The 288,358-nt window shown below is 35.9% G+C and overlaps 2 protein-coding genes across 4 annotated transcripts in view; both read left to right on the top strand.

Annotated features, from left to right (window-relative positions):
- Positions 1–80,870, top strand: part of LOC145664929 (uncharacterized) — a 257,404-nt gene extending 176,534 nt beyond the window's left edge. For all 3 annotated transcript variants that reach the window (XM_081732035.1, XM_081732037.1, XM_081732038.1), the window contains 2 exons: positions 71,844–71,938; positions 80,537–80,870. In XM_081732035.1, the coding sequence (XP_081588161.1) occupies positions 71,844–71,889 (46 nt within the window). In that variant the 3' untranslated portion in view covers positions 71,890–71,938; positions 80,537–80,870. The remainder of the gene's footprint in view (positions 1–71,843; positions 71,939–80,536) is intronic.
- Positions 80,871–121,572: 40,702 nt separating this feature from the next.
- On the top strand, positions 121,573–228,645 carry LOC145663802 (uncharacterized). The gene is made up of 4 exons (XM_081729891.1): positions 121,573–121,710; positions 131,979–132,038; positions 188,488–188,628; positions 227,965–228,645. Exons 2-4 carry the CDS (start codon positions 131,994–131,996, stop codon positions 228,181–228,183), a joined length of 405 nt encoding a protein of 134 aa, XP_081586017.1. The 5' UTR covers positions 121,573–121,710; positions 131,979–131,993; the 3' UTR covers positions 228,184–228,645.
- Positions 228,646–288,358: the final 59,713 nt, after the last annotated feature.

Raw genomic sequence — 288,358 nt, forward strand, 5'->3', positions numbered from 1 at the left:
GGAAAGGAAAGAGAAAAAGATATGGGAATAAATTAAATTTTAACACTTAAGGATAAACAGTGTCCGTCTTTCCTCCTGCCCGCTGTATCCGTCCTGGTTTTTCTCCCTTCATAGGATAAATCTCATTCAGCATCAAACGCGAACATTATTTATAGTGTTTAATTCCTTGAAAAAACTTAACTCCATCCAGGCCGAGACTCGAACCCCGGACCCTTAGAACGACAGTCAGACGCTGTAACCACTTACCTACACACGCTATGTCAACTCCGTGCGTTTATAAACCAGCCATTACCCGCGCTGTTATCAAACGTCTTAAACCAGCCAATGTCGGGAGTTACCCCAGTTACACTTGAAGTTTGAATTTTATTTACGGCCTTTAGCCATCTACGGCAACAGGCCCCATGTTTTCATTAAACGCATTTGTTCTGTAGATTAAAATCAAGAATAATTTAATCTATACTCTTTTTTACTGTTGTATATATATATATATATATATATATATATATATATATATATATATATATATATATATATATATATAGAGAGAGAGAGAGAGAGAGAGAGAGAGAGAGAGGTATATAAAAATCGGATTAATGGGGGTTAAAAGATGATTTCGTAACCTCGAAATGGGTCTTCAAGACGGTGATCGCACCACTACTGACATCTGGTAGCCGTGTTAGGCATTAGAAATAAAGCTTCGAAACGATTAGTTGCACGTTGTGCCATGGATAAGTCGGTAAGGAGTCTGCTTGTTGAGTAGGCAACTCGAGTTCGAGTCTCGAATACACCAGTTACTTTTTCCTTCAAAATACATTTCTATATTTTTATATATGTTATTAATAATTGCTTTCTTGCATTTTTTGTAAATTATCTTAAATTAGTGAAGGTTCAGTAAAATCAAGAAGGTTAAAATACATATATATGATTGTTTTATCCGTATGTACAGTCCAGAGATGGAGCGGGTCGGGGGGCCACGGGTCAACAGAACGTGACCCACTGCAACCCCCCACCCACCAGGACCCACTCTGTCTTAACAACGTATTACGACCCACAGACTCATTCTGCTCAGTGCATTGTAGACAGCTTCTGAACACTGGTGAATTTGTCTACTTTCAAGGCATCCTTTTTCTTTTCATTTGTTTCTATTGGCAAAAGAACTTCAGGCAATTTTAAATATTGATATTTGCAACTGTAATAATAGCAATAGAACTTATTTGAGACGCAGCCTGTGATTTGTTAGAGGAGCTAACTACTGGGAAAAATGTTTGAATCATGTGTAATATATGAATTATTATATAAAAAATTGAATGTAACTATGTCTACATGATCATCATATCCAAATTGCAAAGTCAAATGAAATGATTTTTGGTATATACTTAGGCCTCAATCTCAACTAGGAAGTTATCATACATGTATCGGTTTCATTATATTACATATTCTAAGAGGGTCCGAATTTTTGCGAAAATTTTAGTATCTCACAAGCCGTTCAAGTTGGAGAGCTGATATTCAGTATATTAATTCTTTATCTAATATAAATAAAATAAAGAGTTTGTTTGTGTGTTTGTGTGTATGTCTGTTTGTCTGTCTGTCTGTATGCGGCCTGGGAACCAGACGAGTGGACCGAGAGTTACCAAATTTTGGTCAGGGGTACATTGACCTAGGCGCCAGATCAAGACGAAGCCGTTTTCTTTTCAAATTTCGAACCAGAGGGGTCTCAGTGGGGCTTTTACGGAAACGGCTTGGGAACTAGACAAATAGACCGAGAGTTACCAAATTTTAGTCACAAATACCTTGATCCACGCTCCAGATCAGAGTTAAACGTTTTTCTCAAAATTCGAATCAGGGGGTCTCAGGGGAACGTTTATCGGGACATGTAAAAGTAGTACAAAATTTCCGATATTAGTGTCGAATTCATAGTTCTCGCGGTCGCTGAAATCAATAATGAAGCTCAACTTCCAAATTCACGCTATTCGGCTCCTTGCCAGGGGTCACCACGGGGGAGGGGGGGCGAAATATCGAAACATATAAAAGTAATCCAAAATGACCAATATTAGTGTCAAATACATAGTTTTCGCGGTGGCTGAAATCAATGGTGACACTTCCATTAGCAATGAATTGCAAATTTAATAACAAATGTATGCGGATCGGGACTCAGCGGCAATGGGGGGGGGGAGAAATACCGAGACATGTAAAAAATAGCCCAAAATGTCCGATATTAGTGACAATTCCATAGTTTTTGCGCTCGCTGAAATCAATGGTGACACTTCCATTAGCGATGATTTGCAAATTCAGCTACTATTGTATGCGGGCCGCGGGTCAGCGGGTAGGGGATACCGAGACATGTTAAAATAGCCCAAAATGACCGATATTAGTGTCAAACTCAAAATATTCGCGGTCACTAAGATCAATGGTGACAATTTTATTAGCGATGACTTGCAAATTTAGCTACCATTGTATGCGGACCGAGGATCACATGTGGGGGGGGGGTTACCAAGATGTAAAAATAATCCAAAATGACAGATATGACTATAAAATCCATAGTTTTCGCGGTCGCTGAGCTCAATGGTGAAACTCTGAGCGCATTCACCCAATTCGGCTAAGGGCCGGAAGTCACGGGGGGGCGACACCGAGACACGTAAAAGTAATCCAAAATGACCGATATTAGGGTGAAATCCATAGTTTTCACGGTCGCTGAAATCAATGGTGACATTTCCATTAGCGATTACTCAAAATCAGCTATCATTATATGCGGTCCGGAGTCACCGGGAGATACCGAAACATGTAAAAATAATCCAAAATGACCTATATTAGTGTCAAATCCTTAGTTTTCACGGTCGCTGAGATGAATGCTGATTCTTCCAGAGGCGTTGACTTCTAAATACAACACCCATCAGCTGGGGACCAGAGACGACCGTTATTTGATCGTTTCGTTGTTCAGTATGTTTACATAGATATTTTATCTGACCCTTGCGAAAAGTGGGTATTTCAGCTAGTTATTGATAAATGCAAGATATAAATTATTAATAATATACAGGGATAAAATTTTTAAAGCTGACGCCCGAAAGGCAAGAAGAAGTGAACCGAAGTGATTGAAATTGTGAACAGAGATTGCAGACGTAAAATGAGGGTACGGGTTTCGTATTTTCATAATGAAAAACGGTTGGGTGGTGCACGGACCCCTCCAAACCTTTGACCATGAAATATGAAAAGTGTTAGTAACACTAGGTCAAATGTGTAAAGGACATGAAGAATTGCAGGGAAACTTTACGTGTTGACAATACGCAAGAAATAAATGAATACTGGTTTTTATTTTCTGCGGAAAAACGGTTTTAGAGGGCAAAACTATCACCGAAAATTTTGAAAGTTTACGCCCGAAAGGCAAGAAGAAGTGAACCGAAGTGAATGAAATTATGCACAGATATTTTACACACAAAATAAGGGAATACGAATTTCGTATTTTCCTGGAAAAAAAGATGGTTGGGTGGGGCACGGAGTCCTCCAAACATTTAGTCACGAAAACATTGTAAGCGATAAAGGTGCCTCCCGAAATATTATAAAATACTATATATACTGTTTGTGCTTACTGTTGATCTTCCAAATTTCAAAAATCAGATGGATACACTTGTAAAACACGAAAGGTCTTATTTTACATATCCAATATCTACACACAATTTCTTTCGCTTCTGTCCACTCCTTCCGCCACCAGACGCCTCGGTCCACCCAATTTTTTTTCTTTGCAGGAAAATACGAAACACGTATTCCTTCATCTTACCTCTACAATATTTGAGCACAGTGTCATTCACTTCGGTCCACTTGCTTTTGCCTTTTGGGCGTCAATTTTCCAAATTTTGTGTGAGGGCCTTTTCCCCTTTACCGTTTTTCCACAGAAAATTAAAAAACGCATTAGTTTTTATTCGCATATTGTCACTACAAAAAAATTCGTTGCAATTCTTCATGTTCTGTAGGCACTTCTGGCATACTATTATTAGCACCCTTGATATTTCGTGATCAAAGATTTGGAGGGGTCTGTGGCCCACCTAACCGTTTTTCCAGGAAAATACGAAACCCGTATTCCCTCATTTTATGTCTACAATATATGTGCACAATTTCATTAACTTCGGTCCACTTGTTATTACCTTTCGGGCGTCAACTCTCAAAATTTTGGGTCTGGTTTATCGCCCCCTGAAACAACTTTACCACAGAAAATAAAAATACACGTATTAGTTTATTTTATGTGTAGTATCTACCTACCAAATTTTATCAAAATCGGAGTGTTACACTTGGGAAGTGTTACTTGTCAGTCATTGTAGAACTATTTTCCTTGCTTTTCCATCAATAAGAAATTGCCTGACAAGTAAAGGGTCCAAATGGATGACTCGAGTTGCGGGATGACAGTGCGACTGATAGAGGATATAGAAATATGTATATGTGCAAAGTTATAAGGGCTGAACGCCATAAGAAACGGAGGGGGGTCAAAATTGATGGGAGGAGGGCTATGCTATGTTATTGAAATACATCAAATAAACTATTGAATCATGAAAATAGTGAAAGATAGACAATGCAAACGGTGATAGTTTCTCATATTGACAGAAGAAAAATGGTCAGCGTAGATCGCGAACCTCTGGCGGCACCTTCAAATCCGCCATTTTGAAATCTGTGATAATTTTGGAAATGGAAAGTAGTGATATCATATATCAGTTAGGGCCAGCATGTTCTCAAAAGTCAATTATGAACGTTAGTGATCGGTATCTGTACTTAGTTGTTAGATTTAGGATAATCATCATAGTTATTTATGAAAATCTAGGAGACTGATACTCGTAAGTTGAAAGTTTGGACTATCACGAAAACACATGTAAGTTGAACATGTCTAAAGCCAAGAAAACTAACCTCGAAATTTGATATCCAAGTTGTATATTATTATATTTCACTGTCGAATATCAAAGTTCACTGTTAGTTTTCTTGGTTTGTAGATATGAGTTATTTTTTGTCCATAATACGACTAATAATGCTAAAAGACTCACAAATCAAATTTAGTTCGTACCTTTAGCATTTCTTACAATCAACGTTCAATTGTAGTTCTTGGCCTTTCAAAATTATGAGCCTCATAGACTCCTTCTTTCTTACAAATATTAGTATCAATAATATAACCTATTGAAAAATTATCTTAACGATAACCCACCGACAAACTGTAAGCAACCCCTGTAAAATTAAATGAAGTATTTCATTTTAACGAACCACGATTATGCTCTTTAGGCTAAGGGAGACAATGATTAAGGCAAGTGAATGTTGATGGAAGATATGATGGAATGAGAATGTGGAAGGAAATTAAAGTATCCCGAGAAAACCCACACACGATACGATGGTGTCCTTAACAAAGTTTCTTGGCTGAGGATCGAACCAGAGGCCCCACGTACCAGAAACAAGTGTTTACCACTGCTTCACCGTGTCCTCCCCCAATCCCTAAGAGACGCGGCCACCCAGTTAAGATTAATTGACATAAAAAAACGTACTTACTATTTTCACACAAAGGAAACTCCACGAATCCCACATTCTGACCGTTTGTACTTCTTGTATGTTGGTTTATCACAAACATTATTTAGCATATCGATACATCTGTCAGAATAATAGTGTTTCCTCCAAAGTAGGAGCAGGTGACTTAGTGATAGAGCGCTTACTTCTGGTGCGGGATGGACCTCGTTCGATCCCAGACTTAAAGTTTGTAGTGGATACCATCGTACCCGTGAGATTTCTCGGAATTGTCCTGTTTTCTCCTACATTCTCATTTCACGAATTATTTCCCAAAAATTAGCTTCCATCCATTACCTCTCTTTATTATTGGATCGGATTTCAGTTTAGCATCCCTTGGGTAGCAAAATTACATGAGATATGGAGCTACGGATTAACGTGAGATCCGAAATGCTTGCGCTTCCGCCGCGAATCGGAGCCTGGTCTCCTTTGCGAAAGTCTCAGACGCTACCCAATATCCATGCGTGATCTCTCTGTCTTCATTAGCCTAGAAGGCATAACATTTAAACTTTATGGACTTCATATAATTTCAGTTCTTCCTTGATAGCCAATTCTATACTGAGACAAAGTAGATCAATCAAATGTGTCCATCTTCCCTTTTTTATAATTTTAATGATGTTCTTGTAACTTTGACCGTGTTCTAAGATTCCTGTTAGTTGAATATCGTATTTAATTGTAGTTAACTTGCCTCGGTCAACGTTTCATAAAATATCCCCATAATTCTTCAATTTCTTTGAGGTGACCTTTGTGCTGCTCCTGTACCATATCGAGTTGTGCATTAATGGAAGCCATGTCTAAAAATAATATACATTTCCTTTCCCCCGACTTCGATCCGACATTTTGTTCTCGAGTTACCGCTGTTTTCGGCATTTTTGCGACTGGTTTTTGGCTGGTCATAGCGCCAAAAGGAAGTATTTGTGCACCCAGGTTGTCTTATCATGGTGTCAGGAATCAGCGCCCAAACGTTGTCAGTGTTGTTTTGAAACACGCTCTATATTTCTATCCTGTTTCTGATTAGCTTCTCTTTGCCAATCAATTTCCAGTATTCCCAAAACAAACCAAAAGTGAACTAAATTCACTAAATCGCCTACCGCCTATGCTTTCTTCTTGAATAGTTCTTATTATATATTTATATTGTAGTTGACAGAGATTGCCAATATTGATTGAAATATCTGGTTAAAATGCTAGTAGAGGAATTCCCTCTTCAGTACAGAAATTCCCTCCTTGCATCCTACCGCAATTTTAGGCGACATGGGATTAAGTAAGACGGGAATTCCTATCTCGCCTAAAATGATAGACATTTTTATCTTGGAGATATAAGTGGCTGATAAATCGTTAGGCTAAGTGGGATTAGGCTAGATGGGATGGGATCATCTGAAAATGTAGGAGGACGGTAGGTAGCGGCATGACGTCACGCCGTACCCCATGCCTATCTGTGTCCATTGTAAATGCTTAGGAAGTGGGGGTTCGCCATACCCAGTTTTTTGGAGGTGAGGATAGGGTCCCCGCGTTCCCACGCACTTTTACCCCTGCTGCTAAGTATTAATTGCTGTGAGGACTAACGAAAAATATTATGTGATAATAATAATAATAATAATAATAATAATAATAATAATATAATAATAAAGGATCTGAATGATAAATATATTTTTTTCAACTTTTTTTACAATTGCTGTCTGTTCCGTGAATCTTGTTATATTGTTTTTGTAAGGAATAAAGAGGCTTCAAACAACAATATGATTTGTATAAAAGAAAAAAAAGCCTTATCAGTTGTATTACAAACTCACAACTGACCTTGTCTGTTTTTTTAAACACAATGTTACTAGGCACATAAACCACCACGCCTGCGGCGTGCTTGCTTTTTTGCCTCAGGCAGCTTCAGTACTAAAATTAAGACCTTCATTCTGTCAATTTATATGTAGCTATCAGTCAACCACACAGGTTCTTTGCAACGCTGAATTTTACAAGAAAGGTTTTGTTCATCGAGTAGGAAGCGAAGCCCATCGTACGTTGTAATCTCTTCCCCTCTTTTGCACAGTGTGTGAAATTTAACTTGTATACTGTAGTAAGTTACAGAAAAGAGAATGCTATTTTTTTAATGACATTATCGAATAAGATTGACCACTATTACAATATATTCAAGATGAAAAATATTCATTTAACAGTCGTCGTACTTAGTAGTCTGCACTGAAATTCCCATAATGTGCTTTCTTTTTTTCTAATATGAGCTCCGAGCTTCTTCGTGGCTAAGTGGTTAGCGTACGCGCCTTTGGCGTGAGAGACCCGGGTTCGATTTCGATTTCGGTGAGAGGTCATGTAGTTCGGATTTCACGATTAATCAGTAGGTCCCGTCTCATATAGCCTCGCTGCTGAAAGGGACGACAAAATCAACTCAACTCATATTCAGCACCATAGAAGATATAACTCCGAGCCGAATTTTGTCCCTGGAAAACCTCCCAAAATCATCAACGGTACGAAATATGTCTGCAATGCAAGATGTCAATCATTTCCAACTCTATGCTCTGTGACCTAGTTTGCTTTTCATGTTTTCAGTAAACTAGACAGACAAAAGGAAGAATAGAGGCTTTCTTCCAGAAAATTGTGTTCGAGGGTGGGGGGTCACACAGGCCCGTATCCATGGGGAGTCTAGGGGGGAGGGCTCACCCTAAATTTTTACATGAGAATGATTTATGAGCATTAAAGTAGTCAGCCATTAAGATGTTTCTTTTTGTTTTAGGATGATACTAGATTCGACTCCTGGTGTAGGCTCAACTTTCAGCCCTGTGTCATTTGCATGTCTCGTTTCATACAGATTCGTTGAAAAACCTCTAAAAATGTGCTATGACGTATGTGATTTAAAGTTTTTCTTAGCAAAAAAGAGAAATTTCTTGCTTTAGACTCTGTCCTGTAATCCAGTTTTTCTGGAGGCGAGATAGTATGGTTGGGAACGGCCAATCAGATCCAAGTTCCGAACCCACATTAAAAACCTTCCTTTATAACCTTGGTGTTGTATAAGGACGAAAAACAAAAATATACTGATAGCTCCAGTAGAGATTTAAAAAATAGGTGGTTTTGAAATAGAGAAAGGACAATACCTGAGCTTTATTAGTATTACTAGCATATATTACCCGCTTTGCTAAGTTGAAATGAAAATTTAAAAGCACAACTCCGTATTTCATGTGTTTAGTACCCGTGAAATATGCTGTTTTCGTTTTTAATGGCATCGATTTAAACAGCATCGGAAAGATCATTGATCATCTCAGCGACCCCAAAAATCATGGATTCGACACCAATATTGGTCATTTTCGGTCATTTATACGTATATTTAATCCTCCCCCATGTTGCGGGGCAAGGCATCGAAAGTGTCACTGTTCATTTCAGCGACCCCCACAAATGTGGATTCAGCACTAATTATCGGTCATTTTCCATTATTTTTAAAAATCTCTTCCTCCCTCTCCCCCAAGTTGTGGGGTTGAATTTGAATTTAAACGGGATCGAAAGTACCACTGTTCATCTAAGCGACCCAGAAAACTATAAAATTGACACTGATAGTGGATATTATCGATCATTTTATATATCACTTTCTCCCCTTCCCGCAAGTGGCGGAACTGATTTTGCATTTAAACCGGATCGAAAATGTCACAGTTCATCAGAATGTTCCCGAAAACTATGGATTAGGCACTAATATTGGTCATTTTTTAATATTATTATATACAGCTCCCCCTCCCCCGTGCTGTGGCACACAGAATCAGAATTGTCACTGTTTATCTCAACTACTCCTAAAACTATTGACTCGACACTAATATTACTCAGTTTTGATCATTTTTAAATGTTTATACCCCTCTCCTCCATTGTACCCCCTTCCCAACTATTAGGACTGAAGTTGGATTGAAACAGCATCAGAAGTGTCACTGTTTGTCTCATCGGGCCCGAAAACTATGGATTCTACACTAATATCGGTCATTTTTGATCATTTTAAAATTTCTCTTCCTCTCGCCCTTCCCTACGTTGCTTTATCAAAGTGAACAGCCTAAAGTAATCCCTGCACCTACACTCATGTATGTTGAAAATTTGATTTAGATCGGTCGGGTGGTTCAAGAGTGAAGTCACAAAGGCAGTCATATTTATTTTTTACATATATCTCCCCCTCCCCCTCCCCTATATTGGCTCGTCAAAGTGAAACGATAAAAAAAACACCCAAGGCCCGACCCTCATATTTGTTGAAAATTAGATGGAGATTGGTTGGGTGGTTCAAAAGTTATTAGGTTTTATTAATTTCTATTTATATGTCAACCTCCCCAAACCCTAGGATGTACCGTTAAAGTAAAATTACAAAAATGTTTCCAGATCCAAACCTCATATATCTTGGAAATTTGATTGCGATGGATCGGATATTCAAGATATAGTTCAAAAGTTATTAAGTTAAAAAATAGTCACTTTCAGTCTTATATAAATTGATTTTTATATATCTCCCCTCCTTCTCCGCCCCCACGTTGCTCCGTTAAATTAAAATTACAAAAACGATCGCAGGCCTGAGCCTCATGTATGTTGAAAATTTGATCAAGATCGGTAGAGTGGTTCAAAAGCTATTAAGTTTTATTTATTTCTACACCCCCTCCCCCTAAGTTCTACCTTCAAAGTGAATAGCCTCTAACCAGCCAACCCTTAAAACTCATCCATGTTACAAATTTGATCAAAATCGGTGGGGCGGTTCGGGAGATTTAGAGTCACAAACATATTGTTTCTTAATTATATATATATATTAGTAGTGTCGAATCTAGATATTTTCAGATGGGGGCAACGTGTGCCATGCCCAGCAACATGGGGGAGGAGGAAATATACATATAAATGACCGAAAATCACCATTATTGGTGTCGAATCCATGATTTTTAGGGTCGCCGAGATGATCAATGATCTTTCCGATGCTGTTTAAATCGATGCCATTAAAAACGAAAACAGCATATTTCACGGGTACTAAACACACGAAATACGGAGTTGTGCTTTAAAATTTTCATTTCAACTTAGCAAAGCGGGTAACATATGTTAGTAATACTAATAAAGCTCAGGTATTGTCCTTTCTCTATTTCAAAACCACCTATTTTTTAAAATCTCCTTCCCATAATATCTATTACTGGAGCTATCAGTATATTTTTGTTTTTCGTCCTTATACAACACCAAGGTTATAAAGGAAGGTCTTTTTAATGTGGGTTCGGAACTTGGATCTGATTGGCCGTTCCCAACCATACTATCTCGCCTTCAGAAAAACTGGATTACAGGGCAGAGTCTAAAGCAAGAAATTTCTCTTTTTTGCTAAAAAAAAACTTTAAATCACATACGTCATAGCACATTTTTAGAGGTTTTTCAACGAATCTGTATGAAACGAGACATGCAAATGACACAGGACTGAAAGTTGAGCTTACACCAGGAGTCGAATCTAGTATCATCCTAAAACAAAAAGAAAAATCTTAATGGCTGACTACTTTAATGCTCATAAATCATTCTCATGTAAAAATTTAGGGTGAGCCCTCCCCCTAGACTCCCCATGGATACGGGCCTGTGTGACCCCCCACCCTCGAACATAATTTTCTGGAAGAAAGCCTCTATTCTTCCTTTTGTCTGTCTAGTTTACTGAAAACATGAAAAGCAAACTAGGTCACAGAGCATAGAGTTGGAAATGATTGACATCTTGCATTGCAGACATATTTCGTACCGTTGATGATTTTGGGAGGTTTTCCAGGGACAAAATTCGGCTCGGAGTTATATCTCCTATGGTGCTGAATATGAGTTGAGTTGATTTTGTCGTCCCTTTCAGCAGCGAGGCTATATGAGACGGGACCTACTGATTAATCGTGAAATCCGAACTACATGACCTCTCACCGAAATCGAAATCGAACCCGGGTCTCTCACGCCAAAGGCGCGTACGCTAACCACTTAGCCACGAAGAAGCTCGGAGCTCATATTAGAAAAAAAGAAAGCACATTATGGGAATTTCAGTGCAGACAACTAAGTACGACGACTGTTAAATGAATATTTTTCATCTTGAATATATTGTAATAGTGGTCAATCTTATTCGATAATGTCATTTAAAAAAATAGCATTCTCTTTTCTGTAACTTACTACAGTATACAAGTTAAATTTCACACACTGTGCAAAAGAGGGGAAGGGATTACAACGTACGATGGGCTTCGTTCGCTTCCTATCCGATGGACAAAACCTTTTTTGTAAAATTAAGCGTTGCAAAGAACCTGTGTGGTTGACTGATACCTACACATAAATTGACAGAATTGTAGTACTGTCTGCCTGAGGCAAAGTCTTAATTTTAGTACTGAAGCTGCCTGAGGCAAAAAAGCAAGCACGCCGCAGGCGTGGTGGCTTCTGTGCCTCGTAACATTGTGTTTAAAAAAAACAGACAAGGTCAGTTGTGAGTTTGTAATACAACTGATAAGGCTTTTTTTCTTTTATACAAATCATATTGTTGTTTGAAGCCTCTTTATTCCTTACAAAAACAATATAACAAGATTCACGGAACAGACAGCAATTGTAATAAAAGTTGAAAAAAATATATTTATCATTCTGATCCTTTATTATTATTATTATTATTATTATTATTATTATTATCACATAATATTTTTCGTTAGTCCTCACAGCAAATAATACTTAGCAGCAGGGGTAAAAGTGCGTGGGAACGCGGGGGACTCTATCCCCACCTCCAAAAAACTGGGTATGGCGAACCCCCACTTCCTAAGCATTTACAATGGACACAGATACGCATGGGGTACGGCGTGACGTCATGCCGCTACCTACCGTCCCCCTACATTTTCAGATGATTCCATCAAATCTAGCATAATCCCACTTAGAGCTCCTCTGTGGCTAAGCGGTTAGCGTACGCGCCTTTGGCGCGGGAGACCCGGGTTCGATTCCCGGCGGGAGCTCATGTGGTTCGGATTCCACGTTAATCAGTAGGTCCACGTTTCATATAGCCTCGCTGCTGAACGGGACGTAAAACTCAAAATCAATCAATCAATCAACCTAATCCCACTTAGCCTAACGATTTATCAGCCACTTATATCTCCAAGATAAGAATGTCTATCATTTTAGGCGAGATGGGAATTCCCATCTTACTTAATCCCATCTCGCCTAAAATTGCGGTAGGATGCAAGGAGGGAATTTCTGTACTGAAGAAGGAATTCCTCTACTAGCATTTTAACCAGATATTTCAATCAATATTGGCAATCTCTGTCAACTACAATATAAATATATAATAAGAACTATACAAGAAGAAACCATAGGCGGTAGGCGATTTAGTGAATTTAGTTCACTTTTGGTTTGTTTTGGGAATACTGGAAATTGATTGGTAAAGAGAAGCTAATTAGAAACAGAATAGAAATATAGAGCGTGTTTCAAAACAACACTGACAACGTTTGGGAGCTGATTCCCGGCACCATGATAAGACAACCTGGGGGCACAAATGCTTCCTTTTGGCGCTATGACCAGCCAAAAACCAGTCGCAAAAATGCCGAAAACAGCGGTAACTCGAGAACAAAATGTTGGATCGAAGTCGGGGAAAAGGAAATGTATATTATTTTTAGACATGGCTTCCATTAATGCACAACTCGATATGGTACAGGAGCAGCACAAAGGTCACCTCAAAGAAATTGAAGAATTATGGGGATATTTTATGAAACGTTGACCGAGGCAAGTTAACTACAATTAAATACGATATTCAACTAACAGGAATCTTAGAACACGGTCAAAGTTACAAGAACATCATTAAAATTATAAAAAAGGGAAGATGGACACGTTTGATTGATCTACTTTGTCTCAGTATAGAATTGGCTATCAAGGAAGAACTGAAATTATATGAAGCCCATAAAGTTTAAATGTTATGCCTTCTAGGCTAATGAAGACAGAGAGATCACGCAAGGATATTGGGTAGCGTCTGAGACTTTCGCAAAGGAGACCCGGCTGCGATTCGCGGCGGGAGCGCAAGCATTTCGGATCTCACGTTAATCCGTAGCTCCATATCTCATGTAATTTTGCTACCCAAGGGATGCTAAACTGAAATCCGATCCAATAATAAAGAGAGGTAATGGATGGAAGCTAATTTTTGGGAAATAATTCGTGAAATGAGAATGTAGGAGAAAACAGGACAATTCCGAGAAATCTCACGGGTACGATGGTATCCACTACAAACTTTAAGTCTGGGATCGAACGAGGTCCATCCCGCACCAGAAGTAAGCGCTCTATCACTAAGTCACCTGCTCCTACTTTGGAGGAAACACTATTATTCTGACAGATGTATCGATATGCTAAATAATGTTTGTGATAAACCAACATACAAGAAGTACAAACGGTCAGAATGTGGGATTTGTGGAGTTTCCTTTGTGAGAAAATGGTAAGTACGTTTTTTTATGTCAATTATTCTTAACTGGATGCCCGCGTCTCTTAGGGATTGGGGGAGGACACGGTGAAGCAGTGGTAAACACTTGTTTCTGGTACGTGGGGCCTCTGGTTCGATCCTCAGCCAAGAAACTTTGTTAAGGACACCATCGTATCGTGTGTGGGTTTTCTCGGGATACTTTAATTTCCTTCCACATTCTCATTCCATCATATCTTCCATCAACATTCACTTGCCTTAATCATTGTCTCCCTTAGCCTAAAGAGCATAATCGTGGTTCGTTAAAATGAAATACTTCATTTAATTTTACAGGGGTTGCTTACAGTTTGTCGGTGGGTTACCGTTAAGATAATTTTTCAATAGGTTATATTATTGATACTAATATTTGTAAGAAAGAAGGAGTCTATGAGGCTCATAATTTTGAAAGGCCAAGAACTACAATTGAACGTTGATTGTAAGAAATGCTAAAGGTACGAACTAAATTTGATTTGTGAGTCTTTTAGCATTATTAGTCGTATTATGGACAAAAAATAACTCATATCTACAAACCAAGAAAACTAACAGTGAAATTTGATATTCGACAGTGAAATATAATAATATATAACTTGGATATCAAATTTCGAGGTTAGTTTTCTTGGCTTTAGACATGTTCAACTTACATGTGTTTTCGTGATAGTCCAAACTTTCAACTTACGAGTATCAGTCTCCTAGATTTTCATAAATAACTATGATGATTATCCTAAATCTAACAACTAAGTACAGATACCGATCACTAAAGTTCATAATTGACTTTTGAGAACATGCTGGCCCTAACTGATATATGATATCACTACTTTCCATTTCCAAAATTATCACAGATTTCAAAATGGCGGATTTGAAGGTGCCGCCAGAGGTTCGCGATCTACGCTGACCATTTTTCTTCTGTCAATATGAGAAACTATCACCGTTTGCATTGTCTATCTTTCACTATTTTCATGATTCAATAGTTTATTTGATGTATTTCAATAACATAGCATAGCCCTCCTCCCATCAATTTTGACCCCCCTCCGTTTCTTATGGCGTTCAGCCCTTATAACTTTGCACATATACATATTTCTATATCCTCTATCAGTCGCACTGTCATCCCGCAACTCGAGTCATCCATTTGGACCCTTTACTTGTCAGGCAATTTCTTATTGATGGAAAAGCAAGGAAAATAGTTCTACAATGACTGACAAGTAACACTTCCCAAGTGTAACACTCCGATTTTGATAAAATTTGGTAGGTAGATACTACACATAAAATAAACTAATACGTGTATTTTTATTTTCTGTGGTAAAGTTGTTTCAGGGGGCGATAAACCAGACCCAAAATTTTGAGAGTTGACGCCCGAAAGGTAATAACAAGTGGACCGAAGTTAATGAAATTGTGCACATATATTGTAGACATAAAATGAGGGAATACGGGTTTCGTATTTTCCTGGAAAAACGGTTAGGTGGGCCACAGACCCCTCCAAATCTTTGATCACGAAATATCAAAGGTGCTAATAATAGTATGCCAGAAGTGCCTACAGAACATGAAGAATTGCAACGAAATTTTTTGTAGTGACAATATGCGAATAAAAACTAATGCGTTTTTTTTATTTTCTGTGGAAAAACGGTAAAGGGGAAAAGGCCCTCACACAAAATTTGGAAAATTGACGGCCAAAAGGCAAAACAAGTGGACCGAAGTGAATGACACTGTGCTCAAATATTGTAGAGGTAAGATGAAGGAATACGTGTTTCGTATTTTCCTGCAAAGAAAAAAAATTGGGTGGACCGAGGCGTCTGGTGGCGGAAGGAGTGGACAGAAGCGAAAGAAATTGTGTGTAGATATTGGATATGTAAAATAAGATCTTTCGTGTTTTACAAGTGTATCCATCTGATTTTTGAAATTTGGAAGATCAACAGTAAGCACAAACAGTATATATAGTATTTTATAATATTTCGGGAGGCACCTTTATCGCTTACAATGTTTTCGTGACTAAATGTTTGGTGGACTCCGTGCCCCACCCAACCATCTTTTTTTCCAGGAAAATACGAAATTCGTATTCCCTTATTTTGTGTGTAAAATATCTGTGCATAATTTCATTCACTTCGGTTCACTTCTTCTTGCCTTTCGGGCGTAAACTTTCAAAATTTTCGGTGATAGTTTTGCCCTCTAAAACAGTTATTCCGCAGAAAATAAAAACCAGTATTCATTTATTTCTTGCGTATTGTCAACACGTAAAGTTTCCCTGCAATTCTTCATGTCCTTTACACATTTGACCTAGTGTTACTAACACTTTTCATATTTCATGGTCAAAGGTTTGGAGGGGTCCGTGCACCACCCAACCGTTTTTCATTATGAAAATACGAAACCCGTACCCTCATTTTACGTCTGCAATCTCTGTTCACAATTTCAATCACTTCGGTTCACTTCTTCTTGCCTTTCGGGCGTCAGCTTTAAAAATTTTATCCCTGTATATTATTAATAATTTATATCTTGCATTTATTAATAACTAGCTGAAATACCCACTTTTCGCAAGGGTCAGATAAAATATCTATGTAAACATACTGAACAACGAAACGATCAAATATCGGTAATTTTCTACTTCTTTTACATATCACTGTAAACGCGCCCTGAGACCCCTGTTTGAAATTTAAAAAGAACGTCTCTGGTCCCCAGCTGATGGGAGTTGTATTTAGAAGTCAACGCCTCTGGAAGAATCAGCATTCATCTCAGCGACCGTGAAAACTATGGATTTCACACTAATATCGGTCATTTTGGATTACTTTTACGTGTCTCGGTGTCGCCCCCCCCCCGTGACTTCCGGCCCTTAGCCGAATTGTGTGAATGCGCTCGGAGTTTCACCATTGAGCTCAGCGGCCACGAAAGCTATGGATTTGACGTTACATGTCTCGGTAACCTCCCCCACATGTCACCCGGGCCCGCATACAATTTCACCTGAATTTGCAAGTCATCGCTAATGAAAGTGTCACCATTGATCTCAGCGACCGCGAAAACTATGGGTTTTATAGTCATATCTGTCATTTTGGATTATTTTTACATCTTGGTAACCCCCCCCCCACATGTGATCCTCGGTCCGCAAACAATGGTAGCTAAATTTGCAAGTCATCGCTAATAAAATTGTCACCATTGATCTTAGTGACCGCGAATATTTTGAATTTGACACTAATATCGGTCATTTTGGGCTATTTTAATATGTCTCGGTATCCCCTACCCGCTGACCCGCGGCCCGCATACAATAGTAGCTGAATTTGCAAATCATCGCTAATGGAAGTGTCACCATTGATTTCAGCGAGCGCAAAAACTATGGAATTGTCACTAATATCGGACATTTTGGGCTATTTTTTTTACATGTCTCGGTATTTCTCCCCCCCCCATTGCCGCTGAGTCCCGATCCGCATACATTTGTTATTAAATTTGCAATTCATTGCTAATGGAAGTGTCACCATTGATTTCAGCCACCGCGAAAACTATGTATTTGACACTAATATTGGTCATTTTGGATTACTTTTATATGTTTCGATATTTCGCCCCCCCTCCCCCGTGGTGACCCCTGGCAAGGAGCCGAATAGCGTGAATTTGGAAGTTGAGCTTCATTATTGATTTCAGCGACCGCGAGAACTATGAATTCGACACTAATATCGGAAATTTTCTACTACTTTTACATGTCCCGATAAACGTTCCCCTGAGATCCCCTGATTCGAATTTTGAGAAAAACGTTTAACTCTGATCTGGAGCGTGGATCAAGGTATTTGTGACTAAAATTTGGTAACTCTCGGTCTATTTGTCTAGTTCCCAAGCCGTTTCCGTAAAAGCCCCACTGAGACCCCTCTGGTTCGAAATTTGAAAAGAAAACGGCTTCGTCTTGATCTGGCGCCTAGGTCAAGGTACCCCTGACCAAAATTTGGTAACTCTCGGTCCACTCGTCTGGTTCCCAGGCCGCATACAGACAGACAGACAAACAGACATACACACAAACACACAAACAAACTCTTTATTTTATTTATATTAGATAAAGAATTAATATACTGAATATCAGCTCTCCAACTTGAACGGCTTGTGAGATACTAAAATTTTCGCAAAAATTCGGACCCTCTTAGAATATGTAATATAATGAAACCGATACATGTATGATAACTTCCTAGTTGAGATTGAGGCCTAAGTATATACCAAAAATCATTTCATTTGACTTTGCAATTTGGATATGATGATCATGTAGACATAGTTACATTCAATTTTTTATATAATAATTCATATATTACACATGATTCAAACATTTTTCCCAGTAGTTAGCTCCTCTAACAAATCACAGGCTGCGTCTCAAATAAGTTCTATTGCTATTATTACAGTTGCAAATATCAATATTTAAAATTGCCTGAAGTTCTTTTGCCAATAGAAACAAATGAAAAGAAAAAGGATGCCTTGAAAGTAGACAAATTCACCAGTGTTCAGAAGCTGTCTACAATGCACTGAGCAGAATGAGTCTGTGGGTCGTAATACGTTGTTAAGACAGAGTGGGTCCTGGTGGGTGGGGGGTTGCAGTGGGTCACGTTCTGTTGACCCGTGGCCCCCCGACCCGCTCCATCTCTGGACTGTACATACGGATAAAACAATCATATATATGTATTTTAACCTTCTTGATTTTACTGAACCTTCACTAATTTAAGATAATTTACAAAAAATGCAAGAAAGCAATTATTAATAACATATATAAAAATATAGAAATGTATTTTGAAGGAAAAAGTAACTGGTGTATTCGAGACTCGAACTCGAGTTGCCTACTCAACAAGCAGACTCCTTACCGACTTATCCATGGCACAACGTGCAACTAATCGTTTCGAAGCTTTATTTCTAATGCCTAACACGGCTACCAGATGTCAGTAGTGGTGCGATCACCGTATTGAAGACCCATTTCGAGGTTACGAAATCACTCTTTTAACCCCCATTAATCCGATTTTTATATACCTCTCTCTCTCTCTCTCTCTCTCTCTCTATATATATATATATATATATATATATATATATATATATATATATATATATATATATATATATATATATATATATATATATATATACAACAGTAAAAAAGAGTATAGATTAAATTATTCTTGATTTTAATCTACAGAACAAATGCGTTTAATGAAAACATGGGGCCTGTTGCCGTAGATGGCTAAAGGCCGTAAATAAAATTCAAACTTCAAGTGTAACTGGGGTAACTCCCGACATTGGCTGGTTTAAGACGTTTGATAACAGCGCGGGTAATGGCTGGTTTATAAACGCACGGAGTTGACATAGCGTGTGTAGGTAAGTGGTTACAGCGTCTGACTGTCGTTCTAAGGGTCCGGGGTTCGAGTCTCGGCCTGGATGGAGTTAAGTTTTTTCAAGGAATTAAACACTATAAATAATGTTCGCGTTTGATGCTGAATGAGATTTATCCTATGAAGGGAGAAAAACCAGGACGGATACAGCGGGCAGGAGGAAAGACGGACACTGTTTATCCTTAAGTGTTAAAATTTAATTTATTCCCATATCTTTTTCTCTTTCCTTTCCCTCTTTCCTTCTTTTCTCATTTTGTTTAGCTTTCCATACTTTTTCGGTCTCTGCATGATGCGTATTATTATTTTCGTTTCCTTTGCATTAATTCCTATCTCTTTGATCTTAAAGTGAATGGATTTTCTGCAGATTTATCTCGTGGTTGTTTCTCTAAGTGATGCTCTCAGATAGTAATACTTTTTCCTCCAAATGGAGGAATATCCTGGCATGTTATGTTTTCGGGCACGTATTTGCTGTCATGTTGGTTGTCCAACTATCAGACATCGAGTGAAACTATTCTGCTACTGGAAAAAGCTATCATTTCTTATGTATCCAACCTCCAGTTTCTACTGTCGCTGACTGTAGAAACAGCTGGCTAGGGCAACACGCGAAAATAATACAGGGTAGCGCGCGAATACTGAAAGGTTTGGAATCGGCAAAAATGCGCACAGGACCACCACCCATCTTATAATGCTCCTTACGATCTTCTGGCTGTCTTCTTCATGTTATCATACCAGTTCTTAATTTCTTTTACATCCCATTCAACGACATTTGGATTGTAGTTGAATTCTTCTACAATCTTTGACCACAAATTTTCTTTTCTTTTTTTCTTTTTTTTCTTTTTTAATAGTATTCCCATCTGTCCGTTTACATTCAATAATGTCTATATTTTTCCAATAATGAGATTACAACACATTTTTCGTGTTCGGATTGTTGTTGTTCGTGCATTCGTTATTTTTTCCATCACAATTACGATCACTGAAATTAGACTACCCATAACTCTATGCACACAATCTCGAAAGTCGAAGAGACCGGCACGCGGTATCCTTTCTTCATTTGTTACACGAAGATTAGAGACAAAAGACGACAACCAATCAGAGTCGATTTTACAAACTGACCGAAGTTTACTTAAACGAGGTGTACTGAATTTGAATGGTGCAACAAAAGTCCTGGAATCACGTTTAAACTTCGTTGCTGCACACGGCTTTAAGCCCTTCTCACATGGAACTGAACTGAGGCCTTAAACAGATTACAACTTGATGCAATTTCTTTAATCCTGAGATGATGTAGAGGTCTCAGACGATCCTTAAAACTAGGTAGGTTTCACCAGCAGACCCTCTCATGGTGTATTAAACAGACGAAAAACACTTGAAGAATGTGTTATGTACAGGGCAATCAACTGTCGTAGTCGTAAATATTATTGTTTTTCTATTTCACAATATGAGTTCATCCAAAGAGTATGAAATAGCCATAGCAGCGATATCTCCTCTGTTTTTGGCACAAAATCTCCCCCTTAAAAAGAGAGAGGGAGAAGAGGAGCAGCTGGGCCAGGAGGTGGATTCTTGGAACCAATAATGCATAGGAAAGCAGCGTATTTTCAATGGTGAATAATGAACAACTTGCAGAAAATCCTCGTTCCTATAAAAAAATTCTACAGAATGGAATATTCAGAATTCCATACGCTATTGAAATTTGTAACTCCGAATATTCGGCAGCAAGATACGAACATGAGGAAGTCTGTATCAGCTGAAAAAAAGGTTTGTAGATCCTTGCATCAACCAGATTGTAAAACTGAAAATCAACCGACTTGACCAAATATGTAAATTAAGGCAGTTATTAGGAGCGAAAAGCTAAAATAAAGGAGGAAGAGCAATTTTCAAGTATGAATACTGAGGGTACCGCTCAGCACACAACCCACAAAAAGTACTCCATAAAGTAAACTTATACCACGACGGGAGCCCCTCTCATGCACTACACCCGAACTTTTTATATTGTGCCAGCATTCTAGATGTTTCCTAAAACTTCACAAAGGTCACGCAATACTGATGACAACTCTCATTGTTTCTGTTTTTTGGTGCAATTTTACTTTTGGCGCACCATATTTTGGAAGATTTACAAGTAAAATTCAATACTTTGCATGAAAATACAAAGTAATACATCTTTTTTTTATGTTTACAAGTGTAGGATTACTAGTGTAAAAACATCGCAAGTACTTTACGACGGATAAAATAAGACTGAGTGCATATTAAAGATGACTGTATTAGAAACTATTTTCCACCGGTGGTGAATTTCTGCACAGTGTACAGAAGTTGTATTTTATTTACAATTGCAACGATACTAGTATGAAATAATGACAAATGCTATTGAAACTCGTATCATTGCCAAAACCTACTCGTTTTCCCTACCCTCGCTTATGCGTATACCCAACTTCGCTGACGCGCCTGTTTCAGACGCATGACGTCGCTAACGCTCGGGCCTCCGGCTTCGCCCTGCCATGACTTGGTTAGATAGCATTCGTGCTTTTTAGTGGCCACCTCGGATAGGTTGTTTTATGTTTTTTGCACTGTAGCTTTTATGCATACATCCGGACGCTGTATTTATACGCAAATTGTAAAAGAATAATTTTTCAAGAATTGCGTATGATGCCCTCCCTTGAATTTAACTATGCAATGTGAGATATTTTCTTGTCGCCTAGTGCAAATCACAGGAAACAATGAGAAGGAAATTAGTCAAGGAAATCTAATTTTTAAACACTTATTTCGAGTGGTGCGCCGAAAGTAAAACTGCACGCTTTTTTAAACATATTACAAATTGCACAATATACTTAAATCACATGTTTTTATTCTTTCAAAAGATGTAATTACATTTGTTCATACCTGTAGTGTTCGGGCGGACACTACTTACTGCACTGTATACCTTCTGAAGCAGTGCCGGATCTGTAAACCGCAAGACCACGCGGAGCGGGGGGGGCGGAACCTAAGGGGCCCAAGGGCTTTTAAAGGTATCCCTGCACCTTGTCTCTAAATATTAATTTTTAAAACACTTGAAAAGAATGATATTTTCACAATAGTTTAATTACTTGAACTAAGTTAATTGAGCTACCAGGACTGACATCGACGCACGAGATAAGCTTATTTTTAAACCCTTCGAAAGTAAGAGAGATCTCTTATTTGACATTGTGACTCTTTGAAAGAGTTGCAACACTGTTGAAGTGTTCTTAGGATTTTTACACGTAAGAAATCCAACTGCATCCGGACTTGCAACTCTAGTGTTACGTCATTTGGAGAAATTGGGATTGTCTGTGAAAAAAATGCAGAGGCCACGGATATGAACGATGCTTACTCAGGTGTTCAGAAGAAACTTCAAGAAATTGAGGAACAAGCTATATGTATTCACTGCGCAGTTGTGTAAAAGAAGTTGCCAGTTACTCCACAACGCTCGAGAATTCATATTATATATATATATATATATATATATATATATATATATATATATATATATATATATATATATATATATATTGGCCAAAGTATTAATAGGTAGGATTTTCTGTCATCGTTGACAGGAGAATCAGATGTCACTTTGAAAAAGTTCAATCCAATCAGATGGGCCTCAAGGTATCAGTCCATTGTAACTATCAGGTTCAAGTATGCAGGTGTAACAAAAACTCTCCGAAAACTTTCACTGACAAGTAAGACGGCTAATGAGGTATCAGAAACAGAGCGATTAGCGAAAATCATAGATTCCTTCGACTTTGTGTTTTTCACTGTGGTGCTGTCAAAAAATATTTTCACAACTGAACACCGTATTGCAACTTCTCCTAACTAAACAAATTAACCTTAAGAAAGCTTTTACGCACTCTTGAAGAAATCCGAAAGCAATTGAAGAAAATGAGAGAAGAATACCATCAAACAAAACAAGAGGCCACAGCTATTGCTCAGAAGTGGAAAGTCAAACCTGTGTTCGTAGAAAAGAACACAACAACAACAACAAAAAAAAAAAAAAAAAAAAAAAAAAAAAACTGATGAACTGGTAAATGATAATCGGTTTTCGAACACAGAGGCTAGCTTTATGGATAATGTTTACAATAGACATTGCGTACAATGAAATGGAGAACCGTTTTACATCGTTACAGACAATTCTTGATATATTCCCGAAAGTACTTGTGAACCTTTCAGAGGAGGAAAATTTAGGTAAGGGTGAAAGCTACAAAAGAACAACCAGCAACACATTGGCCCATCGCTACCATTGGAATTAATTTCCTTTCGCACTGAACTTAAAAAACATATTTCAAAGATTAACACTGTTCTCTAATTGCCGGTGAAGTTTTGGGTACTCCTGCTTTATTCCTGACTTTATCCGTGAGTATGGATTCTACTGAATGATCATTCTGAATTTTAAAGAGGATCAAGTGCTATTTAAGATGTTCAATGACACAGAAGATGAATGAGCGACTTGCGAATGTTGACAATCAACCATGAGGGGGCTTCGATGATTGAAAAGGCAGATCTAATACAAGAGTTTGCCAAGATGAAGTCGAGGAGGAAGGATTTCCTGTAAAACGTAAATATTTGAATCTCTATTCCATAGCAAATAAAATACTAGGAGTATTTCATTAATATGTACTATTAAAAAAAATAATGAATATAGAGGGGGCCCAAAATTTCTAGATCCGGTACTGTTCTGAAGGCATTTTTTTTTTTTTTAAATAACATTCTTGCACTTTTTAAAGTAATATAAATCGTGCTCCACGTTATACAGAAAATCACATTTTTTGTATGACTCTATTAATACCATTAATGCTTCTCTAGTCCAGGCATCATTGTTTTGAAATCACAGCTGAAAATAGAGATGAATGTCGTCGGGAGCTACTCTTTTCTGATTGATAGTTGTATGCAAGTCCAGGAGAAAATAGAAACTGCTTCTATTTTTTAGAAGTCAGGATCCAAATAAGGATAGGAGAAAATTTCAACCTGGACTAAGGACACGTTACTTCTCACACGACCGTTAAGTAACATCGTGAGTTTTGGATCGTTAATCGCAACATTACTTCAGTCCCGTCTGAGACAGGTTTTACAGTCATCTCCTATCATTATTATGCTTACTTGAAAATACATTGAAATTCTAGTAATATTCAGTCTATCCTATGCAATTTATATTTCATTTTTATTACAAATTGAAAAGCTTGTTTCTATTCAAATCTGCTTGCTTTTTGTAGTGATGGGAGGGGTGTAACGTATTGGCTGCAACGCCAGTAAACATCCTGATCACGTGGTGTCTCCCTTAGCAGATAGATATTTCCAAAGAAAGTGTTTTTCTTTTTGTGTTATTATGTATGGCATGTTGTAAATATTATCCACATAGGTTGTTTGTGTTACATATAAGTTGTATGTGTATAATAATACATTTTAATTTAATGAATTATTGTGATATATGTTGAAACATTCATTCACAGACTTTGTGCTAGTGTAGAATATACAAGGTAGCATAGTTGAAGTTTTGGCCGTCAGAGGTCAATGACAGAGTGCAGGTGGAAGGAGCAAGGTTTCTGCTAATGCTTATTTTCAGAGTTAGAATCAGAATTAACCTCTAAATTAAAACACTTCTAATTAAGCAATTATAACAAATTAGATATGTATAGAAAACGTGAAGTTTTGTGTGCAAGTTTGTCAATCTGAGTTACTGTCACAAGGAAAATTAACATCAGTAATTATCAAAGTAACTTGCAAAGTGTTGTTTTCAGGCGTAGTGTCGCCAAGGTTGGTGACTCCTTACGTCTCCTCAAACCCGGTATGAGAACGGTGTGGTAGCTCAGCGTGAGCCTATCCTTTTCTTCATTTCGAGTGTTGTTAAATACCGTATACTACAGGGGTGCAGAAAAGGGAATTCGACTTTTAGTTCTTTAAGAATGAACATCATCTCCGCGTTCAAAAGGAATTCTACTTTTCTTGTGGGACATTGAACATAAACTTGTTGTTGAAAGGGATTCGACTTTATTTCAAGTCTGTTTAAGAATTCATATACCCGGTGTTACTATGTAGTTGGTAATCTGAGATAGAAGAAGAAAATACAGTAGTAGCTTACAGTTTTTTTTAAAAAAAGGGTTATAATATTTCGTAGTTAAAATGTGTTCTATGTCAACGGATATGTGACACGTACTTATGTGTGAAACTGCTGATAAAACAGTTTGCCGGTGAGAGAACTTAACACTGAACTTAATAATAAGTGTAGCTCTATGAAAGTCACAAGTAAACAGAAAGATATATCAAAAGTAGAACGTATATGCTGTTACAGATAAAAGTGAATAATTGCTACAAGATATCTACATGAGTGATCTATATATATATATATATATATATATATATATATATATATATATATATATATATATATATATATATATATATATATATATATATATATATATATATATATAAAACAATGCTACAGTGATATTTTTTTAAATCTCTAGTCGAGTTTTAGCTCAGAATTAATCTGAAGCTATACTTCGAGTAATTAGTCGTACGTTGTGTTTATGCTGTTCCATTAATCTATAAGCTCTATGCTAGCCACAAAGGAAATAAACTTAGTTAATAAGTATCCTAAATCAGCAAGGACATGTCCTATTTATTTTAAATATAATAGTTAATTTCGTCAAGCTGCATATCTCAGCAGTCATAATCAAAATAGTTACCCATGTGTGTAAGTAATCTACTTATAATGGAGAGGCTATCAGTTTGGCTTGCTATTGGAAAGAAGCAGTTCCGACGGTGGGTTTGAACGTGATAGCCTTGTATGGGAAGACCAAGGCCTAAGCAGGAAGAACACGATATTACTCAAGATGAATTGATGCACAAACTTAGAAAATAATTTAAAATCTAATTCCGGAAATAATAAATAAAATCCTTATTTTTTTTAAAAAAATATTTAGTGTTATCAGTGCCTGTGCTGTGTGTATATATATTTTATTAGTGAATTATTAAAATTTTATCAAATGGAGTTGGATTACTCATCTGTCCACCCTCAGGGGATACCAAGGTAGGTGATAAATAAATATCAATATGTTGCTTACTTTTCAGGCTGCAGAAGCTGCGGAGATATTAGTAGTAAGTAACTTTGCCATTATCAGTTCTGATAGTCTGTATGTGGCATGTTAGGTATTCAATCTTAACAAGTAAAACCACAGGAAAAGACCTTGACATCAAAATAAAATTTCTATTTATTTTGTTCAGCTGATAAGATTTTTTAAAATTAAACTCCATCAGAGTTCTTTTAGTTTGAATGCTGAACTATTCGTTCTTAATGTGTATTTTGGCAATTAGAAAGATTTAAAATTTGCTCTACCGACTTTATATCTTGTATATTAATTAGTAGTTGTTTGCATTAGGTTCATTTACATACTTACATAGCATATTTTGTGTGTTTGTATGGTCTGCATATCCTAGAACTTATACTTTCCCTTTACATCCTCCTAGACAGCGAAAGCAGGAAAAACCAGACTACGTAATTACTTAGTTATATGATACGAGATTTAAGTTCAGAAGCGCAAACCTCTTGTAGTAATAGTAATAATCGAGTTCAATGAAATGAGCAAGTAAATCCAGTAACAGTAAACATACAGAAGGATTTATGTAAACTACCGCGATTTGATATAAAGTCAGGAAATGGCATACTTGCATTCTTGGAAATAAAAGTGACTCTTCAGTCATCAATGCCCAGGTCAAAGTATCCCAGCCGAAACATCAAAATTGAACAGAATACAATTTGGCAGGTTTTTACTTTGGTCATTTCATTCAATGAATTGATACATAGGGAACTGGTTCCACGAAACAGTTCGTTCAATATCATCAGGAACCAGTTTCTCACGAATTGAATCGTTAGAAATCATGGTGGTTCAGACTGTAATGTTTCTACAATTATTTTAAACATTCCCAGATTCAAATGCTGACAGATTTAGAACCACGCTAACTTCCCATCGTAACATATTTCTAAATTTATCAAAACTTGAAATATGCAGTCTATAAAGTAGGAACAGAAGCACCACATTTTCAGATTACTACAAAGGGAACCAAACAAACTATATGCACAGGGGTCGGGGCAAGAAACCTAACCTCCCATTACAATATTAAAAAAAAATTCAAAACTAGTGTATTCTGAAAATTGCACAAAACTATATACTTGAAAGTAAAAAAAGTTCCCGACCCAAACCTACTAAATATCTTACAATTAAGGAAAAAATTAAAAATAAATACCAGAGATTTTAAATTGGTGAATATAGTTCTACAGCATCCTTCATGAATAAATAAATAAATATATATATATTTTCCCCAATGCTACAACCACAACAAACCAGTGTTGGGCAAATTTCAATTGAATTAATAATTAACAATTAATCTGTAAATTTAATTGTTAATTGCAATTAACAATTGAAATAAGTAATGGTTAATTGTTAATTGTACTTGGCCATTAAAAAAAGGAAAATCAATTGCAATTGATCAATTGATTGAAAGTAATTGCAGTGGAAAGTAATTGCAATTGAATTCTGTAATTCAATTGCAATTGAAATTAATTGGCAATTGATTCAATTGCAATTGATTTTCACAGCAATTACTTTCAATTGATTGATCAATTGCAATTGATTTTCACTGATTAATTTTCAACACTGTAGTTCAGAGAGGGCGTGGGGCAATGAAAACTTTAGCCACGACCAATTGACTCACCACCCGTCGTGACCCACAACCCACCGTGACCCACTCTGACCCACCACCCACCATAAACCACTCTTACCCACCGTGACCCACAGATCCACCAAAACCCATTGTCATCAACTCTGACCCATGATTCACGCCCTCTTCTCTAGTGACTAAAGAGTTTAAGCTTGTAATAAAACAAGCCCATAAAATTATCACTCATCGGAGTTTGAATTTCTACGATCAATCGCTCAAGCACCGCACTAATACAATAACGGCGGACCTGACCTCTCTAATATAAATAAAATAGAGTTTGTTCGTGTGTCTGTCTGTCTATCTTAGTGCGGCCTGTGGACGAGACGAGTGGACCGAAACTTTTCAAAATTTGGTCACGGGTAGCTTGGTCTAGGCCCCAGACCTAGACGAACAGCTTTTTTTTTTTTAATTTCTTACTAGGGAGTCTCCCGGGGACGTTTACCGGGACCGGCCTGGGGACCAGAAAAGTCGACCGAGAGTTATCAAATTTTGGTCAAAGATACCTTGGTCCAGGTCCCACATCAAGGCAAAGCGTTTTCAACAAAATTCGAACCAGGGGGGCGTTTCCCGGGACATGTAAAAGTAGAACGATATCAGTGTCGATTTCATAGTTTTCGCGGTCGCTGAGATCAATGGTGAAACTCCGATCGCATTAACTTCCAAATTCACCGTATTCGGCTGCGGTCCGTGGGCCAACGGGGGAGGGGGATACCGAAACGTAAAAGTAATCCAAAATGACCGATATTAGTGTCAAATCCATAGTTTTCGCGGTTGCTGATATCAATGGCGACACTACCAATAGCGATGACTTTCAAATTCATCCACCGTTGTATGCGGGCCTTGGGTCACCAGAGGGGGGAATTCCGAGACATGTAAAAATAATCGAAAATGACCGATATTAATGTCAAATCCATAGTTTTCGGGATAGCTGAGCTCAATGGTGAAACTCAAGACCGCGGTTAATTTCATATTTAGCCCCCATCAGCTAAGAAAGGGGGCATTATAAAGGCGATCACGAGACATGTAAAGATAATCCACAATGACCGATGTCAAATCCGTAGTTTTCGCGGTGGCTGAGATCAATGGTGATACTTTCATTAGCGATGATTTTCAAATTTAGCCACCATTGTATGCGGGCCGGGAGTCACCTGGGGTGGGGAATTGCGAGACATGTAAAAATAATGGAAAGTGACCGATATTAGTGTCAAATCCATAGTTTTCGCTGTCGCTGAGATGAATGGTGATACTTCCACAGGTGTTGACTTCCAAATACAGCCCCCATCGGCTGTGGGCCAGAGGCATTGTTTTTTTCAAAATTGGAACCAGAGGATTATAGGGACTTTTACCGGCATATGTAAAAAGTAGTAGAAAATGGCAGATGTTAGTGTCACATTCATAGTTTTCGTGGTATTGGTTGGGGGTTGGTGGGGCCCAGAGGAGATTTTTTCACAATACGAATCAAGGGGGTCTGAGGGGTGGTTCACCGGGACATGTAAAAGTAGTAGAATTTGTGTCGAATCCATATTTATTGGGGTTGCTCAGACGTATAATGACACTCCCGATAGTGTATACGTTCAAATTCAGCCCCCATCGGCCTTCCCAATGAAAACACATGTACGTTGTTGGATATATATTCACACAAAATATATCCAATTTTAGAAATGTTTCTTAATTGTTCTCCCGTTGTTCAGTTCGTTTACATTGATATTTTATCTGATCGATGCGAAGAACGGGCATAACAGCTAGTACGAAATGGTAAAGTGTTTGTTATGGAACAAATTACAATGAATTCAATTATATAGATAATAATTATAATTAATAATTATTTCCTTGTTGAATTATAGATACTTTTCAGTGGAAAACTGAATAAAATTTAAAAGTCCCAAATCAACGTAAAGTAGACCAACGTAAAGGAAAAATGTATAAAATTTTCCATATAATTAAGCTTACAAACTTAAATGGAAATTTAGCTTAATTACATGGAAATTTTTTGTGTCGTTTTGTGCGCCTATTTCCTCGTCTTCTGCGTCACCGGAAATGGGTCAATGTTATCCTACAAATATGGCGGAACAAGTTAATGCTGTTCCGTCAGGAACGATTTCGAGGTCGTTTTCTTCACATCATCTTCTGCGTGTTTTCTACCGTTTTGTAAGCCTATTTCCACGTTTTGTGAATCAATGGTAGTGGGTCAAAATGGGCATTCAATGTGGGAAGAAAAATGATCCACTCTCCCACCAGTATCGATTTTCAAGGTCGCTTTTTTGCATTGTTTAGTGCATGTTTTTACCGTTTCTGCGCATATTTTTACGTTTTGTAGGCCAACGAAAGTGGGTCAAAGACGACCTTCAAATATGGCAGAAAAAGACATATCCATTCCTCTTTCAAGGTCCATTTTGACCCTCTCCCACTGATGCACAAAGCGACACAAATCACGCACAAAAAATGTGAAGGAACAGTGAGCCCTTTAACTCCCTCTTTAAAGCCCCGTTTAACTCACCTCGGGTGATGCACAAGACGAGAAATAGGTGCAGAAAACTTTAAAAAAAAGCCATTAAACGATGCGAAAGTAACGATCTAGAAATTCGATAGTGTCGGAACAGTGGGTCATTTTCGTCACACCTAGGAGGCTCATCTTGACACACTTCTGGTGACGAACAAAACTTGGAAATAGGGGCACAAAACGTAACAAAATAGGCACTAGCCAATGCGAAAGGAAGGAAATCGAAATTCGGTAGTGGCGGAGGAGTGAGTCATTTTCGTCACACTTTGGAGGTCCATTTTGACACACTTCTGGTGACACACAAAACGTTCAAAACAGGCACTAAACGATGCGAAAAAACCGACCTCGAAATTAGATAGTGGCGCAACAGTGAGCCATTTAACTCCCACTTTAAAGGCCTGTGTAACTCACTTCCGGTGACGCACAATACGAAGAAGTAGGTACAGAAAACTTTTTAAAAAAATTAGGCACTAAACGATGCGAAAGAAACGACCTAGAAATTCGATAGTGTAGGAACAATGGGTCATTTTGGTCACACTTTGGAGGCCCATTTTGACACACTTCTGGTGACGCGCAAAACGTGGAAATAAGGGCACGAAAGGGCACGAAACATTCACTAGTCGATGCGAAAGGAAGGACCAGGAAATTTGGTAGTGGCGGAGAAGTGGGTCATTTTCGTCCTACATTCGAGGCCCATTTTGACCGTCTTCCAGTGACGCACAAAACGTCGAAATACGCGCACAAAAGGGTACGCGATGTGAAATTAACGACCGCGAAATTCGATAGTGGCGGAACAGTGGGTAATTTTCGTCCCATCTTGGAAGCCCATTTTGACCCACTTCTGGTGACGCACAAAACGTGAAAATGGAGGCACGAAACAGCACGAAAATTCAGTAGTCGATGCAAAAGGAAGGGCCTCGAAATTCGGTAGTGGCGGAGCAGTGGGTCATTTTCGTCCCACCTTCGAGGCCCATGTTGACCGTCTTCCAGTGACGCACAAAACGTCGAAATATGCGCACAAATGGGTACGCGGTGTGAAATTAACGACCTCGAAATTCGATAGTAGCAGAACTCTTGGTCATTTTCGTCCCATCTTGGAAGCCCATTTTGACCCACTTCTGGTGACGCACAAAACGTGGAAATAAGGGTACGAAACGGCACGAAACATTCACTAGTCGATGCGAAAGGAAGAACCACAAAATTCGGTAGTGGCGGAGCAGTGGGTCAATTTCGTCCCACCTTTGAGGCCCATTTTGACCGTCTTCCAGTGACGCACAAAACGTCGAATTGACGCACAAAAAGGTACGCGATGTAAAATTAACGACCTCGAGATTCAATAGTAGCGGAACTCTTGGTCATTTTCGTCCCACCTTGGGGACTCATTTTAACCCACTTCCCATGACGCACAAAACGGAAGTAGACGCACAAAACGGCACAAAACGATGTGAAGGAAACAATCTCGAAATTCATTGGTGGCGGAAGAGCAATAATATGTTCCACCGTATTTCTAGGCCCATTTTGACCCACTTCCGGTGATGCACAAAATGTGGGAATAGGCGCACAAAGCGACACAAAACACGCACAAAAGATGCAAAACAAAGTACCTCGAAATTCGTTGGTGGTGGAACAAGTTAATGACGCCGTGAGCACCAATATAAGTATATACTGTAGTTCTTACCAGGGGGCGGGGTGGGTCAGTGGTAGAGCGTTCACCTCCGGAGCTTGAGGTCCCTGGTTCGATCCCAGCTCGCGCAGTTTGGACTTTGTGGTGGACAAACACCGTGCTCGTGGATTTTCTCGGTGTTCTCCCGTTTCCTCCCACTTTATTCATTTCCCATCATTACCGTCTCCTTTAGCCTAACCGGCATAATCGTGGGACGTAAAACTAAAGATTTCATATCATTTTTTGTAGTTCTTACCATCGAGGCTGAGAATTACACGGTCCAATTTTTTTAGCCAAAGTAGAAGCCCAACCGGAATAGTGATGTCAACCGGCCCGGCTCGGTTCAACTGAGCGTACAGCTTGAGCTGGCTTGGTTGGGATTACCCATCAACTGGGCTCAATTGAGCCAATGGCTTGAACCGGCTCGGTAAAGACGAGTTATCGACTCGGCTCGATTGGAGCCAATGGCTCGAACCAGCTCCGTTGAAACGAGTCCATAGGCTGGGTTCGAGTTAGCTTAAACCGGCTCGGTTGCAATTAACAATTACAATTAACAATTACAAGTTTCAATTGCAATTAACAATTGAATGTTTCAATTGCACCCTTTGCAATTGACAATTAACAATTAAAAGTTTCAATTGCCTGGTGACCAATTAACAATTAACGAAAATTTAATTGCAAATTTTATGATTGAATTCAATTGCAATTGAAATTAATTGACAATTACAAATTGAAATCAATTGCAATTGATTTTCAGAGCAATTACTTTCAATTGATTGATCAATTGCAATTGATTTCAATTGATTTTGCCCAACACTGCAACAAACACGATTATAGGACATATTGTCCACTGGCAGCCGATCAACTCGTACAGTTCACAATAACTACAGCCCGGATTTATATGCCAAATGCATATTTATAGTAACACGCAGAACGTATGGATTTTTTTCTTTCCGACGGACTTGTAAGGATTCGTTTGAGACACATGATAGCGCATATAAGTGCACATTTGGAGTGAATTTCGATGTGCATGCATATTTCGTGAACTTTACAGGATACTGCATATTTTTGAATTTTACTGCTGCATACTAGCATATTTCATTTCCGGAGAGAGCTCATGCGGTTCGAATTCCACGTTAATCAGTAGATCCCGTCTCATGTAGCCCCGTTGCTGAAAGGAACGTTAAATTCTAACTCAACAACAACTACCATATTTCAGAGTATGTCACAACAAAGTAGGTTACGTTTAAAGTGAACTGAATCACTTTGTAAACGCACATGTAAAACTTTTTTTTTTACGTTAACTTTCTCATAATCCTTGGTAAATTCACTATCGATTGCTGGCAACAGTGTAGGGAACACCCCGTTCGTGGCAGCTGCTTCGATGGGTTTATCCCGTTCGATTCTATGAATATCTACCTAGTACAGTAATTGTGTGTGTGCATGTGTGTTTGTGTGTATGCTTGTGAAGGCAGTCCTGTTTCGCAAATAAATACTTATAAGAATTTGGAAGCGGTGTCTTCACAGATTGTGGTTCAGTTTAATTTTGTGAAGTGCGAAAAAGAAATGTTCCGGCAGAGAAGAAATTTCAAGGTACTCAACCTGTCAAAACAACAGGTGCGTGAAGTTGGCCCGCCGCTGGTCGCCAAAACTAACCAACTTTCGTCTATCGGTGGAGCTACGTTAGTGCTGTTTTCTGCCGCCAAAATTTTTGTTAGTGCTGCTAAACTTAACAAATTAGAGTCACGCAAAATGGGTCAGGCCAACTTCACGTAGCCCGCCACTTCTCGGCGAACTTCACCAAATTTTGACCATCGTTAGTGCTAGGTTAATGCTGTTTTGTGTCGTAAATATTGTCGTTACTGCTGCTAAACTTAAGTACAGAAAATTAAACTTTTAAAAGAGCTGTAGTATGGAATGGCATAAAGTGGGGAGTTCATAAGTTTTGTTCTGAATAGGACTACTATTGAAGAGCCTGTAGAAATACCTATGATAGCTATGATACTACTGTCACCATAGATTTATGAGGGTCCAAGAGTTAAAATTTGTGATTTTGATGCTTTTTTGGGGGGCGTAATATCTCAGGAGGACAAAGTGCTATAAGTTACTGCTTAGGCCACAAAGTAATTCTGTATATGAATAAACTATTTTTAAAAAAATCATTAATAATATATGGAGAAAAACTGAGGACATGGTAAAACCGCGAAGAAAGTACGTGCGTCATGATGGTCGTAGCCTGGAAAAAATAAATGTTCGGATATGTTTCATGCTAGATCTCAAAAACTACGCATGATTCAGCAATTAGGCCCGTTTTCGTTTGCGTTCAGTTGTGCAAAAGCTTGCGACTGGCGTTTGTTCCGTCTTTCTAGCTCCATGATCATTACCACGTCTATATATAGAGAGGGTTAGCTCCCTCTTGCACCCACGACATCTATCATCTAACTGAACCGCGGTATTAAAACACTCAATGTAGCAGCAAAGTGTCATTGAAATCCAATCCCAGTTATGGAAGTTAATGTGTTCACAAGACTGTGTTATAGGACCTATAGGATAGATAGACATAAATCAACTTTGTTAACACATTCAAACTTTGCTCTCCATACGTAAAAGAACATTTAGATACGTAAACGAATATTTCTATATGTAAAAGAATGCTGGAAATTAAGACAGAACATAATTATCGCTTGAGTACGAAAATAAAAGTCGAAGTAGGACAAAAACAGCTTTTGTAGTGGGTATGAATGTCATAATTATCTTGAGAGCCGCTATACATTGCTAGAAGCATCTTCCGAAGAGTGCTTGTGTTACATCAGTGGTAAGCCGTTGGATTTCAAATCGTAAGGTTGTGAATTCGAATTCCATCTGGGTCAATGCTTTTTTTTAATGAAATTCTACTTTCCGCAATGCATGAAAAATTATGTACTTTCAAGGCTTGCATTACCATTCCTCTTTTATTTGTTTCTGTTTACTTACCTAAGATGACTATTTCTAACAAAGTGAAAAAAGAACTTCAGGTATTTTTGGACATTGATATTTGTAATTGCAATAATAGCAATAGGACCTATACTACTACCTGGCTTTCAGGACACACAGCCTGAGTTTTTAGAGGAGCTAACTACTGGAAACAATACGTTCTTCAATCAATACATTTTTATATAAAAATAGATGTAACTATGTGTGCCTGATCATCACGGCCAAATTGCAAAGTCAAATGAAATGACTTTAGGTATATAGTTAGGCCTCAATCCAAACTGAGATGTTATATCACAAAGGGGGTAATGGAGATCCGAATTTTTGCAAAAAAAAAAAAAAAAAAAAGAGTTTCTTACAAGCCGTTAAACGTACGGAGCTGAAATTCAGTGTACTAACTCTCTATTGAAAATGAACACGTCTCATAGCATTTTTTGAAATTCTTCTTTATGAGCGAGGGGCCAGCACTTTTTCTATATGCAAAATTGGTAGTGGGTTGGTTTGGAAAAAAAATTCAAAATGATCGATATTAGATGAGAAACCAATTCACAAACAAATCGAGAAACAGTAACCATGCGCTTTCTACTATAATAATTGCCGAAGCTTATGTTTATTATATGGAGCGCCTAGGGCACATGACAATCAAGCAGTAAAGTTGTGAAAAAATAGACATAAAATTTGTAATGTACGCTTAATTACACGGAAAGTTTAAGTTTGGACTGTACGTTGGTCTACTTACCTTGACTTGGAAAATTGGAGTGTCCTGAGAAAACCCACGAGCACGATGTCGTCCAATTCAAATTACTTGCCCTGGGAACGAACCAAGTACCACACTCTCAGATCAAAGTTGGAATGGGTCGGTGGGTCGTTTTCTGAGTAGATCAGTATGTCGAGGGTGAACAGCACGTGACCCACTGCGACCCATCATGACGCACTGCGATCCAACATGATCCAATGCGACCCACCGACCCTCTTATCTACTGACCCACTCTACTTACTACATTGTGTACAGTATCTTCTGATCAGTATATATTTATTTCACCCTCGACCTTAGCCATAGTAACTAATTACATGTTTCTGATTGGTTGCAGGTTGCGATTGTCCAAATCTTCTAATGTATATATTGTGTATTATAGTAATAGAAGTAAATTGTCACTTTGTTGGAATTAAAGAAGAAAATAGAAGAAGCAGCTGAGGTTAAATTAATATCATGGCAGTCAAGCTGGAACAAAACGTGCCCTGCGGGTCTTCTGATCCGTTGTTACTACTACTACTATTACTACCTATACTATTAATTAGTGTAACAAACTGCAAGCTTAACGTAAGTAAATCATTTTTTGAGTATTATTTATCAAAATTTAATGGAAATCGTGTTATGGAAACTTAATAAAAATATAAGATAAGAATGAAAAAATTTATCTGAGGTGGGTTTGAACCCACGCGAAAAGCAATTACAATTATTATCCAGTTGTGCTAGCAGTCTCGGCCACGAAGACCGGCAGCAGTAGGTAGTTCATATCTGCTATATTTATGGTATGTGGTGAGAAACAGGTAACTTCAACTATTTAGAACCGCGTATTCAGCTCCATTTCTCGTCATTAAAAAATATGCTTCTGAACACTGGTGAATTTGTCTACGTTTTACTTTCAAGGCCTCCACTACCCTTCCTTTTTTGTTTGTTTGTTTACTTACCTAAAATGAGTATCTCGAACAAAGTGAAAAAAGAACTTCAAGCATTTTTGGACATTGATATTTGTAATTGCAATATTAGCAATAGGACTTATACTGCTACTTGGTTTTCAAGACACACAGCCTTTGGGGTTTCTAGAGGAGCTAACTACTGGAAACAAAACATTTTTGAATCAACACATTTTTATATAAAAAATGGATGTAATTTTGTGTGTCTGATCATTACGGCCAAATTGCAAACTCAAATGAAATTTCTTTTGGTATATAGTTAGGCCTTAATCCAAACTGACATATTATCATATCACTTTCATTATAATATCTGAAAGGGTAGTGGGGATCCAAATTTTTGCACAAAAAAACTAGTATCTCACAAGCCGTTCAACTTACGGAGCTGAAATTCAGTGTATCAACGCTCTATTTAAAACGAACACGTCTCATAGCACTTTTTAAAATTATTATTTATGAGCGGGGGGCCGGCCCTTTATATATATATATATATATATATATATATTAACAACCTCCAACCGTCGTGCCTAAATTGCATGGGGATAAATCAATGTGTGACGGTTGAAGATCGCTACTACTCACCATCTGTAACGAGTAGGTACGAAGTGGGAACAGAAGAAAACCACATCAAGTTAACTTTCATTTAAATATTTGTATTCTATGAAATATCATGTGTTAATGTTGTTAATGTAGACTGTGTATAACGCGTCAGATCACATATCTTAAGCATCTAAGAAGTCAATCACGAATAATTCGAACATAGCTGAGGTACACATACCTTCTAGTAGATGACGCCTGGACTGATGTTGAAGTTCTAGATGATGAATAGCTCGTGCTGCCAATAGTCTATGTTTGCTGACTATTGTTCAACCATAATCCAAGTTAATGGTTGTACTGGATAATGTTAGATCTTCCTAGATCTACTCCTGGAATGGACTAGGCTCACAGTTGAATGACTACTGTGATAAGAGTACAGGTGGTTCTCTCTGTTGATACGCAACTTCTGATGATCCACTTCTGATCCAAATCCTTTCGGACCATAGGTTTTTATACTCAGTTTCCAGACATTCTGGAATTCATGTTGTTGACTTTTTGTATATCTCAGCTATTGGTAAAACATTGGTTTCACCCGAATTACATCGTGATCAAATTCTCAGACCAACAAATTTCTGCAAACTTGACGGTTATGCCACAGTCAAAGTGTGTCACTGTTAGAGCATTACATCTTGATGACATTTCAATTCTTCAATCAAAACATTACAAATCACAATAACATACAAAATGACGACTTAGCGTATAGCCGTAACAAAACATGACATTCAACGTATTTACAAATTATTGACGTAAACACATAAACACAAACACGTGTTTACACTATATGACAACATTTCATTACTATACTTTGATACATTTAATAATTAAGATGCTCTATTCCCAAAAAAATATATTCCTAAACCGTATATATCCACATGCCCCCCTTCAAAATGAGGGAACTGCGTTCTCGAATAAATTTCTTTCTAGAAATTGACAAAATCCTTGGTACAAAATAATTGACTATATTTATCCAACACCCTGTATATATAGATATGCATATTAATTTAACTATTTATCATATTTTAAAAAAAATCTGTTAAACATCGTTTATTTGTTTACATTCATTCTTGTTTTTAAAAAAATATCTTGTCGAGAGTTTTTATAAAAGTATCGGCTCCTGCCATCTACTGGATTATACACATAACTACATATAACTGTCTAGCACTTCCTGTGCTCTGAAACACATATACATATACTTTTTGTTCTCTCGTTCTCGAAAACTTTCCGTTGCTTTTAGTAGCAAAGTCCAAAACAGTGTTTGTTACCTCTGCACTTGTTTCACTAGTATCAGTGTCTACACCACTGATGTTTTAATGAACATAACACACTTTATTATACACTCTTTATCTCGTCATGATACACTAATATATTCAGAAACAACGTCTCTTCTAGTTGCATGATTTTTACAACACAATTAAAATTCGAAAAATATTAATCACTTCACTATTAGTACCTTTCCTATTCGTAGAGTTAGCAACTCTGCGTAACTTCCTTCCATAGATTGATTGCTCAGCAAAGTTTTTGGCAATGACAATGAGAAAGTTCCACGTATCTTCCTATTTGTCGCGTCGCTTCGATACTTACAGTTGACCATGAAAACGTGTCCGCACTTTTCGTTAACAATTGGAAAATTGTTCACAAAATTAAAATATCACACGGTCTTACATAAAGTTTTTCACTTCTCGAGTTCGTGGATAAATGTTTATCCGTTTTTTCCGTCTCGAAATTGGATAATTCCGTGATTTCTAGTGCATCACTCTGAGTTTTGGTGTTGTGGAACGTCTTTTGTGTACCAACTATATCTGAGTTATTTTGTGCTAATTCCCTGTGCTTTGGATAGTGATCTGAATTATTTTCTGTGTTACTAGTGTGTTTTCTAGTGATTTTTATTAACTAGTGCATATATTGGAATTGATTCGTAGTGCTCTATGTGATTAACATCGTCATATACCTTATTTTTATTTTCTACATTTCCTATCTGTTCTTTCTTCCTACTAAATTTACGTAATTTAATAACTATATATACTATAACTATAAACGTCGCTAGTACTAACACTGTTAAAGTTGTTAATGCAATAATAACTACCATAAACTTCTTCTCCATATTGCCTGTAAATAAAAATAACTAGTTGTGAAATCCCGTTTTTATTTATCTTAAAAACTAATATTACTAAATCTTTGTCTATGGTTCTCTTTCGTAAAAATATTACGTACTTTTACCATAGGCCTGGTATAAATGTTCTAAATCTGTTCATTATTCCCTATAAAATGCATAATTGATGCATATTCTAAATAATGACTAGTGTTCTAATAGTTATGTAACCTATTCGGATACTAAAATGCTATCCTCGTTACATTTTAATTCGTTTAACGCCGTATTTCTCATTTTTTTAAAGTCGTAAAATCCTACATTTTCATGCATATTTATGAACTTAAATACACTTTACTACGAGTTTTACTGTTATATGTAGGTACTACTATCTTTATTGATGTTTATTCCATCATTCTTTAACATTACAACGTTCTATTTACTTAGAAATCATTCATATTGCATCGTAATTGTCGAGACTAAGAGTAACTCCTAATGAGTAGGCGTGGCTTGTTGCTATGAATCAGCCATCTTGCTTAGAAGCTCCGCCCCTAACAACGGATTCCTCTCTCGAGAGAGAGAAGCGATTCCATCATACGCAAGTAGTAACTTTCAGTGAACTGAAATGCTACAAGCTGTTGTTTCTATACACATGAATATCGAAGTAACTACTGAACTGAATACTTTAACTTATTATTATAATAATAATCGATGTGCCAATTCATTATTCTATAACAATAATGAATCAATAATTTTACTCATTTAAAAAAACTTGAATTTAGAAAATGAACCTTGACTAAAAATAACTTGTTTACATACAACTTAATGACAATTATAGACATGATGCATTATGACTGTATTCTATTTTAACTATTTCTCGTCTATTTATCTATTATTTTTCTTACTTTTCTATTAAAACTATTTACTTTTTTTAACGACTTTTTCATACTTTTTCATACTTTTTACGACTTTTATTCTTGATTCGTAAGCTTACTTAACTAGTTTATATCACTAGCATCTATAATATCTACTATTTGTCTATTTGTCTAGCTTTTACTAATAGACACTTCTTTCTACTTTTTCTCTTTTTGCTGTTTTCCATAGCTTTGAGCTACTGATTTCACTCATATTATGCTGTTATAAAACCTAGCTATTATCTATTTACATGCTCGTATCTATTTTTATCTATGATGATCTATTTACTATGCTTATTTTCTACTGTTTTTCTTTCTCTACCAAAACAAAGAGTTTTGCCGTATTAGTACTGCGTAATCATTCTTATTCAACAACTTATTCGTTTCACCATATCGAATAGACCAATCCTAGTTTTGTCTAGGATCACATAACCTAGGCTTTTCGACTCGCAACTACCTCATGGTGTAGGTAAGTATTTCTACATGTTACCAATTGTTTCATATGCTAATCCAATATTCCTTTTCAGGTTTTTATTGCAACTTAGATTTTTTTTTAAAAAAAATTCCGTTCTTCTTCATATCCAAAAAATGTAAAAACTTTTTTTACAACCCAAGGCACATACAACATCGACTTACATACTATGCTTACTGTATTAATACTTATTGATGATTATTATTATTATGATTATTATTATTATGATTATTATTCTTGATTTTCAACTTTATACTGCCGAATTGATTTATAAAGCTTACAATACAATACTAATAACAATAACGTCGTCGAAATTAATGCTATTATTATTCCAATATTACATATACGATATAATCTGTTTTTAGATGTAGTTCTGGGATTGATGTATCGACTTTTAATTTTAATTTTTCGGTTAAACTATTTAACTCCTGCGTATGCAATGAAAAATTTACTTGTCTCTCCGTCCAATTTCCAATCAATTTAATATGTTTATTTTGAACTTGAATTATCCGCTTAGTTGGAATCACCAGCTCTCCTATTACTATGTTGTCAAATGTATCATACTTTATGAAACTTGATTTAGATTTAGTTTGATCAAGTTTTGTGGAAGTAACTTCTTGATGTACACCCACTTTTGTCATATACGCTTCTTTTCAACAGAAGAATACATTACACCTGCCTGTGTATATCTGAATATCACATTCCCCAAAAATTTCTTAGAATTCTGCTGGCATCCTTCCAAAGAATTATTTAAAATAATATTATTCAGACACTTTGCCTCATTATCCATAGTTATGCTTTCACAGAAATACAGAAAACTTTTAAATTCGCATTTATTTTTGTCTAATGAATGATATTTACCTTGCGCCAAGTAAACTGCTTCCGGTAATTCATAAAATATCCTGGTATTATTTATTAAGTAGCCCATAGATATTATGTCATACATGATTGAAATACTAGTATCATATATTATCGGAGTTTTTAATATTAAATCAATATTATTTTCTTCGTAATGATATTTTACTAAATATACGCCAGACATTTGGTAAAACATCCCAATGTCTGACCTATAAATAGTATTCTTCAACACATCATGAAGACTTATTAACCTTTTAACATCAGCATTAGATAATATATGATATGTTAATTGATTATTTAATATGCTATTTACTATTTTATTTACTCTCTCCTGTACAAGATGAGCAAACAAATTTGCCATTATCTTGCGTTGGAATTGATGTAAATAACAGTATAGCTCTTGAATTTTATTTTTAAAATCTTGCAATGCATGTTGTACTTTTACTACAATTCCATGGACTACAGAAATTTCATTATTAAACGATTCTTTTAGATTTTTAATTTCACTTGTTAATAAATTTTCGTGTTTATTTATCAATGGAATGAGACAACTGTCGATTATGTATTAGGTTATATGTCGATAGACCAATAGACGATAATCCCAGTAACCACGAAAATATAAATCTTTTATTTCTATGATTATTATTACACCTAGTTTTTCCATTTTCATCGACAAAATGACACGGTAGTAAATTTACTATGTTTTGTCTAAATTCTTTTTCTTTTACAGCATAGTCGTTAAGAATTTCGTATGCATCAGTACACTTATTATGTACCGGCACAGATTCTTGAAAGTTCAAATGCATCTTTACAGTAGTAAACACCATATTCGTAGCATGTACAGCATGTGCATCCTGCGTCAAAGCTAATCCAATTTCCGTTAATATTATCTGTTGTTGTTCCTCCTCTGCTATGCCAATACCAATCAATAGTATTTGAAAAATGAAAATCTTGAACATCATGTTAACTGCAAATAATTGAAACTTAAAATTACTACCTGAACTTAATTTATTTATTTTAATTATTTTCTACATCTTTTATTTAGTTAATACTTATGTTTTTATTTATTTGATTTACGTTGTATGTGTACCTTGGATTATTTAACAATTCAAACTAATTTACTACATATCTCTAATCAAAAAAATTCTCTATTTTCCTAATCACTAAATTCTGTAAACAATACATATTTACCAGTTAAGGGATTTTTCAGATGGAAACCAAAATTTCCTTTGATTTCGGGACACGGACTTTTGTTGATAAACAGCGGTCCACCTCGCTGTTCCACTGATAAAAACATTTTGTTTACAGATCCCTAACAAACAAAAACAAACTTATATACTCAATCTTATTCGTGTTTTGTCGTCGCAAAAAAACTTTCAACTTTTTGTGATGTAGTCTTTGAGTCAAACAACCTTTTGGTTTTCTCACGCGTTGCTTTTTTTTAGACATCACTGTCTAAATCCGAATCATCATCTTGCCTATCAGAATCTTCATCATTCGCGCAAATAAACGGTTTTAAACGCCTAATATCAATTGTATCAATCTTCTCTTGCCCTTTCTTCGTCTCATATTTCTTTATATGAATTGCTATTCATTTTCTCCACTATAATTCCACGTGTATTGAATCTTTTCCCAAAACAAGCTGGAATGCCTGCTCTCGGCATCTCACGTATCCAAACTTTTTGACCAATGTCAAAGTTAGGTTGAGAAAACTTTTTCTCGATCTGCTTCTTTTGAGACAAACCGTTTTTGCAAATTTTGGTACGCTACCTTCCTTGCTTCTTTGACAGTTCTTATTCGCTCATCATTCTCTACATACTCACAAGGAATGTCCAGATCTTGTTCCAAGAACGTTCTGGGTTCACGCCCGGTAAGCAAATAATATGGCGAGTGTTTCGTTCCGTCATGAATTTGCGTATTCATGGTAAAAACTATGCAAGGTAAGATTTCGTCCTAATTTGTGAATTCACGGTCTATATAGTGCTTCATGACCTGCTGTATGGATCCTATAGCTCTCTCAGATGTTCCTATGTTATAGTGAGCATCCGTATTGGCGAAGTTTAACTTCATACCAAAACGCTCTGCCATTTCTTCCATTACTCGGCTTCGATGTGTACTATGCCGGTCCATGGTTAGAATCTCAGGAATGCCATGCTTCGTGATTAGCTCTTCAAAAATCACTTCTGCTATAATCTCGGAAGTTATAGCGGGAACTGCTTTAGCAATTACATAACGTGTTGCACTATCTACGAATACAATCACATATTTATTCCGATGGTTTTTAGATCTTTTAAATGGCCCAATCTCATCCATAGTTACATGCTGGAATGGCATATAACTCGGGTACGTCTGTGGATGCAATGGTGTCCTACCAGCTTTACGCTTCTGAATCTGACAACTGATACACTGGCTGACTTTCTCCTGGAAAAACTTTTTCATATTCGGGAAATAAATAGATTTTAATGCCCGATTATAGCATTTAGTATAGGAGTAGTGTCCTCCTCCATAAATCGAACAATGCAGGTTTTTAAATACTTGTTCCCTTAATGAAAAAGGAATGCACAATAGAAATTTCTTTCCATTTGCCATCTTTTGTGTTCTGAAAAGTTTCCCATCTTTTACTACATACCAGCGTGCTTGTCTTTCCGCTTTCTCGTCTGCTACCTCAGGATGTTCAATAGCATTCATAATTGGCCCGAAGAAAGAATCCTTTCTCTGCAATTCAGCTACGTCTACGTCTTCATCGAAAGTGATGTTTACTTCGAGATCTTCGGTTTTTACTGGTAACGCATCCAAATCAATGTCTTCATCGGTGGGTTGAATATCGGTGTTTCTTGACAATACATCGCTCGGGTTCTTCTCACCTGGACAATGCACCGGCGTATACTGGTATTGTGCCATTTCTAAACTGTATCTCAACAACTTAGGCGATAATTTTGGCGTTGTTTGTAAATATTTAATACATCTACAATCAGTGTACAACTCGAACTCTTTGTTATACAGATAGTAATTGAATGCTTTAAAGGCACTCACCACGGCCAAAATTTCTAACTCTACTATGTGTCTTCTAGCTTCATTCGGTCTCAACACCCTACTATAATATGCAATTGGGGTCTATTCTCCATTTACTTGCTTTTGCATGAGCACAGCTCCTATTGACTTCGTCGACGCATCGGTATACACTCTCGTCTCTAGATCTTCTCGGAATGGTGCTAATAAAGGTGCATTCATCAATGCATCTTTTAATTTTTTAAAGCTACTTTGATGTTCCTCGGTCCATACGAATTTGTGGTTTTTCCTCAACAACTGTTGAAAACTTGCTGACATCTCTGCGTAGTCTTTACAAAACTTTCGTACGTAGTTCGTCAACCCAAGGAATGACTTGAGTTCTTTTACGCTTGTGGGTGGCTTACAAGCTTTTATTGCCTGAATCACTTTTGGGCTTATTTCATATCCGGTCTCGCTTACAATGTGTCCTAATGCCATAACTTTTTCCTCCATAAAGTGACCCTTTTCTACCGACAATTTTAAGCCATACTTTCTTAGTCTTTGAAAAACTGAATGTAATACCGACACCATCTTTTCTTGATTGTTTACATAAAGGAATACGTCGTCCATGTAATATGACACCGCTTCCGGATGAACGTTAGCTAATGTCATAGCCATGATCTTCGTATATATGGCTGGCGATTGGATGTAACCCATGGGTAATTTTGAATATTGGTAAGCACCGACGCCAGGAATGTTAAACGCCGTGTACTTTCTTGATTCCTTAGAAATCGATACAGTGTGGTAAGCACTTTTGATGTCAAGTACGCTAAAGAATTTATGACCCCCCATACATGTTAGAATCTGATGTATGGGCGGCAACGCCACGGAATGGAATTTTACGTGTTTATTTAACATCCGACAATCGAGACATGCTCTGATCGCTCCATTAGGCTTTTTGACGAACAGCATGGGTGAATTGTAAGAGCTATTACTCTCCTCGATAATGTTCTGTTCGAGCAGGATGTTTATTTGCTCTTTCACCTTGTCTCATCGCAATTGGTATCGGATACTGTTGCCTTCTGAAAGGAACTTCCGTTTCCAATTCTATCTTATGTTCTACGCCTTTAACTCTACCTAACTCATTTTCTCTCCACGCAAAAACATCTGCATAATCATAACACAGCTTTTCCAATTTCTTTTTGATTTCTGGTTGAGTTTTCTCGCCAAATTTTAACCTTGTTTTGTCATAATTTTTCCGTGCATCTAACACCTCTTCAATTTCATCATCCGTTAATCCTTCCTGTCTCAATTCCGACTCACTAACACATTCTTCTGCATCTCCAACTTTCAAATTCCTTGTTAACGTTATTGTCTTGTTCGATGGATTAATTATGTCTAGACTCCGATTTTCTTTTGACAATATCGCTCTAGGTATAAATACATTGTACTGTGTTTCTAATAACTTATCAGGCTCTAATAGGTACTCGTTATTTGCCCAAGAGTTGACTAGGTTGACTTCAACAGTCGTTCTAGTTCTTGGTAACAACTTAACTCTATGTCCTAAGACCCATTTTGGTTTCAAACTTGTCTTTATACTAATCGCGATATTATCGGAAACTGTTCTTGTTTCCTGATCATTTCTACAATTTCTAGTCGGTCTCCCGAACCTTTGAACTAAGATTTTCCTATTCCGTAGTCTATTTGACAATTCTGTGTTCGCAAGAAATCGTTCCCGATTAACATTTGGTATGGAAAATCTTTTATTATTCTAAACTCTTGATGAAATGTTTGATTCGATATTTTAAATTTAATTACTGCTAATATATTGATTACGAGTATTTTGCGTAATACCTTTAATCTTCGTTTGTTGTGGAATAATTTGCGCACTTTGTGGCACTAATTTCTCATTAATAATCGAAATTTGTGACCCACTGTCAAGTAAAGCTGTAATTTGTCTATGTTCTATTTCCAATGGTAAATATACCATATTATTTTCCAAATTTACTGAGGCAATAACTTCTCGTGTTCTTCCGTTTCTGTTCCCTGTAAATGCGCCTCGCCCATTTACAGATGTATTCAGTTTAAATGACTAGGACCTGCGGTTTGGTAGTATGTTGTACCATTCACTGTGCTGGTACAACTTGCACAAATCTTTGCTGATTATGATTATCAGAATAATGGGATTGTTGACAACAAGAATTCTGACAACTGCCTTGCCAGTTTCCCTGTTGACCACGTCCACGATTATTTCTCCAGTATCCACCTCCATTACCACGTCTGTTGTGAAAACCGTTATTTCCTCTATTACTATTTTGACCTCTATTATTAATATTTGACCAATACTTGTTTTTATTTCCGCGATAATTATTCCGATTATTACCTCTATATTGTCGATTATTTCTATAACTCTGATTTTTCCCTTGTTTTCTACCTTGATTATCGTGTTTCTCTTCTTGCGTTCTTGCTGACAACGCGAGTTGCAATTTATCGATCTTTTTCTCTAATTCCGCGATCTGCGTTAGACTTTGCGGCTCTTGTTTAATTTTGTGTTATTCCTTACTTTCTCTTACAACCACGTGATCCAACTCGGACTCACTTCCTTCATCTTCGACTTGTTCACTGATCTTTTTGACTAGGTCTTTAATCGTAACTTTTCCAGTTTCTCTTTTCACGCGCTTCGCGATTTTACATTTGTTCTTTTCGATCTTTTGTAGATCGTCAACGAACTTATCTAAACTAGAGTAGGCTATCGTCCCTACTTTCTCCATATAGTATGGATGTAAACCACCAACTATTATTCCAATTTTCTTTATGTCCGTCATGTTTGAGTCTAACCGCTCGCAAAGAACGAGCATGTCATAGACATAGTTTAAGACAGCTTCGTCTTCTTGTTGCAAACGTTCCTTAATTCTGTCTTCGATATCAAGCGTCACATTCGATTTAGTAAATTCTTCAATGATTTCTGCCTGTAACTCCTTGTATTGTATTTCCGCTGTATTTTTCCGTTTCAGGAACAATTTTATCCATTGTCTCCCTACTCCTTTAAAAATGTTAGGTATCAACTCCTTTCTTTTGTTTTCGGCGATACCTGCCATCTGACAAGCATCGTCGAACTCAAAGAAAGAAACGATGTCACTATCGTTCTTCAAATCAAACTTTGGTAGCTTATTTATGTCCGCGTAAAAAGTAATATTAGAAGCCATTTTAACGTCCTTACTGTTACTATTTACTAAATTCTGATCTAAATTTATAATGGATGGAAAATCTTCCGACACATTATATTTGATAGTACCTCTTAACATGTTCTCTTTGTGGTTTGCAGTAAATAAAAAGTGTTGTTCTTGGAACACCTACGTCCTACTTAGTCTCAGAGCAGATTTCAATGGTTTTCTGTAGGAAAATATGGGGGTGGGTTCAAGTAGCCCGAATGCGAGTCTTACTTGGACCCATTTTTTACAATAATCGGCTGTGCTTTGTTTTCAATATATGTAACTAAAACTGTCCTCAATATATGCAATAAAGCCTGTAGTTCCACTTAATATGGGTTATGACAATAACTTTCGAGTTTTCGTGGATGAAAATAGGCCGAAAGAACGAATTTGTTGCAAAATTGGGTCCAAGTAGCCCGCATCTACGGTACTTATAAATCGGAAACGTATGAATAGGAAACGATTAAATAAAAAATGAAAAACGAAAACATCATAGGCAATGTGGAATGATGTTGTCGTGGTGTCCCCAGGGCCCTAATCATGGGGCCACGGGACCAATTTCAAAATTTCAAATGGGAATATAGGTTGAGTGATACCTTGTTCGATAGATCGTGGAAAGCCAAACAGCTTCGTACAACATTTGTTTTCATTTTAGGCAAGCCGGTTTCAAAATGGCCGCCAAAAATGGTTCCACATTCAGATAGAAAGTGCAGTGTTCAAATTAAGTATTACACGCCAATATCAAGCGAACTACGCATCAAATAAGAAAAGTGTTAAGAGTCAATGTACAATAGAGAAAGCCTGAAATTTGTGTTACAGAAGTTCCTCGCCCTGCTTTTGTATGGAGGGGTGTACATGGAATTTTCAAATCGCAACATAGGGCGAGTGATACCTCTTTGATAGATCGTAAAATACCAAACAGCTTACTACAAAAGTTGTTTTGATTTCAGGCAAGCCTGTCACAACAGCTTTACCACAACCTAATATCCTGTAAAGTAGTCGAATAACGTTTAGTAATTCTACGGGTATGTGCGATGTTAAAAATTGTAATTTCTACCACTGTAAAGCAAATAATTTCAACACGTACCATGTTACAAATGATGCTCGATATGTCCTCCATCCTGCTCCACACACCTTTATAAGCGGCGGCATAGGGATGTTCGTACATCATGTAGCATCTCTGGAGTGATAGATGCACACACCTTGGATACGAGCCTTCATATCATCAATAGTTGTTGGTACGTTGGACATTACCCGATCCTTAACATAACCCCAGAGGAAAAAATCAAGTGGGGTTAGGTCAGGAGATGGTGGAGGCCAGTGAATAGGACCTCGACGCCCAATCCATTTATTCGCCATACGGTGGTCCAATAAGGCTCTGACCTGGCGTGCGTTGTGTGCTGGAGCACCCATCATGTTGATACCACATTCTTATACGTTCAGCGAAAGGAATATTCTCTAACAACTCCAGGTATAGTACATCACTGCTAAATGCGGCATAGGTATCACCAGTAAGACGTCCATAAAAAAAAAGGCCCAATGGTATGGTTACCAAGGATGCCACACCATACATTAAGAGACCACCGATGCTGATGAGCAACTTGTCTCTGCCATAGTGGATTTTCCCTAACCCAATAATGCATATTATGTCAGTTCACGTGTCCTGTGTTTGTAAATGTAGCTTCATCGCTAAACAAGATGGTGGATATGAAGTTGCGCTGTCTGTTTTCCATACCTTCCAACCATAGACAAAATTGCAATCTGGCATGAAAATCATTGCCAGATAGTTCCTGATGTAAGATATGATACGGATGAAACATGTACTCGTGCAAAAATACGCACTACAGATCTTTGGCTAACTCCACTGGCCTGAGCGAGGTGTCTCGTGGTAACATGTGGGCCTACATGCACTGCTGCCAATATTCCTGTTGCACGTTCTTCATTGGTTGCAGAGCGGTAACGAACCATACCTCGTCCCCAGACAAGACGACCTGTTGCCGCAAACGTCTCTCCAATCGCAGAAATGCCATGTGAGATGTTTGTTGGCGTTGGGGATAGCGCATTGCATACATTCATGCCGCGTTACGATAGCTTCTTCTACATTCGCCCAACACCAGCAACATATCTACACAATGATCAAACACCGCCATTGCTCTATTCAAACGCTACCCAAACTAATAATATTAATGCGATAGTGTTCGTTTCCTTGTACGGAAAACTTATCACCAAAGTTGATAACCCGTTCTTTGTACGCTTTTGAACCGTTCAACACAAAACTACACAACTACAGGTGAACGCTCTACCACTGAGCCACCGCGGCTCTCTATAGAGACTTCTATCTTAGGAAATTTAGAAAGGGCCCCGGCTACTCTTAAGGGGGTCGAAATTAGGTGTTGAGTAACTTCATACAGCTGTATTCAATAGATATACCAAATAAATATGACGTTATGGCAGTTCTGCCCTTTGGTATTCATTCTTCTTAAAATAGGCCATTAAACTTCGTCTCCCCAAATAAAGTCCTGTTGTTATTGGTGCACTTTTTAGAAGAGCGTAGTCAGGCATTCGATAGAACAATTTATAGGGTCCTATGTGACCGTTGCCATACCCAAGGGGGCCCTATCGTATATATCTGTTCGCATAGAATTAGTTCTACTTCAGTGGTAGTATCTGAAAATTATTATTATTATTATTATTATTATTATTATTGACTCAAGGGGTCCAGGCAGGAATCTCCGCCCGGGCCGGTCCCCCCTGGCATTGAGAAGTGCATTTTGGTCGCACTTCTTCGATTCGTTGCGAAGAATCCCGAAGGGACCAACGCGAACTATCGCCAGTCATGTACATGCGGTTATTATTAGGCTATGTATTATTTTTTCCAGACGAATTGTTTCAAAAGTGAGCTCCGAGGGACAAGAGTAACCCCTGCCTCTACTTCATGAAGTGAAAAATCTTGAGATGAGTGCGTATAATTGGATGAATTTGGATGACGACTGTCGCCGATCATTAGAAAGTGAACATGGAACAACTATGAAATAGAATCAGTGTCCAAAAGTGCAAAAATGCACACATCAAAGAAGCACACTCGATGTCTAAAAATGGAGTGCACACTAGATAGTATACATCGACAAATTAACTTTTGATCCGCACTTCGTTCCAGCGTCTTATTGTGGTGGAACGTGGAACATTGATAACAAAAAAGGGAGAATTTCGTGTGCTAGAAAAATAGACTAATGTTTTTCTTATATGAATGTCTTTCCAGTTGTATTACGTAAAGTTAAATATATTGTACAATACGAAGCAAAAAACCTGCAACATGAAAGTTTAAGTTCATTGTGAAACTACGCCAACAACATAGGCAACCAACCTAACGTCTTTGTGGCACTAATCACGCCAGGATAACCTTCGGCTTCGCCCCCCTGCACACTTCGTTTGGAGCAAGAAATGCATAGACCACGTGACTACAAACCACAAATTTCTCACAAGATGGAGTAATAGATTGAGGTTCTTCTCACTTCTCTTCTCATTTTACATCCTCAGTTTTAAAGAGAGAGAAAGAGAAAAAGGTCAACGTGATAAAAACTAAATAAAGAGGAATATGCGAAATATAAAGGAAAAGAAAACGTGCGCATATATTGACAAATGACACATGCACTTCAAAGGAGACCATCTCAAATTTTGTTATGAACCATATATAATAACTGTGAGAATCAGCAAACCACAAAGACATAATTACACACAGTAAGTGTTATACAACACATATTTATTTAAACAAATAAAAATGCTTGCAGAAAGCTGAAAATGTCTTTAAAATCTCAACCTTAACTGAAACAAGAGATTACTTCTCTATTGTTTTTCTTCGTAGCATCCATCTACATGGAGAAATGAGAAAGAGATAACATCTTAAGAGATTCGCACGTATACAATATCGGAAACTGCTAAATGGATAAAAGTACAGTCTTTTGCTGGGATTCGAACCCAGAACCATAGTGTTAGAAATCCAACACTCTACCAATGTAGCTAGTCTGACAGTAATACCCTGTTCCTCCATCAATACCTATGAAAGATGGAATGGAGTCTGCAGAAAACTACGTCTAACATGTCCACGACAGACCGCCTATAACCTATGTCTAATTGGTACTTAAAACAGCTAGTTCTACACGTGCATAGAAAAGTAAAATCAAATGAGTAGTTAGTACACATCACTTTGTCTGTCTCACTCTATCTCTGACTATAGAAATAGAGGAAGAAGAAAAAAATATAGAGGTGAGAACACAGGAAGAACAAGCAAAAATATAAGTTGCAGGAAAATGAATATCAAGGAGAGAGAGAGAGACATAGAGACAGAGAGAAAAATAGAGGGAACGGAGCAAATGATTTAATATACATCGGAAAAGAAGATTCACAACTGTGCTATACATTTAATGTATTGAATACTCTGCAGGCCCGTATCCACGGGGGGGCTAGGGGGGCCGGCCCCCCTAAACTTTGGCTGGCCCCAATAAAGGTTTCACGATAGGCTTGCAAATAAACTATAATATGGTGATGAAGTATAATATGATTGGGTCGGGCTCCCCCTAACTTCGGCCCCCCCCCTAAATTTGTGGGCTGGCTACGGGCCTGATACTCTGTTTCTTCTAAATTGCTTGCTAGATGACAAATATTAATTTGTAAAAACGTAGCAAATGCCCGCGTTGTCTTGTTTTCTTACTATTTTAGTAATAGTGGAAAACGTGGTTTATGCAATATAATAAATTACTAATTTTCCTACAACAACCATGTAGATGTGTTGATGATTTTGAGTTTAACGTCCGTTCAGCAGCGAGATTATATGAGACGTTGACCTACTTATTAACGTGGAATCCGAACCATATGAGCTGCTGCCGGGAATCGAAGCAACCATGTACTGTTGGTAAGAAATTTCTAAGCAAAAGAAAAAACTGATCAGCAAAATACATAAAACGATAGTCCTGCAAACTATTACTTAAAGAGAATTTATTGTAAAATCAATATATCCATGTGGCGGTATATAGTGGTAAAGTGATTAGAAAACTTAATATTAAACTGTCGATCACATTGTTTTACTTATTTGAATTCAATGTCGTATAGATTCGGTTTTAGCTCTAGATTTCAGCGTTCTCACTTCGATTCTTAACTTGTTGGAAATATGCATTAATCGAAATTATAAAAACATACGAAATTTAACTAGCTAAAAGAAGAGAATAACATAAAAATCCGGATTAGTGTACGTCGTCGCCAACATGTGCTTTTATTTCAGGGAGCATAAAGTCGAGAAGATCAACATTTTTTTTACCATTAAATCGGCCTATAATTCGATGGATACCACCTAACCTGCAGTCTTGCATATCCATCCCCAACAGTGAATCGTCACATGACCCATTCGCGCTGAACGGGCCATATATTGTGGATCAAACCGTCTTCCAGATGGGCGATACACACGTGTTGGCCCAAAATTTCCAGTGGAAAATATTTTTTCATCTGTAAAGACAACAGTGTCCCAGTGACAAGTAATATTTAGCTCTGCAAACGCCAGTCTATCGACTTTGTGATCTTCTGTCAATCTCTCCTTAACAGCAGCCGGAAGGACCTTAAGCCTGCGGCCCGAATTCGCCGTCGGACTGTAGTTACATAACCTGGAAAGGCGGTAGACTGTTGCAGTTTTCGGGCACACATGAAAGGCTGTCGACAGCATTGATCAACTAATCGTTGGTCTTGTGTCGGTGAGGACACTCGTGGCCGACCACTTCCAGATTTTCGAGTTAGGCTTCCAGTTTCCTCATATTTTTTCCACCAAATGAACGCTGTTGCACGATGCACGCCTAATCGAGGTCCTGCTTCAGGAACACTCAATCCCGCATGTTCAATTAGAGCGATAACACTCTCGCGTACAGAATGATCATATTGCGCCATCCTTACACACCAAAGTAAAAGTGCTAGAACGTCTTTGAATATAGGATAATGCAACATATTGCTATACATGACGTCGTATTATGAAAGGCATGCGTAGAAGAAGTAGATGTGCCTGTAATCAACTGTTGTTGCACGCAAAAATACTCACTCACTGTTAGTAACAAAATATTTTCCATTTTTTTAAATCCAATACATTAGAATATAGTAGCAGTTACTATTTTTTAAGAACATAACTTCCATCGAGTGGTGGGCATAAACCAAAACTCGTAACTATGCAACAGTTAACTTCCATCAAAACCCACGAAGCACTTTACAGATTTAATCTGATTTATTTGTGCAATTTAGATACATATAAGATTACAACTTGTCCGGGAAATTTGTTTATACTCGTCTAAAACAGTTCTATTCTATTATTCGCCACTCGTATACATTATATGACAAACAACAAAACAGAAACAAGTAAAGTGCAAATACTATAGACAATATTTATCAAAACGTACTAGAGGATTAAGATATAGCCGAGCGGTTTAGTAGAGTAGTCTACTACCTCCGCCTTCTCGTGTTCAAACCCACCTGAGGTTTGTGTCTATTCTCTGTTTTTTTTTTCTTGTGCTTTCACAACGAACGTTTTTTCTATAATTCCTATAAGCTATGACTTGCAAACCCTAAAGAAAATACACATGTTTATTGTAATACTCTAATCCGGATTTTTATGTTATTCTCTTCTTTTAGCTAGTTAAATTTCGTATATTTTTATAATTTCGATTAATGCATATTTCCAACAAGTTAAGAATCGAAGTGAGAACGCTGAAATCTAGAGCTAAAACCGAATCTATACGACATTGAATTCAAATAAGTAAAACAATGTGATCGACAGTTTAATATTAAGTTTTCTAATCACTTTACCACTATATACCGCCACATGGATGTATTGATTTTACAATAAATTCTCTTTAAGTAATAGTTTGCAGGACTATCGTTTTATGTATTTTGCTGATCAGTTTTTTCTTTTGCTTAGAAATTTCTTACCAACAGTACATGGTTGCTTCGATTCCCGGCAGCAGCTCATATGGTTCGGATTCCACGTTAATAAGTAGGTCAACGTCTCATATAATCTCGCTGCTGAACGGACGTTAAACTCAAAATCATCAACACATCTACATGGTTGTTTTGGGAAAACTAGTAATTTATTATGTTGCATAAACCACGTTTTCCACTATTACTGAAATAGTAAGAAAACAAGACAACGCGGGCATTTGCTACGTTTTTACAAATTAATATTTGTCATCTAGCAAGCAATTTAGAAGAAACAGAGTATCAGGCCCGTAGCCAGCCCACAAATTTAGGGGGGGGCGGCCGAAGTTAGGGGGAGCCCGACCCAATCATATTATACTTCATCACCATATTATAGTTTATTTGCAAGCCTATCGTGAAACCTTTATTGGGGCCAGCCAAAGTTTAGGGGGGCCGGCCCCCCTAGCCCCCCCGTGGATACGGGCCTGCAGAGTATTCAATACATTAAATGTATAGCACAGTTGTGAATCTTCTTTTCCGATGTATATTAAATCATTTGCTCCGTTCCCTCTATTTTTCTCTCTGTCTCTATGTCTCTCTCTCTCTCCTTGATATTCATTTTCCTGCAACTTATATTTTTGCTTGTTCTTCCTGTGTTCTCACCTCTATATTTTTTTCTTCTTCCTCTATTTCTATAGTCAGAGATAGAGTGAGACAGACAAAGTGATGTGTACTAACTACTCATTTGATTTTACTTTTCTATGCACGTGTAGAACTAGCTGTTTTAAGTACCAATTAGACATAGGTTATAGGCGGTCTGTCGTGGACATGTTAGACGTAGTTTTCTGCAGACTCCATTCCATCTTTCATAGGTATTGATGGAGGAACAGGGTATTACTGTCAGACTAGCTACATTGGTAGAGTGTTGGATTTCTAACACTATGGTTCTGGGTTCGAATCCCAGCAAAAGACTGTACTTTTATCCATTTAGCAGTTTCCGATATTGTATACGTGCGAATCTCTTAAGATGTTATCTCTTTCTCATTTCTCCATGTAGATGGATGCTACGAAGAAAAACAATAGAGAAGTAATCTCTTGTTTCAGTTAAGGTTGAGATTTTAAAGACATTTTCAGCTTTCTGCAAGCATTTTTATTTGTTTAAATAAATATGTGTTGTATAACACTTACTGTGTGTAATTATGTCTTTGTGGTTTGCTGATTCTCACAGTTATTATATATGGTTCATAACAAAATTTGAGATGGTCTCCTTTGAAGTGCATGTGTCATTTGTCAATATATGCGCACGTTTTCTTTTCCTTTATATTTCACATATTCCTCTTTATTTAGTTTTTATCACGTTGACCTTTTTCTCTTTCTCTCTCTTTAAAACTGAGGATGTAAAATGAGAAGAGAAGTGAGAAGAACCTCAATCTATTACTCCATCTTGTGAGAAATTTGTGGTTTGTAGTCACGTGGTCTATGCATTTCTTGCTCCAAACGAAGTGTGCAGGGGGGCGAAGCCGAAGGTTATCCTGGCGTGATTAGTGCCACAAAGACGTTAGGTTGGTTGCCTATGTTGTTGGCGTAGTTTCACAATGAACTTAAACTTTCATGTTGCAGGTTTTTTGCTTCGTATTGTACAAATTGATAATATGGGACAATCATAAAATGACTTGTTTCGTTTATGTATGCTAACAGCTTCAGCTTTACCGTACCTCCAAATATTTGTCATTTCAGATTTCTCACGTGCAGATTAATAAGAGCGGAGCGTAAAGACAATAACTATATACATATTGTGTTATGTTTACAACAAAGTCGTAACATTGTGTTATGTTTACAATAAACCCGTAACAGCATAAAAAAAACACTAAACTATTGCTCTATTTCATTAGGCATGCTTGCGCGAGGCAATATTAATTAATCCACCGGGTGGAAAGTAGCGCTGGTGGTTAGGGTGCTGATTACACTTGCGAAGGAACAGGAATTTCATTGCAAATCAAAGGAGGCAAATTCAAAGAGCTTTAGGACACTAAAGGTACTGAGGGGAGACCAATTTACAATATTGTGGCGCAAAACTTCTTTCGGCGAGAGTTCATATTGTGTATAATTTCTTCCTATACGGTTCATTACACAACAATGACACTGCAGTTTTAGTTATACAGTATTGCTTCAGTAAGAATTTTATGAAAATTAAGAGATGGTTTGATGAAAAAATACAGTATGTGTCTTATATAATGGCTTTTATTGTTCAACTACACGGAAAGAATTGCTTGTTCAAAATCGTTTCATAGTGGTACAGTTATGAGATTGTATGAATTAAAAGGAATGTGTGACATCTTTGATAAATGGGTAGAAAGAAATTTTTCACACGTATTTCACTTTTAGTTAGCTGTCAAAATGCAAAATGTACGGTAATTGGCATATCATCAGGGATTTATTTGTAGCCAGGGAAGCCTGGGAATTTTCCCCCTTCTAAGTTTTGGTTTCCCAGTCTCTAAGTTTAATTTAGTCTTCCCAGCCTGGGAAGATATTTTCCACCTTTCTTAGGCTATACAATCTTTTTTAAAGTACAATGATACAACTTCATGTTTTAGTAATTTTTTTTTTTACTTTTTAAGTATGTTTTGTCGCAAACTATGCTGGTCTTGTTTATAGAATTGTTTCTAGAAGGAAAATCTTCCAGCTGATACCACTGCTTATCATTCTACATATGAGTAGCACAGTAATAATAATAATAATAATAACAATAAACATTTTCAGTTATCAGTGAGCAGTCACTGCAGTTGTGAATAGGTAGTTCCTTCGTTGACAAGCACGTTATAAGGAAATGGATATTAGACAATACTTTAACAAAAGAAAAGCTTCTGAGGATGAAAAGGCAAGTAATTCCGGTACACAAAGTAACGGGTTTCGTCTGAAGGTAGTGCGACGTCGGAAACCGCATTATAGACCGCATTAAAAAAGTGAAAAAAATGCGAACTTGGAGGTCGCCTATGAAACTAGTACCATAATTTCAAAGTAGGTAGGTTTAAAAATAACGCTGTCCCAACCCCACTTTAAAGTTGTTCTGCTATACGGAACACAATCTTGCATAAATATTCCCCCCTTCTACAAAATCCACAAATAAATCACTGCATATCATGGTCCTTCACTCAGACCAAGTGCAAGGAAATATGGTAGCTTTGAAAGGAATTTGTTTGTTTAGAATCAAAACTTGAAATTTATGCCTATCTAGCTACGATTTTAACATTTGATGCTGTAGCTGTAGCCATATTGTAATAAATAATCTAGGTATTCATTATTGTATGCTAAAGTCTAAAATTTTAATCCACATGCCATTAAAGTTTCTAATTTATGTGCAAATAGCTGCATTACCAATAGTCTAATTATCACAATTAAGCTACATAAACCATGTAATATTTTAAGCACAAATGTCTTTATAGCATTATTAAAAAAATATTTGGTTGCTTTTCCTATACTATTTTAAATTCCATTGCAAACTCAGAGGACATAAATACGTTTGGTATTTGTGTAACGTTTTCATATTCCATTTATAAAAATCACTAATTCCTATATTTATCAAGTAAATTATTATAAGATCAGCTTACAAAAATATTCACCTCAAAAATATTTAAAATATGCCTTTTAAAATTTTATTACATCACTTTGGTAATGTCGTTGTTCCTACTACGAGGAACAGCCACGCTAAGCACACAAGTGTACAAATGAAGTGTACATCCTTTCACTCTACACAATATGCACCTGCAGACATGTGAATTTAAGCCTTTTGATGAACACTACGTGACGTCAGTTCCGGAAATAAGCGTACTTCGAATTCGCACTTGTATCTTTTGGACACGGCTAAAATAAATAGATGCGGGAAATTTTTTAATAAAATTTCATCGCCAACACATTTTATTTCACCCACAACGCTTATCGTCGAATATAGAAGGTTAAAGAAGCACTCTGATCAGCCAAGTTAAAAAGACTCAGCGATTTATCCCTCTACATGCGAAGTTTCTTCCATCGCCTCAGTTGTGAAGTCGAAAAAACACGCGGCTAATAATCATAAAATTAGTGTTTCGCGCCTACACTCGGATACTTTTTCAGTGTTTTTAGGCTCACTTAAACGTAAAAAATTCACGCATATGGACCATTTAACATATTTTGCGAGAGTAATTTTCTGGTTCATTGGTGTTTTGTCGCGTCTCTGCCGCTCGTGGAACACTGGCCGTATAATTTTCAAAACGGAAGTGGGGTCACACGAGATCGTCGCTGCAGGGTATCCAATTTTTGGCGAAAGGTCACTAGTTGACCATCGTTGGTTCACCGACGCTTTCGGCATGGAGTAGTTTGAGTTTCTGTTTACATATGTGTTTTATTTTTCTACATCTCATAAAAACGAAATTTCCATTAAAAAATAACGTAATAATAGAGAATATGTATAAAAGTACGTTTGAGTGCGCGGCTCACACATCACGTCTTCTAGAGCCAACGGTTAGAGATTTTGATTTCACCAATATCAAGTAGACTGGATAAAATGTTGAACTCCACAATCTGCAATGCATATCAGATTCGTAAAAGAATATAATTATAAAGGAATACCCAAAAAGATATATTTAAACTATAGTTTCATATAACATTTAGCCTCGTTGCTCAAGCAGGGCGTTAAACATCCCCATATCTAAATGCTTCAACAACATCCACTAATACTACTTCTATCATTCATTTTCAACAATTTATTTTGACAATTTAGGTTTGAGTTTTCTTGACTATTGTTTCTACATAACACTTTCTATTATGACGGAAACGAGTTTTATAATATTAGAATCGTAAAAGTGTGCAATTTGGTGAAGACACTTCACACCAAGTTTTTCCGTCCTTAATTAGCAGTGATGTCTTAGAGCAGTGGGATAAGCGTTCGTTTTACAGCCCGGTGGTTCTGAGTTCGATTCCCGTTGAGTAATTAAAGGAAATTTTTATCATTTGTAATATTGATACTTCCAATGTAAGATAACAGAAGAACATCCAATTTCTCCCGATCTTAGTGTTGAGACGACTTTCTTCAATGGACTCGCAGTAGAAAAGTAAACACAACTACAACATGACGTCAACCATATTAATCTTGATTCGTACTGTCTGTGAACGTAAGGTGTTTAGCGAACAATTGATGAATACATAAGGCATATCGTTAGTATGGGTCAAACATACGACTGATCAAACACAAATGTTATTGTTTCCCAGCAATTGCTTATCAGTATCTGCTACTACTACTGCCAGAAATATTAATGTTTACAGCAATTTGCAGTTTCAGATACGTTCCATATCAACAAAAGAGTTGAAATTCAATCAAAAACTTCATAAAATATAAAATATATAGCCAAGTCTCGACTTTCAGAAAATAATAATAATAACAACAATTCAATTTAATTTAATAACATGTTTAAAGTACTAATAATACTCCAAGTATAGCACTTTACAATGCAATTGAATGTTTGTGCGAAATAAAATTTAAAGACTTAAAATTCAAAGTTATACCCTATAAGAGTACAATTGTTATTTCGTAGTTTAAAACTGAGTCAAAACAGTAAAATATAACAAAGTAAAACCACCAAAATAGCCCTAATCTTAATAATTAGATTGTCTTGTCTGAATTGTTATAACAGGATAATTCCGTGATTTTTAGTGCATCTCTCTGAGTTTTGGTGTTGTGAATCTCGTGTGTATCAACTGTGTTTAAGTTACCTTGTGCCAACTTCCTGTGCTTTTGATAGTGATCTGAATTATTTTCTGTGTTACTAGTGTGCTTTCTAGTGTGATTTTTATTTACTACTGCATATATTGGGAATGATACATAGTTCTCTATGTTATTAATATCGTCATATACCTTATTTTTATTTTCTACATTTCCTTTCTGTTCTTTCTTCCTACTAAATTTACGTAATTTAATAACTACATATACTATAACTATAAACGTCGCTAGTACTAATACTGTTAATGTTGTTAATGCAATAGTAAGTACCATGAATTTCTTCTCCATATTGCCTGTAAATATAAATAACTAGTTGTGAAATCCCGTTTTTATTTATCTTAAAAACTAATATTGCTAAATCTCGGTCTATGATTCTCTTCTGTAAAATATTACGTACATTTACCATAAGCCTAGTTTCAATGTTCAAAATTTGCTCATTATTCTCTATAAAATGCATAATCGATGCATATTCTAAATAATGACTAGTGTTCTAATCGTTATGTAACCTATTTAGATACTAAAATGCTATCCTCGTTACATTTTGATTCGTTTGACGTCGTATTTCTCATTTTTTTTCAAGTCGTAAAGTCCTACATTTTTATGCATATTTCTGTACTTAAATATACTTTACTGCTAGTTTTACTGTTATATGTAGGTACTACTATCTTTATTGATGTTTCTTCCATCATTCTTTAACATTAGAACGTTCTATGTACTTAGAAATCATTCATAATGCATCAAAAATCTTCGTAAATACGAGCAACTCTTCCTGAGTAGGAGTGGCTTGTTGCTAAGTAGCGGCCATCTTGCTTAGAAGCCCCGCCCCCTAACAACGGGTTCCTCTCGCACGCGAGAGAAGCGAACGCATCCAGCGCAAGTAGTATCTTTCAGCGAACTGAAATGCTACAAGCTGTTGCTTTTATCCACTTGAATATTGAATTAACTAATGAACTGAATACTTTAACTTATTATTATAATAATAATCAATATGCCAATTGATCATTCTATAATAATAATGAATCAATAATTTTACTCTTATTTTAAAAAAACTTGAATTTAGAAAATGAATTTTGACTAAAAATAACGTGTTTACACACACTTAATGATAATTATAGACATGATGCATTATGACTGTATTCTGTTCTGACTATTCTCGTCTATTATCTATTATTTTTCTTACTTTTCTATTCAATCTAGTTACTTGTTTTAACGACTTTTTCATACTTTTTACGACTTCTCTTCTTGATTCGTAAGCTTACTGAACTAGTTTATATCACTAGCATCTACAATATCTATTATTTATCTATTTGTCTAGCTTTACTAATAGACAATTCTTTCTACTTTTTTCTCTTTCTGCTTTTCTTTTCCATAGCTTTGAGCTACTGATTTCACTAATATTATGCTGTTATATAACCTAGCTATTATCTATTTACATGCTCTTATCTATTTTTATCTATTATGATCTATTTACTATGCTTATTATCTATTGCTTTCTTTTTCTACCAAAACAAAGAGTTTTGCCGTATTAGTACTGCGTAACCATTTTTATTCAACAACTTATACGTTTCACCAAATTAAATAGACCAATCCTAGTTTTGTCTAGGATGACATAACCCAGGCTTTTCAACTCGCAACTACCTCATGCTGTAGGTAAGTATTACCAATTGTTTTCATGTGCTAATCAAATATTCCTTTTCAGGTTTTTATTGCAACTTAGATTTTTTTAAAAAAATTCCGTTCTTCTTCATATTCAAAAATATAAAAACTTTTATTCATAACCCAAGGCACATACAATATTGATTTACATACTATGCTTACTTCATTAATACTTATTGATTATTATTATTATTATTATTATTATTATTATTATTATTATTATTATTCTTGATTTTGAACTTTATACTGCCGAATTGATCTATAAAGCTTACAATACAATACTAATAACAATAATGTCGTCGAAATTAATGCTATTATTCCAAATATTACATATATGATATAATCTGTTTTTAGATGTAGTTCTGGGATTGATGTATCGACTTTTAATTTTAACAATTTTTCGGTTAAATTATTTAACTCCTGCGTATGCAATGTGAAATTTACATGCCTCACATCCAATTTCCGATCAATTTAATATGTTTATTTTGAACCTGAATTATCCTCTTGGTTGGAATGACCAGCTCTCCTATTATTATGTTGTCAAATTTATCATACTTTATGAAATTTGATTTAGATTTAGTTTGATCAAGTTTTGTTGAAGTAACTTCTTGATGTACACCCACTTTTGTCATGTACGCTTCCTTTTCAACAGAAGAATACATCACACCTGCGTGTGTATATCTGAATATCACATTCCCCAAAAATTTCTCAGAATTCTGCTGGCATCCTTCTAAAGAATTATTTAAAATCATATGATTTAGACACTTTGCGTCATTATCCATAGTTATGCTTTCACAAAAATACAGAAAACATTTAAATTCGCATTTACTTTTATCTAATGAATGATATTTACCTTCCGCCAAATAAACTGCTTCCGGTAATTCATAAAATATTCTGGTATTATTTATTAACTAGCCCATAGATACTATGTCGTACATTATTGAAATACTAGTATCATATATTATCGGAGTTTTTACTATTAAATCAATATTATTTTCTTCGTAATGATATTTTACTAAATATATGCTAGACATTTTGGTAAAACATCCCAATGTCTGACCTATAAATAGTATTTTTCAATACATCATGAAGACTAATTAACCTTTTAACATCAGCATTAGATAATATATGATATGTTAATTGATTATTTAATATGCTATTTACTATTTTATTTACTCTCTCCTGTACAAGATGAGCAAACAAATTTGCCATTATCCTGCGTTGGGATTGATGTAAATAACAGTATAGCTCTTGAATTTTATTTTTAAAATCTTGCAATACATGTTGCACTTTTACTACAATAACATGGACTACTGAAATTTCATTATTAAACGATTCTTTTAGATTTTTAATTTCACTTCTTAATAAATTTTCGTGTTTATTTAATTTATCAATAGAATGAGACAACTGTTGATTATGTATTAAGTTATATGTCGATAAACCAATAGACGATAATACCAGTAACCACGAAAATATAAATCTTTTATTTCTATGATTATTATTACACCTAGTTTTTCCATTTTCACAGACAAAATGACACGGTAGCAAATTTACTATGTTCTGTCTAAATTCTTTCTCTTTTACAGCATAGTCGTTAAGAATTTCGTATGCATCAGTACATTTATCATGTACTGGCACCGATTCTTGAAAATTCAAATGCATTTTTACTGTAGTAAACACCATAATCGTAGCATGCACAGCATATGCATTCTGCGTCATAGCTACTCCAATTTCCGTTAATGTTATTTGTTGTTGTTCCTCCTCTGCCATGCCAATACCAATCAATAGTATTTGAAAAATGAAAATCTTGAACATGATGTTAACTGCAAACAATTAAAACTTAGAATTACTACCTGAATTTAATTTATTTAATTTAATTATTTTCTACTTCTTTTATTTAGTTAATACTTATGTTTTTATTTATTTAACTTACGGTGTATGTGTACCTTGGATTATTCAACAATTTAAACAAATTTACTACATATCTCTAATTTAAAAAAATTCTCTATTTTCCTAATCACTTCTAAATTCTGTAAACAATATATCTTTACCAGTTAAGGGATTTTTCAGATGGAAATGAAAATTTAATTTGATTTCGGGACACGGACTTTTGTTGGTACACAGCGGTCCATCTCGCTGTTTCACTGGTAAAAACATTTTATCTACAGATCCCTAACAAATAAAAACAAACTTATATACTTAAATTTATTCGTGTGGTTGCAAAAAAAACTTTCTGTGATGTAGTCATTGAGTCTTAAAACCTCTAGGTTTTTACACGCGTTTTTTTTCTTTTAGACATCGCTGTCTAAATCCGAATCATCATCTTGCCTATCAGAATCTTCATCATTCGCGCTAATAAGTGGTTTTAAACGTTTTATATCAATTGTATCAATCTTCTCTTGTCCTTTCTTCGTCTCATATTTCACTTTATATGAATTGTTATTCATTTTCTGCAGTATAATTCCATGTGTGTTGAATCTTTTCCCAAAACAAGCTGGAATGCCTGCTCTTGGCATCTCACGTATCTAAACTTTTTGACCAATGTCAAAGTTAGGTTGAGAAAACTTTTTCTCGATCTGCTTCTTTTGAGACTTAAACCGTTTTTGCAAATTCTGGTACGCTACCTTCCTTGCTTCTTTTACAGTTCTTATTCGCTCCTCATTTTCTACATACTCACAAGGAATGTCCAGATCTTGTTCCAAGAACGTTCTGGGTTCACGCCCTGTAAGCAAATAATATGGCGAGTGTTTCGTTCCGTCATGAATCTGCGTATTCATGGTAATAACTATGCAAGGTAAGATTTCGTCCCAATTTGTGAATTCACGGTCGATATAGTGCTTCGTGACCTGCTGTATAGATCCTATGGCTCTTTCAGATGTTCCGATATTATAGTGGGCATCCGTGTTAGCAAAGTTTAACCTCATACCAAAACGCTCTGCCATCTCTTCCATTACTCGGCTTCGATGTGTACTATGCCGGTCCATGGATAGAATCTCTGGAATACCATGCTTTGTAATCAGTTCCTCAAAAATTACTTCTGCTATAATCTCGGAAGTTATAGCAGGAACTGCTTTTGCAATCACATAACGTGTAGCAATATCTACGAATACAATTACATACTTATTCCGATGGTTTTTAGATCTTTTAAATGGCCCAATTTCATCCATAGTCACATGCTGGAATGGCATATAACTCGGGTACGTCTGTGGATGCAATGGTGTCCTACCAGCTTTACGCTTCTGAATCTGACAACTGATACACTGGCTGACTTTCTCCTGGAAAAACTTTTTCATATTCGGGAAATAAATAGATTTTAATGCCCGATTATAGCACTTCGTATAGGAGTAGTGTCCTCCTCCATAAATCGAACAATACAAGTTTTTAAATACTTGTTCTCTTAAAGAAAAAGGAATGCATAATAGAAATTTCTTTCCATTTGCCATTTTTTGTGTTCTGAAAAGTTTTCCGTCTTTTATTTCATACCATCGTGCCTGTTTCTCAGATTTCTCGTCTGCTACTTCTGGATGTTCAATAGCATTCATAATTGGTCCGAACAAAGAATCTTTCCTCTGCAATTCAGCTACGTCTACATCTTCATCGAAAGTGATGTTGACTTCGAGATCTTCTGTCTTTACTGGTAACGCATCCAAATCAATGTCTTCATCGGTAGATTGAATATCGGTGTTTCTTGACAATACATCGCTCGGGTTCTTCTCACCTGGACAATGCACCGGCGTATACTGGTATTGTGCCATTTCTAAACTGTACCTTAACAATTTCGGTGATAATTTTGGCGTTGTTTGTAAATATTTAATACATCTACAATCAGTGTACAACTCGAACTCTTTGTTATACAAATAGTAGTTGAATGCTTTAAAGGCACTCACCACGGCCAAAATTTCTAACTCTACTATGTGTCTTCTAGCTTCATTCGGTCTTAACACCCTACTATAATATGCAATTGGGGTCCATTCTCCATTTACTTGCTTTTGCATGAGTACAGCTCCAATCGACTTCGTCGACGCATCGGTATACACTCTCGTCTCTAGATTTTCTCTGAATGGTGCTAATAAAGGTGCCTTCATCAATGCATCTTTTAATTTTTCAAAGCTAACTTGATGTTCCTCGGTCCATACGAATTTGTGTTTTTTTCTCAACAAATGTTGAAAATTAGCTGACATTTCTGCGTAGTTTTTACAAAACTTTCGTACGTAGTTCGTCAACCCAAGGAATGACTTAAGTTCTTTGGCGCTTGTGGGTGGCTTACAAGCTTTTATTGCCTGAATCACTTTTGGGCTTATTTCATATCCGGCCTCGCTCACAATGTGACCTAATGCCATCACTTTCTCTTCCATAAAGTGACCCTTTTCTACCGACAACTTTAAGCCATACTTTCTTAATCTTTGAAAAACTGAATGTAATACCGACACCATCTTTTCCTGATTGTTTACGTAAAGGAATACGTCGTCCATGTAATATGACACCGCTTCCGGATGAACGTTAGCTAATGTCATAGCCATGATTTTTGTATATATGGCGGGCGATTGAATGTAACCCATGGGGAGCTTGGAATATTGGTAAGCACCGACGCCAGGAATGTTAAACGCCGTGTACTTTCTTGATTCCTTCGAAATTGATACAGTGTAATAAGCACTTTTAATGTCAAGCACGCTAAAGAATTTGTGACCCCCCATACATGTTAGAATCTGATGTATGGGCGGCAACGCCACAGAGTGAAATTTTACGTGTTTATTCAGCAGTCTACAATCGAGACAGGCTCTTATCGATCCATTAGGCTTTTTGAGGAATAGCATGGGTGAATTGTAAGAGCTATTACTCTCCTCGATAATGTTCTGTTCGAGCAGGATGTTTATCTGTTCTTTTACCTTGTCTCTCATGGCAATTGGTATCGGATACTGTTGCCTTCTGAAAGGAACTTCCGTTTCCAATTCTATCTTATGTTCTACGCCTTTAACTTTACCTAACTCATTTTCTCTCCACGCAAAAACATCTGCATAATCATAACACAGCTTTTCCAATTTCTTTTTGATTTCTGGTTGAGTTTTCTCGCCAAATTTTAACCTTGTTTTGTCATAATTTTTCCGTGCATCTAACACCTCTTCAATTTCATCATCCGTTAATCCTTCCTGTCTCAATTCCGACTCACTAACACATTCTTCTGCATCTCCAACTTTCAAATTCCTTGTTAACATTATTGTCTTGTTCGATGGATTAATTATGTCTAGACTCCGATTTTCTTTTGACAATATCGCTCTAGGTATAAATACATTGTACTGTGTTTCTAATAACTTATCAGGCTCTAATAGGTACTCGTTATTTGCCCAAGAGTTGACTAGGTTGACTTCAACAGTCGTCCTAGTTCTTGGTAACAACTTCACCCTATGTCCTAGGACCCATTTCGGTTTCAAACTTGTCTTTATACTAATTGCGATATTATCGGACACTGTTCTTGTTTCCTGATCATTTCTATAATTTCTAGTCGGTCTCCCGAACCTTTGAACTATGATTTTACTATTTCCGTAGTCTATCTGACAATTCTGTGTTTGCAAGAAATCGTTCCCGATTAACATTTGGTATGGAAAATCTTTTATTATCCTAAACTCTTGGTGAAAAGTTTGATTCGATATTTTAAACTTAATTACTGCTAATTTATTAATTACAAGTGTATTTTGAGTAATACCCTTAATCTTTGTTTCTCGTGGAATAATTCTCGCACTTGGTGGCACTAATTTCTCATTAATTATCGAAATTTGTGACCCACTGTCAAGTAAAGCTTTTATTTGTCTATTATCGATCTCTAATGGTAAATATACCATATTGTTATCCAAATTTACTGAGGCAATTATTTCTCTTTTTCTTACGTTTCTGTTCCCTGTAAATGCGCCTCGCCCATTTACAGATGTGTTCCGTTTAAATGACTAGGACCTACGGTTTGGTAGTATGTTGTACCATTCACTTGTGCTGGTACAACTTGCACAAATCTTTGCTGATTCTGATTATCAGAATAATAGGATTGTTGACAACAAGAATTCTGACAACTGCCTTGCCAGTTTCCCTGTTGACCACGTCCTCTATTATTTCTCCAATAACCACCTCGATTACCACGTTTGTTCTGAAAACCATTATTTCCTCTATTACTGTTTTGACCTCTGTTATTGTTATTATACCAATACTTGTTTTTATTTCCGCGAAAATTATTTCGATTATTACCTCTGTATTGCCGATAATTTTTATAATTTTGATTCTTTCCTTTTCTACCGTTATTCTCGTGTTTCTCTTCTTCTTGCGTTTTCGCCGATAATGCAATTTGCAATTTGTCAATCTTTTTCTCTAGTTCCGCGATCTGCGTTAGACTTTGCGGCTCTTGTTTAATTTTATGCTCTTCCTTATTCTTCCTTACAACTACGTGATCTAACTCGGACTCACTTTCGTCATCTTCTACCTGTTCTCTAATCTTTTTGACAAGGTCTTTAATCGTGACTTTTCCTGTTTCTCTTTTCACGCGCTTCGCGATTTTGCATTTATTCTTTTCGATCTTTTGTAGATCGTCAACGAACTTATCTAAACTAGAGTAGGCTATCGTCCCTACTTTCTCCATATAGTATGGATGTAATCCTCCAACTATTATACCAATTTTCTTTATGTCCGTCATGTTCGAATCTAACCGCTCACAAAGCACGAGCATGTCATATACATAGTTTATGACAGCCTCGTCTTCATGCTGCAACCGTTCTTTAATTCTATCTTCGAAATCGAGCGTCACATTCGATTTGGTAAACTCTTCCACGATTTCTGCCTGCAAATCCTTGTATTGTATTTCCGCCGTATTTTTTCCGTTTCAGGAACAATTTTATCCATTGCCTAGCTACTCCTTTAAAAATGTTAGGCAACAATTCCTTTCTCTTGTTTTCGGCGATACCTGCCATCTGACAAGCATCGTCGAACTCAAAGAAAGAAACGATGTCATTATCGTTCTTTAAATCAAACTTTGGTAGCTTATTTATATCCGCATAAAAAGTAATATTAGAAGCCATTTTAACGTCCTTATTGTTGCTATTTATTAAATTTTGATCTAAATTTATAATAGATGGAAAATCTTCCGACACGGATTTAGTTACCGGACTACTTGGGAAATTGAACACTGGTTCCTTACTTACAATAATTTTGGGACTTGCGACTTTGTCCTGACCACTAGCAATATTTCGTCGTTCAGGTGTCCTCACACCAAATAAATTATGTACTTCAATACTAATTCCCTTATTTGCTTTCTGTGCCCTCGTCAACACAGTATTTTCATTCATTTATCACTATATACTTAATACAACTTATCTTTAATTACGAAATGTGGGAGGGTGGTGCGGGTTAACCTAACTCCTTAATTTACTAGAGTCAAAGCCTAAGTCTTTCGAGATCCGAACCAAATCTCGTATTGAATTGGTGAACGTTAACACTACAAAGTCTTATCATACTAAATTACTTAATCTATAAATATTTTAAACCGAACTTGAACCATAACAATCCATTACCATAACAATGGTAGGTTACTACTTAAACTAAAATTATTCCGTTGCGGGATTCGAACCATATCTGTCTTCACCATAACAATGATGGGAACTACACTAGTACACACACCGGGTCTCGAACTGAAAGCATCTCCACCATAACAATGGTGGGAAATATAATCTTATGACAAACTAGTTCCGCCTGGAATCGAACCCTAAGCATACTCCACCATAACAACCTCCAACCGTCGTGCCTAAATTGCATGGGGATTGAACAATGTGTGACGGTTGAAGATCGCTACTACTCACCATCTGTAATGAGTAGGTACGAAGTGGTAACAGAAGAAAACCACATTAAATTAACTTTCAATTAGATGTTTGTATTTTCATAAATATCGTGTAGTACTGTTGTTAACGTAGACTGTGTATAATACGTCAGATCACATATCTTAAGCATCTAAGAAGTTAATCACGAATAACTCGAACATAGCTGAGAGACACATACCTTCGAGTAGATGATGCCTGGACTGAAGTTGAAGTTCTGGATGACAAATATCTCGTTCTGCCAATAGTCTGTAGTTGCTGACTATTGTTTAACCATAGTCCACGTTAATGGTTATACTGTATACTAGTAGATCTCCACAATCTAATCCTCGACTGGAATCACAGCTCAATGGATACTGTGATCAAAGTACAGGTGGTTCTCTCTGATAATCAACTTATGATGATCCACTTCTGCTCTCCTTCTGATCTCAATCCTTTAGGACCATGAGCTTTTATACTCGGATTCCAGAAATCCTGGAATTCACATCGTTGACTTTTTGTATATCTCAGCTATTGGTAAAACATTGGTTTCACCCGAATTACATCGTGATCAAAATTCTCAGACCAACAAATTTCTGCAAACTTGACGATTATGCCACAGTCAAAGTGTGTCAATGTTATAGTATTACAAATTGATGACATTTCATTCTTTATCCAAAACATTACAAATTACAAACCACAACAACATACAAACTGACGACTTAGCGTCTAGCCGCAAGAAACATAACATTTAACACATATACAAATCATTGACGTAAACACAAACACGTGTTTACATTATGTGACAACATTTCAATTCTTTATTCTGATATAACATTTAATAATTAAGATGATTCCTTTCCCAAAATAATATGTTCCAAAACAATATTAATCGTATGTATCTACAATATATATATATAGTTGATAAATTATTTATATATGCTATTAGAAAAATACTATTAGGCAAATTAGTATTAGATTTTACCTTTAGACAAGTTATTCGAATGTTATACTGTTCGTGACATTATTTTCGTACTTATTAAAGACCTGCTTTCACGAAAAACAAAATTTCATTTCTACTTTTAATTCTTAGTTGATATTGATGAAAACTGCTAAAACTCGAACTGTTGGTAGGTATGTTATTCACATAAATTGTAAAATATTTGTAGCGTATCATCTCGCGTTTAATTTGTGTTGCATTTTACTGTAATTAAATCTACATAAAAATATTTTATACTTAAATAGACGTCAGATGCATTACAAATGACTATTTAAAAGAAACGAAATTTAGAAAAAAACGAGAGGCAGTTTTTTTTCTAAAAAGAACGTACATTTCTGAAAAAATACGAACGTTTTTTATGTTATTTACAACACTACTCTGGAACAACAAGAGATAGGAAGGCGAAACAAGTGACACTCTATAGCTTAAACATCAGTGCATTAATGATAAACAGTTCAAAATGTTTGGAGTATTATTGGCCAAGTAGTGAGCTAGAAGGCATTACTTTCTGAATCACCCTCGTATATACACTGTTTGTATCTATATACTGTTCCAAGATTAGGATCTTGTAATAGTTTAAAATAATTATCTAAGAATTGGCCTGCATTTGATTGGTAAAACTAATAAATAAAATAAACATCTAAATTAAAAAACAACAGCAATGAAAAAAGTACCACGAAACAGTGTCTCCATCTACATCAAAGCTTCTCTTTTTACAGACTGTCGAAGAAGGAAGGAGGACAACGTAAGGGATCTCAGCAATGAGAAAACTGAAGTAGCTGAGGAGTAGAATCACATGCTGGATACAAGTAATGTGAGTAAATAATTTCCTTGTTTGTTGAAATCAATTTAATTCAACTACTTTTTATTATTACTTTAGGCGTTGCATAGAAACGTATTCTAAGATTATTGACTGCAGTCTGGCGCTATGGATCACATCATAGAAGCAACTGAACAGCTGACGGAAACTATTAAAGATTTATTGTTGAACTCTGTACAAGAATATTTGCACTGACTAGCTGTACCACATCTTTGAAACTATTGGGCCTAAGAACTTAAACTGAACCGTTCTCCTCGAACCTTAAACTGTGATTATGGATAAGATGTCTTGCGAAATATAAGGGGATAATGGGAGAAAGGAAGGTGATTATTTAGTATTATGTTACTGTTCCCCAGATCTCCTAAACTGGTGGTCACAGAACTTTGAAGCACTGCACGCAAATGTTCTTATCAATATAGCGGTTGACAATGAGTAGTTTTAAAAACTGAGACTCCCAATTGAAGTTTTGTACCAATCTTCTCCATGAACGGCTGACTGAAGAGGAGGCCGAGTTTTACGAGATGCGACTCCAATGGAGGAAAGAGAACTTGGACCTTTTCTCGCTGTTAAGAGATTCGAAAGAGTTTCGAGTACGTGTTAAAAAAAACTGTATGTTCATGTTTGAAAATAAAATCCTGAAGCGAAAATTTGTGCCTAAGACGAACGGGAATAGTGAAAAATTTATTAGGAGGAATTGCATAATTTATAGCGATTACCTAGCATTGTTAGGTCATTATGGCGGGGTCTAACGTTTTCAGCCGAAATAGTTTCTCTCTATATAATAACATTTCTTCCCGAAATATTATGATTTTTTTTATTATATGCAGTTCAAAATTTCTGTAGATGTTAATTTACTTTGATACTTCATGTGCACTTAAAAAAAAATCGAACTAGTTTTTGTATATTATTAATATTATTAAGACAGCGCTGAAGAGCACAAAATAAATACACATATATAGGTGTTCACTAATATACGGCTTCCCCTTCTTTGATCATAGAGATGGTACAGGTACAGCCAGCGACAAAAGTTCTTTCCGTTTGGTAAAATTTATTCTGGGAATAACGGTGGTATGGTTGGAACGCTGCAGAAAATTACATTGTCTTTAATTTACTGAAAACTATACGCAAATTTTCCTTCCATTCTGAAGTAATTTACGAAACTAATTTGATCAAACAGAAAGAACTCTTGATGCTGACTGTAGAAGCTCTTTTAAGACATATCCTATTATTCTTGATTAATCCTTTGAAAGTTCGTGGGTCAGGGATCAAGTTGCGGCACAAAATGCTCTACATCTAATAAACGTATGCATTTATGCCACACCAAAAGCTATGGAAGCTGATCACCCGGATATAAAGAAAATGGAGGACAGGATTTGGATGGGGAAGGAGAGACTGCTAAAATTATTTACAAAATGATTTTATATATAAAATAAGTCTTGTAAAACGAGGTGCACTTTCAATACGTAGGTCATTTTTTTTTATCACTTCGATCCTCTTCTACTGTTTATTTAGATCTACAACAACATAGCATATTTTGTTTATCTATCTACATATACATATACGAGGATAAGTCTAAAATTATCTGTAATTTTGACGTAACTCTTCTTCCATTTGTTCAAACTGACCTCTGTCCTCGTTTATTTTATTGTTATGCTATTTTGATCATCCTAATTCCTCCATTTGTCTTCCTTTTGTTACAGATAGATCATGGCCGCTCCATTAGAAGTTTGCACCAAAGAACAACAACGAGCAGTGACTCGGTTTTTGTATCAGAAGCGACAACCCATCAAAGACTTTAGACACAATATAGGAACAGTATGTTCCCGCAACGAAGTGTCTGCGAATGGGCTGAAAAATTCAAAAATGGTGTCACAAGTGATACGTGCGTGGAAGGAGCTGGATGAGCGACTTTATTAAATCCAACTCTGTTGTGTATGATTCCGTTTGCAGAACCATGACTAATTTCTAGACGATGTGCCACTTTATCGATGGTCACTCGTCTGTCTAACAGAACCATATCATGTTCACTGGTCATTATTCCTCTTTGGTGCAAATTTGTCATGGAGTGGCCATGATCTACCTGCAACAAAAGGAAGACAAATGGAAGAATTAGGATCAAATTTTCATAGCATGACCATAAGAGCATATGAATAAAATAAACGAGGACAGAGGTTAGTATTACAATGTAAGAAAAGTTATAGCTACATTGCGGATAATTTTTTACTTACCCTCGCATATACATACATTCAGAAAATTTTGTGACACTCTTTTTCATTGTAAATTTCGTTCGCGCTTTTGCTTTTGAACAGTCAAACATCGTGTAAGTATACAAAATCTTAACAACCTATTTCAATTCCAATTTTTATTTTCTAAGTATCACATTCAATCATTCAGACAACAATAGTTTCCTGCGCTTGCGCGGGTTTGGTAGTATAAATTAAATTTCTTTCACATATCACTCTCGTGCAGGACACGTTCTTAAGTTGCAATTGGTGACCAAGTCTCCAAATGCAGCCCCTCATATACCTTGGTTTTGCCATCCCCGGACAAAATTTTCTGAATGTGTTATAGGGTGACACTACTCAGAAGTTGGTCGCCTATTATAAAGGTCCTCCATTTTGGAGTTTCTTGTAAGCACAACTCCTCCTAAAGCACTCATGTTTCCATCCTATAACCGCAACGATACCCCTCCCCCACACCTCAGCTCAGGGTTTTCAATATTCTTCTATTGAGGTACCTACTACTTCCTGAAAATTTAGTGCACACGAAGTCACAAACACAGTCGCTTCTTTTAAAAACATATGTCCCTCCTCCCCTCCCCTACATTGTGCCGTCAAAGTAAAATGATGAAAACTTCCCAGGTCCGAACCTTATCTATATTGAAAGTCGAATCCGAACCTTATCTAGTCGAAGTAAAGTCACCACCTGGAGATTATTGTGTACAATAAATCCCTTGAATAACTGCATAAAAATATTGTATAGAGATTGGAATGATTGGAGAGAAACTGTAAACAGTTAGAGGTTTTTAATTAAACATGATTTTAACCAATAGCGTACACAGAGGCGGCTCGTGAGGGAAAAATACTGTTATCGTTTGAAACTTAGAGAATAAATGTTATAAATTATTAAATACAGTAATGTGTACATTAAGAAGGTTTTCATCTTTGAGTTGAGTTGAGTTAATTTTAAGTATAACGTCCCGTCTATATGAGACGTGGACCTGCTAATTAACGTCGAATCCGAACCACATGAGCTCCCGGGTCTCCCACGTCAAAGGCCCGTACGCTAACCGCTTAGCCACGAGGGAGCTCCTTTTTCAGCTTTGAGTTTCAAGGGAAAAGGAGAAATTTCTATCCGGCTAAATTTCCTCACGAGCAACCCCTACAGTAATTCGAAGGCAACAACTATAATCTGTTTCACGTAACCTGATATAGAAAAGAAGTCCCCCCCCTTGCATGCTCAAGTACACGTGAATGTTGGTGTTCCGTCTTCCACTATCAGCCCGGTACACGGAAGTATAGAGTGTATCTAAATATGTCTAAATAACAAATTATAACTTTCATAATAACACTACGTACTTTAAAACAATAACATTTGCCTGCATTAGTAAGATAAGTAACACGTGTTATTCTAATGGAAATTTTTATTGAATAGTTAGTTGTATTGTTTATTTTTCTTCTTTTAGCACTCGGGCTTGTTACATAATGTTGGAATGGCAAGGGATGGCAGGGTTGGTAATTGAATGTGTGTTTACTTATTGATATAAGAATTTCATAATATAAAATCGAAAACCAAGTACAATATGTATGGGTAAATTATTATCAGAGCGTTAAAATGATAACAATAGAACCTGAAATGCTATTTAAAAAAAAACTCGTTTCCTCTTTTATTAACAGATCAGGAGCGTCATTTCAGATTTTGCTGGGGGGGGCAAAACCTCTTGATATAAGTGAAATTTCGCGTTTTTCGCTCATTTACTACTACTCTATTGATAAAATCTATATAAACCTCCAACTCAGGGGGGGGGCAATAGCCCCTCCCTGCCCCTCCTAAATTACGCCCCTGTAACAGATGTTCTTACATGAAAAAGAACAAGAAGATAAAGAACTACGTATATATACACACACTGATAATAGTGTTCCAATAATAATTTTGTTTACTGAGCCTCTTGCAGAAGAGGGGAAAATGATATTTTATTATCTTAAAAATATTATCCGTCTCCATTAACAGGAATAATCATTTGCAATAATTAAGTTGCAACAGAGAGACGGTTATGGCGCGCAGAATATAAAATGAAATGAAATCTTTGAGTTTTACGTCCCACGCTTATGCCGGCTAGGCTAAAGGAGACGATGATGAGAAATGAAAGAAATGGCGGAATAAAGAAAGTGAGAGGAAACGGGAAATCTCCGAGAAAACCCACGCACACGGTGTTTGTCCAGAGGTGAACGCCCTACCACTGAGACTGGGGCCACGGTGGCTCAGTGGTAGAGCTTTCACCTGTGGTGTATGGGCTCGAACCAAGTGAACTTTGTGATGGACAAACACCGTGTGCGTGGGTTTTCTCGCGGTTCTCCTGTTTTCTCCCACTTTCTTCATAAACAGGAGAACCGCGAGGAAAACCCACGCACACGGTGCTTACCTGTCCATCACACAGTTCACTTGGTTCGAGCCCTACACCAAACGTTGAAAAACTCTAACCACTGAGCCACCGTGCCCCAGGCGTGCAGGATAGTCTAATGTTGTAACAAGAGTTTGTTATTATATAAGAAAGAAAGAGTAACGATAAATACGACTTCGTTCAATTATACAAACATAACGAATTCTTTGGCTTAAAGAGCTCAAAGGCTCATCGTAGCGGAAACAAACATTTCCATTAGATTTTAACCTGCGAAAGTCAATGTACCATGTTTGTTATAAACCATCCTTCAAACATCCTGCTTTACATTGTCCGGAAGCCTTTTCTTTCGCCCAGCTAATAGTCTTCTTCTCCTAGACTTTTTGAATAGTCTATAGGGCTTGGTGACTTTTTTGTATTTCCCATACAAACAATGTGTCATGTTTACCTTATACGTATTAACTTTACTATTTTTATAATACCCAGTGGCCTGTAATTGTTGTGAAATAAAAGCTTGTATAGTGTTTTAATTCACCTAAATACATGCCTATTTTGCTCCAAATATATTTTTACCAACATTTTATTTTCGAAACCCTGCAGTTCCCAAGGCATCAACTTCCACATTCATACAAAATTGGGCAGATTAAGCCATAAGCTCTTATTGAAGTTAATGTTTTCTATATTTGTGAAGACAATAAAATGTTTTACAGTAGGGTAAACTTTAGTACATAAATAATATGCAATATTTTTCTACAAGACAAAAATTAAAAACAGTAACTCCTTGTTACTCGGGGTTGATAGCTAAAAGGAATGGCAGTGCTTTCTCAACATCAGGTGCTAGCGAATTGACTTATGAATTTATAGAGTTTACACGATTCTGTTTATTAGAAAAGCTTCCCTCGCTGTGAAGGTCAACGCCTAGCTTTCCTCTTCTGCAGTGGTAAGTGGTGGGAGGTAGGGGAGTTTCCTATCAGGTTGCTTGGAACAGACTTTAGTTTGATTACTGTTTAAATTCAGATTCGTAGGATCTAGCCTACGTTCATCCAACTCCAATAATATTATGAACGGAATGTTTCATTTTTTTTTTTTTCGTAATATTCCAGGCGAATGCTTTGCCACTTCTGCACGTCGGTAAGGTGCTGTGGCGTACTTATGCGTGAGCACTGCTTTGTTAAATCTTCTACACAGTTATTAAAATCTACGATAAAACTACATATTTACAGATGATGAGGTTCGAACAGAGAAAACAGACGGAATCATATTAAGACCCTAACCACAACTCTAAGGCATGACGACCCAAATATTTTTGGGGATAAACGTCGGTTCATCTTACATTTTTTACTGTTTATTGAAATAAATAATATTCAGAAAATGAACTGAAAGTTTCAGCTAGTCAACCTGAATTGTCCCGGTAAGGCCTGAATTATGTAAAGGATAATTTCAGTCAAATTTCATAGCACAAACGCCCCCATAATAAAGGGACATAGGTCTCATGAATTTCATGTAGATTAATATAAAATACAATTATTTTAGTATCGGAAAAATAAGGGTTTACATTTATTCTATTTGTACATGCTATATTTTTTTAAAAATACATTACATAAAGTAAATAATTTCTTCGTAACCAAAAATCACTACAGCAGGTGCTTACTACTTATAGATTTTGGGCTTGAAAATATATAAAGGTAACCAAGAAAGTTCTGTCGTTTTTTCACCCACCATCTTCAAACATTGATATGTCACCTAAGACGTAGGCCTACCTGGCACATCAAAAATAGTCCCCATCAGCATCGACGACCTTCTGCTAACGTTCTGGAAGGCCATGGATTCCATCACGGTAGAAGAAGGTTATCGAGTGCATTTTGCACCTCTACTAGATATTTGAACTGGCGTCCTCTCAGGTGATTGTCCAAGGAATGGAATAGGACGGTGCAATGTCCGGGAAGTATAGCGAATGCAATAGTGTTTCCCATCCAAGGCGTAGAATGGTGTCCCGGGTCATCCTAGCTACGTGGGGCTTAGCGTTGTCCTATAACAGAAGGATCCCTTTGCGATTCAGAAGTGCTGGCTCCAGAGTTTCGAGTTTTTCTTGAACACGGCTCAACTGCTGACAGTACATCATTGCATTGATGCTCTGACCAGCTGATAGCAGTTTCCGATGCACGATGCCGCGAGCAGTCCACCAAACACAACGGAGGATCTTCTGCTGCAGTGGTGGTTTCGGCAGTTTTGTAACCGGTTCATGAGATGCTAATCAATGATGATGGCGCCGTGGAGCTTCGTACAGGACCCACTTCTCTTCACATGTCAACGCCGTGTCCAGAAATGGCTCCTCCTCAGACGAGATAGCAAAGAAATACAGGTGTCTGCTCGCCTTGCCTTCTGGCTCGGAGTCAAATCATGTGGGACCCATCGGCCCAACTTGCAGTGCTTCCCAAGTTGATGGAGGTGCTGCCGAATGGTTTCTCCACTCACACTGGATTGTAGTCCCAGTTCCTTACATATCTGGACACTGTTCGCCTCAATTGCTGCCTGAAAGTCTTCATTTTGTACATGTGTCGGTCTTCGGCACGTGGTGGGTCTCCGAGTGTTTCGTCACCGTCCTTAAACTTGTTGAACTACTGCTACACTGTCCATGTAGTCACGACACCCTCACCAAAGTCCTGGCATATCTTCCACCCCGCTGCAGCGGCATTTAACCCGAGTTCGAACTCGTACAGCATACATGCCCTTACGACGCTCTGTGGAGGTCCCATGTTCGCTCTGTTCTTACGCAATTTCACGGTATAACTGAACTGCCACAAACAGGTAGTATGTTGGATATACCCACATCAACAACTGACATTCGCCTTATCTCCATTCGCATTCAACTCACGGTGTGAGGGAAAGTTGAACACAAACATCCACAAAAAAAAAAGAAAGAAAAGAAGTTTCTTGGTTACCTTTATACACGCAACCAGTTAAATTAATGATTGTTGCTAAGAGAACTACTTCTGGTACGAGATAATTGCTACAGGAGCGATATTGCTACAGTTTCCTATGCGAAACAAGCCTCTCTGGGAGTAAAACTAGGATTAGCATAAGGAAAACAGATTTCTAATCGGATTGCACAGGTTGTGCTGAGGTAAACTTTATAAATGTGGCAAACACAAACTCTGTGGTAAAATCTTGAGGTAGGTATGCATTAAACGAAGCGAGTTATCACAGTTTTCACTACAAAACAAGCCGGTATCAAACGTTAAAGACGGCGGACAGGCTATAACTGCTTGCCATACGTAAACGCATTTTTAAAGGATTAAAACCCCAATTAGGAGTAGTAATAGTATAGGGCGTTCCATCTAGAACACCGAATTTGAAACGTTGATCAAACTTCAAGAAAATGATTGTTATATAATATTCGTAATGCCTCCATTTACGTATGAAGTATAATGTCAGGTATATACACACCCTTACTAAAAATTTTACGTATGCAAGCATTTGAATGTTCCACAAAATTGCAATAACCTCTCGCAGATGTTTGTCGCCGTTGGCTCCAATCATGCATATGATTTCTTCCTTTAGTTCCAGAAGAGTGAGTGGTTTGTTGGCGTACGTTTGTAATTTTACAAACTCTCATAGGAAGAAATCACAGAGTCTAAGATCGCATGATATTGCCGGCCACTCCTGACAGAGCCACTACAATGAGAAGACGGTGTTCTGTCGTAAACTGCTCCATGACCCAAAATGAAGACAAACGACCAAATCAGTTGAAGTTACATTAATCGATGTAACAATAGATAAACGGTGGGTTAACTGCGAAACAAAAAAGTGCACTCGATTTAACTTTGCCGTCGTATGGAACGCCCTTTATATAATATAAAGTTTTTAATGTTTCAGTAATATTTTATTTTTAATTTACAGATACACTACAGAAGTCATCTCACATTCATAAGCGAGGAATACTATAATGATTTTTTTTATCTTTTCTTTTTCAGAGAGAAGTTTTGTTTAGGAGTTTTCATAGAAGTTTTCCTATTTATACAATATTTCAGTATTTTAGAAATTTTAACTTTCACCATCGAAATTATAATGGTTCATCATACAATAAGGAAATTAACCAGAAGATATAATATTTTCCGAGAAGCAATATTTTGTGTAGCTGTAGTATTGTTGTTGTTTCTACAAAGAAGATTTACCAAAATTGTTGTGATTTGTATGTAGTCATGATCTAACTTCGATATATTTTTAAGCGATAAAAATATTGAAACTAAATTTGTATTCACGTAATACTTATTTCCAATTAATAAAAGAAGAGAGTAGTTCAGCTTACCTTCAGTGTTTTTTTTTTTTATAGATAATTTATTGCATCACTAAATAGTACCGTAAAACTGGGTTACTTTGGCACATTTTTTTTTAGCATATTCAGAAAATGACAGAAAAGAATAAATTATTATGATCTGAAACTGCGTAAGCAAAATGCAATTAATCTTCCATTTTCTAAATATTAGCAAGATTAAACAATATGAACTCTATATACTGAGACATCCCCATCATTTCTGTTCCAATGTTACTCCAGGGGTGAAAGTGAAGGGCAAGGCAGGAGGACGCCATTCCGCCACTTCTAAAAATATCTACGCCGTCCCTCCACTTCCCGTCTCGCGTCCCCATACTTTTCCAGATCCACTTTTACCCCTGTGTTACTCCATTAACTATGGTAACTTTTGGACATTTATGTTCTCAAGGTAGTCTTCTAAAGTGCATATTATTAACAACATTTTCAACAATCCTGTTTCAACATATTCTTAAAAGTCCTTTTCAGAATATTTGTTTGAAAAAAAAAAAGTGTCGAAAAATATACAAAAGAACAAAATAATTCCCACTGTACAAATACAAGATTCTTCGGCGGCCTCTTTGTGTGGGAATTTATTATTTGGAAATTCTCCCCAATTCCCCAGGTAATATGATCTCTAAGGGATATCATCCATCACATGGCCATAGATGCCGAAAGCCCAGAAAGCTAATTCCTAATCTAATAATTTCACTTTACATATCGATGATAAAGTATCCGTTACCCTAAGTAATTCAAGGCGTCTTGTTCCAACTATCTCCAACAATTGCATGGCACTGTCAAAAAAAAAAAAAAAAAAAAAAAATAGTTTAGTCTTTTGGGTAATTCGTGCCGGCTGCACTAACTTATATTTTCCGAACGTGAACTGGTCCTCGTTTAGATTTGACACGCCTTTGCTAGAGTGTCTGAAATTGCAGAGCAATGTCTTTATTGGAATCAATGTCTGTGTTCTCCACGGATCCGAGGGGACTGTCATCACACAGGTACTGTTAAGATTGATAAGAACATTCACTGTCACTGGTTTCAGTTTAAGTTCCTCACTCTCTCAGAAGAATGTCGCAGTACAGTACAAGTAAAGGGGCGTGTTTTACCCCTGTTGCTGGCCCCGTCATTTAGTAACTTGTGAGAATATTTAATTTCTCACAAGAATGAACGTTTAATTTCTTCCTTCGGGTAGTTCGTTGAGGTTGAGTCACTGCATTTTATTTCTTGGAAATATGTTCCAAGAAGTTTCTCTAATCCCGGCAGCCTCTCTAGCACTGGAGTGACTCCGCCACCACGTCACACCGGCAATGTTTCAATTTTGATCACGTGGTACTATTTTGTGGTACACACTTATGTTATCGACATATGTAATAATGAATGTGTCCAATATTCAATGCAAGTTCCTGTTTCTATAACAGCGGCTCCTCACTCTCCAAGCGCGATAAATGTTTGCCACCAATAAGTCATCCTTTACCTTACCTATCCTATCGGAAGTTTCAATTGGAGACTAGTACAGTTTCCACTTTGACGGCAATATGAAATTTCCAATCCGGCAGTGTCAGGATATTCCACATCATGCTCAATATGAAAAATATATATCTATATCTATATATCTATCTATCTATCTATCTATCTATATATATATATATATATATATATATATATATATATATATATATATATATATATATGTATCCAAAAGAAACCCCGTTTTACAGTACTTTTTAAAAATATATTATACTCTTAGATTTTTTTTTTTTTTTTTTGTAGTCGTAGTCAGTTAAATATCTCCAACATATTTCACTTCTGGACACTGGTATACCGTTTTGCATAGTGGTTATGTATATATCAAAGAATAAAAAACAACTGGGAAACATTTGATCACAGGTCATGAGGTGCTGTTGTGACGTCATTTAAATGACCGTCGTGTCGAGATACATGTAAATCTGTCTTCATGCTCACCGAATGGAAGTGATTTCCCTTAATTAATTTTTAAAATATTGTTTTCTATAATTTTCTCATATGCTTTGTAGCAAGCTTCAAGATACCACAACGTTAGTAGTATTGAACTCTCAGCAGCTTAATGTAGGTGTGTACGTGTTATTAAATTTGACACGATGGTGACAGAGACAAAATACAGTGATCAAATTCGGGAGGAAAATCTGCAAAATGTGTATATTTGAAAACTAATACTTGGTTCACTATAAGGTTGCGTATACCAGTGCTATTGCTTACCAAGTGATTCCATTCCAACACCATCGATCACGTTCGATGTGATGTCCACTGCATAGATCATCGGGCGACTTCCCAGTTTCCACTGCAGCAGAATCCGTTACAGTTCTTTCACGGGTATGTTGTTACAGTGCTACTTATAGATTTTTCAGAAGCCATTTACTTTGCACACCTAACGCCGTTTCAGAAGTTAGACCATGAAATTAGCATCTGGACTGCTAATGGGAATACGCATATTTGAAAGGAATAGTACAAGACCAGCAGTGTTTTGGTTGAGTGACATCAGCCTTTGTTCTGGTGCTGTTTCATTCGAAAGTAACAATATAATGCTGGTATTCCTTCTGTATAAACTGTATATGAACACATTCATGGTAATAAGCAGTTGCGACTCCGTTGTGACTGTTGAACTTTCCTCTGTAGCTAAAGCTAGCAACAACCATATCTTTCGAGACGCTTTCTTTGCATTCACTCACAAAGCTTCAACGGTCTTTTCCATGAACACCTTTAAACGTGATGGCCCGATCTTATCTATGGTCACTTAAATAGATCCATACTTTGTACATTGTCACAACAAATTTCCAGCGTGCACCAGGTAGGTGGCTCTTCTGTAGAATTTTACCTTTCTCTTTTGCTCCACGATATCATTCCTACGCTGAACCTGCCAACAGTTTACAGTCTCAATTGAAGGCAAATTTTACGATTTACTGTTAAAGGACCGCACGTAATAGTTTAGCTATAAGACGTAGTAGTAATGGTTTTTCATAGACTATCATATCCCGCATTTTCTTTAGCACACATCTTTTGAGCTTCATTCATGTCCTCTTTGGATGTAACTTTGTTGTCAATGTGAATTGTAGATGAGATTGTTTTACGTAACGTTCACTTAACACTAACAATGGTCCTTTCTATCACAAAGCCATTGTTCCAACGCTGTTCTATATTACGGGCAGTACTAAATTTTCCATGGAAAAGAACATGACGTAGCCTTCCCAAAGGCGATTTTCTCAGTGACATTTTTCCCCACTACACCTTATGTTCGCTATACAACAGCTGGCATATTGATAGACATGTGAACACAGGTTTCTTCCGATAGAAAAGGAGCAGTCTGTACAGGGATAGGCCACTGGAAGAATACATCAAATTCATGCAAAATAATTTACTCCCTCATAACCAGACTATGTCATTAATGTTATTTTTAGTACAGGGTTCGTTATGCACTAACCTCACTGTACGAAAGAATAAATAAATTCGCAGTAACATTCACTGTAATGCTGAGTTCGTACTAAACTTCGAGTATAAAGATGAGGAACACGAAGTATTGTGAGTAAGGTTACAGAGCTGATAGATGGCATTCGGTATGGGTTGCGTGATACTAGAAGTGACTGTCCACGCGTCATTCTGTGTCAGTTTTCACAAAATCTGTGGACAGACCCACAACGGGCCGAACATATGAATTAAGTCTGTGGGAAAAGGCAGAGAATAGATTATTTCCAAATGCAAAATTTCCCTTACTGGCATCCTATGGAAAAATCAGAACGCGAAATCAAATAAAGTACACTAAAACTTGCTATCATCTTGCGTATTGCTCATTTGCACATGAATCACTTCTTGTGAGCGGCATAGAAAATATATATAGCAAATAACGACAACAATAACTTAAAAACAACAGTCAATTAAAATTTCACAAAAAAGTTACAAGCACCTCAACTTATTTCTCACTGAATCACACCTCGAATCGAAGGATTCACCCAATTTATACAAATTGTGAGGCAAATTCTTTATAGATACAAAACTTAATTTACACTATTATAGAAATAGATCACTTTTCCCATTTACAAGTGGAATTTACAAACACAATGGAATACTTATTCACTTATTTTTAATGAGAAATTTATAACCCGAGTTTCATTTTACTAACTTGATACATTCATGACTATACAGTTTCAACTCCCATCTACAAAGCAAATTTCAAATAAATAACGATAAAAAACTGAAAAAATATTTAAAAAGTGATTTCAAACAATCCAGCCGTTTAGTCGCGATAAGGCGCCATACACCTTTAATTTGATTCATACGATACTGTGCTCCCTTGTTCCTGGCTCAAAGGCCATTGTCCAGTTATACCTAAAACCATTCCCTTCAAATGTTGGCATGAGTACGTTGGTCCACCCCTTCATTTTGGGAAGGAGGTGAATAAGACCACTTAAATATTGGAACTTGAAAAATTATTTTCTTTTTCGAGTTGTATAGACTCATGGTAAGTATCTCTAAAAGTTTACGCAGTCTATTTCGTTCCCTTGTGTGGGTAAAAAAATGCCAAAAATTCAAATCCCAGTATGTAAGATAGTGCTTTATTACACCATATGGTTCTATATACAGCCACGTCATTTCCTTCAAAGAACATGGATACCTGGCGTACATATCTTAAATTTCGGCAGGGTACCCATCCATTTCTTAAATTCAAGAATTTTCAAATAAATAAATAAAAATCTGCAAATGTTCTATAAGACTTGGATACACAGTAACATTATCGCCACCAATAAAAGTGGTAATGGACTGACTCTTCTCCGGAATGTGGCGGAGTTTCCCTATTGTGTCATTCTGAGTATCCTATATGTTGTTAAAAAGTTCCATTTTAAAATGGATTCCAATGTAGGAACAGGAACAAAATCACATGGGATTAGATCCGATTAGGAGGAGTGTTGAGTACGACGGGGATAGTTTTGGCCATGAAGTCGGACACCATTCCTGAAGAGTGACACGGAGTATGATGATGCAAAAGCTAGTGTCCAGATGTCAATCTGTCCGATTGTTTACGACGAATGAAATCATGTAACAGATGTTGACCTTCTTATTGATACTTCGGATGTAACTTTTGTCAGTCATCCAGTTGCTTATGAATAAGTTAGGATTGAGATGTGGAGATAAGAATATCGGTGCCACTTCCTAGAAAATTAACAGGTAAAACTTGTTATTACACAAAAGAAGAATTACACTTACATATGTTATTTATGCAGATAGCCAACCTGTAACATATATATTAACTGTGTTTTGTATGTGGATTAGTAGTGTAAAACTGCTACAAGTACTGTACAACGGTTAAAATAAGTGAGTGTATATGAAAGAGGGTTGTATTAGAAATTTCCCGTAAGTGGAGTATTTTTGCACAATGTAAAAAATTATATAAGTGCAGCGTTGCTTTGTGAAACCATTACAAGAGCTGTAAGAACACTTATCACTGTGCAATCATATCCTAACTTACTATGGGCGCCCGAAGACGGTGGCAGGATGGGGCCCGAGCCTCCTACCTGGCTCCGAAAATGTATTACATTTCTTAAGATTTTCTTAACACAAATAAACCCCATCTCTCAAGTCATCACCATATCAATGATCTCCGTAGAAACCATAGCAAATATTAACCGTGTGTTGAATAAGGCGGCCACTTCACCGAAGAAAAGAAAAAAATTCTAGAGAAAATGTCTTTAGATTAAGATGACATGGGTATGGCCGTTAGACTAGGAAAGAATGAAAGAAGGAAAAGAAGAAAGAAGAAGATAAAAGAAAAGAGAAGGAAGAAACAGTATCTAACTTATCCACATAAAAGAATAACCCTGAGAGAAAACATTTACGACCTAACTCTGTAATAAAATTACTTCACTGATATTTTTTTTTTTTTTACCAGTCGCCGTTTCAACGATTACTCTATCTTCTTCTGTGCTATACAGCACTGAATATATGTATATATCTAGATCATATTTAGATGAGTAATAATAATTAGATATTACTTCATACGTTCGATTGATACTGTTTTCAGTGCATGCCTAAGCTGGGTATTAATTCTGCTCTCATATATATATATATATATATATATATATATATATATATATATATATATATATATATATATATATATATATATATATATATATATATATATATACAGGGTTTGTATGATAAGTAATGAGACCAGGTCTGGAAACATTGTTTTATTGATCTGATCTGTACAGGGACTTAAAAGCTTTCGAAGTACTCTCCTCTTGCGTCGATGCACTTCTGCAATCGATGTTTCCACGCTGCAAACGCCCCCTGGAAGTCAGCAGCCGGCATGTCCTTTAGAAATGTGGTCACGGCTGCTTGGATGGCTGTGACGTCTGCAAAACGGGTTCCTTTCAAGCGTGGCTTCAGCTTCGGGAAGAGGAAGAAGTCGGCCGGGCTCACATCTGGGCTGTAGGGTGGTTGTGGAAGGACTTCCACCCCAATCCGGGTCAAAAAGGAGGTCACTAAGAAGGCGGTGTGGGCAGGGGCATTGTCGTGATGCAACTTCCACCGGCTAGCGATCGCCGGTCTTTTCCGCTTGACGCTCCTGTGCAGTCTCTCAAGGACTTGTTTGTAGAAGGCGGCGTTGACGGCTTGTCCTTGGGGTACAAACTCCTTGTGGACCACCCCCACATTGTCAAAAAAAACAATCAACATTGTTTTCACCTTTGACTTCGACATTCTGGCCTTCTTGGGGCGCGGGGACGCAGGAGTGTGCCACTCCGCGCTTTGACGTTTCGTTTCAGGGTCGTACTGGAACACCCACGACTCGTCACCTGTTATGACGTCATCTTCAAAGTTAGGGTCACTGTTCATGAGGTTCAACAGTTCCTGACAACAATCAACACGTCGTTGCTTTTGTTCGTCAGTCAACACTCGCGGCACCAGTTTCGCACAGATTTTTCTCATTCCCAATTGTTCCGTCACAATCTTGTGCACTGTTGTGTGGTTCATATCGAGTTCATCAGCAATCAATCTCAACGATAATCGACGGTCTGAGTTCAGGAGATCCCTCACTTTTGCCACAGTTTCGTCCGTAGTCACTGTTGTCGGGCGTCCAGCCCTCTCCAGATCCTCAACGCTTTCCCGGCCGTTCCGGAACGCACTGTGCCAACGAAACACCTGGGCTTTGGATAGGGCTTCCTCTTTGTAGGCCTCCGTGATGAGAGAAAGCGTCTGAGTAGCCGTTTTCCCCAGGCGAACGCAAAATTTGATCGCATAACGCTGTTCGATGGAACCCTCCATGTTTGTTGATTTTCCGCCGTGACAAGAATGTTCACAAGGGCTTTGTCCAAGGCTTGTCCGCGCTCCACTAAGGCTCGGAGCCAACTGACGCGCGGTGCGTTGCTTTGCTCGGACCCCCCCCTACATCCTCCATCACCGACAAACCCGCTCCAGCGACACGCGCGCCGCGGCGCGGCGAGTCTCATTACTTATCATACAGACCTTGTATATATATATATATATATATATATATATATATATAATCATTCACTATTGAAATATTCTTTATAACCAAAACGGAGTAAATCCACACCACCACATCAACCTAACATATATAAATACACAAATAAATTAAAATCTTACTAACTACCATTAGTTGCTAGGATGCATTCGTCTACAAAACATAGGAAATAAAGAAACATTTTTCCAGCTGGAATTTTTATTTACATTTAATAATTCGACATATTCAAATTTTAAAAAAAATATATTAAACTTCGAAATAAACACATTAAGATTTTTCAAAATGGAAATAACTCCGTCCACAACGGAAATAAACAGTAATATGGTTTCAGCAATATTTCACATAAGATTCGTAGTATCAAGTGATTTTATGTAAAGTGTACACAACTGTGATAAAAAGAGTAAGATTTTCTTTAGATATTTTCCCAGAATAATTACAGTTGTTAATTAAATTATTTAGCACACAGAACATTGTAAAATAGTTATTAAGTGTGCTTAGATCATTATTTGTTTGAGGATATAAAAGCAAAGTTTCCTTTGTCTGATTAACTGACATGTATAGCAACATGAAAATTTCTAGCTAAGCTTCTTGGGCCTGTTCCCTTGACAAACTAGAAAGTGTAAATACCTTTAACAAATCATGCTCAACTGAATATCCGAATCCCAGATTAAAGTTATGGATACTCAAGTTTTGATAAATTGTTGAACTTGGAAGTTTATATAATAAGCATGAGTATTATAATAAATGTACTAAAAATTTTGAAATCTGGTTTTATTTAAGTATTCGAATGCTAAACAAATAACATCGATTACTGTCAGTTGTTGCTTCAACATCTCTCTCCTCATGTACGAATTCTTTGTCACCTCAATAATCTCCTTATCTGTGTCTTCGATCTGGTGCTTTGTCCTACTGCAACGTAGCTGCAGATGCGTAGCAGTGTGACAACATAGTAACAATGTACAGTTTGATGTTGGATTGGCACATGACAAATCGCTGAAAAATTACAATTCGTTTGCGATTTGCGTATAAATACAGCTCCTGGATGTGTAGCACAAAAATTACAGTGCAAAAACACAACACAATCTGTCGTAGATGGCAACTAAAAGCACGAACAATAATAAATCGAGTCAGACCAGTACGTAGCTGGAGGGTGCGCGCGACATCGCGGGGATGTATCCGAAGGAAGCAGGCGCTTCAGCAACCGTGGGTATGCGCGTAAGCAAACGTAGTGAAAAGAAATGGATTTTGGGAATAATACGAATTTCCATATCACTTTTCATGGTTTCACACTAGTAACGCTCACTTGTAAACATAAAATACATGTTCTGTATACTGTGCATAAATATGCCACCGGTGGAAAATACCATCTCCTAGAGCCATCTTTCATATGTACTCACTTACTTTATCTATCGTAAAGCACTTATAATGATTTTACACCAGTAAACCTACTTTTGTAAATAAAAATTACAGCTGTATTGCTTTGTATTTAATTCTGCCTCCTGCGAAAAATTGCTCCTTATAAAAATGTCTTTTCTTGTAAAGTATTGAATTTTACCTGTAAATCTTCTAAAATGTGCTGCTCCAAAACTACATCTGCACCCTAACTTATGCTACTAGTTTAACTCTTGCTTGACCAACTAACACAAGTTTGTGCATGTTTCTCTCATGACTAACATGTAAGCGTTTTTATGTATTTTAGTTTAAAGATATTTTATCAATGTGTAACCAATTATTTGGGGTTGCCCCCAAAAAATAAAAATCTAGAGCATGCTTTCGTAACTTGTGGTACCCGTACCACTGCTGAGTGGTCGTGCGAAAATATTATCTTGCTTCAGACAAAAGAAAGAAGAAAAAAGTGGTGTGGCAGAAATGGAAACTCATCCTAGAAACTTTCTCGACATCCCCATTCAACTGGTAAAGCTATAAAATTTATAATGTTGTTTGCTACCTAGATTTCCGAGTGTGGATTTTCTTTTATCATTTATCTCAAAAATAGTACAGGAATAAATGTATGTTGAACACAATCCAATTACGTCAATTGAAACCTATGAATAGGAAGCTGAACAAGCTGTCTTCACACTGAAGAGAGAATGGAAATTTCGTAGGCTAATGTATCTTTTTTTTTTTCACATTCGCTGCCTACACTTTTATTTATTTTTTTTTTCAGAATTTAAGTGCCATAATCAGAATATATCTGTAAATGTAGTTGTGGTTACATAATAAGTCTATAGGTATGTAATTTTGTCTCTGGTAAAAAGAAAGTATGCTTTCCCGGAAATGACTACTAACACATTAATATTTCCTATATTAAATATGAAGATGTGTCAGTGAATAATGTTAAGAATTTAGAGTGCATTAAGCGTTAATTAGAATACGTATAGCGAGCTAAACAAATAAATAAATAAATAAAAAGTGGCGCCTATATCCTGAAAGAGATTCATCCTCTATTTTTCATTTTGTCATTATCCCTCATTTTCACCAAGTGTTACATTAATATTACAAATTACAAAACAATACTTGTAACACAATTCAGTAAGATAGGCGTCTGTTCCTTAATCTCAGATGATTTATATCTTGAGATGCAGACGTGAGTCCCAAAGAAGAACACGTTGACTCGAGCCACATAATTATAAGATTCCATTTTTACCTTGTTCTTCATGATACTATACCCTGTTTCAAAAAGAATATACGTATTTCGAATGCATATATTTATTAAACTTTAAGACATACGAATATGAAATTTTACACACATATTTACGAACCTCTCAAGTTCAAATTACAGATGTTGAGTATGTCACCATCAGCGACACGAACAATGTCACATCGATACTCTAATTCCTCCCATACTCGGGCAAGCATGTCCTGCGTCACTGATGTTATGGCAGTACGCCATAAACTTGACTTGAACGGAGTATTTGGATCTAACGATTTATATGCACACTCATGACAAAACTGCTCTTATTTAGTGAAACATATCCTACAATCCTAGTGATATCCTAGAATTCGACTCTTAAATAGACTCCAGGATATAATCACATTGACTACAATAATCATATTTGGTTTCATGGTGTTATTAATCACTCGAAGTATTATAACGTCAAGTTAGTACAAATGCTGAATAAATACAAAATAAATAATGAAAGTACTCACGATTCTTTATGCTAGTATTTTGAACTAAAAGTTGATCATTTTATTTGATTTTGGTATAAGCATGACTTACCTGAAAAGAAAGAAAAACATGAATTACTAAAGTAGAACAAAAAGAAACTTATTTTAATTCTAATTAACAGCATTAATAGATCCTACTCGTGAACTTAAGTAAATAATTTAATTTGCTAATAATGGAAAACTGTGTAGAGTAGTACAATTAAGAACATAGAGTAAAGATATAGTGTAACAGGTTTCAGCTGCTCTTCCCATTGAAACTAGGTTACGTGAGAGGAGAGTGTGGCGCAGCCACTCAAAGGAGTTGGGTACCACGATCTAAAACGCAAGGGCCATTCCACGCGAAAGTGAGCCTGAACCCAAATTTTCGAAAACTGTCAAAACCAAGGTATTTTTACGTATATATGAAGTAAATAGAACGAAATTTACTTTTTCACAAAGAAAACTTATTTATACTTAGAATTCACGTAAAATTTTAAGTCTGAGTTGTGAATTTGTAACATGTCAGCTGTGAGGAATTGTTTTATTCTTGTTATCGGCAACATTTTACGGTATATTGTGCATGTTTGGCTGAAGTAACTTCGAGCTATCCAAGATGCTTCTTTTTGCTACAAGCTGCAGTTGAAATAGTGTTTACAGGATAAAAATTGTTTATAATATCATTAAAGATATAAACGTCAACTTGAGTGTCCTGCCCGTGACAGAAAACTACCAAAAGTTATTGTACTGAATTACTAAATTTGTGAATGTGGTTCGTACTTAGTAGAAGTAACAATTTTCACGTGTACTTCACATTTACCAAATTTTGGACTAATGCTAACAATATATTTCAATTTATTTCAATTTGAAAACTTGTCCTGCCCGTGACAGTTGGAATGCCGCTGGTGGGATAGTTTGTGTACATTGGTTATTCATGATAGAAAATTATTTCATGTGTACTAAAATAAAGTTTTCTAAGCATGAACATTATTTACTTAAATAGAGGATTATGTATTACTGTCAGTATGATGTTTTAACTTAAAATAAGTGTCATATAAATATTATCATTAGCGTCACCTTTCTGTTCGTTTCAAGGGAGCAGTAGATGGGATTGGAGCACGTACAAAACGGCCAGTATGGAACTTTGTGAAACAAAAGAAAGTAATTGTAGAATGTGCTGCTGATTTCGTAGCAGCTTTAAACTCTTCCTTTCAAAATATATATGTTTTACTACTATCATCAGCAGAAATTAAAAAAAAAAAAGACGTTTTGAATAAAAGACGGGAAAATGCTCTTGTCAATTGAATGTCCCCAATGAAAACAATTTTTCCTGCAATTTGACAGCGAAAATTTGGTAGTTCGTCGAACTTTCAAATTAGAGCTTCATCCGTATAAAATCTTTAAATTTCTAACAGACTTTTATTCAGATTCTGAAAATGATGATTCCGAAAGCCATGAAGCTATCCTGAGTGACGACTTAGGTTTGCATGTTAACAAGGCTTGTGTTAGACCAGTTGTTAAAGATATAACACGAGAAACATTTTTGTTGATGGAATTTTTCTCTAGTGGACAGAAAAAGAAAACAGACATGCAACTATCGCACAAAGCACAGTGGAAGAGGACGAAGGAGTCAAGGAAATTCGTATGAAAACCGTAAGCGATTGCGGTAAAATTTTCAAGACTGTTGAAGATGTCTTACGTGCATTTCGATCAAATAATACCTTTGATACCAGCAGTGCTGTGCCCGGGGAGGGGGGAGAAGGGGCGAGCGTGATTACGGCCCCCGGCGTCAAAGTAAGGGGGCGCAATATATATATATATATATATATATATATATATATATATATATATATATAATGGAAGGAAAACTATTAAAAAGTGCTCAAAATCAAGGAAAAGCAGGGTATATTTTTAAAAATTTTCTTACGCGTCGCGCTAACCATGGTGACGCTTTGCGGCTGGTCTGTCGACCTCACTCATATTTACGGGGGCGCCTCCCACTTATACTCACGCCCCGGGCGCTGATTTTCCACGGCACGGGCACTGGATACCAGCACCTATTTTATATACTGTTAGACAGTGTTTTGTACGAATTTCCCTACAAGGTGAATGTAAATGGGCAAATAAAACCATTTCCTAAAGTGTAGGTGGTGAGAAATAAGTGTACGGCATATTATTATTTTTAAGTGATAAAAGCGAGCCTCAAGTAAAGTAAATATAATTATTTGTGTAAAATGCTATAACAGAACAGAAGAAATTAACTTATTTTCGATTTTATTTCATTTTTGAAATCATTCTTATTAAGATGTTGTGTGTTGATTCACACGGTGTCCTGCCCGTGACAACCATGTGTCCTGCCCGTGACACAGTAAAGTTTAGTTTATTCATTAAATAAATATTTGGCAAATTTCTATTTTGTGAAGTTTGTTAAAAAATTTTATTATTTATACATTTCCGTTTAAATAAAAACATTTTGCCCTAAGAATTCACAGAGTTTTGTAACATTCACTTGGTGTGTCGAAAGTCACTTCTCTTTTTTGTCCCCACCCGTGACAGACGTTTAGGAATTAATATTTTCTACTCTAAACAGAAAAAAATACTGAAAACATCAGCTACATATACTCCTAAGTCTGTACTGCTCATATATCATACAAATAGCAGGATTTATGTTGTACTTTTAGAAATATACAACTTTAAAGCATCAAAAATGTAGTGTAAATGTCCTGCCCGTGACGATGGAATGGCCCAAGAACGAATCAAATCATTCAGAACGTGTGAGTTTGATAGAAATGAAATGAAATGAAATTTTGAGTTTTACTTCCCACGGTTATGCCGGTTAGGCTAAAGGAGACGGTGATAATGAGTAATGAATGAAATGGTGGTATGAAGAAAGTGGGAGGAAACTGAAGAACCCCGAGAAAACCCACGCACACGGTGTTTGTCCACCACAAAGTTCACTGGGCGGGAGCAGGGTTTGAACCCGAGACCCCTAGCACCAGAGGTGAACGCTCTACCACGTCAGTTTGATAGAATTAGCCAATGGTACAATTAGCTACTGCCAGTAGAAGACGAAGAGTTAGTTACAACTCTAGCAGGCAGTATCGCTGATGTCCCTTTCGTTGCATTTTGGGACAGATTTGAATTTCAATAGACTGAAATAGTGATGTCATCATTTCATCCTCGTTACCATGATGATCGAATGCATGAATCGGAAGGGATACTGTTAAGTCTGCTGTTAACAAGAACAGACTGTTAATAACACAATTGTAGAATACTTTGATGACAAAGTAAAGTTAGTGAAAAAGGTACAGATTAAGAATATGGGGCTACTATTTAGAAAATTTACAAGTGAAATCCAGTAATTCAAGAAGGAACATCTAAGGAACCTTCTTCTACAGGGACCACATCTCTAGGTAAACTGACTTCTAAGCTAGAAATTGTATAAGAAATACCAGCGTCATTACCACGTAATGCATAATGAACAAAAGCTATAAGGTACAAACTGACGAGCTGTCGGCACAATGAAGATAACAGAAATATACGATTTGTCTACAAGGAATATGTTAATGTAAAGTGTGATTCTGATGGTACAAAATGAAGATTTTCCGGAATTATTTGAACTTAATATCCGTTAAACAAGCTAAGCATATTTTGACACTTAATGTAACCTCCAAATGTAATATAAATACACAAAATCTGCAATATCGGGGAAAACATTTCACTTTCAACGCTCGTCATATTTTATCATATTATTTATCTAACTTCTTGTTTTTCCTATTTTTTCATTGTTTCATTCATTGGAAATATTTTTTTACATATACAAGTGTTTCCTTTACTCTAACGTTTGTAATCAGGAAGTTAATACGTTACTGTTTTTGCTTTCTACTTGGGTTCTTAGGCCAAGTTGTTTAGAAAATAAAATTGCGATAACCATAGCAATGAGAAGCGAGGATGTCGAGTTGGCCTTGATAAGAAGGATGTGACGTCCCATTATTTCAGTCCAATCCGCTAGTGTCCCTGTCGCCCCTGTTCTCCATATCCACACGTCTGCGGTTATTCAACTGCCGCGTTTACGAGCGGTAAACATACAAATCAAACCATAATATATTGTGCTAATTTCCTCAAAGTAGTTCACAACTTAAATACAGTGGTCAAAGTGAGACGATATGCAGTGGTATGCCATACCGCCTCTGGTATTTTAGTAATGAGGACATACCGTCTCTGGTTTTTCAGTGATCAAGAAAATATTAAATAGCCGGTATGTTGAGTCAAAATCATAATAATACATACCGCCTCTGCTTTATCCCACTTCGAACACTGCTTAAATATTTTTATCTTCCTTTTATGATGCCTTTTGGGCTTCAGTAAAAGAAATTAACATTATTATTTAATTTTAATAACTGTATGTTAAAAATATTTTGGTTATTACAAACCAAATACAACTATTATTTAAAAGGTAGTTCACACGATACCAAGACAACATGATACGTAATCAAATGCAGTTGAGTTCGTTCCTCTAGTCGCTGCTTTATCTTATATTTTGGAGGAAATGTTATTCTAGCAACACTGTAATTTCTATGCATGGTAACACTGAAAATTCTTCAGGTTCATATTCTCTGTTGTAGAATAATATTATGTATGATTGTGGTAAGCTGCATTTCATTATCTCATTTCGCTTAAATGAAAAACAAGCAAAAGAAAAAAATGGCAAATTTGATATTATTTTTAAGTATGTCAGGCTCTTCATACTGATACGGTACTTAGAAGATAGAGAAGAAAGAGCTTTATAGTGTTCAAAACCGTATTTAGTGAGAATTGGGTAAGTGACACCCCACCAAAACCTTCTCAAATTTACACCAGATAAGAACTATCTTCTAAGCCAGTGTCAAATAGTATAGGCGTAGTCAAATAGTTTCAGTCATTTACAAATAGTATGGGCGTAACTCAACGATCTTATAAAATAGAGGATCTGTCCTTACAACAAAACCTTGAAGCCAAACGTCACAGTTTCGCCACCCCTACTCTGCCCACTCCGCCCAATAGGATCGCAATGTTTTGAGCCAACAATCATGAAGGAAACGAAAGTATCCAATCAAACAATGGCAGAAACGAGAGTAGTCAATCAGACGTGCCGATGCTCGGTTGTTTTTTGGCTTTATCGATTTAATAGGATGAAGATACATATGGGCAGATCCTCTAGTTATAACATCCTTGGCGTAACTGTTAAGAGTATGCATGTTAGTATTAGAAAAAATGAAAAGAAATCTTTAAGTTTTACGTCCCACGGTTACGCCGGTTAGGCTAAAGGAGACGGTGATGATGAGAGATGAGTGAAATGGTGGAATGAATAAAGTGGGAGGAAACGGGAGAACCCCGGGAAAATCCACGAGCACGGTGTTTGTCGACCACAAAGTTCACTTGGTGGGGGCTGGGATCGAACCCGGGACCCCAAGCACCAGAGATGAACGCTCTACCACTGAGCCACCGTGCCCCCCGTTAGTATTAGAAGTATGTATGTCAATATTAGGAAAAATTTAACCACACATACAAGCTGCTACTTAGCCATACATAAATAATATGTATCTATAATAGTAGAATAAAACTATTAACTGTAACAGATTGACAATGAACGACACGGATTTTAGTGCCATAAAATTACATTTTCTTCGAAAATTATGCATCGGAAGAATATCTTCATTTACGTCATTTTGTTCACTTCGATATATATTGATTGACACATCATTGGACAATATTATAGTAAAAAAACTAAAATTTAAGAGTTAATCATAGGTTAATCTCATTAACTATTTTTTGGACTATATATTCATATCTATTCTTGGGCTATCTCTATTATTTGGACAATATCTCATTAACCATCCTTTCGATTATGTCACATTAATTACTATTTGGGCTATTCCTCATTAAATATTCTTTGGGCTATATCTCATTAACTATTTTTTGGTCTATATTTTATTAACTATTATTTGGACTATATCAGAATTATTACTCTTTGGACTATTTCTCATTAATTATTTTTGGGCTATATATCATTAACTATTCTTCTGGCTATATCTCGTAACTATTATTTGGACTATATTTCATTAATTATTCTTCGGGCTATATCTCATTCACAATTCTTTGGTCTATATCTCTTAACTATTATTTGGATTCTATCTTATTAACCACTCTTTGCACTAGATTACATTAATGACTTTTTGGGCTATTCTCATTAACTATTCTTATATCCCATTAACTATTGTGTGGGCTATATCTCATTAATTGTTCTTTGGGCTATATCTAATTAACTATTATGTGGGCTCTATCTCATTAACTATTCTTTGGGCTACGTCTAATTTACCATGCTTTGGTCTATATTTTTTAACTATTATGTGCACTATATATTATTAACCATTCTTTGGGCTATATCACATTCACTATATTTTGTGCTATAATTCATTAACCCTTTTCAGATATATCGTAGTTTTTACTACGAAATGATAGTGTCTTCAAAATTGGATTAAAAGACACTAAGAAAGCTTTTTATTTCCGGTTTTTTTTATTATTGTTATTTTACAAGAGACGAGGCATTGAAGAAGCCTTGGAAGGGTCTATGCGCTTCCGGGTGTCGGAACATAGGGGGGTATGACGTCATCACTTTACAAATTTGCTCTTTTTTTAGTGAGGTCTAACTTCAACATCTTTTGGTGAGCTTGTCTTTAATCCTAGATTTCTGAAGTTTTACACAATCAGTAGACCATTTAGTTTTTATCTGAATTTTTCAGATCTCTTTGTCAACACAGAAGGGGGGTTCAGAGGGGCCAAAGGGTAAAAAAAGGGATGATCTTGGACCAAAAATCCCACTTTCGCGATTATTGCTGCGCTCTGGTACATGATAGAAACATGTGAGTTGTGCTTTCTGAAAGCCTACTCGATTCTGAACAAAACGACGTATGAATCATCATTCTACGATAATTAGTGACATGTCAGGGATTTTTTTACATAATATCCTTTTTGCTACTACTGTAATTTGGAGCGCTTTGGGCGCTTTTCTCACATGGGAAAATATTTTCCCGCCCTTAGTATTAAAGATAGGAAATTGGTATTTGTCACAAACAATTAGTACAACAAGTACTATTTTTGCAAGTGATTTCCAGATCTGTATGTTTGCCTAGGGCGGCGCTAGAGGGCCTCAAAATGGGGAAAAACGGAATTTTCACACACAAAAAATCTATTTTCCTCAACTTTTCCCTCTTTAGGGACGTCCGAGGGACATGTGAGTGGTACTGTCTGAAAGCATACTCTATTCTGAAGAGAACGGCGTATGAATCGTGATCCTACGATAATTAGTCACGTGTCAGGATTTTTTAAAATTTTGTAGGGCCCGTTTTAGGGAAATTTTGGGCGTTTTTTGATGCTCTCCCAACATGAGTAAAAAATTTTCCCGCCCTTACTACTGAAGACAGAAAATTCTAATTTGTCACAAGTAATTAGTACACTACGTAGTGTTTTTCAAGATTTTTTCAGGTTTTGTGCGCAGACCCGGGGGATGGGGGCTCAGGGGGCCCCAAACTTAGAATAAGGTATTTTTGTCAAAAAAATCCCGATTTCCCTTCACAAAATCCCTCAGGTACATGATAGGGACATGTGAGTGGTACTCTCTGAAAGCTTACTCTATTCTGAACAAAACGACGTATAAACCATAATCGTACGATGATTAGGGATGATGCTGTACCTTCTTGACTGAAAGTAAACAAAAAACATCTAAAAATCCCATATCTTAAAAGGGTTAACTTTACTTTGGGCTGTATCTCATTAGCTACACTTTCGGATATATCTCATTAAATCATTCTTGGGGCTATATCTTATTAATCATTCTTTGGGTTATATCCCATTAATTATTCTGTAGGCTATACCTAATTAACTATTCTGTGGGCTATATCTCATTAATTAATCTTTGAGCTATTTCTCATTAACTATTCTTTGTACGATATCTCATTAATTATTCTTTGTGCTATATCTAATTAATTATTCTTTGGGCTATATCTCTTAACTATTATTTGCGCTATATCTCACTACCTATTCTTTGGGCTATATCTCGTTAACTATTCTTTGGGCTATATCATTATTTATTGTTATTTATTTATTTATTATTGTTGCCTATTACAAGAGTTTATCCCAGTTACAACAGGCTTACAGAATTAATATTACATCTACAAATGAACAACAGAAGAAAAGAATAAAAATAGAAGAAACAAAATAAATAAAATTATCCACAAGAACACATCAGAACATATAATAGCAAAATGCTAAATGCATAGGGAGAAAGCAAGATGTGAATGAAATGCCAGAAAGAGAAGATCAACAAACTACCAAAACAAATAAGACCAAAGACAATAGAAAATACATTAGAAGTCAGATATAATGATTTTTATGAGTACAGGAACAGTGAGATACTTCTAAAGTAGTTTAATAAATCCATCTTTTAATGAAGAAGCATAACATAGTCCATAAACTAACTTATTAAAGCAATTTTTAATAGATACAATATTGTTACTAATTAAATTCAAAATAGTAACAATAAAAGGATTGTTCAAATATTAAAGACTTATAACAATTTTACCACGTCTAATTATCTATATTATTGATATTTCTATATCTACTTATTATATAAGCCAATTTCATTGTAACATGATAATAATGTAAGCGATCTTATGTAGGCAATACGTGGCATAACAAAATGAATTTCAATGTTATTTTATATTAAATTGTTGAATAATCTACACATACTTATCAAGGGTGTATTCAAATGTGCAATGGTCTTGGATCTTTTATAAATAAATGGTAATCTTGTCCTCAAACAGTTATGTATAATATTAAAATTTAATAAATGCAAACACTCAGGACTATCAACAATTTTATTTACTAACTTAAAAAGAAATATAAGTTGAAAATACTTTTGTCTAGCAGATAATGTTCCAACATCAAATGACCTTAGAAGAGTTGCATACGATATTTTATTTTCATAAGAGTTTATTCTATAAGTTTTGTAACATAAGTATCTCAGAAACTTATTCTGAATCCGTTCAATTTTTGCAATGTACTGCTTATAATACGATGTCCAAACTATACTTGTATAATTAAGTTTGCTTCGTACTAGAAAATTGAATAAAACCAAAGCAACAAATAGAAAAGGTACAAAAGAAAATGTTAAAATATATTAGTTATAAAACTGATAATATACCAACTCGTTATGTATCTTACAATAAACTTCTCAGGAGGTTTCAGCTTTTGTCACTGGAGGATAGAAGGTTTATTCAATGTGTATTGTACTTGAAAAAACTTATTGATAACCAAGAGGATAATATGTCTTTCTTAGGTAAATTACCATTCTATTGCCCACGTCAAAACCTGAGATTCAGACAAATGTTTTATATGCCTGACAACAAAACAAATTTAGCAAAAAACTCTCCGTTGTATAGGATATGTGATAGAGGCAATAAAATACATTCTATGGGTCTGGACATATTTCAATTAAAATGCTCAATATTTAAACAAAATTGCGTCCAAATGTTACTTAATAAAGTGTAAAGATTGTTATTATATCTAGTATTTATTGACTGTACGTGAACAAAACATGAGTAATGGTTAGTTGTTAGAATTACTTTACATGTAGCACATTCTGCACCATTATAAAATTAACAATTTGTGCTTTGTAATTGCCTTCGGGTGTTAAGTACAAATAAATTATTATTATTATTATTAACATAATAATGACATATGGATTATTAAAATCTCTAGTACTTCTTATCACAAAACCTAGAGATTTGAAAGCTTCATTGACAACCTTTTCTATATGTGTGTTAAAACTATATCTCATTAAATATTTTAGGGGTAAGTCTCATTAACTATTCTTTGGGCTATATTTCATTAAGCATTCTGTGTAATGTAGTCTTGGATATGTTATAATAAGAAGCTTGGAGAGGGTGTACTTCAGCATCAGTTTCATTCTAATAGGGTGCGTAGTTATCGTGTAACATCAAGTTTTGAGTTTGTGAAAAATTCTCGAAAACTACACATGAGACTTGGTACATATCTCTCATCTTTGAACATACAGGTATTTTCAAGTTAAACGTTGATGATAATGTAAATTTTTATAAAGACACACCCTTTCGAAATTTTCCCCTCCGTTCAGAATACATATTTACCAATTTGGTCTAAAGGGATTGGGAGACAATGCATTGAAAGAACTGACTTCCCTTATTAACAAGATCTATCTGAGTGCAGAACAGCCAAAGGAATTTCTGGATGTTACAATGATTGCATTACCCAAGAAAAAGGAAACAAAGTAGTACAGCGATCATTGAATTATTAGACTGATTTCCCACACTGGAAAGATAATTGCGCGCATACTGAACAGACGACTGGAAAATAAGATAGAAGAAACTATTGGGAGTTAAAAGAGAAAGCTAAAAATCGAGAAACATGGAAGAAACATTTCCAGGTCCAAACTGAAAATTAAGAAGAAGAAAACACAAAAAAAAAACTAATTAGTCCCAGGACCTGCCAATAGGCAGAATACTTAATAATAATAATAATAATAATAATAATAATAATAATAATAATAATAATAATAATAATAATATTCTATCTGTTCAATATCATGAATTTAGATCCTATACATAACATTGCAAAGACAATATTAATGAATTCTTATATCAATTAAGCGAATGAGTGTTTTACTTATCGTAGTTACACCCTTTCGGCTAATGGAGGCGGATGCTTAATAAATGTGAATGTTTATGAAATAATTGGTAGTATGAAAATGTGGAAGGAAACGGAAGAACCGAGTAACTCTACGTTGTCTATCACAGAACCACGCGGCTAGACTCGAATCAGGAACCCTCATACCCAGTGATGAAAATTTTCCGGAAAATTTTGAAACGGAAAATTTACCGGAAAATTTTCCAGAAAATTTTCCGGAAAATTTTCCGATTCAAAAAACATACTCCACTTATTCCTACATCGTTCTTTAGCCGTGATGTGAGGTGGAAAATTTTCTTCTCTATTTTTCCGGAAAATTTTCCGTTCTTAACAAATATCAGTGATCAAGTAACAATTCCTCAGTATTCATAAACTTGATTGAATTCATATATAGAAATGTTAAAAATTGAAAGATCGTTTAAAGAATCTGAAAATTTTCATGGCTCAGACAATTTTCAGTACTATATAGGAACAATGAAACAAGTTTTCATGAATCGAAAAATTGTCTATAATGTACAGACGAAAATTTTCCGGAAAATTTTGAAACGGAAAATTTTCCGACTCAAAAACATACTCCACTTATTCCTACATCGTTGTTTAGTCGTGATGTGAGGTGGAAAATTTTCTTCTATATTTCTCCGGAAAATTTTCCGTTCTTAACAAATAGTGATCAAGTAACAGTTCCTCAGTATTCATAAAATTGATTGAAATTATGTATAGAAATTTTAGAAAGTGAAAGATCGTTTAAAGAATCTGAAAATTTTCATGGCTCAGACAATTTTCAGTACCATGTAGGAACAAGTGAAACAATTTTTCATGAATCGAGATATTTTCTGTCTTGTATGGAAAAATTGAAGAACTTTTTCTGAGTCGGAAAATTTTCATCATTTTGAAGCAAAAAGTAAAACAACATTTTGTGAATCGGAAAGTTTTATTGCTCTGCAGAAACAAGTGAAAGGAATTTTTATGAATCGGAAAATTTTCATCATGATGTAGAAACAAGTGAAAAAACATCATAATCCAGACAATTTTGGATATTATGTATAGTGATGTTTAGTGGAAAATTTTCCACTAATTTAACCACACATTCAGCTATAAAATTCAATTCCTGCAGAGGAAAGTTAGACAGTAACAAATTATCATTTTCCAATTAGCTTTCGGAAACCAGAAAATTTTCTAATATTTCAAGTTGGGAAGTAAAAATATACAGTGTTTCTCTTTCTCTCTCTCTCCCTCTGTGTGTGTGTGTCTGTGTGTAAAGTGCAGGGAACATACATCGAGTGCAGGGAACATGCTTTTAGAACGTAGCGCTAATAGTGCTGCTTTTTATGTTTCTTCTATTATTTTATTGGAAGAACAACTACACAAATCAGCTTCCTTATTAGTTATATTTCACTTTCTCTTCTGATTGAATATATGAATAAGTAAATAAATGTTTATTTCCAGAAAATGGTCAGTATTTGCTTTCATGAGTTACTTAAATTTGAATTTTGGGTAGTCAAAAATTTACAGTATGAAATTTATATTATATCTACTTATTTATAAATGTTGCAGTATGTAAATCTATAAAAGTAGTAAAGCTATGAGAAAACCGTCTTATGCGTATTAAACTGTCGAAATCTAATATTGTAAGATCAAAGGTGGATTCTGAGGGAAGAACGCATTGAAGTTTTTGAAACATTCTTGAAATCGTTAGATTTTCACTTCATGAAACTTTTTAAGACAATATTTATTACCAATAAATTTTACGGCTAAACAACGATATAGGAATAAGTAGAGTATGTTTTTTTATGAATCGGAAATATGCATGACTTTTAATAGATTGAAATTTTAAATAATAGAATGGGATATTTGTACTCTACGAACTCAATGTGTGTTCTCTGCACTTTGCACACACACACACACACAAACAGAGAGAGAGAGAGAGAGAGAGAGAGAGAGAGGAGTTGAAGCGAGTTGATTTTGAGTTTAACGTCCCTTTCAGCAGCGAGACTATATAAGACGGGACCAACTGATTAACGTGGAATCCGAACTACATGAGCTTCCGCTGGGAATCTAAGCCAGGTCTTCCATGCCAAAGGTGCGTATGCTAAGCGCTTAGCAATGAAGGAGCTCGCAGATGAAGAGAGAGAGAGAGAAACATTGTGTAAAATTTTACTTTCCAACTTGAAATATTAGAAAATTTTCCGGTTCCCGAAAGCTAATTGGAAAATTATAATTTCTTGCTGACTAACTTTCCTCTACAGAAATTCAATTTTGTAGCTGAATAAGCAGTTAAATATAGTGGAAAATTTTCAACCTAACATCACTATACATAATATCCAAAATTGTCCGGATTATGAAAAGTTTTCATTTGTTTCTACCTCGTGATGAAAATTTTCCGATTCATAAAAATTCCTTTCTTTTGCTTCTACAGAGCAATAAAACTTTCCGATTCACAAAAAGTTGTTTTACTTTTTTCTTCAAAATGATGAAAATTTTCCGACTCAGAAAAAAGTTCAATTTTTCCATACAAGACAGAAAATATTTCGATTCATGAAAAATTGTTTAATTTGTTCCTAAATAGTACTGAAAATTGTCTGAGCCATGAAAATTTTCAGGTTCTTTAAACGATCTTTCACTTTTTAACATTTCTGTACATGAATTCAACCAATTTTATGATTGCTGAGGAATTGTTACTTGATTACTGATAGCTTTTTAGAACGGAAAATTTTCCGGAAAAATATGGCGGAAAATTTTCCGGAAAATTTTCTGAAATGGAAAATTTTCCGCGGAAAATTTTCCACCTCACATCACTACTCATACCAGGGGTATACGTTGTATGACAAGTACTGAGAAATGCTGTCGTATCATGTTGTCATATAAGTTGAAGTAAACATGTACAGCTTTTCAAGATACGCCACTGACTGAATCAAATGACTATTTGGCGCGATCCGAAACGCTGTGGATAAAGGATTGTGTGAAACCTGGATCGTAACTACCTGAGGACAGCAGGGGTTGAAGATCCACATCGCTGTAGATAAAAAAGCACCCCCATTTGACACGTACCGTAAACCACGCGGATAAAACCAGCCTAATGCATTTAAGATTCCATGTGAGGGTTAAAAAAAAACTACAATCGCACAAGCGGTCAAGTTGGTTAATGTAACGTTGATATCTCATTGGGATGAACGCATTAATTACTTAATCTCTATTGACATAGACATAAAATGTCTACCTGAATACAGAATAATCATATGATGAAATATTAAAGAAATTAGTAATGAAAATTATTTTTTAATATTTGATTGAGTGGAAAATTTACAAATTTCATCTAACTTAACAACAGCGTTTCTCTCAGACATGTTTTCTACGGAGGGGGGGGGGGGGAACTGCCAATCCCAAGCTGTGAGAGTTTTTTTTCCCGGAGGAGACCAAAATATTATGTCTATAATATAATAATAAATAGAACAGTACCGTGTGAATATAACAAGGCACCTCTGAATACTAAATGCGCTTCCCGGAACATTTCTTCTGAATAACAATCACTTAAAACCTATACGGAAAAACCAACGACAATTAAGATGAATGATTAAAGTATAATCAAATGTACATGGAATTTCGTCTAACGATCTTATATCCTTATCCAATTCCAACGATATAAACAACAGAACCAGAATTAGAGACGCAGAGTGGTGCCGCGGTGGCTCAGTGGTAGAGCGTTCACCTCTGGTGCTATGGGTCCTGGGTTCGATCCCAGCCCCCGCCATGTGAACTTTGTGGTGGACAAACACCGTGTGCGTGGGTTTTCTCGGGGTTCTCCCGTTTCCTCCCACTTTCTTCATTCCACTATTTCATTCATTATTCATCATCACCGTCTCCTTTAGCCTAACCGGCATAACCGTGGGACGTAAAACTCAAAGATTTCATTTCACAGACGCAGAGCCCCTAGATAGTTAAAACAATCAGTGCTCCCTGTTTGGTAATCTCGCAATATATAATATACACATAATGTACTTCGCTTATTTAGTTTGTATATAACCAGAGTTAGAAATGAAGTGGACAAATACGTTATCCAATCTAACACACGAGACGCGTTCGGAAAGTAACCTCCGATTGCTCACTGTGCGCGAAGCAGTGAGGGCACTGCTACAATCTTTACACAGACGTACGCGTTAGATCAGTCAGCATTCAGCCGTGGTAGACAAGGGCGCTGATCCTGGGAGGGCCAGGGGGCCCCCAATTGTATTTATGAATATACAATATTTGGCATAATTTGAGTGCAATTAGTCTTTAAATCTTCACATACATACCTTCTGCATCTGAATGCTGCCACTTCCCAAATTTACAGAGAAATCGGCGCCCTTGGTGGTAGACTGAAGGTTTTCTGATCACTAGTGTGCTGCAATAGAAGACCCCGTTGAGTGCGAGATGCGAGTTGTTATACGTTTTCTTACGACAAAACAATACTCGGCAGCAGTTTTTCATCAGGAACTTTATGCCGTATAAGGAGTGAAGGAGTCGTTCGTGAATAGGTTCGGTTAAACGTGGACGAACAAATATTCATGACGAAGCGAGGAGTGAGTCACTGATGAACACGTTCAGAAAATTGGTGGAAAAGTTCGTGAAAATCAACGTTTCACAATTTCGGAGATTTCCGATGAATTTTTACACATTTCCAGGACCGTGTTATATGAACTCAGCGCTTTGGTGATCATGAGGAGCTGAAAGATGCGGTCACAGGCTAGCTCAAGGCACAAGCGGAACATTTTTTATGCTGATGAAATTTCTAAGCTAGTGCAGAGATATGATAAGTGCTTGAATGTTTATGGGAACCATGTTGAAAAATAGAGCAAAGTAGTTTTCAGATATAAAAAATTCTTCTTATGTACTTTAGTGTTTCTTTCTTAATCAATCGGAGGTTACTTTCCGAACGGTCCTCGTATAAAAGTGAAAGTGACTATATGACTCAATAACTCTTGAATCACCACACCGATCTATATCAAAATTTCAACATAGATGAGGTTTGGGCCTGGGATTGATTTTACCATTTTATATTGACGGTGCAACTTAGGGCAGGGGGATATATTTAACATGATCGAAATGACCGATATTAGTATCAAATCCATAGTTTTCGGGCTCGTTGAGATGAACAGTGACACTTCCGATGCCGTTTAAATCCCAATTCAGCCTCCATTGTTTTTTTATGTCCAAAATGAAACGTACTCTCCACGTGCGAAGAACGGGCAATCTGCTACTCAGTTTTGGAAAATTATCAAAGCTTGTTTTTACTTGGTATTTAGTTTCACAAAAGCAATTTCTGATTATTAATAATCAGTGTTGGGTAAGTTACTTATAAAAATGTAACGCGTTACAAGTTACTTTACTTTCTCTTAAAATGTAACGCGTTACTTGCCCCAAAAAAGTAACTGTTACTTTATTTTGAAAGTAACGCGTTATTAACGCGTTACTTTTAGGTCGGAAACTTTGAATATGTGAAAAAATCTTATTACTTCAATTTTCCGTACTACTATTACTACCGCTATTTTATTATTATTATTATTATTATTATTATTATTATTATTATTGTAATTGCACGTTCTGAATTGCTTTATGTAAATGCAGGGAGAAGTTTTTACTTGACAGCTATATGAATATTTTCATATAATGTAACATTGACCAAAATGCCCTACTGCGTTACTCATAGGGATGGGCTACGGTGATAAGACGTACTGATTTTCACAGTACAGTACTGTTTTTCAAAGAGCTGTCCTGCGTGTTGCGAAGACGCCTAGAAAGTGGAGAAATATCCTCCTTTTAAATGTTCTGCGAAATGTCCAAAGTTAATTTATTTGCAATATCTTAATGTTTCATTCTTTATTCACATTTTGAATCAAAGGCATTCTTTTCCTGAATGATGAACCGCTGTGTTTTTTAACACTCCTCAAAAGACTAGGGATGGAGAATAATCAACAAACCATTTTTTTTTTTTTTTTTTTTTTACAATACATTCATTGCTTTTACTGAGAAGGGCTTGTTGAGATACCGGTAAGGTAGGAAAAAGTTTATTTTTCAACTTATGTTAGTGATGATCAAGTTAAGTACCTGTAGAAGTTTCCTCGTGCCGGTCTAAATTTTCTCTCATTTCTTAAAATAATACCACGCTTCGAAAATCATTTTTTTTTTTTTTTTTTTTTAGCCCAACACGAAGTTTCACTGTATGTTCATAAAAATAAACCATTTTGTCATTCATCAAAGCATTTGGAGTTGTGTTGAATTCCTGGAATACTTTAGTTCAGTGCTTCTTCTTTCTTAAAAATTTTGATTAACTTAAGGTTAACATGAAATGAAGTAAGGATATGCGTATTGCCGACGCAGTAAACTACCATATACTATTATACCTGTGTCCTATTTTTCGTTTGTTAGAATCTGGTCACTCTAGGATGGACGAGTTGTTTTGAAACTCAATTCGACTAGAAACAGACATCTTTGGGCTCGACTCGAGAAATTTCCACCAGCTCGACTCGAATTCGGGTCGAGTTTCAAGTGGAATCGAGCCAAATCTGGTGTGTAGTTTCGAGTACTCTCTTCAAGTATCTTGCATAGACAATATAGGTTATTAATGATATTATTATTGTTATTATTATTATTATTATTATTAATTATAACAACACTGTGTTTAAACATGAAAGGTAGGCGGTTTGCATTTGAGTACTAAACTAGTTGATTGCCAACCTCAGTAGTCGTGAAGCCTAGGAGTCAAGGACATTGTTCACGAGCTTCTGAATTTAGGTTGAGGGTCTAGGTTGAGTATTCGGCCTCGAGTCAAACATTGTTAAAAGTTATAGGCACTGGCCAAATATCTTCAAAACTGCTCGGCCCAGGTTTAGAATTGTCAACGACTTGAGCAGCTCGGCTCACAGCTCATTCACTATCGACCCGAACCGAGAAGTGAGCCGAGTCAACAGCTCACCCAACCGAGTCGGCTAGAGCCTTCGGCCCAGATGAGCCGAACCGAGCAAATGGCTCATCCCAACCAAGCCAGCTCGAGCCGATGGTTTACCCCAAGAGAGCTGGCTCGAGCTATCAGCTCAGTTGAGCCGAGCCGGTCTCGATATTGAGACAAGAAGAGATGCGAGCAGTGTCCCCTCTCATGAGCAACACTAAAAATATTCAATATTACTGCTTAGCTTACATTTCTCATGGCTTACGCTTTCCAGTGTAATCAGGCCATGATTTCAAAACGAGTTAAAATGAGTGAACCATTTATCAAACTCAACTTGACTCGAAACTAGACGCTAAAATCAGTGAGTCGTCTCGGAACTAGACTCGACAATATTACCTTCGACTCAACTCAAAACTCTACTTGAATCTGAGTCGAGTTTTAGCTCGACTCTTGCCCATCAATATGCGTTAGAAAAAATGATTGCTTATTATTCTTTTGCTAAACTAATTATTTAATAATAACAATGTTATGTAATATCGAAATTACAGAATATTGAGAAACATTACACTACAACTAATAAAATGAGAACACATTAACTGAACGTGAATGAAAACTTGCCAGTAATTCAAAAATCGATACATGCTTTTTAAAGCTAGTTGTTCCAAACTCTATAATCCATTGGATTCTAGGATTCGCAAACTGATCTGAAAGAACTCCAATATTGCAAACCATCAACAAACCATTTTCTAGTAATAAAGTAGGCCTGCTCATCAGAACAGAGTTTATTTAGATTAACCCCTTACTCTATATCGTTAATTATGGTACCCTAGTTGTTGACAAAATTTCCCACTGGGGCACTACTTTACTTTTAAATTCTGTCCATCATAATCTTCAGCTTTTAAGAAGAAGTATCTTCCAAATGTTCGAACGGTAAAATATTTTCGTTCTCCATCTTTATAAAAACAACACCAATCAAAGTAAAATAGACTATCGGTAAAATTGGACTCGTAGTTCACTCAATGAATGGATTGGAGCTGTCAAAATCTATGACAAAACTTTCTAGGTGCTTGCAATCAGTACACGTGATTTCCCTGAGGCTGTCCTCATCTTCCAAAAACAGCAAGTGGTACTATGATCTTATCTGATTCTTTGAGTGCCGGTGACTGACTGTCGGCCAGTGACATCGTTCATGCTCCATTACCCCATTCCGAGAAATTTACTTACAAGAAAGAAACGTTTGTTTTCGAAAAATAATATACATATATTGTAGTTACCATCCGAAATGTAACGCGAAAAAAGTAACGCAAACTAGGTACGTTACTTAAAAATTTGTAACGCGTTACCGTTACAGTTACTTTGGAAAAAAATGTAACGCGTTACTAGGAAGCGTTACCTAAAAAGTAACGCGTTACTTGCGTTACGTTACTTCCCAACACTGTTAATAATGTAAGTTTATTTAAAATTATTTCTATCATTATAAGCATTTTGTAATTGTGTGTTTTGTTATTAACAAATACGCATTGTATTAAACAGCGCAATATAAAATTATGCGTGCAGCTGTAGTTTTGGCGCACCACTAGAAATAATTGTTGAAAAATTGCGCTGGGCGACATGAAAATATCTCACTTGGCATAGATAAAATTCAAGGGGGCTACCAGGAATAATTGTTGAAAAATTACAATTCTTCTTCGATTTGCGTATAAATACGGCTTTCGGATGTACGGCATAACAACTAAAGTGCCAAAACACAAACCAACCTGTACTAGGTGGCCATTTAAAGAGCACAAATGCTATGTAACAGAGTCATATAGGGCGAAGCTGGTGGGCCCGTGCGATATCGCGTCCGAAGGGAGTAGGCGCGTCAGCGATGGTAGGTATACACGTGAGCGATGACTAAAAAAGAAGTGTATTTTGGCATATATGCGAGTTTCAATAGCACTTGTCATGGTTTTATACTAGTAACGTTCCACTTGTAAACATAAAATACAGCGTCTATACGCTGTGCAGAAATATACCGCCGGTGGAAAATAATATCTAATAGAAATTGAAATGAAATCTTTCAGTTTTATGTCCCACGACTATACTGGTTAGGCTAAAGGAGATGATGATGACGAGAAATGAGTGAAATAGTGGAATGCAGCTAGTGGGAGGAAACGGGAGTACCCCGAGAAAACTCACGAGCACGGTGTGTGTTTACCACAGAGTCCACACGGCGCTAGCTGGATCGAACCAAGGACCCCAAGCACCGGTGGTGAACGTTCTACCACTGAGCCACCGCGCCCCCAAACATTTAATAGAGTCATCTTTAACATGCACTCACTTATTTTATCCACCGTAAAGCACTTGTAATGATTTTACACTAGTAACCCTACACTTGTAAACCTGAAATACAGTTTTATTACTTTCTATATAATTTGGCCGCCTGCAGAAATATGTTCCTGAATATATCTTTTCATACGAAGTATTCAATTTCACCTGTAAATCTTTCAATATTGTGGTGCGCCAAAATTACAAGGCACCAAATTATGTAAAATTCTAAGTATCACCATGATGCTCAATCTTTAAAAATATTAACAAAAACTTAAAAAAAAAAAAAAAAAAATCCTATACACACAATAATTTCAGACCAAATATTGAAAGCCACAAGCTCCAATACAAGCACATTTTCATTGTATAAATACTTCAGTTTATTTCGTGATAGTCAATCATTGTAATGGTCTTTAAAATATATATTTTACAAAGTTATTACAAAGGATGTAATATTTAGCAAATCATAGTCTATCAGAATTAGGCAGAGAGAGAAAAATCACTAAATTCATCGAAACTCCAAAGCAAACATTTACAAAGTTACTTTAAAAAAAAAAAAAAAAAAATCAGATGTAATTTTGGCACACCATAGTTTTTGAAAGATTTCCAGGTGAAATTCAATACTTTGCTTGAAAAAAAAAAAAAAAACGTTTATAAGGAGCAAATTTCTGCAGGCGTCAAAATTAAACACAAAGTAATACAGCTGTATTTTAGGTTTACAAAAGTGTAGCGTTACTAGTGTAAAATCATTACAAGGACTTTTCGACGGATAAAATAAGTGAATGCATATAAAAGATGGCTCTATTAGATGCTATTTTTCACCGGTGGCATATTTCTTCACAATGTACAGAACCTGTATTTTATGTTTACAAGTGGAGATCTGCCCTTACAATTGTGAAGGTGTGACAAAGCTATTGAAACTAGTATCATTACCAAAACCCGCTTCTTGCCACTACTCTCGCTTCTACGCATACTTACTATCGCTAACGCGCTTACTCCCTTCCGACGCACACCCGCGTAGGCCCAAAAGCTTAGCCCTGTACTGACTCGGTTAGGTAGCACTCGTGCTTTTTAGTGGCCACCCGGTACATGTTAATTTGTAATTTTTGCACTGTAGTTTTTATTCTACAGATCCGGAAGCCATATTTACACGCGAATCGTAAAAAAATTCTAATATTTCAACAATTACTTCTGGTGGCCCCTTTAATTTTATCTATGCAAAGTGAGATATTACCTAAAAGGTTTCCACTGGGCGATATGAAAATAAGAAGCAGCAAATTACTGAAAGAATTATAATTTTTCAGCAATTCTTACTACTGTTGCGCCAAAAGTAAACCTGTAGGAAACACAAAAAACTAATCGTTCATACAAGGACTGCACTCAACTAATAAATTTCCTGATTTTAATCAACATCATCAATTACGTAAAATATAATCTCGTTAACGTATTCTCTTTTAACTTTAAAAATGTCAAAACTTAAAATAACATAAGAAACTTACACTGTACAAACACACGCTTATACACAGGTACGTAGCCAGGATTTCGTGAAGGATGGGGGTGGCCGTGACATGAAATACTGTGGTTATCACAACAGGGGCTCGATCATTCCCAACTATTTTACTGGAACATATATTGGTTCGTTCAGCCAGGATTTCGTGACGTTGGGGGGGGGGGGGGGCGTGACTTGAAATTCTGAATGTCCAGGAGCTCGATCAATCTAAACTACTTTACTATCAACATATATTGGTTTCTTAAGACAATAAAATGAGGATATGTTGTTAAGTATTTTAATAACAAACTATGAGAAATCTCGAGTAAAATAATTTTAAAAAAGCACGTATTAAAAAGATTTTACAATATTTACATTCTTCCTCTGTTCATTCAAATATAACAATTTTTCTTTCATTATGACCCCAACTATTTTAAAAAGCACACATTCACTATTGTAAAAAGTACGTACTGAATAATGTCTTGTAAAATATTTTACAATATCTGCGTTCCATTTTCTGTTGAACCAAATGTTAATAGAACTTTCTTTCCATATTATATATATATATATATATATATATATATATATATATATATATATATATATATATATATATATATATATATATATATATATATATATATTTGTTTTTATTGTTCCGTCAACTACTGTCTGTTCCACTGAGAGGTTAAGGCAGCAGTAGAAAATTGTTTTTGAAGTAACATGTTTCATACTGCAAGGATGCGGTGACGAAAATTTATGATAAAAAAAATGCCACGTTGTTACACAACGGTACTATATTTTCAGAAGCTTGAAATCTCCCTTGAAATCCCCCTGACTAATATCAGAAATTCTGAGAATTCCATAACTCTTCTAAAAATTCTGAGAATTCCGTATCTTTTCTAGAAATTTCAAATTTCCTGACTCTTCCAGAATATCTCGCCCACCTCGCCACCATGTATTTCAAGTAGTGCTCTCAACGGGTCGGGTCGGGTCGGGTTGAAGACCGACCCGACCCGACCCGTGACCCGACCTGATGACCCGACCCGACTCGACTGACCCGAACCGTGATCCGATCTGATTGACCTGACCCGATAACCCGACCCGAGCTGACCCGGTTGACCCGACCCGACAACCCGACCCGAGCTGACCCGATTGACCCGACCCGACAACCCGACCCGAGCTGACCCGATTGACCCGACCCGAATCCCGAACTGACCCAACTGACCCGACCCGAGTTGACCCGACTCGAATTGACCCGATCCGAGTCGGGTCACGGGTCGGGTCGGGTCAACCCGACCCGATTGAGAGCACTATGGTCACGACACTGGGTGAACGCCAAAATGCACTCACATTGGGAAACTAGTTTTAAAAGCATAATTTTAGAAAATAAAGCATAAAGCATAATTTAAAACATATAGCACAATTCTTGGAAAATTCTCTTTAACTGAAAGTTTAACATACTGTGTTAATATTTTTTAAAGCCAATATTTACAATGCAAAATCATTGTGAACATAACAATGCAACAATGAAAAGCTTATTTTCATTTCTGTAAACTTTTCGGTGTAATCCTTTGATGTGGAGAAAAGAAAGTAAAAGAAGAAATTTTTCCGCCAACAATGAATAGTATGCAAGAACTCCATACTATATTGTTACAGTGACGACGCCAGCTTAGGGGGGCAAAGGAGGGGCACATACGTTTTCGGGGGGCGGCTATTTGCCATACCAAAAATGACATATTTATTACGTTTGACTTATTTTACATTACATTGTGTATTTCGTTGCTGTTTTTATGTTAGATCTATATGATTATAAATTAAACTTATTTCAAATAAAATTTGTAACTAACAAATAAGTAACGTCTGCACATGAAATATTTTTCAATGAAACTTTTGAAGCCTAAACAAAAATTAAATTACTTTCGCCTATGCTACAAGTAACACATTCGTCTATATGCTACGTATCTCTCTCTCTCTCTCTCTATATATATATATATATATATATATATATATATGTAGAGAGAGAGAGCCAGAGAGAGAATTTACGAGGAGCTGCTGAAAATGTCGTAGTCCAATCCAGAAGGAGTGTAGGTACTAGGTAGAAAAATGAAACCGTAGTTTAGAAAAACATATCTCTGTGTGTACAAATATAAATTTTCATATTAATAATGAAATTCTTATTGTTTCTCAGGCCTCTGAAGTGATTATGTGTGCCTAAACAGATAATTTCACGAACATCCAGATCCTTACTGTTATAACATTTTTGTTCCAGCAAGGAAAGTCACCGAAGTAAATTAATTAGGAAATCAGTGAAACACCACGGGACTCTCCTCCGTTATATATAGTGGTGAAGAAGTAAGTGGCTTAGTATAAACGTAGCAATTTCTCAACAAATTATGCTTTGCATCCAGGATGATTAAAAACAATGACTCTTTCTGGAATCATGGATGCAATTTGTGACATTATTCTTGAAAATTGCAGCATTTCAGCCAGTGGTGGATATAGCCCGGGGCCGGAGGGCCTAGGCCACCACAGTTTTTGTGTGACAAAAATAATTTAAGCTATTTATATTCATTATAGTCTGAGGTCTGCAACCCGCTTTCTCAGTTTTTACCTTCTCAGCAAAACTTATGTCAGAAATTCTGGGCATTTCTTTGGAACTCGTCGGTAGCATAATTCAGAATGGCTTGGGTATGCGCAAGTTCTCGGCATAATGGGTTCCCAAAATATATGTCAGGAAAATAAAAGGGTAACGGCATTAAGAGAAGTATTCTTCCAATTTGACCGAAATGCTGATCAATTTCGCTGACGAATAGTAACCATAGATGAAATATGGTTGTACCACTATGATCCTGAATCGGAACAACAGTCAATGGAGTAGTAGCACTCATTTCTCCATCGCCCCAAGACGTTCAAGACACAGAAGTAGGTTGAGAATCTGTTTGGAACATTCTTCTGGTATAAGTATGGAGTGGTAGACTACCTCCTCAATGGTCAGATATTTGATCCAAAATCTCTACATTACTTACAAAACTGAAAGAAAAATTCAAAGTTCAACGCTGCGGAAAATGAAAAGAAAGGAATTCTGTTCCTTCAGGAGAATACACCTGTCCATCAAGCCCCTGCGAACATAACTGACATTGCATAATCTAGGATTTCAATGTCTAGATCATCATTCTTATTCCGCAGATTTAGCTCCGTCTAACTATTACGTGTACTTATTTCCCAAACTTAAACAACACTTGAAAGACGCCATTTTAGATCTGATAGGGGTAGTGCTACGAACAGTTGTGCGAGGAAATCTAGATTTTTTAAAGTTTTCTGCAAAAGCTGGAGCACTGTACAAGGTAGTATATTGACTCTCGGGGGAAGAGAAGAAGAAGCAAAACTTGACCAATCCACGTGCACTCCTTCTGGGTTGGGCTACGAATTTTTCAGCAGTTCCTAGTCAATATGGTAGACGTCACGTCAGTACTTTGAAACAAAATAAGTAAAGGAGCACTAGTATAAACCAATTACTAACTAAAGATCAGCACTCTGACAATACATTTTATTGGGAATCAATTTCATTCCATAATTTTATTATTATGATTTACAGGAAGGGAAAACACAACTCTTTTTATCTCCTTCAAAAAAATAAGCCCTGGTAGTTGCAAACTAAGCTGTTATAAGCACATCCTCTGAATATTGGAAGCCGAGAATAATGTTTCAGAAAAAAGAAGTTTTAAATAAAACAAAATATGAAACTGAAAACTTCAAACCTGGACAAATACAAACAAGTTACGTAACTGGTTTTACCTTTCTTTTGTTTCCAATCGAAGTTGATCCAATGAGAAGAAAACAAGTCGACCAAATCTACTATTGTTCGGTAGGCACAATTATTAAAAATCATAAGAAAGAAGTATAACTAAAATTTACCTCAAAAGGGGCTAAATTAGAAAACAGAAATATGCGTGCATACCCAGACGCTCAAAGAAAAAAGCTTGAGGATTAATCTGCCACATAGTAAATTCATGGAAAGTAGACTACAATTTGTCAATGAGATTGGTTATGATACTGATATATAATACTACATGAAGAATGTTTAAAGATTGTACGAGTCTGGGGGGCAGTCTAGGTGGCAGTCAGGGGGGCAAAAGTAGTTACTAGGGGGGCGCTCGCCCCCCTTGCCCCCCTCTGGCGTCATCACTGTATTGTTATGTTTACTTTTTGAACCTAAGCACTTTCTGTACTTTTTGGTGGCATCTTTTACTTTTCCTTTCCGTATATATGTACCTGTAAGGCGCACACAAATGATAGAAAAAATTTATTCGAGCAAAGCACATCTCTTTACAATGAATTAAGTAGAAAGTTCATTAAATATGAGAGAAACTAGTTGCAAAAAAAATCAATAAATAGATCAAGATATTTAGAATATTTGATGTATAATAAATATACATTATACATGATTAATGTAAAATAATCATTGAAATTAACATTAAAGCATAATTTAAAAAGGCATAATTAAACAAGAAATAAAGCATAATGTGGGTTGCTCTAACAATTAAGTTGTATGAAGACGAGAAGAAAACGAAAGCTGATTCCTTAACGAATTTCGTTGATCTTCTTTGTGTCTACAAAAATGCATTCCTAGAAACCTACAAGCTAGGTATCATCTCTGTGATTATATCAGTTTCTAGTGCTACATGTGAAAGGTCATTCACTTCTTTGAAAAGATTAAAGACTTGTATACGCAAGTCAATGACTCATGATAGGTTGAAAAACTTAGTGTTACTTTATATTGAGAAGAAAATTGCTAAATCGTTAGATCTTTAACAAGTTGTGGATATGTTTGCTGCTGCCCACACGAATAGAAAGATCCTCTTCAAGTAGAGGCATGAACCTATAAGTTATTTTCTTTACCTGTAAAAGTGTATTTGCTTCCACTTAAGTCAACCAGCTACACATATTTTAAGCGCCATGATTAAATAACTATTTACTTATATTAGAAATCAATTGCATTAATGAATCCTAGTTGTTTGAGGCAGTGGCGTAGGGAAGGGGGGCCCGGAGGGGCCGGGCCTTCCCCCAAAGGGGTCCGACAATGTACTTTGGTACTTTGATGTTTGTAATTTTTTTATATATTTTTTTGTTTGTAATTTTTCTATATGTACCTATAACAGCACTTGGGCCCCCCCAAACACACATCCTGGCTACGCTACTGGTTTGAGGTACTAAATTCTTATATTTTCACTGTTTTCCAAAGAGTAAAATCATGAACAATAAAGATGGAAACATTCACCTTGAATATACACACACACAACACACACACATATATATATATATATATATATATATATATATATATATATATATATATATATATATATTGGAGATGTCCCCCTCAAAATCCTCTTGGGCCCTTCATTGCCCCCTCTGAAAAAAACTCTAGCTACGCTACTGGACACCATGCACCAGAGATGAATTCTCTACCACTGAGCCACCGTGGCCCTGCTTGGGCTTGGTCGTCCATATCCAATCTCTCTTTTGGCGTTGCTTAAACAACTTCTAGTTTTGTTCTAAATCCAGACTCCATATTGGCGTAGATATTAATATTACAGTCGATTGGTAAAATCAATCTTCCACATTTAAAAATTAAAGTACACACAAGTACAAAAATAAGCATTTATCATAAAAATATTAGCTGCAAGTGTTCAAAATAGATTTATGGTTTCTATAAAATCAATTGAAAATTGCTATTTTTAATTAGGCAGCTAGTGACAAACAGCAGCTTTCGACTCCAGCCGAGTCTAAACTCAACCTAAACTCAGTTGACCAAAGTGAACTGACCCGACTGACCCGACCCGAGTGACCCGACCCGAGCTGACCCGATTGACCCGACCCGACAACCCGATCCGAATAACCCAACCCGACCCGAGCTGACCCGATTGACCCGACCCGACAACCCGGCCCGAATAACCCGACCCGACAACCCGACCCGATTAGCCTGACCCGACAACCCGACCCGAGGTGACCCGACTGACCCGACCCGAGTTGACCTGACCCGACCCGTTTGAGAGCACTAATTTCAAGTAATACAAATCTCCTTATAAGAAAGAGTAACCAAAAGCTTCCTGATTTTTAAAATTTTTTAACGTGATCCTTCTTTTTCTGATTTCATCTTTTCATCCTTTCTTAATTTTTTCATTTCTGTTCCGGCCCCGCCCCCCTTGGCTACGTGCCTGTTATACACACTTGTTAAATATTACTTCAATTCATGTTTCTGACTTATACACGTTCTGTTTTGCCATCTCAACGCAGTGATAAAAACCGCTAAAATATCTTGTAACACATTCTAGGTACGTACATTCTTTCAACATAAGCAATATAAATAATTTAAAATGCACCTTAAACTAATGCTACTAATCTAAATCTACTCCAATTGCTCTATAATATACAATACTATATTCCAATATTCCAAATACAATTTTAAAAAACAATATTGACCCAAATTAAGAATTATATATATATATATATATATATATATATTGGAGAGATTAAAGCCTCACCTACTTGGGTTATTAGAAAATACATGACACTAACTGCTTCAACTATCAGCATAGATCCTTTTAGAAATATTAAGTACCGCATTATCCACTTTAGTACTGTTTTTACAGTGTGCGGTAGAAATGGCAGGCGGAAAGACGATATCCTTCGCCCCCTTCCCCCCGGGATCGGCGCCCTTGCCACCTATCACAAGTTAGTGTGTATGTTCATTTTTTTGCACAGTCGTTTTTATAGTGTATGATCGCATGCGCATTTATACCTGCAAAAAATTGAAATGCAATGAAATCTTTAAGTTTAGCGTCCCACGATTATTCCCTTTAGGCTAAGGAAGACGATGGCTAAAGCAAGTACCGATAAACGATGATGGAACAATTAGTGGAATGATAAAGTGGGAAGAGGTGGGAGTGCTCGAGAAAACCCACTGAGACGTTGTTGTCCACCACAAACTTACAAGGCCGGGGATCGAAACAGGGAACCTACGCACCAGAAGTAAGCGATCTACTACTGAGCCACCGTCCCATTTATACCTGTAAGAGAAAGTCCTCGTGAAGGAAATCTGCCCCCATGAATGCAACTCACAACCTAGGGAACAATTTGTAAGGCACTACAAGTGAATTTTGTGAAGAAATTACTGCATATAAAGTAGCAGGTAATATAATAAAACGTAGGGCACATCAGTTTGAATACTTTTTATCAATCTGTACCCTATTATTTGGGGTACGCGAGAGTAATAACGTATTTTTCACGCTCGACCCTAGCCATACGTACTAAATACGTTTGTGATTGCAGTTTGCGACTGTCTAAACTTTCTGGTGCATTAATTGTGTATTATAGTAATAGAAGAAAATTGTCACTTTGTGTGTTGATAAAAATATACCGGTACTTATGTTTGGGTTATATTTCGTAAGAATATGAGGCATTTTTTTTTTATTTCTATCCTTAAAAATATGCATTTTGGTTATAAGGAAGTGAGTGAAGTTCCAAATTGGACCACTCGAGTATGACGTAATGTAAAATGGTATCATCATGGAGGTAAGATAGAACAAAACGAGTCCTGCGTGGCTTCTAACCCCCTTCGCTCGCTCAGTTATATTTCATATCGTAAATAAATTACTTTTTATGTATTATATATTACGTAGAAAAGTAAATGAGTATTATTTTTTAGCTTATTTTAATAATAAAAGTGTTACGAAAAAAATATTTAAAACAAATTTTAGCTCACACCAAAAGCAATTTCCATTACAAGCCCCTTGCACTAGCACACTTTTTTTTTTTACTAGTTTCTACTTAATTTTACTCGCTTTTTACTTGTTTTATTCGCTTTACCAGTAATTTAGAACGACAGGAACACGAACACAGAGACATCGAAGACAGTTAAAATTCCAAAGGCTCTTCAACTGGGAATCGAAGCCGGAACACCCGTACACCAAAGGTGCACGTGCTAGTAACTAGACTACGGGGAGGGTATGACATCTCGTGATTTTCTCCTGTCTACACTCTGCCACGAGCAAGGGCGCCGATCCTGGAGGGACGGAGGGGGCCCGGCCTTCCAAAGCTCATGTGGGCCCCCTATTGTATTTATGAATATACAATATTTGGCGTAATTTGAGTGCAATTTGTCTTAATATATATATATACCTTCTGCATCTGAATGGGCCCCCCAAATTTACAGAGAAATCGGCGCCCTTGGCCACGAGGACCGACAGCAAGAGGCGTTTGATTTTTATGTATGTATGCTACGTGGAGAGAAACGGATAACTCTAACCAATCAGAACCGCGCATTTAGCTCCTATGGCTACAGTCGAGCAAAATTAAAAAAGATACGGTAATAACAAGGTTCAACATCTTAGGGAATTACTTAACGCAAGAATTTTTTTTTTCTAATTTAACGGACTATTCTTAATGTATACCCAGGAGTGCACTATTTAATTTTTACATTCAGTTTACATAAATACTGTTTTTCTATCATCAATACCGTTTAGGCGAAAAGTGTAATACAAGAACTAGCCTTACTAAGCTAGAAAGATCGAACAGGAAGCGTTGCCATTGATACGAAAAACATTTTCATTGCATAAAGAGAAATATTTGCAATTATTGTGATCTTACATTTAAATCATTAAATAGTTACGAAGTTGGATAAAGGCAAAAGTAGTAAGTGAATCTTCTGCAGATCTTACATAATGTTTTTTCAAAATTAATTTAGACAAAGTTTGATAGTTGTTATTCCGTTGAAATAAATACAATTCCAAACTGTTATCTGAATAGTGAAACAGCGACTATTTAATTATATTTCTTAACGAAAATCGTCTAATTTAAAAACTAATAAAAAGAAACGAACTAATTCCAAAAAGCTAGTTAAGTAGGCTATGACGTTATTCCTACTTTCATTTTCATAGATATTCTAAAAATACAATCAAAATACCGTTTCAATATCCAAATAATCATTTCCATAGCATTCCATTTTAGGTAAACATGCTTATGTTCACTAGAAATTTCCCTCTTACAACGTTAAAAAGTATTTCATAGAGAAGTTGCATTACTGGATGTAGACTTAACAAACAAGGGTTTATTCTCTATTCGGGGGGCAGCAAAACTAGCTTTTAAAAAAAACGTATACAGCAGAAACGAGTTGTTGTTACGGAAGGGTAATTAATGTGTGAGTAATATCTGAAGTGAATAGAATAGAAATAATGTGTGTGTAATGGATGGAACACGAAATGTTGCCGAGAGGGGGGGGGCAAAACCAGGGAAAAAAAACACGCGGTTGCCCGTCTATACAAATCGTGAAGTTAAGTACAAAGTTAAACTTCAAGTGAAACACTTAACCTAACCTAACTGAAACTAACCAAAATTAGGCTATATTTAGCAAAGAAGTATAAATTTTTAGAATAAAAATTTGCCCCCCAAACGCAGAATTTATCCAATTAGGTTGTGCTAGGTGGCACCAAACAGCAGGAATTGAATCTAATCAAGTCAGAACGGGAGCATGGTAGCGTAGGGGCGCGTCGGCGATGGTGAATATAATTATAAACTACGATAGCCAAAAGAAACCACTTCATATATCATGAAACATGTATCTTGCATGTTACACAGCTCTGCGACACTTCTATGATCACTTTGTACATTGTCTTCATATAACACTTCATTTTATCATGGGTTGATTATGTAGTGTAACGTGGTAAAGACCACACTGCATTTTTGTATTTCTATCTTATTATACATGTCAGAGGTAAGATTTCGAGAGCTTATACGTTAGTTTTCCAAAATAACACTACAATTGTTCCGTCAATTTTTCAAATTTATGGTTACATATACTGGGAGAGCATCCCAATTTCAACTGATCTGCGTTACAAATAAGACAAAAAAAAAAAAGAAAAAGCGATGAGATGATAGTATCGATCTTCGGTGATTAATAAAAGGAAACCCACGTGCTAACCGTATCCCGTAACTGAGTAACTCATACTACAATCGCCACAGCAAAGAGACAACATAGACACATCGAATAACAACATTACGTCACTAACCAATCACAATGCGTGAATCATAACTTGTCAAACAAGATAGAATACGCTTTTTTAAAAGTTGATTGATAAGATAAGATAAGAGTTGATTTTTAGTTTAGCGTCCCTTTCAGCAGCGAGGCTATATGAGACGTGGACCTACTGATTAACGTGGAATCCGAACCACATGAGCTCCTGCCGGGAATCGAACCCGGGTCTCCCACGCCAAAGGCGCGTACGCTAACCGCTTAGCCACGAAGGAACTCTACTTTTTTTAAGTAGACTTCCTACACTTCGGAAAAAATCACCATTTTTACACTTCCAGGGTCATTTTGACCCACATATATTTAACAAGGAAACAGACTGGACGTATCTACTTTTTACGTTTTTTTTTTGTACTAGTGCTGTGAAGTGCACTAGTTTTGCGATTGATTAGTGTTTATACATGCCACTAATCAGTCGTAATGGTTAGGTTGGTTTTAGGTGGTTCGCACACAATCAATCAGGGGTTTAAAGTTTGACTTTCAGTCGTACAAAGTGGTTGGAATTGCACGTGAAGCTAGATGTCTTATAAATTATTACATGAAATTGTACAAAGTTAATCGAGTAAATATTGAATGAAATATAAAGCAAACAACGTTTAGTTTACCTTTCTTAGAAAAATAGCAATGTTTTTATATATTATACTAGTCAGAATTTTATTGCTTTGAATTTAAACATAATTTTTAATGACAATTGTGCTGGCTAATGCTCAACTAGAAATATGTACTAAATTTGTTCCTTCTTTCAATACTCTTGTACTATGTTCCTTTTAATTACTTCAAAATGTTCCTTGTACTTTCTTTGATACAACGTTACACATAGTCTTCGCATAAGGAAATGGTATGTGAAGAGCAAATATACTTCTGACAACGATAGCAACATGTTGAAGTTTTTCTGTCCTTAGAATATGGGCCAAACGGAACATATTTTTCTCTTTGGCTCTCCAACAGTCGTTCGTTGTTGTTTTTGACACATGTTGATTCCACACCTTATCAAAGCATCTGCTACAGTTCCTCTCAAATTCGGAATACAAGCTCGCCTTTCCATAAGAGGTTTCATCATTTCCTCTGCAAGTTCCTTCAGAAACATTCTGCGATAATCCGTGAGATTCGGTTCCAAATCTGGACATGTAGATGTGTACAAAGTGTCAGCATTTACAGTGGCTACTACATCCAACATGTTGAAGAATAATGCCAATGGCCAACGTTTTGTTTGTCTTTTGGCTGTGTACGTTCTAACTAGCTCGTCCAGTAAGTCACCACCACCTTCTGTATCATTATAAAATGTAATTATTTCAGATTTTCTCTTATTGCTTTTCTGGTCAATACTAGCGTCGTGATGGATTGAACAAAGAAGAAGAACACTGTTATTCTTGTTTGGAACAAAGCTCACAAATGTTACTTCAGGGAGAAACACAAATGTAGACAAATGTTTAGCAGGAGACTTGTCAGCAATCATGGTGGGAGGAACTTCCCTTCTGTGTTTACGTATCGTTCCAACTCGTGTAATATTTTTATCCAACAGTTGTTTAGCGAGAGGTAAGCCTGTAAAATAATCATCGGTGGTTATATTTCGGCCAGGATGTCCATTCAAAATAGCACTTAATTCCATGACAATACTGGCGGACAGATTAGTGTTTGTATCCCCCCAGGTGCCTTACCAGTATACACTATGCCCTTGTACGCATAACCAGATTTCGAGTCACAAATCCAATATACTTTTATCTTATATTTCTTTGGTTTTTGTGGCATATATTGAATAAAACCTCACCTACATTTGTAAGGTACTAACTGATCATCGACGGTAACAAATAACTTCGTCACCATAACTCTTGTACAGTTATATATTCCATACATAACTATTAGGTGCAAGGCGATCAATCTTACTTCTCACAGCCCTTGTACGTTTGTCTGCAAATCGAATCTTACAGAGAATGTTCAGGAAACGGTTTATACCCATAGTGGCTGTAAATCTGGGATTTGATCGAGAATCTAAAAATTGTTCTTTCACAGGTACATCCCAATTATTTTGAACACCAGCAAGTAATAGTACACCTAAGAAAACGGTCAGTTCGATGGTATCTACTTCTTTCCAGGCAATGCGCTTTCCTTGTGCAACCAATGTACCTTCCAAATTAGCACAAAGGCGAATTTCTTCCAGGAGGTTAGAGCTAAGGAAATAGTCAAGTGCACTTTTCGGTGTAGTCACAGTAACATAGTTATCAGGACCGGGATTGTTTCTTATAACATTATAGGCACGAGTCTTTGAACATTTAGGGGGACACTTGCTCCAAACAGTATCGTCCTTGGAAATATAATGTCTATCCGGTTCAGATGACATACGGTTTACAAAGCGAGTGGCAAGGGGAACGTCTTCTTCGCTATCACTTCCATTATGATATTCATCACTCGAGTCTGGCGTGACAGATTCCGAAGGAGACATTGTCATAGTTTCAAGTTCAGATTCGTCATCTTCACTTTCTTCTACAAGCAGCTCATCCAATATTTATTCTTCTGTCAAAGCACTCATTATGGATTTATGTATGAAATTCGACCAGTGAACCACAAGAAACTGTACACCTGAAACAAATATGGAAGTTCAGTGTAACAAACGATATTATTTTCTTCTTCTTCGTTTCTTTTTCTTTTATAAACATTTAATTACTCATTTTCACTTCGCTGCAACAATGATAAGCAATTTTCATTTATCAATGACTTTTTTGTTTCCCGTAGTAAGGAGAAAGATTTCAAAAAGCGTAAGGGTCAATCTGACCCACAAAGTGTAAAAAAGGGGTGTTTGTTAAATATCACGTAATAGAGAAACATTTGTACACAAAAATATTATTTCATACCAGCAATTATAAGCACAAATAATGATATGAGAACTCATAAAAGGACAACTGTAGAAAAGGTGTAGAAGGCAAGAAAAAATGAATTGAAATACTCGCAGGGTCAATTTGACCCTGGAAGTGTATCTAAGGGTTAAAAGTATATGTTAACCTGAGATAAAAAGATTCTTAGTGGAGTGAGAGAAACAATACAAATCAATGAATAAACACCAAAACTGACTTTTATATTGAAGTTATTTTAACACGAAGAAGTTAACGAAAGAGAAGTTACTAAAAAAAAAATTCTCTCGGAGTGTTTATTCCCTCAACAACAAAAACAAGTAGAGCCTTTCTATCTCAACTGTGCCCCTTCTGGCACTGCTGTCAATATGAGTTTTCGCATACCTCCCTCGAAAGAGGAGCAACAACATGCTGCGGCCAAGATCTTTCAATTGTTGGATGCGGAAGCGTTGCCACAATGAATTATTATTTCACGGACAGACCAAACGACCGAATGACACAAGGTTAATCGAGTAGTGAATGACATATTGCCAACCCAGCTGAAGTCATTGACTTGTTTTCCGTAAGCAAAGGGAAGGTATCATCCGCCAGAGGGCGGTGCAGTTTGGGGGAAAAGTCGCTAAATCTTGGGGATTCGACCTGCACGATAGCTACAAAAAATAATTTTTCCGATTGGCGACTTTTTTGGTGATTTTTAAATGACGATTTAGCTACTTACTTACAAATTTAGCGGCTTCTTGCTGCAAACAACCTGTTAATCTCTAGAAAAGCATTATTAGTTCAAAACAGTTTTTATGTTTCTTTCTTTCTTTTTGTTTGTTTGTTTGTTTTAATTAGCGCAAGTGATGAAGAGTTTGGGAATGCAGCGTACCCACCCTCCTACTCTGCATAGAGATGCGCACGAGACGAGTCGAGACAGAATTTTCCTGACAAAATGCGAGTCGAGACATCACTTTTACAGCACATTTTCGAGACGAGACAGTCTCAAATCTTGTCTCGTGCGCATCCCTAATTCTGCATTTTTATCTGTTGCCCTTGTCCTCTAATGAAGAACGATTACAAACTTGATGTCCTCTAGTTCACAGAGCTTCAGTTGAGAGACACAGGTAATACAGCATTACCGATAGTAACGAGACAACTATAGATGTATGGATAAAAGTCAAATGGGTATTCGTTATATTTGTCCTTTGGGATCTTTTAATTATTCTGTACTTTTTTTAATGCACTTTGTAAGAACTGTAGTGTTAATTATTTCGGAACTATTTTGACTCCAAAATATAAACAAAAGTACCCGAAACAATGTGATATGATCCCTGGATTCAAGGATTGTTTGCGCCGTGTTGACAAATATGTAAGTAGAACATATTGTTTGTTTTACATCCACAACTTTAAAACAGTGCTTATAGACAACGGATTTCACGAATAACTTTCTTTTTAGCGGCTTTTCACCCAAAATTAGAGTCATTTCATCTCTCGTTTAGCGACCTTTTGTGTCAACATTTTGGCAACACTGGGGCGGTGGTAGTGGGGCCGAAGTGTAGTTTGCATATTTTCCGAGAGCATACCTGAAATAGACAGGCTCTAGTAGCCAGAACTGAAATAGTATAGACATCCATGACAAGGTAATAATAAAGCAAGTAGTTCAGATATTGAGGGGACAAGGCCCCTAAATCTCCAATACAAGCTAAATAATTATAATATTACTATTATGATAAATATTGACTATGGCTAATAATTTTAAAATGACAACATACCACACAGACACTGAACTAATTTCGTAAAAATCCTCCCCGGAATACCAACAAATGAATTAGACCCACTATATTAATATTAAGAGATTCCTAAATAAAAATGATACTTCCTTGCGACCTAAACATTAATATACAACTTTTACCTATGAATTTAAAGAAAAGTTCGAAGTACAAGGTTAGAAAAGCAAACTGCAAATCAATTTCACACAAACGTATGCGTAAGAATGGAAATAAATTCCCTTAACATTCGCCAGTTGATAAAAGACACGTTAAGTTTCCCTAGTTCAGGTTCGCTTAAGATTTGATGCAGTTCTGTTTGGTTTATCGTTATATGCTCATGCTGTAAACGTCGCTAACACCTAGTGGTCCACTTGCCGGTAATGTCGGTCTTCGATATAGAGACGCGTCGAAGGATTGCCGCTAGTGTGAGTCGAAACAGATATCTACAGTCAGGGGTGTTGAAGTTACTATAGGGTTGCCATATTTTAAAATTAGAAGAGCAGGGATTCTAAACCGTAAGTACTTATGTGAACTTATGTATTACATACACTGACTTGCATCCTTCGGACATTTTACAAACATTTCTTTGTTAAGTGACAATTTCAATGTACTTTTCTAACGGAACTAAAGTAAAGCAAATTTAGTTCTTGCCTTTAATATTTTATTAAGTTCAACAAATTTGAGTCTTGAATTGTAAAGTTTTACAGTCAGATACCTGTAATTGTAAGAATGCCTGTAATGCAATTTTTTTTTTTTTTTTTTTTAAGCTAGTGATATATGTCAAATATTGTTCATACGGTTTCCTCTTTAAGAAACACAAAGTAATTTCTAAATTTTCATCATAAGAAAGGTAAAATATATTTAGCAGTCTTAGTCCATCTCTTATAAAATTTCTAATCATTCTTAAAGATTGTTAATTGAAATCGTACTAACATACAAAATTACCAAGCTTTCACAATATATCAAATACAGCATACACATTTTAAAAGAAAATTATTAACAATGAACCTAATCTAAACAAAATGCTAAAGATACCGTAATTAAATTTGCAATCATTTCTGAATATATAAAGGTTAGGTGAACACATTGATGACCATTCTGTCCAGTTCAGCTGAACAAGTCTGTGTTTTTACCTAGTCTAAGAAATACGCACCCATGAGATCATACATTAGTATTCATGAGTTGAACCAAAATGTGTATGATTATGACACTTTTTTTTTTTTTTTTACATATTTTTCAGTCCCTTTAACTTTCTTTTAAAAATCTCGATTGCATAAAATCTTATCATAAAATTCTATGATGGATACTCTTTCATATTGTACAAAACCAATAGTAATAATTTGTCAATTTCTACGTTCATCTTGTTTCTGTCATCTGTCCACTAGACATTTAGCAGGAAAAATATTCTTTCAACAAAAGTGTTGTGAATATAACAAAACTTTATCAACAAAGTCGTCTTAGGTTTTTCTCCGATCCAAAAAAAGCGGGTGGTTTTTCGTGATTAAGATATGATTAAGCAGGGGACGAATATAGAGCGTGAAAATCGGGCGGTACCCGCTAAAATCGGGTAACATGGCAACCCTAAGCTAGGTCCTTCTCCTTCGATTCGTCGCGTCGCGGGGAATTGCGATGAGACCAACACGAGCTATCGCCAGTCATGTGCATGCGGTTATTATTATTTTTTTCCTGACGAACTGCTCCTAAAGTGAGCTCTGGGGATCAAGAGTAACCCTTCCTCTACATCATGAAGTGAAAAGTCTTGAGATGAGTTTGTATAATTGTATGAATTTAGTGGCAACTGTCGCAGATCATTAGAAATTGAATGTGAGAGAACTATGATATAAAGCAAATAGATGCGCGTGATTTTATTATGAAATTACATGTCGAACGCATTTTATCTGATCCGAAACGATTATCGTCGGATATACACCGTTAAAGGAGCACTCTGATTGGCAAAACTGAAAAGACCTCAAGGATATATCCCTCTACAAGCGAGCTTTTCTTCATCGCCTCCGTGGCGAAGGCGGAAGAACACGTGCCTATACCCTGGCCGGTGAACGATGATTTCTGGCAGCTTTGCACAAGGCCACGGCGAGCGAGCAGAAGACAGCAGGTCAATCAACCCTAAGCTCAGAACCTGTCGCGTCCCCATGGTAACCACCGCACATTGCCAAACTCTGACTCACTCACTCCCACCCTTTTGCCGTCTGTTCACTCAAAACTTATCTTTTGTTTAGAACTTCCGCTTTAGCGTGTTATGTGGGTGACTTAACTTTTTTTGTTGATTGGTACAAACGTGGACGTTGAGAGAAAATGGCATCTGGATCTCCAAGTAGAAAAGAGAAACATCTTGTTTTAAATAGTCAATCTCGGGGACTTGTGTATAATTTGCGGGAATATTTTGAGACAGAAAGGGAAAATGGAGGACCATTACTTCAACTTTCTAAAGTTGTGTAGAGCGTCTGCAGCTCTGGATATCGGAACAGCCACAGTGACAAGGATCATTAAAGAAAGTTGCCCAGAAAATTTGAATGAGCCTTCAGAGGTGTTAAGAATTCCGGGAAAAATAAAAAGTAGACCATCAAGAGTGACAAATCTGGATGCATTTCAAAAAGATGCCATCCGCCGGTATCTTTGTAACTACTTCCAGTGAAAGAATTTCCCCACCCGGAAAAAACTACTTGTTTCACTTAAGGATAACGGTTCGTTCGATGGGGGTAAAACTACTTTATCGTTGGTATTGAAGGGTCTTGGGTTCAAGTGGAAGAAGTATTCTGGGCGAAAAGTTCTGTTGGAAAGAACAGATGTTGCCAAAAGATGCCAGTATTTGCGGGGTACTTTACAAGAGCATCGAGAAAACGTCCTGTGAATAGATGAAACATGGGTTAATGCAAATCATACTAGTACGCAGCGGTGGACGGATAATACCATTACAGGCATAACAAAAACACTTCTTGGAAAGGGCAGCCGTCTCATTCTGTTACATGTAGGTTCATATGAGGGTTTCATACCGAATGTCTTACTGCTGTTTGAGTCAACAAAAACTAATGACTATTATGAAAGAATGACAGAGGAAAAAATTTATAATTAATTTGTCAATTCACTCCTATCAAACATAAAGCCCAACGCCGTCATTTTGATGGACAATGCGTCCTATCATTCAGTACAACTATGCAAACTACAAATACACTCATCAACGAAAAAGCAGAAATTTTAGATTGGTTACAGAAGAATAATATTCCAGGTTTCAACAAGTCAATGACAAAAAATGAACTTATTCAAATAGTAAAGTTTCATAAACACCTGATTTCTCTTTAGGTCGGGCCGGGCTGGGGCCGATTAATTGCAATTCTTTAATAATTATTGACTTTCGTTAAACGATAATTGGAATAAAGCCAAACGTGAAAGAAGTGTGCCCGTGAAGAATGTTACAAAGAATTCAATAGCTATTTACAGTTTGTGTTGTTTAGCGGCTTCACTTTCACCATAGAGAAACGGAGGCATTGCGCGGTAAATTGAGCTCTGACCTTGACCTTCACTGAGACCAAAATATGACAAGAAGGGGTGTGAAAGTTTTGCCTGTCGCTAAACTATATTGCCATTTTCACTTTATGCTAAAAATCAATTAAGTTAGATTTTTGTTACAGGAAATGGAGTTTTTGTTCTCTCGATGACAGGCAAAGTTCTAGGAAGCCATGGTACTATTCGGGAGGCAAGCGTCAGGTTGTGAACCAGAGTTTAGAAAATGTTTCTGAGGGTTAGGTCAAGTTTAATACTAAATTTTGAGAAAGATTGGGGCTCAAACAAAATTTTTTAAAAAATTTATCGGGCCGCGGTCGGGCCAAAAACTTCTAAAATTTATCGGGCCCGGGCCGGGCTTGGGCCAAAAATTTAAAAAAAAAAGTTATCGGGCCTGGCCGAAGCAAGTGTCTAATATATATAGCAAAACGCTGTACCTCATAAAAAAGACGAAGCTCTTTCTGTGGCTCTCACGCGTTTAATTTTGATAAACATTGCAGTTATCTTTCAGTGTATGCTTTGACAAACAATCACATGTACGCAAGGCAGAAAGAAAATTATAGATTTATTGAGAAGAGAGAAAGAAGAGGTTTCTTTTGTTTCATAGAATTTAATTAGCAACTTTCTACATATCTCCCATGTGTACAAGCAGCACGTGTATTAATGTTTCGTTGTCAGTGGGTCATTGTTCTGATTCCGGGTCACAAGAGACCGATACATGGATTTTATTGTGGAACTAATTATTTTTTTCTTTTGCAGACACATTAATACATCATGGAAACGAAACTGATACTACTCATACTGAGAGCCATTGATGTTGTAAGTATTTGCCTGTATCTTTCAATTGTTTATCTAATGTTAAGCGCTGATTTAAATATATATGATACATAATTAGTGCTGGTGTTTGGTTAAATATTAAACGACCGTCCCACTAGTAAGAAGTGCACACGTTTGGTTAAAAGATTAAATGATCGTGCCAGCAGTAAAAAGTGCATACGTTTGGTTAAAAGATAAAACGACCGTGTAACCAGTAAGATGTATTCACATTTGGTTATAAGATTAAATGACTGTACCACTAGTAAGAAAGAAGTGCACACGTTTGGTTAAAAGAGTTGAGTTGATTTTAACGTCCCTTTCAGCAGCGAGGCCATATGAGCGAGGCGGGACCTACTGATTAACGTAGAATTCGAATCACATGAGACCCCGCCGGGAATCAAACCCGAGTCTCGAGAGCCGTAGCTAGGGGAGCCGAGCGGGGTGGTCGCCCCAGGCGCTGATAGCGTCGAACGAGCAAGAAGAAAAAAGTATAGGAAATGAGTAAACGACGCATCGCCCCAAAAACGTATTGGTCCCTATTAAATCAATATTGTTATCGGTTTGAAAAGAAATAGATTTGTCAAGAATTTTCTTGCTCGCTCCGTTCGCAACCCAAACATTTTAAGAAGAGTCACTACAAGTTTTTATTTATTACCTTAAAAAAATATTATATGTGATTTGTTAATGGCGATGTGACATACAATATGTCGAGTAATTCTTTATAGTCTACACAGGGGCGTTTTCAAAATAAGAAACCGACAAAGTCTGAAATACGTGTTCGGCTCTTTTGATGATGACGAGTTTGCTGAGATAATTACGCTGTTCTACCCAATTGGATTAATCATGATGGTGAGAATGGATGCTTTGAGAAATTCGCAAAGAAGGCTCCTTCTGAATTTGCGTTACCATTTCACAATTTTTTTTTTTTTTTTTTTTTGGATAAAACAATCGAATCCCCTAGTGCGTCACCACTTTTTTGAAGTTACCCCTTAATGTACGTAGTTTCATTTGGAAATGTAAAGTTATTGCATGTATTACTGCTTCATAGAAAAAAATGATGTCATATAATACATGCCGTTGCGTGAGTACGTATTGGTTATTTGTCTTCCCGTGAAGTTAAGAAACCTACAGGAATTGCGTTTTAATTGCCATGGAAAATGGTCCAAAAATTACCTATCTGAACGCAACAATTTCAGCGTACTATTCAGCCGCTTTGAAATTAAGTGAGAAAACATTTCGAAAAAAAAAAAAAAAATGAAGTCTTTCACAAGTTATTCTTTAATTGCACAAAACTTGACAGTTCATAAAATGTATTTTCTTTCTCCTAATAGTATGGAATATTAATTAAACCCGTAAATACTCGCGCCCTTTTATGTGACACCTAGGGATGCGCACGAGTCGAGTCGAGACAGAATTTTCCTGAGAAAATTCGAGTCGACACAAAGCTCTTCCAATAGAAAAATATACGTTTTTCGAGTCGAGACATCACTTTTACCGTACATTTTCGAGACGAGACAGCCTCAAATCTTTCTCGTGCGCATCCCTAGACACCAGTACTCGAGCGGGGGTCCAGTACACCCCCAAATTGATATTAGTTTTTTTTTTTTTTTGCAATACAAATATATTTTTGTAATAATTAAGACTATGTAACGTAACTCTAGACATGTTTTTAAAAGTATTTGCTGCAATTATATTTTTAGTACTCGTTTTGAGACATTTTAAAATATTTTTTCATCAGGACTTCTGGCAACACAAAAGTTACCTTTTTGGGGGGGTCTGTGAACACCCCGCGTGAGTACTTATGGGTTAAGAAGAGAGTAATAAGATATAAGTACTAACTTTTCCATTATTTTGCAGTGTAATATACGAGTGAAGCGATGTATTTAGGGGTGTAAAGCGATGTTTTTTTAGGGTGTACGAGTGTATATAAAATTAAATATAGTGAACTCAACATAATTCTAGGATTCAAGATTATTTTGTATAACTGCTGGAGTGTGGAGTCACTCTAAGTATTGTTGAGTTTTTATGTATTCCAAGAAAGTGAAAACGGCAAAGAAAATGTTTTGGGAAGCTGCAAAAATAAGTATTTCTTTAAATGTCGCAGCATATGTTTGTAGTATTTACTGCTTTTCTAAGAGTAATAAACATACATTTAATAGCATGTGTGGAATTAAAAATATGTGTAATTAAAATATAAGTTGTTAAATAATCCCCAGTTACAATATAACTTCTGCAAAACAAGTCTCATTATTTATTACTATGATTAATATTATCCTTTCTATTTATTTGTTTTGCATTTGTTATTAAATAATCTGATCACACAATTTTCCAGACAGAATTATAAGATGTTCATGAGCAAGGAATCAAATCTCTTCCTACACCTTCGTTGTTTAAGAGTACAAAGGGCTAGTACCTACTTGCGTTGCTCTTGTCACTTAATAAAATATGAAATATGATATACGGTATTTTAACTGAAAAAGATAGTATCCTAATAGTTATACAACCTTTCGTCAAATTGTTAGAAACAACCAGAAAAATTAACATTGATATAGAAATATTCAGATCATGTCTCCCCCCCCACACACACACACTTTTACGTCCAATCGCCGCCATTGCCAAAAGTACTGGTAATCCTGGATGAGTCGAATCGAAAAAAAAAAAAATTCCAGCGAAAATTTTGTAGCTCCGGGTCGATTTCCGGCCCGACTCTCCCTGAAATCATCATTGAACTATAGACATTTACATTCTTCAAAGAAAAAAAAACACCTTTCACAGATTAGGAGGATATTGCCTAGAAACCCTGATATAAAATACCAAACGTCACGTCTAATTCAAACCGATGTTTATACAGTGTACTGAAATTTTATATTTTTGAAAGCGTCAGAGTAGATTTCTTTTGCCTAATCTGACCTCCCTGAGGCGATATACCTTAATTAAAGTTTATTACTGTAATACACGGCTTCAAGTACAGCGGTGTTGCCACATTATACCTTAAAGGGTTGAAATTATAGGCTACGTATTTACCGTGTATGTATCGGAAATTAGGCAACAATGGTATGTACACACCCTAAGTACCGGTACTTGCAATGTATGTACTCTGATTACTCAAAAGTACGTACATTACTTATTAAAGTATGTAATGACAATTGAACTCTAACTGTGAATTGTACTTGCATTTCATTTACCGGGTCATACTCGTATGATCTTGTATACGTAACGTCAATGAACTTATTATAACATGACATTTCGTGAACTCATTATGTTATATTATATATTTAATTAACTAATAATTTATTCAGCCAATTAACGAATCAACAACGATACTTACTGTATAGTTACGTATGATGTGGAACCATTTTGTAGAAGATATCCTGATGTCATCAAACGAATCATTCGCGCGGTCCTATGATGTTTTGCACTTACGATTAATCAATATGTATGCAGTGGCGAAGGGTGATATTTTCAAGAGGGTAGGCCCAATTTTCTACTATTACTACCAATACTACTACTACTACTACTACTACTACTACTAATAATAATAATAATAATAATAATAATAATAATAATAATAATAATAATAATAATAATAATAATAATAATAAATGAAACAGATTAGACCTAAATATTTTACTACAGAAATACAAGAAGACAAATTCACATTTTAACGTAATTGTAGTCCATCGACAGCACTCAATTTTCATAATAAAATTCACGTATGTGACTCATAGCTGATCTTAATTTGCCGTAATGCAGTTTGTTTTAATTGGGCATGATCGGGTGGGGAAGATGGACCATCACATTATCTGCGCTTTACAAGAAACATGTTGTTTAGTCTACTGGTACGGAAACAAACTCTGCTTCTAAGATTTCGTCTTTAATTATATTGTTCAAAACACATGGCAAACATTCAACGAAGTCATTTTGTGTCACTTAATTCCCTTTAAAAACAGAATCAGACTTAAATATTTTTTCCTACGCTGCGCTTTATTTCAACTACAAATAATTTTATTGTACGAATGCATGCATAACTCTTGCCCTTTGTTTGTTCTATTTTCGGGCCTAGGACAAATCTGCCAATTACCAAATGCGCCAATCGTGAAAATGGACAAATCTGCCAATGGACAAATCTGCCAATTGACAAATCTGCCAATTACCAAATCTGCCAAACGCAAAAATGACCAAATGCGCCAATTGTGAAAATGGACAAATCTGCCAATTACCAAATCTGCCAATTACCAAATGCGCCAAACGCGAAAATGACCAAATGCGCCAATTGTGAAAATGGACAAATCAGCCAATTGACAAATCTGCCAATTGACAAATCTGCCAATTACCAAATGCGCCAATCGCGAAAATAACCAAATGCGCCAATCGTGAGAATGGACAGATCTGCCAATGGACAAATCTGCCAATTGACAAATCCGCCAATTACCAAATCCGCCAATTACCAAATCCGCCAATTACCAAATCTGCCAGTGGACAAATCTGCCAACGGATAAGTCACCGAACTATCATTTTATTTTAGATGTATTCTTCAATCATCATCCCACAATATTACGAAAAAGAAGAAGAATTATTTATGAAAGAAAGCAGAAAAGGGTACTTTAATTTTGATGTGTTTTACTTTAATTAATTCGCAGTTATGTTTCAAAATGAATGTTTACTGATGTTGGTTGTTGGAGTTTAGTATCCCATTGCTGTACATAGGTTATATGAGACGTGACGTAACGCGATTGAATTTTAATGCCCTCTTACTGGGAATCGAACCCGAAAAGACTAATGTTTGTTGTAATTATTCGATAGCCAACAAATAATTTTCAGAGTAAGTTTCTCTTTATGTAGTTAATACGTTTAAAGTGGATTGAATATGATCCAAGATTAGTTCATATAAAAGGAAAATTAGTATAATTGAGTTCACTTCGCATCTATTAGTAAATACACATTAGTAACTGGTGTTTTGTAACTTGTATGCTTAGTGATTTTGTAATAATTTTGTGATCCTGATTACAGATTTCTAAAGTGAAAAATATTAACTGTTAACAATCGGATTGTACGTTTTGTTACTTGATTTCTCTTAACACTGACACACATATTTCCAAGAATGAAACGCGTAGTTCTAACAGTCTTCCAATGACGAGACATATATCATTCCATTGATAATATTGAGGTAAACAAAATGTTATACATGCGTGTAAAACCCATGTAAACTCGTAGATATGAACATTGATGCTCTGTTACAGCTACTTACTGATATAAAAGTGAAATTGAATTATATCGTCATTAACCATGCACACTGATCTTGGAACTGGCCTCCCTGGATGTAGATATCTTTATTCGAATTTGTGACAAGGATATACACATATTTCAATACCTCCCCAAAATTATACAGAAGTCGTCGTCGCTGTCATTAAGATCTTTATTACACCAATTCTAAGACTACATTACTCAGTTAATGAGATATAGTCCACACTGTTGATTGATTTTCTTCCTTTAAAAATAACATTGTCAAACACATTATATATGTATAAATCGATAAATCACATCGAACCAAATAAAATGAGATGCTCGAATACAAGTTTAGTTTATATATAAAAAAAAATATATGCTGCACTAACAACTGTATCTTTTGTTGCCAATAATCAGTGACAGCTTTCATTCATTGTTCTGGCAGTAGTGAACTAGCAGAGTTTCCTTGTCTTTTCGTAAGGTGACACATACACTTTTTCGAATATGATAGTTGTAATCGTAGGTAATAACAATCAAGTTAATTAAAACGTCTTGGTAATAAGTATTTTCAAATTGGTTAAAATGAATACGAACCTGTTTTCGGAACGGGTAATTTGAATAGGGACATCAAAATATAAGCCGTCACTTTAGAATCTTTTTAAAGAAAATTACAAAAGTGTTTACTTAAAATATTTACTTTATATTTTACAAGGCTATGAAAATATTTCTTCACATTCTTTCAAATATTCACAACTTTCACAATTACAAACTAGAATTTCTCACCAAGTACAAGATCGTATAAAAAATAAATACCAAAATTTATAGTTGTAAAATATTTTTTTTCTGTTATTACTTTCGATTTTAAATTTCACGACTGTAAATCAGGTCAAGAGGACAAAAGTTACTTGTAATATGGGCAAAGTTCCTACAATCTAGAACCCCGCAAACCTGACTCTTAATAAATTATATAGAAAAAAAACTATATATTCTAAACGTTCTAAATAGAGTACTCAAAAAAGATCTCAAGATACGTGTTTGCAAACAAGTCATGATTATACTAACTACTGCCTACTTATTAACAATGTTATTATTGCTAAAATAATTGCGTTTCTTCTTACTTTCCTTATCCATTTTCTGTTAAAGATTATGGATTCTTGTTCAAGGCTTTTTATTATTAACTTTTACCGACTGTATTTTTCTACTTATAATAAGGAAAAGGGGGCGCGGTGGCTCAGTGGTAGAGCGTTCACCTCTGGTGCTTGGGGTCCCGCGTTCGATCCCAGCCCCCGCCAAGTGAACTTTGTGGTGGACAAACACCGTGCTCGTGGGTTTTCTCGGGGTTCTCCTGTTTCCTCCCACTTTCTTCATTCCACCATTTCACTCATCTCTCATTATCACCGTCTCCTTTGGCATAACCGGGACGTAAAACTCAAATATTTAATTTAATTTCATTTTTTTTATAATAAGGAATACATATATTGGTTTATTTCGAAAATGTAAAATAGAAGCAGACACCCGCTTAATGAATTAGGTCAGCCATAGACAGAGCTGCTCGTATATTTCATGGTCTTTCACACAAATTCTATGCGAGGTCCAACCAAACTTGTGAAATCTCCATCCCCGTAAAGGTCGTCAGCACAGTTGCAACTTCGTTTTTGTTGAAATAGTCAAGTAACAATATTTATATGGTTCAAGTCCTTTTTCTTTATTATTTCTTCTACTACTTTTAAATTTGAAAATTGAAAGAGCTTTTGTGTAAAGTGTATCCCTCTCATAGTGGGCTACTTACATGATGATGCACCACAGGCACTTCGTCGGTAACTTCAAACTTGAAATACTCATAACGGAATAAATTGAGTTGAGTTGATTTTAGTTTAGCGTCCCTTTCAGCAGCGAGGCTATATGAGACGTGGACCTACTGATTAACGTGGAATCCGAACCACATGAGCTCCCGCCGGGAATCGAACTCGGGTCTCCCACGCCAAAGGCGCGTACGCTAACCGCGTAGCCACGGAGGAGCTCTCATAACGGAATAAACAAAATAAACAAAGAAAAGAAATAAACTGGCTCCCCAAAGACCCGCTTTTCCACAATATTAGCCACGGTTACCCCCTTTGCGGTCATATTAGTAAAGAAACGCAGTTTGTCCTTTACAAGATAATATTTCCTCTACATACATTTACAGTCTTTTTAAAATTAAATAATATACAATAAGCCAATACATTACTCACATATTTATCTTCGTATTCTTTTGTATTTCTTTCATTATAATATATTCATGGGCATATATAGATTGATCCTTTGGAACAAGTGCTATAACTTCAATAAAAGTATCACAAATTGCCTACTTATAATACAGCATATATAAAGTATATATATTCTCTTATTATTTGTGTAAGTGTTATTCTCTTACATACAATTTTTACTTTATGGTTTTTCAATGAATAGGTTAGGTTCTCTAAAATAACGATGTGTATGACATGTTCCCTTTTCTGTACTTATAAATTTATTTATACAAAACTTAACATTTCGACTCATATTTCTTTATTTACTAACTAGTTATATATTTTTCATTATTCATTTCGATAACCTGAGAATAGTTGTAAACTATAAATTTATAAAGTAAGTAGTCATAACTTCGAAATCAACATGTTTTTTTCTTCCATTTCTCATTCAGTCACTTTCTTTTAGAAAAAATGTACTGTGTCTTTTTTACAATTGCAAACGTAATATAGAGTCACAATGATACAATTTAATGGCATATAAATATTATAATGTCTTAGGAATGTTCGTTAAAATGACATACATTAAAGCTTATACATACCAAGTTTTTGATAAAGTTATTACAACCCATTATGTATCAATAGTGGCATCTTAGGAAGAAGGGCAATGCATTATACGACATTACATTAGTTGAATCGCTTTTGGCGTTCTTTTAGGTACCTCATTGCAACCACAACCTTGAGCTACATCACGAGATGTAGAAAGAGTAGAAACAACATTCTAGATAAGTGTGTGAAGTCTGGTGAAGATACTATTATAGTATTGAAACTTTACAGTTTATACAGTGTTTTTATTAAAAAGTGCTGTACCTCGTCATGACAATTGAGTTAAATATAAAATTTGTTTACAAGGTCTACAGGTGGTTTATTTAACGTTAGAGATGCAAAGAATTTTCACCTATACAAAATTAAACATCACTTTCATTATTGCTTACAGTAACTGTTTACATATACTTAATTTTCAACTCTTTTCATCTCTAAAGCAAAAACAGATAATTTTTCCAGATATATTTATTTCCTTTCTACAGAAAGTAATTTATTACTTGAATTATTAAAGGTAAACTAAAATATTGCTCTGAATTTTACCACTATTTTACGTATTTATTTATAGACCATTCTCGTGGGTAATGATGTATATAGTTATTCGCTGTAAGTCGTAAGTAAGACACGTGCGGATAACCATAATTGATAGGACGATCACTACCAACTTCATTGGAACATGTGTGGGCCCACGTGAACGCACGAACAGTAACCAATCTACTATTGAATCGCACGTTTATGTTCTTTTCCTACGATTTTTCTCCATCTGTTCATCGCTTACAGGATCTTCGTCATTGACTAGGCACATGGAGGATGCTGATATTTCGATAATATTGTCGTTTTCCCTTTAACACAATGGCGACTATTGAGTGTGTATGAATTTCGCATATAGGATGAATACCAAAATTTTACTATAGGGCATTAAGCTACATATCTCACACATCTGTTGTTCCGCTATGGGTGCTTTCATCCTCAATTGTCATCTCTATAAATATTTGAACAACTTTTTGCGATTTCATCTTCGAGGAGGATAACACACTTTCATAACATGAATCAGGTGTATTCTAGTCACTTTATACACCTTCTACTCTCGTTTGATAACCTACCCTTGGTTCATCAAACATAGCCCTAGCATGCGATTCTGACAGACACATGATTATGACAGCATTTCCTACGATCACCGCCTAGCTACTTTAAGACTATATACCTGCTTAAATATCAGTTTGTATTTGTACTGGAAGGTGATATTAACATGAGTACTATGCGTTTTTTTACAGCCTTTATAACGTATGTCTGATGCGAGCAAGTGATGCAGTCATGAACATCAAGTTTCCCTTCTTCTTTTGAGCAAGCTTTCGTATAGATGAATGAATTCTTATTCTATGTATTTATCTTGAATGGGGGCAGACATCAAAGGGTATAAGAGTTAAAATGGTCTAAAGCAAATATTGTAATCCTCGGAGTGTATAAGAGTTAAAATGGTCCTAAACTAATATTGTAATCTTCTGAAAGTCCTTTTTGCACATTTATCTACAATATCTATAAACCCTCCCTTTCAGACTTCGCGTTAATCTAGTCGCTAGTACGTGAGCATTTTGTATAAGGGGTCCCGGCCTTGATTCCTGGTAAGAGATACTTTGTGATTTGGACTGTCCGTTACATTTCTGTTTGTCACTAACGTGTATGCTTAAGTTGAATTGCAATCAAAAAAGATGACTACACAGTCGGGTGTCGCTGTTGCAACTAATTAAAGGAAATTAAGCTGCTATAGTGGCTGGTGGGTGGGTTTTTGGTGTATGGGTCCGAGGTTTCATCCGCAGTGGAGATTCTCTGTGATTTTAACTGTCCTCGATCTTTCTGTGTCCATGTCTCTGTCATGTCTCATTCAGTACAATTAGAATCAAAAGATAATTACAGAGAATATTGTCTCAGTTGGGGCGAGTTAAAAGACTGACAACTGCTCAGGAAATGCGCATTGCACATTTAAGTCGGCCATACATTGATGTATTTTTCGGTCGTAACCATAAAATTTCATACGCTAGTCTTGTTAGAAGCTGTCAATACGTTAGTGTATGGGACCTGGCGTAAGATTACGTAACGAATTTTTATACGCTGGAAAGGTCTGTCTGCTTTTAACTTCGAGCGTAAATACGGCGCGTAAAAACGGCTCAGATGAAAGAGTTTTCAAGCAGCAGGTGGTCTCTTGCCCTTTCCAGGCCTTCTCCCCGTTCTGGTTTTATTGTTTTCAGAAGAGAAAACCTGTTCTTGTGTTGTCCTCTCGGGTCGTTTCTGAGGTTTGCTGGCAGACTCACCAGAAATCATCATTCCAATCTAGTTTCAGTCTTTCTATACAATACATGATTTCAGCTAAATTAATATTTTCTATTGCACAAAACGAGATATTATTTCCTAATTAAAATTCATAATTAATTTTCAGTACATAGAGAAAAAGCTATTTAAATCCAATACTTCCTAATCAGAATTCGCAAATGATGAGAGCTCCTCCGTGGCTATATGGTCACCGTACGCTTCTCTGGCGCGGGACATCCTGTTCGGTTCTCGGCAGGAGCTCATGCAGTTTGGATCCCACTTCTCATATAGCCTCGCTGCTTAAGAGGTCGCTAAATTGAAACCCAATCCAAGATGATGTCTTTCGACTACGAATTTAATTCTTACATACAATAGACAAACAACCGCAAATCGTGTGCCTGACCGAACATTGGTTAACAAAAGAAAATATTGAACAAATAAAAATTCAAAACTATGAAGTAGTTAGTCACTTCTGTAGGGAAATAAACAGCAGGGGAGGATCAGTAATCCTAGTCGAAGAAAACTTGACACAAGATGTTAAAAAAATAGACATGCGAAGTACCGAGTTCGCTTATGAAAGTGCAGTCATTACTATAGAAAAGTTAAATTTAATAATAGCTGTAATATATCGTAGCCAACGGGGATCTCTTGACACCTTCTTTAATTCACTCAAAATGTTTCTAGAGGGCATACGGAATATACATAAGAAAAAAATTATAATATGCGGAGATTTCAATATAGATTTCCTAAAAAACTCCTCAGAAAAAGAACGCGCAATTACACTTCTAAACATGTATAACATAACATACATCATAAATAAACCCACTAGAATAACCACGCACTCAAAAACGGCTATTGACAATGTGTTTACTAATGTAAAAGATGACATCAAATATGATATAATTGATGGGCTATCTGATCACACATGCCAGATGATGTACATAGAAACACAACAAAAAATTGACAATACTCACAAAACACGCACAATCAGAAACTACAGGCTAAGACATAAAGAGAAATTTACGAGATTAGTAACAAACGAAACATGGGTGGACGTGTATAACAAATCCACAACTGACGAAAAATATAACGCCTTTTTTGATCGTATTCACTGTATTTTTGACGTATCCTTCCCGAAAATAATAATAAAAAATAATACAAAAAACACTAAAAAATGTTGGGTGACACCAGAAGTTAGGGAACTCAGCAAAATAAAAAGACGTTTACTGAAAAACTCCCAACAAACAGGAAATACTACACTAAATAAAACACTAAATAAAGTATTTATAAATCAATACAAAAGAAAATTACGTAATATTAGACAAGGTTACTACACAAACAAAATAATGACAGCAAATAACAAAACAAAAACATTGTGGAAGGTAGTTAATCAAAATACACGAAGGGAAAATAAACGTACACAAAACAATATTAGTCTTTACGTCAATCAGATACAGATCACGAATCCTGACCAAATAGCAGAAATATTTAATGATTACTTTATCGATATTGCAGATAAATTAACGAATAAGACGCAAGATAGCGAAAAGGCTATTGAACTATTAAGAAATTTTAAACCTAGGACATGCAAAACTATGTTCCTCATGCCGATAATAGAACATGAGGTATTTTATGAAATAAATAGATTAAACCCAAATAAAGCTACAAGCGACGAAATTCCAATTGAAATAATCAAGCAGAACAGCCAGAATTTAGTACCTATACTTACATACCTATTTAATGAAAGTCTCAATACAGGAAAATATCCAACAAAATTAAAAGAAGCTAAAATAAAACCAATCTTTAAACAGGGAGACAGAACATTGATACAAAATTACAGACCGATATCACTCTTACACCCAATAAATAAAATATTTGAGAAACTAATTAAAAAGAGACTAATAAATTTCTTGAACAAACAGCAGATACTATGCCATGAACAACACGGTTTTGTAACTGGAAAAAACACAACTACGGCAACATATACGCTTATAAAAAACATACTAAAAGGGCTAAACGATAAAATACTAATCTTAGGCATTTTCTATGATTTAAGCAAAGCTTTCGATCTAGTTAACCACAAAATACTCTTACGAAAACTTGAGCATTATGGCATAAGGGGAAAAGTGCTACAGCTGATGGAAACCTATTTACAGGGGAGGACGCAAGCAGTTGAAGTCTCCCACATACAAAATGGGAATGTAAAAACATATTTATCAAACCCAAGACAAGTCCGCAACGGCGTGCCTCAGGGCTCAATATTAGGTCCAATCCTATTTCTACTGTATATAAATGATTTTCCTGGAATATTGAAGAATTTTGAAGTAATTTTATATGCAGATGACACAAGCGTAATTGTAGAGGGTAAAACCGTAAGTGAGCTAAGGAACAACACATGTAGAGTATTGGATCAAGCCAAAAAATGGTTCGAAAGTAACTGCTTATGCATAAACAACACAAAAACGAAATACCTACTTTTTCACACAAAACAAAACACGAAAATAAAAGAAACCAAAAATAAATTGACCAATCTAAAACTAGATTTCACCCATGAAATTAAATTTTTAGGATTACATATAAATGAAAATCTAACTTGGGAAACCCACGTTAAAGAAATAATAGTAAAATTAAATTCCAGACTTTATGCACTCAGGATACTAAAAGAAACGTTAAATACTAAAGCTTTGATCCAAGTATACTACGGGCTTATACACCCTATACTAAATTACGGCATCATTTTCTGGGGCAAATCTTCAAGCAGCAAAGCAGTCTTCATGAAACAGAAGCAAGCAATACGGATAATATTTGGTCTACACATGAGAACATCATGCAAAGAAAAATTTAAACAGCACCACATCCTTACCCTACCATCTATTTATGTATATGAAACTGCAATCTATGCAGCTAAACTGAAAGATGGAACCCAAATAAATCACGTATATAATACCAGACAACAAAATGAAAGACGACAATATTTTACAACACTAACATTAGTTCAGGAAGGCCCAAGCCATATGGGAGTACAAATTTACAATAAGCTGCCCAGAGAAATAAAAAATGAAGAAAATATAAATGTTTTTAAAAAGAAACTCAAGAGATTCCTGGTGGATAAAGTATATTACAGCGTAACAGATTATCTTTACAATAATGTATATTAAATAGTAGTAACATATTTCTTTTTCTAAGTGTATTTACTGTAAGAAAGAGGACTGTCTGAACCCTCCAAATACCAAATGTATATTGGTTTTAAATGGAGTAAATAAATACAAATACAAATACAAATAAATACAAATATTTGCATATTAGTCCCCCCCACACACAGAGGTCGAGATGGTTATAAAGATGAAGTCACACCTTTAGAATTGCTCATGTTCTGATATTAAAAAGAGAAGTATAACATGACTTTTAATAGGGTGTGACCAATTCTCGGCAAACTGAAAATGTTACGCTATTTATAAAAGAGAGAGAAAGCAAGAGAAGGGAAAGAAGGAAGGTTAGGGCAACCAACAGCAATGTTACTTCCAGATATACTTTCGGGCACTTGGTTCTCTCAGTCGAATATGAATAAAAATGTCCCCAGTAGCAAAGATAAATTACATTTCACTCTTGTGAAGAAAACTTCACCAAACAATGTCCAAGTGCAGCTTTCTGATAGTTTGTTTTGTCCCACGCTACCCATACAATACTTTTAGAAGAAATCATCACCAGTATAGAGGCTAGAGGTACCTACTAGGTATATTTAAGATAAAAAGTAGTAATCCTGACCTTCAACAAGATACTATCTCGATATCTGCCTGATAAAACTGAGCAAAAATTTGCGTTTGAGTATTGAAATTCGCTTAAAAGTTTTTTGCTATTTCGACCACCTGCTGCTTGTTATTTTAAGTACCTTCTCAATCTTACAAGAACTTGTAGCAAAATGGGTTCAGAAAGTTACTATTCTTTTTTTCGTGACTTTACTCGTGAAAAAGAAAATGTGATAAACCACAATACATAGCCTACATGCTTCTTTCTTTGTGTATTATTTCAAACCTCAGAATGTACACATATTTAAGTTTAATAGACCTAATAATTCTATTTCTCTATTAATGCTCACATACTAAGTATAAATAGAAGAATCATTGTACCGCTTGTTTTAGTGTGCTTGCTTTCCAGTGATAAAAGTTCTAGTTCAATCCAGGATACCAGCTATGTTGAATATTTTTCAACATTTTATTATATCTCGTCATGATGGGGACTGTACCACCACTTACTTGAAAACTTATGTAGGTTTAAAACAGAACATACCTAACATCAAAATTTAAATGACACCCATTTGCAGGAAATAGGAATACACTCATAATAGTTCATGTTAACTTGTAGTATTCCACTAAAGCATTTCTCAACCTTTGTGGTATGGTTACTATCAATCTTTCCCAGATAAACGTTAACTTAAGGTATATTACCACAAAATATTAAATAACAATGAATACCTGACACTTAAATAATTTCTTTCCTGAAGAACTCAATCGTTTTACTGAGCTCCTACGTCACTAAACGGTTAGCGTACGTGTCTTTGGCGTGGAAGATCCGGATTCGCTTCCCGATGGGAGTCATGTGGTTCGGATTCCACGTTAATCAGTAGGTCTCATATCATATAGCCTCGCTGTTGAAAGGGACGTTAAACTCAAAATCAACTCAAGTTATATCGTTTTACTATGTTTGTAAGTAGCATGTCCATCACTGTCAGGAGAATTGATATAATAATTGACGCAACTTCCTACTTAATAGTGTGTTATTTTAGTGGTATTTTAACTACTAGAGCTTCGAAATTAATTGATATTTAATTGTTTTCAGTTTCGTATAACATACAAGTTTGTTTACATTTTTCTTTATTACTGTGCTTAGTGAGTAATTAGATTTGAATCAAATTAAGTACAGCAAACAGAGCTTTTGAAGAAAGGGGATATTACAACTGGATTTTCAATAATTACATAGGAATATACTTTTAATGAAAATATTCCTGTTGTCTCGTTAAGTTATTTGATATGTTTCATATCAAATCTAACTCAAAATTAAAATAAGGTTTATTTGCACTCACAGTAAAGGAAAAATATATTTGACGAACAGTATCACTGGCACGTACATATTTCATACCAAGGTTGTTCGGTCGCTAATAACGCCAGAAGCAAACATATTTTACAAGAGGGAATCATATCATCTTCCATGATCTCAATATAAATGAATCGGTCGCTCATAGGACAGATAACAGTTCCAGTCGCTAATAGGACTGTCGCTTCTGGGACTAATTCACAAGGAATTCAAAACTTGACTTCTTGCAAACGGCTTTGTTTCGAAAAAGAGCTGAGATAAGTATCACATCTAATTACGTAGATTATTTTCAAAAGATGTAATGATTATAATGCCGTTTACAGCAATTTGGGTGGCGTGTTGTTTGCAACGGTGTTGTTTGCCACGACTCGATTTTCGAGTTGTTTGCCACGAAGCATTTGCATTCCGATCTTATCATATCTTATTATCGTGAAAATTTACACACATCTAGAGTAAGAGGAAGGGTTGCCAGGCACCTCTGTTTTTGATCCTCTGGAACAAGTGGTAAATGTTCTCGCCTTTGGGACGAGAGAGGTCTCATTAGAGTCGCTGTTGAAAGAGACTCAAAACAAACATCAAACAAGAGACATTAAACAAAACAAGAGGCATTAAACTCAAAACAAATGAACACAGAACATCATTAATATCACAATAACTTAATAAATTGATATAATTGCATTTTCTCTTCTAACGGAGTTTTAATATCTCCTGTTGTATAATTTTCTGTTTTCAATTTCAATTACGCCCTACCACTGGCGCAAATCCCAGGGGGAATGAGGGGGACATGTCCCCTCCAATCTTGGAACTGAGGGGGACTGTCCCCCCCAATAATCTGACAAACAGTGCTTTTTGGGAAAGTGTGATGATTTGTGTCTGACTTCCACAAAGGAATGTAAGATGAAATTGATTTCTCTTGGCTTTTCCATTTTTTAAAAAAGAATCGTATTCTGTAGTATTTCAAACTGAACTTCGTGCTGTAGTGCGTTTAATAGTCTCATCAATATGTATTAATTCCACTTTCGCTACTTGGGCACAAATTGCAATAAATGCCAGAGGAGGATATGCCTCTCTCCTCATGCTGGAAAGTTGTCTCAGCTGTAGGCACGGGCACAAATTCCGGGGAAATGGGGAGACATGTCCCCCCAACATATGAACTAGAGACTGTTCCAATAATCCGATTTGAAAAGTGTTTTTTGCAGATAAGTGTGATGACTTGTGTCCGACTGCCACAAAGGAAAGTGAAATGAAGTTTGTTTCTCTTGGCTGAAGGCGTGCAACTGTGTGTGACGTAACCTGATATGAAATCTTATCTCCTCCTCTCCCCTAGGCCCTAGCACGGGAAGAGTATAGACTATCCAATGTCAGTAGAACTCATCTTTTCAGTAAATGCGTATTTAATCTATTTGTAGTATCAGCCTAGGCATCTGCTCATGCTTCGTAAGCTAACTACATTTGTAGCCTATGGAACCCGGAGGTTCAATGCCGCGTTCACAAAAGCTCTCCACTGACTTCTATCCTTAACCAACTGGATCCAGTTTCTACTTTGTATTCCTATTTTTACAAGATCCATCTTAATATTGTCTTCCCATCTGCGCCTAGGTCTTCCTAATAGTCGTTTTCCGATTTGTCTTACCGCTAACACTTTGAAAGCGTTCCTACTTTCTTCCATCCTGGCTATATGTCCTGCCCACCTAAGCCTCTTAGACTTGATGACCCTAACTGTGTTTGATAAGTAGTATAATTTACGTAGTTCCTCGTTATGAAGTTTCCGCCACTTCCCATTCCTCTTGGGTCCGAATATTCGTCTGAGCATTTTGTTCTCAGATACTTTACGTCTATGTTCTTCCCTCAGAATAAGCGACCATTCCTCAACAGAATTCGCGACGACAAGAGATTTTGAACTGAATAATAACACGAATTTCCTGTTTTTAGTCGACATTTAATTTCTTCGTGAATAGGATTTTCGTCTGTTAATATTGATCCTAGATATTTTAAAGTATCCACTCTATCAAAAGTATTATTTAATATTTTAACGCATTCATAATTTCCCGTATTACGGTCCCGACGCACTTTCATGTATTTAGTTTTCTCTGCATTTACTTCTAAACCCTTGTCCCTGCAAGCGTTTAATAAGATCTCTGCATTTCTTTCTATTGTTCTCCTACCATCTATTAAATTTACATCATAAGCGTACGCATAACCTGGTGAACACCGTTCAGCTCTAGGCCCTGGTTGCTATCTTTGATTTTCCTTGTAGCGTATTCCAGGACAAAGTTGAATAATAATGGCGACAACGCATCTCCTTGTTTCAGGCCATTCTCGACGTGAAAGCTCGTGGCCAAAAATTTTCCTACCCGGACTTTATTTTGGGATTTATTTAAACATGCTTTAATTGATCTAATTAGCTTTTCCGGCATTCCAAATTCTGTAAGAACGTTGTACAATGTTTCTCTCCTAACCGAGTCGTAAGCCTTTCTAAAATCAATAAATAGTTGATGTACCGGGCTACTGTATTCCCACTTCTTTTCGAGTATTTGGCGAATGGTAAATATTTGGTCGATAGTTGATCGATTTCTTCTAAATCCACACTGATAATCTCCAATAATTTCATCTGCGTATGGGGTCAATCTTGCTAATAGCAGGTTCGAAAGGATTTTATAGGATGTTGACAGAAGAGAGATGCCTCGATAATTATTACAGTCAGTTTTGTCGCCTTTCCTATGAATTGGAACAATGATTGATTCTTTCCACTCTTGTGGCAATTCTTCCTTGTTGTAGATAAGGAGAATGAGTTTGTGTATCTTGTTCCACAAGTTTTCGCCTCCAGCTAAAATTAACTCAGCCGGAATTTCGTTTACACCCGGAGATTTGTGTTTCTTTAATTTCTTTATAGCGATTTCTACTTCTATTCGGTTGGGTTCTGGAATATACGGTTCTGCTGTGAGTATCTCCCTTTCTCCACGCACATTTGTTTTTGACTGGGTGTTAAGCAAATCGTCAAAGAAATCTTTCCATCTATTTAAAATGCTATCTGTATCAGTGAAAACTGTTCCATCAGCTTTCTTTAATATATAAGCACGAGGTTGATACCCTTCCTTAAATCCGTTGATCCCTTTATACATGTCTCGAATGTTTTTATTTTTACTATTATTTTCAAGTTCTTAAATTTTAGCTTTCAAAAAATCGCGTTTCTTTGTTTGGAAGTTTCCCGCCTGATATCGACGAAATTTTGTGTAGTTATTTCATTCGGATTTTTTAGCGAACATAATTTTGCCTGTTTTCTCTTCTCTGCTAGATCGAACCATGGTTTGTTCCTACGTATTTCCGTGTACCAATTTTACTTTTGAGAGAGGATGCTTCGTAAGCAAAGAAAAAAAATCAATTGCTGGAATATTTTTCTCCATAATCTTAAGGTTACATCTGTTAACTAAAGAGTATATGACATGCGTTAGATTTCTATAACGATTCATGTAGTGTTATTGAGATTATCATCATTTTGCTCAAACAGTATTGTTGCGTCATACATAATTGATATTCTTTCTTCATAGTTTTGGGGAAGTCATTTATATTATTATATTATTATAAAACAATTTTAACGTTGATCTTTGTGGATGCCTAATTAGAAATATACCAATTATAAATATGCGTGTATTCAGATTTCAGAATGTGTTCACGGCAGTGATTTGTAATACTGATATGTACAACTACTTCACCTACATCGCCTAATATATAATATACTCCACAACAGTTGATCAGATTCATCTACCGTAATATGAGTTTCATCTCCCTTCTCTAGAATAAGGCGTACTTAGTATTTTGTTTCGAGGGGCTATGCCTAACACAAGGAAGGAAGTGGGAGTGCAATTGCCCATCTGAGTTTGAGAATTAAATATATTTTAATTTATGCATAAATTGAAGTTATAGTGGCAAGAATTGCAGACCGATAAATCCTATATATGATATGATACAAAAACTTATGAGTGAATCTAACCCTTTATTCTATTCATACAAGAAAAAGGAAGCATCCTCTTGGCCTTCCTAACTTCCTTGACTAATTATTCCCCCGTTTTGATTTTCTTTAATTCAAATATTTCCTTCTTTTAAAAATAACTAAACGATATATATTTTCCTTTATTATAATAACTAAAGTCCTGTCATGTTGATATTCGCGCATGTTGGTGTGGAACACCAGTTTCTCTTATCAACTCCTCTTAGTTTTGGTGCTACTGACGACGGCCCACTTGAATCACAACTGACAACGGTCGATAAAGTATGATAGGCGAAATGAAAGAAAGTAACGTCCAGAAAAAGAAACAGAAAAGTAGAAAGGACGAAAGAAAAAAACAAAAGGACGCAGTTCTTACATGGAATGAAATTTGACAAATACAGTATTATTTGTGAACAAAGAGCATAAGAAAATGGAAAGTCAATTGCATTCTTAGAAATGGTAAGAAGGATTATTGTTGTACGTGGAATGCGAAAAACTAACAAATTTATTTCGGGTGGGGGGGGAGTTGAGCCCGCTAGCCTCCTAAATACGCCACTGAAGACAATTGTGCTCCTCTGATCCTTCACAGCATTGTTTTTCAACTTCATAAATATTTTGAACATCGCTTATATGTATATATATATATATATATATATGAGAACGGTCTTACTCGTCCCCCCCTCCCCAATGTTGAAGACAGATTTGCGCCGATGCGTCCTACCCTTATGCCGTGTAAGCTAAAGGATATGGTAATGATAAGAATGAATGAAAAATAGTGTAATGAAGAAAATGGGAGGAAGAAGAACCCCGAGAAACCTCAGACACACTGTGTTTGTCCACCACAAAATCCACTTCGCGCGAGGAAATTCTGAAGTTCAGGAAACACAAATATAACATCAATTTATAATTTTTATTGTGAAGATCCGAGAAAGTAGCTGCACAGAGACTGACTTATATACTTGTTTCTCTTTGACAAAATTACAACTGAAGTCATCAGAGTAGATTGTAATTAATTTCTTGATTGTGACACTGTCATCCAAAGTGTTTACTCTGAGAATTGCTTGAAAAGTCAAGTAAATATATCTCATTTCTGTACACCGAGAATCCACTTGAGATACGATCTTGTGTACGATTACATCAAAAAGCCAATATTTTAAATTGTTCTTCTCTGATTTCTTCTCGGAGTGGTTCAGTATCAAATGCGGGATTCAATTTCTTACATTGATATGATCTAGATTTTATCTTCAAACGTCCGGATGAATTAATGGTTGTAACTTAGAGAAATGTAACCTACCCGTTTCTTCTGCCATAGGTTTTATAGTCTTAAATCGTACACAGGGCTCCCTTGTAGCTATGTGAACAGCGTACGCGCCTTTGGTATGGGAGACCCGGGTTCGATTATCGGCAAAAACTCATGTGTATCGGAAACTATGTTAAGTTGTAAGCCCAAGGCTCATAGTCTTCTGCTGAATGGGATGCTTAACTCAAATCCACTCCAATTCGTGTACATTCCATCTTGTTTCAGAAATGCTATGGAGGGATTGCCGACCCTTGTATTTTAATAATCTCTGTGGGACAGATTTGATTTTCAGTCTTATCGTCCCGTTCAGCATCGAGGCTATATGAGACGTGGACCTACAATTTAACGTGGAATCCGAACCAAATAAGCTCCCGCCAAGAATAGAACCTGGGTCCCTACGCTAACCGCTCATCCACTAGGGAGCTCTTTGTGTGGACTTGAAAATACCCCAGAAACTATACATAAGTCACTAAATTTTTGTATTACCAATAGACTAAATTTTTCTCCTTTCACCAAAGGTGTTTAAAAGATCGCTAAATCCAGATTTTTAAATCTAATTTTAAAACCCCCTCTGGAAGGTTTGGGTCCCCATTTATCGGGATCCCCTTATTGTTAGTCCTGATGATATGCCTAGATTTAACGTTGGCTACATAGTCGAACACAAACAAATTGTAGGCAATATCAATTTTGAAAATGCACTTGGAGAGTTTCTAAGCAAACAAAGTATTATATTGAGTGCTTGAACTCACCTTGAATAAATTTAACTGTGGCGTTAACAGCCGATAGCGTAGTAACCCAATAACGTGCTTGGGACAATTCGTATTGTATGCATTCTGTTTATAATATAATAGATTTGATCATTATATGCTCATCTGGCAACCCTTAGCTTATAAGTCGATTTTGTATAAGTCTTCACGATTGTGGTATAAGATAAGCTAGAGAGAACAATACCGTGGCAAACAACACCAAAATGGAGTCATGGCAAACAACACGTAATAGCAATTTGATATTTTACATGGTTTAGGAGATGTGATAATGAATGTTAATGTTGGCAATACTGCTAAAAGTCGTGAAATTAGGAGAATATGTAGTAATCGCGACTTCCAAAAACTGTTGGTCAAGTGTTAAAAGTACGAAAACAAACAACGATCGTTTTAAAAATTTCTCGCAACTACGTCATTTTAAGAAGCATTGCCAACTGTAGCAAGTATAGTATAATGTCCAAGAGGTCGGGCACCCAAAAATATAACCTCAATGCAGAAAGGGGGCAATCACTCCAGCAAATAACAAAAACATTCATTTTTAACAGTTATAAATTCATCAAAATTAAAATATAAGAACAAACAAATTATCTCATTGCGTTAGAGCATGTACGATTTATTGAACTTTTACATCACGTCTCTCCGGTCTTCATAAAATAACCAACTTCTTCTTCTTCTTCTTCTTCTTCTTTTTCTTCTTCTTCTTTTTTTTTTTACATATATTGAGTAAACGTTAATGTTATTTTAAATGGTTACCTCGTTCAAATCCTCAAATATTTGATTTGATTGCTTTCTATTAATTACTTTTAGTTTCTTGCTTGATATTCATAAATACTTTCTTTCTGTATGCTTTTTACTAGACTATCCAGTTATTTGATGATAATACAAACATAGTTCGGTGTTTTCCGTTTGGCAGATTTGTCAATTGGCAGATTTGGTAATTGGCAGATTTGGTAATTGGCGGATTTGGTCATTGGCAGATTTGGTCATTGGCAGATTTGGTAATTGGCAGATTTGTCAATTGGCTGATTTGTCCATTTTCACGATTGGCGCATTTGGTCATTTTCGCGTTTGGCAGATTTGGTAATTGGCAGATTTGGTAATTGGCGGATTTGTCAATTGGCAGATTTGTCCATTCTCGTCATTGGCGCATTTAGTCATTTTCGCGTTTGGCAGATTTGGTAATTGGCAGATTTGGTAATTGGCAGATTTGGTCATTGGCAGATTTGGTAATTGGCAGATTTGTCCATTGGCTGATTTGTCCATTTTCACAATTGGCGCATTTGGTCATTTTCGCGTTTGGCGCATTTGGTAATTGGCAGATTTGGTAATTGGCGGATTTGTCATTTGGCGGATTTGTCCGGGTCCCCTATTTTCAACGCAGGCGTTAATCTTCGCTCTTTAATAACACAGTAATTAAAAAAAAAACTCTCATTCGCTTTTGCAAATGTAAGAAAAAATGTCACTCACAATATCTCAAAAACACACACACTACTCAATTCTAATGAACTCAACGAGTCTGATTTCGTATAAGTTTGTGCCAACGTAAGGGAACAAAGGGGCATAAGTTCGAGATAATTGGCGTAGCACCTTTAGAATAGATCGTTCCAGCTTTTGCGTTGCGTTAGAGTCCGCAAAATTAAAAAAAAGTTGGTACGGAATGGGACCCTTCGATCTTGCTCTTTATTAGTTTGACATATCGAATCGAAATCGAAGGTCTCGTGAAAAACGCTTTATGTAGAAAAGAAAGTCGATAAGCGCTGAGGCCGGTCTCTTTTGCAGGTTATTACCAACATGTTCTCTCGCGGATTTTCTGAGTAGCTTGACGGTAGTTCTACTGTCATCTGAGACACTGCACGGTGAGCCTCCCAGCAGTGGTGCTAACCACCACTTCTTTATCGAGCAATTTTTTTTTTAACTTAGAAAATTATCATACATTCTGTGCAAGGAAAATGAATTAATTATAATTTCTGAATTAAATGGGTAGGCCGGCGGTCTTACGAGCCTTCGCCACTGTATGTATGTACGTTATAATTGTACGACGCCTTAAAATTTATAAGAGCGCCACATGAAGTATTATTAAACACGCAATTAAAGATACACATATCTATTGATATATACGAAATAATTGTATGACACTATACGAAGTATATGTATTCTTCCTTTATCTTATATAGAATACACATATCTTATATAGAATTTGATATCTATAATACCTCATTGATTACACAATTTTCATTAGAAAAAAAAAATTTTCTAAAATAGGTTATATTTTATTAGCATATTTTTTCTTTGATTATATACCGTACATGTATTTACATTATGATGTTTTTATGTATCTAATACAACAAAATAACTATACTCTTATTACAATATACGATACATATAATTTTTCTCTCTTTCTCTCTCTCTCTAAATTATATATATATATATATCGCATGTCGCCCACGGAGCACACAATACTATTCTACAAGCCAAAATAAAGCGAAAATGTTATGATGGTATGCCCTCCTGGGTCTCCTCCTTCAGCCGCTATGGTGAATCAAAATTTCACAATCTTACAACATCGCAGATTAATTTGGAGCCATTAGCATTACTCTACGAACATTACAAGCAGTTGAATCGATTGCTACGCTAATAAGAAGTGCTAGTGTCAATCAATATCGACTTTAGCTGCCATCTGCAAAGAAACGATATAACTATTTGACACATTGGCAGATGTAATCTATGGTTCTTTATTTGCGACGTTGCCACATAGTGCAATTTGTGTCTCCAGATGAGGACTCGAAAAGTACAATAATGCTCTGTGGACCGTGGGCGCCAAGTTTAGAACATCTGATATACAATATTTACATTATAAAACATATGCATTTCTTTAAATAAAATATTTACAACGTTTATAATAAATACATAAACTATACAACATACATACATCTGGAACTGTTGCACATAGGATGCGAGGGCCTAAGAAACTTAAAGAATTGATAACATAACATACCCGGGAATAACATAACGCGGTGTATGATCGCAACGTGACTCCTTTTCAATCATTCATTTCATTATTTACATTTACTTATTCTATTTAGATTTCTTCATGAGATTCATTATTATTTACATGTTAACAAAGATATATACAAATATTTACATCACAATCACACGCACACGCATATAGTTGCCAACAAGTAGGCGCGGTACCCAAAGAGTGATGTCTTGCAGTCAGTCACACTGTCAGGATTTAAACGTCGTCTCTTATTTCTAATATTTTGGTGTGTTTTCGTTTCAGGACGAGAAACTATTACAAATCCCTGGTTACGGGTAAATATTTGTTTTTCTCAATTTTATCTTTAACTAGACAGTAAAAATAATCAAAATTAATTTATTCACCCGTTCTATACTCTAAAGTGATTTCCCTGATTTTATACACATACTCTAATTTTCCCGTCCCAATATCTTTTAATCGATACGCGCAATTTCTGGGCCCCAAACCTATAAAGGTATCTATGTCCCACTCATCTTTTACTCCATTAATTAATTCACTCAAGTAGGGACCTAACGGAAGTTGAGATTTCTTATCGCGGAGCTGTACGAACATAATACTTTCTGTATCAGAGTTAAGCACCTTATCACGCCCAACACTTGTCAACAGGTCATGCAATTTTATCCGCGCCCATGACGTAATAAACGTCGCAAGAACAACGTTGGAGAATTTCCACGGCTTATTATTATTCTCCGTATTATGATACGTAAGAATAGGATGCCTGTCCCCGATCGGCAATACGCTTTGCACTTCATATTGCTGTTCCCACAGGTAACTCAAAAACTTTTGCGGAGTAGGAACAATCACACATTGCGACAAGCCCGTTCGTTGTCCCCATTTTTCATAAAGCGAATTAAGGAATATTTTGGAAAAATACCTCAGGCCAGGATCTACCGACAAGCGAACGGAGAGCTCCAAACGCACTACACGTAGCGAAGTTCATCAGAATCAACCTCAGTCAATTAAGCCAAAGCGTCATCACACTCTCAGCGAATCATCCACTGAATCAGACTGATCCAATCACAAGGACGCTGGAATGGGGCCCTACGATCTTGCTCTTTATTAGTTTGACATATCGAATCGAAATCGAAGGTCTCGTGAGAAACGCTTTATGTAGAAAAGAAAGTCGATAAGCGCTGAGGCCGGTCTCTTTTGCAGGTTATTGCCAACATGTTCTCTCGCGGATTTTCTTAATAGCTTGACGGTAGTTCTACTGTCACCTGAGACTGCACGGTGAGCCTCCCAGCAGTGGTGCTAACCACCATTTCTACATTTATTTCTGCCAAACTAACTGTTCATTCGTTCCTACTTACTAATTATGATCCTCAGTATCTCGGCCTCACGAATCTGTGTTATCGCATTACCAAATACATCATACAGACAAGTATCACACAAATCATCTAAGCCCAGAAAGGCACAATTATTAAAATGCCAGACGATAAATTCGTATCCATAATTCGCAATACCTATTCCTATGAATTCTTTGGTAAAAATGCTTCTATTTCTCAATTCAAGGCTTAATCAGTCAAGCAATCTGCATTATCCGTTATCATCTGAGGAGCTGACCCACCTTTCTCTGACGAAGAAATCGGTCAGGAACTCCTACCTTGATGGACATTCTATCATTAAATGCATTCGTATTAAAAATGATCTTGGAAACACATACATGGTTCGTGTTTTAACCAATTCACACGACAGCATCGATTCTCTGTTATCGAATGGAGCCTTCATCTATCGTAAACGTAATCGTGTCGAGCCTTCTCGTTCTGCTCCACTTCCTGTGCGCTGTGAAAAGTGCCAAGATTATAACGATCATCCGACTGGCTCATGTTCAAACCAATTTTAATGTGGGTTCTGCACAGGCCCTCATAGCACCCGAAATTGTACTAACCTCGAACAAACTCCTAAATGTTCCACTTGCAACGAAACTGGACTACAAATGCAAGGCTAAACCTCCAGCGGATCCATTCAAACCAGAATTAACAGTACCATTAACCTTTTGTTTCCCAAAGAATGAATGTATGAAGAGAAAGAAAACAACAAACTTTCAACGTCAATTTGATATACAGTTTCAGCGCGAATGAAAATACTGGAAAGAATTTAAACTCCTGTCCTTAGATGGCGTGCAAAGTTCATACTAAAAGATGGTTTCCTTCTAGATCCACTAGGCTGCACGGAGACAAGTGTTAAAACAGTGGTTTTACACTGAAACCACTGGGCCGGAAAGGGTTAAAACTGCATGTTAGGCAAACAGCATCTGTTCCTCAGGATATCTGTCAGCGAATCACAATTACTCAATTCTTGTCTTCTCACTTTTAGGCTACAAAATATTTATCCACTACTGCGCAACCATATCATCTGCCAAGTTCAACAAGCTGCCAGTCATACTTAACATAAACTTCACAGCTATTTACTCTGGCCAAGCTGTATACTTTCATTCAGATCCGTTGCGAACAGAAATTTGACTCTCCCCCACATCATCTTGTATCTTGCTATCAGTATGGACACTACCTTTCTGTTTCTAAACATTCGTTCTCTACCTCAGCATAAAATCTTATATGAACAGCTCCTATTCGAAAAACATATTGCGTGTTTTGTTCTGAACGAGACTCATCTTACGGCCCACACCCATGTACACCTGTCAAATTATACCTTGCTTCGACACGATAATCTCACCAACGCAGAGGGTAAGTGGTGAGGTTGCTATAAGATTTACTCCATCTCTTCCCTTTCGACACACTATTCTTCTCATACATCCATTACCCGAACATCTAGTTACTACTTTATATTTCGAACAACTCAACATCACAGTTGCGATCATCGACATCCCGCTGGGATCCTTCTCGACCTTCTAGTAATACAACGCCAGATGTTATCACTTCTCTCAATCTACAGACTCGCTGCAGGCTAGATGTCCTGGATCCTATCAGCAGTGCCATCTGTCAGTATTTCTGATCATTATCCCACGGTCTGCTTCTCGCCCTACTCCTCCACCTCGTCGCTCTTATCCCATGTTCGACAAAGCCAACTGGAAAGGTTACCACACCTTGTTTCAACATCAGTCAGAAAATGACCCGGAACCCGAAACAGAAGATGACCTTAATGTCGTATTAGATACTATTGCTGCTGCAATCCACACTGTCTGTGCCCAAAATATTCCACTTACCATCGCTCATACCTACTTACCAGATTTCCCTATCAGTATTTTACTTATCAAACGTTCTCGGGCACATTATCGAGACTTCACTCGCACTGGTAACCTTGAGTCTCTCCGTCTCCACCGTTAGTATAACGCATTGTCCATAATTATCTTGTTTCTTATGAACACCGTCGCTGGATCGCTATCTGCAATGATCTTTCCACCATCACTCATCCCACAAAGTACTGAAAGAGATTCCACCAACTCACTGACCACTCATCTCGCACACCTTATACTCTCTTAGATGGAGATGAACCACTTGCTGACGATATAGCTAAAACAAACGCCTTTGCTCATTCAAGGAATTTAGACTCCGCTTTCACCTGATCCGTCTCTTTGCCATTATCCCGCAGACAATTTAGATATTTCATCACCAGATCTTCAACCCAATATCAACAATCATTTACCTGGCACCACTCTTCTCACAGCTCCTATTACGGTGGAAGATATACGCAGCACAGTCGCCAGCAAACGCAACTCTGCTCCCGGTTCTGACCATATTTCCTACCGCCATGTTAAAGAGGCTCCGTATGTTCTTCATTTACTTGCTGCTATCTATACTTTATTTTACGCACAGCCTTCATACCGACTTACTGGAAATCATCGATAACTCTCATGTTTCCCAAACCAAAGAAGTCACGCCATGCTGCCTCTTTGTATCGACCTATTCAACTCATTCTTATGTTCAACAAAATCCTGGAACTTTGTCATATGTCTACACCATCATCTTTGAACTCATAATCTTCTTCCTCTTCCTCAAGCAGGATTTCGGTCTTCACACAGTATTAATGATTAACATATGTGCCTGCCGACCAATATCACAATACAGTTTAACATATCTAAACTTTCCTGTCTTATTCGATCTGGAAAAAGCTTTTGATAGGGTGTGGCATCTTGGTCTTATATACAGTCTTTTCTTTCCGCCTTCCTCTGTGTTATATCCGTTCCACCTTCAACGTTCTCTCTTGACACCTTAGTTATATATCTAGCAACAACCACCTCTCAACTAATTTTTCTTCATTGCGGTGTTCCTCAAGGTTCTTCGTTATCTCCGTTATTATATCTGTTATATGTGGCCGATTTTCCGCAATTACCAGGTAATACCAACTTAACTCAATTTGCCGATGACAGCGCCCTTCTTGCAACAGCTAATACTATTCAAGAGATAAATCGCACACTGCAGCTTGCTATTGATACATTTCTCTCATGGTGCAGACGCTGGCGACAAACTCAATTCTGTCAAAACAAGTCCGTCATCTTTCTTCCTCCAAACAAACGCTCTCGCGTCTACCGCAACCAGGCCAACTTCTATGTTCATGTCGACAACGTTCACCTTCAGCCGCAAAACATCTTAGTTACTTATTTAGTGATAGTCTTTGACAGACATCTTAAATGGACTGTCCATCTCAAGTCTATCTGCACCAAAGCCTACAATATAACATTGAAATAAAGTTTAATAAATTTAACAGTATCCATCGATACTTTCCTAATCCCCATCATTCCTTCACTTCACATCCTGATATAAAGGTCGGTACCCATTGGGCGGAAGCCAGTAGTCTGCGACTAGCTAAAAAAAAACTATATAATTGCAAAATGCAAGTTTACATTTTGTCATCTCATATGCAGGAATCTATACCACTCGTTGACGTCAGTTCTGCAGTCTGACGTCACATGGAGTCTAATGCTCCTTATAGTTCAAAGTTCTTATTTTCTCATTCTAAGTTATGCGTAAGTATACAGTATCGTCGTTGATTAATTAATGGGCTAATTAAATTATTAGTTAATTAAATATCTCACGTAATGAGTTCATTAAATGTCATGTTATAATAAGTACATTCATGTTACTTATACGAGTATGGCCCGGTAAATGAAGTGCAAGGTAAATTCACAATTGGAGTGCAAGTACAATTTACAATTATAATTCAATTGCCATTACATATTTTAATAAATACTGTACGTACTTAGAGTAATGAGAGTACGTACATTGCAAGTACTAAGGGTGTGCGTACATACCATAGTTGCCTGATTTCCGATATATATTCGGTAAATACATATTTCAACCCGTTAAGGTATAATGTGGCAACACCGCGGTACTTGAAGCCGTGTGTTACAGAGTAATAAGCTTTAATTAAAGATATATCGCCTCAGGGAGGTCAGATTAGGCAAAGATTCTACTCGCCAGTTTGTTGACAAGTGTACAGAGCCCCATTACATCTTCTATAGTGGGGTGGGCCGAATTTTTTTCTGAATTTCGATTGGCCGGGTTGCGAAAAAGTTGTCTCGTATTAGTGGTAGTCAACAGAGAAAATTTGGATTGTTGGGTCAACCCCTTCCTTTGCCTAACGGGACTTGAAGATTATTATAGCTGTGGCTATGTAACCCACACGACACTACGAAGAAAATTGTGTTGTACAACTATAACCTTTGGTTCGTTTTTACACTGAGCACTCTCAGGCTGGAAATATACGCAAGAGAAAAGCGAGATGCGAAATTGTTGCTAGGTGGTTAAAATTATAATCAATTAGACGAAAAGCTGTATTTTTATGTTTCAATTCATATTCTTCATATAAAGTGAAACGATTTTATTAGGTTGTTTGAGGTAAAATAGGCGACCACCATTATTACCCTGAAAAATAACAAGTCACGAACCTGAGAAGTCTCAGATTGGAGAAGTTTTAAAGAAAATTTATTTACTTTAGGTTCTTAAGGCTTAGAGAGAACAGAACATAGCGGAACAAATGCAGATTAATACTAAAAAGTATTCATTAATAAAAATGAAAACATGCAATATATATATATATATATATATATATATATATATATATATATATATATATATAACGAAATAACATTAACTGACAACGAACACTAGAAATTAAATAAAAATGATATGGCAGCAAAAGTTAGTTAGATATAAGTTATCCTTTACATACAACAGAGTCTTTGGGGCAAAAAGATGATTGGCAAAATGTGTATGCCAAGTGGCACCTGTTTTACTTTTGTATTTTGAAATTTTGTAAGACATGGCTCTGAGAAAATCTAAACTATTACTTGAGCCATGACAAGATTAATGTTATTTAGGGAAAAAGAAGTTACGATTATAGTAACTTAGTTAATAGCAAACTTAAAGACATATTTACCTCCTATAGAGTGACGTCCCAGGATGATCGAATCTCGGGTGCTGGTAGTAGGAGAGTGGCCTCTCGAATTTTGCATTAAAAAAAAAAAATTCGGATAGGGTGTTGGCCGGAACATACAGTTACATAATGTTAATTGACGTAAATGGTAAGAAACGGGGGATCGAATAGTATGATTAGGCGGAGTTTATGGTGATTTTTTGACATGTTTATTTGTGATTGGTTATGAACTTGAGTATCAGAGCATAGGTAGGACGGCATAGCAATGTAGAGATAGGAAGAATATCCGTTATTTTGGATTTTATTATTTTTTAAAATTTTTTAAAAATGTGATTATTTACTATCGGTGATGACAAAATTCCTGTGATTGGTACAAACACATTTTCCATACAGTGCGTTTCCCGTAGGAAACCACAACCATCTAAGTTTAGCTCTGTGGTTTATGCATTTCCAGGATAATATCTGCCATCCTGTTATTCCTGGAGTGTTGAATAACTGGAATTTTATTTTTCAACTAGAATAATAATAAAATTGCAAGGTTAAAACCAACCAAGAGAAAACAAGTTTTTGTTATAAGAAAAATAATGATTGAGTTAATTTAATTTATTCCAATCAAAAATATTTTCTTGCAATAGCGTGAAAAATATGCTGTCATTCGTACATTGCAGTTCTTTTCCACGTATATCGTGAACAATTTCTTTTAGACCCGTTTATATTATATGCAAATTTCTAATCAAGTAATCTGATATCAAGTAATTTTGAAATCGGCTGTGCAATAATAGTCGAAAACCAACAAACACAAGAGGGGGAGACCCTGTATCGTGCATGGAATAAGTCGTGAGTGGGAATCCTTCACCCCTGGTGGGGGAATATTCATGAAGCTATCAGCTTATATCTAATTTCATAGGAATATATAATCCATTTCTTACTTTTGAACATACAAGGTTCAACAAAAAGGAGAAAACTTTTATATCGGACTTCTCAAGAAAAATAAAATAAAATAAATACATGACCGTGTTTATTATATATATAATTCCCAGTCACGACCCGCTTTTCAGTTTTATTAAAATTAGAAGAAGTAAAGAAGAGGATAGAAAGATGGGATAGGAAGAAGAAAAGAAAGAAAAAAGGAAAGTAAGGAGTTGATGAAATAGGGAAAACTGTTACTGGATATTTTTTAGAAATATGGTAAAGGAAAATGGATAATTACGAATTGGGATTATTTCCAATAGCTATTGGGTGAATATTTGGTATTAAGGTGATCAAAGGTAGACACATGTTAACCCATACCTCCCAGACCTAGATCCATTTAGCCCCTACTACCAAATTATCCCAATCTAGCTCTGAGATAGATGAGAAAGTTTAATTTAACAGTTTATTCAATATTTCCGAAAGTTCTTGACTAGTATTCAGTACTTGAAGCATAAACGATGAAGTTAACGCCATGCTAGTATTGACCACAGAGAAAAAAAAATCAAAACAACACACATATTTGTCGAAGATTTTGACTTTCAAAGTTCTCCTAGGATGATCGTTTATTCAGGCTATTTCTGTCCCTTTTTTCCTTCCTTTATAGAGCCAACTTAAGTTGAGTTAGTATTAACTTTTCAACGACTTTAATTATCAACTACCATTAATTATAGTAAGTCACACATATATGTCAAAAGAATTGGTGCACTTAATACTAAACCTACATTTCACTCACACACACATTCATACAGGACAATATATACTTCGAGTTGCATTTAGTTGACTTAAACTAACCTAACTACATTTCTATAGACATTTATAACATTTCAAGAAAACTTGACAGCACAGGAGAAATTTCGATACATGAAAAGAAAATAATAGTAATAATAATCTAGTTTATAGACATGCATAGAAATTTCTTACTTTTCAATATCGAATAACACATTTCTCTTTGTAGATACATTAAGAGTTGAATTACGTTAAAAAATCGACAAAACGAAAGAAAAAGAGGGAAAAGAAAAAAAAACAAGGTTAACATTGAACATATTTAAGATTCAGTACGAACTACTACATATCAATATGAAAAAAAAATAATTGGTTAATCATTTAAAAAAAACTTTAGTAGCTTTTCATTGAGTCTCTATCCCAAGAGGGGACATTTCGACAATTTTATGAGTCCTTTTCTCACGTCGATAACTCCTTTATCAACTCTCTTTATGCACTATGATTGGCGTCCATGAGAGTAGTTAGTCTTTTTTCTTAACTACAGACAAAATAGTTGCTTCACAATATATATTTTTCATTTCGTCACTTGACGCACTTGGTATGAAAATTCAACATTTCTTGAGGTTTAAGAATATCAAATCCAGTTCCCAAACATTGGGAACATATTTCCATTCTACTATACGATATTTCAATGGAGCCAGATTTCCGGACCTATCCTAGGTCCTGTATTTACACTACGAAATTATTAATCAAATTTCAGTTCAATTTAAGATCACTAAATTTTTATTTCTGGTGTATATCGTGGAGTTAAGAGATTCGAGTTACTGAACTGACGAATGACAAATAGTTATGTTTCCAGTCGTAGGGGAAGGATTTGGGGCACACTGTTTCATAATTCACTGATTTCGTTGTGGTTTCACAAAAATAACTTTGGATACGGATTAGGGTTATTTTTACGACCTGTTACTTGTTCTATTTACATGTAATATTTAACATAGTATTAAAAAATTTAATAGTTACGAACATTAATAACAAATCAGTAAGGTGTTATTTATTACAAATTACGCGGTAATACTCAACAATCACAACTAGTTGGTCAGTATCGGGTGTCAAAAATCTATGGCAACCTAAACCAACCAGGGTAAATACCGAGCCTTTTACATATATATCCATATTACTCAATATAATAAATTTTATTCTAATATCAATCTTAGTATTTCGTCGACACTTTCTACATAACCTTTTCATATTTAATAAGTATTCACATTTTCTTGGCTCAAAAAAAAAAAAAAAAAAAAAAACCTGACTGACAAAATTCTTTTTCTTTTAATAAGGTTCCAACAATGAAATATACAGACTGTTCCATAATTCGTGTTATTTTCTACAGCACTGGGAGAAGATGAAGTTTTCACACTATTAATATAAAATTTGGCATTCTTATTGAGAAATATCTGAATTTTTTGAATTTTTAAAGGAAATAGGAGAAAATTGCTGTTTAGCCCCCCTTTTGGGGGTGTAAACACAAAAGTTCATTTTCCTTATGGGAGATTCAATGTTAAATTTTGGAAGCAGTTTTCTCCAATAATTATTCGTAAAGATTTTGGGGGAAATGAGTTGTATTTGTTACAAAATGCAAAAATACTCATTCACAAAGCTAGTAAAGCCGTCTCAAACATTATTTTGGAAAGGCCCCCCTTTTGGGGGGCAAGGGGCGTAAAAAGGTGGTGGGTGATGTTTTACTAAAATCCCAAAATTTATTTTCAGAGTGCCAGTAAACGTTAGATTAATCACGAATGTCACAGAATTAATGCTCCAATGCTCCTTACATATAAGAGTGACTGATAATGGGGCTACAGCCCCCTTTAAAAAATGAAAAAATCACCATAAATATCCTTAGTAGGGACATACGAGAAGAAGGTTTTTTTGTTAATTAATGTGAAATTTGGCGCCACTGTAGCAAAAGAGTATGCGTTTTTGAAATCTGGAATGCTATTTTGGTAACGAACCGCCTTAGGGGGGCACAGGGGGCGAAGCATTAGATGATGGATCTTTATAAAAATTCAAAATTTTGTTCCGAAAATGAAAGTGAGCGTCAGATTTTTCATAAATGCCACAGAATTAATATTCAAATGCTTCTTTCATTGTCAGTGACATGTGGGGCTATAGCCCCCTTTCAAAAATCACCATTAATATCCCTAGTAGGGACATACGAGAAGAAGGTATTTTTTGTTAATTAATGTGAAATTTGGATTCGCTGTAGCAAACAGGTATGCGTTTTTCATATCTGGAATGTTATTTTTTTAACCACCGCCTTAGGGGGGCACAGGGGGCGATGCATCAGATGATGGATCTTTATAAAAATTCAAAATTTTGTTCCGGAAATGCCAGTGAGCGTCAGATTATTCACAAATGTCACGGAATTAATATTCCAATGCTCCCTGCAAGGTCAGTGACTTATATGGGGCTATAACCCCCCTTCAAAAATTAAAAAATCATCATAAATATCCTTAGTATTGACATACGGGAAGAATAATTTTTTTCTCAATTAATGTGAAACTCGGCGTCGGGTTAGCAACAAGTTATGCATTTATCAAATCTGGAATATTATTTTGGTAATGTACCGCCTTACGGGGGCACAGGGGGTGAAGCATAAGTTATTGGATCTTTATAAAAATTTCAAATTTTATTTTGGAAAATCCAATGTGTGTCAGATTGATCACAAATAATACAAAATTAATATTCCAATGCTTCTTGCATTTACCAATGACTGATATTGAGCTGCATCCCCCTGTCAACAATTACATTAAAAATTTATGATAAATATCCTTAGCAGGGACATACGAAAGAAGCCATATTTTGTCAATTAATGTGAAATTATTCGTTGTGATAGTAGAAATCTGGAATGTTATTTTGGCAATATGAGGCACAGGGCACGGAGGGTAATTTGGTACCTTTGGGGGTCATAGGGAGAGGACTGATAGAAATTCGAAATTTTATTTTGGGGGTGCTCATGAGTGTCAAATTAGTTGCAAGATGTACAGAATTAATACTCCATACTGCTTTTATGTACCAGAGACTAACATGTTACTAAAGCTATCTTTGAAAAGCATCATAAATTGAATAGGATTATTCTTACGCAAAGACCTACTGGCAGAAGTATTGTTTTACAATGTGAAATTTGGCGTTACTTTAGAAAAAAATGTTTGTGACAATAAGATAATACCCATATGTGGATTTCTTTTAGGGGCGTGGACTCAGAATTTCTTTTGCCTAATGGGAGTGTCACATGGATAAATTTGCATTTTTAGTTAGAAAATACAATAACACTCTTTCGCTTGTACATATGATGGTGCATGCGTCTGGAATTTTATTACGGCCATTCCTCCTTATTGAGCAACATAAAACAAAAAATTGTCCTGAGCGTAATTATCCAGATATGTTGGAGAAGGTGTGCACAGTGGCTCTAGTAAATCGCATTAATTCATGCATGTCTTGCTCGTTCACGAGGACATGCTGAATAAAGTAAGTTCATTTTATCTGTCTTACACTTAGATTAATGAAATCTTTATGCAATTTAGTTAATGACAACTGAACCAAAAGAAAAGTGTTGTTTTTAGAAAGGGATAATATGTTTTATTGGGTTTATGGTATAGCCTGACTCAACATGATCCTTATTCCTCGCGAGACATTTGTTTTAACTACAACCATGTGTCCAAAGTATACGATTTCCTGACGTGCTTACATATGCAGTATACGAGTAAACTACTGCGTGGAAAGTGGGGTCATACAGTTATTGTGTAAGAAGTAGGGAAAATATACGCTCTTTTATGAATAAAGAAAACAACGTTGAAACTTAAAGATCACCTATTAGACTTTTAATTTCTAAAATATTACTTTTTATTAAGATTTTTTCGTTCGTGGTACCTGCAGCATTTTCCATTGTCATTTTGTGTTCTATTTGGAGCTGGTTTGCTTAAGTGTGTAGAAAATATGCTGGTGACTTTATGTGTGATTTTATGCTATAAGAAGGGTCCAATTCGGTGTTTAAAAACGCAAAATTCTTTGATTATATTCCAGTGATGCCAAAAAACGAAGTTATATCCTCAATCTGTTACACTAACAGACGATATTCATTTACACTAGATTCGAATTTCAAAAAAATCAAAACATTCTTCTACAATAATGACAAATTGCTAATTAATTGTAAAGCATATTTACCTCCCTCCCGTACGTCCCTGCTAAGGATATTTAAAGTAAATTATGCGATTTTTGGAATGGTGGCTGTAGTCCAATATCAGTCACTGGCACATGCAGGGAGCATCGGAATATTAATTTTGTATTATTTGTGATCAATCTGACACACATTGGATTTTCCAAAATAAAATTTGAATTTTTTATAAAGATCCAATAACTTATGCTTCACCCCCTGTGCCCCCGTAAGGCGGTACATTACCAAAATAATATTCCAGATTTGATAAATGCTTAACTTGTTGCTAACCCGACGCCGAGTTTCACATTAATTGAGAAAAAAATCATTCTTCCCGTATGTCAATACTAAGGATATTTATGATGATTTTTTAATTTTTGAAGGGGGGTTATAGCCCCATATAAGTCACTGACCTTGCAGGGAGCATTGGAATATTAATTCCGTGACATTTGTGAATAATCTGACGCTCACTGGCATTTCCGGAACAAAATTTTGAATTTTTATAAAGATCCATCATCTGATGCATCGCCCCCTGTGCCCCCCTAAGGCGGTGCGTTACCAAAATAGCATTCCAGATTTCAAAAACGCATACTCTTTTGCTACAATGGCGCCAAATTTCACATTAATTAACAAAAAATACCTTCTTCTCGTATGTCCCTACTAAGGATATTTATGGTGATTTTTTGATTTTTTAAAGAAGGCTGTAGCCCCATTATCAGTCACTCTTATATGTAAGGAGCATTGGAGCATTAATTCTGTGACATTCGTGATTAATCTAACGTTTACTGGCACTCTGAAAATAAATTTTGGGATTTTAGTAACACATCACCCACCACCTTTTTACGCCCCTTGCCCCCCAAAAGGGGGGCCTTTCCAAAATAATGTTTGAGACGGCTTTACTAGCTTTGTGAATGAGTATTTTTGCATTTTGTAACAAATACAACTCATTTTCCCCAAAATCTTTACGAATAATTATTGGAGAAAACTGCTTCCAAAATTTAACATTGAATCTCCCATAAGGAAAATGAACTTTTGTGTTTACACCCCCAAAAGGGGGGCTAAACAGCAATTTTCTCCTATTTCCTTTAGAAATTCAAAAAATTCAGATATTTCTCAATAAGAATGCCAAATTTTATATTAATAGTGTGAAAACTTCATCTTCTCCCAGTGCTGTAGAAAATAACACTAATTATGGAACAGTCTGTATATATATATATACCCGATAATCGACAAAGATTCAATTTACTAAGGTCCGCGTATAAAGAAAAGGTTGATATTATTTACTAAGTTGACACAAGAAGTGGAAATACAGCAACTAAAAGAGGTACGTAACTTTTCAAACTATGTAAGCATACATATATAAATGAATATAGAGAGAAAGAAAAAAAATCAAGATTATTTGCAATTAGTGGGCCCAAACTACTAATACATACACACCATATAACCAATCAATAGAAAGAAAAACCAGAAGTCAGTAATCAATGGGTATAGTTTGTACGATCGATGAATAATAATCAAGCTTCTGGGTATCTGAAATATGTACCCTCTCGTCAGTCCCTCCCATGGTGGATTGAGTATCGTGAAAAATGGTCCTGAGTTGTTCTGAAATACCGGGAAATACCTCCACGAATTGTATCCCTCGATGTCTCAGTTAGTACATACGATCGAAATAAGTGATATGAACATTGTACGTTTTCATGAGTTTCAGAATCGGGGGGGGGGAATGTTGAAATAAAAAAAAACTTTAGAGCAGGAGTAGAAGAAAGAATAGGTAAAAAGAGAGGACACAGAACACTACAACTACGAAAGATAAGTGGTCGAATGTACGTATACAACATACTATAACCAAATATTTTCTTTTCTGCCAAAAGGGGTTCGGCTTACCAAATAAATAGCCGCAAAACAAATATCTTCAACAACGAGACGAGTCTGTGCCCTTAATATGATTTTCGGAAAGACAAAGGCCTTAGGGAAATCCCACCACTCACCGTATCCGGTCAACGCCATTCAAGACCCCGGCCATACCGGAAGGTAGTGTAGATTCTTAATTTGAAATTTTAAAAAAATCATCCGACCTCTCAGAAACTAAGAAAGTCCAGAATAGTAATGACTAGAGTAAATAATAGCTAAGATATCCCTAACTAGTAATTTGCAAAAATTAAAAAAAAAATAAACTGAATTTTGGATCGGTGATTTCATTGACCAAACATCACCGATGGCTACCCTGCACAGACATGCCAAAGTCTGGGACGTCGTTAATTTCCATCATCTAATTAAACTAAGAAAAGAAACGAAAATACTTAAGAGGGCTAGGGGTCGACGTCCGGGTACGCAATGGACCTAAACATTTTTAGTAGCGGTTAATTTAATTTGATTTGCCCCGTCTGTCCTATTGCCTATATGAACACTGTACGGTAAATAATGTAAGCAGCGTAGGAAAAAAAATCTCGGAGAGTCAATGAATGTTAAAAGTACGAATGACCAAACCCGTACTTTCCGATGATCACAGGATATAGCAGTTATTTTTCTTAATTATCATTTCTGTAAACCTTCAAAGGTCATTCCTACATGATGCTACCCTATCTGATGAAACCTTTAAGAACCGGAGCTGTTAATACGAGGTACTTAAATGTGAAGTAACATATAATTCCCAACTACACATTACTATCCAATAGCAAACTCGGTTGGATGAATATGTCGGTGTAGAAGTCCAAACGCGAGAGATTTTCAATAAACATATTCATATTCTCAATATATAATATACACTGGGCCTATTCACTCAAGTACAGGTGTCCCATCATCTCATTCATTCTTTATCAATCATATTTATTACTATATCATTACATTTATTCATTATTTACTCATTTCCACGCGAAGTAATATTTTACAGACACCCTATTACATGCATTTACACGCAGGCCATACCCATATTACATTATGCACTAATAAATCTATAATTATCACAATCTGTCACACTTAAACTGCTATACGATAACATTCATCGAACCACGGACTCTTTGTTCCGAAACACCAAATTATATTTACTTCGCAGTATTGAAAAAAATTCATACATGCATTCACTGAAAGTTAAATTCTATTTGTGATTTGCTGATAAAACTAAAGCAACAATGGAATATCTCTACAGCAACGGGAAAAGAGAATTTAATATTGCATTTTGAAACACCGTAACATCATGTAGGCTTACTTCTATTAAGAAAATAGGCATCCTTGATTTCAGTGGATATTTCGGTTTCTAATTGAGATAGCAAGCTGTAATTTTCAGAACAGTAAGATCTCATGTTATTTCATATGAATGCATAATCATATGGACCGAAAACCATGTCTACTGGATGTAATTTAGAAATAAGGGGCCGAAATCAAACAACCTAGATTGCTAACTCATGCAATGACGTAATGTCAACAAACAATTGATTACCGAAAACGAACACGATGGCGCTACAGTAGAGAAACAAGTTACTGTGTAATAAAATATACCCTTACACTTATTAATCAGAACTATAATATTTACTCTAGTTTAGTATACTTCGAGTTAGACAAATGGTACTAAATTAACGCATGTTAACATACTGTCCTCGCAGTAAAAATCACGCATTCATACAGAACTACTAACTACACACACCACTATAAATACTACACATAAATACTACTAACTAAACAAGCACCATTTATTATAGGCATGTTAAAGACAAGTACCTTTAAACACATTACTCCTTGTCGGTATATAAAGTTGGCCCTATTGAACTTTAAGGGGACAAAATGAGAAGTGTAACCCTAGGTCCAATTGACCTGGCCAATTACTTAAAACATGTTTACTAGAATTTGAAGCCCTGGGGGCACCTTAACAAAGTTTATTGAGGGACCTTTCTCCTGAGAGGGGAAAAGGCCCTAAAACAAAAAATAACTAACCCATTCCTCCGCCTGAACTGATTCAATTTGGATAGAGAAATAGGAGCCCTTTTAGTTAACTTAAGCTGTCATTTTGATGGTTAGTATCACACTACAAAACCTACTATGTACCCCCATGCGCAAAAAAAATTGCGCGTATACTGTAACTCACGATTTTTCTCAATTATTTCATTTTCCTTATGTTTATGGGTAAAATTCAGTTATTAGTATGTGGAGATAATAGAAAGCAATCCATCTAAGGAGATATTTCCAAAAAATATAATAAAATAATAAAAATATAGGCAAAAAACAAAATTATGTTCGGTTTTGTGTAAACTGGCAATAATGTTTTCGAGGGAATTTTTGGAGTAGCACAGCACGATTGTAGACGGAATTACAGAATTGGTAACAGAACAGGGGGACAGTTGAATCAAGGAACAGGTAAGTGGAGTAAAATATTGCATTTATTTCCTTAAATCTAGGGTGTAAATTGTCTGCCAAATATAAATTAGCCTCTGTAACCAAGATGTTGTACGGAAATATATAAACAAAGAGAAAAACTGTTGTCTTAAGTTTGGAAGTGACATACTCTATAGCCATGAGCATTTATTTCTTAATAAAAAGATAAGCAACAAAAGAAAGTGTGTGGTCAAGTGGGTAGAGTGACGGACTAGTAATTCTTATACTGTTTTGACCCCAGATCGAATCTCATCCGATCCTGTTCAAGTTTTTTTTTTTTTACGAAACATTATAGAAGTGTATAATTTGTATGTTAATAAAAACTGAAACAATACAATAAAGAAATAACTTTTTGTTTCCTCTGATGACGTATTTATTTAGAATTAGTGTACTATTAGTAATAGCCATTGGTTTCAGTTTATGCTGTTATATAGTTTCTTTTATCATCCTCTTTTCTTGAAAAAAAAAACCAAAAAAACAAATTTGTCTCCAATAAAGTATGAAAAATATATATAGACAGAAACAGACATCTTAGTATCAAACGTGATTTATCGTGACGAAATAAACAAGTTTCCCGTTATTAAAAAAGAAAACTATAGAAAATCATTGAATTTGGTCTTTAGGTTTTTAGCATGCTATATATATTCTTTATAAGACTATACTTTATAAGGCAAGATGTGCGATCATACCTACAAATTTAGCTAGTGGCTGAAAGATGTTTTCGGCACAAATATTTTACAGGTCTAGGTGCATGAAACACCAATACGCCACTGTCTTGACCTTCGATTATTTCACATTATTATCCGACATATCATAGCAGGTAAAAAGCAGCATCAATCGGCAAGAAAAACTGCAAGTTGTGGTCTTAGTCTGTTTTTGATGCTCCGGACTCGATCGCCTAGTACGCCCGTCTATACCTTGACTCATACGTCTATCATTCAGTGCAGACACATATCCAGCTTTACTTTTCAGAGGGGGCCCGACACGAAAGCTCGTAAGCACGTAATTCTAATGTTTCAAAAATATCAATAATAATAATAATAATAATAATAATAATAATGATTCAACAGTTCTGTATTTCGCTTAAACATTTCTTACTTTTCATTTATGAACCCGTCAAACTGCATTCTAATACAAACGAAATCAAAAAAATATTTTCTAGAGACATGTAAGGAAAACTGTCTGCTACGTATATCACATAACAAAAATAGCAAATGGCAATGAGTGTATCGTTCTAATACAGTAATGTTATAAACAGAACGGAAACGAAATTGTAATCCCATTTAAAAGTGTTCTTTAATTCCACCTGGTATCAATGGCATTACGGTATATTCTTACAAGTAACACTTCCCAAGTGTAACACTCCGATTTTGACAAAATTTGACAGGCAGATACTACACATAAAATAAACGAATACATGTTATTTTTTATTTTCTGCGGAAAAACGGTTTTAGGGGGCAAAAGCCCTCACCCAAAATTTTGAAAGTTAACGCCCGAAAGACAAAAAAGTGGACCAAAGTGAACGAAATTGTGCACAGATATGGCAGACGTAAAATGAAGGAATACGTGTTTTGTATTTTCCTGCAAAAACGGTTAGGTGGGGCACAGACCCCTCCAAACCTTTGATCATGAAATATCAAAAGTGCTAGTAACAATATGTCTGATGTGTTTAAAGGACGAAGAATTCCAACGACACTTTGTGTATGGACAATACGGAAAAACTAAACGAATACCTGTTTTTTTTTTATTTTCTGCGGAAAAATGGTTTTAGGGGACAAAAGCCCCCATCCAAAATTTTGTAAGTTGACGCCCGAAAGGCAAGAAGAAGTGAACCGAAATGAATGAAATTGTACAAAGATATTGCAGACGAAAATTGAGGGAATACGGGTTCCGTATTTTCCTGAAAAAAAAAAAAAAAAGAAAAACGTTTGGGTGGGACACAGACCCCTCCAAAACTTTGATCGTGAAATATCAAAAGTGCTAATAATAGTATGTCAGAAGTGCTTAAAGGACATGAAGAATTTGAACGACACATTGTGTAGGGACAATACGCAAAAAAACAAACGAATACGGGTTTCTTTTCTGCGAAAAAATGGTTTTAGGGGGCAGAATTCCCCACCCAAACTTTTGAAATCGTGCATAGATATTCTAGACGTAAATTGAGGTAATTGTGTTTCGTATTTTCCTGAAAAAAAAAAAAAAAAAAAAGCGGTTTAGTGGGGAACGGACCTTCTAAGCTGTTGATTACGAAATATTAAAAGTGCAAATAAGTATACATCAGAAGTTCCTAAAGAGTATGGAGAATTGCAACGAAACTTCGTATAGGGACAATTTGCAAAACAATAAATGAAATGCGTTTTAATTTGTACGACAAAAAAGTGTTGGGGCCTAGAGCCCCTCCAAAAAAAAAAAAAAAAAGTAAATATTACCGTAAAAGTGCAGGAAGGAATGGACCGAAGCAAATGAAATTGTGTGTAGATATTGTATAGACTGTATGTAAAATAAGGACTTTCGTGTTTTAAAGATGTCCCTATCAATTTTGGCACATCAACAACAAACAGGAAATTAATCGGCACGTGTTTTTGTTTATGCGAAAAAACATTATAAGGGTTAAAGTTGCCTCGTGATATACTACAAAATACGCTAACTGTTTGTGCTTGTTGTTGATCTGCCAAATTTGAAGAAATCTGATGGAGACGCTTGTGAAACACGAGAGGCTTTATTTTTCATATCCAATATCTACAGACAATTTCATTCGCTTCGGTCCTCTCCTTCCGACACTCAACGCCTCGGTCCACTCAACAGTTTTTTTTTTCTTTTCAGGAAAATACGAAGCACGTATTCCCTCATCTTACCTCTACAACATTTGTGAACAATTTCATTCAGTTCGGTCCATTTCCTCTTGCCTTTCTTGCGTCCAATTTCAAAATTCTCGGTGGGACCTTTTCCCCCTAAAACCGTTTTTTCGCAGGAAATAAAAAAGCCGTATTCGTATATTTTTTGCTTATTGTACTAACACAAAGTTTTGTTCCAATTCTTCGTGTAAATTAGGCACTTCTGACATACTGTTATTAGCACTTTTGATATTTCATGATCAAAGGTTTGGAGGGGTCTGTGCCCCACCTAACCGTTTTTTCCAGGAAAATACAAAACACGTATTTTCTAATTTTATGTCCGCAATATCTGTTCACAATTTCGTTCACTTTTGTCCACTTGCTTTTGGACTTTGGTTCACTTTAGTATCTACCTGCCAAATTTTATCAAAATCGGAGTGTTACACTTGGGAAGTGTTACTTGTTAGAATTATAACAACAACGCATTGTCCACAGTTTGGACACCGCCTCAAAGTAATCTGACATAAAAGAACCTCAAAAGGGAAAAAGTAGGTTTATTAAAAAGTGCTTGAGGTTTGGTAAGGGACAGCTTCCAGGACCTCACGCTGGATACGTCACTGAGTCAATGCATTGTATTTGTTTCTTGCAAAACATGATAATTAGATGTGTAATATGTAAAATTATATCATAGTTTGACTTTTAATAGGTCTTTCCTTAATACATCCATATTATCCGGCGTTCTGCCTGCCTGTTTCATGTCGGATAAGCGAAACTCTACTGTATTTCCAAAGATAGCATATACACAGGGGCTAGAGGTCTGCACGGGCCGGAATTTTTAGAACGGACCCGGCCCGTCCCCTTTAATTTATAATCTATAGGCGTTAGCGGATTAAGGGAGGAGCCAATGGAGCCCAGGCTTCGGGGCCCCAAGCTCAGGGGGCCCTTTAAAATCCCTCTGTTTAATACTAAAATATAGTAATCAACTTATTATATTATAGGCTTCAGACCGATGCTATTTTTTTTCCCGCTCGTTACGCTCGCGGTATCGCTAGATTTAAGTCTTTCTATCAGCAGCATTTACCTGTTAATAATGAATGCAATTATTTAATTGTTAATAATGAATTTAACTAAACTAATTATTCTAAACTTGGAGCACATTCAAATCTTACAGCATAGTTCTCGGTAGTTCCATATGCCTATGAGGCTGTGGAAGGCAGAAAAGAAAATTTATGCACTGGAACTATTCTTAACATAGGGCCCCCTTAAAACAGACGGTTCTAGGTCCCCAAAAGCCTTAATCCGCCCCTGTCTATAAGCAATATTTCACGAAAAGCTGGTATTTTTTTTAACAAATGTGTTCGTCATCAAGTTTTCATAAAGTAGTCCCTTTGTCCTTTAAGTAATTTCAGAGCCCACGGTGTTTCAGTGGTAGAGCGTTCACCTCTGGTGCATGGAGTCCTTGGTTCGATCTATGCTCGCGCCAAGTGAACCTTGTGCTGGACAATCACTGTGCGTGGGTTTTCTCGAGGTTCTCCCGTTTTATCCCACTTTCTTCACTCGATCATTTCATTCATTTCTTATCATCACTGTCTCCTTTAGCCTATCCGGCATAATCATGGGACGTAAAACTTAAAAATTTCATTTCAAATCATTTCAATCAAAAAACAGTTGCAGGAAGTATGTAATTTCGAATAAAACAAACTACTATATACAATTCTGAGTATATTATTCTTTTATGAAATTCTCGCGAACCTTATTTCTAAATCGAAGGGCAAGAAGACTAAATTCACTCTTATTATTATAGATCCATTTCAATTGAAGCAGTTGGAATACTTGAAAAAAAAAAAAATACCCTATATTCCAGTGTGCCACAATCGGTACAACGCGGCACACTGGTGTGTCCAGCAAAGTGAACTGTGTGACGCAAACTTTTTCCTATTATTTGCAATAATATTTGTCGAGCTTCTGTTATTTATTATTATTATTATTATTATTATTATTATTATTATTATTATTATCAACGATTCTTCCATGGATCAGCTGTCTGTATACGGTTCAGCAACCACAAGTATCACATTGAGGGAATGAGTATAATTATTTACTTTAATAGTAATACAAAATCTATTTGCTTGTATATTCTACCGGGAATAACTGCATCCGTCTAGAAAGCTAGGACTAACAACAAAGGGATCCGAAGTTGTGACCACACACCGCCCCAAATCGTGAGTGCCACAAGTTCCCTTCTACGCCTTAGCACAATAAGGGCTGTTGCGTTCAGGGAGAGAGAGAAACAACTTAATTCCATTGCAGTTATATGCTTATTAAATGTTAACTTATATTTATAAATTATGTAAGTGATCGTATCGTTTTCTGTTTATTATTATTATTATTATTATTATTATTATTATTATATTATTATTAATTCTTATTATTATACATTTCTTATTACGTTGATTGCCATGTGTATGGGATTCCATACACACGGCTCTCCTGTGCAGTAGAGCGTGATTATTTTCCATACGCAAACAATGTAGATATTCCAAGTTTGTTGTGTTCGTTCTATAGCTGTGTATGTAATTAGATACATATGGCGTAGAAATCAAAATTTAATGTCCATGCCACGTATATGCAAAACCATACACAAAGACATTTATGAACAAAGACATTGAGTTTGAGTTTAACGTCTCGCTCAGCAACGAAGCTATATGAGACGTCGGCCTACTGATTAACGTGGACTCCGAAGCACGTGAGCTCTCGCCGGGAATCGAAGCCGGGTCTTCCACGCCAAAGGCGCGTACGCTAACCGCTTAGCCACTAAGGAGCTCATGAACAAAGACATTTAAAACAAAGGCGAAAACATAGATGTGTGATGTGATTTTGAGTTTAACGTCCCTTTCAGCAGCGAGGCTATATGAGACGTGGACCTACTGATTAACGTAGATCCCGAACCACATGAGCTCCCGCCGGACGAAAACAAAGGCCTTTGGAATTGACAATAATCGTTTGGACATTTCAGTCGCACCTACCTAATATTAACAACATTTCTACGATAATTTCATAACATTGTATTATTTCTTTTGTTGATTAGCTTGGTTAAGCTTATTTAAACACTTTTTTCTTTGCACCGACGTGTCACATCTCTTGGATGAAAATACACTAGCTCTCACTGGAAATCAAATCCAGAACCAATGCACTTGAACCATTTGACCACGACAAGGCACATTTAAAAAGAAGTTTCGATTTTGTTCGGAAAATTGTGATTAGGTGTAACATTAAAAAATATATTTAAGAAAGGATACGGAGCAAACGCACTGTACTTTCTCGCTCGAATTTTTACACTGACTTATGTTAGGCTGTAACTATTATTGAAACATTTATTTGGGAAATTGCGAATAAAATAATGTTTTGGAAAACTTTGCTAGAAGAAACTTCAGGCCCAAAAGTACAGTACCCATTGGTCATATTTTCGTTAGAAATAACTTGATCCATATATTAGAATTATTAAGGATATAATTGTATGTGAACTATAAGCAAAAGCGTCTGAGTAATTTCTGAGAAAATCATGAAAAAAATCACCCCCAAGAATAAATTACCCCTTGTGGATCTTTTCAGGACAAACGAGCTATGCTATATTGTGAGTGTTTTCGTAAAACATTTATTTATTAAATACGAACACAATCGCCTGAGTCGTTCTTGAGAAAATCGCAAGGTAAAACTTACTGTCAAAAGTAATATACCATTTTTAGTTTTTCCGGATGAGGGAATTATGCCATATAGCTAGGTTATTTAAGTCACATGTATTTATAAAATATGAACAACAAACATCTCCTGAGTGTTTTTTAGGAAGGTCATCGGGAAAAGCTTACCCCCAAAGGTAAACTCTTCTATCTGTAATTTTGACAGTATATCGAGTAATTTTTAAGCAAATCGTCGGGAAAAAATTCACTGTCAAAGTAAAGTATCTCTTTTGGATTTTTCTTTTCGGAACAAGCGAGTTATACCATATTGTAAGATTATTACAGAAAATATTTTACTGAAATTAGAACAAATTTATCTCAGTTATTACTGAGAAAATTGTCCAAAAAAAATCAACCCTTGAGAAAACCACTTCTTCTGTATGTTATCGGAATAAACGATTTATGCTGTATGTTAGTTTATTAATGAAACATTTCTTTACGAAATATGAACAAAATTGCCTGAGACGTTAATGGGAAAACTATCGAGATAAAGCTCACCCTAAGATTAAGCTACTCCTTCGAACGAGTTGTTTGTTAGGTTAATAATGATACGTTGATTTATGAAATGTGGTTGAGAAAATTGTGCAAAAAGAACGCATACCATACAGTAAATTACACCATATATATATTTTCAGAAAAATTATTCATATGCGGTGGAGATTCGTTAATAAAATATATATTTATAAAAAGTAAATAAAATCGTCACAGCTTTTTTTTACTTGAGAAAATTGAATTGTTTTAAATTTTAATCCTTCAGTAAATTACCCTTACTTTTAGATGTCGAAGGACATAAAATTCGAAAGATAGTATGTTATTAAAACGTTATGTCTAGAATTCGGTCCAGATACGTTGAACAGTATGGCCTCTATTTGAGTGCGTGTAAAAGCGTGACGAACCGAGAGACGAATAGATGGACAGACATCGAAAAATCATTTTTTCGATATGTAGGAGCCATGTAACTTGAATTCATTGAAATCTGGTATTCGGTTTTTATAACTATAACCACACTTTCTTCTTTCGTCGCTCGAATGTGAAAACGAATAGGCCTACACCGACACGTAATGTGATAATTTGTAATCCCAAAAATTTAATTTCTTATGTTTAATGTGTTGTCACGCTAGAAAAACAAGCTTATGCATGTTAGATCATTTTATTATCAGTTTTTCACGCTACTGTATAATTCGTCGGAAGCATTCGTGTTATTCACAAAGAGAGCTGTAAAATTTAGTTTTGTTTAAAGAAAGTTTTTTTTACACAGACTTGCATTTGTTGCACTTGATATGAAACAAAAGGAGAGAGGGAGAGAGAGAGTCAATACTCTAAAAAGGAGCACACACACACACAGAAACACTAGAACAGACAACGAGCTATGGCTGTGATTGTGTTCGTCACGCTGTGTGTAAAGCTGCAGGAACCGCTTGTTTTGTTTTTTACAGACACACTCGCAGTGAGTTGAAGTTTGAAGTTACTTCTGCTGTGTTAAAAAAAACGGAGAGGGAATGATTAAGCATACCATACCATAAACTAAAAACAATCGCTATTAGTAATAAATAGTAAGCTAATTCTGAATAAATACGTCATCAGAAAAACAAAAAGTTATTTCATTATTATATTGTTTCGGTTCTTATTAACATAAAAATTATACACTTTCTACAACGTTTTGTAAAGAAAAAAATTGAACAGGATTGGATGGGATTCGATCTGGGGTCAAAACAGTATAAGAATTACTAGTCCGTCACTCTACCCACTTGACCACACAGACTTTCTTTGGTTGCTTATCTTTTTCTTAAGAAATAAATGCTCATGGCTACAGAGCATGTCACTTCAAAACTTAAGACAACAGTTTTTCTCTTTGTTTATATATTTCCGTACAATATCTTGGTTGATGTCCCCGGCGGTGCTCGTAGAATCGTCTGTGTTGAGAATAATAACATTGCGCCGAAAACGACAGGGATAGGAGGATTCCTCCAATAAAGGCGAAATCTTTCAGCTGCGGAAATTACAAAGCAAATAGAAATTGGTGAAATCCAGATATAACCGGATCTGAAAGTGACTATGGACTAGTGAGAGGGGGTGAGGGAAGGTTTAATTACCTGGCCAAATTCTACATTGGTCTGAAATTAAGAAATGTTATATCCAATGGCGGAACTATATTTCGGTATGACGTCAGAATGGTAAACCTTGTAACTATTCAACTTGTATATGCGAAAATGGAATTTACAATTAATCAAAATATAAATAAATATTTTATTCCGTGAAAATATGATTCCTAAAGAGACCTTTCGATTCATTACATTAATTTGAAGAGGATAAATCAATCGTGTAATTAAACCGAAATCTGAATTTTTAAAAATTTCACTAGGTACAGGGTGAGTAAAAAAAAGTGGCCATTACTTTCAACTGTAATGGTACATTACATACAGAGATGTCAGCATCACTGTGTGGAGCGGATGGAAGAGATAGCTTTATCAGGGCAAAATTAGTCTTGTAAAAAATGCAAAAGCTTGATTTGAAGTAGGACTATCAAAAGTAAATGAGCGAAATAAGGAAGCAAGTAGGTGAGCGCGTGGAACTCGATTTGTAGCCACCTCCCCATGGTGGGTTCTGGGAAATTTCTAAGTAAATATGCCGAAACGAGCTCAGAGCTGTAAGTGAAGTTTTATCAACAATTTTTCATGACCTACCGTATATTCATAATGACATTTGAAAACATCAATACAATATTTTCGTCTAACTGATTATAATTTTTAACCACATAGGAACAATATCGCATTTCACTTTTCTTTTGCGTTTGATTTTCAGCCCGAGAATGCTGTGTGAAAAAGAACCAAAAGGTTATAGCTGTGCAGCACAATTTTCTTCGTAATGTCGTGCAGGTTGCATAAACCACATGAATAAAAATATTAAAGTAGCATGAGTCAAAGAAAAGGGTTGCCCGAAAAATGCCAATTTTCTCTGTTGACTACCACTAACACGAGGAAACCTTGCTGCAAACCCGGTCAATCAAAATTCAGAAAGAAATTTCGGTCCACCCTATTGTATAAGAGCTCTCCACATCTTCAATGGTTACCCTAAGTGTTCTAAGGCTCGGTTTCAGTCCTGCTATGAGCCCGTGTAATTCAAATCCCACATTAACCTGCAGGTCCACGTTTCATATAACCTTGGTGCTGAAAGGTTATGCTAAAAACAATGCAACTAACCAATCAAGAAATACCATAAGTTACCAGATTTTTTTAAACCGAGTACTATCATGAAATACTTAAAAACCGAAAATATTCAAAGAAGAGAAGGCAAGCAAATTAAAATACAAAACAACGACGACAAAATAAATGTAGGTAGAAATCGCTAGTATTACATATATTTGAGTAATGGCCAAAGTCCGGAAAGAACAATTAAATCAGTTTTAAAAATATTACAATATATTTTAAAAGTTATCCCTTTTTAAATGTTAAAATTCATTTAACATCGCTTTTCATACACTAAGAAAAAAAGGACTAGGATTTCCGTGTAGATACTTCGTATTTACGCGGGTGCGCTCCTTAAGTAATGTAATTTCATGTATAAAAGTACAGCAAGTGGGAACACCATGTCAAGTCTGGAGTTCGGCGTCGAACTAGACTCGCTGTGATTGGATAATTTTATTCACATGATTGGTTTCGTGTTGAAAACTATTACTCTCGTAAGGTAGGGAGTCACAGATTTAGAAAGAAGCAGGAGGGAACAATCGTAGGAAGGTGGTAACAACATTATATACGTAAGTTACCACCGTCGGAATGGGTATGGCGTTAATTCTAAATTTGAAATGGTGGTCCTACAATACAAAATTTTCGCTGGACGGTGGTGTAGACAGTACTACGGATGAAACAACATTACTTAATGAGGTGACGCGCGTAACCTGGTAAAAACAGCATTTACATGCCGACTGGAGTATGCATTTCTCTCAGTGTATTTTATTTAAGAAATATGTTCCATTAATGTAACAGAGGAAATTCGAGTTCCGTCTAGTTCTGGTGCCTTATATACTTTTGCAACACTAAACGCACATCGAGAATATATACCTTGGTTTAAATAAGAGAAGAAGAAAGAACCACGAATGTATTTGTGTATAGCGGAAAGATAATAAAATACAGTGGAGTCCCGGTAATCCCAACATTCGGTTAATCCCAATAGATCCGGGAGGAAAATTTCATTTATTCATTTGTGGCGAAGAAACGGTTTTAGGAAATTAATAATTAAAACGATGAGAATGGGTGCATCTTTTCATAGAAAACAAAATAAACTTTTGGTAAATACAGTTTTTTCTTTAATATCTGTATTTAGGCCTTAAGCTACATTACGACAATTACACAAATTTTGAAATAGAATATAGTACAATATTGAAACTTATAGGTTTAGTATCAGTGAAATAGGGAACAGGTCAAAACACCCACAGCCAAAACCTACCCAAATAGGGAACAGGTCAAAACACCCACAGCCAAAACTCCCACACTCAAGAAATGTCAAAACGCCCACACAAACGGTCATAACCTCCACACAAATGGACAAATCTCCCAAATACACGAACGGTCATAACTCCCACAGCCAAAACCCGCACACTAGTAATCGGTCATAACCTCCAACGGTCATAAACTCCCACACAAATGGCCAAAACTCCCACACATAGCAACGGTCACAAGCCCCACATAAATGGACAAAACCCCCACACAAATGGACAAAACTCCCACATGCAGAAATTGTCACAACTGCCACACAAATGGACAAAACCCTCACACAATCGGACAAACATCCCACACTCTCAAATGATTCTGGTTGCATATCTTGCCCTTCTACTTTTTAATAACATTTTTTATTCCACTTAAACAGATTTTGCAACTATTCTTCTTGCACCGTTTTCTAATGACAGAAACGTTAAAGTGGGCGTCATAAAGAGCCGCAACAAAGACGTTCAATCACGATCATTTCAGAGTGTGGGGGATTTGTCCGATTGTGTGGGGGTTTTGTCCATTTATGTGGGGCTTGTGACCGTTGCTATGTGTGGGAGTTTTGGCCATTTGTGTGGGAGTTTATGACCGTTGGAGGTTATGACCGATTACTAGTGTGCGGGTTTTGGCTGTGGGAGTTATGACCGTTCGTGTATTTGGGAGATTTGTCCATTTGTGTGGAGGTTATGACCGATCGTGTGGGCGTTTTGACATTTCTTGAGTGTGGGGGTTTTGACCGTTCGTGCGTTTGGGAGATTTGTCCATTTGTGTGGGGATTAGGACCAATCGTGTGGGCTTTTGACATTTCTTGGGTGTGGGGGTTTTGACCGTTCGTGCGTTTGGGAGATTTGTCCATTTGTGTGGGGGTTATGACCAATCAGGTGGGCGTTTTGAAATTTCTTGAGTGTGGGGGTTTTGGGTGTGGGGGTTTTGACCGTTCGTGCGTTTGGGAGATTTGTCCATTTGTGTCGGGGTTATGACCGATCGTGTGGGCGTTTTGACATTTCTTAAGTGTGGGAGTTTTGACCGTTCGTGCGTTCGTGAAATTTGTCCATTTGTGTGGTGGTTATGACCAATCGTGTGGGCTTTTGACATTACTTGAGTGTGGGGGGTTTTGGGTGTGGGGGTTTTGACCGTTCGTGCGTTTGGGAGATTTGTCCATTTGTGTGGGAGTTATGACCAATCGTGTGGGCGTCTTGACATTTCTTGAGTGTGGATGGTTTTGGCTGTGGGGGTTTTGACCGTTCGTGCGTTTGGGAGATTTGTCCATTTGTGTCGGGGTTATGACCAATCGTGTGGGCGTTTTGAGATTTCTTCAATGTGGGAGTTTTGACCGTTCGTGCGTTTGGGAAATTTGTCCATTTGTGTGGGGGTTATGACCAATCGTGTGGGCTTTTGACATTACTTGAGTGTGGGGGGTTTTGGGTGTGGGGGTTTTGACCGTTCGTGCGTTTGGGAGATTTGTCCATTTGTGTGGGGGTTATGATGAATCGTGTGGGCGTCTTGACATTTCTTGAGTGTGGATGGTTTTGGCTGTGGGGGTTTTGACCGTTCGTGCGTTTGGGAGATTTCTCCATTTGTGTCGGGGTTATGACCAATCGTGTGGGCGTTTTGAGATTTCTTCAATGTGGGAGTTTTGACCGTTCGTGCGTTTGGGAAATTTGTCCATTTGTGTGGGGGTTATGACCAATCGTGTGGGCTTTTGACATTACTTGGGTGTGGGGGTTTTGACCGTTCGTGCGTTTGGGAGATTTGTCCATTTGTGTGGGGGTTATGACCAATCGTGTGGGCGTCTTGACATTTCTTGAGTGTGGATAGTTTTGGCTGTGGGGGTTTTGACCGTTCGTGCGTTTGGGAGATTTGTCCATTTGTGTCGGGGTTATGACCAATCGTGTGGGCGTTTTGACATTTCTTGAGAGTGAGAGTTTTGACCGTTCGTGCGTTTGGGAGATTTGTCCATTTGTGTGGAGTTTATGACCAATCGTGTGGGCGTTTTGAGATTTCTTGAGTGTGGGGGTTTTGACCGTTCGTGCGTTTGGGATATTTGTCCATTTGTGTGGGGGTTATGACCAATCGTGTGGGCGTTTTGAGATTTCTTGAGTGTGGGAGTTTTAGCTGTGGGGGTTTTGACCGTTCCTGCGTTTGGGAGATTTGTCCATTTGTGTGGGAGTTATGACCGATCGTGTGGGCGTTTTGACATTTATTGAATGTGGGAGTTTTGGCTGTGGAGGTTTTGACCGTTGGTGCGTTTTGGAGATTTGTCCATTTGTGTGGCAGCCATGATCGATCATGTGGGCGTTTTGACATTTCTTGAGTGTGGGGGTTTTGACCTAGATTCGTGAAATACAGTAATGTAGTAATAAGTACTGTACTGTAACATAAAACTGAACGGACAATACTGGTAGTGTACAGTACTAGTATTGTACTGTATCTACAATAGACCATAGTACCGTAATAGTATTACTTGTTCCAAGACAAACTTAGTTATTGTCTTTTGTCGCAGTGAAGACAGCCTATTGGACAACGCGTACTTTTGCCATGGTCTCATAAGCATTATATCGGCAGGTGTAGCAATAGAGCCTGTTGTTCTAGGCATCAAGTTTTTCGAACATTTTAAATATTTTTTCCAGTACAGTACATATACTGTAGTCACATAACGTGTTTTGAAATACGATAAGTCAGAAGTTCTCATAGTGGGGTCCGCGACGCCTAAAAATTGAAACGTGTTGCTATAAAATATAACTCACAGCTGTTATACAAGAATTATTTTTTCACTTACTAAAAAGAAAGCAATTAAAAATTATACATAAATTTGTAAATTTAAATGTTTTCCCACTTTACAAAATGTCTGCTCTGAAGCCGTTCAACTGTTACATAGGACTACTTCAAGCGAGAGAAATTCCTATTTTGTTAGGGCACTTTTTCAAAAGGAGTTGTACAGTAACTGTACGACGCCTCGGAATTTCGTGGATTTCATCTTCAAATGGGAAATGGTCCCACAACTACCAACAATTCCTGATTTTTAAATAAAAAAGAAGTAAATGTTAGTCATTCCTATGCTTATAAACATGAAGCCTCCCTCAAGTCTGGGATCTTAAAAAAAAAAAAAGAAAAAGAAAGAAACTCCTCCCAAACTATTTATTTATTTTGCATGTTTTGACTTGTATGTGAATATATTCCTGGATCCGCCACTGCGAGTAACTCTCGACTCAAATTGGTTTGCGTGTGTGCTGTGAGTATGAAGAGTTGTCTAAGAAGGCATTGCAACAGTGATGCCTTTCCCTACCACTTCCTTATGTGAGCAGACCTTTTCTGCTCTTTGCAGTATTAAAACTTTAAAGCGAAATCGTCTTAATGTGGAATCGGACCTAAAATTGATGGTGACAAAAATTATTCTAGATTTCAACGCACTATGGAAAAACAAAAAGAATTTCATTCCTGACATTACTGACCCCACATTCGAAAACGTTGTTTATCAAGTGGATTACCTTTATATTTAAAAAAAAAAAGATTAATTTTTAGTCTTGAAAGGTACTGTATTTTCAATTGATATTTCGTTCACTACGAAATAATCGTTTATCTTTAGAATAAATTACTTATTGCGTTATATTTCTTATTTTTTTCTTGTCAGTAGTAATTCGAATTAGTATATTTTTAATACCATGTGAAATTTCAGATAGCATTGCAAGAGGGTCCGAGATCACTTCCGGAATGAATAGGGAGTCTGCGCTATCGGAAACTTTGAGAACCACTGCTATACGCTATGTATCACAACACAATAGACCCGTTCACCCACTTCAAACCGCGATTTTACTGTTATTCCGGCTAATCCGAAAATCACGTAATCAGAATAGGGTTCGTTCCCAATTAGTTCAGATTAGCGGGGCTCCACTATAAAAAACAAGAAAGAAAATATAGCCTATGCATGTAAAGTACTACTTGCATGTAAAGTAGAAAAAATATTGATTAGGTTTCTGCTTTAATAAGACAGAACATATAGAAAAAATTGTTAAAAATCATTCAGATATTTGGTTGGTATATTCATATTTCGGCATTTCGGTTTCTCGATACATTGAAATTTCGGTATGAGTAATACTGAAATTTCGCTTAATAAAAATACCGTTATATCTTTCGATATTACAGCCCTACAACGTAGAGCACTTATTCTCGAATTTAAATAAATATATTGTCTCTCTCTCCATGTACTGCGTTCCCGCCGCCATAGAGATAATGCTTTCATTTTTTAAAAAAAATATTTACAGGTTCTAGCAATAATATGTGTGGTCATCGTAAAGCAGATGCCGGAAATTTTTCTTTTTGGTATTTATGTGTCCTACGCCATGCTTGCTTTGGTTATTGTGATTGCATCATTTTTCTTTAAAGAGACACAGCCAAAAGTGGTGGTAAGCACAATCTTAATCTTCCTGTATGTAGATTGTATTTTTACTCTAGTGTTAAAAATAGTGTATTTGTTTCGAAGCGAGCGTCTACCACTCGACTCAACCAGCATTTTGTCTCCTATAATCTCATCTAATCCAAGTTTAATGAAATCTCGTATATGCCTTTCCCCAAGCTTCCAAAATAACCCTATGTGGTTGCGATCCATTAATAATAACGCGAAGGAAGAACCCCGAGTTTAATTACTAGGGGAGCGTGTGTGGTTCGGATCCCACGTTAAGCTGTAGGTGCACTTCTCATATACAGCTTCATGCTAAAAGGAACACAAAACCCTAATACTAACTAACCTTAATAATAAGGTAAAGTTAAAGGGCTTAAATAAAATCCATGTTGTACATTTCGTGGCATAGAAAATCTTACAAAGAGTTCAAGTCTAACTTACTAATAAATTCTTGCGCCGTGTGATTATGCATTCAGAAACACATGCCTCGATCGACTACCTGCTACTGGTGTTCAATCAAACTCGCCCTTCTCTCCTTCTTTCCTTATGTAAAGCGGTCTGTGTGACGTAATATATATACTCTTTCCAATCAGGCAGGAAAAAAAAACAGGAACCATGTTTACAAGTTTCATAGTTCTAAAACCGTTTCTTTCATTCGTTTGTTCTGAAATACCTTTTTAGAGCCAGAATTAAAAATGTCGAAGTATTCCCATAGTTTCATAAACGCCTTTATTTACATTCTTTCCCTTCTTCAAAAACTGCAAGCTAGAAAAGTGCTCGTTGTGAAATCTATGGAAATTGCAATCACGGCAGTAGATTTTGTGCTTCCGAAAGTCTAAAGCTCTAAACATCTACTGACAGGAATGAGTGTTATTCGATGATTATTTTCATTTTTTTTCAGTTATTTCAAGCAGATATTTCAGGGGCGTCATTTGGACAGGACACAAGGGTGTAATTCTCCCCACCATTGAGTTTGATAAACACATATTGTTTGATCAAATGTATAGTAAAACACTGATATAAAAAGTGAAACCCTTATGTCAGCGGAGAATCTCCCCCCTCTCCGGACAAAATAAATGAAGCTGCCCTTTTCTTTGATGCGGCAAATATCCCTTGGCAGGTAATCTACAACTCTCCGTCTATAGACGAACAACTGAATTTCTTTAATACCGCGATATTAACACTAATTGATAAGCATGCTCCACTCATTAAACGCAAAGTATCGCGACCTTCTTCCCCGTGGATAACTAAAGAAATTCTAAATTTAATGGCACAACGCGATTCCTCTTATAGACAATACACGAAATCTCGTAAAAATAATCCAGTACAGGCTGACGAGTGTTTTAAAAAATATAAAATCTTACGAAAGAGATGTACATACTTAATTAGGAAAGCCAAAATGGAATTTGCCTCGAACCTAGCGAATAGCACTTCTAACTCGAAAATTTTTTGGAAAAAGTTAAATATATTAGGGATCAAGAGCAGTAGGAAACAAAATATGGCTAACAATAAATTTACTGCAGATGATCTTAATAACAATTTTTGTGACATTAAGTTTTTAAGTAATACAGAATCTAAAATTACATATGATGAGAGTCCAGAATGTACAGAAAACATTTTTTCCTTTGAATGTGTCAGTTCTCTAATAGTCATGAAGGCCATCAATAGAATAAAATCAAATGCTACTGGAGCTGACCAAATTAGTATTAAATTTATTTTAAAACTTTTGCCTTTTATACTAAATCCCATCACTGATATTTTCAATCGTTCTCTTATGAGCGGCACTTTTCCATCTGCTTGTAAAACAGCTGAAGTCCTAGCGTTTCCCAAAGAAGTAATATCACAAGTATTAATGATTTTCGGACAATTAGTATTTTACCTGCTCTTTCAAAGGCATTAGAATACATTGTTAGTGATCAAATACGAACCCATCTAATGAAATACAATTTTTTTGATCCGTTTCAATCAGGTTTCAGAAAGTACCATAGTACTGCTACAGCTGTTACTTATGTCACTGACGACATTAGACTAGCAATGGATAGAAAGCAAGTAACTGTTCTTGCTCTACTAGATTTCTCTAAAGCTTTTCAATCAATTATACATAAAATTCTCTTCCATAAATTGGCGACGAAATTCAACTTCTCCAATAGTGCTCTGAAATGGGTCAAAAATTATCTACAGGGACGGAAGCAGTTTGTAACCCTAGCCGATACTTCTTCTGCACTGCGGAATCTCACTCACGGCGTCCCTCAAGGAAGTGTCCTCGGCCCTCTCCTTTTCTGTTTGTACATTAACGACCTTCCTTCTGTCTTACAATACTGTAAGTATCACCTATACGCAGATGATTTTCAAATATATATCTCAAGTCAACCCGAAAACTTGGACAATTCAATTCAAAAATTGAATGACGATTTGCACCGCATTTACTTGTGGTCAATTGAAAATGGGTTAACCATAAATCCACTTAAATCGAAGTGCATTTGTGTCTCCTCTAAACGACTTATACAAATGCACCGTTCGAATATACCAACAGTAGAGATAAATGGAACAATTATTCCATTTTCTGAAACCGTTACAAATCTTGGTGTAATAATAGATCAATTCCTTGAGTGGAAACCTCACATTAACCCTGTATGTAAGAAAGCATTCTGGTCTTTGCATTCACTCACGAGACTAAAGAAAATTCTACCCACTGAAACAAATCTACTACTTGTAAAATCTCTAATATTCCCTCACCTTGAATATTGTGATGTAGCTCTATCAGACTTAAATGAAGAATTAGCGTACCGTTTGCAACGTATCCAAAATGCCTGTATACGGTTTGCCTATAATCTCAAACGATCAAATCATTTAACTCCATATTACAGAAAGCTGGGCCTTTTGAAACTTGCCGATAGACGTGATTTGCATCGACTCACACTTCTCTTTAAGACTTTGCGCTTTCAACAACCTTCCTACTTATTTCAACGATTGCAACCACTAAATGCTTACCACGACCACAATACAAGATCAGGTGTAAATAAACTTCTTTCTCTTCCCCCACATTCGTCAAAATTCTACTCGAATGCGTTCTTTGCATCCACTATCCGTGCGTGGAATGACCTTCCATCCAACACAAGACAATCTCAGTTAATCAACCTATTTAAGAAGTCGGTTGAGCAGATCCTCCATAAGTCTACTAAACAGAGGCTTACTAATATCTAAAAAAAAAAAAAAAAATGCTGGTTTTTATACTTCCTACCTTTTATATCTTTTGTTCGCTAAATGTATGTGATTACATTATGTAGTTATTTGAAGTAATCTAAATAATCTATGTGTGCATGCGATGTGATGCGCGCGCGCGCGTGTGTGTGTGTACGTTTGATTGGAGTGTTTTATATATTTTATTATTTTTATTGTATTACTAATTATGACATATTGTATTGCATGGTCAAGTGGGAGACAAGGCAGGAGCCTTAACTTCGCCATGTAAAGTAAGACTAAATAAATAAAATAAATAAAATCTAAAATAATGCTGCTCTTAGCAACAAATCCATAGAGTTACGATAGTACATTGCTAGAGCGCTTACATTTGGTTTCAAGAGTCGAAGGATTTATCTCAAGCCATGTGCGTTCATACTCGACGACACTAAGGGAGAGAAATTCAAAATATGGAGACAGAGAGGGATGATTTATATATGCAAGTTTAGAGTTGAGTTGATTGTCAGTTTAACGTCAGGTTCAGCAGCGAAACTATAGAAGACGTAAACCTACTGATCAACATGAACACATGAGCTCCCGCCAGGAATCGAATCCGGTCTCCCACGCTAACCGCTTAGTCACGAAGGGGCTCTATATGCAAATTTAGTATCGGGAAATAAAACTGATCGGATAGCATCCATATTATGACGAAATTTGTGATTTTCTGAAACAGAACAAGGAAAGTTTCCGAACTGCGAGGATCATATCAGGCAGTTATCGAGTTAAGGTGGAGAACTCTTTTAAAGCATCAGATGATTACAAGGGGAGAGCAAGTTCTTAAGATGTGAGGAAATAGGAATTTTAAAAAATCTTCAGTTTCCGGGACAGGTTTCAAACAACTAGCCTTTAGTTATAAAACAATAACTTGATACATTCAGCCACGGAGAACTCTACGCAGTCATGCAGATACTTTTACTTTAGCTACGTTAGAAACTAATAGAATGGAATATTCCAAAGTTGACTCGGCAGTTACACCGTTGACATTGAACGTACCCTCTTGAAGCTTAGTTACAGGGTGCATAATCAACTTCCCTTTGTTTAGGAACAATTTTCAATGCAGTAATATTTGTTAATACTGTGTTAATTGATTTATTTTTTGTAGAACCGTCTGATAAAGTAGTGCCAAATACTCAGACATAAATCCCTTTTGCGAAACTCTATTGGAAAATGAAATAAATTGTCGTAACATGTTAGACTTTTTAAAAGCGATTTTTAAAATAAAAAGCAATGGAAATGCGCATAACAGAGTCACTTGGATGCGAACCTACAACTTTAAAAAATAGCATGTTTATGTCATTATGTGTTAGATGAATGGTTAGCGTAACGGACTCCTACGGGGATAATCCTAGTTTCGAATCTCGAACATTTTTATTGTAATCAGGAAGACATTAATACCAAAATTATCTTCCTAGCTTAATTAGGCGCCGAGCTATTGAGGTTTAGCTTGAGCTACATTGAGGGTATTCAGAATGTGACTATTTCACACCGTCAGGCGACACAGTGACCGTAAGTCTAACGATGCATTTCCCGACATATGCTCATATGGACTTTTTTACTTGTCTACCCATAACGAATCCAGCCTGAAATTTTGCAGTACCTTTTTGTTACACCCTATATAGCTTATATATCGTAAATAGAATGTCTAATGTAAATACTGTATATTGTATATAGCTAGTTATTTTTATCATATTAAAATAGTAAAAATATAATGTACCTGTACTTTACAAGCAGCAAGAAACATCAAAAAATCAAATCACCCTACTGTAAAATCCATGTATATAATCGAACAAACGAGGAATTACAACAAAATTTAACCCAATTTGAATTATGTTTTATTTCTCATAAAATTACCTCTATACAATCAAGTAACATTATACAAATAAGTATGTGTATTCTATATAATATAAAGGAATAATACAAATACTTCGTATAGCGTCATATCGGTAATTCTTATGTGGACCATATTATATATATAAAGTGGATCATTTATCTTGCTATGCCCTTTTTACATCAACACTAATAGAGGAAAAAGAACACTCAAATTGTTTACCATGCTCATATATGCGAAGGTACCCCAAAACTGATTTTCTTTTTAATCTTGATTAATTTTTGTCTACGTGTACGTTCTTTAGATACATTTAGGTACCCATGTCTGCGTGTACACTCATGTCCAAAATGATTGTCGCATATCTATAACCGTCTTCTTTTAAGAATATAATTTGATAATGATTTTGCAAGGTACTTTTAATACTGATACTATGTGTATCATCGGGAAATGTATATTTGTGGTAAATTTCATAGGACAAGAATTATGAATACGAAAATTAGAATGAGTAAAACAAAATGTTGCTAAATGGACAATGAAGTTATTTTCGTTTTATTGTTCTTATTTACTGCTTTTTTGACATGAAATTTGCCACATACGTGTCTGTGCCGATTATACACTACACATACTAACATTATAAGACATACCGGGCGAATTCATTATCAAATTATATTCTTACAACAACATATTTATAATGTGAGAATAATTTTGGACATGAGTGTACATTACTGTCATCACCTTCAAAATATTGTCCTTGTCCTTTAATATATTTGTCCCAACATTATTTCCACTGTTGATAACGGTTTTGAAATCATTCTAGCGCAAAATTGTTTAAAAATGCTTCCGTAATATCTCTGACTTCATTGATGTCACCTAATCATTTCTCTTTCAGATTCTTATTTAGCTGCGGAAACAAAAAATCATACGCACTAAATCAGGTGAGAACGGGGATAAGATAGAACCATTATGTTGTTCTTTGGCAAGAACAGTCGCAGTACATAGTCGCGTGGGCTGGGGCATTGTAGTTGTTCAGTAACCACATTCCACTTCTCCAGAGTTCTGGACGTTTCCGTCTCACACCTTTACGCAATCTTCTTAAAACATCTAAGTAAAATTATTGGTTCACTCTTCCTTGGGGAACAAATTCCTTGTAGACAGTACCATTCATAACAAAAAATACAAATCAATATTGTTTTCACATTGGATCGAACGCGGTGAATTTAGAATTTTCCATTTGCTAGAAATTTGCTTTGATTCAGAATCGTACCCACACCACCAGAACTCATGCCCAGTCACAAATTGTTTAAGTAAATTTGGGTCATTATGTAGTTGGCTCATTTCATTTCAATTACAGGGGTGCACGTCACCTTAGACTTCTATCAAAAATGTATATGTTAAAGTACTGAATGGTCATAACGTCGCAATAAAATATTTTTGGTCTCGCGTGATTCGCAACAGAGTGAAAGCCCCTTGAAAAATCACTAGATTTGAGTTACTTTCGCCATTAGAAGTGAAATGGTTGCCATTAGACGGTGCTATAAGCAAAGACAAAAAAGATGGAATATTTTTGTTTTTTATTGTATACTAGCTGAAATACCCATTCTTCGTATGGGGGGTGTATTTGCAAGTCAACCGCAGGCGAACCCAGCCCTCATACAATGGTAGCTGAATTTGAAAAGTCATTGCTAATGGAAGTGTCATCATTGATATCAGCGACCGCGAAAACTATGGATTTGGCACTAATATCGCTCATTTTGGTTAATTTCTACATGTCTCGGTATACCTCCGATCACCGGTCCGCAGGCAGATGGGATGAATTTGGAAGTTAATGTGATCGGAGTTTGACCATGGGTCTCAGCGATTGTGAAAACTATGAATTAGGCATTTGCGAAAAATATTTTAACTAGCTCAGAATTGTATACCTTTCTGTACTATTGAAATAAACCGAGGAATACATTTGATTGTCCTATTTATTTTTGTACCAATCAGAAAAATGCATTATCTAAGAAGCACAGAAGATCAATTTCAACTAGCTCAGAATTTTATATGATTTGCTGCTACTCAAATAAACGAAGAGTATCTTTGAGCGTTTTATTTATTTTTGTACCAGCGAGAAGTTGTATGTTTAAAAAGTATAAAGACCCTTTTTAACTAGCTTAAAATTTTATATTTTGTACTACTGAAATAAATGAAGAAATAAATTCGGATGGCCTATTTATTTTTGTACCAACCAGAAAAATGTATTACATAAATAACCAAAGAAATGTCGTTTATAACTAAGTATGTTATACCTTTTCTGCTATTGAAATAAACAAAGGAACAAATTTAAGTGGCCAATTTAATTGTAGTGCAACTTTTTTTAAAAAATGAATTGTGTATTATTTGTATATTTTGTACCAACCAGAAAATTGTATTATTTAAATAAGCGAAGAAGGTCCATTTTAACTAGCTGAGAAATTTTTACTTTTGTAACACCAAGAAAGTATTTGTAGAATGCTACCAAACAAAGGAGAATTTGCTCTCTTCAGTAAGTTGTAATAATACATTTTTAAATTCGAATTGTATAGGCTACTTTTTGTATTACCAGAAAAAATTTATTCCATCAAAATAAGCATTGCATTGTTGTAATATTCCGTGTGAGTCAAAAATTAGGTCAAAAATTATAGACCAAGGTCGTTATGAACAAAAAAGGAACCAATTTAAAATTTAACTTCCTCTCCGGTCACTAAGGCATATGGACCAGTGTTTACCGAATTAAGTCTTACGTTCAGCGCTTTACATAGCTTTAATACTAAATGGGATGTAAAACTCCAAATTTCCTTCGAACACTAACTAGAAGCACTATAGAATTACTTAGTTTAATGTTTCCATTAATTTCTATTAAGCAGCTTTTGTCTATAGAATGCCGTAAAGGAGCAAAAAACAATAATATTAATACCCGTTTGCCTTCCACACTACCAGACAGGAAAGGCGCACAATAGACTGTACCTGTAGTACAAAAAGGTATAAAATTCTGAGCTAGTTAAAATGGCATTCTTCAGTTATTTAAATAACATTTTTTTTCTAATGTGTACAAAAATAAATAGGCCAGCCAAATTTATTTCATCGTTTATTTGAGTAGCACAAAATGATATAAAATTCTGAGCTAGTTAAAATGGGCCTTCTTTACTTTTAAATAATATTTTTCTGGTTCGGAAAAAAATATGCAAAGAGAGTACAAAATTCAAATTTGAAAATGTCACATCACAGCTAAATAATTCAACCAATTTTCTTGGTGTTAGAGAAAGTAAAAATTTCTCCGCTAGTTAAAATGGTCCTTCGCTTATTTAAATAACACAAAATAGTACAAAATTCAGAATTAAAAAATGTCGCACCACAACTAAATAGGTCAACCAATTTTCTTGGTAGTACAAAAAAGGACAAAATTTTGAGCTAAATAAAAATATCCCCATACAGGTAATTCAAATGACTTAATTTTTAAAATGGCTCTTCTTTATTTGTTAAATAGTACATTTTTGGAAGTACAGAGCTAATACAAAATTCCAAGCGAGTTTAATTTTGAAATTGATTTGAATTTGGTACAATTTTTCTGGTTGATACAAAGATGTACAAAATAGAACAAAATTCTAAGCTATGTAAAATTTAACTTTGAAAAAGTGATACACTATAACCAAACTGACCCATATTAAAGCAACTTCCAATTATGGGATGTTAGGGAACAAGTCATCCGTTGCTATGTGAATTTCGTAGTCACGACAAAAATGGTAATAGCATTTTATAAAATGACTCACTATACGGGTTACATTAAATTCAGAAGGTCACCGCTTTTTATTGTCCTCATACCAAGCATAAAATCAGAATTTCTTTACTGTATCGTGTACGAGTTATACACTAGAGATTATTTGACCTTTGACCTCGAGGTACCGTGGTTAAATAATCAACCTTTTGTTCTCTGGCCTATATAATGCGTACTCAAAAGAGGCTCTATAGAATATATTTTGTAGGATTTGAAAAAAGGACAGTTAGTCTTTTAAATTGGTTATATAATTTCTGGTATGTTAGAAGGGTTGTTAGAAGGGACGTAGTCTTTCTTGTATAATTGCTACTATAATAAAAAGAGGCCTTAAAAAGACAAACGCCGTTCGTGTGACCTCACTCGCATTTTTTGCTATGTTAAATAGGGTTAGACAAAGTTGCCATTCTCTTATAAGGGCTGACTTGAGGTCACTTAAACTATTTGGTGTCCTTATACTAAAAACTGCAAACAAAATGTCAATATGTTGTACCGTTTTACAAGTTACACATGGTTAAATATTTGACTTTTGACCTCGAGGTTGCTGCTTTTTTAATATGTAGTACCCATTGCCCTATTGCTAATGTGAAAACACTGTTTTTATATATTATTCCGTTCACGAGTTATAGACGTTTAAATATTTGATCTTTTATTGACTACGACTTGTAATGTAGGTCAAAGGGCGTACCCACATAAACTAAAAGACCTAGGCAAAAACAAATATATACCTAATCAGCATCAAAAACCCATATATGCAAGTTTTATGCAAATCAATTAAAATTATTATAAAAAGGCGTATCCCACACAAACGGTAAGACCTAGATAAAAATAATGTTCGTAATCAGCATGTTCAGAAAACCCTATGTATTGAGTATGATTCTAATCAGCTAAAATTGTTATAAAAGGGCGTATCCCACGTAAACTAAAAGACTTAGATAAATATATATATATAATGTTCGTAATTAGCATGTTCAAAAACCCTTATATACCGAGTTTCATCCAAATCAGTTGAAAGAGCGTATCTCACATAAAATAATATATTCGTAATAGCATATTCAAAAAACCTGTGTAAAATAAGAGTTGTAAACAAACGAGGTCTCTGCTTCTATGTTAAATAGGGTTTTAAAACAATGCTTGTAGCCTTTGGTATAGGGATTGAAAAAAGGCAATATTCTTTAATAATCTCTGCTATGTTAATTAGGGCTTGTGAAAAAGTTATCATAAGAGAACGAGTACACCCTTATATGCCAAATAGGGGTTTAAAGATTACTGTGCTGGAATATGTGTTTGTATTCTTCAATCTCTGCTATATTATATAGGGGTTGGAATTTCTATTATATGCCATTACCTTATGTAACCTCTGGTATGTTAAATACGGACTGAAGGAAGACAATTAGTACATCCTCATTATTTTCATAGTATGTTATGTTAGTAATATTTCTTATGTAATTTTTGCTATGTTACATATGGGTTAAAAAGGTGGTCATACTCTTATCAGCTCTGCTATATTACATAGGGGTATTGAGAAAATAGGTGTCGTAGTCTCTGCGTAATTAGCCTTTCTTGTGTAATCTCTATGTTAAATAGGGTCATTAAAGGGGCCATAGCCTTTCTTATGTAATTTCTGTTATGTTACGTAGAGGCTAAAAAAGTGGTCATACTTTTTTTTATCAGCTCTGCTTTGTTTTTTATCAGGGGGTTGCGAAAATAAATGTTCGTAGTCTCTGTGTAAGTTCTGATCGGAATATGTGTTCACAGTCTTATGTAACTTTTGCTATGTTACATTAGCGTTAAAAAAAATTGTCGTAAAAGAGAACTAATACACCCCCTGCTATATTAAATCGGGTTGGAAAAAAGTGGTCGTAAAAGAGAACGAGTACATAACCCATACTCTTTTTTCACCATTGAAAAAAGTCATCATAGTCTCCAAAATTACTATATCTGGTTATAAAAAAAATCGAAAATCTGGTTACAAATCTTTCACCAAGTGACCCCACCCTACTCACGTGCGAGTTGTATATATCACCACACTAGCAGCGTTCACCCCGCTTCGCTGCGGTCACCCCGGAACGCAATAAACTTTGTTACTTAGATAATTTTTACTTTTTCGCTTTCAAATTGCAGTAGATGTTAACATTATAGCGCCTGTCATTTATGTTAACCCGCCGAGTGACACGGTCATGCGGGTTGCATATACATACGTTTATTTTTACCTATGATGAACTAATTACAAAGGATTTGTACGTATGGACACTTGAATGGTCAATTATCTCAAGACACTGGTAATTAAAAATTAAAGTGATATGATAAAAACCATCTAGGGTCCAAATCCTAATAACCCCCCAAAAATGAAAGAAATTGGTTCAGCCGTATTAGCGTGATGAGCGGACAAAGGATTTTGTACGTTCTCTTTTATATATATAGATTATCAATGTCAATAAATTTACAGGCAAAAAACAGGTACAATAATTGAAAAGACCAGTTTATTTTAGGTCCTGATTTACAAATTAAATAGATCATCTGGTTAGTATAGGTTGGTGATTAATATATATATATATATATATATATATATATATATATATATATATATATATATATATATATATATATCTCGAAAAACAAAATGGTATGAGAGAAAGCAATTTGAGCTTTTCAGATAATTGCTAAATTGTAGATTATGAAACTGCAGTATACGTTTCTGGCAAATTGAACTCTTTTCAAATGTCAAATGCACTTGTGATGTATCAAACACCTCATACAGTTTTGAAGTTGAAGCACCCGTAAATGTAGTTTTAAACTGTTTTAATTTCCATTCAATATAACCTTTCCTCCTCTTACACTTCACTTTGATTCTTTGACAGGAGACTAAGAAGAATCCAAAACGGCAGTGCTAACATTGAGGGCATCCATAGTATTAACACTGGAAACCAACTCATCACATGGCTTCTCTCATAATTGTTTTTTTGGAGTATTGCTGTCACGTGCACTAATTTCCCTTCGGCAACTATTTAAACGATTTCTGCTTGTGATGTGTTGGTAATACAGTTCCTTGGAGTCCTAGATATTCGCGCTGTGGCGCAGCAAAATCGTTCTAAATTTCTCTCATTTGTTGATATCTCTCTTTTCACAGTATACATAGATTACTTTGTCCTGCTAAATGACCTAACACACACGTTCCATGCAGAGCAACACTTCTACATCAGCACAGATTTACAGCCATGATTCAAATGCATGCTCAGACTTGCTACTGCAATGCTGCAACCTGTTGCTTACAGCGTTCCCACTCACGTGTATTGCACATGTATTACTGTACCAGTTTCTTTGTCAATATACAACGTTGGTTTCATAACCATATACACAACTTGCGAAATTAAAACTAAACGCAGTGTTGCCAATCCTATGCGAGTTTCACTAGACTTTACCAAATTACACATGGTGTATTAGCAAATCATATCTCCCACCAGACAAAAGTAATACCGTCTTTGTCTACAGGTAAGTTTTATGCAAATCGAATTTGGATTTTAAAGATATTGCTTTTTGAAAATCGTCAAAATCTAAAATTGTCTATTTTTGATGTAATATTCCCACGTTCAGTATATAGGTAGGACGGACTTAACAATTCTTTTAAAATGTCATGTTCTCATGGTATTGGTTCCATACAAAAAATAAATCCTATGTTTCTTCATTTAAGCACAGGAAATGCACATTTCTTTCTAAATTTTACATTTTAACACTGTTTCTCCTCTCAGGTTCGTGCTTGGTATAGTTTGAAAGCTTTGAAGGTATAGTATGCAATAGAGCACAATATTTCAGGTCGCCAGGTCGCTATTGGCGAGTAGAAATTTAGAGCTGGCGACCAGTGTTCACTAGGAATGGTTTCTATCTAAACTCACAGGGGTGCGCAGTTCCTGTTTCACACGGAAATAATTGTCACTGAGTGACAGAAAACACGGAATGTCAAGTCTTCACAACAGACGTGGAAAGTGAAGTTTTCACAACGTTGTAATTCGCCCAGTAGTTTGTTGGCATCTAGTAGAGCAAGTTCCTAATTATATCTTCATTACCGTAGTAAGCTACTTTACTTTTCTGCATTTTCAAATAAAACTTGACATTGATGAATAGCTTTTAATTATATATTTACATTTATGTTGCATATGAATGAGCTATATATCCGTTGCACTTTTTCTTTAGATATGACACATTAGGTTGTTTAACACGTTGAATTATGATATTAGAATGAAAACAAAAGAAGGATACTGAATTATGTTGATAGTTCATAATTATTTTTCTATGTAGATTCTTAGAATATATTAAGAAGGATGGATATTGCTTTGTGAAGAACGAATAATGTGTTTAACGTATAATGAATGATTTCCGCTTTTTAGAATGTTTAAAAAATGTTAATTAAAAACAAAATATAAATTGCCTTTAGAAATGAAATATGCAGATCAAATTCGTATAAGTTAATATATTTGTGGAGATCCGGTGGATGTGGAATGGGATATCACGTGATGGACTAAGCATATTAAAAACCCGGTGTTTTAGTGAAAAGGAGTTATAGATTGGTTTTAAAACATGGATTTACCGAAACCTTCGGATCTTAATAGAAAAGCTGAAAGGCATTTCACGGAGTCATCATCTTTGCCGGGGACAGAGTTTTCAACATTGCCGGAAGTGACCACGCTATTTCCGCCATTGGAAAGAGAAGTTCCGTGTTAATTGGATGTATTAACATCTTTACCGGGAACAGAGTTTTCATTCCAACCGGTGGTGAGCATGCAACCTCCGCCATTTGAAACAGAAGTTACACCGGCCAACGTGGGTGTATTGACGTCTTTATCGGGGACATCCCAACCACTGGTCAGCCCGCAACCTCCGCCACTGGAAACAGCAGTTTTCCCGTCACTTGATGTATTGTGGACCGATCATGAAATAGAAGAATATTCCCCTACACCTTCACCAACAGAAATGGGAGTTGGAAGATTTTTTGAATTTACCATGTGAGTGTACTGTAGAAGAACATAATTGGATTGTATAAAACACTGTATAATATACTGGAAACCAGATGTATTTGTTTCGCTTGCGGGTTCGGAGACGGCAGTGAATGGATACATGATTACTTTGTGTCGGATATGGAATCTCTCGAACGGAAAGCTATAGATACAAAATATGATACGAAGCTATAGATACAAAGCTGTAACAAAATATGAGGTTCGCGAAGAATTATTCTCAATTTTCCTGAAATAAGCATAGGTAGCCTTTTGCAATGATATTGAACTTTATGGAACGTTTCAGGGATCTTGTGTGGCACTTTGAATATAGGCCGACGCTAGTTAAAATTTTACTAGAGAAGGACTATGGGAAATATGTGGACATGTGGTGAATTATGTATTGTTTTCAATTTTAATTGATTTCTTTTTATTATTATTTTTAATCATGTATTGTGATAGTGAGAATTGTGGACAAAACATTAGTGAAAATTGTGTGTTAGAAACCATAACTGTACACTTACGCTCAAATGGAAAAAAGTGGTATGCAGCATAATCCTAGAACTTTTCTTGGAAAACCCTTGTTGAATGATGACTTTAGTATAACTCTTTGAAATTTTTCATGAACGGCATCGTGAAATTTCAATCACAAACTTTATGTTAAAAACTGGTTAATGTTTAAAAAATACTGAATTTATTGGACAACTTATTCCTGTTGTCATGGAACGTTTGTGTGAAATTTCAGTTTGCCATAAAATGTATATTGTAGACATACCGAGATTTAAGATTTCCTCGAATGAATTAGTGATACGTGAATTTTGTCTTACTGCGTGTGATGATACATTAAATTTCCATTGTTTAGTAAAAGTACCATGTGCATTTAACGATTTACCAATAGGTTGCCAAAAACATATCGATTGGCTTACAAACCACTTGCATGGCTTGTCATGGTCTAGTAAGACTGGCTATCTCGTATCACATATCCGGAATATTATGTATGATTTTTGTGCATCAGATGCAACTTTCCTTTGTAAAGGCGGGGAAAAATCCATTTGGATAAAGAAAATCTTTGCGTTAGCAAACGTTGTGGATCTGGAAAGAAAAGGTTGTTCACCATTAGCAGAATTACAAGGTACCGTTTGTAATGAAATTTGTTCATTTCATAAGCAAGTAGAATGAAAATCGGCATGTGCATATCGAAATGCATTGCAATTGAATTATTGGTGGAAAAATGAGCGATCCAGAACCTTTACCAAAGTCACAGCAAGTTTAATGTTTTCATTGTAACCTTAAAATTATTGTAAGAAAGATAATTATTTTCTACGTGTGCTTCTGACAAGCGTAGGATTTTTTAATTTTTAAATTTTAATTTTTTAATCTTCAATCTTAATCTTTAATTTTAATTTTTTAATCTTTTATTTTCAAATTTTGCCATATATTTTTCGAATGAAACACCACGTATCATATAATACAGAAAATATAATACGCAATATCCACATATGATAGAATGATTATCTTGAACTTGTACAGTATTTACAAAATAGAGTTTACAATTCCTTTGTAGGAACTGTTGAATTAGTTTAGGCACACCCTGTGCTAGAGAATCAAAATAGTATCCATGTTTATTGTTATCGATATATATCGCTACCCAATGGCTACCAGGTAAATCGGACTTGTCCAAATTAATAATCAGCCCTACTGGGTGTTGACCAAGTATAGGTAAACAATCAATGGGATAAATTCCATTCATATTTGCACCACCAATACAGTCCTTTAGTAACAGGGGGCGCGGTGGCTCAGTGGTAGAGCGTTCACCTCCGGTGCTTGGGGTCCCTGGTTTGATCCCAGCTCGCGCCGTGTGAACTTTGTGGTGAACAAACACCGTGCTCGTGGGTTTTCTCGGGGTTCTCCCGTTTCCTCCCACTTTCTTCATTCCACCATTTCACTCATTTCTCATTATCACCGTCTCCTTTAGCCTAACCGTGGGACGTTAAACTTAAAGATTTCATTTCATTTTTCCTTTAGTAACACTTGTAACAATTGATCACTATACATGTTTATTAGTCTATTTCGTCCCTACTTTCTTCTTCTTGTTTTATTTTTGATGGAACATACGTTGAACTATTTGGATTTACGTATAAAACATAACCATAGATTTTTAAGTATTCGGCATATAATAAAGCTTCACGCACACAACACTTAAATTGTTCAAATCTGTGTTTTCAAATAATCTGTGATAGACATGAAATCCCAAGGAAGAAGCTTTTGGGCACTGTAAATCTTCTAAATTCACAACTGTCCGTTCCAATAGTTGCTACAGAAGCAGATAGTCCTGACGTGTCTTACCATAAGTATACAAGGTATAGGTATTAGCACAATATTGTTTTAATATAGCACAGTGGCGGCCGGTGGATTGTGGTTTTGGGTGTTGCAGTACGAACGATAAGAGACAGAAGATATAAATTTGACTCATTGACTAATCAGCATAACTTTAGATGCAAATGCTATGTGACATGTTAAATAAAATTATGTTTTTAAAAAAATAAAAACTGCAGAACATTTTATCCGATTAATCGCCTTAATTAATTAGTAAGTTCATTCTCCTCTCTTTGATTGGAGCAAGTCTGTCTAATACATGCTGTTTGAACTCTGGTATTCTTATTGTCAAGTCTTTTCAATGGAAAGCATAACCAATAGTGACGACCTTTCTTCGGACATTCAATTCTTTGAAAGTGTCAATTCTTTCTCATGTGGAAAAAACTTTTCGTCTTTTGCTGACGAAATTGGTACAGTTAATATTAATTTCAGAAGCTTTATAGATTCACTAAATATTTTTTCTAGATTATTGCGAACTCAGTCCGTGACAGTAATCCGAATTCCTCTTCAGCGTTGACTGAAGAGAGTTCGTAGCAGAGATTAGTGTTTTTTAAAAAAATGTACATTGAACACACTTTATTCACAGTTTATCCAGGAAAATTTAAAATAAATTGAGCAAATGTATCTGGTGCAAACGACACTACTGCCATAAGATATCCTGTAAATTTAAACTGGATTTTTTTTTTTCGAACACACTCCTAAATTGCCCTTTGCTTGTTTTGTCCACGCCTTAATTGCAAATTTTTCCTCAGTTGAAAGCTGGTCAATGTTTTTTGTAAGTTATTTACAGAAGTCATGGTATACAATTCATTCAGAATTTGTAGGTTATTTACAGAATTAAAGCACACACAATAAAATTAAACCTAATAATTAAAAACCAAACCAGCTGATACAAAAGAGGTACAGGTATATGAATTTCGAATGTCACATATTCATACATCAACACACACACACATGTACGTAAAAGAAAAAAACTACATTCCAAATTATCCGTCTTGGTTGTTACGCAATGCACGATGAACGCAATATACTTCCACATGAGGCGAAACAACGCTTACCAATGTGATATGTTCTGGAAAGGAAACCTCGAAACACGCCAGATGAAGGATCAGCAAGCCAAAAATAAAAAAACATCAAAACAAACAGCACTGCCAATTCTACACCCAGAAATGTTAACTGAGAGGGGTGCAAAGTATTTGAGGGAGGTCCAATACGTCTACATAATATGGAACCTGTCTTATACTGCACCCGAAAAGACGATAAGTAATTCTTACTTACTGTCACCTATATTTTTAGAAAAAAATATACAACGATTATTTTTATCAGAAAAGAAGAGTACATGATGAGGCGTAAAATAAAATATTTAGCCTACATCAATCGTTTCTCTGTTAAACAAGTATAGTTCGTTAAGAAAGTCTACAAATGTTAGTCAAGTTTCGAAATTTTTGGGAGGTCCGGACCCGGTGGACCCCCTCGTGGGTACGCCCCTGAGCATTGCTAACTAGTCCTAAGTTCAATGTGGCGTTCTCCACCATACAGTTTTATCAAGAGTATAAAATATACTTATTTTATAAAAGAAATATATTTATACTAAAATACTATCCACAGAGGGGGCAGGGGCGATTCTACATACTGACTTATTAATATTTGATTCACAAATTACTGTAGAAGAAGCCTTCATCATCAATATAAGCTAAGAATTAACTTGTAAATGCGGGTCTACTTTCATTTGTTTTCTCATCTACTAGATATTTTCTTTCTTATTTTGTAATTCTGCAATCACTTTTTTTTAATTGTCATTAAATTGATTTGCTTCAGTATGCTCCCGTAATTTAAAAATATGAATGCATAAAAACAAATTTCATTTGTTAATTGCTAATGAAAGAAAATTCAGAAATCTTATTTAGCGCGAACATCCTTCTCGTTCACTGGAAACCGTGCTGTGTTGCAGAAGCACTGCAACGACCAGTCCCTTTAACTTCTGAGATAGTGGAAAGGAGACTTAACATTTGCTCCAATTGCCGCGCTGAAGAAATCTGGTCGTTGTATGCTCGCTGCAACACAATATAAATTAGAGACTCTGTGACGGATTATTTTTCGCTTTTTAAAACGGATTAACGGAACGGACTTACAGAAGAAAAAAAAATATGTTATTTAAAGTGTATATATGCGAGTATTAAAAAGTATTTTTTCTGTTCTTTACTACTATTGATAATGATATTTTTTTTCTTGAAACACTTTGGTCGTTGCGCAACGCTGCAACACTAACATTAGCCGCCACTCATATAGCAGTAAGAACGAGTAATCTACATTGCCATCATACCAATCAATACCATAATCATGTTGTACTAGATGTTTATTCGAAATTATGAGCGGCAAACATAATTCATGTAAGGGATATGGAGGTTTAAAAATCCAGCTTTATTGCATTTATTCTTTTATGCATGAGTCTCCTGTCTCATTTTCTTATGTTTTTATTGAATGTTTCCCGCTGCTTTGAAGTTAATTTTTCCCGCTAACTTTTCCTAATGCAATTAACCCAGTCTTGTAGATTTCACACAATCATTTGGAAGCAGATAAGAAGTTTCTTACTCTTCGCAAACAAGCATAATTTTGCGTACATGTATACATTTGAAACTGGCCCCGCGTAGCGTTGTCGCTAACGCTCTCGCCTTCGACGCAAGTGGTCCCGGGTTTGATTTTCGATGAAGGCACTCGATCGAAAATGTGTTCAAAGCTTTTTAGGCCAGCAATCTTCAATGAGGTTTTTCTAATTCATACCAGGCAAATGCCGGGGCGGTACCTCATATATAGGTCCCAGGCCGCTTCCTTCCTTCCCTTTCCCCGGATAGTGTGCTTGCCGAGGGACGTCATCTCTCAAAACGAGATGGGCTAAATGGCATTAGATGCCGAAAGCCCAGAAATCTAAAAATCCTAGATTTGAAACTATCATGAATCTAACTTAAATTATGACACTTAAGTGCAATTCACAACCCTAGCTATTTCCGAAAGTAGAATGGATTGTCTTATGACGGTAAACCTCAGGAGTAGCGTGATTACGAGAGTTTTCCAACGTAAAATGCAAGCAAAATTTTACATTAAAACTCAATTTTATTGTACCTGTTTCTTGGTTTATTAATTTTTTATGCCGGTTTCACTTAAGGGAACCAATAAAACACACACGGCTTAGGTACTTGATAAGGAGTTAAGAAACCCAATTAATGAGAGAAATATGTTAGGTTTCATAACTTGCATATGGTGGTTACAATGCCATGCCAGTTTGAAAACCAATCAAGATAGCGAGCGTCGGACGGACAAAAGGATTATGCTGTGAAGGTTTTTTTTTTCTTTCTTTTGACTTTAGAATCTACTATAGGAAAACAATGTGGAATTTGAATAAGAAATTCATAAAAACGTAAAATTTCCGCTATTTCCCCCAGAAATGTTTTTTTTTTTTATTTTTGAAATAAAAAAACGTTCGTTCCAATAAAGTCGTATTTTTGGGTGTATAAGTAGACATGCAAATGTGGGAGAATAAGAGGAATTTTCTAATAAATATTTACATTACTTATCGTCTCGAATAGAAAATCATATGATTGCCTCATTTCCTGGCATCACTACTTAAGTAAATGCATTAAAGGACGTTCTTCTCTATCTACTTCTTTCATAACAGACTTCCACATTAAATGTTTAATATTCTTCCTAAACATTTCTTGAGATGCAAGCCCTATAACGCATTTAATTACGCAGTGACACTTCAAGACCAGATATCGTTTAAGCAGTCTCGTCTCGTTTCTGGCAACACTAGTGATTTTTCTATTTTTGTGTATCGTATCGATAATAATGAGCTTAGATTTCGAGACGAGACAAACTTATAATTTTCGAGTTGAGTTGATTTTGAGTTTTAGTGTGAAATCCATAGTTTTCCGGATTCCTGAGCTCGGTGGTGAAACTCAAGATCGTGTTTGCTTATGCGGGCCGGGAGACACCGGCGAGTTACAGAGACATGTAAAAATAACCCAAAATGATCGACATTAATGTCAAATCCATAGTTTTCGCAGTCGCTGACATGAATGGTGATACTCGTACAGGCATTGACTTCCAAGTACAGCCCCCGTCGGCTGGAAACCAGGGGGTCTCAGGGGGCGTTTATCGGGATATTTAAAAGTAGTAGAAAATGACCGATATTTTTTGGTTGTTCACTTTCTTATAGATTTTTTTTATCTGATCCATACGAAGAATGGGCATATCAGCTAGTAGATCCTGGAAACGGAATAGATCCGGGAAACAGTCCTAACTTAATTCATTCAGTTGAGACAGTTAATATTTTGTTCTCAAGCCAGCCTTGAACTGTTTACATGGAGTTTTACAAAAGTTTAAATATTTACAGTAATTTCGGTTTTGTAAAAAATTGGTATACTACATTCCCCCGCTTTAATTTGTCTCCTTGTTGAAAGAAAAAAAAGTATTAGTTGCAAATATTCAGGAATCCACTGTTCACATAATAGTACAATATAATAAATATAATCACCAAATATTAAAAAAAAAATATAAAAATAACTATTTTCCACTGTTAAAATATTTGCAGCCTTCACTTAAAGGCATACACTTCATTATTTACACTGTAATATTATTACTGAGCATTGTCACTTGAAGCACTGATACAGTAAAACTTTTGTTGTCTGTAGCTCATAATATTGGTAGTCTTGTAGTGTAACTTTTAAATTTGGTTGAAATCCACTTTATTTGTACATCAGTTGATATTTATCTTTATTAGTGTCAAAACGAAAGTTGTACTTGGGTATGCCATTTTCAAGTAAAGTTCATTTAGCCATGTCTTTCTCGATGAAGGAAAAGTTCACAGGGTATGATGTCTATTCGTGCGTTTCCGAGGTGGTGGATGGTATAAAGGTTTTAATAGTGAAGGTGTTCTTCATGGTATCAAAGCACAACGTTATTAAACCATTAACATTCTGGTAATCAGAAAGAATTTTGGTTTCTTGAAAATTCACTGGTATAAATAGGTCAATACGTCGTAAAAATGTTAAAAATTGAGAATCATAAAAACTAACATTTTGATTCGAAAATTTATCAGAAGATTCCGTTGAACTTCATAACGAATTTCACTATATGAAGCGTGAGAGTTGACAAAGTCAATTTTAGGAAAAGATATGACAGATTCTGGTACACTCGTATGACGTCACTTACTAGAATAAGTTTTGCAGTTCCCTTTGAGATAGGTAATAATAATGATAACGATGCTAAGAAATAAAATAATACAAATAACTGATAACAAAATAACTACAGCTAAAAATCTCTCCATGTCTTCTTGTTCTCTGAAATGAGAAAGACACTAATAGTTTTAGCTTTAAAAACCCTGGAATAACAAAGGTTAAAATGTGAGGTAGCACAGCTATGATCGCGATGCATTATCCTAATTTATTATTAACATCCGATTTGCTTTAGTCTATAAAGTAGGCTTCAATACCCGGTAAATATACAACACTTTAAGTACTCTTTTATGTACATTCCATGTACTTAGTGTACTAGAAAAAAACTTGAAAGTGGAAATTAACAAAATAGTTCTTAATGCATTTTTTAAAAAAAATATATGAAAATGCTTTATTTAGTATAGGGCTGTTCCGATAATCGAGTAATCGATAACAATTCGATAAAATTTCAAAACCGTTTCATCGATAAAGAATTTTAATTTTATCGAATTATCGAACTTTCGAGACTCCCGAAATGTTCGAGACTCTCGAAATGATCGAGACTCCCGAAATGTTCGATACTCTCGAAATGTTCGAGACACTCCAAATGTTCGAGACTCTCAAAATGTTCGAGCCACTCGAAATGTAAGAAACATTAGACAACTTCGAGACACTCGAACTCTTCGGGAGTCTCGAATTGTTTGAAAGCAGCAAATATAGAAATATATCAATATGATCGCATTTGTCGAGTCGCTTGAATATTTTGAAAAGTTCGGGATTATCGGAGTGTTTGGAAGAAACGAATTCGAGGTTATCATAGTTGTATATAATATGTATTACATATATGCAGAGTGTTTATTTTAAAATTCTCTCCTTAGCAATGAAGTGAAGGAAAAGTTTTTCCCCACAGATCTGTATAAGGTTTAAGCAGTCTGTCAGAAGAGAGAAAGAGGAAGAGAAAACATGCATCACCTGAATGGAATTGGAATCCAAGACACCATTAGTCTACTAATAGTCACTTTGCCGATTGCGCCAATAAGGGGGCAGGCAGAAAAATAATTTTAATATGATTTCGAGGGTTTAATTTAAAGTTCTGTATAGAGATAGCTACTGATATAGGTAGAAGTAAGGAAATTCGAAAAGGCTGAAGAGTTATCAAACTTCCGTTTCGAAAATTTACTCTCCGGCGCTCGAATGCCTTCGAGTATTTGAGATTGTCGTGAAACAAACCTTGAGAATTTTGGGTGCGAAGCTCCCTATTACAGGCCGCCCTGTCTGTCTGTTTGCATGTGGCATCCGACGATAACTTTTGGACGGATTGTCCGATTTTGATGGAACTCATTTTAAAATGCTCTCTTTTGCTTTCACCAGACACCTATTGTTTTAGTTGCCATACCACAAGGGGAATTTTCCCGAATTGAAGTATTTGTTCTTACTTTCGGCATAGGCGTGTGAAAGCTACGATAACTTTCGAATGAATTATCCGATTTTAAAGAGGATTGGTCTAAATGCATATGTCAAGTATCTGTTGCTCTTGGTTACTTTACGATATTTGATTTTGTGCATAAGATGCCGTGCGGCTCTGGGCATTACCAACCTCAGATTCAATGCGTACCTGGGAGGGGGGATGCGGCCGAAGCGTGGTGCCGACAACACCACATTCATCTACGACTGAAGGCACACTCCCTACCAGGGTTGACTTCAGGGGGTAGCCCGGGGGAATCTCCCCCCGAACAAAATTCATTCCCCCCCGGAGAAACTAAAAAAATTTCAGTCACAAAATGTAGAAATTACTTCACCCAATTATTTGCTTTCTTTCCGTGCACGTGCAGACAAAATCCGATCTATCAATATACATATAAATGACGTAGACTCATTCTATATAAATATTAAACATGTAACATCTAAGATAGAATACCAAATAGTCAATAAAACTTGTATTTCTTAACGCTATGACCGAGTTTGGCAGAACATGAAATTCTTGACTGTTGAAGAAAGGTTTCCTAAACAAAATCTTGACCGGACTACGGTACATCCTATAGTATTGGAGCTATGGACCTATAAAGTTCATTTATTCATGTTTTCGGCATCCTATAACTCCAAAAGGAAGCTTTTGTGCATCCAGGTTGGTCTATACTTTTTGTTTTATCTTGGTCTGAGGATAGGGTTGCCATATTTTGAAATTAGAAAAGCGGGGGATTCTAAACCGTAAGTACTGATGTGAATTTGTATATTAGAAATACTGACGATCCTTCTGACAATTTTTTTAGTGATTTCTTTATTAAGTGACACTTCCAATGTACTTTTCTAACAAAACTAAAGTAAAGAAAATTTAGTTTTTGCCTTTAATGTTTTATTAAGTTCAACAAATGTGAGTCTCGAATTGTAAAGTAAGTATTAAGTAAGTATTACAGTAAAATATCTCTAATAAGGATTTTCTCTAAGACAAGTTTTAAAAAAAGCAAGCGATATATGGCAGATGTTGTTCATACGGTTTTCTCTCTAAGGAATACAAAATAATTTCTAAACTTTTATCGTAAGAAAGCTAAAACATATTTAGGAGTCTTGGTCCATCTCTTATAAAATTTCTGATCATTTTCAAAGATTTCTACTTGAAATCATACTAACATACGAAAATACCACAGTTTCACAATATATGAAATACAGTATAAACATTTTAAAAGAAAAATACTAATAATGAATCTAATCTAAACAATATGCTAAGGATCCGTAGGTTCAATTTGCAATCATTTCTGAATATATAAAGACTAGTTGAACATATAGATTACGTAACAACATAGACGTGTTCAGTTGAACTGGACAGAATGTTATCAAAGAAATACGCAACCATGAGATCATACATTAGTATTCATGGGTTGAACCAAAATGTGTATGATTATGCCAAATTTTTTACATTTTTCATTCCCTTTAACTTCCTTTAAAAAATCTCGATGGCATAAAATCTTATCATAAAATTCTACGCATGATACGTCTTTCATATTGTACAAAACCAGTAGTAATAATTTGACAGTTTTTGCGTTCATCTTGTTTCTGTCATCTGTTCATTCGCGATTGAGATTGACACAGAAATGTAGCTGTTTACGTTGAATATAACAACACTTTATCAACAAAGTCGTCTTAGATTTTTCTCCAATCCGAAAAAGCGGGTGGTTTTTCGTGATTAAGAGATGATTAAGCGGGGGACGAATATAAGACCTGAAAATCTGGTGATATCCGCTAAAATTAGGTAATGTGGCAACCCAAACGTTGGCGGCGGTGTTTTGAAACACTATATAAAATAATGCACCACGTTATTCTAAATTGATGCAAAACTCTGTTTTTAAAACCTACATTATTCGTCCAGGAAGCAATCTACCTCCACCAAACGACGCTTCTGGATCCGCTAGTGTGTGGATTCATCATAATGTACAAATCAACTGTATAGAACATATGCTACACTGTATATTCACTGTCGAGGAAATAGATTTATTTCCGTTTTTCACCTTCATTAAACTTAGTGATGATTTCAAGGTTTCCCCCGCGTAGTCTTATCATACGTCCTAGATTCAAGCCCGATCCGGAAAATTGTCTGCGAATAACTAATGCCCTAAATTTTAGGGAAAATGGAAGACTGGGAAATTTCGCTGTGTTTGGTCAAGTGCTTGGCTTGCAATTCTGTCTTGTGCTGATATTTATGAAAAAAAATCAATAACGATAAGGTGTTCTTCGCAAGAATATTTTACTCAGGAAAATAATTAAGACAATAATATAAAAAATATTTTTTAAGTATAGAAAATGAGCATAAGCATTTTAGGAAGTTAAGATTAGACTTTTCTTAACTTCCCAATAAACACACACACCATTCTTAAAAATATCCAGAAATTATGGTAATCCTACCCCGGGAGATTTTGAATACACGGAGGGTGAAAGTAGCAAAAATACTGGTAAACCACGGTGAACATGATCAGAGATATGTTTGTGGGAAAATATTCCTCCTAAACAACTCTTGAAATCACCACTGATTTGACTAACATTTATTCTGCTGAAAGGCTAAAGGGGGAGTTTGCTCCCAAAGCATCATCATATCTGATTGCGGCAATGTGTGAACTTGTGGCCATTAAGAGAAAGCAAACACGACAGAAGATAATACATTTGGCTTAAAAATAAAATTTTGCTATAACATTTTAGCAACACCGTGCGTGATTAATATGGTTGAGGTGTTGGGCGTATACTATATTGTATGAAGAGCAAATTACCCTATTTGTACGTTTAAGACCGTATCTCTGGCAACACTAATACACTAGCTGTTAGCAAATAACAAACAAGAGATAAAATTCAGGGAAAAATGAACGCTTTCTGTGTGGGGGGAGGGGACGAAAAAGCAATCCCTTTGTGCACGCTTTCCTTTCTCCTCATAAGTACAACTTTGCAATAACTTATCAGATAAAAAAAGTTGTTTGACTAGTCTGGCTGCAAGAAGGAATCATTGGAGGTGAAGGAACCGAACTGTCAATCACTACTTTTGATAATACCCGAAACTTCGATAATACTCGAAATTTCGATAATACCCGAAACTTCGATAATACTCGAAATGTCGATAATACCCGAAACTTCGATAATACTAGAAATTCCGATAATACCCGAAACTTCGATAATACTCGAAATTTCGATAATTACTGAAACTTCGATAATACTCGAAATTTCGATAATACCCGAAACTTCGATAATACTCGAAATTTCGATAATACCCGAATCTTCGATAATACTAGAAATTTCGATAATACCCGAAACTTCGATAATTTCAAATACTCGAAAGGTTTCGAGTAACCGATGACAACTCGATAAATTTTCAGTCCCGAAGTTCGATAGGTCCTCAGCCTTATCGAACACCCCTAATTTAGTAGCATTAATTAATATAGCTTGAAACGTAATATGCAGTGCAATGCTATCAAAATTGGATTTTTATCCTTTGTATCACAGGAGTAACATCATACCAAAAGATTTAAAGCTTCGTGTACGCTTTTTCTCTTAATCTAAGATTCATTAGATTGTGTTAAATGTATCTGTCGTTTCCAGTTACGAATCTGGGAAAATTAAATTACCATGGTAATAAATAAAATTACCAATGGAATTGGAATTATAGTTAGATATCTCGTATGCAAAGTTCCAAAATATTTAAAGTATAAATCATTTTGTGTCAATTTTAGATTTTGCAATTGCATATTTAAATCAGTGAGGGTCTTAAGTAAAGTTGATAAGTTTAGATGGGGTTCAGAGAAAAAAAAAATATCTCTACCTTTTTTATTTTAAATGTTAATAGTTTTACGTGTTGATAAAACTGTTTTGCATCAGTTTCAAATTTATCGTAAGCTAGAAATTGAGTAAGGTTTCGGCCAAACTTTATAGACATAGTATGTAAAGTGTCATGTGACGTTCTTAACGTAATATGTCCTGGGAAAATGATGTAAAACCTAAGCCTGCTGGTGTATATCGGTGCGCAAAACTAGCACTAGTGGGAATAATTTCAATATCACAAAATGATAAATTTTGGTTAAAGTATTATTGTTAAATGTTTAGATCTTTTATTTCTGTGAAGTCCTGAAGTTTCGCAGAAATAAAGAAACCTTTTTCATCCACACTCTTGACCGTCTATTTCCAAAAAGTGGTTATTGGTTAAATAAGCTTCTTTTGGCAAGGAATATTTAACAAATTTATTTGTCATTAAAATGCCTAAATTATTAATTTCAAATCGTTTAGAAATTTTATCCGGTGTCACTACTGGTGTCTTCAGCATTAAATTAATGCTTTTGAAATCAAAATTTATTAGAAAAACGGATGAAAGTGTATAAAACAATCCTACATCATGGCGAAATAGTGTTTTTTTTTTAAGATTGGGTGATTTTCAATTAGAGAGTGTGCCTGAATTGAATTTAAAATTCTATAACTTACTTGATTTTGTAAAATGCCCGTTAACATACTTGCGACTTTTCTCCGCGATTCATTATAATTATACATAGTTAAAAGTCGTTTCTCATTTGTTAAAATTACACAAATAAGTTTAGAAGTTTGAGTTTGCACCTGTAGCAGAGCATGTTTGACAGCAAGAAGTACTCCATGGACAATTTTCACTTAATGATTACAAGCTTTCTTAATATAATTTAGTTCGGAGTTCAGAATCGTCGAGTTCTTGAAGATATTCAAAGAATTATTTATCTTTTGAGTTTCGAAAAGGTTATAGGTCGAGAAGCCAAAGGAAGAAATTCCTAACAGCCAAGAAACAATTGATCGTGTAGAGCGGCGTTAGTGTAAAGAATGAAGGGAATTGTTGGATATTGAAATGCACAAGGAATAATTATTTGTAGTTGTAAATGAAATTTTCGTACTTTTGAAATTATCTCATCAATAAAATTGGCTTCACTAACGCAAGTGTTGTTAATCAAATTTGTGTGATGAGTATCTAGATGAATTCCTAAGATGGTGTAGACTGTCAGTATTGTGAACTGCGTATCCCGATTCTGAAATAGCAATACCAATTTTGCTAAAGTAGACTGATTATTCTTTTCAACAAATCCAATCCGAAGACATGTATTTGATTTGGAATAGAAGAGTGGTTAGAAGCCAAAACATCTGAAAGGAAAAATGGAACTTTTCAGTACATACTCTACTACAGTGATAAGAATAAATTTATTATACAGTAAATGAATAAAATCACTTTAAAATATTTTAATTTTGGGGATTTCTCTGATTTCACGAGGGAAAAAAGAAAACGATTCCTATTATAACCATAGGATATAAAAAGTAAACAATACAGAAGGTATGGGATCCTATGTTGTTATTGAAAGAAATTGACAATTCATATTTCCATGATCGTCTGTAAACGTGTTTGGTTGAATATCAGCGCACGGACTCGCTGATACAATAAATAAATAGTCCCATCACCTTGTTAGTAATCTCTTGTTCTAATTGTAAAATAAAATGGACTACACTAATGTGCTGAGTTTTTCTTCACTTTCTGTATTTTCATAAAATGGCTTCATTCCAAGATGTCAAATAAATACATAACCCCTCGCCATGGTTGAAAAGTTGATTCAATTTTATAAACCTTGTACAAAATTTATCCTTGAATACTGAATTTATGTCCAAATCAAGCTGCAATTCCTGGTTTCGGATTCACTTCTTGTATTAACACTTTCTGCCCAACTTCATATTGAGGATTTGCAAACTTCCGTTCAAAATAGGCTTATTGTGTTCTAAATCTCTTCTGTAAATTGCGATATGCTAATTATCGCGCATTCTGAACACTTGACACGAGTTTCATTGTCTACGAATTGACACGGTATGTGTAATTCATAATCAAATAATGTTCTAGCATTCCCACGAAAAAATAAGCAGTGTGGTAAATATCTTGTTCCTTCGTGGATATGAGAATTTATTGAAAATACTACAGTTTGGAGTTATGTATCCCACGATGTCATTTTACGATCAATATAATGTCATAAACAATTCTGTATGATTCCATTAGTTCGTTCCGCTACTCCCACAGTGTTATGACTGGCTGTATTTGCAAAATTTAAGTGAATGCTAAATCTATCCTACTCTTGCATAATTTTGAATGTGTGCGGCTAATCTGTTTAAAACAATCAACCGTGGTACTCCAAATAATTATATGATTTTATACACTTGCCCTAGAGACTCTGTTGATACATCTGGGATACTGCGTGTTACGGACATACCTTGTGCATGCGTCGACGGCTGTTAACACATGTTTGTGTCGGTATCTACTTCATAAAGGCATAGGGTCAAATTCATCCAAAAATATTGTTTCCATTGGATTATATGATGGAAATATTTGCGCGTGCAATGGAATTCTGCCGTATGTCTTTTGTTTACTCGACAGGAAATGCACCGTTGACACTTCTGTTGAGTAAATTACTTAAGGTTAGGCATGTAAATCTTGTTAATTGCGGCTGAATAATATTTTGGGAATGAAAAGTGTGGTCCTCCTAGTTTAGCATTGTGTAGCTTGTCAAAGACATAATTTCTCGAAGAGAATGGTATGCACAAAAGGTATCTATGTATCTATTCTTTTGCTTTCGAAATAATTTACCATTTCTAACTTCGTAGTAAAATGACTGACGTTCAAGTTTTGGGTCTTCTGCTGGCTCTCTCTCCAAGGTAGCAAATATAAGAGAAACCATTTGTCTTCCTTTTGCAATTTTGCCACATCTATCTCATATGTAAACGCAATGAATGTGTCTAGTTCGTAAATTTTGAAATCCCCCGAAGTAGGAGGATTAGTAGTTTCTCTCAACAAATAAATCCGCCATATTTTTGTCATTTTTTACATGAACTGGTGTATATGAAAATTCCGGCATCTGTAACTGGCAACGTGCTAGTTTTGGGTAAATTGAGTGTATTCTTTAAACATGAAATCATTTCCTTATCCGTCAAAAGAAAAAAATCTCTGCCAACCGAAAATATTCGAGCACCTTGAAAGCGCTAAGAGCCAAAGAATAGATGTCCAAATTTTTCTCTTGAGTCCCTTAAATTTTTGCTGTAATAACTATTTGGACACAATTGATTATCGTCCTCACACTGCACCAAAATCGTCGAAATCAATTTTCTTAAGACATCCGTGAATAAGGCCGAAGGTTTCTTCGGATTGTAAGAGGTTTTTCGCCAGATAGCTTAGGTCCCGCTTTTTTAACCTATAAAATATTTTCTCTAACATTTGTAACATTTGCTCCTGCGAGTTTGCACTACATATGAGGTCGTCCATATAATGCATAACATACATTGGAAAAACATTTGCAAGTGTCATTGTCATAATTCTATTGTACACTGCCGGAATATTTAAGTAACCTTGGGGAAGAGAACAATAATGATAGCTCTCCAATCTGTAGAATGTTATATCCCTAGGATTATCTGCAATGGGAATAGTGTGAAATGCATTTTACGTCCAAACTAGAGTAATAAATTCTTCCTCCAATTGTAGATAAAGTATCATAAATGGGAGGCAAAGATACGCTGTGTAGCACTGCATGCTTATTCAGCAATCTCAAATCCAAACAAATTCTCAGATCCTCGTTCTTTTCCTTAGCAAATAGCAACTGAGAATTATATCGTCTTTCTGCGGTTTTCATCATGCCTTGATCCAACAAAATATTGAACTGTTCTCTTCCGCCGGGAGGCATATTGGACTTTGTGAAATGAAGTGTGCGTTTTTAGTTCTATATGGTGTTCATAGTTTTTCACTTTTCCCAAAGAATACTCTGTCCAAGCGAAGACATCTGTATAACAAAAAATCAAGTCTCAAAGCTTCTCTTTAATTTCCGGTGTTGCTGTTTTCCTCTTCTTTCAAAGTTTCTGACTCAACATTTTCTGATGTAAAATGAAAGCAACTAAGTTCCGTTTCAGATATGACATCTACAAAACCTACAACTTCGCTTTTGTCTACTATGATTTTATACACAAATGGGTTGATAATAGGAATTGAAAGTTGTTCTCTTCATAAAACTGCTCTAGGAATCAAAATTTCTGATTTTTCTTCAACTTGTCTATTAGGTTTACCATTCTTTTCCAGTCCTAGAATTGCCTTAGTTTAACTTCCACATATGACTCAATTTTAGCGAGAATGGAAATACTTTATCAATACAGACATGGGGCCTAGACATTGTTTTTACAAATTACCCGTTTTCGGCGAAACCTCATCATCTGCATTTTCTTTCCATGTAGGAGTAATTATTCTAGGTGGTTTACTAAATATACGCGCAGTACTTTTCTCCATATCAATCTGAGATTTGTGATCTAATAGAAAATCACTTACAGGCAATAATTCTTGCGGAAAAGACTGTATACACATGATGAATTTTTTTTATCCCCTATCCGTATTTTAATTAAGCTAGTTCATTAATAACCAGGGAAATCTGTGTAATACTTCTAATTTTGGAATCTACGTTAATAATTCTGGCAGTTTTTGGAACTATATCTTCTCTAATAATATATAATTGTGGCCCACAATCTAAGATTGCTATAGCTAATTTGTTTTGTATCAACATTGCCAGTAGAGCAAAATCTTGGTCATTAAATATAATGGATGATTTTACTACTATTCCTTTTGGCGTGTCTGTGAAACATATCCCCTACATTCACAGATTTTATATGTTTAAATGACGTTTCTTTAAACAATTATCCTCAGAATGGAAAAAATGACCACAGAAGGAACATACAGGAGTTTATGTTTCCTGAGATGGATATGATTGGTTTGTTGAGGCTGATTTATTGGAATGTATGGCTCTTGTTGATTCTGACGAAAGGATATTTGTGGAACAAAAATACAATTTCTGGAGGTTGAATTCTTGTGATGAAAAGTTTTAGGATTGTGGTCACGTCTTTTACTCTTGATTATTACAATATTCCTTGTTATGATAATATTTGCCATTGTCTCTTAAGTTTCTAAAATGCTTACTTCTGTCATGCTTGTGTTTGTTGTTATAATCCTTATTTCCCGAATACTGTTTCGTTAACCTTAGCAATTTGTAATGTTAGTTTTTCTACTTGTTGTAATTCTTCAATCTTAATTGTCGCTAGTGTCTGAAACATGTTGACTAGTTTCATGTCGATTCTTGTTTCATTTTTCATGACATGCTTTTTTACTGACTCGTGTTTTTTTTTTTTCATATTTGTTATCAGTCGAGTCGAAATTTTTAGATTCAGCGCTTTGTTTGTTTCTTAACTTTGGGATTACAGATTTCCATGATTGCAAGTTGCGCGATTTTCGCTCTTCTTGTTTTACTTTTGCTTTAGTTTTTTTTTTTTTAAATTTTTACCAAAGCTGGAGTAATGATACTTCAAGTTTTAAATGTGTGAGTTCCTACTCGTTTTTAGAAAGATATGTCTGTAAAGTGGAAACAATAAGAGCAATAACCTTCTCTTTTGCAATATATCGTAACCGAAATTAGTCACCGATTGATCTGGACGTTGAACACGTTTCCTTAACTGGTCTTCTTTATCTAAGTAAAGAGTGGATTTTTCAAACTCTTCTTAATAATACAACCCCTTAGTCGATCATATGATAACTAAAACTGTCTCTACGCCCCAAAAAATCTTCAACCATTTCCGAAAGTCTCCCTTAAAAGCTGAAGGTGACACATCCTTCTTTTGCTTATCGTCCACTTATTAATATTGGAAATATCATCATACTCAGCAGGATAGTTTCTGATATCTTCCCCTGTTCGTACACCATAGCGAGGGAGTGGATACTTGTCTCTAGATATTTGTACTTGAATATTTCTTGCTATGTCAAAAATTCCATGACCGTCAGTTTCTGACTGTGCTGACGTAGTGTTTGAAGTGAAGTACGAATGTGGAATATGTGTTTGTGTAACAATGTGTTTCTTAGTTTTCTTTATCTTTAAAACTACGAGTTCAATACTGTCTAATAATTGAAATAGTTCATCAAACGACATTAAAAAGTCTAATAAAGTCTAATAAACTCTAAGTGCTAAACATATCAAAAGTCATACACTTTTTATAGCCTAATGCAATAAAGCAATAAGTGTCTGTCAACCATATCATGACCAGAAAAGAAATCACGGAACAAAAAAACTATCTAAAAGATATCCTAATCAGATCGAACCAAGAACAGGTTCATTAAGACGCTTGACCATGTCACTCTGTGAATACTTAATATTGGAGCGTAAAAACAGAATCGAACCCTTGACTATAGGTGCTCCGTCTATCTAAATCTTAAATTGATTTATCAGAGAATACTGGGAAAGATAGAGACAAACAAGGGTTGAAGACAATAGGAAACTAATAATTGGCTGATAAAGAGGTTTTAATTTAATTACTTGCTCTTATAATGCGTATGAAGGCTGTGCTTGAAATGCGAAGCACGGAGTCTGAAACTATCAGATAAGGTTAATATGAAATGGCACTTATATTGTAATCCTTCTGGTAGCTGAAGTAAAACCTTGTAGGCTTCGCCTTCTCTGTAGCTTATGTAACTTCTAGGTGAATTGCAAGTCTAGAAGTGAAGTATAGACTTGAAGGTTTGTTAAGAGAACGTAAGTGGTCCTTTTATAAAAAACGGCGGAATGCTATCCGCATGCTTTTCATATTTCCTTGTCTGGGAGTTTCACGTGTGTCTGATAGAATGAAATAAGTTTTGGGCTTATTTCCATAAAGCGGACTAAATCCTGGAAACAACCCTGACTTAATTCATTTATTCAGACAGTTAATATTTTGTACTGAAGCCAATCTTGAATTATTTACATAGATTTTTTTTACAAAAGTTTAAATACCTACAGTAATTTCGGGGTTTCTAAAATTTGGTATACTACAATATATATAACTAATTCATTTTAATGTAATTATTTTATATATATTTTGTGTATTGCAGGAAATTGAATTACATACCAACAATTTTGAACCAAACGGGAATAGTACTCACAAACTTTCGGTTTGAACTCTCATCCTTGACTACTGAGTTAATGTGACAACTATGGTTGAGCATCTAACGAAATATAAGTGAATTTCCAAGTCATGGCATTCGTATCCATTGCAAATGCTGTTGTTTTTCTCCTTTGTCTTTTTTATTTTGTTATGGATTTGAGAACGATGTTCTCTGTCTATGCTTTCATTAGAAATGTTTTTACATATGAAAATGGAAACCTAAATGAAAAACGAGCATGTACTGACATGAATATATAGTTTTGAAATGTAGTATTATTGAAATATTTCAACCAATGTTGGTTTTTCACACTTAGTAATATTTCAAAACGTCTTATAATACGTAAAAGAAGAAAAAGCACATCTGCACAATCGTTAGCGATTGTAAAAGTTGGCTTGGAGGTTTGCATCTGGCATCTTTGATTTGCCGTTTTTCCGAAGATACCTAAAATTGGACTTAGAAAATGTTTGCCTCAAAACAGCCATAATCAATGTGCTCACCCTTTTTGGAATAATCTGTAGATTGGAAACATTTGATAATTTCTTCATATAAAATATATACTAAATATCAAATCTCCGCTACTCGCGCTCATAGAATTAAAAGAAAAAATACCCCCTTTCCACCTTAGTGAAAATTTTTCTGTAATTGTTTGTGAATAACTACTTTCAAAGTGCTTGAAATCCGATGTGTTAGGAATTCACTAGCTGTTCATTAATTTAAAAGTTATAGACGGTTACTGATATTTCAAGTTCTCCTTAGACAAAGTTACATAATTTAATAGTATTTTCACGAGATGAGACAAGACGAGACGAGATTCTACGCTGTCTCGTGTAAACGACGTCTCGTTTGGAAATCTTGAGACCATACACGACAAATACCTTCTGTCGTGGCATCACTAGTGTTACAACAAGACGAGATAGCTCAAAATATCGACTCGTCTACTGAAAATGTGTCTCGTTTCGAAGTATCACTACTTAATTAAATACATTATACAAATGTCAAATCAATAAATGTTATCAGAGAAAATTAAAGATTTAATAGGGAACTATGTTATGAAACAAGTAGTTATAGGGATAGATAGATTATGAAACAAGTTCTATAATGCATTAATTAAGTAGTGATATCACGAAACGAGATAATAATTTTCGAGACGACAAGTAATGTGAAAATTGATTAGAAAATTTCCTAATTCACTGCTCTGAAGAAATATAATTTACTTGAAAGCATTCTTTATGCACTAATGAGTACACAGAAAATAATTACAAAATCTTTGGGAACAAAAATGAAGAACAGTAATACAGGTGCAACAATGGCATTTTTATTACTTTGATATCATGATGAGTTTTAAACATTATTAGTTAAATTTTTCCTAACATATAAAAGCAATAAAAACAATTAAATCACTGAGTTCGAAAACCAGTAATCTCCGTCGAAACTAATTTTACAGGAGAGAGAAAAAAACTAAATTAGTCATTATGCACCTGACATATAGGACTGTTTTCATTTCTTAACCGTAGAATAGGCTGTTTACATAAGATTCCGTCACTTTGATGCGATAACAACCGGTTTTGATTAATTTAAAAACAAAATTAAAACTTGGAGATGACTTGTTTTCGTAAAAAAAAAAAAAATCGGAAAACGTAGTTTATATTATGTTAAACAAATGAAAATATTAATTTTTTATTTACAACTTGAAATAAATGTATTATATAAGCCACAGATCACTTGGATATAGTTATGTCTGTAGCTGTAATAGTATTAACAGTTAAAGAAAAGCTAAACTAAATCTGCAAGTTCAGAGTTCATGCGTTATGACAGGTAACGAAGAGTGTAGATTTAAAATTCCCTTTCTGGATCATGAGAATCTGTGCTGGGCCACAAACAAATTTCTTGCTACAAAAGCAAAAACTCACGTCGGTTGAATTTGAGAATTTTCTTGATGTCTACAATTTTGTTCTGGTTTGTGACTACTATTCCAGGGCGTGTTTCCTTTACTTGTAGTAGAGTCACTTTCAGGGTACTTTATTAAACAGAGCAAACCTGAATATGCATAAACCACCACTGAAATGACGTACTTCAACTTCACCAGGAGTTGACTTTCGTAACTAAAACTGCTATAATTAAGTATCTGAAATTGCAGTTTCTCATTTCTTATTTTCTCATAGGAGTTTGTTGATAATACAATTTGTTTGTATTTCGGGCACCAGCTTTTCAAATCAAGTATCATATTTGTTCTCACCTCCTATACAGTGAACTTCTCTGATGTGGTTGATGATTCTATGAGTGTGACACATGAGGAATGTATATACGGTCTTCCCTTTGGATTTTTCTCTTCACAACCTCAAAATCACGGTCAAAGGGTTGAATGAATGCTCACGTAGTAGCAGAAAGTAGTGAATGACGTCAAAACGACCAGTCACAGACATTAAAAATCTCACGACTGTGTGATTTCGATTCCATCGGGTTGTTGTGCCATCTGGTGGCATATTTCCAAGTTTAGTTCGAGAACAAGTCATCTCCAGGATATGATATGGTTTCAAACTAACTGGAGATTTCAATGTACAATATCTTCTATAACCAGTGGGGACGATGCCTTATTTTCAGCCTAAATTTGTGTTCACATCAGTTGAGTTGGAAAGTGTAATCTGTATTTGGTAAAAATTGTAATGACTTGTTTTTCCAAATCCATCGATTTAATTATAGTAGCAAAAACTTCTGCGTAAAGGGCTCGAACCTCTCTTAATCACACGTATTGATTGATTTTACGCTCTTCTGCTAACCAACTGTGCTACCGATTTCTTACACGCTATACGTCTGTTCTACTACAAAACATGATTTTCTTTATGATCGTGTTCCAAGTCGTTTATATTCATAGATAATTTTCACTGTTCGCTTTATTTATATGGAGTCTGCAGATATAATGAATGTTCGAAGTGTTTTTATTAAATATTTTGTTTGTGGATATGAATCCACATTGTTTTGTCATTGACTTGCCGGTCCAAGTTCTACGTTGAACTGCAGAACTCAACCACAGTCTAGAAAAAAAAATACCCTTTTGAAGAGTTGGTAATTTTCGTAATTTCGGCCAAATGAAGTTTTTTTGCTTCTATTTCTTTATTTTAAAATAATATTGAACATAACCATTAAAATTGTGTTCGTAATTAAGCTTTCCTGCTGTGGAAACCTTGAAACATTTCGAACGAATAAAGAAAACGGAGACATTTTTAAAAAAGAAAGATCACATTAAACAGACGTGTCAATTATTCTGCTCATACCTATACATTGAAGTGTAAGTTCATATGTACCTGTTAACTGTAAGATTATTAAGTGTTTTCAGACGGCTCCTGGAAGGCCACACGTTCTTTCACATTATAGGCTCATCAAAGTTGTTGTTTTATGGAGGTGGTGTGTAGGAGACATGTAGCGCCATTTTTCGAAAGTAACTAGGTTGGTTCTTTCAGAGTTACTGCGACTACCAAACTAAATACAAAGATCATAACGCTTTCCATTTAGGTAACATTTGTTAATGAAATGGTAAAAGTTGGCATAAACTACTCTTAAAAGCTTGCCTTTATTCTACAGTATTATTAAAGAATAACAGAAAAAAGGTTAAAAAATCAGGCATATATCAATCGATGATATCTCGTTAAGCTGACAATCATGATACGCATGAGTGCAAATCCTCATGCGTATGATTGTTTTAAGCTGCCGAATACCCTCATCAAGTCTTTGTTATCGACAATAGCACGATGACAATGTTTACAATGTCACTATTGGATATAGCACAAAATGATCATGAACTCTGAAACTTTAATTACTACTTTTAAGTAAAAATATTGTCCAAAGATGAGATAGATCAATAACCTGAACAAAGCGACACAAAATGAACTTTTCATATGTTTTACACAAAAGTGAATTTCAAGGCACTAAGATATATAATGCTCGTTGCCAATAAGAATTGACAGAGTTGATTGACTTATATATTGCATACATAAAAACAAAAATTAACCATTAAGTGACACACTGTATCTGTTATTGTTCTCGTTATAACAGTGACACACTACCTCTAACAATGACACTCATACATTAACAATGATGTATAAATATTACTAATAACGGTTTAGGCATTGGGAAAGAAAATTAATGCATTGCAGTGACAAGTTACTAAATTTCATGAAGTAAAAAAATCTGACAAAGGACATTTAAGAAATGTGAACAGGTATTTGATATGAGTCGGTTATGTGACTAATCTAAGAAGAGTACGGAAAGAACCATGTAATAATCGGAAAGTTATGTAAAAAAAAACATTATTAACGTTAAATATCTTAGCCCTTTACATAAGCCTTCATGATATTATTGATATATACAATATGAACAATATAAACATGGTTTTAGTCATTATCCTAAATGCAACTACTGTAGTAACAATGATATATTACACCATAGACTAACTGCGTGCGACAGAATTACATAGGGCTATATATGGTCTAAGTTGGAACAGTCAGGTCATACACAGTCAAAAATGTTATCAGTTATAAGTTTTTTTCCATTAAGCACACGCAATTTCCGTTACATTGCATGGTATATAGCACAGATGCTAACATATATCCCGAGAACAAAACTGCCACTTCTACAGATATGCCAAAAGATTTGATTATCTTTCTATTTTGGGGAATTATAACACTCAAATGTATACTATCAATTAACACGGAGAAATCCTTTCTTAAATACATAGAAATTAAAATTATTACACATTAAAGATCATTAATATTTCCAAACCTATTTTGAGTTGCGACCATCTTATTCTGGGAGTGTAATATACTATCAATAAAATTGGGATCCATTCACGCATCTTATACAGAGTACTTAAAATATCATTACGGAAGCTACCTAAAGACCTTAGATTCAAAAAGTTTTCTCAATTTATTGGATTTACCTTATGCTTTCAAAATATTATAATCTTAAATTCAGTTCAACGTAATACGACAAAGTAGTATAGCACGGGTCACGTGATGAAATCATATACTCGCATTACGTCTAATTGTTTAATAACGTAGCAGAGTGCAAATTGGACGTTTAATCCAAAGGTCGTGGGTTTAAATTCTATGAGATACGGGAAGTGTACAGTGTTTTAGACAATAGTTCTCCCTATACCAATGTATTTATTATCGTTTAACAAAATACTAAGGTTTTCAGTATCTTAGTTATTAGTATGAAAGTGTCAAATGTACTGTACAAATATTTGCAAGAACCGAGATGGAACTAATTTTATATAAAGCTTTTATTTTCACGAATCCTTAGGAAACCCGCATAATTTCATTGTGAGAAAAATATCCTCGACGCTTATTTTGTTTATTTTTTTGTCCGCGCATGATCTTCTCTCTTAATTTTAATGTTTGTAATCTTGGTTGAAATACATTTTTATCTTTACGTAATGTTCTTTTTTCTTTATAGGAAATATTTTGCGTGGGATTTGCATTGGCATTAGTGTTTATAAGCTTTTTGATGGAATGCATTGTATTCAAGAGCACGGCTTTGCCAAAAGTATCGAGCTATGCCAGGGTGGGCTATGGGTTTGGCAGAAAAGGTTCTGTTTACGCGGGCCTTGGTATGACAGGTCTTTTAATGGTAGTTCTTGCTGTTGATATATATTTTTTGGTTTCCGGCAAATAACATTTCAGAATCTATTTTTAATGTAGCCTCTATTCTAAAGGAAAAAAATTAACAGAACTTATATATACACAAATGTTCAATTGAAAAAACAATAAATCATACGTAATTTCAAAATATATATTCACAAATCTGTAAAGAACCTACAATTATATGTAATTTTAAATGGAAAAATCTTACAGAGCCTATGTATTAACAAATATTCTATGAAGAAACAATAAATCATGTGTAATTTTTATGTGAAAAATTATTACAGGACTTGTATATTCACAAATATTTAATGAAAAAACAAAGATCATATGTAGTTTTAAAGCGAAAAATTTTACAGAGCTTGTATATTCACAAATATTCTATGAAAACCAATAAATAATGTGTAATTTTAAAGGAAAAAATCTTTCAGAGTTTCTGTATTCAAAATATTCAGCGACCAAACAATAAACCATAAGATGTTGTAATGAAATATCTTTTCTTCCTTAGTAATGTGCGTGTTACTAGTCAAGTTGAGGTAGCATTTATTCAAAAGTGGCGCAACTTACAATTTTATTTCTACTGAAAATACAGGGAAGAGCAGTTGTCCCCCACGTGTTGCACTCCGCGGGAGGCCATGGGTAGTTTTCGATGAAGGCTACACATAAAGTACCTCAAGTTGAGGTACTTTATGTGTAGCCTTCATCGAAAACTACCCATGGCCTCCCGCGGAGTGCAACACGTGGGGGACAACTGCTCTTCCCTGTATTTTCAGTAGAAATAAAATTGTAAGTTACGCCACTTTTGAATAAATGCAACACATCAACCCACATTTTATATATAAATATCACTTCCCAAATTATCCTAGCACAAGACCATTTAAAGAAGGAATAAAGAATTGCTGCATTATTACAATATAAAAAGCAAGATAAACCATACAACATAGTCAAAAACATTTGAAACAACATAATCTAAAAGGATCCACCAACTATGGACCTCTTTCAAATATACCACCATCTATTGATTCTTGATGTTAGTCAGTTCCATTATCAATTAGATTTTTTTTTTTTTTTTTTTGCAAAATGATACCATCAAATAATTCTATTTCTAACACTTCGAGTTTTTAAATCGGATAACATTTACTAGAAATACAAGATTTTTAAAAATAATTTTACCGCTTGTATTAATGCAACCACACAAAACTGAAACTTTTAAAAAATCATTTTATTTCAGGAAAACTCCACTCTGGAGAGGAATGTCTCCATTTACTCGAGAAGACAAGCGTTGGCTTGGTGGAAGTTATATTTATTTCCCAAGAAGACAAAAGAATTTTCTTTTATCTTTTTTTTTCTTTTACATAATTCCCATTTTTGTTTCTTCTAATTTTGACTTCATTTCAATTTCTTCGGGCCCCATTTACTGAACGTTGCTTCCATTTTGTAAGGTCTATAAGCTCTCCTATAGATTTCCATCTAGCCACAGTTTCCTATCTGAATACGAGCTATACTACTCACCCGCATAGTTTCTCCACATAGTTTTCAATTTACTAATTTTGAAATCTCTAATTTACCAATTCGTAATTCTCTAGCACATCCCCTTGCAAACTCTCAAATCCAGAGACGACCAGAGGTACAAGCACTGTAACTAAGTTTGAGAAGTAAGTAACTTACAAATATGTAAATTACCAGTTTATCTATGTAAGCAGGCCGCTCCTAGAAATGCAATTCCGAGCAGGGTTTGAACCTACGTTGTCGGCATCAATCAAGCTCCTTTAGTTAGAAGAATCAAAAATAAACACGTAGAAATTCCAATTCGCTCAATATCTGTTTATGCTCTAGCATAGTTATTTCTAATCTAATACAAAAATAACAAAAAACGAGAAAATGTGAAAACTTTTTCTAGAAAAGTTTTAGAAAAATCAAAAACCCATAAAAAAATCCAAATTACGTAATTCTTTTGTTGTAGCCAAGTTATTATCCTACTCAAAAAGTCAAACTATAATCAATAGGATATTAGAGTACAATTTTTCAAATATATTACTGGCAGCCTAAGAATAAAATTACAGTCAAATAACTCTCTTTTATGGCTATTAATACCATAAAAACTTACTTAAATTTTAGACGATAGTTACACAAGTGAATGTACTGATAGTGGAATTATCTATTAACGTCCTTAATTGAAAATAACGATTTTCTAAACCAAATTCATTGATCATAGTTCTAAGAAAATAAACGACCATTGATTTCAAATTCAATAAATCTGTTCTATCTTTTACTCTAATATTGAAAACATTGGTAAGAATATATTTTGAGGTTTCACAGTAATCATCGTTTGATCTTTAGAGAACTTAAAATTCATTTTATAATGCTCTTATCGTTAAGTGTATAACTTATTCTATTAACGATGTTTTTACATGTTCACCCGTTAATTCTCCATTCACTACTTTGATTAGATTAAGTTTATTTAAATATTTCAATTTGATTAATTATGTTTTATAGTACTCTTTCTTCACAGCTATAATAAATCTTTTTGATAGAGCAGTTCTTACTGGAGAAGCCGACGCAAATGTTACAAGAATTGAATACAGTGTAAAAAGAATAAATACATTTACAAACTTCGTTGAAGCTCAAAGCAATATTTATAACTTAACAAGTGTAACAAATATATTTTAATCTTTTAAAATTTCTTTAGATTCTCGTCAATAAGTTTTCAAGATTTAATATCGTATCCTTAACTAGCATAATTCTCTCCTGGAATGTTATCTAGAACGTTCATTACTTACTTTATCATAAAAAAACTAGCATCTAGTAACCTAAAACCTGATTACATTATTTCAATTTTATTCTTACATGGTATTTAATTTTTTTTCAATCATAGCAACACAAGTAGTTTTATATCGTACACCGATTTCAAAATAAATTTTAAATGTTTTATCACTTGTTACAAATTAGTTACCTCGAATTAATCATAAATATTGGTCTATTTTCTAGGAACTTTTAGAACGTAATATATTTTAGTGTTTCGGTTTATACCACTCTTATATACTGTTGACATCTCATACTTTAAGGTAATTGTGGTTTACAAAGTACAAGTACAAAGATTCTCAAGGAAAAGATTCTGCAGGTCTAAAATATTCACTTCACGTCTATTCTTGAAGTGAATATTTTAGACCTTGCAGATGACGAATTGGTTTGAGTCTCTTTCTTGATTTTCGTTTCTACTGGTATGAAAAAGACAATTACTTAGTTTGACAAATTGAATTCATTAGTTAAATTGTATGGTTATTTCAAACTTCAAATATTCATCATTAACTTCAGTCACACTGATATGAGTTGAAGGAAATATGGGTCTTAATTTTAACATGCTAGATCATAGTATACATAACAACACCAAGCATTCTGAATTCCATATATTTAATCTTAACTTTATATCCATACGGTAAAACATTCTCAAATGTTCCATCAACTTCTTTCGTTTTCTAACTGAAAACGCATTATGAGCAGACCCACTTCTTTAAAATGTACATTTCAATTCTCCCTTCCACATAATATTTAAAATTAGAACAAAATCCTTATAAAAGTCTTAAGAATAATCTTATTTCATCTTTTCTACGCCAAACAATTTCTTCTGATCCGTATTCATAATAGTGATTTGCTTCTGGTTTGAAAATCGTACGTGTGTTTACTGGTGTGGATGTTAAACCATAATACACTATAATATCTATTTTCCCATGCTTACTGATTTGCATTTGAGAAAACACATATGGAAAGAAAATATTAAAAAGTTTAATATTTGGTGTAGCGGTATATCGATTACCCTCTCTAATTTCAAAATTCATATATATTGGCATAATAATGATTAATGAAACCATCACCAACATCAATATCAAAATCAATAGAACTATTTAATTTATTTAACCTCCCGGTTGTTTGTTGATTAGGTTTAAAAGATTGTAATCCATATAACTCCTTCTTTCCATATTTATTAGAAGTATAATTTTCATCTTACTATTTTATGGATTGAACGCATGACATTTAAACTACTAATAACTTAAATATAGTTTTCCCAAAAATCTTTATTTCTATTCAGTTGGCTAATGATTTCTGAAGAAATGTATACATCCGTATTTTTTAACACTACAATATATACATGGCCATAAATTACTTTACCAAAATGTTGAATACGCCTGCTACACTCTACATTGTTATGATTGACATATTTTATGAGGGATTTTCGTGCATTACTTCCTAATAAATCAAACATATACATATTATTTCCTTTTTTGTAGCAAATCTAATGCGTTCTTATGTTTTTAGACTATCAAAAGAAAAAATACCACACTCACAATTCTTCGGTTATATGGAATTTCATCACTCACTAATACACCTCTAGAGCTTCCTATGTTTAGCTGTTTGACGTATTAAATTAAAGTAAGTTAAGGGTTGGATTTCTTCCTTATCGTTCTGGTTTAAGTTTTTTTAAGCTTACCACCTCTTTGTTTCTTCATTTCCATAGGACATCTCTTTTGTACTAATTCTTTATTCTTTTTCACGTCATATAAGGCTTTCGTATGCAGCAGCACTTCTAGCAGCAGAAGTTAGAGCTTCTATTAAAGCCAACATGGTTGGAATTGTAAACACAATGAGTGATTACAAAGCTTGCATTGAAACGGGTACAAATTATTTCATACAACCAATAAAGTCAACATATACTACATACATTAGTTTATTTTTCGACATAGACCCCATATCGGTTGAGACAATTCTCGCATCAAGGCATGAATTTGAACAGACCCTCCTAGTAAAAATCCTATCCTTCCATGTTCAGTTACGTCGACACGAAGTTTTTCACCATCTCTGAAGCGAAACTACGGTCTCCGAGGTGCTCCTTCAAGTGTGGAAATGCTAGGAGTATCGAATGAAGATTATGAGCTTCAAGTACATCACGACTTACGTGGTTCCCATGCAAGGGAAGTTTGGGAAAATGTTGAACGCATATCCACTTCATTAATAGCAGGGAAAGTCCATACAGTGATAGTTCAGAAACAATGCTTCACAATATCTTAATTAATGAAGGCTTGGCAGAGGGATGCGCACAGAAGCTACTCAATTACGTCTCTGATGGAGATGCAGAGTACTTAAAACTCAGGGAAGAAAGATTAATCACTAGAAAAAAGCCGCTCTCAGCTGTGATACATAAGCAGAAGCTTCCAACATTTTCAACAACTCGGGTAGTGCCTACAATAGCTCAGGAACTAAAGAACATTCTGAGGGAGGTAACTCGTCTAGAAAAATATATTGACATTGCTAAAGAGAGAGGTCTGTCAATAGGAAATATTTTTTCATATAACTTGACAGCCTACACTACCCTCATCAATAGTAATGGTGCAACTACTAAGCCTGTGAAATCCGCTCTGATGATCGAATTACGAAAGATACTTCCGGAGATTGAGACACGTCAAGTACTTCCTTCATGTATTTCCACTGCTATTTTAGAAAGGCGCACGACTCGGTTAGGAGAGAAACATTATACAACGTTCTTACAGAACTTGGAATACCGAGAAAGCTAATTAGATTAATTAAGATATGTTTAAATGAATCCCAAAGTAAAGTCCGGGTAGGAACATTTTTGTCCACAAGCTTTCACGTCGAAAATGGCCTGAAACAAGGAGATGCGTTGTCGCCATTATTATTTAACTTCGTTCTGGAATACGCTATAAGGAAAATCAAAGATAGTAACCAGGGCCTAGAGTTGAACGGTATTCACAAGGTCATGGCATATGCTGATGATGTAAATTTAATAGAGGATGATAGGAGAACAATAGAAAGAAATGCAGAGATCTTATTAAATGCTTGCAGGGACATGGGTTTAGAAGTAAATGCAGAGAAAACTGAATACATGGAAGTGCGTCGGGACCGGAATACACCAAATTATGGATGCGTTAAAATATTAAATAATACTTTTGATAAAGTGGATAGTTTCAAATATCTAGGATCAATATTAACAGAGGAAAATCATATTCATGGAGAAATTAAATGTCGACTAAAAGCAGGGAATTCATGTTACTATTCGGTTCAAAATCTCTTGTCGCGAATTCTGTCGAAGAATTTGAAGCTTCAAATATATAAAACGATAATCATGCCTGTTGTTCTGTATGGTTGCGAAACATGGTCGCTTACTCTGAGGGAAGAACATAGACTGAAAGTATTTGAGAACAAGATCCTGAGACGAATATTCGGACCCAAGAGGAACGGGAATGGGGAATGGCGGAAACTTCATAACGAGAACTACATAATTTATATGGTTTACCCAACATTGTTAGGGTCGTGAAGTCTAGGAGGCTAAGGTGGGCGGGTCAAACGCTTTCAAAGTCTTGACTGGAAGACCAATCGGAAAACGACCATTAGGAAGACCTAGTCGCAGATGGCAAGACAATATTAAGATGGATCTCGCAGAGATTGGAATACAAAGTAGAAACTGGATGCAGCTAGCTAAGGATAGAAGGCAGTGGAGAGCTTTTGTGAACGCGGCATTGAACCTCCGGATTCCATAGGCCATAGAGTTAGTTAGTTTATTTCCACTGCTATTGTGATATATGTTACATGTGAGATACGACAAACGCAAACATCATCTCTTCAGACATTTGCAGACATGTTTGCAGCTCTCATAAATCGTGTAAGAAAATTCTGTCCACATGAACGTAAAGATTATATATTTGATAGCTACTTAGCTCATTCCGTGAAAAATGCAGAGAAGGAAAGAGAGCGTCTGTAGATCCGCTACCACTTACTGCGCTCACCCGACACTAAACTGCCGGTGCAGATGTCGAAGTTTTGGGCATCATCAGATAAAGAAGTTATGCTACAAAATGCACTAATAGAATACCTTAATATTCACACGTCATATTCACCTCATAATATAATACTAAGTGGCTTTGTTGGCGAGGATGGTTCAACTCCTGCGCTGGTACTTCCAAATGCTACTACACTACAGACTTCAATCGAAGACTTGACAAACCCTATCCAAGAGGCAGATTTACGAATAATCCCACATATACTACACATTTTGAGAACTGATATACAACGCATTAATAGTAATGTCAAACGGTACGGATGTCCTTGTTCTACTGCTTCATTTCCATCGAACGTTCCGAGAATATGGGTTGTCTGAGATGTGGTTCCGTAAGTCAAAAACGGATATTATTCTCATCCATAGTCCGGCCACTTTGTGTGGCGAATTATGTGATGTCATCCTTGCAAAACATGTACTAACAGGTTGTGACGTGACTAGTAAGATAGGAACAAAAGCAGCAGCTCTAAGGGCTCATCCTGAGAGATTTTTTAAGCATTTTGGTTCCCGTATACCACCAACAGATGAGGATTATAAGCTCGCGGAGGAGCATTTGGTCCAAGTAATGAAACCAGGTACAGTGTGCAAATCCTATGATGAATTACGTGTCCACACATATCATACCAGTAAGACAGTTAATCTCTTGACACTACCACCTACTACATCTGCATTGCATGGTTACATCAAGCGTTCGTTTTACCAAGTGTATACGTGTGCATCCGCTATATGGTCATCTGTACGATTGAATCCGGAACATTTCGGGTGGAATTCTGTACATCAAAGAGAACTCTTACCAGATCCAAACTTAAACATCATACCTGATGATTTGACAATAACATGTGATTGAAAACACTGCGATACAAGAAGGTGTCGATGCCAGAAATCGTCAATATCCTGTGTATCTTACTGCAAGTGTAATTCTTCCTGCGAAAATAAGTAGCGTTTCATATTTGCATCTATCGTTTCAAATGCAATATTAATATTAATTTTCCCAGCATTGTGTAGACTTCGCAATATGCAGTAACACTTGTAGATTTTCTAAGCTGATGTAAGGTTGCACACACTATCACAAACTGTAATATTATTCTTTCTTCGAGATTATGTTACTATTCTCTATTTGGAATAGATTATTAGATGTTATATTTATATTATTTCTTTGAGTAGGTTCCACTATAATTGTCACACACTTTTACCACCACTACTTTCTTTTCTAAGTTTCCTTAAGAGCCACATATAAAAGTAAAATAAAAATACGTTTTACGTCTCTACAATTTCATTTGTGCTACAAATTTAAAATAGCGTAGAGATTACTATTACATTAGTCACTATTATTATTAGCTTTATTTGTTAATTCATCTAAATTACATGTAAAGGTTAGAATTGTTACATTTATTTCCCATTTTTGAATAACGTGTAAAATGTCACAAAGTGCTAAATTTTTCGACTATGCAGCTCAAATTGTAATGTGGACACACACAACAAACGAAATATTTAAATAAGCATAATTATTTTCATCTTTATAATCATTTTATTCTAGTACAGCAATTCTTTTTAGCCGCTCAACCTACTAAGGACATGTTAGAAAGGCGTCTCTCAACAAAATAATAGTTTCACAAAGAAATTACGCTTCTTAACGGTAGCAATGCATAAAATGAGGAAGAAGTTTCTTGCAGCATCCGACAAAGAGAAAATGTAAGATGAGAGATGGCAACCCTGCAACAAACCGTCTGTTTCCCAAATGTTTTCTCAGAACTTTGTCATTTCTTTTGAAGCATTAATTTCAATTCAGAAGAGAACGGCCAGGTACAAAACAGGAAATATTCAAGAAATAATCTCCAGGTAGCGTCTGATGAGTAAAAAAAAAAACGTGTTATGAGAGATTGCAACACTGCAAACAAGCTAACTGCTTTCTCAAAATCTTTACCAATTATTATTTTATTTCTTTTGAAGCACGAATTCCAAATCACAAGATAGATATTGTAGAATGAAATGTCCGTGTTGTGAGTGAATATTGACAAGGAGGGAAAATGCGAAAGAGACTGAATTGAATTGAATTTATTTCAGCGGGCGAGGTTTAGCTGGAGCTGCTCTGCCACCTAACCCTTGTCATCATTACAAAGAAAAGAAAGAAAAAAACAAAGATACAAATAACAACATAACATGATACATTCAATAATTCTAAGGATAAACAAAACACTCAGTAAATGTATATTATATATATATACACTTATACTGCTAGTCCAATTTCAGTCCAATTTTATACTGTAGTAAACCTTTCATGTGTGCCAATGCTTTGTTTCAGATCTCTAAATAATAATGTTTGGAGTGATGATTTAAATGAATTGTACGGTTTTTCAGTGATTGACTTTGGTAGGGAGTTCCAGATTCTTACTGCCGAAATTGAAAATGCCTTCTCTGTTACTTTTAAAGAATGCCGGGGCATATTCAGTTTATTATTTCCTCGGGTATTGTAACGGTGAATTTCTGATCTACATGTTAATTTATGATGCAAGTAAGGTGGTGTTTTATGTGAATGTATTTAGTATAGTAAACAACAGTACCGGAGATATCGTCTGCGGGACATGGTTAGGATATTGTTTGCATTAAGTACCGGCAGGAAAGCTGTCGTAAGATGTGCTTAGCTTTAATACACTGTTCAGAAATGTGTTTATTCTACCTAAGCCCTTGGTGAATTATTAAGTCTACATCTTTTACAAAGGGAGAAAATGGAATATTGGAATTCACTACAGTTACTTTTAGGTCATCAGGGTTGATTTTGCTCAACTGATGCGATGTTCCCAATACAGTGAAAACACATTTTAATGGATTAAGTGAAATACCATTTTTAAGGCACCAGTTGCTAACAGCTGAAAGATCCCTATTATGTACCTCTATTGTGTCCACAATATTTTCAGGTGTACTACTGATGAAGATCTGTGTATTACCCGCATAGAAGTGAACTGATGAATGTTTTATAACTGTAGAAAGATCTGCTGAAAAGAGTAACAATAATAGGGGACCTCATATTTAACCTTGCGGAACTCCTGCCTTTATCAGGGATGGGATAGATACCTGAGTCTTTTCTCCGCTTAGTATTACTTGTTGCTGTCTACAAGAGAGATAGCTGTAGAACCATTTAGTAACTCCGAGAAGTTGTAATATTTCATTTTGCCCAGTAGGTGTTCATGATTTACCAGATCGAAAGCCTTTGAAAGATCCAACAAGACCAAAACTGTTACCATAGAATTTTCTATTGAATTCAAAATTGAATCTGTAATTTCTAAAAAGGGCTGTCGTTGGGCTATCTTCTTTACAGAAACCGAATTAAATAACACGTAATATTTCATTTTTGTTGACATAAGTTGTTAATTGCTGAAATGCCACCTTTTCTAGTACGTTGGAGATAATTGTAAGTATACTGATGGGACGAAGTTCATCAAGCGACTGCACAACTGTCTTCTTGGGCAGTGGAACCACCCTCGCTCGCTTCCACAATTCTCGAAAACAATCTTGAGTTAATGTATAACCGTCACCAGGTTATAGAAGTATTTTTTGTGGACGCTCTGTATATTTTGTAAAGACAGTGATTATTTTTTTCGATTTATACTTTATACTGCGACGCAAATAAGTTCTTTCTTCGGTGCCAATTGCTTCTTTCCCACGCAATTGAACAGGGAAGTCTTTATCGTCTATTCATACACTGTATATATATTTAAAACGTTATTTTGTGGTGAGAACATTTCAGTGAGCGAAGAAGCTTCCCAGTGTTTCTACCTAACTTATTAATATACAAAAACTATTTTCTATGATTATTTGGAACTGAATAAACTATACAGGGTCGTATTCAGAAGTAGTAGGAGTGATTTTCCCGCGCGCGCGGAACAATGTAGGGGGCTGCAAGGCCCGATGTTATGGAGAGGAGCCTTGGGAACAGGTGTCGACCGGCGGCAGTCGCCACGTGCGTTAGTTGAGTGTGGACCACTGTGTCAGTGACCTCCTGTTGTGAGCAGCGGTACGCCATCAAGTTGTGCATCAAACTGGGAAAATCAGCGACCGAAACCAACATGCTTACGCAGGCCTACAAGGAGGATATCATGAGCCGCACAATCACCCCGTAAAAAGGCCAGAATATCGAAATCGAAAGTGAAATCGATGTTGATTGCATTTTTTTTTTTTACCGTTGTGGCATTGTCCATAATGAGCTTGTACCTCCTGCACAGAGTGAAAATGCAAGATTTTACGTGGAAGTTTTAACACAGCTGCGAAATCGGATCACACGCGTCCGACCAGACCTGGTGGGGAAATGGAAGCTCCACCATGACAACGCACCGTGCCACGGCGCATGGATTGTGAGGAATCTCCTGACCAAATTTGGCGTTTCCACGTTGCCTCACCCCACTACAGCCCTTATGTGGCACCGCCGAACTTCTTCCTGTTCCCCTGTATCCAAAGGCATCTCAAGGGGCATCGTTTTGACTCAGTGAAAGCGGTCCAAGCGCCTACCACGAGGGCGCTGAACGGCATTCCGGGGGACGACTTTCAGAAGGCCTTCGCAACCTGAAGGCTCGCTACGAGAAGTGTGTGAATGCGCAAGGGGCCTATTTTGAAGAGTATTAAGTCGATGTAAAAAAAATGTTCAATAATTCTAAAAAAAATCGTTCTACTACTTCTGGATACGACCCTGTATTCTCCAATCATTTATGGAAATACTGCGATTCGCAGCACACGAGGTGCAGGAGCGACAAAAAGACGCCAGTCACATCGCTTTACCAGTTTGTTATCTAAATGTTCCCACAGTCGTTATCGTAACGTCATGTGCGTCGTGGCCAGTGGACTAAAATTAACGTCAACTCTTTTTTTATGTTATGTTTGCATGAGCATACAAGTGATTTAACCTGAGTGCTTTTGAGAATGAACTGCCAACATTGACCAGTCGATCAATGCAGCTCGTATCTCGAACCTCTGAGTTCGGGAAGTCTTACTCCGGAATTGTGAGCAGCAACCACGCACGTTGCGTCGGGCATCAAATATAATGTTGCGCTAAGGGGTATACGTTATTAGCCAGCTAAAGACTTACTCATGGCTAGCCCCAACCAGTGAAATCCCAGGTTCACACCTTGTGCGTACTACTTATAAACGCGCCCACTAACATTATCATTCCACTTTGGAGACTACCTATCTTTACTGAGGATTAACGTCGACATTTGAGGATTGTTTGGAGCAGCAACTATATTACTTCGTGGGATTATCCCGGCGACATTTCTCCAGTGCTAATCCCCCCAAGTGTATTAATGGTGTGAGAAAGTATATCTAGTGGAATCATTATCTTAATCTTAACCCTGCATATGTATAATCATTTTCATTAATATTTACTTTCTCACTGCACTATAGCCCTTTGTCACTTTTATATATTAGGATTGGAGTGTTGTGATTGTTTTTCTAATCCGTTATTTTTTCTTTAAATAGTATTTTAATAAATTAGCATAGTGTCGTTTAATCCAGTGTGTTTTTGTTGTGTGTATGAATAATGTTTGCGTGCGTTGTGGTCTGAGTGACCGTCTGATCGTCCGTGAGGTTTTCGAGACAAGACATCCGAACCTCTCGGTGCCTAATACTCACCTCATTATTGAGACCAGCAGGCAATTTAGAGATAATTTTGTAATCCCTTTTAGGAGATGTCCTTCAACGCCTAACCCAGGTAAGCCCAGGTCTCCGAAAAATACTCGTTGGCAGGAGCACGGAGGAAAGACCCCGGAAAGCAGTTATATAAATAATTGATCCCCGAAAAGCGAACCGATACCTGGCGGTTATAGTAAATGGCACCCGAACAGCGACTGGACTCTAGGCGATTACAAATGAGTAATTTAATATGTGAGTAAGTAGAGTTAAAATAAAAGGAACACACAGTCGAAGCATTTTGCTGTTATTCCATCAAACGCACATGCGTTGGACTTAAGGTTATTTTTAACGTCGAAATACTTTGCCTAACACGGTAGATGGCGGCACCGTCACCAGTGTTAACATACACAACTAATAAAATTAAAACAATTAAAAATAAAATGAATAATTCAAAAATTAAGCAAAAACGGACATAATATGGTTAATAGACGTTACAAAATCCGGGGAATGGTACGTGTCGATTTCACATATTGTTCTTAGTCTCATTGTTAGACGTCACTATTGTTAAGTAAACAATCAACTTGATCTGCTGTACGTTCTACCAGAAACTGACCAAACTTTGCACACCCATTTAAGATTGAAATATCTAGGGAATGGTACGTGTCGATTTCACATATTGGTGTTAGTTTCATTGTTGAAGGTCACCATATTTAAATAAACAAACTTTATCTACCAAACTTTCTACCAAAAACTAACCAAATTTGGCACTCATTTACGATTGAGATATGTATGGAATGGTATGTGTTGATTTCACATATTGTTGGTAGTTCCATTGTTAAAGGATACAATAAATAAACAAACAACTATATCTGCCACACTTTCTACCAGAAACGCCAAACTTTGCACACTTATTTAAGATTGAAATATCTAGGGAAAGATATGCGTCGATTTCTCATATTATTGTTAGTTTCATTGTTCAAGACCACCATTGTTAAATAAACAATTGTTTGATTTCTCCATTGTTAAATAAACAATCAACTTTATCTTCCATACTTTCTATCACAAACTAACCAAACCTGGCACACTGATTTACGATTGAGATATCTATAGAATGGTACCTGTCGATTTCACATATTGTTGTTAGTTTTATTGTTAAAGGCCACCATTGTTAAATAAACAATCAACTTTATCTAACTTACTTTCTACCAGAAACTGACCAAACTTTCACACCCATTTAAGATGCATATATCTAAGGAAAAACATGTGTCGATTTCTCATATTGTTAGTTTCATTGATGAAGGCCACCACTTTTAAATATACAATCAACTTTATCTGCCATACTTTCTACTAGAAACTGACCAAACTTTGCAGACTCATTTAAAATTGAAATATCTAAGAAAAGATATGTGTCGATTTCTCATATTGTTGTTAGTTTCATTGATGAAGGCCACCATTGTTAGATAAACAATTCTTGGATTTCTCCATTGTAAAATAAACAATCAACTTTATCTGACACTTTCTACCACAAAATAACCAAACTTGCCACACTCATTTACGATTGAGATATCTATGAAATGGAACGTGTTGATTTAACTTATTGTTGTTAGTTTCATTGTTAGAGGCCCCCATTTTTAAATAAACAATCAACTTTATCTGCCACACTTTCTAACAAACTGACCAAACTTTGCAAACCGATTTAAGATTTAAAAATCTTGGGAACGATATATGTTGATTTCACACATTTTTTTTAGTTTAATTGTTGGAGGCCACTATTGTTAAATAAACAGTCAACTTTATCTGCCACATTTTCTACCACACACTGACCAAACTTGGCACACCCATCGGATTACCACAGAGATATCTAGGGAATGGTAGCTGTCGAATTCAGATATTTTTATTAGTTTCACTGTTGGAGGCAACCATTATTAAATAAACAATCAACTTTATTTGCTATACTTTGTACCAGAAACTGACCAAACTTGTCGCACCCATCGGATTACCACTGAGATATCTAAAGACTGGTACCTGTTGGTTTCACATATTAATGTTAGTTTTATTGTTCAAGGCTACCATTGTTAAATAAACAATTGTTGGATTTCCCCATTGTTAAATAAACAGTCAACTTTATCTGCTATACTTTCTACCACAAACTAACCAATCTTGGCACACTCATTTACGATTGAGATATCTATGAAATGGTACGTGTTGATTTAACTTATTGTTGTTAGTTTCATTATTAGAGGCCCACATTTTTAAATAAACAATCAACTTCATATGCCATATTTTCTACCAGAAACTGACCAAACTTTGCACACTGATGTTTAATAGAAATATCTATCCTATGGTGCATGTCGAGTTCACATATTGTTTTTAGTTTCATTGTTGTAGGCCTTCATTTTTAAATATACAATCAGCTTTAAGTTCCATAGTTACTATCAGAAACTGACCAATTGTGGCACACGTTTTGAATAAAAATATCTAGGGAACGGTACATGTCGATTTCACATATTGTTGTTACTTTCATTGTTGGAGGCCACCATTTTAAAAAAAACTAACTTTATCTTCCATACTTGGTACCAAAACTGACAATGCTTGACGTAACTATTTACGTTTGAAATATCTACAGGATGGTATATATCGATTTCACATATTGTTAGTTTCATTGTTGGAGGCTACCAATTTCAAATAAACAGTAAACTTTATTTTCCATACTTGCTACCAGAAACTAACCCAACATTGCTTACCTACTTATGATTGAAATATCTATGGAATGGTACATGTCGATTTTCAAGGGCTAACAAGGCCCTAGCCAAATCATGTGTAATATGTCAGTATGCGTTGGGATCAAACCATAATTATTCGTAATGAAACTATCTGGATAAATTCCGATTGAATTTGCTTTCATGTTGGCGGTGGTGGAGGGGCTAACAGGCTATCGGTAATGTTATTGTTCAGAAAATGGAATAGTGAAAAAAAAATCTTTCATTCAGAACTTTGTAATGCTCCATTTTATAACATTTATTATCTTAAAACGTCTGTTCATATATATACCATAAAATTTACTTATTTTCCTCCAATTGCTTTAATGAATTAGAAACAACAAATATGTCCAGATGTTATCGCATCAACCTCCTACAACAATGTTAAAGTTGTTCGGTGCAGTTCTTCATTTTCCTGAAAACCACGAATAACTGAATCTGTGGCCCAGTTAAACGTCGCCATTTCGACTTGCGGAATCGAGAAGAAGGAAAATAGTTTAGGTCGGTTCGTGGCAAGACATGCAAGATCACACGAAACAGAATATTTACAATGCCATGTAAAAAAATGCTGAAAACAAGACATGACATAATGAATTTATGAACCAAGTTAATAATAAAATAAACAGAATTGTACACACAAATAGTGATCTTTCCCAAAATAATATATTATTGACTTTATCAACATATGCAACTGATCTATTGTTTTACAAATGTTTACATAATAGTGTTCGAATACTCAGATGAACTTCCAAATTTTATATTCTACATTTTCGTGAATGAGTGTTGTTACATATAATTATTTGCCTACAGAATTCAGGTAAGGTTCAGGTAAGTAGCAGTAGGTTACGTTTGATTTTAAAAGGGTAAGTTCAGATAGACAGTAATGAAGTAAGTTCCAGACGAATTTCAAGTAGACCATACGATAAGTACTTAGCATAAATCCAGGTAAGGGAATTTCCAAAAGGTAAGTATCCAGTAGGTTTGCAGATAAATATTAAAAGAGTAAATATTAATTCCCAAATAAGTTTGTTATTCTCTCTATTTGTACTTCTTATCATTCTACTGTATTTTAGTTGACCCTTTTGAGCAATTGTTGCATAGTTTTTCTTTCTTAATATCCAGTAAACTACAAAGCTGACTGTTTTCTGATCTTTCAGGTTCATGGATATGTTAGACGTGGCAGACGTATCAACAGTAACGAAGTGATCCCGGTACTTGTTAAAATCTTATCCCTATTTCCAAAACCTCATTCAATTTGTTTTCTTTTATACTTATATTCCCTTAATTCTTATTAACACATTTTCTTTATTATTTTATTTTACTTTTACTACCTTTTTATCACGTAGCTTCATTTTTATATACATTAATTATTAAATTATTTTTCTTTTCAGGGAATCGGAATCAACATTCTAGTACCAGGGATTATATTTTTAATACACACGTCATAATGACATCTTCCTGCTGATAAATATCTAAAGGATATATTTCCAAACCATTACTGCATCTACGAACACGTTGCTCCATTACAAGAATATGCAACCAATTTATGAATAGCCTATGCAAATTTAAGTACCATATGCATATTCAATAATTATAAGAAATTTTGAGTTGTGAGGCCAATCATTGATTACTAGAATTTTGTCATTAGCTTTGTATATTAATCAAGAGTGCATATTATCAGGTGGAACATGAAACTTCGGGAAGATTAGCTTCCCGAGCAAAGATTACTTAGCTCATAGCCATTCTTTATTTTCCTTTCCACCTTCAAAATAAATGATTAATTTTTAATAATTATCAAATTACCTGTTAGCTTATTCAGAACTATTTTATTATATTTTCTTTACTTTTATATTATAAGCGGTAACTCTTTACTTTGGGCAAGGCAGTGATATACTGTTAGTACATATTATTGCCAAGCGAGCGCCAGCGAGTGAAGGTGGGTTAGAGCCCCGCAGGGCACGTTGTTTTATGTCTTTCCTTCTTGGGAACTGTAAATATAATTGCGGGAACCGGTTCAGATTCATTGCTTATTGTCACTGCCTTGCCCAAAGTAAAGACTTGCCATATAATCTTCAAGAATAATTTGAAATTATCTTCAGCAAGCTTTCCTCTTTTTTCTTCAGACGTTCAAAACTTTTTCAGATCAAGAAAACAGACAAACATTAATTTAATACATTTTCTTCTTCTTTTAATCTTTGTTGTTAGGGATGATACGGGGCACAAAACTAATTGCCCACATCTAAATATTTAACACTAAACATAATTAAAATTTTAAATTGAACTTTTTTTTTTTAGAAATACAAATAAACGAAATTTAACTACAAAACACAAATTAAAATATATATGTAATGCACGGTATAGATTCAGAATACCGGAGCATTACAACTTGTTGCGACTGCTTTGTAACCAGTGTGAATTAGGTATGTGCCGCCAGATTTTCTTTTGTCTCAGGCGGAGCGGGATGGTCCCCTACAGCGTTCCTAAAATTGCACTCTAAAAGCCCCTGTCATATAACTGACCTGTGTTTCACAGCAGACACAGCACATTTGAACTCTGTTGAGATGCTGTTAAGTTTGATGGCTGTTAGCAGGGTGCGAATTACCGGTGGGATGAGGGGGATTTTCCCCCTCAATCACATTTTGTTTCCCCGAAAGAAGTCAGCTGAAGTATCCTCACCGGGGATGCTCACTTTTCCCCCAAACTATGCTTAGTGTAACGCCAAATTTCACTGATTTTTGTCGTTTCTTGTAAGTTTAAACTTCTAGCTGTATTTCGAAATGAGCGACGTAAACTATTCACTTTTGGTCATTTATAATTTCCCCACAATTTTCATCGTTGTTTATTGAACTATAGTATTATGACTACGGTTGTTACTTCCAACCAATTCCTCATACTCTTCAGTTCGTCGTCGTTCGTGAATTTGAATATATAGTAGGAAGTCGAAAATCCGAATTAATTGGGACCATAGGTAGTTCGGATTTTCAAATTGTTCAGATTTTCAAAACTGACGAAGAAAATGCCATTTACGCTTAAATATATTGTATGGTCTGCTCTTTTATCGATACAGTACGTTATACAGTACATACAGTAATTACAATACCGTACGTAAGGCTACTTAAACTTAATGTTTCTGAAGAACCTGTTCGTACACTAAATTACACTGTTCTTGTAACTCACACTTAAAACTTAACTTGTATAGGCCTAAGGGAAAATAAAAATATATATGACAAACAATTACATATGAATGAATTTTTGTAAAAACACTGACTTCACACAACGTCGACGAACAACCCTATTGTGTGTTTATCGCTAGCGCTAAGATAAAATGCAAAAAGCATCTAGGGACCACGTTCGGATTTTTGACGTTCGAATTTTTTACGTTCGGATTATCGCCGTCCTACTATACTAATTGCGCATAACAAAGTCACATATGGATTTATAAATGCTCTTAGCGGTTGGCCAAGAAAAGGTAAACAAATAACTTCTTCCACCATATTTAGCGAAGGTCGGACATGTCATATTCATCCTCTACATTTGTATCGATTATTATCCCGTCTTTATTTTTGTCGTATTTCATTTTCCAGTATATTCTTTGTTAGCGCATGGTCCTCATTCCTAGTAGTTTGCGTGTAACAAACTCAAAAGTTGCGTTTAATTTGTGGTAATTAGCATAGTAGTCACTGCTTTTTACAGTTAACGCAAATGAACTTTTGAAACTGTACTCAAAATCTAAGATATATTCTCTCGTGGCTATATGTTAATGTACACGCTGGTGATGCGCCCCTAGTGAGCACACATGCTAGTGAAGGTAGGTAAGCACATAATTGAAGATTTGCTTCAGCATTTGCTAATACGACTGGTTCTCCATATCATTGTCTGTGTGTCTGTGTCTGTATAAGCAATTCAACTGGAACGGGCTTTTTAAAGTTAACCCTTCATTTTTCCATCTTTGTTTTCGCTGTACAGTTTGCTGTCAACGCTAATAATGCCTGAAAAACTTAAATGTAATGTTTGTACTCTATTTGAATAACGTAGTGCATAGTGAATCAACTCATCTGTAACATAACAGTAAAGTAATTGTAAGTGTTGACTTGCAGAGCTCCGTCACGGAATCAATATTTGAAAAACAGAAAAAAAAAAACACACAAAGATAACCGCTTTAGCGGGAGCAGAAACGCAAGCTCGAAATTTGAATAGATTTTTTTTTTTTTTTTTTTAATATTTGGCCTTCGATTTGACCCTGATGCCAGAAATCGGGACCAGCAACAATCCATTTCTCGTATGATAGGCAATACCTAGACTTTTTAATAAAAGTAAGTCCGGTTTAACTGTACTGATAATTTTAGTGGTATTCATAATGCATGTTAGCAACACTGTGACGATTGTTTTTTCTCGATAACAGAAAGTAAAAATAACAGAGTATGGCATATATTTTGTTAGTAATTTGTAGTAGTATATTTTGCTCCGTGAATTAATATTTTTTCGTCTCGTCTAACAAATGGGTGAAGTTAGTTATACGAAACAATGTGAAAAAATAGTTCATCTCTTTAACCAATTACAAATAAGCAATTACGTCAATCACGGAACTATATTTATAACTCCAGGCAATTACATTTCATTGTAGTACGTCATTTGTTTATCCCAGGTGTGTTTCTTACATTGAATACACTTTAGTTTATCATCAGCCTTAGGTGATGTACGTGCGTCAGGGGCGGATCCAGGACGGACTTCTGGGGGCAGTGGGTTGTAATACTGCCACCTAGAGCTACTTTTAAGAGCTCCAAACTCTGGGATGAGTTTTATTTATGTATAAAGTACAGTTTTCTCTTCTGGGGGTCAATCGCCCCGATCGCGCCCTGGATTCGTCCGTGACGTGCGTACGATGATATATATTACTATTACAGCTCCATCTATTAGAATAATGAAAAAGTGCTTTAAGTAAAAGTTGCTTAGTTTTGACCACAGAATCAGAATCTGCAGTAAAAATAAGGTGTTTCCTTTCGAAATTTTCAAGTTGGTCCCTTGGCCCAATGATGAGATCCCTGGGAGAACTTGTTTACAGAATTTTATAGGCCCCTGGCATGGTTACATTCTTGCGTAACTAGATTTGACAAATTTCTGTTCATTTCGGAAATATTTCAGGTCGCAAAGCTAGGTGAGACAACATATATATATATATATATATTCTGGCGGTACGCAGCGTATCGGAACCTTTTTGATGAGACGAAATATTTACTTTTCTGTCTTAGAAATGGGTTAAGAAGACACTTAAAAATACCAAATAGTAAATGGATAGGTTTGTAGAAAATCATTCCCATTTAAAAAATTGACTTGAATCCAAGATGGCGGCTATGAGTGACACACTCCAAAAGTTGCGGCTCCTCATCAAATCTCTGTTCCTATCATCAATTTTTACTTTTCCCGTCAATTTTCAATCTTACTAATTTTCGAAGAACTTTTGACTCACCCTGTATATGAGCCCTTCTGTCTTTCGCTCGATGGTAAGTCCTCGGGCTTCCATTTCTTCATTCCTTTCTCGCACGGTAATATAAAGCATAAAGGCTCTAAACGAACCACATTTTTTCTGAAAAGACTGACGTCTCACAAGAAAATAATCCCAACAAATTTGTCTGTCGCTAAAGTTCAATGGCCATTAGAGATGGAAAGTTGAATGTTGAATTCCTGAGATAAATAAACCAAGAAGACAAAAGTGGCCGGTAAACAAAAATCAATCTCTCTCTCTCTCTTTCACACACACACACACACACACACACACACACACAGAGAGAGAGAGAGAGAGAGAGAGAGAGAGAGAGAGAGAGAGAGAGAGAGAGAGAGAGAGAGAGATGCATAGGTATCATGTAAATGTGCATTCAAGATGCAGAAATACTTGAAAATTTCCATTTAATTATCTATAGTAGCCGGCTACGAGTCTTTTGTTTAGGCCGCGGGTGCAGTAAAGACTACCCTTTCCTCCTATCAATTTTACAATTTAAGATTGAGCTTCTTACGGGAAGTGTAGCCTACCGAAGGACCACACAGATGTTATAGAAATTATTGTGCTATTGTATCTTTTTATCCTTTGGCAGAAACTTGTTTAGATATCGAAACCCGCTCACTTTTGTTACTTGCAGACACGTTGAGAAAAGCAATTTAGTAAACCAAGCTTTGTGTCTAAAATCTTAGTTTTCTTTTCCGCAATGAGAAGTAACTTAACTCGTCGCGCTCTAGAGTTTGTGCTGAATTACACGTGGAAAAGATTAAAGTTCCGACCACGGTTGCTCAAGAGATCCTGTGATTCTGAACATTTAGGAAGCGGCTTCGGTTTTGGGGACACTGAAACGTCTTGAGATGGATTTTAAGCAATTAAGTAATGTTTCATTTAGTTGGTCGTGTGATTTGTTGTGTGGTATGGCAGACAAGAAAGCTGTAAATATTTCTGAATTATGAACATTTTAATTGAATCTTAAACGTATGTATAAGTGTGTAGTGTGACATCGAGTAAGTATCTCCAGATATGACATAAAATGTAGTCGTTTTTTAAAATTGCCAAGGACCACGTGAGTAAGTACATTTGTTATCCTATGAACCATGTTTTAAAATATGTTATCTTTTGCTAATTTACGTTGCTGTCTGGAATAGGCTATAAAACGTAGATATTTCAACAGGGACGTACGCAGGGCGTGGGATTTCCCTTCGGACACCCCGAAATTCCGATTTTTGTGCAAATTTAGTCTAATTCTAGGGCCAAGTTTACAAATTTTATTTTAGTCTCAAATTGAATTTGAACCCCCCCCCCAAATACCTTTGACCCTTCCGACATAAATTCTTGCGTGCTTTGCTTATATTTCAATTATCTTTTATAAAAATGTGTTCTACTCAAGAGTGTAGGGTTTCAAGTCTGAACAATGGGAAATAATTGTGCTTTATATTGTGCTCATTATTATTATTATTATTAATAATAATAATAATAATAATAATAACCTGAAAGGTATGCAACCAACTTTGCAACTTTTTAACCATTCTGGACGTGAGGTCCAGCGTACCGGCACCTTAATTATTAGAAAAAACACTATACCGGGTGCACCATTTATAATATCCCACCTTTATAACAGAGGAACTAAGAGAGTGAGAGAAGCAAAACTTTGTACAAAGCAACTACAGGAAGGGGGACATCTATCCATGTATTGGGTAACATCACTAGGTGAAGAGTGTTGCCAACTCAATATAAAGTTGAGCTCCTCCGTGGCTAAGCGGTTAGCGTAAGCGCCTTTGGCGTGGGAGCCCTGGGTTCGATTCCCGGCGGGAGCTCATGTGGTTCGGATTCCACGTTAATCAGTAGGTCCACTTCTTATATAGCCTCGCTGCTGAACGGGACGTTAAACTCAAAATCAACTCAACTCAATATAAAGTTATGATTTTTTAAATGGAATGACCTAAATTTAATATCATAATTCGAATCAGCAATGAAAACAAACACGAAAGAGATGACACTCGCAGATCAGTGTTGCATACTTTTTGAGAAATATTGTAAAACATATGTCAAATTTAAACGCCTTTAACACACACAAGGAATGAAGTAATAACTATTTGTGTACATTAAATGAAATACTGGGAAGAACTCTTTAAAATGACTTCAAATTTAGAAGGATCAGTTAAACAGTGTTGCCACAACAGAAAAGAGAAAAATTGAGTTTGGAAATAGTGCAATAACTTGGAAAAGGTCCCTAGTACAGTATAGGTTTAAATGCATAGAGGAAATCAGTATGTCATAAGGAGCATTGTCACGTTTATTTGAGATCGATAAGTCAAGTACTTACTAAGATATTCGGTACTCTGTAAAAGCTGAGAATTTTGCGCTGTACAAGATGGTAACGCTGTTTCAAAATTCCCTTTTTTCCCTCTGCCTTGGAGAAATATTAAAGTACTACTCTGTGACACAAGTTATATTCTGTGACATGCTGAATTAAAGTAAAATATTTAAAATAAGGAAACAAAATATTTTTTTCTGTTTCATGAATTTTGTAATGTATGTTACAAATAATTGTTTCTTAATTTAATTTCTTTCTCCTGAATATAAGTTGGAAAAGACAATAAAACGTAGATATTAATAGTTGTAAAATTTGAGTTGAAAATGCATAGGCTAAGTTCTGTTAAATGGTAGCGAAATTTTTCAGATCATCCAATATTTATACGTACTGGCCAATTTTAGGGGACTATACACAACTTATTTTGTATTTCATTCACCAGGAAATTAACTACAAATAATGTATAAATTGCTTTTAAGAAGTGAGTTGCATTTATGGATTCATAGGTGCCGATTCCCTTATGAGGACCCAAAGATTACGAGTAAAAGTAGAGCACGTAGAAATATGCCATAAAAGCTATAATGGAACAAACACCAAAGAACCCCTGTTAGATGTCCATTAAAAACAGGAAATGTGTCTGACCGGAAACGGATAACCTGGTGGGTCCATGAACGGTTGGATCCGTAGTGAGTTGAGTAAACGAATAGTGTGTTAAAAAAAAAATCAAATCTATGCTGGATGGCCACAAAAAACAAGGTAGTAGTTAACCAAGTCAGGGCTGGGCCAAAGTAGTGGAAAATCAAGGTGTCTATAGGGACCAGGCGCGTTAGCAAAGGTGGGTATGCTTGTAAACAAAATAGTGTAAACATACTGTGTAAAGAATATTCCATAGTTCTTCTGCAAATTATATACGACATCGTATTACTTAGCGCAGCGTAACTTTCTTTATAACGTCCCACGTTTATGCCATTTAGGCTAAGGGAGACAATGATTAAGGCAAGTGACTGATGATAGAAGAATTAATGGGATGAGAATGTGAGAGAAAGCGAGAGACCCGACAACCCCACGGACATGATGTTATCCACCGCAAACTTACTGGATCGGAAATCGTATCATGGACCCCACGCACCAGAGGTAAGTGCTGTACCACTGAGCAACCGTGCCCTCGCAGTTTAACTTTAAGAAGGCTTAACCACAGTATTTTCTTATTATAATTCAATCAAAATCTTTTGTTTTTTGTACAATGGTTCACAATAATTGAATACAGAATTATGATATACTGCAAAATGATATGTCTGAAAAGCAATTATTCTCGGAAATATACGTACAAACCCATGCATGGTGGTCATTTCATCTATTTGAACCAGGGTGGATTGATTTAAATCAGTCTGATTTAAATCACGATTTAAATCAGTATTTAAATCACTTGATTTTTTAAAATAAAAATCGTTGATTTAAATCAAATTCTGAAATAAAATAATTTAAAGTGAAAAAAAGTAAAATCCCGTTTCTATTCTGTTATTTCGGTTATGGGAGACTCAAATGTACAGTATGTACAGCATAGTATGAAAAGAAGTGCCATGCACTGGATGATTAGGGAAAATCCCGTTTTGAACAGGTAACAGAGCAATCCTGCTTTCTTCTCTTTGTAACAATGTGTTTGGGTTTTTAAATCGTCAACTATTCCAACGGAGAAATCACCATCGACATTTAAGACGAAAATTCTTTCGTGTGCGCGTTTGCTTGTTTGTTCCCAGATAATAGGGCGTATTTAGAGGGGTCCTATTCCCTCTCGGATTTTTTAAAAACATTTATAACTTTAGGCAAAATTTATGTATTTCGTGCGTCAAGCTAGTTCCATTTTTTTTAAACGCCCCTGCCAAATATCAGTAACTTTTGTGAAAAAATGTTTCATTTTGATAAACGTTGCTATATTTTTTCCTTAATGCTTAACCTTTTAAATTATATTACCTGTTTTTATTCTATTAAAAATCAAATCTTCATTATTCGATTAAAAAAGTGCCAATAAACTTTTTACCTCGTTTTTGTTTCTTTTTTTTTAAGACTGGAGGCATTATAGAAAATGTTACCTATGCTTTCACGCCTTTCTGCGTCGGGACATAGTGTGTGATGACATCATAAATTTAAAAAGATATTTTTTCTTATGCCTATTATTCTTTTTTTTTTGGGCGGGCTTACATTTTGCATTTAAAAGACTGAAATTTTGCACACTCGTTCAGTGCACCTCTTAGCATTTTTCAGATGTTTTCAGATCTCTGCATGGAAACAGGGGGGTCCAGAAGGGAAAATGTAAAAAAAATGATATTTTTAACAAAATAGCTTTTTTCGCTTTTCAGATGGAGACATATGAATGGTACCGTTTGAAAGGGTGTTCTATTCTAAAGAGAATGATGTACGAACCATGATCCTAGGATAAATAGGGATGTTTCAGAAAACTGTTACCTAAGATCCTGTTTTATACGGGAAGCTGAGGTATTTGGGGAATATTATTTTTCGCGGGCTTACTTTTGCACCTAGAAGATTGAAATTTTACACATTTATTCAATGCACCCCTTAGTATTTTTCAGTGTTTCGGATCTCTACCTTAAAATAGGGAGTTGGTCCAGAGGGGTAAAAAGTTAAAAACTATATTTTTAACAGAAAATCACTTTTTTGTGATTTTTCCGCCCCAGATACACGATGGAGACATTTGAATGGTACGATTGAAAATCTCTTTTGTTCTGAAGAGGAGAATGTACAAATCATGACCTTAGGATAAATAGGGATGTCTGAGGAAATTTTTATGTTACATGCGGGTTATCTGGGACATTGTGGGGATGTTGTTAGCTCATTGTTAAATATTTTCCCCGCCCTTACTATTCAAGATAGCTTGAAATATTATATACACATTTAGCACATCCCTTAGTATTTCACAGTTGATTTTGAGATATGTGCATTAACAACACAAGGGAGTCCAGAGGGGATCAAATTTAAAAAACAGAAGAATCCCATTTTCTCTCAAAATCTCCCGCTTCACGGACACGGTAGGGAAATGTGAATGTTACCGTTTCAAAGGTTGTTCTATTCTGAAGAGAATGAGGTATGAACCATGATTCTAGGATAAATAGGGGTGATGTAGCTGCTTGACTGAAAGTCGATAATTTACCTTTAAAAAAAGCCGTAATTTAAAAGGGTTAAGAAATATTGTTTGGGATTGATATAGGTTAATAATTGCGGATTAATTCAAAATTCAACCCTAATACTTTCACTTAAATGGCATAATTAGCATTTAATACTAATTCCTAATGCTTTTTCTTCAGTTCAGTTGTAATTTACGAGGAGAAAGATTTGATTTAAATAAAAAAAATCGATTTAAATCAAAAAAAATCAACAAAAATTATTTTTTAAAAAAAATCATGATTTTTATCCACCATGATTTGAACTGAACGAAGTTGCAAACTCACACGGGCTTTTGTCCGTATGGAAGAGGCATTTCAGCGAGAGTGTATACGCGCGTAAAGGAAGACAAGGGAGAGAGACAAGCACCATCCTGTGCTACGTCGTCATTATGATGTAACATATTTTGGAGTTCAGGATAAGCAAACGTGGAACTGTGTCCTTAGAAAACAAACACGTCACCATGTGAAAGTAAAACCGAAATGCTTATTTTCGCTTTGTGTTGACGCAAACCGTTAGGTAATGAGAGGGTCCAGGTCAGGGGTGTAGCCAAGGGGGGTCCATCGGGGCCGGGCCCCCCGAAATGGTAGTAGTAGGCCACCCGTTATGCGCGAATGACTCATCCTCACTCTCTTTTATGACCGGGATATTTGAAATTCGTTCCCTTTTACGACTAAGATGAGTGCTTTGGTATCTTGATTCTGATTGGCTGATAGAGGTCACGTGATGTTAGGCCCCCGCCCACGCGGGAAATTCAAATTTTCCAGGTCACGTGGTATGACGTCATGAGTCACCCCGACCTCATCCCGGATTTTGAAATTTGTTCCCTTTTATGGGTAAGATGAGTGGTTTGGTACCTTGAATTTGATTGGCTGATAGAGGTCACGTGATCTTAGGTCCTAGGATTTTTTAAATTACGGTATCAATTTTGATGTTTACTTTGGTACTACGATACTGATTGGCTGATAGAGGTCACATGATTTTAGACCCGCCACACAGTGAACAGGTTACATGGAAATCCCTCACTCATTTGTTTCATTTTATGTGTAAGATGTGTACTTTGGTACCACGATTTTGATTGGAGGATAGAAGTCACATGATCTTAGCCCCCAGCCCATGCGGGAAATTCAGTGTGATATGACGGCGATCCACCCTTGACCAGGGATTTTAGAATTACGTTCCCTTCTATTGTTACTGTACTGAAGTTCATCTTAAATATTATCGTTTCCTTTTATGTGCAAGATGGCTCTTACCTTGTATGTTTACGTATGAAGATCCTGTACTTGAATTAGCGTGTCTCTAAAAGGATACATTTATTCTCTAATGATGAAAGAGGGTCCCGTTCTTGTCGCGTGTAGATTTCTTATAACACATTGTTATAGTTTAAGCGATTTTTAAACGCTCAGCGTTTTATTGCTCAGTAAGCGCTTCATTAATGGAAACAGTGTTGCCAGATTTTTTTTACCTAAACTGCTCCGATTCTTTTCGAAACGGTTCCGCAGAGTGCAAGAATTTTCAAACTAAAAATTTTTCGAACTAAAAAAATTTCAAAACAAAATTTTTCGAACTAAAAAATTTTCGAACCAAAAAAATTTTCAAACAAAATTTTCGAACTAAAAAATGTTGAAACAAAAATTACAAAAAAATTTCTAACTAAAAATTTAAACATTTTTTTTTGAACAAAAATTTTAAACTAAAAACTTTCGAACTAAATTTTCAGATCAAAAATTTTTCGAACAAAAAATTTTCGAACCAAAAAAATTCCAAAAAATTTCGAACCAATTTTTAAAAACAAGTTTCGAACTAAAGTTGTAAACCACATCTAAAAATTTTCAAATCAAAATTTTTTCGAACTAAATTAAAAATCAAATTTTGGACTAAATTTTCAAATCAATTTTTCGAATAAAATCATGTAAACCAAATTTTGGATATATTTTCCACCTTAAATTTTCAAGATTACCATTATTTGAAAACAAGTGTTCAAGGTTTCAAGAAATAATAAAACATTTTTTTTCCAACTTGTATTTTAATGAAAGGTATGTGCTCTTCTCATACAAGGTGATTAACATAATAATGCACGATCTAGTTAATGAATATGTTGGACGTGTCATCATCTTCGAATCTTGTAGACGTATCCTGTAAAGAAAAAGAAGAAACAACTGATTACTTTATGAATTTCTTTTTTTTCCTGAAACAATAAAAACGAGGCAATATTGATAAGAGAGAAATAAAACTTACTTGTAAATGATGGATCTGTTTAGGCTCATCTTCCTCCTCGGGGACCAGCATTTCTTCCAATGATGGTGGTGTTGGCGGTTTATAAACTCTTCTGGGTACTGCATTTTTCTTGGTGTTGCTCCTTTATGGTCAAGGTTCCCCCTTGGATACGAGATGACTGCATTTCTTCCACTGGTGGTGTTGGTGGTTTATGAACTCTTCTGGGTACTTCATTTTTTTTCTGGGTGTTGCTGCTTTATGGTTAAGGAGTGGAAAAAGGAAAAGGAAAAGGAAAAAAGAAATGGTGGCCTCATTGGGTGTTTACAGTTTTTTCTTCATCTTCTTCTTTTTCCAGTTCCAACTTCTGTTTTTTAACGTACCCGTACGGAACCGTATCATAGGAATTGAGTTCTTTAAATCGACGTTTTGTGTACTGGATGCTGTACATTTTTTCTTCTTTGCGTGTGACGATGGTATGGTCTTTGGTCCTGCATATCTTATGGGGGATGGTAATGGTGACTTGTCCACGGCATTGATTTGTAATCATTTCTTTTAGCGTGTTGAAATTTAATTGCTGTCCTGCATTGTAGTTTAATGTAAATCCTCTAATTTTACATATGTAGCTGGTGACGTTGGTGTCCGGATTGTATATTTCTAGGCTGTAATTTTTCGGCCCTCCACTAACAAATGTCTTGATGTACGCTCGTTGTCCATAAGACTCCATCTCATCCGATAAGCATCCCAAGTACGTTGAAGGTTCAATGGTTGGCTCCCCAGGCTTTTCTGTAAATATCACAGAATCCGTGTCGAAATATAAAACACGTTCCTGCAACATTTCCAGGTACTTGTACAGTTCCAGACGTGCCTGACATGTAAATGCACCTAACACGACATTGGTGTTTCGGTTTTCAACAGGCACATGTTCATTGTACTCCCAGAACGCATACAACATCGTATCATTGATGGGTACAATTTGATGGAGTTTAATGTCGGGGGAAATGAGTTTTTCATAAAATTCTTCCGGCCGATCAATAATTGTGGTCTGGCTAAAGTTTGTACGCTGGCAAAGTTTTCCCCATAGAGCGTTCACACAAAGCTTAGATAAACTTCGTGCAGGATTATTTTCAATTTTGGTCGGATCCAATGCAATACCTTCACGCTCCAGGACGGTTTGTATAAATTTTGTTTTGTCTTCTTCGCTGACACAGGAACTGGGCCAGCCAGACGCTTCCGTTTTCGATTTCAAAAACGTATTGATATATTCCGTGAACAAGCCACCTGTTTTCGTGATGGGATCATATTGTTCAATGTCATAATCCCAAATTTCAAAGATTTCCACCGGTTGATATCCTAATTCTATTGCTTTCTGTATTTCATATGATACCCATGTTCCAGTGAGGCATCGCTCCTGATCGTTGTGCGTACACGTTGCTGTAGGGTCTGGGTTCATTTCTTCGGCACATGCAGCACACAGTGGAAACAGTAGTTTCTTGTTGCATCGGTAAGGCAGGAGACCATGATAAAGATGTTGACTTGGCAATATCGTCATTTTGATCAGACCATTGACTTTATTTATTGGTGGTATATTTTCATCACCCTGTAGATAAATTCTAGGATGCCCTACAGGGTATTTAGCACACTTATTTATGTAAGGATAAAGTGAAACAATATCGAAATATTTTATTACTTCTGCTTTTTCGTCGACTTGGTGGTACAATTTCACACAATTGGTCCTTCCTCCAAAAAAAGCTATCTCTTGGATTTAATGGTCTACGGTTCATGTACGGGTGATTCTTCAGATACGTCGCCATTGCTGGATTTTGTTTTAAGAACTGTTTAAATTCGCACTCCCACATTTCATGTACAATGTACCCCAATTCACGCAGTCTTGCATTTTTTCGTTGCGTTCGTTCATAACGGAATTCCATAGTGTCTTCTGGATTACCATAGATGGGCTGATTACGGCCTGTAGTAATACATACTTTACATCCGTGATAAAAGCAGCCGGCATGCTCGTACATGTGCTCCTCTAACGTCTCAGGATCTTGGTAGTAGCCATCAACATGGAATCCCGCAATAAACACTTCTTTTTGTCGGGCCGCATGTAAGATTTGTTTTCCTTCGGTTTTTTCAATGTAGGCCAGCCATTGCATTGCAGCGATCGATTGCGTACTTCTCCATCGATAGCCATGTGCCGGTAGAATTCCAATGGTGTTGGGTTTGAGGAAATTCCGGCGGAATACTAAATTGGAAGCACTGGCAATCGTGATCGTCTCCAAGAAGAGATTCACTTTGGTTTCTGCTTCAAATGACGTCATAAACGAAACCCATGCTTGTCGCAGTACATTGACATCTTGAATACAATACTTGAGAATTTCTTTCTGGAAATCAAACGTGTCATTGCGATGATCGTTGTACCACTGCATGAACTTGTTCCTGTCTTCGACGGCCATTTCATTTGCACCATAATACTTCGTTTCTGGAAGTGGTCCAATATATGATTGATTCTCCTTGGTGTTGAAGAAATGCGGGAAGTATCCTTTGGTTGCGGGTAAATTGAACGCTTTTGACAATTTACTTAATGCCATAGGCAGGAAGTTCAAAGAGTCAATGAACGTCAGATTATTCAACGTTAAACTCAATATCTTGGTCCCATTTAATATGACGTCAGGTCTCCATTGACATTGTTCTACCATGCTCTTTAGAATAAAATGTCCATCGTAGCCCTTCGAGTTGTGAGCGAGACAGAAAATCCTATTTATATTGGGACGACGTTCTCGCAAGTACTGGAGAAAATCATAAACTGGATCGTCCCCCTGGAAAATATGTTGGCGCTGACCACACGTACTGCAAGACTGCTGGATATTATCGTTTTCAACACATGCATAACATACTTGTTGTGCAACCAATAAATTCGGAATGTGTACATACGTATTATCGCCAATATTCGTGTCCTGCATAGATTCTATATCGTAGAAAATCAACAAGGCTTTCTTTGCGTGCATGAGTGAAGGAACACCAGGTTTCAAGCATTGTCGATCGGGAAGCATAAAACATTGATGTGATCCCGGAACAATCTTCTTACAAACATTACAAAAGATCTCATTACAATCATGAATGCGTTGTCCACTTCGTACAAAGGAATATACTCTGTAACATTTAGTACATTGCTTCACCATTTTGCATACAGGTTCCCCATGATGATATACAATATTACGATGATTATTAAAACATTCCTCGCCGTAAAATTGACGATTGCAGTCGTTGCACAATATCGACGTTTGGTTCTTGTCGCATAGAGGTCTCTGTAAGCATTTTGAACATGTTACAGGACAATTTTTCACATGTTCATTACGTTTACTATACTTTTTATGGCACGCCTCACAGTAGAACTTGGTTGCAAAACAAGCCGTTAAAGATTGGATGATGTCAAAATGGCCAGCCAAACAAATTAAATTTATGGGAGTGCGATTTTCATCGTTTGGTCCCTCGTACATGATATCATGGCCTGTGAAGCTAGTATACACAGTAATTTTATATTTTTTGAGGTATGATTGGAATTGCCGAATTTCATTTACACTGGCATCATGATCCAAATTCACTCCTGCATTTGAACATAACGCATCCACTTCATCGTCCACAATACATTTCGATTGACGTTGATATTGCCAATATCGTTTCACATCTACATTCTTGTATGCCTTCAGGCCAATAGCAATAACAAGGGCGTACGCCAAGCACCTTGAATCTTGATTTTTTACACGTACAATACCTCGCTTGCTTCGTAACAATTCTTCGTTTTGTAGTATTCCTTGGGCTAAACGATCTCCATATCCGTATCCTCTTGGAATATCCACACGATGAAAATGCACGGTGAATGGTTCGTGCAGGAGAAATGCATTGTTACTTTGTAAAACTCTTTCGAACGAGGCCCACATCGTCTCCAGTGTCAGGTTTCGGGCTTGGCGAAAACTCACCCAAAATGGTTTATTGGTATTGCGTGGTGATATTACCGATAAACCAACCATCGCCTCATCGTCGACATTGGCTAATAAATGGTTCAACATTGCTTGGAAACTATTATGCACGTATTGGATAATATCGGTTCCTACGGGCGGTGCGTTAAATTGAAGTTCGAGCATTCGGCCGTCAATGTTAAATCGTCTATAATAACGAGTGATTTCATTACGAACAGTAAAACCCGATTCGGCCATGGTTAAAACAGGAGAAAACAAACAAACAGGTACAATTGCGATAAATGTGTAAGGGAAAAAGGAATTGACCAGCGTGAATTTACTACAAAAGAAAAGAAGAAAGAAAAATCTTAATCACCTGATAAACAGGAAATCATAACATTTATGATAAATTCTTAACTAAGCAATTCATGTAAAGGTCCTGAGTTTGATTCCTGGCGGTGGCGTTCAGAATCTCATTATGAAAGCACACGTACTAGAAATCAAAGTTAAAAAATAATTATGTTACTGAAATGAGTGTTTTATTGCTGTCAAACTCGAGACCATTACATCAGCATGTAACTGACCTACCATTCTGTAGTGATAAAAGAATGCATGAATGAATGTTTCAACAGTGCTGAGATGTGATAAAGCACGCGTAAGCATTTTTTCCACTCACAACGACCTTTAAATGATGCGTTTGCAAGATGAAGAGATTCACCAAACATTAACGTTACGCATACGTAATTGTCAAAACAAAATCTGTATAGCGTAAAACTTTTAACCAAATATTCATGCACTCTTTTTTATTTAAGCGCTTAGCGTACATGCTTCTAACGTGGAAGGTCCTGGTTCAATCCTTGGTGGGTTTGCTTTTTTCACGTCGGATCGCTGTCAAGCCTTTTCTGAAATGTAATATTCTCACGCGTTATCATACATTCTTTTCAAAACTAAGCTAAGTGGTTGACGTACACACCTCTGGTCCTGGTTCAACCCCTGACAATTGCTCGAATATCACGTTAAGCTGAAGGGACGCTAAACTAAAATAATGTTTTCAAAGAGAATCGAACCATATTGTTCTCAGGTGTAGTTTTCAAAATTTTGAATGCATTCTTTTCAAACCCAAGCGCACACATTTTTAGCCATGGTTCAATTCCCGACGGGGCGCTCAGATTCAACATTAAGCTGAAGGGATGCTAAACAATATCATTTCTCGTGCTTAGTTTTAATGTGTGGGTTCGATCTCGCGAGTTTATTCGGTGTACTCCCACTTTCCCATTCCACTAATTCAACATAGCCCAAATATTTCGTACTAAAAGTAAAACATTATATTAGTGAACCGCCCACAAATATGAAATAAAAATGATTTTCGAATCTTGTGTGAAAAATAAAATCTCACTGAACTTACCTCAAATTCAATGAATAAAAAGTCGGTGCCGTAAAGCTTAAATGAAGACACTTTTAAAAGCAGATCTTCTTCACTTCACAGTTGAGAGCGGTGTAGGATTTGAAAAATGAAATTTAGATTTTTATTTAGGTCGCTGTGAAAACGATGTCATCATCAACCAATCAGAAACGAGGAAATTCACAAAATGACATCACAACGAACCAATCAAAACGCTGCTTTTGTCCTGAATCACGAACCAAAACGCTGTGTAACAATCGATTGTGACGTCATTCATGTTTCTCAATAGTTACAACATCTAGTATCGCAATTCCGATCATGACATCATCCCAAAATGCTTTCTGTCAGGATCATGTCACTACCTGTCGTAAATTGTGACAACATTTCATTTTCCTCATATTCCGTAAGAAAATATCAATGTTTCTTTTTTCATGAATCATGCTGACACGTTCGTAGTAAAACTGAAGTAATACGATCCGCTGACGTTTGCATTTTCAATCATACGTGCTTCTATGTCAACACACAAAGAAGTCTATCAGCATTTTATTTTAATCCACGAACGGAAGCGTTACACTGCCACATTTATTTTCTTAAAGTATAAGTGTATCATTTTCAAGGACCATGGTTCGAAACCCACCAAGCACGATTAAAACCGAATTCATTCATAGCTAAGCTGTTAGGATACACGTCTTTGGTTTGAAAGACCCGAGTTTGATTCCCGGAGAAACATTTCTTAGGATTTTTCTAAAACGGTTTAAATTTCTAGTTCGAAAATTTTAAAAGTTTAGTTCGAAAATTTTAAAAGTTTAGTTCGATAAAAAGTTTGATTTGAAAATTTTTAGATGTGATTTACATCTTTAGTTCGAAACTTTTGTTTTTAAGAAATGTTTTAGTTCGACAAAATTTTGTTTCAAATTTTTTAGTTCGAAATTTTTAAAAAATTTCTTTTGTTCGAATTTTTTTTTGATTTGAAAATTTAGTTCGAAAGCTTTTAGTTTAATTTTTTTGGTTTGAAAAATTTGTTTCAATTTTTTTTAGTTCGAACTTTTTTTTTGAAATTTTTGTTTCAAATTTTTTAGTTCGAAAATTTTTTGTTTGAAAATTTTTGTTTAAAATTTTTTAGTTACAAATGTTTTTAGTTCGAAAAAAATTTAGTTTAAAATTTCTTGCACTCTCCGGAACCGTTTCGAAAAGAATCGGAGCACTTTAGGTAAGAAAAATCTGGCAACACTGTTTCCATTAATGAAGCGCTTACTGAGCAATAAATCGTTTAAACTCACAACAATTTGTTATAAGAAATCTACAAGCGACAAGGATGGACCCCCTCTTTCACCATTGTTCCTTTCAGAGGCATAGGCTACTAATTCAAGGACAAGATCTCCATACGTAAACATATAAGGCAAGCTGTCTCTCCATCAAGGTAAGAAAGCTGGTAATCATCTTATCTGTCAAAGAGAACGATAATATTTAATGTAAACTTCAGTACAATATCATGATACCAAAAAGGTTATTTAAGAGGAGGTTGAACCCTCCATGGGAACTTTAAGGATAACCATAAAAGTGAACAAAATTCTAAAATCCCTGTCAAGAGTGAATCGCTGTCATATCACTCTGAATTTCTAGCATGGGGTGTGGTTAAGATCATGTGACTTCTATACTCCAATCAAAATCGTGGTACAATCAGCGGCAAAAAACCTGCAACATGAGCATACAAGTTTATTGTGAAATGACGAAGTCTTTTGCTCCAAAATAAGTGTGCACGGGAGGAGGCGGAAGTTTATCCTGGAGTGATGCGTTTCACTTAGACGTTATGTTCAATCCCTGTGCTGTTAGGCGTAGTTTCACAATGAACTTACATCTTCATGTTGCAGGTTTTTTGCCGCGGATTGTACCAAAGTACACATCTTACACATAAAATGAAACGTATGAGTGAGGAATTTCCATGTAATCTGTTCATCATGTGGTGCGCCTAAAATCATGTGACATCTATCAGGCAATCAGTATCGTAGTACCAAAGTAAACATCAAAATTGATACCGTAATTTAAAAAATCCTAGGACCTAAGATCACGTGACCTCTATCAGCCAATCAAATTCAAGGTACCAAACCACTCATCTTACCCATAAAAGGGAACGAATTTTAAAAAAATCCCTGAGCCTAAGATCACGTGACCTCTATCACCCAATCAGCATCGTGGTACCAAAACATTCATCTTAATCGTAAAAGGGAACGAATTTCAAATATCCCAGGGTCTAAGATCACGTGACCTCTGTCAACCAATCATAAACACTCATCTTACCCATAAAAGGGAACAAATTTCAAAATCCGGGATGAGGTCGGGGTGACTCATGACGTCATACCACGTGACCTGGAAAATTTGAATTTCCCGCGTGGGCGGGGGCCTAACATCACGTGACCTCTATCAGCCAATCAGAATCAAGATACCAAAGCACTCATCTTAGCCGTAAAAGGGAACGAATTTCAAATATCCCGGTCATAAAAGAGAGTGAGGATGAGTCATTCGCGCATAACGGGGGGCCTACTACTATGGTTTCCTGGCCCCCCCCCCAAATGACCAGCTTTTAAAACATCATAGTAAAATTATCTCGCTTCATTCATTTAAAAGTAACAAAGTTTATTGACAAATAATAATTTATGGTAAAATAGTAAGGGGAAATATTGTTTTTTTATATACCAATCGAAAAATAGTATAGTATCTCTTCCTTATACCGATCAAAAAATAGGATACTTTTTTGTGACAGCAGATTACACAATTTACTGCGATTTATATTTGACAGTTTGAAGACAAACGTTTTAACAAGGTAGTACAAATACAGCCATAAAACAAAGGTATTAAACTGATTTGTAACTACAGTACATTTCTATATGCTTTAACAAGTATTTTAAAAGACATAGAGGATGGAAAATTTGGTGAGAAACAATGTTTCTATTCAATTTGGATTTCATTTGCTCTCTCTCTTATTTCTACTCAGTGTAATAAAATAATGTTTTTTTTTAATCACGAATAATAAATATTTTTGTCAGGAAACCGTAAAGAAATTAAGTGAAATTTCAAAGAAAATCAGTATTGTGTAGATAGGTTCTGTATACAAGGTCTTAAATTTAAATATAAAGGTAACCAAGAAAAGTTTTGTTGCTTTTTCACCCACCACCTTCGAACATTGATATGTCACCTAACATGGAAGATCCAAAATAGTGCCCATCAGCATCGACGACCTTCTGAAAACGTTCTGGAAGGCCATGGAATCCATCGCGGTAGAACTTGGTGGGCCGTGAAACGAAGAAAGTATCACGTGCATTTTGGACTTTTACTAGGGATTTGAACTGGCGTCCTCTAAGGTGATTATTCAAAGAATGGAACAGGTGATAATCGGACGGTGCAATACCCGGGGAATATAGTGGTTGCAATATTGCTTCCCATCCAAGGCGGAAAATTGTGTCCTGAGTCATCTTAGCCACGTGGGACTTAGCGTAGTCCCGTAAACGAGGACCCATTTGCAATTCAGAAGTGATGGCTCCAGAGTTTTGAGTTTTTTGTTCAGCACAGCTCAACTGCTGACACTACACAGTTGCATTGATACTCTGACCAGCTGGTAGCAGTTCCCGGATGCACCAAACACACACAAGGACCTTATTCTGGTACAGTGCTGGTTTCGGCTGTTTTGAAATCGGTTCATGGGATGCTAACCAATGATGACGGCGCGGTGGAGCTTCGTATAGGACACACTTTTTATCACATGTCACCGACTCCGAAATCAAAGAAATTGCTCCGAAACAGTAAATAAACACAGGCGACTGCCGCGTTGCCTTCTGGCCCGGAGTCAAAATATGTGAGACCCATTGACCCAACTTGTAGTACTTCACAAGTTGATGGATGTGCTGCCGAATGGTTTCTCCACACACTGAATTGTAGTCCCAGTTCCACTTTGTACATGTGTTGGTCTTCTGGCACGTGGTGTTTTCGGGTGTTTCGTCATCGTCCTTAAACATGTTAAACCATCGCTGCAATGTCCGCGTCGTCACGACACCCTCACCAAAGGCCTGGCATATCTTCTGTCCCGCTACAGCGGCGTTTGACCTCCATTTGAACTCGTTTAGCATACATGCTCTTATGACGCTCTGTGGATGTCCCATGTTCCCTCTGTCTTTACGCAGTTCACGGTGTGTCTGAATTGCCACAACCAGGTAGTATGTTGGATACACCCACACCAACAACTGACGTTCGCCTTATCTCCACTCGCATTCAACTCACGGTGTGAGGTCCAATCGAACACAAACCTCCACGAAAAGGGACAGAACTTTCTTGGTTACCTTTATAGTTATGCACAAAAGTATAGCGTTTGGTCCCGGGCAGTAGTTCTTGATATAAGCATAATAAAAACTATCTTGAATATAATTTATGGATAATAATAATAATAATAATAATAATAATAATAAGCTAAAATAGTGTTTTTAGTTTTCCAGAAGAAAACCAAAATTTTCCATTCTTTCAGGCCTCAAAAACACTAGCAGCAACACTTTTTTTTTAGCTTTGTACATTGTAGCTGCACCCCCCTCAAAAACGACGGCCCCCCCCTTACACAAACCTGCTGGCTACACCCCTGGTCCAGGTATAAGTACGAGGGTCATTTCAAAAGTCTTGCACACAGCCTATGCACGACCGTTTGAGTCACTTTTAGGTTTGTTGTGGGTCAGAGTTTGGGCTTTGATGATTCTTTCTGTGTTTTCTGGTTTGCTTAGCTGTGTTGTGAGAAATTCAGTGGTGAACCTGACTGAGGTTGGGCTACACATGATGATAAGCGTTCCTATATCAACATCGAAACTCTATGTGGAAATAATTCAACTGAAATTTACAATGTTTTGCGGGAGGTTTGTCGAAATAGTGTAGTGGATCATAGCACTGTATTTCGGTGCTCAGCTCGTTTCCGTGAAGATCGTGTAATCATTGCGGACACCTCAAGATGTAAAAGACCATCAACTGCAACAGACTACACTACTGAGATTATTGTGAATGACATTTTGAGAGAGGGTCGACGAAAATATGTAAGAAAATTGCATATGAGACCAAAATATCTGTCACTTCACTTTACAGAATTATTACTGAAAAGCTGAAAATGAAGACGAGATGGGTTCCGCATGATCTGAGTAAAGAGTAGAAAGCATGTTGCAAAAGAATCGAAGAAAAATTGCTTCAACGTTATCAAACAGAAGGAGATCAGCTTTTCAAACGACTGTTGCAATGGATGAAACCTGGATACGAGAGTTTGAACCAGAGCTGAAGTTTCAGTCGTCACATTAAAACAGTTCAGACTCTTCACGCCCGAAGAAATTCTGCTAGCAACAATCAAACGTTTTACTCACGATGATCTCCGCGTATGATACGAATGGAGAGATGGCTACAATAGAGTGACATAGGGGACGTGTATACCAGACGTATACTACAAGCTGTTTCTGCAAAATGTTTTGCGTCCGAAAAGTATTGAAAGAAATCCCGACATTCTTGCAGCTGGTGTATTCTGAACGATAATGCAAGGCCGCATACTGCTCTACAAGTAAGAGTGACACTTAACAAGTATGGATGGGAAATACTTTCCTTCCCAATATAGTCCTGATTTGAGCCCACCAGACTTTGAATTGTTTCCCAAATTAAAAGAACCGCTCTGTGGAAAACGTTTTGATTCGATTGATGAAGCTTTCAGTGAGGTGACCCGAGTATTCAGACACCTCAACAATGAAGGTGCCCTATCCAGAATACAGAATTTGCCAAATGTTGGGAAGTTGTCATAAACAAGTATGAAGATTGTATTGAACTCCTGTAAGGACATTTTGTACAATAAATTATTACCTTGCATAACATCTTTCAGTGTGCAGAACTTTCGAAGTGACTGTCGTACAATATATTGCAAAAAAATTTACGAACAGTTGCTAGGACATAATGTTGTACGTAGCGGTACATCTAAATACTAATTGCAAACATTAGAAGCTATTGGTACCATAACAAATAACAATCTATGTGCCACGCTAAATAACAGTATATGAGTCTAATTAAGTAATAATGTTCGCAAAATTTGCGTATCGCAAACGAACGCAGAAACGATGCAATAATTATTATTCTTGCATACCGATATCGAAAAAAAGCCATATTTTAAATTTTGTTAACACAATTCACTGCAGAATGATTCCGTATAAAACATTGTGAGACATTCAGTAATTACGACCTAGCAATTGTGTATGTAAGAGAAAACTTGAACCAATGATTTTTGTGATATTAATGCAAAATTCACAAATTTTTACGTTTGCTGCAGTATCGTAGAAGGAGTTTACTAAATGTATATTAAACTAAGCTAACCAAAGCCAACCTACGTATCCTAACTCATATTTTGTGTGCAAGGACAAAAAGAAAGAAAAAAACAACTAAGTAAAATTTTAGTGAATCCCATCAGCACTATATTACAGACATATCACGCATTGTTGTGCGTGAGCCAGTGTATAGTACATTACGTCAGTCTTACTACTTGCTAGTACTTGCATTTTGGTCAATTTATTTACCTTTGAATTTATAGTAAATATGGTGCTTTTTTACTTTTGGCGCAACAAATTTTGAAAGTTTTACAGGTAAAAGTCCGTATTTTGCATGAAAAGACATAAAGAACAATTTTCTGCAAGCGATAGAGTTAAATACAAAGTAATACACCTGTATTTTATGTTTACAAGTGTAGATTACTATAGTTCGCGTCCCTCGAATTGGCGTGTGGCATCAACCAACAAGATCGCAGTGCGCTGTTACTATACCTTCATGGAGGAACCTATTAATTCATAATTGTCCACAAATACGAACAAAATTAATTATGAATGAATTGATTCCTCCCTGAAGGTTTAGTAACAGTGCACTGTGAGTTTATTGGTTGATGCCACACGCCAATTCGGGTGGCGCGGAGTATAGTGTGAAATTCTTACGAGTACTTTACAAGGGATAAAATAAGTGAGTGCATATAAATGATGGTTGTATTAGAAACTATTTTCCACCGGTGCTGTATTTGTGCACAGTGTACATAAGTTGTAGGCCCTATTTTATGTTTACAAGTGGAACGCTACAAGTATGAAACCGTGACAAGTATTATTGAAACTCATATCATTACCAAAATCCACTCATTTCACTATCCTTATTTTTGCATATAGCAACCTTCGCTGACGCACCTGCTCCCTTCGGACTCACCCCCTCTCTAGAGATGCCCTTCAGTTTCGCCCTGCCGTGACTCGGTTAGATAGCATTCGTGCTTTTTAGTGGCATATTAGCACAGGTTGTTTCTTGTTTTTTGCATTGCAGTTTTTATGCATACATCCGGACGCCGTATTTACACGCAAATCCTAGAAGAATTTTAATTTTTCAACAATTGATTATGATGGTCCCCTTGAAATTTAACTATTCCATTTGACATGTTTCCATGTCGGCCAGCGCAAATCATTTAGTAAACAATAAGAAGGAATTTGTAAACCCTACTTGTAATTTTTGAACAATTCTTTCGAGTTGTGTGGCAAAAGTAAAGCTGCACGAAAAATATTCCTAAAAATGTACTTAAAATATTATGTCGAGCTTTACATGAAAGGCAGTAGCGCGTTTCAAACTTATTCGATGATTTGTAACTATCCATTCAATAAATCAGCTGACAAATACAGAATATACATACGTACAGTTTGACAAGTTGGCGGCAAAGTAGAAATTTAAAAAAATACACGAATTTTATGGTACATATAATTAGGTATTTCCAGAAAAAAATGCCTATTTCATTGGTGAATATAGGCTACAGCTCATACAGCTAATCTTTGTAGAGATTTATAATATGGTAGCAAAATAAAAAATACTCAGTTAGGGCCAATGACTAAAATTTTATGTTCCTAAGTGAGAGTACATCTGTACAAAGTATACCACACAAAGAAATTTGTTTCGTGACCTGATGGATAATGCCAAAGATTTGGGGAACTATTCCGATATGGGTTACGTCAACGCAAAGCAATATCTAACATTTTGTTAGTGATCATCGGCATAGCAGTTATAATGACTTCTTGCATTTCTTGTATGAACATTTTCTTGAACAATGCTTCCGAATGATCCTGTTAGACGTGCAAACGAAGAAAGTGAATAATTATCTTGATTACACCACTTGGCTACACCCAACAGCTACAATACAGCCAAAGAAATTGTGCTCGCAAATCATCCTTTGTATTGCTTCAATTGGAACACACTTACTTATTTCATTCATTCGTGTTTAAAAAAGAAATAATAAGTCGGTAATATTTACAGATAATATTGAATTGTTTCGATAGTACTCCCCTAAAGTTTCACGAGAATAAGTATATTCACTGCACGAAATAGCTATTAGGTAGGTCTCGTAAACGTATTTCTACCATCCTGTTAAAATTTGAATTGGTATTACTAACTCAAGAACAATTTATATTCACATTACGTTTAATTAGTCCCTTCAAGGACTCAAATGGGTTTCATTTCATTGTATGTCCATTGATTAATGTTTTATTTCATTTTAATCATTTCTTCACGATTTCTCCAACTCTCTTAGTTCCTCTGTTATAATGTCCCACCTTTATAACAGAGGAACCAAGAGAGAGAGAGAAGCGAAACTTTGCACGAAGAAACTACAGGAAGGGGGACATCTATCCGTATATTGGGTACCATCACCAGGTGAACAGTGTTGCCAACCCAATATAAAGTTATGATTTTTTAAATAGAATGACCTAAATTTAATTTCATAATTCGAATCAGCAATGAAAACAAAGACGAAAGAGATGACACTCGCAGATCAGTGTTGCATACTTTTTGAGAAATAACGTTAAACATATGTCAAATTTAAACGCCTTTAACACACACAAGGGATTAAGTAGGAACTATTGATGCACATTAAATTAAATACTGGGAAGAACTCTTTAAAATGACTTCAAGTTTAGAAGGATCAGTAAAACAGTGTTGCCACAACAGAAGAGAGAAAAGTTGAGTTTGGAAATAGTGCAATAACTTGGAAAAGGTCCCTAGTATAGTATGGTTTAAAATTCATGGAGCAAATCAGTATGTCATAAGGAGCATTGTGGCGTTTGAGATCGATAAGTCAATTACTTACCGAGATATTCGGTACTCTGGAAAAGGTGAGAATTTTGTTGTGTACAAGATGGTAACGCTGTTTCAAAATTCCCTTTTTTCCCTGAGCGTTGGAGAAATCGTGAAGAAATGAATAAAACGAAATAAAACATTAATAAATGGACATACAATGAAATGAAATCCATTTGAGTTCTTGAAGGGACTAATTAAACGTAATGTGGATATAAATTGTTCAAGAGTTAGTAATACAATTTCACATTTCAACAAGATGGTAGAAATACGTTTACGAAAGTTACCTAATAACTATTTCGTGCGATTAATATACTTATTCTCGTGCAATTTTAGGAGAGTAATATCGAAACAATTCAAAATTATCTGTAAATATAACTGACTTGTTACCACTTCTTTTTTAAATACGAACGAATGAAATAAGTAACAGTGTGTTGCAATTGAAGCAATCCAAAAGATGGTTTCCAAGCATACTTTCTTTGGCTGTGTTGTAGCTGGTGGGTGTAGGCAAGTGGGTGTAAGCAAGATAAGTCATTATAACTGCTATGCCAATGATCACTAACAAAATGGTAAATTTTGCTTTGCGTTGACGCAATCTATAAATGCTTTGCGTTGACGCAATAGTTCCCCAAGTCTTTCGCATTAGCCATCAGTTCAAGAAACAAATTTCTTTGTATGGTATACTTAGTACATATGAACTCTCAATTAGAAACTTAAAATTTTAAAGTCATTGGTCCCAACAGTATTTTTATGTATTATTACTTTTCTATAATATTATAAATCTCGGGGCCGCGGTGGCTCAGTGGTAGAGCGTTCACCTCTGGTGCTTGGGGTCCCGGGTTCGATCCCAGCCCCGCCAAGTGAACCTTGTGCTGGACAAACACCGTGTGCGTGGGTTTTCTCGGGGTTCTCCCGTTTCCTCCCACTTTCTTCATTCCACCATTTCATTCATTATTCATCATCACCGTCTCCTTTAGCCTAACCGGCATAATCGTGGGACGTAAAACTCACAGATTTCATATTATAAATCTCTGCAAAGGTTAGCTGTATGAATTGTACCCTATATACAACAATGAAATAGGCATTTTTCTGTAAAGACTGCATAATTATATGTACCATAAAATTCGTGTATTTTTTAAATTTCTACTTTGCCAGTTTGTCATACTGTATGTTATCTTCTGTATTTGTCAGCTCATTTATTGAATGTGTAGTTACAATTCATCGAATAAGTTTGAAACGCGCTACTGCCTTTCATGTGAAGCTCGACATAGTGTTTTAAGCACATTTTTAGGAATATTTGTCGTTCAGGTTTACTTTTGCCGCACCACTCGAAATAATTGTTCAAAAATTACAATTTTTTCACAAATTCCTTCTTATTGTTTACTAAATGATTTGCGCAGGGCGACATGAAAACATCTTAAATTGTATAGTTAAATTTCAAAACGACTATCATAATCAATTGTCGAAAAATTAAAATTCTTCTAGGATTTGCGTTTAAATACGGCGTCCGGATGTATGCATAACTGCAATGCAAAAAACAAGAAACAACCTGTGCTAGTAGGCCACTAAAAAGCACGAATGCTATCTAACCGAGTCACGGCAGGGGGTGCGTCCGAAGGAAGAAGGTTGCGTCAGCGATGGTTGGTATATGCAAAAATTAGGATAGTGAAAACGAGTGGATTTTGGCAGATATGAGTTACAATAATACTTGTCACGGTATCATACTTGTACCGTTCCATTTGTAAACATAAAATACAACTTCTGTACATTGTGCACAAATACAGCACCGGTGGAAAATAGTTTCTAATACAACCATCATTTATATGCACCCTCTTATTTTATCCGTAGTAAAGTACTCGTAAGGATTTTACACTAGTAACCTACACTTGTAAAATAAAACACAGGTGTATTACTTTGTATTTAACTCTACCGCTTGCAGAAATTTGTCTTTTCATACGAAGTACGGAATCTTTCCTGTAAATCTTTCAAAATTTGGTGCAACAAAAGTAAACCAGAACCATATTTATTATAAATTCAAAGGTAAATATATTGACCTAAATGCAAGCAGTAAGACTGACTGACAATGTACTATACACAGGCTCACGCACAACAATACGTGATATGTTTTACTTCTGTAACATAGTGCTGATGGGGTTCACTAAAATTTTACTTAGGTGTTTTATTTTTCTTTGTTTTTGTCCTTGAACATAAAATATGAGTTAGGATAGGTAGATTAGCTTTGGTTAGCTTAGCAAAGTATACATTTGGTAAACTCGTTCTATGATAGTTCACCAAACGTAAAAATATGTTGTGCATTAATATAAAAATCACAGGTTCAAGTTTTCTCTTACATACGCAGCAGCTGGGTCGTAATTAATGAATGTCTTAAAATGTTTTATACTACTTCATTCTGCAGTGGATTGTGTTACGAAATGTAAAGTTTGGCTTTTTTGCTATACTTGGTAGCCATATGCAATTATAATTATATATTTCATTATTTCCGTTCGTTTGCGATCTGCAAATTTTGTGAACATTATTACGAAATTAGATTCATATACTGTTATTTGTTATGATACCAATAGTTTCTAATGTTTGCATTTAGTGTTTATATGTACCGTTACGTACAATATTATGTCCTAGCAACTGTTCGGAATATTTTTTCCAATATATTGTACAATAGTCATTTCAAAAGATCTGCACACTGAAAGATATTATGGAATTAAATAATTTATTGGACAAAATATCTTTACAGACCTTCAATACAATCTCCATACTTGTTTACGACAGCTTCCCAATATTTTGTAAATTCTGTATTCTGGATAAGACACCTTCTTTGTTGAGATGTTTGATCACTCGGGTCACCTCATTTAAAGCTTAGTCAATCGAATCAAAACGTTTTCCACAGAGTGGTCATTTTAATTTGGGGAACAAATCTGGTGGGTTCAAATCAGAACTATATTGGGAAGAGAAGTATTTCCCATCCATACTTGTTAAGTGTCACCCTTACTTGTAGAGCAGTATGCTGCCTTGCATTATCGTTGAGAATGAGGACACCAGCTGCAAGCATATCAGGATTTCTTTCACGAATTTTTGGGCGCAAAATTTTTTGCAGAAACAGCTTGTAGTATACGCCTGGTACACACGACCCATATGACACTTTATTGTAGCCATCTCTCCATTTGTATCACACGCGAAGATCATTGTGACATAAACCTTTGATTGTTGCCGGCGGAATTTCTTCGGGAGTGGAGGGTCTGAACTGTTTTATTGTGACAACTGAAACTTCAGTTCTGGTTCAAACTCTCGTATCCAGGTTTCATCAATTGCAGCAGTTCTTCGTAAAAACTGATTTCCTTCTGTTTGTTAACGTTGGAGCAATTTTTCTGTGATTCTTTTACGACATCCTTTCTGCTTTTTAGTCAGATCATGCGGAACCCATCTCATCTTTATCTTCAGCTTCTCAGTAATGTTTTTGTAAACTGAAGTGACAGACATTTTGGCTTCATATGCAATTGTCTTACATATTTTCGTCGATCCTCTCTCAAAATGTCATTCACAATAATATCAAAGGTGTAGTCTGTTGCAGTTGAAGCGCTTTCACTTCTTGGGGTGCCCGCAGTGCTTACACGACCTTCACGAAAACGAGCTGAGCACCGTAATACAGTGCTATGATCCATTACACTATTTCCACAAACCTCCCGCAAAGCATTGTAAATTTCAGTTGGATTCTTTCCACATAGGACTTCGACTTTGATATAGGAACGCTTATCATGTGTAATCCAACCTCAGTCGGGTTCACCACTGAATTTCTCACAACACAGCTACGCAAACCAGCAAACACAGAAACAATCGTGAAGCCAAAACTCTGACCCACAACTAACCTAAAAGTGAAGTGAATCAAACCACTCAAACGGTCGTGCATGGGCTGTGTACAAGACTTTAAAAATTACCCTCTGTAGTGGGCGCAGATTTGAAAATTCTTTTTGCGAATATTTTTTCTTTTTTTTTTTTTTTTTTTTGCATTTTTAAAACTGCAACAGAATTTGTATTTCACTTACTTCTTTTAAAATACAAATTCGTGTTGAGAGTTGTTCTTTTTCTGTTAGTTAGAACGAAAGATTTTTTTGTTCTCCCGTCTGAGCATCTAATCTCCCCTTCTTGACCTCCGAGGTCAACCGTCTGGTAGATAACAACATCCCCTCTGTAAAGGGAGATGTCTGGCTCTATTGTAAACCAATCTTGGTGTTAGGATCATGACGTGTTCCAATGGCTTTTCTCTCCGCCCCTCGGAGAAGCACTTTTCTCAGCTGACTTTGCCCTTAGTGTCGTGTGCACACCAGTCAGCCTTTCCTTTCAGGCTGCGGGCTACTCTCCGGTTCCTCCCCAGGGAACTTTTGGGCTACCACGCATGTCCAACCTCTGACCTCACGGTCCGAGTGCAATGTTGCACGCGTTACAAACATGCACACGAGACGTAAATTGGTGCCGTGTGCACAGCTGATCGAGCTCTTTAAAAACTCAGATTTTTGGCTCGATCATCGGACAACGTCCCTGTCCTGAGGCCCCTCAGAGTCGTGCTATCTAGACGGAGTCTGCAATGTCTTAGGCACGATTTAGCCCAGGATTTCCGAGTAAGTTCCTAGTTGTCCAAGCCGTCATTCTGCCTTTACTCTCTCGGCTTCTCCGGAGGCCAACTTACACTCTTGGTCCCATCCATACCTTATCCTAGTGGCTAACTTGGCACTCTGTTTCTGAAAGCTTGACGACAGCCAGGGGTCTGCCCATAATTGCTGGTCGGCTTAAGAAACTGACGGTCAAAGTTAACTCCTTCGAACTTGGCAATCTACTTCTGAAAGCTAGTTCCAGCCGGGACCTGTGCGCCTAGAAACTGCTGGCGAGCTTAGGAAGTTGACGGTCAAAGTTCTGTCACTCCCCTATTTGATATGTGTTTTGACAGACTCTAGGTTCATTGCCTAGCTGGGCTAAACATACTACAAATCAAACATACTACAAATCAATCAATACCTTTTGCACCTAACCTTCTACTAGGACTGACTCGTGCCCTCCCAGTCTAGTGAAGTTTTATTTTTTGTGCTTCTCAGTGCAGCGATAAAAGATTGGAACCCGTCACGTAAGTCAAACTATTTACCACACATATAGTTACACTTAGTGCCCCAAGCTCGTGGACTTGTAATAATCCTAGGAACAATAAACTGCAGGCTTACTGCAAGGAACTTTATTTCTGAGTTTTGCTTTCAAGAGATATCCCAAAGGATTGGTAACTATAAAGTTTTTGTCGAGATAACGACTCCACCGTTCTCTAGTTAGAAGTTAAGTCTTGGCCGAGGCCACCGCTACCTTGTAAAAGCTAAGATCTTCAGATTGGTTGTTAGCTGAGTTCCTGTTCCAGTATAACTTTGCCGCTCGAGTTATAATTGGTGATTTTGCAGAAACTTTGTTGACCAATTAGGAGTATTTTAGTTAATTACTAAACTCTCTTGTGTGGGTGCCGGTCTAAGCAAACGCATACCGCCGGCCCGCCACACCTCGTACTTATACCTGGACCCAGGGACGTACGCAGGAATTTATTTCGGGAAGGGTCTAAAGCGTTTTGGGGGGTCCAAATACAATTTGACGCTAAATTATATCAAAATTTCTAAAATTGCCCCTCAAAGTAGACTATATTTACAAAAAAACGTTGGAATTTCGGGGGAAGATCCGGACCCCCAGGAAACACCCTTTGCGTACGCCCTTGCCTGGATCCTCTAATTTTGTAACGCTTTGCGTCAACACAAAGCGAAAATAAGCATTTCGGTTTTACTTTCACGTGGTGACGTGTTTGTTTTCTACGGGCACGGTCCCACGTTTGCTTATCCTGAACTCCAAGAATATGTTACATTATAATGACCATGTAGCACAGGATGGTTCTTTTTCTTCTCCCTTGTCCTCATTTACGCGCATACACACTGTCGCTGACATGCCTCTTCCATACGGACAAAAGCCCGTGTGAGTTTCCAACTTCGTTCTGCTCAAATAGATGAAATGATAGTTTCTAGTGACCAACATACAGAAGTTTGTATGTATTTTCCCGAGAATAATCGCTTTTCAGACATATCATTTTGCAGTATATCATAAATCTGTATTCAATTATTGAGAAGCATTGTAGAAAAGATTTTGATTGAATTATAATAGGAAAATTGTGTGGTTATGCCTTCTTAAAGTTAAGCTTCGAGGGCACGGTTGCTCAGTGGTAGAGCGCTTACCTTTGGTGTGTGGGGTCCCTGACACGATTTCCGGTCCAATAAGTTTGTGGTGGATAACATCGTGTCCATGGGGTTGTCGGGTACTCTCGCTTTCTCTCACATTTTCATCCCATTAATTCTTCTATCATCAGTCACTTGCCTTACTCATTGTCCACCTTAGCCTAAATGGCATAAACGTGGGGTGTTCTACAGAAAATTAAGCTGCGCTAAGGAATACGATGTCGCATATAATTTGCAGAAGAACTATGAAACATTCTTTACACAGTATGTTTACACTATTTTGTTTACAAGCATACCCACATTTGCTAACGTGCCTGGTCCCTATAGACACCTTGAGTTTCTACTAGTTTCGGCCTGCCCTAACTTGGTTAAATACTTCCTTGCTTTTTGTGACCATCCAGCATATATTTGATCATTTTTTTATATTATACTCGTTTGCTTGCCAGCACACTACGGATCCAACCGTTCATGGACCCACCAGGTTCAAGTTTCTTAACCGATCAGATACATTTCTTGTTTTTAATGACCACCTAACACAGGTTGTTTGGTGTTTGTTGAACTATAGCTTTTATGGCATATATCTACGTGCTGTACTTTTACTCATAACGTTTGAGTCCTCATAGCGGAATCAACACCGAATGAATCCATAAATTCAACTCACTTCTTAAAAAACAACTTGTAAATTATTTGTACTTAATTTCGTGGTGAATGAAATACAAAATAAGTTGTGTATGTTGCCCTAAGATTGGACAGTACGTATAAATATTGGATAATCTGAAAAATTTTGCTACCATTTAACAGAACTTAGCCTATGTATTTTCAATTAAAATTTGGCAACTATTAATATCTACGTTTTATTGTCTTTTCTAACATATTCAGAAGAAAGAAATGAATTAAATAAATAAATATTTATGATGATCAAAAAACAATTATTCGTAACATACATTACAAAATTCATGAAACAGAAAAATATTATTTCCTTACTTCAAATGTTTGCTTTAGTTCGGCAGGTCACAGATATAACTTCTGTCACAGATTATTATTTTAATATTCCTACAACGCAGAGGGGAAAAAAGGGAATTTTGAAACAGCGTTACCATCTTGTACACAACAAAATTCTCACCTTTTCCAGAGTACCGAATATCTCGGTAAGTAATTGACTTATCGATCTCAAATAAACGCCACAATGCTCCTTATGACATACTGATTTGCTCCATGAATTTTAAACCATACTGTACTAGGGACCTTTTCCAAGTTATTGCACTATTTCCAAACTCAACTTTTCTCTCTTCTGTTGTGGCAACACTGTTTTACTGATCCTTCTAAACTTGAAGTCATTTTAAAGAGTTCTTCCCAGTATTTAATTTAATGTGCATCAATAGTTCCTACTTAATCCCTTGTGTGTGTTAAAGGCGTTTAAATTTGACATATGTTTAACGTTATTTCTCAAAAAGTATGCAACACTGATCTGCGAGTGTCATCTCTTTCGTCTTTGTTTTCATTGCTGATTCGAATTATGAAATTAAATTTAGGTCATTCTATTTAAAAAATCATAACTTTATATTGGGTTGGCAACACTGTTCACCTGGTGATGGTACCCAATATACGGATAGATGTCCCCCTTCCTGTAGTTTCTTCGTGCAAAGTTTCGCTTCTCTCTCTCTCTCTTGGTTCCTCTGTTATAAAGGTGGGACATTATAAATGGTGCACCCGGTATATAATATAGGTAGATAGATATAGATATATAAATGATCGAAAATGGCGGTCGAATCCATACTTTTCGGTGTCGCTGAGGTGGACAGAAAGTGCCGTTTAAATCCTCAAATTCAGACCAATTAGTATTTTAAGGGGAGGCAGGAACATTTAAAGGTAATTGAAAATGACCGATAATAGTGTTGAATTCATAGTTTTGGGGCTCCATAAGTTCATTGGTGTCCTTTATGTCCAAAATGAAACGTATTCTCCCAGTGCAAGGTATTCGGCTAGTCTGTAATAATAACGAACTGAAGCTTCACATATTCAACCTTGTAACGTATTTCTCGCTGCTCAAGTTTACTCACTTGTGCGATATATGTGTGATTGTGTAAATAAGATCATACCTCTTTTTGAGTTGTTCGAAAAATTTACAAATAATAAAGAGGGAGGATTTTACCAGAAATCGGGAGACTAAAAACTAAAATTAAAACTTGCTGCTTTAAATATTTTTCCTGTTACCAAAATACATTGTATATATTCTGCAAACATGTTACAGCAAGTAAGATTACTAGCATCAGACGAAGAAATAGTTTTTAGATGATACTTTCCTGTTTTTGCTAATATTTCCGAACAATTTTTTTTTTTTTTTTTTTTTTTTTTTTTTTTTACTAATGGGTTCAAACTTTTTGAAAATTTAACCGACCTCAATAAAATTTTCAACGTAGATGAGGTTTAGGATATTTTTTATTATTATTTCATTTTGAAGGTGAAACTTGAGGGATGAGGAGAGGGGAAAAATCACAGATATTAGTGTCAAATCCATAATTTTCAGGGTCGCTGAAATGAACAGTGACACTTCCGATGCCGTTTAAATCCAAATTCCTCCCCACAAGTTGGAGGAGGAAGAAGATAGATAAAAATTATTGAAAATGACCGATATTAGTGTCGAATCGATAGTTTTCGAGGTCGCTGAAATGAAAAATGACCCTTCCGGCTGTTTAAATCCAAATTCAGCTTCATTAGTACTCTAAGGGGGGATGGTGACATGTGAAGATAATTGAAAATTATCGATATTAGTGTCGAATTCATAGTTTTGCGGCTCCATAAGTTGATTGGTGACAGTGTTGGTGCCCTTTGAGTCCAAAATGAAACGTATTCTCCCCGTGTGAAGAACGGATATTCTGCTAGTCTGTAATAATAACGAACGGAAGTTTCACATACTTAACCCTTTAATATTGCAAGGATCCCCACATCACAACAGACGCACGTGTCAACTCAACCCGTGCTATTATTTATAAACAACATAGCAGACAGCAAGCCAACACGGAAGACCGAGGAACACCGAAAGCAGACGGACCTCACGTAAGGACCCGAGGAGGACAAATAAAAGGAGGACCACCGAGGGACCCAGCATCAGTCGACCAACTGATCGCCTAACCTTTACCTTCCTATGTCACTGTGGACTAGGAGCACCTCTTCCTTACCCTATGTCGCACTGGGCTAGGGATCCATCTTGAACTTATAATCCAAGCCTAACCAACAACCTACCAAAGTGTTCTGGAAACTGCCATGAGTGGAAGGGGCACCCGGCAAAACATTTAGTATTCCTTCACTTGATCATTGAGGAAGAGACATTGAATTAGAGACACTTGTATTTATTATATTATATTTTACAATAAAACTTGGTGAAGGGCAAAAGACACCCGGTCTATCATTTGACTCTACCAAACATTACAATATATTTCTCACTGCTGACATTTAGTCACTTGTGAGGTATATGCGTGTATGTGTAAATAAGATCATATCTCTTTTTCAGTCAGTCGAAAAATATACAAAGAATAAAGACGAATTTTACCAGAAATCAGAAAACTAAAAAGTAGAACTAAAGTCTGTTGCTTTAAGTATTTTTTTCCTTTAGCGAAATATAAATATATATATGTTATGCTGCAGACATATTACAGCAAGTAAGATTACTAGCATCAGGCCAAGAAATAGTTTTAAATGATATTTTCCGGTTTTTGCCAATATTTCCGATTTTTTTTTTCCAATGGATTCAAAATTTCCGGAAATTTTACATAGCACAAGGAAGATATCTCTATAAAATGTATGTTAGATTTAACATACTAACTAAAATGATTCTGGTCCCGTTATTTTAACATTTCTCTGTCATCAGGGGGAAACTTCATAAGATTGCTAAAGATAATTTTAATGCGTCTATACTAGGTAATTAAGCTAACTAGGATTATATTTTAGTTTGTTTTGTAGTCATAACTCCATTCTATCACGGTGCTAACTTTAAAGTGTTTGGATGAGTTGAGCACAAAATTTCCCTATTCTAATACAAGAAACCTAGTTAATATAAAGTAGTTTTAATTTTGAAAGCATGATATAATAAAATATTCGAAAATTTCAATTTTATTCAAATTTTCCGATTTTTTCCAAGCTCGGAAAACCCGTAAAAAAACTGTTTTCTAACCCAAAATTTCCGTTTTTTCCCAGGAACACAACACTAGTCTTCACAACACTAGTGTGAACACACAATGCACCGAACACTCCTAACGATGGGCATCCGCAGCCACCCATTCATGTGTGAATGTTAACACCACAACATCGGCAACTACGACTGAAATGAACACGCGACCATCGCCACTGGACCTTGGCACAGTGGCACAGCGTTGCATTGTCGGATGAATCCCGAGATGGGAGGGTGAGAATCCGTCGTGTTCCAAGGAAATCCGTCCTCCCTGACACATGTACTGCGGGACAGAGACAAGCTGGCTGCAGCTTAATTATTATCTGTTGAACATTCAGGTGAGCATAGATGTGTTTGGTGGAGCTCAAGCAAGGCACCATGACGGCTGAAGCGTATCGCACACTGCTTGCTGACTACGAACACCCCTTCATGACGACCATGTTTCCCAAAGATAGTTTCATTTTTCGACAAGATAATGCACCATGTCACAAGGCCAGGAGTGTGATAGAGTGGTTCGAGGAACATAGGAGCTAGTTCCAAGTAATGTGCTGGGCCCCCCAACTCGCCGGATCTGAACCCAATCGAACACATCTGGGATATGATTGAACGTGACGTCACAGCGCATCGCCTTCTCCTCGGAATTTACGGGAATTATTTCACCTGTGTGTACACGTGTGGTGCTAACTCTCTCCAGCAACCTACCAAGGATCACTGTGTCCATGCCAAGACGCGTCGTCGTTGTTATCCGTGCCAAAGGTGGACCTAATTGTGTGCGTATATTTTAACTCGTATATTTTGTCTCGACTTGAATTTCGAGAGGTCTCGTTTCGAGTTCGAGTCGAGTCGAGGTAGAAACATATTTTCGAATCGAGACAACATTTTCTCGAGACGAGTCGAGACAGGCTTAAATCTCGACTCGTGCGCATCCCTACTGCCAGGAGCGGACATTGATTCGGATCACAACCTCCTGGTGGCGGAAGTGCAATCCTGGTTTAAGTTAATCCAGAAAAATGGGAGGAGAAATCGAAATTGGAATTTGGAGTGGCTAAAAAATATCGCCGATAATGTGAAAGAAGAGATTGAAGAAAAATTCTGTGCAATGGGCGATGTGGTTGACAATATGTAACGGACCAAATTTTCCGTTAGAGAAGTTTTGGCACTTTAATAAATAATGACATTTTCATCTGTTTAAAATAGCTAACTCAGGTAGGAGAAAAGAATTGGTAGAATTCTTTTTCTTTTTCAAAGATATTTTATATCAAGAAGGGACATGAACATATAGATTTGGATTAATTTAACATTTAATATTAAACTTATTATTTAATCTCTTTCCTTTCAGTTACGAATATCTTTACCTATTCGAGTCTTGTAATATAGTATAGTCTAATTATGTTCTTTTCTTACTATTGTAAATATTTTTACAATGTCACAACTAGGATTCAACACTGAAAAGAACAAAAGAAAGATAAAGATTCATACTGTTGTTGATTTTTAAAATGTGAGATAAATCTAATTACGTAACGACGACTGGGAATAGTTATATAAACGTCGTTAAATTATTACAGTTCACGGACTAGTAAATCTAAGGATTTTTGTATATTTCTCTTAATAGTTATTTTCTTGATTAGTGCCCAGTGTGTTTATTGTGATATGTATAACAGAATAAACATGTGTTAGTAAAGAAGTTTCGGGTTCCATCAGCTACTATTTCTCACCTCACAATGAGCAGTTTTCCTATGCATCATATATATAGTCTTACGCTTGTGCATTCGGTAGGAATGCTTTCGTCGTCGTTTTGAAGAAAGAAAGGAAACTATTATCGTTAACTTGGGAAATATAGCTCACTGGTAGAATTGAGAGGTAACTGAGAAGACGACGAGCGTTTTAGTTTATAGGGCATGTGGGTAGAAATAAATAAAAACAAATATTAAAAAAAAAAAAAGAGAGTCGAGAGTTTGTTTAGGAAGAAAGAAAAGGAAGGTTGTTTGGGCGTCTAGGACCTTGGATGTGTATTCCGTACCTCCGTTCCTGGACGTCGACTGGTGGTCTCCATGTCTCGGCTTCTGTGTCGAATTGGCGAGGAACTTGGTATAGGTCTCTCCTGTCGTTGCTCACACTCGCTCCTCGTGAACTTTACCGCTCCTCGTGTACTTCACCGCTTCTCGAGTGCTACTCCCCTCTTCCGGGTCCTGGGACGTTTTTATATGAAACAAAGTAGGAAGATGGCCGACGAAATTACGGAAAAACATCCAAAGTACGCACGTGTAGGATTCAGGAAAGTGCAAGGTAAATGGAATTCTCGACTTATTTAATAATTTGTCAACAGTTACAGAACGCTTTGGTTACATCAGATTACATAAGTTACATAAATTTACCAAGAATGAAGAATGAGGAATCGTCTACTAAAGAGAATTTTGAAATGTTTGCTGACTGTCTTATTATTCCAAGTTGTGTCTGTCTCTCATCATCCACAGAAAATAAAGAAAGAAAAAAAAATAAAAAATAATATCGTTTTTAAATCTTGATTTGTTTATATACTGAATATTAAAAATATTAGGGAAATCCAATATCTCTACATTCCCGCCACTAAATCTTACTGAACGACGAAAAGAGGAACGCTGTCGTTTCAGGTCCAATTACTTATTGAACGCACTGTATATCTTTATGTATGTTAAATACATATAAAAAAATAATTAATCACACATCACTAAAAAAAAACACTTAAATCACTAGCGTTAACAGATAATAAAATGTAGCACTAAACCAATCAATCAATCAATATTTGAAGAATAAACACACAAGAAAGTTAATTTGTCAATTTGAAAGCATCATCTTTCAATGTCTTGGATAGTTCCTGTCTTTTCTCCCATTTAAATAGTTGACGTAATCGTTAAGATACTGAAGCACATGGTCTTGTTTATAACATTGAACTTGAAACTGTAGAATGCTGAATCGGCAGAGTCTCAGCTGCAAGATAATCTACTCCAGCTTGGTCGTTGACCATATGCAAAGGACGTAGTGAAGTTGAAGTAGCTGTCACCAGATGGCAGATGTTATCGGCTTGGCTGGATAGATGACGCTGGGCGTGATGGGGTGTGGCTGTGAGCTTCTTGAAGATGTATAATTATAATATATTTATATTTGCAGTATTTATGTCCGTGACGTGTGATAAGGTGAGTTTTACGTGCATCAAAAAATTAGTGTGAACAAAAAGTGAGAGAAAAAAACGTTCAGCACCATATCATTCCTTGCGTCGGTTGGTGGGCAAATCGTGAGGTTCAAATCTGAGCGTCGATATCTCTTGATGTCCATAAATCCTCTTCTTCTTAGTGGTGTAATGCTGCATTGAGGTACGGAAAGGGGTTGTGGGGAGATAAATTTTTTTATAAAAAAAATATTAAAGGAAAAAAAGGAATAGTGATTGAAGTTATCAGAAACATGTGACTCTGTATATGTGTATCTAGGATGAAGATTAAGAAAGGGTGTGTATCAGAAGGGGCAAAAAGTGAAATTATAGATGTTATAATATAAAGAAATAGGAATTGTAGCGAAAATATGGCGAAGGAACACAGTCTCTAAGCCGTGGGAAAATGTAAACATGAAAATTTTCAAGATGGCTGCCATGACGCTATGACGGAGGGATGGGAGTTTTCGCAAAGGCTCTCGGTATAGTAATGGCCGATGTTTGTTTACAAACAGAAGGATAAAAGCAAAACGAATGACAAGTTATAATGGCTGTTTTTAATTTGGGGGGGGGGGCACAAGAGTTCAAAAACAAGGATAATGATATTGGGAAAGTAAGATTTGATTAAGATAACTATTATTAGGCTTTTGAAAGGCGATTTCAAAGTCAAGGTACCTAAACGTGAATCCAGTGGCGTCTCGGGGGGGTTGGTTTTACAAAATAGTGGAATTGTGGAGAAGATTTGAAAGTAAGGAAAATTAGAGTGAAATGCGGTAAGGTTATTGTCCGAAGACTTACTTCCGGTGAGAAACAGGGTTGGCAACTCAGGTAAGAATATCAAGGTATCGTAAAAAAAAAAATCAGGGAAGATAAATAAAGGAAGTGTCGTTATTTGAGGACTGTGAGGGTGATTTTTATGAAAGCCTGAGAGTGATCGTAGTATTTCAGTAGAGGTGGGTAGGAGGCATCAGAAAAATTAGGACAATAGAGAAACATAAAAAAAGAAAGAATTAGTATTAGTATAAGTACTTCATATTCATGATCTGACCAAATGCCCAAAATATCTAAACAATTTCCTATTAAAATCTTAAATACAATTTCCTTAATATCATATTCTAAAGGGGGCCGGGGGGCTCATTATTTCCAACATAAACCTAACCCATTTCCTGATTAGGTTGGGAATTTAAGGTAACTAGAGGTTGGATTGGGTTTTATCGCCCAATACTCGATTGTGTTAGTAAAATTATGTTGGAAATAAAAATTGTGGGGGGGGGCACAAGAAGGTCTCTAAATTCATAAAAATAGGTATGTCCGGTAATGATTCTCAATTTTATATGGTCGTGCGTATATACGTTCTAATATCTTCTTCTAGATGCTGTTTCACAAAATGCGTGAATTACTCGACGTCTCAGTTTCCGTATCCGCTTTTAAGAATACACTATGTAGTTGGAAATGTACGAAGATTTTACGTTAGAATTCCTTAATTCCAAGACGGTAGAAGGTGGTACTATAATCTCTGTACCAAAACTTCCGTCATTAACTATCAATTCTTCCGGAGGAGGAGGTAAACTCAATTCTGACACTGAATGTGCATCCTCATTTCTGTTCGACGTGGTGAACTTTTCTGGGGTCACTTCAGGTTCTTGATCTCTTTCTTCAATCCTCTCGTTACATTTATTCTCAAAACTCTTCATCTGCAGTGGCGTATCATCACCAATTTTTTTCATTAAACTTTTCATAACTCTATAGAGCAAAATTAGACTTACAATTGCAATAACGGTTTGCACAATGTCTAAAAAGTAGCTCAATTCTTGCAAAGAAAATTCCGTAGACGCACTACATTTTCTACAAAACCATATAAAATTGAAAATCCCATGTTCTCTTAGCAAATAAATAAGTAGAAGAGTTATGATGATATTCCAAATAATAATAATTCCTGGTATAAAATATTCATGCTTATAGATAGGCATCTTAATGGGCGTCTGGTCAATTATCGTAAATGCTGATATATTCATATGTCGGATTGAAGAACTCCAAACATCGTTAAGTAAAGATGAAACATTAAAAAATTCATTCCCTTTATACGTAGATCGTAATAGCATCAGATCATTAGAGACTAGCTGGCTCGGAAAAAGATGTAAAAATACAGGTTCTGTAAGATCATTGTCGAGACACGGAAAATCCGATCTGACGAAAAGATTTCTCTCCACAATTAATTTAGTATTGCATGGTATTCGAATTTTAAGGGCTCCGTATAATCTGGCTTCTTCTGGAACTCGAATGGTAGACACATTTTCTCTAGTCTTCAAAGTTAGAAATTCTGGTGGGTGTATTAAAACAAACTCATGCGATCCAATGTCTATAATCTGTGCCTCTTTCGAATCATAGCACGTATGGTCACAGTTGTGTAATATTTCCCTGACTGTACTGGCAACGAAAGCTGCGTGAGCACAATTTATTAAACGAGAACGTGTCACAGTGTGTGTAGGTATCTTACATAACTTTGATTGGCTATAATGACAAGCAAGTAGGCTTGTTCCTGTTATTGGTATAAGATCTTTTTTATCTTGAACTACCATAACTAAAGGCTGGATATCAACGGTACAAGTTTGGTTGTATACAGCAAACGGAAGTGGCTGCACATCATATAACTCAAATGAAGGCTGTATTTCAACGATCGGAATTTTCATCTGTAGATAAATGTACGTGTCGGTGATTGAACAAGTCAAAACATTAATAGAATAATACATCTCCAATAACGACTTATCTATGGCTAACTTATATCCATTTTTCAAAATGATATTCTCAAATTCAGATAAATGTGCGTGCAACACTTTATAAGGGATTATATTAGGGTTCAGCCTAGCATCTGTACACATCTGGATTGTCAGATCATATTTAAAAATTTGAAGAAACTGTACAAACTGCGTTGAAATCGAATAAAATTCTTGAATGAACGAAATGACCTCTTTATGTACTCGATTTGCAAGCTTATTAAGATGATCTCCCAGATCATGTTCTTGATCCAATATTTTTGCCGAAAAGTTTCTAATTTTTTGAAAATTATCCTGTATCTGATCTTGAAAACTTAAAAATTCTGAAGTTGTGTTTTGAATATATAAATTGTTTTTTAACAATTGTTTTTGTAAACCCAGTACAGTTTGTTCCAAATGAAATTCCTTCTTATTTATCGAATCAATAGAAGAACTGTCAGCTACGTCACAACACCAATTCAATGCTTTCCCAATGAACCCTAACAGTGCACGTGGAGATCTGGTTGATAATCGATGAAATCGTGGATTTGGAGGCTTTAAAAAATAATCGTTAATGTGGACTTTCAGATCATGTAAGTCTTTTGCAGCTTCGCAGACATCTGGAGCTAGAGTGTCATTTTCGTTGCAAAGCAGAGCTTCAAAAAGAGAAGAAACCTTAACATCATGCGGAAAGGAAAATGTCAAATTGAAAGATATCGGTAATGAGTGTTGGTACAAAATAACATTTGGGAGTTTACGGAAAAATAAACCAGATGTTATTTGGAACTCGGTGTTATTAGACGTCACATATGGGAAAGAGAAAGATAGGATAATGCAGCTTAAAACAAAATAGGTTATCTGAAACACAAATTAAATATAATGAGAAATTTAGAATTTTCACATGTTCTATAGATTATT

This window comes from Thermobia domestica, chromosome 11, assembly GCF_964235325.1.
Source record: "Thermobia domestica chromosome 11, izTheDome1.hap1.1, whole genome shotgun sequence".
Lineage (NCBI taxonomy): Eukaryota > Metazoa > Arthropoda > Insecta > Zygentoma > Lepismatidae > Thermobia > Thermobia domestica.

What these genes read in the sequence shown, in the direction of transcription:
- LOC145663802 (XM_081729891.1), top strand. Translation starts at nt 131,994, where the DNA reads ATGGAAACGAAACTGATACTACTCATACTGAGAGCCATTGATGTT. An exon ending in TACTGAGAGCCATTGATGTT is followed by an intron (nt 132,039 to 188,487) that starts GTAAGTATTTGC and finishes AAATATTTACAG; the next exon opens with GTTCTAGCAATAATATGTGT. An exon ending in AGACACAGCCAAAAGTGGTG is followed by an intron (nt 188,629 to 227,964) that starts GTAAGCACAATC and finishes TTTTCTTTATAG; the next exon opens with GAAATATTTTGCGTGGGATT.